At 40.3% G+C, this 288358-nt stretch overlaps 5 protein-coding genes across 12 annotated transcripts in view; 2 read left to right on the top strand and 3 right to left on the bottom strand.

Moving 5' to 3' along the window:
• Positions 1-17233: 17233 nt before the first annotated feature.
• RNF138 (ring finger protein 138) lies at positions 17234-26215 on the top strand. Of its 2 annotated transcripts, none has more exons than XM_014257825.2 (7): positions 17234-17598; positions 18487-18652; positions 20152-20267; positions 23148-23213; positions 23702-23807; positions 24585-24692; positions 26046-26215. In XM_014257825.2, the coding sequence occupies exons 1-7, from the start codon at positions 17486-17488 to the stop codon at positions 26112-26114; spliced, it is 744 nt and encodes a 247-aa protein (XP_014113300.1). In that variant the 5' UTR covers positions 17234-17485; the 3' UTR covers positions 26115-26215. The 2 variants fall into 2 exon arrangements, with proteins under 2 accessions (XP_014113300.1, XP_005517251.1); XM_005517194.3 differs by having other exon boundaries at positions 17236-17598; positions 23145-23213.
• Positions 26216-42673: 16458 nt separating this feature from the next.
• Positions 42674-67924, top strand: MEP1B (meprin A subunit beta). 2 transcript variants are annotated; one of them, XM_088057787.1, is made up of 15 exons: positions 42674-42769; positions 47399-47417; positions 47603-47653; positions 47752-47795; positions 48765-48837; positions 49773-49890; positions 53818-53996; positions 55442-55660; positions 58681-58833; positions 59566-59781; positions 62046-62513; positions 64004-64186; positions 64638-64902; positions 66570-66771; positions 67726-67924. In XM_088057787.1, the coding sequence occupies exons 1-15, from the start codon at positions 42713-42715 to the stop codon at positions 67741-67743; spliced, it is 2265 nt and encodes a 754-aa protein (XP_087913913.1). In that variant the 5' UTR covers positions 42674-42712; the 3' UTR covers positions 67744-67924. The 2 variants fall into 2 exon arrangements, with proteins under 2 accessions (XP_087913913.1, XP_087913919.1); XM_088057793.1 differs by lacking the exons at positions 42674-42769; positions 47399-47417; positions 47603-47653; ... (1 more) ...; positions 48765-48837; positions 49773-49890 and adding an exon at positions 52730-52819.
• Positions 67925-85663: 17739 nt separating this feature from the next.
• GAREM1 (GRB2 associated regulator of MAPK1 subtype 1) lies at positions 85664-187321 on the bottom strand. Of its 5 annotated transcripts, XR_001331812.2 has the most exons (7): positions 187076-187321; positions 164518-164658; positions 110179-110309; positions 99662-100840; positions 94550-94716; positions 89406-91179; positions 85664-88903 (listed from the first exon to the last, which is right to left on the bottom strand). XR_001331812.2 is itself a non-coding variant. In XM_005517193.3 (6 exons), the coding sequence occupies exons 1-6, from the start codon at positions 187194-187196 to the stop codon at positions 90267-90269; spliced, it is 2652 nt and encodes an 883-aa protein (XP_005517250.1). In that variant the 5' UTR covers positions 187197-187321; the 3' UTR covers positions 85664-90266. The 5 variants fall into 5 exon arrangements, 4 of the variants coding, with proteins under 4 accessions (XP_005517250.1, XP_087910502.1, XP_014112509.1 ...); XM_005517193.3 differs by having other exon boundaries at positions 85664-91179; XM_088054376.1 differs by lacking the exons at positions 164518-164658; positions 187076-187321 and adding an exon at positions 120501-120627 and having other exon boundaries at positions 85664-91179.
• Positions 187322-194447: 7126 nt separating this feature from the next.
• LOC102111060 (ras-related protein Rab-10-like) lies at positions 194448-226515 on the bottom strand. Its single transcript, XM_014253345.2, has 6 exons — positions 226320-226515; positions 220293-220353; positions 217006-217144; positions 208952-209041; positions 203973-204074; positions 194448-194820 (listed from the first exon to the last, which is right to left on the bottom strand). Exons 1-6 carry the CDS (start codon positions 226489-226491, stop codon positions 194746-194748), a joined length of 639 nt encoding a protein of 212 aa, XP_014108820.2. The 5' UTR covers positions 226492-226515; the 3' UTR covers positions 194448-194745.
• Positions 226516-256726: 30211 nt separating this feature from the next.
• Positions 256727-288358, bottom strand: part of KLHL14 (kelch like family member 14) — a 59728-nt gene continuing 28096 nt past the window's right edge. The window contains exons 3-9 of one of the 2 annotated variants that reach the window (XR_015774482.1): positions 273755-273844; positions 269216-269294; positions 263027-263217; positions 262706-262864; positions 259818-259975; positions 259169-259362; positions 256727-259084 (exon numbers count right to left, since the gene is read on the bottom strand). Coding sequence is in view for 1 of the 2 variants with exons in the window: in XM_088066409.1 (XP_087922535.1) it covers positions 259222-259362; positions 259818-259975; positions 262706-262864; positions 263027-263217; positions 269216-269294; positions 273755-273844 (818 nt within the window). In the remaining variant the exon portion in view is untranslated. Of the gene's footprint in view, positions 259363-259817; positions 259976-262705; positions 262865-263026; positions 263218-269215; positions 269295-273754; positions 273845-288358 lie in introns of both variants that reach the window. The other variant, XM_088066409.1, reaches the window with a different exon arrangement.

The following is a 288358-nucleotide window of genomic DNA, read 5'->3' as shown; positions in this document are numbered from 1 at the left end:
TGCTGAAACTGAGTCACTAAACTAACAAAGGTCAACAAACTTGTTCTTCATTTGCAGGCAACATTTGTACTAATTTCTCCAAAGCCCAGTCACATGCCAAAGCCCTACATATAATGTGTCCCTATAACAAGGTGTCTGCTGCAGCATTTATGATTAGTGAATGGGAGGCAAGCACCGGTTACAGTATGCATACACAGAAATGTAGGCAAATAAGTGAAAGTATGAATTAAAACTGATTAATTAAATCTGGTTCCTCAGATTCCACTCTGCTTTCACTGAGCTTAGCTATCAGAGTGATGTGAAATTTAAGCAACATAAAGGGGGAAAACCATCACTGGAGCAATAATTAGAGAAATGACACCTGGGAATGTAGAAATGCATGTGGATATGTGATTTCATGAATATACTACATCTGTTCACCTGAGGTGACTCCACATAATTATTTTCTTTTAAAGTCAAATGGCAATGTGCTTTATGCAGAGGCATTTGCCAAGACATCTTAACAGTCCATTTTTTCTCATCTTTTTTCCTTAAAGCAGAGTCATGGCACATTATTGTTATTTCCAACCAGATTTTCTATATTCAACATATTTAAGTAATTACTCCTGGAGACAGAAGATGAAAATTAACCAAACAGTAGATTCTCATTTAGAAATCAGTATTTTCCTGGTTCACAAAGTGTATTTTTTCTAAGGTGTCTGGATACATAAATACAGTGCTACGTAGTGCGAAGTCATAAAATAATAATACAATGCTGTGAGATGATAACATCAGTTTTCCATTGTTCACTAGATATTACTCCAGGGGATAAAATCAATTTAAGATTTCCTGTCTTTCCTATCATTAGAATCACCTCTCTGTCCTTCCACAAACATACTTTTTTTTACTACATTTAAGAGACCAACAAACAATGGAAACAAAGAAAGAAGTGGGATAGATTCAGCATTACAATACTGGTTCCCAAATTAGAAAACCCTGACCAGAGGATTTAATCAGTTTTTCTTCCGTGTCTTGTGTCTTGTGTCCTGTACCAGACATGGCAAGGTAAAATCCAAACTTTCTAACCACTTCTAAACAGCCTGCTTAATTTTTTGCATTTAGTAATTCTATTTATTTCAGAAAGTTATTTCACATTCCTAACTTTTTCTATCCCCAAAATGCCAGCTGGTAGGAGATTTCAAAACTTCAACTCTAGTTCCAATTTAAGGGGAAAAAAATAAATTAGGTCATTTCTTGAGGAAGATAAATTAACTCTTAGTTCTACGCCTACTATACTTCATCAAAATCTTCATATGTTCCTGAGCTGAGGCTGGCAAAGAGGTGTAATGCCACTAATCTGAGTGTGAGCACTGTGGCTATGCCCTTGTAAGGCCATTTGAAGTTTTTGTGATAGCTTGCTTCCCCTTCCCCTCCTATTCATGATTCCTCAGGGCCTCTTTTCACTCTGGTTCACTCTCCAAAAGCCTGGTGGATCAATCAAACTGTCCAGATCCCTCAACTAGGCACCAACTCAGGCTTGCTGGTTCCTTCCCAGAAGTTTCTTTGGAGGAAATTGTACGGTAGGTACAGAGGAAAATTGAACATTCACACAAGCCTGCATTCTCTCATGGAGGAAAATAATTTACTCATTGCAAATAATTTCTGCTTTAAATTGATCAGGAAAGCAGTGAGTGGTACTGGTCAGGCGATCCTACATGGCAAAACTAAGCTAAGCCAGCAGATGTGGTTTTTTTGCAAAGAATTTGCAAAGAAACATGGGTGGGAGGAAAAAAAATTATTATGAAGAAAGCTGGACTTGGAAGGACGATACTGTAAGGAAAAAGCATTGGACTCAAATCTCAGTGAGATGAGGATGACAGAGCAACACTCTGCAGGTAAGTGAAGGACAGGCAGGAGAGAAGGTCCTCATGACTGCAGTGTGGCGGTCAATGAATCTGTGTGGAAGCCACAGCTACAAACAGGATCAGAGCTTGAGGCAAATACAAGGAACAGGGAAATCAAAATACTGAAGGAAGTTTCAGAAGTTTTCCTATATGTTGATAACAAAAGTAAATTTTGGGCACTGTATTGTCACTTTATCATGGAAGAAGTGATTTCATAAATTAACAAAAGGATTTTAAACCTTCTCTTAAAATCCTAGCCATTAAAGGTATTGGTACTTATAAGGCTTATCTTTTCGGTCATCTTTTCTTATTCACAAGGGCCTTCCCTGGGGGAACTATAGTTTCTCAAGGTAGAAGCACAAGCTAGAAATTACACCATGATTGTATAAAACCAGCTTCATGTCAACGCATGCTTTCACCAGGCACCACGTGTCTGCTTCAGTTGACCTTACCCAATTACTTAATTCTATGACTCACTCTAACAAAGGTTAAGACATTAAGGTTTTAGAAAGTTACACCAAATAATATAATTGTCAGAGATTACTTTCTCATATAATAGTGTCATTAAAATCAGGTAAATAGATGAAGGGTCATGATGTAAATAAGATCACTGAAATTAAAATTCACATATCAAGACAACAGCATTGCTGCCTGACATACGTGCATGCTGTAAGGTCTCCTTTTTGGGAGTAGGAAATCCTTGCCTCTTTCTGACTTGGATAAATGACAGGAAACTCATATGAGGAAACACTCTACAATCTTAGCATTTTCAACTAGGACAAGGGAACAAAGAGAAAAGGCAGCTTGGTGTGTTCTTTTCAGGTCAGTCAACATCCTTTGTTGTGCTTCAACATGTATCCTCAACTGTAAAACCACGGCTTCTGTGTGGGTGGGAAAATGCCCTGTGATTTAACAGCAGTGTTCATTATATGCATGCTCAGGTTACACCAGAAGAAAGTATCCCAGATTCTCTGCTTGGAAAACATTGCAGATGTTTCCCTTCGATTTTCCCCTTGTCGTTGTGCAAATTATCTGTGGGCACAGGTTATCTGATGTATGCTATGCCTTGGATAAGAAAAAGAATTAGCCAAGTTGTACTAGCAGAGTTTCTTTCACTTGCCCTGCACTTAAGAACAGTGAATCCAGTGCCATAAATACCCTATTTTTCAGCTTATACTTTTATTTTTCCCATCAGAAGTCATTTGGCTTCATTGATAGCAGAGCTACCAGAGAAGTGCAAACTGCTTCTCTCCACCCTGCTGCCAGGTTGTATTCAGCAACTAGTTCATCTTCCAGAAGTATAGCACACATTTTTCCCCCTGTTTCCTTGACACTTTAGGATCTGCTTTCTCTGAATGAATCCAATTTATCCTGGAATCCAGATTGTGCTGTGCAATCTACATTGCCACCATGATTTATCTCTTCATCTTTGCTTCCAGCATCTGCAAATACAGTCACTTGCTGTTTGTATATTTATTTCTACAATGTCCATAAAAATATTACCTATGGTAAAGTCAGGTATGTATGTTTCTGATGCTACTTTGTAAGATCTGCCATACAGCATTTCTTGTTTCCTAAGTATCTCATTTATATTATATAATGTTAATTTATATTATATAATGTTAATTTATATTAGTTTGAAGGCCATGAAAGACTAGGTTAAATACCCTATAGAACTGTATTACATCAGCACAGTTACAAAACCCAATTATAACTGAAGTTCATCAGAATACAACCTGAATTGAGCTTGCCAAGACCTGTGTCTAAAACCAAATTAGTGAGCATCAATATACTTCTACTGATGGTATATCTTTTGCATTTTATAACTGATGGTGTCAAACATGTTTAAGTTCAGCACCGGAGGACTTCCACTGCATGATCAGAATTATTAATAATTATTAACATCAAGACAGAAAACTGTTCAACCAGTTCATCTGGGGTTATTGTATGAAAGTTCTCCCTTCCTTTTAGAATATTTATTTCTTTTTATAATTTTTATTAATGCAGTTTAAGACTTATTTTGGCCTAGCAAATTATCCAGTACCCAGACCAGATGTAAATCCATCCTTTTGCTCCTTACTAAATACTATAGCTAACATTAGCATTCTCCTATCAATCTAGCACCAAATCTTACCTGCAGTTTTACCTTCTTTTGTTTCTACTTTAGATTTCCTTCTGCTGTCCCTCATTTTACTAGGCTTGAATTTTCTTTGGATTTGTGTGGTAATTTTTATTGACATATTTATATTTGCTATCTACTACTAACTATTGCCTAAGACGCTTTAAATAAAACTATTCATTTTGATATTTAAATTACTGCTTAATACCATGTAATTAAGTCTTCTGATAGACACCCTAATTTTAATTACTGATGTTAATTTTCTCATCTAATACATTCTCAATTTTCCTTATTTTTTAAGTACTTTTTTTCTAGGAAACTTAAAATCAGGCATATGTAGAATTTATTTGTATGTGTGTATCTTCAGTAAATGCAAACACTTCTGTAAATGCCTACTCAGCCATAAACACGTGCACATGTAACAGAGCTTGGCTGAGCCTGTTCTCCTTGTGACCTCATTTGATGTAATTGGTTGTGAGCATTTTATCTTCAGGTCACCACAATCTTCCAGCCTGGTGCTCATTCCAGCCCTTCCCACCACAGTCAGGTTTCCATGTGTGCCATCTACTGAGTACTGGAAAAATATCATCAGTAATTCCTGAAATCTCTAATGCAGTTTTACCACTGTCTTCATAAGACTTCTATTCTTCCATTCAACAATGACAATGCCATTTCTGTTTTCACATATTATTGACAGGTACTTAAGGGCTTATTTGCTGCTTATTTAATGTTGGTTTGTTGGTCTGTTGTTTTTGGTTTTTTTTAAAGCTCTTTACTTTTAACCATACTCATTTAATGCTTCCCATATGTTATTCATTCTTACATTAAGTCAGATTTAAAATGCATGTGTGATTTACCAGAAGAAAATCCCTACAGATTTAGTCCACAATTGATTTTTTTAATAATCTTTGCACTTAATTATCTTAGAGTGGCTAATGACCTTTTATCACATTAGATTATTAATGCAGTCATATGCAAAGAAATTGAATTTGGGTGTAATTTAGATCTAAATCTTAAGCAAGTGACACCAAATGTAATGCACTAATAGACAAAATTTAAGTCCAGCCAGTGGCATGGTATTACTATTTTCCTCATGATTTATTAGATACTAAAGGAAACCAGTAGTTGTCAGAGGAAATTCAGATTCAGTTCTGACTGACAAGATTGCACATGTGCTGGAACATAGTTTGTTGCAGTTTCTGTAACAATGCATGCTGCTATCCTGTTTTTTGTGGGTTTTACCTAAGATGATATACAATTCTTAGATATGCTTTCGTTTTCATCAGGGGGAGTAGCACAGGAGTAAATAGCAAACACAGGAAATATTCCTGTCCTGCTGTCATTACATGTTTGATTTAGCAAGTTAATAACAAGACTGTAAAGGCTGTTTATATGAGATAATAATCACTGCAGAGTTTGGGCTTAGAAAATGCTGATAACTTCTCCAAAACCAAATCTGTGATGGAAATCTCCAAGAAAATCACTTTGACAGAAGATTACTAGTTTTACTGCAGGCCAGATGCAGACTGAAAGATAACTGAACATGGTGATGCTTTCATCTTGGAGGTGCCAAGTCTACTGCATTTCCCATTTTATTTCTTACTCAAAAGTGGGTCATACTTGACTTTGCTTCTGTAAAAATATCAAGCTGTGGAAAATACATTGGATACTGGAAAATATATTCATAAATTGCCAGATATTAGTTTTTTATGGTTATATTTTCAAATTTTCTCAATAATAAAGAAAAAATAATATTCTGCTATGATAAAAAAGACACTGCCCAAAAGATATTGCAGCCTATTCCGACTGTATTTAATAGGGCAGATGCAACTTTTAGCCAAATGAGAAGAACCTAGACAGATCCCAAAACACTTATATGCATTTCTGAATGTATCATATATTTTCCAGTACCTGTAGAAATAAGTAGAACACTATCTTTGTTCTTTGAGTGCTCACATGCCTGAGGACAACTAGAAGGAATCAGCTTTTCTTTTTCTTCATCACAGGCAAAACAAACCCAACAGTTGCTTTGGCAGATTGCTTTGACAGCTGCATTAAGGTCACTGTGTGATGTTTGTAGATGTTCAACTCCTTCCATGATTTTCGCTTGGCTTGTGCACTCATTTCCACTGTGGGCAGACAAGCTTCATGCACAGCGATAAATGATGTGAGAGACTATGACAAGAAAAATCACAGCTTTGTTTCCACAGCTCAGCACTCCTTGAGCACTTTAACTTCCACTAAAATTAACCTACATTGGGTCTGTTAGCCAACACAAGAACGTGTCTCATATCTTCTGTTGCCCTATCTTGTCATTTGCCACAGACATCCCCATCACAGCTATCATCACAGTACTAAGTCTAAAAACAGATAAAAATGAGAATCCTTCATAATCTTTACAAATAGAGCAAAATAAATTTCTCTGAAATATCTGTTGTCATTGTTTTTAAGATCTAGCCATCAAGTCTTTCCCTATTTTCTCTGACAGAGGTAGTTGCTGGTCCATCATACTGGCACAAGGAATGTGGGCCACAGCTGCCCACGCCTGAGGAAACACCATCTCCAGTGCTAATGGAAATGTGTTTTTAAAAGTAATCAATGACTGAATCATTGGCTTTGAGATTACCTACCTCTGCCTACCACTGTTTTAAATGCCTTGTCAGTTACATCTGTGTTTGACAGTGACCCCCTTTCCAAGCCTGGCATTTGGCACATCAGCATCCTTCTGCTGGTCGTGGCAGGCAGAAGGGTCACTTAAGCCAGTGTTCAGGAATAATTCCGGGGGGAGAAAAATGAAAAAAAAAAAGGATGAAAGGTCTCCTTGCATGTTTCTGAGCTCCTTTGTTTCCAGGATCACTCGTTGGCCTCAGAAGCTTATTCAGCTTTGCAGTGTTCCTTCCCAACACTGATCCAGCTAAGGAGTTGTGCTTTTTCTGCTATTCATCTGGTAGGGCTTGTTTTCACTATTTATGCCAGGTCACAGATTATGGAAAATTAGGTCCTCCTGAGCTAAGACACACAAATATAGACATACATGTCTAAAAGTGCAACTGTTTAGAGCAGCCTCAGTATCTCCTAGATGTACTAATGTATGAGCTTTTGTTGGATTTGGGAAGTGTTAGGCAGCCTCTGGCTAGAGACTCATGGCAATTGTTTGAAGACTAGGCAGGAAGGGGAAAAATTGTAGGGCTTTAGCAGTTTTCAGTCGATGTATTGAGATACTTAGCTTTTATATAATCTATCTGCACTGTGTTTTGTTTGTTTACTTGTTTGTTGTGTTTAGGTGTAGTCTGAGCAAACAAACTAATAAATTGGGTTAAGGGTGGAAGGCTTTTTGTGGTCGAACCTGAAATTTTTGCAAACTGTTTTCACAGTCAAGTGAAGAAATCACTGTCTAACAGCAAAAGGCCATTTGCATATAATGCATGAGTGCAGTTTTTCTTCACCAATCCTTCTGTCCTTTATATCAACTCTTTTTCCTGCTACTGACAGTTTTAGAGGGAGGATGAACAAACGGGCAAAGGGGAATCTGATTTTATATTCTGTTACATTAAAAGGGGAAATCTCTCAGACAGCATTTGTGAACCTTGTACAGAGTTATTTATAGAAGATTCGTCTGTTCCTCAGGGAAACAAAGAAACCTTTTCAACCCTGTCTAAAGTACAGGAATGATCTAAGTTAAAACCTGCCTGAGGGCAAACAGTGTGTTACAATTCGGAGTTTATCCTTGGACAGGGAGCATGTTGGGTCTCTGCTGTACCCTATTTGCACCTTGACCAATCATTTTTATTTCTGTGAAATAACTGCAAAATACCACCTTTTGTCAGACTTAGGCTTTGATTGTATTTTATATGGCTCCGTGGAGCTATAGATGATGGTGGCTTCCAAAGCAGAAGATCGATCACAGGCTGTTAAGTATGTTAGAAATGCTGTTGCAGAGTGCTCTGGCAAGCTTGGCAGGTTGTTTTACAGTGGTTTGAGGTTTTGCTTGTCTCCAACCCCACTCTCTGCCGGAGCTGCCTTCTACATAGCAGAGCTGGTGAGAGCAATGTGGACTCCTGCCTTAGAAAGTTCTGATGCAAATATCAGCATTTTAGCAACGGGGGAAACAGGTGGATTTGCTTTAAAATGGCAAACTGAGTAGAAGTATCTGAGGAAAAGTCTGTGATACACTGAACGTTGCAGCTGGTACAACAGCTTCTTCTAGCTCCTCCAAAGCCAGAGGGGCTGTCAGCGAGTCAGTCAGTGTGCATCCTTTCTTTTGTCCTTCCATGCAGCCTCAGGCTGTTATTTTGAGCTTCAGATCCCTATCTCGACATGATGGAAAGCAGTAAGCAAATGTAAAGGAAGGCCTTTTCCTCTCCCTTTAACACCAGTAGTTTTCAATAGTGCTCAGACACTTAAAGGACAGCAATGTTTTTTTCTATATCTCTGCAAGAAAATTCACCAAAGCTTAACCGTCATATCTGACAAATTTGACAAAAGCTGAAAAAAGCTCTCAAAAGCAGCTGCAGTGACCACTAATTCAATCTGCTGTTATTCCTAAAACCAGAGACTAAATAACTGCCAGTTATTTACCAGTGGCTAAATAACTGCCAGAGGTAGGTGTGCCTTTACCCAGGCCAGACCCCGAGATGGCCAAGTCCAGGAACCACTTGCCACATAACAGCCTAAGACTTCCCTTGCATCTGCTGCCTAAAACCCCCGAGTGTAACTCTCCATCTCCTGACTTCATCAAATGTTGGAGAAATTGCAGTTTCTCAACAATCTGGATAGTTTATAGCATCATAGAATATCCTGAGTTTGAAGGGACCCACAGGATCCAGATCCTGGCTCTGCACAGGACAACCCCAAAATGGTTGTCCCTAATAGAAGCAGCATGAAATATTCTTCTGTTTCCAGGTTCAGAAAGACTTTCAGTGAGCTGTTCATGTGCATATTTGTGACATTGTCCAGCAGCAACATTAAAAGAATAAAATAATCTTTGCTGTGATGTCAGGTTTTGAAATTACTGACTGTAGGCTTTGTCTAGCCCATGGGGAATGAGTTCCTCCTGCTTTCCGTGAATCTTCACACTCACTGTGCATTTTGGTTCTACCAGGAGGCTCAGCTTGTCTGTTTTCAGCGTTCTGCTTGATGCAAGCAGGACTGTAGGACTAATTAGCACAATCTTAACAACATGTTCTAAGAAGAACAAATATCCTGCATGTTACACTAGGGATGTCATGGTGCAAAATGTTTATTCTTGTTTATACACCCTGCCTTATTGAAAGCCTATTTTAAAGCATTTGGTTTTGTTTCTTTCTATGTGTAGATTCTGTCATTTCTGTATTTCTGCAGGTTTGAAGAATATGGCATGGATGTATCCTTACTGCTGCACTTACCTTCCTTCTGAAGGAATTCTAGACACTGATATTGCCAAGACAGAAAGTACATACTGAAATTGAACAGAATGCAAAACCTCGGTTTGCAGCCTTGAACACTAACTGCTAAATAATTCCAGAGATGTATCCATGCATGAGAACTAACACAATCAAGATCCTTTTTTAATGACAGGAACAAACAGAAATTCCACCAGCATAATGATGGAAGAACAAGTTTTTGTAATTGATCAGGCTCATATCTAAAGAGTTCCAAAACATTCTGCCAGTGCCATTGCAAATGTTAAGCTAAGACTTAAACCTATGGGAGCTGAATCTTCTTGACCCACTACATTTTTTTTTTGGCTTTGACTGGATAAAGGACATAAAAAATACCTCATGATTGTGCTTCTTCAGAAGTATAGTACTTCACTGTTACATGGAGGTTCTGAGTTAATGGAAATCAGACAGCCAGTAGCAGCAGCAACAACAAAACCCAATTATCCTTAATGAATATGTAAGAAAGTTTGGCTGAAGACTACACTGAGGTCAGAATCAGGCCCCCATATTGGAATATTTTTTGCTTTTAGTATAGTTGGTATAGATTTTTATCATGAAAAACGAGCCAGATGTGATCTGGGAGGGTCCCTCTCCCCAAACTACATTTTTCTCCCTTTTGCCTTCCAGATTTAATTCAAAAATATTAAGAGCCAGCATAATGGACAAATAAATTCACCACAAACTAATAATTATTTCACCAGAATGGGCTTCACTTTTATAAGCTGAATGTTATTACTATATAACATATTAGTGCAGTACTGACCCAGTAATAAAATGCTTGAGGAACTTAGCCAGTAGTCAAAGGAGATTCTTCCCTAGGTATAGCCACAATGTTGTAATAAGGTTTGAACTAGAATATATTGAGTAATGATTTAGCATGAATGAGCCACGGTATAAAACATAACAAGCTGCTGTTTCTCACTACTTAGGTATGTCTGAGTAAAATGAGACCTCATTTAAGAACTTATGAAAAAATATGTAGAAAAATACAGACCTATGAAGATTTGCTGTAACAAGGTAGACCTCAGTGTTGAAGACATTTTAAAAGCATTTTTAAATTTGTTATCCCAACATAGGAAATTCAATTTGATAGAATTCTTTGTTGATCTTGCTCTGGTTTGTTTTGTTTGAGTTGGACTTGTTTCTGTTTCATGTAATTCAACATGAATCCTTTACTAATATTTTCAAATTATAATACTGAAATAGTACTTGAGATGGATACTATTTTTTGTGTATGACTACAAAATACATTTTACTGGAATTTAGCAGTTTGATAGAATTTAATTCCACATGACCTGCTTTCTAGAAACAGCCATATTTTGAAAAGTCAGCAGTTTTTGCTATTTTTCTTGGGGGAGAATTATGTTTATTTTCAAATAGAACTCCTTGAAAATGTTGAGTAAGACTGATCATAATCTAAATGTAAATGACCATCTCCTAAGAATTTGTTCTTCAGAAATCGTTTTGAATTATGAAGATGGGCAGCTCTTATTATTATATGCTATATAGAAAAAATATATATTTTAAAAATATATGTGTGTTGTATGACAAAAGTTCAAATTCTTTATTCCTCTAATTTTCTTTCAGAGCAGGACATGTTAGAGAGTTCAATTAAGTGTGCAGCCACTCTAAAATGACTCAGGTCTTGAAATTCAATGGCCTTTAGTTTTGTCCATTAATGATAAGAAGCAATTTTGATATCACTATTGAAATATTTTTATTTATTAAAGTCTCTATACTCTTTGCTGTGTAAATTCCTAAATGACATGTTATTCAGGTTGCTGAAGGCAGACTTATCTCCTTATCAGTTACTGTTCTGATGCTCAGAACATTTGTCCACAAACATTTGAAAATTGAACTGAGCTGAAAAATTGTCTCCACCATGCAACAAGACCATGCTCTGTACTGAAAAATGAGTAGGAATCCTCTGCTAAGAGGTGTCGATACTCAGTGAGCACTCCTGGGAATTGATAGTTTGGTCACGCCTGCCCCAAGAATATCACAGCAACTAAATGTTGCTTTTAGAAAATGCCTGTAGTGATAGTGATCAGTATTTTCATCTGTTCTTCTCTAAGGTTATGGATAACCATAACATAGGTTGAGTGCTTTTCTCAAAAGATCCTTTTTCTCAGGATCGATATCCTGACATGTTGGCACAGCTCTGTGCAGCATCCATTAGCAAGGGTGACCTCTTGCCAGCAGAGCATACATCAGGTGCCTGTTACACACCCATGCTGCAGTCTGGCATGGCAAAAGAGGGATCCCTAAGATGTCTGGCCAAGGAAATCTCAATACTTCTTTTATGGTTTGTAGTACCAAAAATGTATCAGTTACTCAGCACCCTCTAAAAGCATACTACTGCTTATTCCCAGATCCTCCTTATTGCCCATGCAAAGTCAATGAGGGTGAGTTAATGGACCATGTCTCATGCACCACAGATCAGAAAGGTCAGCGGTAGTAATGTATATAAGCATATTATTTTACTGAATTTGCACATTAAACTGATTAATTCTAGCAACATTACTGATAGGAAATAATAAAGAAAGTATATTAAATGTTTAATTGGTTTTGACAGCAAAGTACAAATGTACTTATAATTTTCCCCCTCCCCATCTCTCATAGACAAGCAGGTATGCACACAATATTTAAAATTTTAGCACTCTTATAACTGTGAGTGGTGGCTGGACCACTGAAAATGTGTAGTAAGTCTTATAATGGATACAACAAACAGTTATTACAGCCAAGTCAAAGACCATTGTTCAGTGACTTGACTGATTTTAAATCCAGCATGTGCTATTTCTACTGCCCTAACTCAGATTTGTGTATCATTTCCTGTGTATTCTTGTCTGGGTTTTGAAATTATAATTTGAAAATTGCTTATGTGGTCTTATATAGGAGTCTGTCATAGTGGGAGGGTTAACATTTTTTCCTCTAAGCTTTGATAACTTCCCATAAATGGCTTCATTCTGAAGGTCCGTGAAGGCTGCGAGGTCTTACTGTGACTTCGTTTGTAGGTTTGAGGTCAATAAGGTGTAGACCTGGATCTTGACAAACGTAATTTATTTCTCTGATGATTATTTGCCATGACATTTTAGATTCTGACTCTCACATCTCACAGAAGAGGTGTTTTAGAGAGGTTACAGATTCAAGGACCTGTAGACAAATCAACCAGCACTTCCATTTCCCACAGTGGGTGGGATGGGGGAAACACACTCACTTCCCTTTAACACTGCAGCTTAGTTTTCACTTTAACCGTGACCATATAAGACACAACCCCAAGTAAATGAAACATTCACACAGAGTGTATACAGTTTGCACCTTTATATGAGTTAATGCTTTAATGTGTACCATATAGAGGTACATTGGCTTTTACAGCAGCCTCTCCTATTTGTTTCCAGCTCCATTCCAGGAGCAAGCCAATATTGTGTGTGTTGAGGATGACAGTGCAATGCTGGAGGTAATGACAAAGAGCAGCATTTCAGATGCAACAGGACCAAACAAATTGGAACAAATCCCCCCTCAAAATAGCATTGGGTGTACTACCTATTGCCAAGGGCTGCCCATAAGTTTCCATTTACAGTGCAAGATGAGACTTAAAATAAGCAAAGTTGGTTAAATGAAAGCTGTTTTGAAATGATAGGAAGAAGTGAATATTCTATTTATAATAAGAAAAAATTGAACCCTTTTCAAGAGAATGGAATCTTTTAAATAACCTCTATTCTTACTGTGTAAGTTTAACAAAGCATGTAAGTTAAAAAAGCATTTTTTTACATGTACAGTATAACATAGTATCTTTCAAAGATACACTTGATCTGTAAAAAATTAAAATTCATGTTCATTCATTGAAGCATATACAGTGATTAAAGTGGCTTTACTCACATGGTAACATTAACAAGAAAACTGCCCTCTAGACTTACGACTCTGGAATCAGAAAGTGGCTCCTTTTTGGGAAAAGAAAGGTTCAGTGTGTCATGTGCTTGGGAAAGTTGCTTTCCTTTTCTTTGAGAACTGTCCTCGCAAAAGAAAACTCCTCAGTCAGAAAGATGGACAGTGCTGCTCCAAAGGTGTTGCAGTGTTGCTCGATATGGTGGGAACATTTGTGTAACTAAAAAAAATCTAGTCACAGGGGAAAAGTTATTTGATTTATGGCCTCCTGGACATCCAAAAACCTTTTTACATGTATGAAATAAGCTGTAGGAGCATTGTCCTTAGTTTTGTCTTTGGCTGCCAGTGTTTGCAGATATACCTGGCAAGAGCAAAAAAGATGTCCTTCCCCTTGCACATGGCACCTTCTGGCCTCTACAGTTACACAGCTTTGTCTCTTTTGCCTTCTGCTTGCATCCGTCTTTGACTCCTCCCACAGAACAAATCTCTGCATTTTTCATATGAGCAAGTAGGTATGCTGTTCTTGCACCAGCATTGTCAAGAAAGCTACCAGAATAGTTGTACAAAAAGTATTTGTACAATAGTTGTACAAAGGTGATCTAAAATGTGCTTTTTGAGTGGCAGTTTATCCCTGTGAACAGTAGTTTACGAGCAGTTCTAAATGTTTTCACTGTTGAGATTTCATTTCACAAACACATTTTATCACAAGAAATAAAAAGTTGGAAGGGCCATTGGTTTCATTTCATCTAAGAAGTCTGATTTAAAATGCTCTCCTTCAAATAAATGTGTTTCATAAACTTCAGCTGCCTGATTTCTCTTTACATGTTGTTTATGTGAATGGCAAAAACTATGTCAGATTTACAAGGCTGGTGCCATGCTCTATATTGCTCCATGGCATATAAGTTTTCAGCTCCAAGGTCACAGCTTTATTAAGGGATCAAGATTTACAATGACGTTAACAAGAGCATGAATGCCTCCACAGACACCTTCCTGTAGTTTACTTCCCTAAAGTCACCTGCACAGTTTCTCCCCCTGCCAAAGCTACTAATCGATAAATACTGCGGTCTCTTGAACAAAGTTCAAATGGATCTATCGTGTTGCTTTAGTCATAAATCTTTGCTTTTGTTTAACATCTGCCTTCAAAAGACATAACCTTCTTTACCTGCTGTAATTAAACTTCCTAACAGACTTATCTGGTGATTAAAATCAGCTCCCTTTTTAAAGAATGAGAAACTGAGGCATAAGGCCATGTTTTGATGAAGTCATACAAGAAGAGTAAAAGATTTGGAAGCCCATCTCTGCCAGCCTCCCACGTGCTGAGGCTGAAGGCCATGCTGCCTGTACCCCAATGGTAGCTGTGTAGCATCTGAACTGAGGCTTCTGTAATTCTTCCTTTTCACACACTGTCACGGCCTGGCTAGGGTGCCCCTGAAGCTGATACACAGCTGTGGTGTCATCCTCACTGACACAAGCATATACAAGAAGCACTCTGCAGGCTACTTACCACTTAAAGGTAAAAAAGACACTCTGTGTCTTCTGGCTGTCCCTGCAGTGCTGATGAGGTTACTGCTACCAACTGCTGCTAATCATCCACTCAGATTGACTGGTCTGGCTTCCTGCTTCATTTCATGGAAGATAATCAATCACTTTGAACAGTAGGGGGGTTTACCAGCCTATGAACACCCCAGATAACCCTTAGCAGCAGTGATGAGAGCAGGGTAGCACAGCCATGGTTACCAGAGGACAACTTACCACAACACCTCAAATCCCAGACCTGCCTTCCCATGGGAGATCCCAGGGGTTCTGCCTTTTCCACCAGATTTTCTCCCAACCTGAAGCATGGGCAGCGAATGTCCCAGCCCAGGCAACTTAATTCACTTTGGGCCAAAGGCTTTGAAATTGCTTCCCTTGAGAGTTTCAGAACTCTTGGTACTTAGAGGCATGCAAATTTTGTCACCATGTGGTCTAAAAAGAAGGTATTCAGGGCAGTGATTGGCTCTTGTTCTGCTGTCTCTGCTCTTCCTTAGGAAGACACTAACATTGATAGGTAATAGTCGTGACAGATACTGAACAAGAACACAAAGCCGGTTCACAGAATCACAGGATGGTTTGTCTCTCATCTTCACCTGAAGAGAGACCTTAGCTTCAGCTTCACTCCCTGCAGTTCCCTCTCCCCTCAAAACTGTGAGCCCAGATGGCTTTTGCCAAAGCCCATGGACATTGCCTCTTGCTGCTGATCACTAGCAGCTACAAGAAGCAGCTCTGATGGATGTCTAAGGCATTTAGGCTTTCATTCAGTTTTGAAATGCTGGAGTCTGAAAGCATATGTGAACCACAGCTCTGAATGTTTTGCACTCTCTCCTGAAAGTCTAACCCCAGGCCAGAGAGAGAGGGGGACCTTCCCACCTAGAGATCTCCTCTGAACATCTAACTATGGTACAGACAGCTGCAGTCAAGGAGACAGGTAAAACCAAGATGAAGGATCCATTTTCTCTCAGTCTTGGCACTGGAACAGGTTGTTGTGGAAGTTGTGGATGCTCCATTCCTGAAAGTGTTCAAGCCCAGGTTTGGATGGAGCTCTGAGCAACCTGGACTAGTGAAAGGTGTCCTTGCCCAGGGCACAGCAGATGGAACTAGATGATCTTTAAGATCCCTTCCAACCCAAACCATTCTATAATCTCTGAGCAAAAAAGACCAAGCCTAGTATGAATCTTATATTTATTATGATTATCACCTTCATAAATTAATATAATTTATATACTCTCTACAAATCTGTTTCTTTTTAAAGCATTCTCAACATTTTACTTTTTGTTTATATGCCAAGAGTTATGTCCAGATGAGATTAGTGCTAGATATGCTTAATAGGTCCGAAAGTCTTCTGTATCTAGAGAAGTCTGTTGGCATCACTATACAGATAGACAGATATTCTTTAAAGTCCTTATTCTGGAAGAAAAGCACAGTCATACCACTGAATTAAGATTTTTATTTATTTTTTTTTTGGTCAGGATCATTCAGGAGGCTGAAAACTTGCCCCAACTCTGAGAAATACCACTGAAACTACTCAATAAAATGACCACTAGTGCCAGCCACAGAATTCCAGCATCAGTTAAGTTGGAGAAAACCTCTGATATCATCAAATCCAACCTATGACAGAACACCACCATTGTCAGCTATAGCACAGCATTAACTGCCATGTCCCATCCTTTCTTAAAAATCCCCAGGAATGCTGATGCCATCACCTCCCTGGGAAGCCCATTCCAATGTTTAATCATCCGGAAGAAATTCCTCCTGGTGTCCAACGAAAACCTCCTCTGGCACAGCCTGAGGCTGATTCCTCTTGTCCTGTTACTTGTTACCTGGGGGAAGAGGCCGATCCCCACCTGACTACACCCTCCTTTCAGACTGGGAGCGATAAGGTCACCCCCGAGCCTCCTTTTCTCCAGGACAAACAACCCCAGCTCCCTCAGCCGCTCCTCACTTATGCTCCAGACCCCTCACCAGCTCTGCTGTCCTTCTCTGGTCTCGCTTCAGCACCCCAGCGTCCTTCCTGGATTCAGGGGCCCAGAACTGAACACTGGATTCGAGGTGTGGCCTGACCGGTGCTGAGTACAGGGGGACTGGATGATTAGAAATCTTCTAAATCTACAAGTAACCAGATCTAGAAATAAGCCAGAGCCTGAGCGGCGTCACCGTGCAGGCTCGAGGCGCGGCTGTTGTGCGGAAGGGCGGCGGGGCGGGCGCAGCGCGCTGGGCGGAGCGGGGAAGCCTCCCGGACAGGGCGGAGCGGGGGCCGTGTCGTAGCAGCCCTGCCGCGCCGGGAGGCGATCGCCATGGAACCCCCGGCCCCGCCCCCGCCCCCCGGGTGCCGCCGGGAGCGCGGCCGGAGCTGCCGGGTCCCTCCTCTCCGGGCAGCGCCAGGTAGAGCGCGGGGCGGGGTTCGCCGCGGGCCGGGCGGGAGGAGCCGCGAGGGGCGGCAGGCGGAGCCCCGGCCGGGCTCGTCCCGCTGCCCCGCCGCAGCCCGGCCCGGATCCCACCCTGTGCCGGTGCCCCCAGCCATCCACTCTCGGACCCCCGGCAGCGCCCCGCGGGAGCGAAGCGGGGCCGGGCTCTCCTCTGCCCGCCAGGGCGGGGCTTGTTCGTCGTCCCCGGTCCTGGCGGAGAGGCCCTTACGTGTTGCCATGGCCGAGGGGGCCGCGGCGGCCCCGGCGTGCTTCAGCGAGGATGATTTTTACTGCCCGGTGTGCCAGGAGGTGTTCAAAACGCCCGTGAGGACAGCCAACTGCCAGCACGTGTGGGTATCCCGACCCCCCGCCCCTTCCCAAGCCTTTTCCTCGCCTCCTCCGGCTCTCCGCCTTGTGATCCTCGGCTCCCCCCGCTCCCGGCGCACGGACCCTCGGCCTGGAGCCGCTGGCGGTGAGGATGCGAGCCCAGTGCCGCCCCAGCCTCCCCTCGCCTCTTTCTTTTGTAGCCGACGAGGACCGGTCATTTAGGAGAAGCCCCCCCCCACCGCCCCGGGTGTCTGGTCGGTGGTGGGGGAGTTTTGCTGTGCTGTCTGAGCTAACTCGCGGTTTTTAACTTCGTGGTTTTCCCCGTTCCTTTTCGAACAAGGACGGTAGTGTGAGTTGTTCTCTCTTTTCAGCTCATCTATTCAGCATTTTTTTTCCAGAGGGACGTTTGATTACAACGTGCCACTTTGTAGAAAAGCAAAATAGCTTTGGCAGCTGGTGCGTAAGGAAAGAGAGCTGCAAAAGCTGGTGAGCTGAGGTCTCTGGAAACGCGTGCTGAATGAAGCTTTGCAGTGGTCTTGGCTCTGCTTAAGCACAATAAACAGAAGTTACTTTGATAAGATTATCGAAAATCACGTGCTTGCTGCACCATTTAATATCTCAGTAGTGATCAATCTGGTGCGCAGCTCGGTAGTACTAGTCAATAAATAAGAAGAGTTTTACCTAGAGTGTATTGCCAAGCTCCCCTGATATCCATGTACTTCATCGTAAGCACCATTATTTCATATTTCTTTTAAATACCAAACTTTGTATTTGGCAAACTATTACTCTGATACCTCTCTTTCCCTCCCCCCCCCCCCCCCACCCCAACAATCATCCAGCTCTCTTCAAGGACAAAGTATGTAACTCTGTGTATTTTGCTAACCTGTATTTGTGGTAACTTTTCAATTTAGGTTTTGCAGGAAGTGCTTCTTGACAGCTATAAGAGAAAGTGGAACACATTGTCCTCTCTGCCGGGGGAGCGTGACTAAAAAAGAAAGAACATATCCCAAAAGGGCTCTAGATGTTGAAAACAGTATGAAGAAAGCTTCTGGGGGCTGTAGATGCTGTGAGAAGCAGGTAGAGTAAAACTTTAAAAAAAGTTGAATAATTTTTTTGTGTTTTTCTCCAGACACACCTTTACTGTGTGTCATTCTCCTCTTGGAGCTGAAGAGCCTATAGCAGTTTGAACTTAGCTTTGTATGGCTTGTGTGTATACTGGGCATGCAGTGCCTGCTAGCTGTACCTAACGTGTAAACTGAAAGAAGAGCATCTTGAATTTGTCAATAAAGGCATTTTAAGTGGAGTGCCAGTTTTTCCCTAAAAAGATGGGAAAAAAAAGGTATAGCTATAAAACTGGCAAAAGGAAAGTTAAGGAGCTGAACATGAAAATTGCAGATATATGGAAAACCTCAGAAACTCTCAGTATGGAAATGCAACTGCTTTTAGCTGCCATAAAATTTAATTTAAAACCAAAAAAATGTGAGTTGATTAGTTGCAGTGCCCACATGATCAATCATATGTAATTTCCTCCTTCCCCATCAGTCCTTTTACATTCCTTTCATTTCCTTTCCCCTTAAAAGGATTCATTATGTTTGGAACACTGGGTGAAATCTTGACCCTCACTGAAACCAAGAGTAATGTCTCTTTTGCTATAAACAGATTCAGGATTTCAGCCACACATTTTGTTTATAAAAAAATGCATCAAATCCAGGTAGTCTTTATGTTGGTTGCATTTCACCTGGAACTTCTGCCAGTGTGAAGATCAGCACTAATGGAACCATCAGCTGCTTGCATTGTTCCACATGATTCATTGGGATGAAAAGTGGGGAGAAAGAAACTGATAGCAAGCTGGTAAACGGGAAGGAAGAACCAGAGTAACTTCAATGGAATTTAGGCACAGGCATGTGAGATACAATCTTGTTCAGCCTCTAGACCTGTGAGCACCTTCTGACAGTGCTGTTGGACCTGGAATTCAGATTTAGGGCCTGTCTAGCACAGCTGTCTTCTGACAAATCTAAGCAACTCATTCTCTTAATTTGAATTAAAGGTCAATAGGCGGCCTTAAGCTGGTGATCATTCACCTATTTTTTTTCCCTCCCCTGCCACTGAGTAAAGGAACACACCTAATGCAAAAAGAAAATGTTCCTCTGCATGAGGTAACAGCAGGCCAGAGAAGACTGAAGGAGCAGTGGTGCTTATCCCATCCTCACAGCCACTCTGTTATAGCTCATCACCTATTGATCCTGGATGTGTAGTTCCAGTGACTTTTTTTTCAGTTAAATGGTGTTTGCTTGCATCTTTCATCCCTGAGAGCTCTCAGATGTCCAGCAGTTTGAGTGGCAGTGTTCTCCAGTCTCACAGAGTGACACTGGCTCTGAGGAGAGAGGAATCGGAGATGTCCTGTTGGTGAAGAAAGTATTCATGCTCAGAAGGGAGATGCAAATTCTGGTTTCTGCTGCCGATGAGGTCTAAATAATTCCTGGATGCATTGCTTTCTGTTGGCAGAATTATCTCTTCCTTCTATCTATCCCTGGATTGCTTAATATGATTTGAATAATTTGGCATTTTATTTTCAGGTTAGATTTTCATGGATGAGACAGCATTATAAAACGTGTAAGAAGTATCAGGATGAATATGGTGTTTCTTCAATTATTCCAAACTTACAGATTTCCCAAGATGCAACAGGGAACAGGTAATCAGGGTGTTCTGTGTGTAGCTGTGCATCTTCTTTCCCCACCCCTCACCCCATGGAGAGTACTTTTTTCCAGGCCATTCCTTCTATTTGCATTAATTAATAATATTTCATGATTCAAAATATGAGTTTTTCCAGGTATTTTTCTCTATTCTTAGCAGACAGAAGAAAACCTTTCTGCATGATGGCTTTGAAATGTCTTCTAGAGACTCTCCTAAGAAGTATTTAATATTTGTAGCTTGTTTTCCTTATCTTGACAGCATTTGGGCAGCTTGCTTTGTAACATATTTCATAATATTTACCTCTGGAGAAGTTCCTGTCTATTTTTATTCCCCCTCCCCTTTCCTAAGTTTGTTTTAGTGGGTATCCTGTTTCAAAACATTATTGTGCAAGCTTTTGCTTTCTGATTGAATTTATTTTGAACAGATCCCTTATGACATATATAAGGAACTCCAGTGTGCTACACACTGTAAAATCAAATGACACTTGCCATTTGTTTTCAGGCAGTAAAGCTAATCTTTTTTATTCATAAATTCTCACTGATGGTAGGGGTTGGGGATTTTTGGTTATTTTTGAAAAGCTTTTTATGTGTTCATTTCACAGAGCTTTATTATATATATCCCATCCTTTATTTTTTTTTTCCATTGATTTTCTATTTTTAGCAGTCTGAACTTGTCTGTTTGGCTTTCAACAAATCAGTCTATTGAAAGCTGAAGCTGTAACTGGAATTAGCTGTAGCAATATTTCACCAAAGTCTGCATATTCTGATATCACTGTTTATACAGTTTGCCACAGTAGAATACCTCTGATTATAATATCACAGAAGTATAAAAAAATTTACCATTACCATATTTGTGACTTTAAATATTCATGTTCTTAGCATGTCTGTACAGTTTCTTCTGGCTTAGGTAGAGGTGTATATACGGTCAAATTTACTTCTAAAATGTTCTTCTGCTTTACTGTTCCTTTAGGAAAAAAGTTTATTTTGTGTTCAGCATAAGAAAACTTACCTTGCTATAGTTGAAAGTTGCAAACTATTTGTGTGACTATGTGGCAGTTAAAGGCCTATTTACACCTTCCTAAGTCAAAATAACTTAGAAAGTGCTACCTGTCTTACATTCATATAGTTCGTAATGCTTTTTGAGCTACTTGGCTGTCACCAGCATTACCAGTCTTGTTGACTAAACGTTTGTTGTGTTATATGCCACTTTCCTGTGAAGTTGTGTAGTATGCCACCAAGCATCACAGTGGTAATTAAATTGTGCAGAGAGGTCCCAGTTGACTAGAAATCAGCAAATGGAATGTCCATCTATGCGAAGGATCAGACGGATGATCCAGTGAATTACAGACTTGTCAGACTGACAGGTGTCAATCTAATACTTTGGTGTATTGGAGCGGATCATCCTGAGTACCATCATGTGGCATGTGCAGGACTACCCAGGAATCAGGCCCAGCCAACATGGGTTTACAAAAGTCAAGGTCCTGGCTGACCAATCTGATCTCCTTCTATGACAAAGTGACCCACTTAGTAGATGAGGGGCTAACTGTGGATGCTGTCTATCTAGACTTCAGGAAAACATTTGACACAGTCCCACTGTACTCTTCTGGAGAAGCTGGCAGGCTATGGCTTGGACAGGTGTGCTCTTCACTGGGTGAAAAAACTGTCTGGATGGCCAGGCCCAGAGACAGGTGGTGAATGTAGTTACATTCAGTTGACCCCTGGTCACCAGTGGTGTTTCCCAGGGTTCAGTTTGGGGCCACTCCTATTTAACACCTTGATTGTTGATTTGGACAAGGGGATTGAGTGCTCCCTCTGTAAATTTGCAGATGACAGCAAGTTGGGTGGGAGTGTTGATCTGCTGGAGGGCAGGAAGGCTCTGCAGAGGGATCTGGACAGGCTGGATCAATGGGCTGAGGCCAGTGGTGTGAGGTTCAACAAGGCCAAATGACAGGTCTCACAGTTTGGTCACAACAACTCCAGACAGCACTGGCTGCACAGGCTGCGGGGAAGAGTGGCTGGAAAGTGCCCCAATGGAAAAGGACCAGAGGGTGCTGGTTGACAGTTTAAGCGACAATCTCACAGTGTGACCAGGTGGCATCCTGGCCTGCATCAGGAGTAGTGTGGCCAGCAGGACCAGGGCAGTGATGGTCCCCCAGAACTCAGCACCAGTCAGGCCATACGTCAAATCCTGTGTTCAGTTCTGGGCCACTGAATCCAAGGAGGACATTGAGGTGCTGGAGCGATTTCAGAGAAGGGCAGTGGAGCTGGGGAAGGGTCTGGAGCACAAGTCCTATGGTGGGCAGCTGAGGGAGCTGGGGTTGTTTATCCTGGAGAAAAGGAAGCTCAAGGAAGACCTCATTGCTGCAGTTAGTTGAGATGAGGTTGTAGTGAGGGGAGGGTCAGTTTCTTTTGCCATGTCTTGAAGTAAAAGAACGAGGTGAAATGGCCTTAAGTTGCACCAGGGAAGGTTCAGATTAGATAGCAGAAAGTTTTTGGTTTTTTTTACGGAGAGCGTGGTCAGGCATTGGAATAAATTGCCCAGGGTGATGGTGGAGTCACCATCTCTGGAGGTGCTCAAGAGGTGTCTGGATGTGGCACTTGGGGATATGATTTAGGGGTGATAATGGTGGTACTGGGTTGACAGTTGGACAGATGATCTTGAAGGTTTCTTTCAGCCATGGTGATTCTGAAAATACTGAGACATACCTTGATCCAAAGGAAAAGGGTGGGTTAGGATATGTGCCATTGTAGCTTGCCTTGAAATTCATGGGACTTAATCCATATTTCCCCCTACTTCTGTTACTGTTGAACTTTTAAAATGTTGATAGTTGAGTAAAATAATCTCAAATTTCATTGTTTCTTTTCTTAATTTCAAGTAGTAGGAGTGATATGATATCTGATACTGGCGAGATGGCTAATAATCAAATACTTCAGGGAGAAACAAGGTAGGTTGCTTACTTGTCTATATTTGTTATTAAAATAGATTCTGATAGTAACAGTGCAAACTTTTGCTAATGGAAAAACTAAAACACAAAAAACCCACACAAAACCAGCAGGAGCTATATTTATAGAGTCCTGTAGTTTCTTGTACACTTCTATCTATTTCTTAGAATTTGGATATTTCAGTACTTTGTTGAAGGATGGACTAAAAGGTGTTACAAGAAAGCAAAACCAGGGTGTAGCTGCAGTGGGAACAAAAGAAACCAAGTCTCAGAAGAGTGCATTTAGGCATACCAATTGTAAATGTACTTCAAAATTGCAGTTTGGTAGTAGCACTGGGACGCCTTTAGATCTGCTAATATGTCAGTAGGGGTGGGGGGGTTTTCTGTTGTTAACAAAGCAAGGGAAAACAATGATAGCTTCATTTGTATGCTTGCTTAACACTACTTCTGAAACTCTTTTCTGTTAAATACTGTTGTGTTTCTGTTTACAGTGGACACCCAACCTTCAAATGCCCCCTGTGTCAGGAAGCCAATTTTACTAGACAGCGCTTGCTGGATCACTGTAATAATAGACATCTTTATCAGATCGTTCCTGTGGTAAGTGGAGTTGTTTATGTCTGTTTTTTAAGCTACTTTCATTGTAATTATGTGGACAACTTTAACTGTGCTAGTCTATATCTGTAACAATCACTGTGGTTTGAGAAAGACAGACAATACACTCCATGCAGTGCATTTAAATTGAGGAGTGACTTTGATGTGAGAATGTTTCATGTCCAGCCTGCTGGTTCTAAGGCATTTCTGACTTAGCTGTGTTATTTATCTTGATCTGAAACAGGCTTAGTTTTTGAGCCTGATGCTTAACTCTTCTTTATTTAGTAGTTCAAATCTGTTTCTGTAGAATCCCATTTGTAACGTAACTACTGTTTCATATGAAGCCTACAGCCACTTGAAAAGTAATCCAAAGTAACTAGAGAGTCTGAAAGAGAAAAAACTATTTGATTTTCTATTATTTTCATCTGTACAGTGTGTTACTTTTTCTTTTGATTTACTTGATCATCTCAGTTGTATGAAAAATCTCCTAAACAATAAGTAGGATGCAGTAGTCACTTTTCTAAATTAACTCAGACAGGTATGATAATCTTCCACTCCTAAGAGAAACATTTTAGAAATTGACCAAGTTGAAATGTAATTTTTGAGTGTTACACAATTGAGGAAAAGCATACTTAGCAGTATGATTTGATATTCATGTCTTACTGTATTTTGGTAGTGGATGAGTAATAGACTAGTTATTCCTGTAGAACATGTCTTTAATGCATTCTGTATTGCCAATAACTTTTTTTCATTCTGTTTCTTCCCTTCCCACTCCAAATTCAGATCTGTCCCATTTGTGTATCTCTTCCTTGGGCAGATACTAACCAGGTTACTAGAAATCTTGTTAGCCATCTAAATCTAAGACACCGGTTTGACTACGGAGAATTTGTGGTAAGCTTTTTCTTCTTTGATGTGTGGAGGAAAAAGTGTTAATTTTTTTTCTAAAAATCAAAATGCCAAATAAAAATTTTATACTTAACATATACAAAAGTACATGTACAACTCTGGACATGCTGTGTTCCTGTTCTGTATGGAACTCAGAAGCAGACCTGTCTGTTCTTAAACTTTGTTATCAATGTGAAGTGCTACTGGGAATAGGTGTTGTCAGTAGTTAAACAGCTCCAAGCTGATGAGTTAAGTCTTTGGTTTAATGTTCTCAGTCTGATGTATTTATTGCTTTTACTCTGTTTATTAGAACAGTTTATTACTGCTGTTTCTGGGGGAAATGAAATAGATGCCAGTCTGTTTTATGGACATTGTTGACCTTTTAATGCAGAAATTGTGAAAATATATTCTCAGGACTCAGTGTGCGGCTTGACTAGCTGGTATTGCTACTACAACTGCTCTTCCTGTTTGTTGTGAGAGAGACTGAAAAAGAGATGTGTCACTTAATCAGTTTAGGCTGCCTCTTTTCAGGCTCTCTTTGAGTAAATGACCTCGAAGTAGGTGCAGAACTGTATACACAGATGTAGTCAGTGTCTGATTCCTAAGTCCAGCCAACCATTTGGGTTCTGCATGTGGGATCAGGGAGCTGGAAAGTTTGTGGCTTTTTCTACAGAGTTTGACAGGCTTTGGGGTGTGCAACAGGCTGCCTCACTGGGTCAGGATGGCAAAGATGATGTATCTTGTCCTTTGCGTTAACTGTGATAAAGGCCTGAAGAGCTATGGTTTGATAGAGGGGATTGGGTTCTTCACCATGAGTGCATGTTTGATGACCTAAAACTGGGGAAACTGCCAGAGTTGTACTTAAGAGATTCATTGCTCTGGCATATTAAGAACCTGGAGGATATTTCTGCAAAAAGTAGCAGACTTTTTGTGTTCTGTGTTTGCTTTCTCATTTTAAGCACTGTATTCACAACAATCTATGATTGGTGTTGTCTGGGGATGCCATTTTGTTTTTATTAATGGAGGATGTTTTGGCTGGTTAGAAGCCCTGTTAAAAGAATTGTGTGACACAGTCAGCTTTCCTGAGCTGGCTGTTCCATAATGTAATTGAGCCAGGGAGAGGAGATGGACCCTTCTGCTTAATGACTCTTGTCCCACTCAACTGATCCTTCTCCTGTCTCATGTGTCTCTTGGTATTTGGTTCATTAAAAGATTCTGTGCAATATAAACAATCATATAGTAGCATAAAGATAAAGAGTGTTTGTTTGTTTAGGTGCCATTGATTGATGAAGATTAAACTAATGACTATGCCATATCTTGGATATTTGCCCATTTTGATGATGTTTTCATTTTGTTTAGAATCTTCAGCTTGATGAAGAAGCCCAATACCAAAATGCAGTTCAAGAATCCTGTCATGTGAACTTTTAAAGTAGAGCCCCTTTCATCTTCATACTGATTATCTGAGAGAAAAATTACTTTATTCTGTTGGTGATCCGAAGGGTATATTAATAAAAATTGTTCAGTAACCACTTTTCGGGCTAAGCTTCTTTTCACGCTCATAAAGACTTCTGATAAATGATTTTATTGAAACTCAACCTTGACATCTTGACTGGAGTTCTGCCCCTGTGGAATTAGGGACATTTTTGGAGCTTCTCACTCTTGTCTTGATTTTCTCTAACTTTTACTACTCTTATTAATTACATGTTCATATGATTAATGTAGGATGTTTTAATTCACCAAAACCAACTTTGAAAGTATCTTTAGAAAGACATGTAGTGATTCTCTGTTGGGGTTCTTCAAGTTCAGCTGTCTTCTAAGTGTCTTACAAGATGATAATTTAATTTTTTTTCTCATCCTGCCGAGGACAGGCATTTGTCCTTCCAAGAACTAATTTTATTTTGATGTTGTGATTTGTTTTTTACTATTCCTATGTGACTGAAAATAACAGTTTAAAATATTAAAATATTTCTTTTCTATAGATCAACAATGCAGAGCAGGGCTTTTTTCACCTTTCATTGAGAAAGAATGATGCCATTGCCTAGGAATAACTAAATTTGTTTTTTCCTCTTTGGGAATAACTAAAATAGGATGCTTGCTTACTAGTGTGATGAATGAAGAGTATTCTCTGTACTCCTAACTCCTAAGGAAGATTACATATTTTCTGAGCAAGTCAAGATGACATGCAAAAAGGTATACTTTTTTGGCCTATGCCTGTGACGAGATTTTACTGGAGCTTTTTAAGAACTTCTGGTCTTGCATTTGAAAGTTAAGTTTTGGTCTGTCCTGTCTTTCATGGAAGGCAACAACTAAACTGGCTTCACACCTACCCAAACTTTTATTTTTGTAAAGCTGTTTAAAAACTGTACATCTCCTGCATCCAAAGGCTTCTAAAAGCAGTTAAGGAGAAAGAAACTTACTCTAAAATAGTTACCAACATATTTTAACAGTTCCTGTTCCAGATTTCCACCTTCCCAACAAGAGCATTGTTAAAATTGGAGAAAATAGTAATAATGCAATTTTGAATCTAAATGGAAAATCCATTTGTAAAAACTTTGAAGATCTTTTATATAATGCTAAAAGGGAGAAGGGGAAAGAAGGCTGCACAGCATACATTTCAAAATTTTAAATAGTGTTCTGAACATACAGCTGTTAGGACTGACTGCATTCTGTTTCCATTACCCATTATCAAGCTATCATTATTAATGAGCATTGCTTATGTGGTGGAAAACACCCCCAGTAATTTTCTTAGTCTAGATGGTGATTTATATGTAGTAATATCAGTTGTGCAGCCGAAGTACAGTCTGCTTCTCGTGCCCTGCCTCCCTCTTACTCTCCAAATAGAGGTTTTGATTCTTTAAATGTTGAGGTATTTCATATTCCAAAACTGGAATTTGAAAGGTTGAACTGCCTCATTTTACAATGTAATGTGTTTCAGAACTGCAAGTTCTAATTTATTGAGTGTTGTAACTAACCCACTATACATTTTAGCTTTACTTTTCTATCTTAATTTTTTTATGAGTGTAAAACATTATTGAAGGCATTGCTGGCTAAAATTCAGAGCAAGTTGTCTATTTCAAAAATCTTCTCTGAAGGTTATATCCTTTTATAACAACATTTTTTGCGTTTTTTACCATCTCACTACAGTATTTTGACAGCAGACCACACTTGGAACTTGTATTCCAGTTCCTTATTTGCCCCCATACATGTCTGTGTATTCTCACTTGTCTGTCAGCTCTAGTGCATGTGCAACCACATACTGATTTGGAGTGGTTCACTGAGCCAACAAAAAAAAAATTCAGATTTTTAATTTTGCTCTGTAAAGCCAACTATGAAACAGTGCCCTTAAACGTCAAGGTACCTGATGCTGAAGTTTTACCTTTTTAAAATAAAAACACATACTATGGTGATTTATTACTGCGTATGTTTCCTAAGGAGTTTAACGGTTACATATAAGTTTAGCTAACTTTTTTAGATTCAATAAAATGTTTATATGATCTGGCAATAAATGCCTACAGCCAATACAGATTCTGAATGCCTCATGGACACTGGAACTAGTTATTTCTATTACTTGAATATATCTTGGGAATTGCAAATGGAATGACATCTGTTTTAAAACTCTGGGAAGCAATTTTTTCTATAGCAATAATTAGTTGTCACTTGATGAGCATTTTAGTCATGTTTAAATGTTGAGAGACTTGAATACACATTTTAAAGCAACAAATGTGTATTAATGCAATACAAAAAAAACTTCCAAAACATTTATCCTCTTTATTTAAAATTTGTATTGGCAGGTGCTGCCTTGCTTAAGATTTTGTACTTTTAATATTAAGAGATTGCATCCAATACATTCACTAGGTAAGCATTTAATGAAAATTAAACTATTTGAATATGTTGCTGCTGGTCATGATCTTTCTCACTGAAACTCAGACATGTGCAAAAAGCCGTGTATTTGTGATGGGGATGCCCAAAACATGAAATCTGTACTAGAAGATTGCTTCTTAACAATGTTTTCATGCTCCTGTTGCATTATGTATGGTTTCAGTACGTTATGTTTGAATTGTACCTTCTGGGTTTTTTCCTATTAAAGTATTTTATTTTCTATTTGTCTTTTTGTTGCATAATAAAGATGATCAGTTCCCTTGGTGCTACTTCTTCCTTTTCAGATGCTTTCTAAAACTTAAATATGTGATCAGTTGTATGCCTATACACTTTGAGTTTTTGGAATGGTGTGTATGCTGCTGGAATGATATGTGGCTGGTGATGCATCTGTGAGCTGACAAGTTACCTTGTATCATACCTTGGGTACTTCCAGCTATCAGAAAAGATTATAGGGTGGCCCAGATCTACTTTGGGCATCATTTCTTGCTTTCATGTTTGTTTCTTGCTTTCCCATGTAATGTTAATAGAGAAATAACATCCTAAAAGGCCACAGAAAGAGGCATGTAACACTTGCGGTCATTAACAAATCTCGTTATTTAAATGTAGATTTTCTGAGAAGATACAATACTTTTCTGAGAAAAAATGCAAGTAAACTTGGGCTGGTTGCAAGTTTTAACCAGGCAGGTGGTAGCTAGTTGCTATATCCTTCTGCCCTCTGTTCTTGTGCTGAAGAAAACTTTGGTTATTTCTTGTGCTTTTGCATTCTAAGGACACACAGATGGTATTGCAGTAATAAAATTGACTTAATGTGTTACTTTAACAGACAGAAATGTAACAAAATTATGTAAATTTACTTTCTGTTAATTTATTCTTTCTAATCTAATTTTCTGATCTCTAAGTAAGCCTCTGTATCTTCTGAATCTCTTTATTAGCCTTTTGTTGGAGATTTCATTTGATTTGATTTTATTACAGCAATTCATATTTCACTAGTTAAGAGAGAATGCATGTGATGTGTTTAATTCTCATTGGCAATATCTTGGTTATAAGATACTTGAGCTCTGTAAAACTGCCCTTTGTTCTCCAGTCTTAAGCTAGGGCCTTGGTCCCAGGGAGAGAGGGGTATTTTTGTGCACCCAGTTTATCTTCCAACAGGTAGTTGGAACTAGAAGGCTTTCTGTGTTTGGGAAACGTTCCTGGATCCCTCTTTTTTACATTTGACTTTTAAGTCTGGTGAGATTTGAATGAGTGTCTGTGGTGACTCTGCTATAAAAGTGAATAGTGTACTTTTTATATCCTTTGTTTTATTCAGAAACAGACACACCAGTTCCTCAACACTGCTAGGGCATGGGACAGTGTTTACTACATCTGGTAAAGTGTGCATTTGTGAAATGACTACAGAACCTGGCATCTAAGGCTGCCTTACTGTGAGACAGAAGAGCTGCAAGAATATCTGACAAAGGCATCTTCAGGTTTCTTTTAGAATCGGAGGAACAAGCAATGAAAGGGCACAAAAACTACATGGTCTGTTCTCCATGCAGTGTACATTTGCTCCAGAAATCAGGTTTGTTTCTTCTTGTGGCTGTACTTGAAAACACATTGGAGACAAATCAAGGGTGTCTGCAATGAGAAGGCATTTCAATAATGTTAAAACTTCTACTTCCCAGGGAATTGCCAGACTTACTACTGTCAAGGCATGGGGTTTTTTTGTCTCATGGGTGGAGTAGGTCTATAGAGTTTATTGTATTTCTCAGACTCTAGGTCTGCTTTGGGAAGGACCAGTTTTTACCTCTTCATTTTCCACTTCTAACTAGCCTTATTTGTAACGTTTTTGTCGACATGCTCAGGAAAGAGCTAAGAAAGTGAATTTTACAGTTACTGCCTCACCACTAGTCACACTGTTAGGAAATTGAGTTCAAGGAGGGAGGGGGGAGTCATCACTGCCAAATGCATTCTGTGGAATAGCATTTAATTCTATTTCAAATCTGTGCCTTAAAGTACTCTGTATATATTTAGAGGCATTCCTCAGCTCTGAAGCTGTAGGTTATTTCCCAGGTCTTAGAGACAGAATACTGTTATTATGACTTGCTTAATCTTATAAGGATGTGTAGTCACTGAGAAAAGTGCATCTTGCTGTTACTATACGTTCTTTCTCTACTGTTGTGTTTCTGTCACTCATTTTTTCATTAGATGGCTTGGGTTAGGATGAACTTGAAAGATAATCTCATACCAACCCACTGCTATGGGCAGGGGCACCTTCCACTGGACTAGGTTGCTCAAAACCATCCAGCCTGGCCTTGAACATTCCAGGGCTGGGGCATCCACAGCTTTCTTGGGAAACCTGTTCCAGTGTCTCACCACCTGTTTTCCTCTACATGCATTTCCCTACAGCAGTTCTCATAAATATACACTATGTGTTTCCCTCCCACTCCATTTTCTCTCTTTTAAAGTAGTCAGCAATTAAATTGCTACAGTTACATTACTTGGCTACTAACTATTGTTTCATATTCTGGATGTTTTATAAGCTCCTCTGGTTGTGCCCTTAATATGGGCCTGGTGTGGGCCGCAGGGGTGAATACAGTAACCAAGAAGCTTAGCACCAAAAATTTCCAGAGTTCTCCAGTCATGTTTACTTCTGTGGCTAGAGGAGTTTATCTTTCTCAGAATGTGTTTGCACTTGGAAAGAATCTGAAAGTCTTAGCAGATAGATTTTATTGCTTTTAAACACATTTTAAGGCATTTACTTTGTTGTTTTCTGTAGGGGGAGGATCTGGTTTAGGATTGGAGAGATTAGGATCAGGTTGAAAATAAAAACCTTTTCTCAAAGCCTGGTTCTTTGATGGTAAATAGCGCCCTTTTTTTGCCTGGAAAACCTTGTGTTAGGTTCTCTGGTTTTGCAGGTATGGACTGAAGAGTGTGGGATGTTTTTTCTCCAAGGTAACTTCTGTGGCCCTACTGCAAGAGGCGAGATTCACGTACCACCTTAGTTGTCAGACTGATCAAACTTGAGTAGTTTCTTGTACGATTTTATTTTTTTGTCTTTCATAATTCAAACCACCAGAGGGCACTGAATATTTTTGGGTACTCTCTAAATAAGTGTTTAAGGGTGATAATTCAATAAGTAGTTGTACTCCGGAACACTATTAGATATGGAATTTCTCTCCTGATGTTTCATAAAATGCAATAAATCTTTTATGAATTTTGGGGGGATTAAGAGACTGGCTGGGGTCATTCCATTCTACAGAAAGAATACTTGCAACTTACTTTAAAACCTTAAAATTAGAGATTTACGTACGTTGGTTTATCACCTGTGGCAAGTTGAGCAGTGTTTCCCCCTGGACTCCACTCCGGGAAGAATGGAGTGCTCTCCTGTTCACGGGTGAGCATTAAATGTGACACGTACTTGCAGGAGCTCTCCTTGCCCAAAGGCGTTCTCCAGAGGCCTCTGGAGCTCGGGCGCTGTAGTGCAGGCGAGAGGCACACGGGGGCAGCTGGGGACTGATGCATTCTGCGACAGCGACAAGGGGTTAGAGCTCCTTCCTGGCTTCTCGTTTTGTGAGGCTGCACACATAGCATCGCCCTCGCTCATTCCATCTGCTGCGGAGCTGTGAGCGCTGCCAGGTGCCCCGTCCAGGTGCGCTGCGTTATCTCTTCTTAGCATTCACGACAGTCTGGGGTTGGGACAGCCCTCTGGGCTGGAGGAGCAATTGTAGCAGCTAAGGTTTACACTGCTTCAGCTGAGACTGAATTCTCCCTGGAGTGTGCTTCTGCAGTGGCGTGATAGTGGCCAGCCACAAGCACTTCAGTAGCTGCTCATCAGTGACAGTTCGTTTCACACCGTAATCTGATTGATATTTATCGTGAAATGTGTTTGTGTAAAAACATGTCAGACATGATTCAGCACCCTGGGAGAGGGAGGGAGGTGTAATCCCGCATGAGTTATTTATGAAGCCTTGTTTTCTTACACATACAAGAAATGATGGTTAAAGTATGTCTGAAGTGGCAGTGGGCAGGAAGGTGTGTGATGTTATACCCAAGGTTCTGCCATTTGCTTTTTAACCTTACTTTTAATTTACCTGTAGCTAAGCAGGGCGAGGAAGCTGAAGGTCTGCTTCATTTTCTTGATAAACTCTTAATGAAAGCAAACATGCCTTGGTTGCTCCTCTGCAAACAGCTGGAACACTTGTGTTAGATATCTAGTGTAATTTTCACTTTTTTACATTACATCCCACATGACACCTGCTGGGTTTGTAAACACTAGAGCTTCCTAACTTTAAATATTTAGGTGTTCAACTTGTAAGATTCTGGATTTGATTGAGGGTCTATTATCTTTGAGGTTTATCTGACAACTCTTATCTTCATTGCTGCTTTGGATCATCAGCCAAGTAGATAACACTGCAACAGTATCTCTCTGTTTGGGAGATTAACTGAAAAAGTGAATTTAATTTGTGGAAGATAATGCAGGAAGCTTGAGACAGGGCAAGGGGCGATCCACTATCTGAGGGTAATAGACCATCTAAATATCCTCCTGCTCTTTTCACATTTGAGCTGTAAGCACTGCTGTGAGTGGGATACATAATGTTCTGCAAACCAGCACTTTTCATGTTATGTAATGAAGCCATATCACTCAAAGCTGACACTGAAACTTGCCATCAGATAGGTTCCACCCAAATGTCAATGAGCAGTCATGAATCACCATTGTTTGCTGAGCAGTATACAGATGGCAAAATTACCAAAGCATCTCTGCTACGTCACAGGTTAACAAAACTATTCAAATATGAAACTACCTACCAAAAATTCTAAAAAATCACTGTATTTACTATATCACTATATTCTACTAAAATCACTAATTTTACTTGGGTTTATGGTTCTCAGTAGTTAGCTGAAATTATGTTTTCCAATTAAGTTCCTTTTGCTTTTAAGAGAGCATTCTTGCTCTCTTCCATTCATTTTTTCCAATCTCTCTTCCCCCATTACTGCCTCTTCCCATATTATTACAAAGCTTTGTAACTTTATAAAGAAGAGTAAAACAGATGATTCTTCCCATAAGGCATTGGATGATGCCTGATGAATGTTCCTTCTTCTGCATCAAGGCAGGGGAAAAACACTGCAGTATCTTTATTGCTGTGCTAAGGAAGAGCCCACAGGCAACAGTGCCACTAGGAAGGCATGATGACACAGTGCCTGTCCCAGGGAACATGCAGTCCGCTCTGGGATGCTCTTCATCTCTCTGATGCTCACAAAGTAAGATCAGCGGGAGATCCAGGCAGTCACTCGCAATTGAGCTGCAGCAAGCTCCACAACAAGCTCTGATGTCTTTCATTTTCTTCGTTTCTCTTAGGCAGCATGAGAGCCTGTGGGGAAAGAAATGTAATTGACTGGCAAAAGCTCAGATTTTGCAGGTGTCTCTTACAGTTACTCAGGGCTCATTAGATATCTTAGCACTCGTAAAAGTTGTGAAACATGTTCAAGGCAAAGAATTGCAAGAAAGGAAAAAGCAGTCGACCAGTTAAAGACCTGCTCCTTTTCCTTTGCATTTAATGTTTCTATTTTTCTTCAGACTCAAAGCTTGCAATCAGGATACTGATGGTCTACTTGCAGATCAAAATGTTAATGGAAACAACATTCTTGAATTCCACAGGTCTCTGACTGTGTCAAGAAAGGACAGACATTATTTTGGCTGTCATATGTTAAGGAAACTTCTCAGCCTGATCATTCACAAGAGTCTCAGGCATCTCAATCTGCAGCTTGCAAGCTGAGCTGCCTCAACCAGGTGCATTCCTCAACATATATGCCCTGGTAGGTGTGGAACAAAGACATAATCTAAGACCGCTATTCTTTTTAGTCTTCAGAAAATGCACACTGTCTATTCAAGTTGCACTACTCTATATTAATTCATCTCCAGTTATACTCTGTTATTTCTTACTGTGGGCCTCAGTCTTGGAGGTATGATATGGCTGTATTCATCTGGTAAGAAAAATACAAGGAGTCCCATAGGAAAACCATGAAGTAAAATAAGACGTGTGTTGCCGGACCACAGACAGTAAGTTAGTAATAAGGCAAGGTGTTTGTCATTATAGAGAACATGGTCACAAAAGTAGATAAGGTCTATTGAAAAAAATCTTCCATGGTTAGACAGAAAAAAAACTTCCTGAAGACTGCACCTACATGAATTATTTTCTTCTCAACATGTATTAAAAAGCCCATTTTAGCTACTTCCTGGGTGACACTGAATTTTCTTTCAAGAGCTTCTGTCTTAAAAGCCTGAAGTTCTGTTATTAGCTTACTATTTATTTTTCCATTGCACCTTGCTTTATTTTACCAGATGACCAGTTGAGGTGTCAAAACTCTGAGTTTGTTTAATGAAAGAGCAGTGTGTGTTAGCATATAACTTTTGTGCCGTCTCTCTTTGGTGTCACTATATGCCAATTCTCGCACCTGGTAATATTTTCTTTAGGTAACTCACTTTTTAGCCAGGTTTGAAAGCAGCAGTTGTCATGATGTAAAGTGTCATACAACTCTTCATGCCCCTATCTACTACTGACAAGAATTTGGTGTGAGCTCCTAGTAGTGGTTGATACATCTTAGAAGTGAGGATGGGGAACAGAGCAATTGTAGTGATTATTTCCATTTAAAAGGGAGCAGAAAAGCAGAGTGTTAGGCTTTCTTCCCGCATCAAGTAGTAAGACACAAGAAATTGTGCTATTTCTGTTGAGTTCACCATCTACAGAAAGCCCTTGTAAGGTATTTTTTAAGCAAGCAATATCATCACCACCATTCCTACTTACTGTGCTTTCGCTCACAGCACAGAGTAGTTCTTGCATGTACAAGATGAATTCCTTTGTTTTGAAATAAGCCAGAATATGTTCTGCAGATCCCTGCCTTATGCAATCCAGTTGTTAACACTGATGTCCAGACCTTGGGATCAAATCAGAGCCAGACTAAAGAAGAACCCTTCCATATTTGTACGGCATAGGTGCCAGGTTCTTACACCAGATGTTTCAATGTATGTATCTGTTACACTCGGTTTGAAGTAATGGTTACTGTGGGCATGGCCAGTCTAACCCAGGGGGCCTTCAAAAGCACTACCATCATTTTTCAGGGACCAAAGTTGTGTCTAAGGCCCTGCCATGTTTGGTCTGCTGCTGGGCACGTCGACCAGACAATGAAGAAAAGGCAATGAAGAAAACCTTATTGCTTAACTGGTGGGAACTTGACCCTTAAGAGAAACAATGTGTTGGGAACTTAACCTGTGAGAGAAGAACAATACACAATGGAGCTGTTGTTAACATGGAGGTGCTATCATGAGCTGTTGTGGCCTCATCTCACACTCTGGCCAAGTGTGAGATGTCCTTGTAACTGGAAAAATTCCACTCCAAGAGGAGGAGGCATGAGGTGTGGTTCTGGGGTGGAGGGGCTGAAAAGGACAAGATGCACGCCATTTGGATCCAGGGGACTCCCTGAAGGTGCAGTGTCTGCCTGCCCCTCCCACCTGAGCACCATGCTCCATCTCGTTCTCCTGCTCAGTGGCTCTTCAAAGAAACTGGGGGTTGGTATGTATTATTTGCTACTGCATCTAATAAAAACAAATCTGTTTTGCAATCACAGTTGGGTTTCAGGTATTTTCTGCACGGGCATCCTCCAGAACCCATAACATGAATGACAATGAGGATGGAATACCCAGAGGACAAAAACTGATGCAAAGAAAGGACAGGGCTTGGGCAGTGGGGCACGTGGTTGCATCAGGAGGGTGAAACGCATAGCTGTACTACGAGACACTGTTCCATGTGTGCATGGGGCATATGGGAGGTCAAGACTTAGTCTGGGTACCCAGTTGTGTATACTTAGTCATATTTTTCTGTGTCCAAAGTGTAACACTGTCATACACTTCTTGTTGCACAATGTATTGTAAACATAGCTCAAGTACTTTTCAGATTCCGGTAAGAAGAACTCTTAGTCCTTTTCATTTGTGATGTCTCTGGACGATACCACTATAACAGAGTTATTTCTTCACTATTTTTGTCTTTATCACATCCTTATGTGAGTGCATTGGTAAAGATGTTTCATAAAAAAGGAACCTCAGGCCATGGCTCCACCAGTGGAGCAACTGGGGTGGGCACCAGAACTGTGGAGCACATTGTGGGACAAGCTTGAAACTTGTACAAGTATTAAGCCCAAGCCATGGGAGGCTAAAAATCCCATCGGAGTATTGAAATATTGGGGAAAATTTGTGCAAACTCCTCAGAAATGCTCTAAAGAGCGGCTTTTTCATGCTGGACACATGGCTGAATGTGTGTTATTTGCATACAAAGTTGCAGTTGAAAAGAATACAGAGCTTGAAAAACAGTCAAACAAGACAAGGACGTAGAACAGCTGAGGGCGAATATAATGTTGCAAAGGCAAGCATTTGTAGCTGCTGCTGCTGCACTGCAACCTGAGATCTCAGTAAGTTAGGTCTGTAAGTAAGGCTAAGTTTTAAATTAAAAGTTAATTATGTTAATAATGTTAAGCGTGATTCCTCTGTTAAATAGTTGCAGTTAAGGTATAACTTAAGTTTGAGTTAGGCATAAATAGTTGGTTTTTAGTTAAATTTTTTAATTTGAAGTATAAATTAAAGTACTGTTGAGTGATATCAAGCTTTTAAGCTATATTCCTTTTTATCCTTGCCTCACTGTCCTTTTGTCACACACACACAGAGATAATTCCTGGTTCAATTCTGTTTTGATTTGGCTATATTTGGCTTTGTTGTGCTTGTTTTAACTTCGGGTGCCTTAACAGTTCTGTAAGTAGTAGAGTGAATCTTGTCAACAAACTTTGTCGTGCTGTCACTTAATATTGAATCTAGTTTTTGCTGATACACTTGCTCATGATTCTTTAAGCAATCTCTAAATCTTGTTCATAATCTTGGATGCTGGAGATTGAAAGAAATTACTGGTGCTAAACCCAAATTTCTTGTACAGAGAAGGCATTTAAAACTAATGCACAGGATGCTAATTTGCTAGCTATGTCTATTCAGGGATGTAATATTAAACACCCCACAGAAAATACTTAACCAAGGCCTGAGTGTCCGTGGTATATGTTGTGAGATTGTATACAGTGAATGAAGGAGGAAGGAATAAAAGTGGAAATTTTTACTGGGCAAACTGGCACTCTGATGCAAAATCCCTGTTTGTTACTGTGAGAAATAAACTGATTAAGACTGCTCCCCCAGCATATAAAAATGTGATAATGACTCTTTTGATTAATGAAACAGGAAATCCTCTGGATGAGGTAATTGAAAAAAATACAGCAGCTAGGTAACCTTGGGGAGTGGAGCCCCCGGGGAAGTGCTGGGAATCGAAAAAAAAAAATACCAATTGGGCTATTGACACCACATGGTGGCTACATGCCAGAATTAAGATTTCAGGAAGAGATGCAGAAATCCAAGTAACTATTCATGATTTGTTACAAGCATTTTTTACATTTTGCTTTCAACCTTGTGTTAGTAGCAAATGGATTTGTAGTGTTATATTCTGTATACACACAGCAACAAGAGCAGCCTTACAAGTTCCTATTTTTTATGTGTTTTTCCAAAGTGTATCGTATAACTTGTGTTTCAGTCTTTTGGAGTGGAGGTTTCATTATATGAATCTTAAAGGATGTGCTGCAAGTTCTGCAGTATGACAGAAAAGGATGTGAGGTTTTTGCAATAGTGTTGGAGAGCTACACTGAGCAGAACCTACAGAGTGCAGGCTGGTCTGTGCCATTTTTGGGGAAGGGTTGGTAGTTAGCTATCCACACAGCTGCCCTCATACTTTGATGTGAACAGAGCTAGCTGATTTCCTTCAAAGGAAAACTGGGAGAGCAAGGTAGCTAGGTGACCTCTACCTGGGAGATTGTCAAGGAGCTAAGCACAATGTGAACATATCCACTGAGGTCCTGTATGATGTGGCCCATCTGCCGAAAGACATGATGTCATACTGGAGTATTGCAGGATACAGAGCCGAATACCAAATACCCTACAGCAGTTTTCTGGAGTTGTTAGCGCTTCTAATGTAAATCACAAAGTTTCATCTGAAAATTATGACCTTTGCTGTTTTTATAGCCTTGATCATAAGCCTATGCACAAGGAAAATAAGGCTTAGAGCAGCACAAAAAACTTAAAAAATATTTTCCATAGCTTGGTCTCACATTTTAATAATATTACTTTACTTATAATCATCACTTTAAGTAATTTTCTTACTTTTTCTATTTTTGTGATTTGTAATGTTATACTGACCTGCCTTCACTATTGATTTAAAACAAAACTCAGTTCATATTTCTCACCATTGTTGAATAAAACTATTGTTCTGGAAGTTATCTTTCCTCTCCTTTGCAGTGTATGCCAATGTTGAAACAACACTCCCTATTGTCCTGCTGACTGTACTTTATTATCGTTGTGGGATGGTTTTGGCACATATGGGCTGGATGCCTTTGGATAAAACTAAAATCCTCCTGATTAAAAATCTCTTTGTAGAGGAAGGATGAGAAAAGCAGAGACATTTTCAGATGTATATGGTTTGATTTTAAATTGATTTTACTTTGTTCGAGAGTAGTTATTCTATAGTTGCACTATAAAACAATAAACACTTTTAAACAATAGGAAAATTAACATCCACTCACTTTAGGTATTAGGAACACCACACCTTCTACTCATATACTCCCCAGTGGAACTATTGAGTCAGTTTTCTTTTGGATTATGCCCTCTCTATCCATTCAAGGTCCTGTGCAGTTTTACTTTTCAGGTGCAAAGGTGTAGGTAGTATCAACCCTCCATGGAACCTGGTTCTGTGGCTGCTGAGGTGATAGCAGCAGAAGCAAAACAGGTTACTATCACCATTCCAGGGGAACAGCACTGGTGCTGAGTACCTGCTAAAAACTTATGTCTGTGGGAGTAGGAGAAGGGTTGGGGAGGTGACTTTTCTTCTGTTTGTTTTAAGAGGGTACCTCAGACTCATACCACCCTTGGAGAAAACATCTGGGTGACTCTGGCTAAGGCAGCCAGACCTTATGATACCTTAGCACTGCAGTGCCTCAGAATCCATTCACCATGTGTCTGATCAGTGTCCTTCTCACTGCCCACAAGCTGTAACAGTTACGTGACAGCACCCCTGCATCCGTGTCCTGTCCAGCTACCGGATTCTGGCAACAGCTGTCCCACCTCAGGAAATCCCCCACTCTACCCCCAAAGGAGCTGTGGATTTTAGGCACCTTGAATGCAGATAGTTGTACCACCTTTAAATTTATTAGCACAAGAAATAGCCCTATAACTTGGTGGGTCAGTGCCACAATACCACGGTATTAAAATACTTCACACTGGTATAATTCAACCATAGCACAGCTAACCTGGAGCTTTAGTACATGTATACAACTCCCACAAGGTGTCTTCTTAATCTGGGGACTGAGCTTAGGCCAGAGTGCCAATGGCAATTAAAGGTAGTCCATGCACTGTAAGAAAACTAACCCTCTTATCTTCAAATATAACTACTTCAGTATGCATCCAACAAAACCAAACTCACCACTGTCATACTCAGAGCATACATGCTTTTACTCCTGACTACAGAGATACAGCTAAATTCCAGAACACTACCAAGACAATCACTGCCTCTTCGTTGGCTCCTGGGGCTGCAAGTGCACAAGCCCTCATGAGACTGAATAGAGTTAGTTGTTGGTTAGCAAAGTTTAGCAATGCTACCAGTACAGCTATGTCTGATTTGTTAATTGATGTAGACAGCATTAAACATGCTATGATACAAAATCAAGCAGCAATTGATTTTTAACTTTTAACACATGAGCATGGGTGAGAAGATTTTGATAAGTTATGTTGTGTAAACTTAAGTGACTGTTCTAACTCTGTCCGTGCACAACTACGGGAATTATGGACACTTACTCAACACCTTGCAGAAGATACTAGTTGGAATCTCTTTGCTGGAGGGACATGAGGCTGGAATTGGTTGAAAAAGGGATTAGTATTACATTGTGCCTTAAGTATTGGGTTTCTCTGTATTATTTGTTGTATTTCTAGTTTAGTATCATAGAACTGATACTTAATACTACGTTGCATTGTGCTGTTGTTCATATGGTGAAATATTGACATGTTCCAACGGTGGATCATGAGGTCACATGTGTCCTGGACCAAAGTCATGTCTAAGGCCCTGCCATGTTTGGTCTGCTGCTGGGCACGTCGACCAGACAATGAAGAAAAGGCAATGAAGAAAACCTTATTGCTTAACTGGTGGGAACTTGACCCTTAAGAGAAACAATGTGTTGGGAACTTAACCTGTGAGAGAAGAACAATACACAATGGAGCTGTTGTTAACATGGAGGTGCTATCATGAGCCGTTGTGGCCTCATCTCACACTCTGGCCAAGTGTGAGATGTCCTCGTAACTGGAAAAATTCCACTCCAAGAGGAGGAGGCATGAGGTGTGGTTCTGGGGTGGAGGGGCTGAAAAGGACAAGATGCACGCCATTTGGATCCAGGGGACTCCCTGAAGGTGCAGTGTCTGCCTGCCCCTCCCACCTGAGCACCATGCTCCATCTCGTTCTCCTGCTCAGTGGCTTTTCAAAGAATCTGGGGGTTGGTATGTATTATTTGCTACTGCATCTAATAAAAACAAATCTGTTTTGCAATCACAGTTGGGTTTCAGGTATTTTCTGAGTAGGAATCCTCCAGAACCAGTACCAATCATCTCCTACCAGCTGGAGATGGCAACATAGAGAATTCAAGGGCTGGTGAACTTGCAGAAGAAATCTTACCAAAGAGCTTTTTGACCTACTAAATATCACTGATTTCAGAGCAGTTGACACCATCATTATTGGTGAGTAGGGGATTATAATATTTAGCTGGTTTCATAGAAAAAGACCATACCATTATAAGAACAGTAATATATAAAACTGCTGCTTCTCAATGCATCAGCAATGAAACAAGTGTGGATCTGAGCAGCTACAAATGGCTTAGGTGTCCTCATTACTTAGGATCTTTCTTTTTTATCAGCTCTGATACTTGAAGTAGAATGCAACGTGCTATTAATTTTGATATGATAATTTTGTGAGTCTGAATTTACAATAAAAAAAACCTAAATGGCATTCTTAATTTTTGTGTTGGTCTATACAAGTAGCTGGTCTGGCAAAGTAAAAGATTAGCAAAGCCTGACCATACAATTACCACAAGTACCTGCAGTTTAAGCATAGGAAGAACCTTTGGCAATTCCAGCATCCACTGACAGCTAGGAAGTGGAAGGGATGGTTAGAGTTGAAAGAAATACCCAAGAGTCACAGGCAGTGGTGACAGTATAATGGTACTGACATTTAAAAAATTAATGTGAATGGAATCTTCAAGTAATCCAGAAGGATGCCATTATTTATGTTACTGATAAATGCAGTGTCTTGCATATACCAACAACAGAAATAGCTTTGCATTTTCCAAAAGCAGGACACTGAAATTATGTTGCTGACAGTTTTTTTTTAATGCACACACATTTCTCATTTTCAATTTCTGTCAAAAAATGCACAATTATTGATATATTAATGTTTTGCCAAGAGTCTTGCTAGTTTTTTGTTGTTCAAAGGGTTTTAGTGCCAGCTTTATTCTCTGAATCAGAATGACTGAGGTGGGAAGGCACCTCTGGAGATCTCCTACTTCAATTCCTCTGCAGTCATGCTGCAGGGTTACCTGCAGCAGGTCACTCAGATCTGTGTCTGGTTGTGTTTTGATTGTCATCAAGAGAGAGACTCCACAACTTCTCTGGGCAACTTGTCCCAGTGCTTAAAAACACAATAAGAAAAAAAAACTTTTTTTCTTAAATTTAGATGGAATTTCCTGTGTTTCAGTGTGTCCTTCCCTTGTATTTCCTTTTTCTTATTTCCACTTCATCCTATATTTCAATTTCTCTCCAATGCTTTTTCTCACAGCTGTTCTTAAAAATAATTAAAGTGTTTCTGTTAGTTATTGCAGTACAGTAATGATGGACTTACTTGACAATGATGTTCTTACTTGACATGAAAAAAGCAGGCATGGTAGGTGAGTTAATCGCTGTTGAGAGGACAAAGGTTTTGATTTATGATATTTACTGTCTTAAATACCAAGTTGGTGTAAAATTCTGTCCACACAGCTGTAGACCAGAGAACAACATGGGCTTGTTTTCTGGTCTTCTAACTTGTCTCCTTCTTCAGGTGGTCTGGAGTCTGGTAAGAAAACAAAGAATATATATTCTTTATATGACTGGGCAAATACTGCAGTTTAAGATGAGCTTGAAAGGAAAATATTTAATTCTTATTTTGCAGAATCAATATAATTCTGTTGTTGTCTGCATGGGAGACATAAATTATTTCTGCTTCCTTGGGGTTTTAGTGTTGCTATTTTTCATAGATCGGCTATACATGGAAAGATGTATAGCCGATCTATGATCTTCCCCATCTAAGCAAAATGTCCATTAGTATTAACAGTTACCAGAACAGCAAGTCTGTAACTTGCTGTTACTGTCTGGTAACTGGTAAATCAAGAACTGAAATTTATTTTAATTGTCCATGTCTGAATGATTTGGTGTGTTTTTTGGGGTTTTTTTGTTGTTGTTTTTTTTTGTGTGTGTGTGGTGTTTTTTTTTTCTTTGTTTGTTTGGGTTTTTTGCTGAAACACAATATAATTGATACTGAAATTTATACTTTCTTAGCCACTGGGTATTTCAGGTCAAAAAGTAACAGCTGAGATTTTGATATTCCCTGTCTTTTTTAGTGAAATGTAGCATTTTGCTTATGTTGGGAGGCATTGTTGGAGAGGTCAGGAACTTCTGGTGATGCACAATATAATTAGTTCAGAGAACAAAACCAGGAAGGTTCTTGAAAGTTTGTTTCAGCTGTTCATATCTTCAGGGTAATCTACAGAGTAAGGTATTACTTTTTATGACACTACCTAAGTGCAGTAACATTATCTAAGTTATGCAACGTAACTATCTGTGGCAGCCTTATCTTCTTCCTCTCCGCTGACACATGTTCATACATCTCCCTAAGTTAAGTACTCAACCTCACATTCCTACCTTTCCCATAGTCCTCCTGTATTCCCCATCAGCCCAATCCCATCCCACCCTACTATTCCCACTACCTGTGCTTCTGCCCCAGTCTTTTGGAAACTCGAACCTAGGTCTTGTTTAGATTCTTTGTTAAAACCTATAGTAGGTGGTACAGGGTGTTACTAACATCCAGAAGTTACCTGACATCAAACAGATTCCTAAAAACTAGGTCTTGTGTGAAAGTGGCTTCTGACCACCAGGGCTAATTATTTCGTGTCCATGTGTTCTATGGCCAGGAAGAGCTAATTTCAAGTTTCTGGATGCTAATACTAAAGTAGTCTGGAGGAGTCACTGGTAAGTCAGGAGTCTCATCCAAACTAGATGAGTATATTCCATCTGAACAGATGTCTAGACTAGGTGAGGTGGATCATCTTATGGTGATGCCAGGGCATCATGGTGGTGCCATAGATATTCTTGGCACATAAGAATTATCCATTTGTTTCTTGATTGATTACTGAGTCCCTTAACCTGATTTTTACATGATTACAATAGGTGAGATGTTTCCATCTGTCCAAGACATACTTGAACTTTTTGTCAATTAAATGTGGTCTCACAAGCCATGGTTTAACCAACCATTACAATGTCTTAACTGTCATGTTTTCCATGTCCAAAATTACAGACTGATACTAAAAAATTCAGAAATTTGTGTTTGTGTAGATTAGACTACCTTTTAGGTACACCTCAGCTAACACAACCTTCCTCTGTACGAGACTATGAACTGTGTATTTTTTGTGTGTTTACAATACTTTCACAGACTAGAAATGCATCATATATTTTGTCAGATTGGTATTGAGACCAAAGTCACTTCAACATCGTTGAGTGATACTTATATGCAGAGGTGCTTCTTTTGAAACAGAGTATTTTGCTGTTGAGATTCACAGGACTAAAGACCTAGTTTTATTTGGAACACAGTGGAAAGAAGTGATCGCAGGAATTCCTTCAGTATAAAATATTCAGTGGCAGTTTCCAGACACTGAGGACCAGCCTGGATTTCACTGTTTTTGCATTTGATATTGTTCAGTCATGGGGTCACATTTTGATTTGTGCACCAAAAGTACCACTGTACTTAGCTACTGATCTCAGTTTGTGAGCTTTTGCTGCTGCTAGAGGAACTTTTCCAGGAATTACTCGGTTTGTACCTTTAGGACAGTTATACTTCCTGATTAGTAGATATGGGTACATTGTAGTTTATAGTTATTGGAACTGGAGAAAAATTTTATTTACCATTAATGGTTATAAGGGGATTCAGCATATATGGGTGTGATTCTTCTCCTCTATCAATATTTTTTAATTTAAAATGCAATAATATGATTTTATTTTTTTGATATTGGAAGCTTTACTCGTAGTTTTGTTCTTTACAGAAATCTGTGAGTGGGAGTTTAAAAGCAAATGAAGTCTTTAAAACGTGTGTTGCACACTTTGCCCATGTACTTGCAACTTGTTTTACAAGCTGCACCTTCATTTCAAATCTTGAATATGTAGATACTGTTTCATGCACAGTTATAATGAATTGCCTTATGCAGTGATAACAAACTGTAATGGTACAATATATGTGCAATGAAACTTCAACATGTAGGAGGAGTCTATTGACATTTCAGATGGATAGATGGCTTGTCTGAACAAGATATCTGCAGTTATTAGGCTGTATATATGTGTGTATATATGTATGTGTATATATATATATATGTGGGTTTTTTTCTAAAGTCTCTGTCCTATTTCTCAGGTATCAATGTAAACCTGAATAATACCAGTTTAATTTTGAAATGTGAGATCAATATCAATCCTTCAGCATTTGCATCTGTCCAGCTCTGGACAATGGGGTTTTTCAATGGAGTCAGTCACTTTTCCGCAATGATACTGGGTTTTTAAGTCACCATGCTTAAAATATGACAAATTTAAAACATCCAAAAATGGTAAGTGCTGAAGCAGGAAACAGATTCAGGAATTTTCAGGAAACAGATTCTACTCTGTGTTTTCTGAATTTTGACCCTTCAAGGTCAAAATCCTGACTTTAGACTGGGCAAGGACATATGTGAGTGGTAGCTTTCATTAAAAAAAGAAAAAGGAAGCAGAAGCTGATTAAAAACTTTGGCTGTTTATATAACAGTTAAATATTAAATGTTTGCTGTGCCAGCTGATACCAATTATGTTTCTTAGGCGTAGAAATGATAGCTTCTGCTTGGTTTGGCAAAAATGGTTTTCTTCTCTTAGGCAACCAGATTAAATGATCAAAATCTGACAAAAACTGTGAAGCAGCAATTTGAGTGAATTTTTGTTCAGGTGAATCATAAAATGAGATTTCTGGCCTTTGTATTTACAATATTTTTTTTCTGCCATTTGCTGAAGTTTTTAAAAGACAGTAATTTCAGATTAAAAATTAATCTTTCATTATGAAGCTAAAATAGGGCATTCTGACAATTCAAAACTTTCTTTCTGAACCTTTAAATTTCATGGGAAGTAGGATTTTTTTTCTGTGTTTGGTTAAAATTTTTATATTAAATCAATTTAGGGCTCACAGTTGTTTGCCTCAAAATTGTTCCCATCACTATGTGCTGAAACTCATGTCTAGAAGAACACGTGCATTTGAATCTCTCTTGAATATTATGGCCTTAGTGATGTCTTACACATTGTAGAGATGTTAGAGATTACCACAATTAATGTTCCAAGGGACTGCATGGACTTGATTTTTGCTGTTTTTCAGCATTCTGATTTTGTGTTGTTCATTACTTCTAGTGGAAGTTGCAGATGCTTATCACACTGCAAAAAGAAGCCCTACATGTAAAGCTACATGTACAGAAAATAAATTATTTATATGGAGGAAGAAACACAGGGTGTAAATGAAAAGTTTTTGGTAAAAAGTAAAAATCAGTCACTTTTTTCCAGAATTGCTGTTACATTTATTTTAGAATATAAAGATGTTTTTTATCTTCATTTGTGAACTTCTATTCAAATATACAAATACAAGACACTCAGGAGCGATTGCTTAGAAAGGCTGTTCATGATTTTACTCACTGTGTGAGAAATAGTTATGTAGTGTTATGTCAAGTATGTCCAAGGAAGTCCAAAAATGAAGTGTCCAGTCAAATAAAAGAATTAAGATTAGATTCTTCAGGCATGTTATGGCAAGGAAATTGTTCTATGTATATCTCATCATATGTCTCTGTATCTCATTATGGTCTGTGGATTCTCCATGTTGCAGAGGGAGTGTTTGAGTAGTTACTACTCAGGTAAATGGAGTCCAGGGCACTGAAATGAGGCTGTGTACCCAGTCCTTCAAAGCCTCTCAGTGTAACACCAGACCACTCGTTCTCTCCCCCAGTCTTCAGATTTGTGATGAGAAGTTCAGCATAGCTTCCAGAGGTTCTACACAGCTGCTGACCAGTAGCAATACTTGATTCCATAGAAATAATAGGCTCCTTTTTTCCTCCTTTGTGAAGGACAATTTAGCACTACCTGAGTTGTTAGAGAAAAGCAGCTGTGAAACCTCCACAGAAGCAGTACTGGCTGAATTACTTGTTGGACACCGTGAGGTGGGGAGGGCACACAGCTGCAAATACTTTCCAAAGCTGGAAATACAGATTTCCAGTCAAATGAGGAGGCAGTGTGGATGCAGTCAATCCAAGACAAAGCCATGTGCTAAGTGCTGTCAGTTGAGCTTGAATCACATCTCTAATACTGTTGAGAAAGTAACGCGAGCTGCATTTCATTATGTGCCTTTCTAATAATATCTTTTTTTCTTTCCCCTCCCCAGCCTGCTCCAGAGACAACTGGTGAGTTCTGTTTAGAGATCTATTTGTATGCATGGGAGGCAGTCAACAAAACCAGCTGCTCATAAACATCGCTAGGACAGACACAGATTTATAATTACTGTTATTGTTATTGCATTAATGTTCACACTTCATAAAGATAACAGCAAGGGCTAATGTCATACCTCACTTGTCTTTTTACTTTTCAGAAATAGACGTAGATGGAGGAATTGATCAGGACATCTTCGACATAAATCAAGGTTTTTCAAAATTTAGTCTCAAATTTTTTTTTATAATTTTCATTATAGTAGTCACAGATCAATACAATAACCGAATGTTAATCTCCTCTTCCCTTTAGCTTTAGGACTAGACCTTTTTGAGGGAGACATCAAACTTCCTGGGGTGAGTTCAAATATAAAATACAAAGCCAAAAATATGTCATCGACTTAAATATAAAGTATCACTGGCATGGAAATAACAGATGCATCCTGCTCTTACAAACAATAAATACTGTTTATGTAACAATAAACTGAAGATGATTGGGGATGGAATTCTACAAAATGTCATAGACAGTGAAGGAGTCAGCAGCATTTGCAGAAACATTATCCAACATGAGATCTCTTCAGTGATTAGATCGATATTACTAGCTTCTTCTTTCCTTTTTTACATTGTCACTTTTAAGAGATTAGGCAGCACTGATTATCATCCAGGCAGGTTTGTATAAAAAAGAATCCTTAATTTATCTGTACAATATTTATTCTGAGCCAGGTAAATTTACTGGAAAACCTTCATCCTGTAAATAGATTGACTAAAACCAATGAAAAATTTAGATCTCTAATACCACATTTTAAGGCATCTGGCCAGAATCCTTATCTGATTAATGAAATAAAATAATTACATTTACATCTCAAAAATATCTAGTAGGAAACCCCCAATGTGTCTTGCACTCTGAAAGTAGTCTGAAAAAAGTGTTTTACTCTCCCTTTTGGGAGATACACTGAATATGTCACTGGAAGCAAGGACAGCACTTGCTAAAGACACAGAAACAAACCCTTGGACTATGGAAAATTACAAAACTATTAATCTCTGTACAGTTTTCAGGATTTAAATCTTAAGGCTTCCCATAGGAGCAGAAGCTTGGGTAATTTCTATAGAGAAAATGCAGCAAAAGTTGGAGACACTGGTAGAAGAGCATGAAGGGATTTCAAACCCAAACCTCAGATCTCTGAATAATCTTTCAAGGCTTTTGAGCTCACTGTTTTCCTTTTGGTCTTACTTGGAATTGTGGTTTGCTTTAGCACTATTGTAGTCCCTGATGCTAAATCCCTTTTTTACTAAGGACTGCATACTTGTTTTCTTTCTTGGATGCAGGAACGAAACTCTATCATTGGTGACAACTATCGGTGGCCCCATGTTATCCCTTACGTCCTTGAGGACAGCCTGGGTACAGTACTTGCCCTTCACAATATCTGTATTTTGTGTTGATTGAGCTGTTAAACACAGGTTGATAAAGCTCCTGTGGTGTCCTTTCCTCTTTTAATCTACAGCAGGTCATTTCCCGCGGCAGGAATGGGGCTGAGCATGCACAGACGGGATTTATAATCTTAGTGCTGGCTCACCTCTTTCCTTGGATTATTATCCTGCTAGGGCCCAGCAGATTGTTTTGGTTTTGAAAACTTGTGTCTGAGACGTGAAACTCTACAAAGCAGAAGTGAAAAGAAGGCACTGAAGATACTTTTAAGGACAGGAAGCTTACCTGGCCATTTACATCATTTACAAGAGTGAAGGCAAAATGGCATTCTGACAGTTTACATTGACACATTGCCGAGTCCCCTAATGTGAGTCAGAGACACTGAGATCATAATTTGACTCCATCCTTTAAGTCTTTGTGTTGAAACTATGCAAGTTGCTTAGAGGAGATAACACAGATATAATCTGAAAAATTCAAGTCCTGGAGAAATTCAGTGAGGGATCTGTAGCCTGCATTCTGTACTAGGTAAAACATGAAGTCTTCATTTCCTATCTATTTAATACTTATTTACATAAATCTCAAAAAATAAATGAAAGAATCTACAAAATTAACCCCCCCCACACTATCCTTCTAAATACTCATCATGTCATATTTGATACATAACTACCAATTCAAAAATACATAGGAGCAAAACAAGAGCAAGATACAGTGTTGCAAGACCCTAATTTATGTTTTATATTAATTAATTTTATTAATTTATGTCCCCCCTTGGGTCTTAATCCAACAAAAATTCTGTTTATTTTGATCAAAGATTGCTGGAGCAAGACCCACCCTTGGGATTCGCTCCATATGGACAATAGCAGAAATCTTTCAATTCAGTATTGACAAGAGCACTGTTTGCTTTGCAGAAATGAATGCTAAGGGAGTCATCCTCAAGGCATTTGAACAGTATCGACTGAAAACCTGTATTGACTTCAAACCTTGGGAAGGGGAAAAGAATTACATATCTGTGTTCAAAGGAAGTGGGTAAGAGAAGCAATTCAAAATAGCTTTCATTATGTTTACTTTCAGACTATTCTCATGGCCAGTATTCACTCTAAAAGTCATATAATTATCATCATTTTACATTTTTGTTGTCTCCATTTTCCCACAGTCCTTTATAAACTGTCATAGTTTCCAAAAGAGGTATTACCTTAGTAGCAATGAACAATTTCTACTGATATTTACTCTTAAATATAAGAAGAAATCAAGTCCTTTAAGAGGCATTTTACTGGACCTGGTAAAAGCTATCAGAAACAAAGCAATTATGCTCTTGACTGATCTTTGGATATATGGGGTATCTATCACTTTCAGCTGGTCATTCCTAGTATACCTTGGCTTCTAGAGGAAAAGAAAAACCAAGGAGAAATATGATAGTTCTCACTGTGGGGCTATGAATTTGTTTGAATGTAACAATGGAATTGCACTTGAACAATGTCACATAAGCATTCAGATAAAAGAGCTATATTTTTAAATTCTGTACAGCACTGAGATATTTTGCTGATGTTTTACTTTATTTACCTCTTTTGATGAATAGTCATGCTATTTCATCTTAAATTTTGCAAAATAAGACTCCAGTAAAGAAGTCAAAATTGCCCCAACTTCTTTTCTTGTAAGACATTCTCTGTCAAAACAGTGCAACAAGAACAAATATATTCTTCACTCTATGCTGAACCATTTCTCTTACTGGAAAGGAGAACAGGGAGAGCTTGATAGCCTGGTGAGGAAATTTGCTTTCAGAAATTCATTTCCTGATATGAGAATGCAGTCATAAATGGGAAAAGATTTTCTGATAATAAAAATGTTTCTCTTTCCCTTTGGCTTGTTCTGAGATATTTGTAGCAGATAATTGTTTCAAATTTTCTTTGGTGTCTTTGGTGTTCTTCGTATTTGCTGCTGTTCATGCTGTACACATGACACTGAAATTCATCTCTAAAAGATGTATAATTAGAGACTCAGGGAGTAATGCATTTTCCTGTGCTAATGACTCCAGCTTTTTGACCAAAATGGAAACTTCATTTTGTAATCCTTCATCCCCTAAAGTATGCATTGAATTTGCTAATAATTGTACCTGAAAAAGAACTATAATATTTAGCCTGTGGCAAGTAGGAGGCCTCTGTGCAATGTTTCATTTATATGTCTATTAAAAAATAGATGAGTCATGGTGATGAAGAAGATGAATCCTTCCAGATGGATAACATATCTTGCCCTCACTGCCTGGTGAGTGGCTTGCCCTGAAGTGTTTCCATCACCTTAGCTGACACATCCACAGCAGAACTTTTAAAAAGGTGGGAGCTAAGTGGTGCAGTCTCCTGAAAAGGTCCATCCAGTTTCAATGAGTCATCTTGGGTTGTACAAAGAAATCAGGACTGACCCTGAATGAACTGCTTTCATTTCAACCCATTCCTTACTGCTGGTGTAATGGAACAAGGTGCAAGCTGGGTAAAACAACCCATTTTTGCTCTGTTTTTCTTAATGTTTTGGAGTTTTTTAGGACTCTTCTATTAGCTGACTAAAGACTTCAGCCCAGAGGGTACAGTGCAGACAGGCACACAGAGTTCCTGGCAACATAAATTTTACCACACCAAGCAAATGTTGATAAATCACATCTTTACCTTTCTGATCTTGGCTTGCATCTATAAAACAGAGGAATGTGGAGGAACTTTTGTGTCAAAAAGATTTGAAGTAGGCCATAAACTCATCTGGATTACCCTTTTAAATTCAAATGAAGTCAGCCAGAAAGGAAGCCAGCTGTCTTTTGTTGTATTGACTGGCCTGTGTAAAAATGCATTTGTCGTCTCTGGTGTATGTAGAGTGCAACAAGACCCTGAACAAAGAGCCCTCTCCCTGTATACATTCTTCAACTATCATTCACCTTGGCTACTACCAGTATTATATTATGTCCCGTTTACAACTGAATTACAGAAATGCAGGATAATCAGATGTGGCAAGATGTGACTGAAAAGTTCACAGAGGAGTCTGGATACCTGCAAAGGATCTGCCATTTCACCTTACTTTTCTCAAGAAGAGCAGGATTCATTCAGCAGCAAAACTAGCATGGTGTGGTAGAATCAAATGATTAACAGACCAGGGAGGATAAACATCATATCTAGTATTTCCACATGGAAAACCAGGTTTTCATGGAGAACTCCTGGGAGGCCGCTTCAGCTCTTTGCCACTGTTGGCCACGGCAAAGGAAATCTGTGCAGGAGTGGATTGACACAGATCCCTGGCTACCAGCTTGGTGCTGGTAAGTCAAAGTGTCTGTGAGCTGATATTGGTGATCTGTGATACTATGGGAAGAAAGTTAGTAGCAGGGCATTAGTATAAAAATGTGCCCGAAATAAGCAGCATCACTGCAACTGACGGAGTGTGTCTATTTACGGCCCCAAAAGAGGATGGTGGGATTAGTCAGAGCAAGTACTTCCCTGTTCCTTCAGCCTCTGATAGCAATAGGAACCATTGAGTCACAGGCAGTACAGCTCTCCCACACCTGGGGAAAGCTGTGACTTTGCTTTCTGCCCTTCAGAAGACACTGCTGACACAGGGTTCTATGTGCCCATTGCTCTGGAGCACCATGTCTCATTCACCTAAGCTTTATTCTCAGTGCAAGGTGGTACAGAACATGTATTTACTCCCTCTATGGCTGTTGAATGATAGTGTTGTAGGCATTTGGCACACCAAAGGCAAGGGGCAGCTGCATCTACTGCTATTTGGATGTTACTTTTTGCCAGGTGTCTTGGGTGTGCCTGCTGTAGCCCACTGTGCACTGCGTGGCAGCTGTGAAACCAGAGGTGGCTTTGGTAGGAGGTGGACCCAGGCCTGTGATGGACTTCTGCACAACACAAGAATCAACATGAGGCCTTTTTCAAGGAAAGACCTTGAAATTATGGATACTACACGTGCTCCTTACCAGGTCTCATGTTGTGATTTTAATGAGTAATCAATAGGCAAAGCCTGCGTTGCTCTGCGGAAAATGAAATACTGGAGAATATGTTGCACTAATAAGTTACGGAGTTTGAAAGCATATGGTGTGCTTGTATTTTTAATTTTCTGGGGTGGTAGGACTGCAAATCCTACGGCATATTTTGTGCCCCATTAATTTTATGTACTTCATTGGGTAAGTATTGATTTATTTGCTGCATAAAATATCAATTTAAATGTAGCTCTCCATGCCTGCTAGTTTGTGGACATGGGGTGCCATTTTATTGGCCCGTGCAGATAACTCACTAAATTCTTTCACCCCTTAATAAAAATTTGCAGCACAGCTGCAGTTTTGCTCTTACTTGGGAGTGTGTGAGAGCAGCAAGTGCTCTAGCACAGCAGCTCATAGAGAGCCAGGAAGAAAAGAGCTTGTGAAAAGTACTGTCAAATCCACCAATCTGTTTGAAGATAAACACACCATGCACACCTTGCCTGGCAGCCACAGCCCCATGCAAAGTACAAGGCCAAAACAGTACAGACAAAAGCAGGCAGAGGAGAGAATGTTCATGAACCCACTTCTCCTTATGATAGGGACAGGCTCAAAGTGTGCTCACAGTCACATATTGTCGTTTAGCTGAAAATTGTTAATTTCCAGTAATTTAACTGCTCTAAATTAGGTGTCCACAACCTGTGATGTTCCAGAGTACCAAAGAAATCATCATCAGTTTTCTTTTGTCACAAACAGCTCAACATTTTTCTTCAAATAGAGCCAGAGATGAGGAACTTGTTCATTGGAAAAGAACTAAGTGTGAGAGGAAGGGGTATGATAAGGAGCAGATCAATGGAAAAAGTGCTCTCTGTAACAAAATGTGACTTCAATGCCCAGGTTAAAAAAAAAAAAAAATATTGAATAGACTGGTTTTGAGGTTTGCATGGCGTGGGGATGGTGTGTATCTCACAGAGCCCTCCCTCATTTAATGTCAATGCCAGCTGCTGGTCCTCAGTGGGAAACATGCAAATGGGCTTGCAGCAACTCTCCATCGGAGCCAACTGTGACAGGATTGGGACAATCCAGCATGAATTCCTGCATGCCCTGGGATTCTGGCATGAGCAGTCACGGTCTGACCGGGATGACTATGTGACCATCGTCTGGGACAGGATTCAGTCTGGTCAGTCACTCCTCTGCTTTTCCTTTCAATCTCTGGTGTTAGCAGTTTAGCTGTGGAACATCCCTTACAGCCATCTTTTGGTGGTCACACTATTCTCTCACCTGGACTTACTTTTCAAAGCCAGTATATCAATAAATTAGATATAAAGGGGCATCTATTTGAAACAGAAATTCTCATTTGTTGTTTCTGTTGTAATTCCTTTTGCCATGACTGTTCTGAAGCTCTAATTAGAAATCTGAGTCCTGCTATGCTACGTGTTGTACCACAGAGCAGCAGAAGAGGATAATCTAGTTTGTTTAAATGAATACTCTAAAAGCACACTTACTCTAGAAGCTCATAGTGAAATAAAAATAGCTACTCCCTCCACCCCTGTCTGAAAAATCCAGTGTGACCAAAGCCAGAGAAAATCTCCAGTGAAAACACTGGTCCTTCCTTTCTGCCTGTCTGCTACACTTGGTGCAGGCAGCAGAGCTGAGAGAGCAGAGTGTGCAGAGGGTGGGCAGGCAGGAGAGACCTTTCAGGGTCTATGTCAAACCAGCAGTTACTTTAGCAATGCAGCTTGTGAATTTTAAATTTTAATTTTTTATATTTGGCACAAGCCTGAGAGATGGCACAGAATTCCTCAGGACTTTGCTCTGTCTCTGCCTCTTTAGCTTGCTGTCGTCCTCTGTGACTTTCAGGCTGTTCAAAAACAAAGTTATATACACAGACTTGATGTTTTCCTAACATAGGTACACACAGATGACTGAAAAGCTGGATAATGATTAAATCTAATGCATTCTTATTTAGCAGTGATCAATAGTCAGGTGCATATGAAATTATACATTACAGAAAATTACTTAGACTCTGTTATTTGATTTCCATTATATTTTTGCTGACTCTTTAGTGACAAGCTGCACTATTGTGAGACATTTGAAACTGCTGCAATTTTTTTTACACTGACCAGAATATAGCTACTGTATTTTGACTGATTTAAATCTTGACTCCCCATTGGGCAATAAGCAATTGGTTTTTTGCTCATATGCCAGAAAACATCTATAATGAGAATTCTAGACAACTCTTAATTGTTTTTTGTTGCCTAAAAGGACTAGCAATTGACGATCAGTGAATACAGATTAGAAACAGTTGCAAATTTCAGTAATTTGAGTACTGAAACACTCTCTCCACTCTTACAAGCCCATCAAATTTTAGAAAGAGTTCCACAGGAAAAAAGTTTTTTGGTAGCAAAAACTTTGCTTCATCCCACAGAAGTTATCAGTGGCTGAAAGAGGAAAGTAAATAGCCCTAGACTAGAAATAAAATTGTTTTACAGAGTAAGTAAAAGTAAATAAATATACAAAAATATATTTTGAGATCTGATAGATTCTCTGTCACTGTAAGTTTTTACAACAAGATTTGATTCCCTTGAGCAACAGACAATCTTTCCTTTCAATTTTGCCATTTAGGTAAAGAACATAATTTCAATAAATATGATGATAAAAGATCAGACTTTCTGAATGTTCCCTATGACTACAACTCTGTGATGCACTATAGCAAGACTGCGTTCAGGAATGGAACCGAGCCCACCATCATCACCAACATACCAGACTTCATAGATGTCATAGGACAGAGAATGGATTTCAGTGAATATGACCTCCAGAAACTGAACCGGCTGTACAATTGCAGTAAGTTTCTCCATTTATTTTATATTATTTGAAAGAATAATTTGAAAGAAATGAGGGTGATACATACATGCTGGACCTATCCAGACACAAGTGAAAGAGATACTAACATATTTAGAGAAGTGAGTTGTGTTAAAAACACCAGAAATAATGGTACAGCTAGAAATAACAGCCCTCCTGCAGAAACACTGCTGAGTAGCTGAGGTTTCTGTGCAATTTTATCTGACCTTTAGTTAAAAACCAGCTCCTCTCAGCAGCTGATTTTTGTTCATCCCTTGGGTGGCTGTTTAAAATGTGTGCTTCTGCACAAAGGCTTTTGTTTTTTTCCCTGTATTATTCCACATCTGTTGCTCAGACACTGCACAAAAATGAGTGTCTTTGCTGTGGCTGTCATACCTACTCCACTTCCATGGAATCTGTGAGACAGAGCGGCTGTTCATGCATATAGGGTACAGATGCCCTGTTCTAAATAAAATGCAAGCTTTCTAAATTTCTGTGTTTAGCTTCAAATCTGGTCTTTTACAAAAGTGGTCAAAAGAGTTATTTTGCTCAGGTGGGATTTATTTTACAAAGCTGAATGAAAGTAAGAGAGAAGTCTAAATAATGCTATTATCAAATTGGAATATAATTCTGTAATTGTTGCTGCATTCAATGTGCCCTGGCACTCAGAAAAAAACTTTTACAATACCCCAAGTAGTGAGTACTGGTTTACAATTATATTTTAAGCCTCATTATACAGTTTCCTTAAACAATTATGAAACTGGTTTATTAAAATGGTGCATTTTTTTGAGTGTAAAATTCTGATGGAAATATTTCTATTCATCTAGGTCTAAATTGAACACACACATGCAGCCTTAGCTTCTAGGACTCGCTGCACAGTCAATTAGGCATTATAAAAATGCTTACAGCTAAGGATGTCTTTAACAGGGGATGGGGTCCTTCTTCCTCTCCATTAACCTTATCTATTTTCCATCATTCTCGTGCATTACAAAAATACTTCATGACATTTTAACTTTATTCTTAACCCATAGGCACATTTCCCAAATGAAAAAAAGCCCCAGTCCTGCTGAAATCAGTGACAAAACTTCCACCACCTTCAGGTGCTATCAGGGCCTGCCCAGCTCCCCAGTCCATCTCTTGGCTTCATGTGATGTGCATAATGTGGATGATATTTGTAGAGACATAAATATTATCAGATCACCCACCTGTGCAGGGAGGATGGTGCTTCATAGGTCCCAGCCCTCACCCACACAAAAGATTACTTTTACTTTATTTGCTGAACATGATTTAAGGAAATGTTTAAGCTAAATTTCTGCTAGAGGCCCATGGGGACAGGAAATTGCATTGAAAATATAAATCTTGGTTCCTAAATTGAAGAAAACAACCCACAGCATAAGAAATTCTGACTGATAGTTTAGTGCTGCTCCAGTCTGTAATTTATTGCTGTCTTTCAGGCCGCATGCTAACAGTAGATTTTAGTCTGCTTTGCCCTCGGAGCATACTGCTAGACAGAGCTGGCCATGAGCTTTCCCTCAGCCTCTGGAAGTTAGGACTTGGCACTCATCCTCCCTGTATTTTCTTCCGAGCCCAGTCTTTCACTACATACCAATCAAGTATCTGGCTTTTGATGCAGATGGAATTCAGAGTCTGCCTCACTTATTGCCCCTTCACCTGTTTCAGGAATAAAGCTCAGAAATACATTGTAATCTACTGAGTCTTGCTTTTCTGTCTTCCTGTCATTCAGGTCAACACTCCATGCCAGCCAGCACTTTCTAATTAAGTTACTTCCTTCCTGTTTGGCCAAATCAATTTCATGCTTTGTTTTGTATTTTGATTTCAAAGAGTTCTTTCATTTAATAATTCTCTATTTTTGCTTGCATTCTTTCTCCAGCAGTCAACATTTGCTGTGAAGGCCTTTTCTTAGTTTTTACAACATTGTACTGAACTGTATCTTAAAAAATATCAGTCATACAACACTTCTGACTACCTTGCAGACTCTAGAGGGTTTTTAGCTTTCTGTAAGGACAGAGCAAAATATCTCAGCAGTAGAACTGATTTGGCAGCAGCTCATACTTAAGTGCTTCCCAGAGCTACAGCTTAAATGAAGCATTTGGCACGTTATTGAGGTTGAGTTTTGTGATACTCAAGGTCTTTTTGTTATACAAGGAAACCTTTAAATGTTTGAGCCACAATATTTTATACGTAGTTTAAAAAGCATTTCATTAACTTAGTTGTTTTCAAGTAATGGCTGTTATTACACATGAGCTCAGATATGGTAGGATGAGAAACAAAAATAAGAGCAGGAATAACCCTGGTCTGTGGTATCTCTCATCTATCCAGCATTTGCTTTAGACAGATAAAATATTTCATATGGTGGTCTCCCTTTCATATTTTACTTCACAATCTACCTTTGCCAAATGGTGGGATTGTTGTTTTTGTTTGTTTGTTTTGTTTCTGTTTGTTTGTTGTTTTGGTTTTTTGGGGGGTGGCAGTTTGGGCTTTCAATTCAATTCAATATATTTTATTAGAAAATAAAAATTTGTTTATTCCAGTCAAATAGCTTTTGCTTTTATATATTTCAAAATAAGCACTCTAGGTGATATACATAAATGAGCTTGTATCAAAATCTGTGGCCATGTGTGGACAGGCCCAAAGAAAGCAAAACAAAGAATGGGAAGTCTCAGGACCTTTTGACTGTAATATGAAGGTGTGTGGGTTGGGTTGGTATTAGTGTTCCTTTCATAAATAAAAGATGTGATATGATAATTAGCAGATGCCCTCCTGTGCTTGCTGAAGGCCCTGAGTGTTCCTGATGACATTTTATTAATGTCAGTGTTAATCACCAAGTGTTTTGAGTTCCTGAACATTGTGTATATGAATGCTGATCATATTTGAATCAGTAACTGCTGATTACTTGGTGTTTGCATTTAGTCTTTCTTTGCTCATGGCTTTGGACCTTCAGAATTAAAATGTGTTATGCAATAGCGATTCACAATTCTTTATTTTTTTTGTTAATATTGTAGCCTCCTCCCTAAGTTTCATGGACACGTGCGATTTTGAACTTGAAAATATATGTGGCATGATTCAAAGTTCAGATGATAACAGTGACTGGCAGCGTTTGTCTCAGGTTCCTGCTGGGCCAAATACTGATCACACTAATATGGGAGAATGCAGAGGTATGAGAAAAAAACTCTTATCTTTCTGGGAAGTGTTTTCTGCAGAGACATGAGTTTCCTTCAAGCTTGGCCTTGTTATCTGTTTATTTTTTTGACAAATTACAGTTTATTTTTTAACTAAGCAGCATAAATCTACATACCTAGGGACATCATGTGATATGTTGATTTTCTGCTTATTTCAGAGGATCAAATGTCCTTATCTCTTTTGATCTGTTTTTTAGTCTTAGCGTCACATGCTATATAAAGCATTGAACCTGTGATACAGGCACACCAAATAGATTGCTGCCTTTCTGATAATTGCTCAATAAGCCCTTGGACAGGAGTAGGATTTTGAAATTTTTATTATCAGGGCTGAGGTGAAAATCTAATTGACAATCTAACTAGATGTATCTCAACCTCTCAGAATGGTCCAAGAGTTCAGGAGCTTAAACCAGACCTCCAGAGAGTCAACTGTGAGTTACTAGCACTGGGTAAAGAGTAAAATCCCATGGTTTTGAGTACAATTTGCTAGAGATAATGTAATGAGGACAAAAGCTGCAAAGAGAATAGTTCTACCTTTGGAAAATGTGAACAGATGACAGTCCTCAGTCAGAGATTTGTACAGGATCTACCTAACCCTGACCTGACTGTATCTTCTAGAGTTATTACAATATAGCATTAAGAAATCCAGTACACCAGGAAAATTCTGTTTTCTCTCCCCTCTACTGCTCATTTCTTATTGGCTTTTGGCAGATTCTGGCTACTTCATGCATTTTGACACCAGTGCTGGAAGACAAGGAAGCACAGCTTTCCTGGAGAGCCGAATTCTGTATCCCAAAAGAGGTTTTCAGTGCTTACAATTCTATTTTTATAACAGTGGTAATGAGAATGACCAGCTGAATGTCTGGGTCAGAGAGTACACATCAGACAATCCAAATGGCACTCTGAGATTCATCGAAGAGATAAAAGGTATGGAATAAATTTGCATTTTGTTTTAATCTATACTCAGTATTTTTCGAAGTACTGGGGGAAATAACTGTGGCAAAGTCACTCATTTCCTAGTGCTGTTCTTTTGCTTCTTCTCTATGTATGTAATTCATTGCTGCTGATATTATACCTGATGGATCCTCAGTCAGCTGTTTTCCTATAACATAATAAATTACCAAAAATTTCAAACTCTTGTATTATCAAGATTGTTTTCTTGCCAAACTAGCTAAAATTCCATGAGCAATCATTTTAACTGTCCTAGAATTGCTGGTATCAATAGCAGCTGATGAAGTTGGAATACCAGAGTAAATTACAATTAATAAGAAAGTACCCTGGAATACATAAGTTAAAAAAGATAAATAAAATTTAAATAACTTAATGAAATATATGAGCAGCAGATCATGATTTGAGTTGTAGTTTGAAGAAGATTAAATTCTTGTGGTTTTAGGAGCCTGTGGCCTACTAAATGATCAGTTGAGGTCAGCTAATGGACAAGAGCTCCTTAAGCTGGAATTGCTAGTCACCTTATGATTAAATTACTTTCTCAAATATTTAACTATTATATGGTCTCCATTTCAGCTATACCAAGTTCAGAACAATCTGAGCAAGTTCTTTAACTAAATAGGTATAATTTCTGTCTCTTTTTGTCCCTTTAGGCTCAGCTGCTGCCAGTGCTTGTTTTCTTTTTTCCTCTCTTCTTCACCTCATGAGCTTTACCCTCTGTGTCCCCCCTGAGCTAACAGGCATCCTTAACACAAGAGTTGCTAAGGCAGGTGTAGACTTCACATCAGTCTGAGCCCTCCAAACTCTTTCAAACCCTACTTTGATGCCAAGATTAATTTTGCCAGACTTCAGCCTGCCTCACAAACACTCTTTTGTGTCTATGAGGCCCCATCTCCCATTTCTGCTTTCCCAAATCAATAATTTCCTTTGAAGTCTCTGATCTCATGAGTGTGTCCAGAGAGGCACCCTATTTTGACAACCTGTGGCAAAACTTTTAGGAATGGCTCAAGATCATTTCCCCCCAAGCTGTTTCACTTCTCTCAAGTGAGAAGTTACCCAAACCAATGCAGTCGATGAGTAAGTAACAGTGACACTACAGCCCCGTCCATCCATGGTCTGACACCCTGGCTGAGCTGCTCATGGGTTTGCACTGGACTACGATGTTCAAGAAACTTAGGGACAATCCCTGAACCCTTCCCACTGCTCCGTGGCAGCTGGGGATTTTTGAACTGCACATATTACATGTAAAAATCTTTTCGCTTATTCTGAAGTCGATTTCATGGGAAACACCAGGGTGCTTTTCTTCTTGTTTCTGTGTTAATTTTTTCCCTTCTATTTATAGCAGTAATGGAAAATGTCAAGAAATTAAGGCTTATATTTGAGATCCACTGTGTTGTGTTTAGGGTTGTTAGGAGAGTGATGTAAAAGTTCTATGAGTCCTGGGGATGGCACTGCTAGTTCAATAAATGCAGCTGGTCTTCTGTGCAGATGAACTAAAACCAGGCCTCAAAAGAAACTGTTTTGGTGCACATGCTTTTAAAAAAGGGTATTCTACTTTCATTGACCTCACAAGGCCCCTGTGCAGAGGTCTTTGCTTTTGTGTACACTCCTTTGGAAGTCAAGTGGAATTTGCTAGTGCCTGCACTATAATTTGGATGCAGCATCAAACTTTCAGAGAGGTTCTATGGCATGAAGTAGGTTTTGCAATTGACTGGCTTTAATTTGACATTTGTACCATTAATCATGTGATGGGTGAATAGTGCTTCTGCATAGGCAAGCTTCCAACAAGCCATTTAAAAATATGAAAGCAAATGAATGAACTGGTCTTGTAGTTCTAGGTTCCCAGAGTCCTCTGGAACATTTTAATGTTGAGGCATGTTGTTGTTCAGTTATTAAATAACTTGTTCTGAATTTTTTCTTTTTAACAATACAGGTGGAACTATTTTTGTGAATTTAATATTCACAACATCTGGATTAATTTAATTAAATGTTATTTAAAAATGTAAAAGAAAAAGCAGTTTTAAAACCCACCAATAAGCGCTCTTAGGCATATTAATTCTGTTAAAATTGTATTGAGCAGATATGATCTTGAACTGAAAAAGTAACATCTACAGAAGAAATATTCCATCACATCAGTGCCAGTGGAACTGAAAAATTCTTACACAGTGTTGGCATAGGGTCCACAGACCTGTGCAGTATTTGACTGTACTGCTGACTCAGAAATGTCTACCCTTGTTTTTCAGGTTCACCTGAGACCTACTGGCAGCTCCATCATGTTTCTTTGAATGTCACGAGTAAATTCCGGGTTGTGTTCCAAGGCATGAAAGGAAGTGGCTTATCAAATGGAGGCCTCTCTATTGATGACATCAACTTGTCAGAAACTCAGTGTCCCCACCATGTCTGGCATATCAGAAATTTCGCACATCTCCTCAACACGAGTTCAGCAGGGAGAGATGGGTTAATATACAGTCCACCCTTTTACTCTAGTAAAGGATATGCTTTTCAGGTCAGCTTGTATGTAAATGGTACCACTAGTAACCCATTTAATTTAGGAATATACTTGTCCTTGATTTCTGGAGCGAATGATGATCATTTGAAATGGCCCTGTCCATGGCAACAAGGTACCATGATCCTGCTTGACCAGCATCCTGATATTCGTCAACGGATGTCAAACCAAAGAAGTGTAACAACAGACCCCCTGAGATTATCAGGTTAGTTAAAATCAAACATGTAAAACACAACCAGAAGACAAGGGATCACATCTCTTCTATGTATAAATTAATGCATATTTTTTAGCTTCTGGAATGTTTCATATGTTTGCAGCAACAATAATATTGACCCGTGGACAAGAAAAAAATTAAACCTACAAGCAAGTTAAGCTGTGACTCTTGATTCCAAAGTTGCATTTGCATAAGAAACAGGTGGATGATCTATTCCTAAAGTTTCTTTCATATGCTCTGTGAGGATACATTTATTTCCATTTTAACGAGAATGGAAGTTTCCAAAAGTCATGAAAAAAAATACTGAATTAGCAATACAGTTGGTTTATACTAGATAAACATGCAGAAACTATCAAACAAATCCCTGCCCTTCTTGTCAAAGGTACAGTGGTGTCAGCACAAGCCTCCAGATGGACAAAGTACTGATTCATATTATGTAATCTGTACTTGTTCAAGGTGTGAGAAGGTAAGGGCTACTGTCCACAATAATTTGGAAAGGTGGCAGTTGAGGTAAAAAGTAACTCTGAGAAATTGTAGGAATCTCTACAGAGAGAGATATTAAAGAAAATACCCATATTCAGCATTGGATAAAGTTTGGATTTAAGCCATAAAAAGCTTTCTTCTTTTTGCCAAGAGAAATCATCTCTGCCACTGAATTAGTTTTCTGGACTTTCAGACTAGAAAGGAAGGAAGGCACAATTAATATTATTATTTTTAAAAAAGTAAGTTTTACATTCCATTTTCTATGACACTGGCTCTACATGAAAACAAAGTGGCTAATCTAGAAAGACTTAATGTTCTCTCTGTAAATGAGAGAACATACCATGTCCTCCATAGATGTTTGAAAAAGCGCATTTTCCTTGTGCTTTCTGTTGTTACAGCCACAGTGCATAGCCCTTTTCCTTCTCTGACCCTGCTGACATGCAGTCTGTTTGTCCTCTGCTCCTCTCCCTTGTTTATTCATATATTGCAAATAGTCCAGGATTCCCAAAGGAAGCCTTCTAACACACACTCTTTATCTGGCCAGAGAGTTTTCTCCCTCTGTCAGATTCTTTCATGGACAATCAGGTCAGCTTTGAGCTTTAGAACAGGGTTTGATGGAGCAGGCATCAGTGGTCTGTGATCATTTAAGTTGTTCAAATATCTTGTGCCCCACATCTCCTGTAGGACATGCTCTCTTTTGAGAAACACTGCATCAACTCATGTTTCAGATGATTTATGTGCTACTTATCTTCTTGAACACCTCACTTTAAAGAACTAAAAAGAAAATACAAGTGGTTTTCAACTAATTCTCCAATAACCTCCTCTCCAGCAGATTCTTTTCTCAGTACCTCAGGCTAAACCAAATCATTGAAGATCTCCATTGTCTTGTGCCTCTCATCAGTGGGGAATCTCAGGCAGTTGAGGTTTCTGCTGAGAGACAAATCCAGAGCAGTCTCACACTCACATTCTTTTTATATTTTTCTTTTTTTCTTCCCCAGAATCCTCATTAAATTATACTTGGGATAGGCCAGACAAAGTGGGGTCTGAAGCAACTTTTCCCAATGGAACTAAATACATGAGAGGTCCAGGAGTTGGAACGAGCGCATTTTTAACTCATGAGAGACTTAGAAGCCGCAACTTTATTAAAGAAGATGGTGTTTATATTCTTTTAACATTGGAAGGTATGTAAACATAGCTGATACTCTTTACAATGCAGTAAACAGTGTCAGATACTAAGTTGCTAGTGCTGTAGTTTTAAGTACACATGATGTACTTTGCACTTGAGCAGTATTTGAATTATGCCTGCATCTAACATCAAATCATATGTTTGAATAAATTTATGAACAGGTACATACGCAGTATAATTTCTTTATCTCATGTGAAGGTGTATAAAACAATGCTAATCCCGTGCAAATTATTTTGAATAGGTTAATTTGAATAAAACTATCTGTTTCTGAAAAAATTCTAGAGGACATTTCCAAAGTACATCATGCTCCTGAAAGGCAAAAAAGACTATTTATCCACTGTACTTTTGGACAGGCTTACTGCTCTTTAGTATTAGAAATTATCATTAGAATAAGAAGAAAATTAACGTGAAACAAAGACCTTATTTCCTGTGGGTTCACCGGGCAGATATTTCGCATCTCCTGTCAACCGAGCCGAGCATTACACCCCCTTTTGTTACGACTACAAGTTCCAGCGCCACCAAACCTGGCCCTAGCCCTGCTACCACCAACAAGCCCTCCACTGGTGCTGAGAGCACCACTGCTGCATCCACCAGTGCCACAACAGGCAGCACCACCCAGCCCGAAGATCCTGAGGTTCCGGCTTTCTGCCCAGACAACCCCTGTGAAAACGATGGTGTCTGTCTTATGGTAAACAGAGCACCGGTGTGCAGGTAACTGCCTTCATTCGCCCTCAAATGCAGTCTTAGGATGAGTAATCGAAGTTTCTAACAAAATAAATCTTTGCTGCTAATGAAACGAAAGACAGACTGTAGCTGATTAAGGCAAGTATTTGCAACTGCCCCTGTGAAACTGAACTCATGGCAAATTTGGGCAACAAAGCTCCTAACCTCAGCATTTGATCATTTTGAAGTACTCTCCTTGACTTTCCTGTTAATTATATTTGCAATGTGTTTATTATTTTCAGTAATGTATTACTTCAAGTCCTTAGAATTCCCTATAGCAAAATGTAGAAGAGTTGAATAAATGTAATTGAAAGAAGAGAGCATTTATATCATTAGAGAAGATTTTCAATACTTATCACATAGGAAGCACTGTAGACATTATTTTAAAATTTGATTCAGAAATATTGTGCAGTGAAAATTATGACCATGAATTACCAAAGTGTAGTCTCTTGCCTTTGAAACCAGCAGTGAAAGCCAGAGAAGATTGTTTGCCCTGCAAGAAGATTAATATCAACTTTTATTTAATTCTCTGTGGATCCATTTAGGTAACCTACCTGCCTGATTAGCATTGTTCCAGCTCTCAAATAAGCTCTGAGGCTGAAGATAGTAACCTTAGATGCTGTGCCAGGGCAGGTAGACTGGGTGAGTGCTGTGAGGAAAACGTAAAGGCCAAGAGCCACAGGAGTCAGGATGACTCATTAAGTGTTATATATCCCCATTTAGAAACCTTTTAAAAGAAAATTCATGTGCAACTCATCAGAAGCAGGTCACAAATATGAATAAATGTCAAGAGGTGGTTCCAAGAAGACAAAAATAAAAAAATAATGCCGAATGTTATGCCTCATTTCAAAATTATGGAAAGAGAATATTTATTTTCTGACATCTCTGGACTCTTTGAAGCTTTTAGTGCCTTTGCGACCTACTTTCTGTCCTATGGAAATGTGTGACCAGCAGTCAGTTTCCACCCTGAATTTTGTAGGGAAATGATGGGAATGTGATACATCTGTTCAAGCTGAATCACCTGGAGCCCCCCCAGCAGGCAATATCTTTGCAGCGCACTGCAAATGGACTTGTTTTCAGGGGTGAGGTAGTCCTGAATAAGTGGCTTAGACAGGATCTAGAAAGTCAATACATAAGGAATAACCAAGGTTAGAAAGATGGGGGTGGATGTGCTGACTGTGGTGCTGGGTGAGGGACAGAATCGAAGCCTGGAGGTTGTTTTCAGTCCTAAAACTGGATGACCGCTGGGCTTTAAATTTCTTTTCTTACCTGCTTGTTGGGTGATGGCAGAGGCAGATCTTAAAAGTTCTTTAAATTTGAAAATTACAAAAAAAGAGAAGCTCCATAGATCAGCTGCAACCAAGCATTAAGAGGTCAAGGGGGTCAGGAAGGCATTTAGGATTTCTGGCAAAGGCTCTCCCTGCAGGCACAACCTATGAAACATCAGGAAGCTGAAAGAAGCACATTTAGGTGTATAAGGACAGTGGGCCGCTCAGGCCACTCAAGACAACTTTAAAATAAAAGTCAATTTTAAGATAAATTTAATTATGCTTTAGGATATAGAAATTGCATCAGAGATGCCATTTTTCCGAAGCAGACCTTTTCACACCTTTAATCTTTAGGTGATATCAGATGTTTCTTCTTTTGCTTTCCAGATGTCCAGCAGGTGACAACTGGTGGTACATGGGAGAAAAGTGTGAAAGGAAAGGCTCAACTCGAGAAAATACTGTAATAGCCGTTTCTTCAACCATAAGTGTGTTTGTTGTAATGCTTATTGTCACCATCACAACTGCAGTGTGCCTTAAAAAGAAATACAAAAAAGGAAAGGAGACTAAGGAGAACCTGACCCTAGAAGAAGTAAGTATTTTGCCTCTTCCAACAAATGTACAGACACACGCACACATATTTATATTCACTAAAAAGCAAACAATCAAATTAAGTAAGAAGTAAATGGGAAGATGTCACCTCTTTGAAGCCTAAAGGTTAAGAATTAAATAGCTTCTTTAAGTGACACTAATTTATCAAACACCAAACTCCCACTTAATTCAAAATCTGTTCTCCTCTTCCACTCCCCTCCACTCTGCCCCAATGACAGCCCATATTGAGTTGGATAATTCGAACAAAGGGGTTCATTTTCAATTTGTAATTAAACCATATTTTCTGCTTAGTAAACTTGTATTTCATCTTTTACTGCCTATTCTACTAGAGATCTCCCCTTAAAATACCTGGGTATGGTGCTAAAAAATGCAACCCAGGATGTCAAAACAAAAAGCAAATCTAAAAAATAATTTTCCCATTCAAAGGCCATTTTTTATGCAAGGCATGAAGTAGCCGTGGAAATATCGACATAAGGAAAAGTTAAGAAGACAGCAGGTTAAAACTGTCTAGATGACAGGATCAGAAATGCTGTGCACTGAATAGAAGCAGCATTTGGGCATGTTTTTACAGGAAATTTAATTCAGTATGAGGCACAGGGACTCTTACTTTAAGTAGAGGCTTGTCTTAGAAATAGCAAGTGTGACATAGTTTAAAGGGACTCACAGGCCACAGGAGAAATTTTGTAAACAAACTGAAGAGGAATGTCCTTCCAGAAAACAGAGTTCCATTTTTAATTTTGTACTAATACTATGTGTGTGATACTCCACTGAGTTGCAGTACCTCTGTGCAGTGTCAGATACTTGACACTGCTAATTTATGACCTTCCAATAAATAGTTTTGGTTTCTTTGCAAGTAATGCTCTTACATTATACACATACTTCCCTTCCCTATACACTTTTAAGATGTGGGTTTGGTTTTTTTTCTCCCACTTAGACTAAAACATCCTTCTGAAGATAATGCAAACAAGCATCAAAGACACAAGATGAACATCACTGCAAAACCACAACGACGTCATCGTTCTTTCTGTTCCTTTTATCTCAACCATCATGATAAAAGTTTGTAAAGTCTGGAAAATAATTCATCATCTGGTAAAATAGTATGCTAAAGTCAGTGGAGTGTCTGACAGTGCTGTGTATGGTCATGCAATGGAGAAAAATGGAAATACATTGTGTGATGTGTCTGCCTTGCCCTTCAAATCTACATAAACATGAAGAAAACATGAAAATGGCATCCTGAATTTCAGTCAACACAGGAAAGTCTAAGTTTGCTATATTATCATTGCACAGTTGTCAATATTAAAGGGGAACTGGACCCTGTATTCACAGGGTACCCAGCAGTTCTCAGTCCTGCTGCAGCTGTCAGTCAGTAGTGTGAGAGTTTGTGGAGTGTGGGAATGTCGGGTTCATTATGTTATTTGGTTGTGATCTACTCACTATAAAAAAAATAACAAGTAATGAGGAAAGTAATAAATGAACCTCACAGACACACATTAATGAGGAAGTCACAGCAGAGATAATAATGAGGATCCAGAATGCTTCAGCCACTGATTGATGGTCCATTAGAGGAACTACTCAGGCAGAACCCTCAAGAATGTCAGCCTGAATAATTATTAACTGATAGGAAGGGGTAAATATGATTAACATGAGTGTTATGGAAAAGTTGAAGGTGCTTGAGATATGGGCTATGAGAAAAGGCTTTTTGATTTATGTAAAAATGACTATAGGGTTTAGGAGAAGGACCAAAAGATCCAAAGAAAGTGGGGGAAAATGGGGTCAGAAACTGGAGAGGCCCACCTGAAAAAGAGGGCTGTGTGCCAATAGCCAGGGGAGACCACAGGGCTTATGGATCTAGGTACTAGCACACGGAGGGACTTGCATGGAAGGGTCTGTGTGCCAGGAACTGGAGGGACTGTGGGCCATAGGGCTTGTAGATCTAAAGACCAGCCACAGGAAGGACTGGTATGTGTGTCGTGTGTGTCTTGAAAGGCCCAGGTGCCAGCAGCAGCTGGAGGGATCAGGTCGTGTGTTGGTGCGTAAAAGGTCTAAGTGCTGGCAGCTGGAGAGATTTGTGTGTGTTAATATTTCTTCAGTGAATTTAATCCTGTGTGTGTACATAATTCATTAGCAAACTTCAAGCTGGACTAGCTGGGGGGCTGGAGGAAACATTTCCACATCTGGAGGACTCAAACATCACACTGCCCTATCTGGCAAGCAGTGGTGTGTACCACTGCCAGGACTCCCCAGCATGGATATTTAACAGGTTTAGAGGCCATGCTAACATTTAAGGGGATTGTGCATGTTCTCTGGTGAAAATGAGGGCACACATTTTTTCACCAGATAACCTGCATTCTGATTTCCTGGAGGGGAGGAAGAGGACAGGGCTGTGTGCCCTTCTCTGGGTTTGGGAAGCATTACAGTGGGATTGTGCTGCCCATGCTGCTCTGTGTGTGTGTGTGTGTGCAGCAGCCTGTCCTGCCAGCCAGTTCAGAGACCCTGGTGTGTGTGTGTGTGTGTGTGTGTGTGTGTGTCTGTGTGTGTGTGTGTGTGTGTCTGTGTGTGTGTGTGTGTGTCTGTGTGTGTGTGTGTGATTGCGTCTCAGACACAGCCGTGCTGCCATCCAGACCTTAGGACATAGCCACATCCTTAGGACTGGGATGTAGAGACCAACTGGGACCATTCCTGGCTGGGCATGTTGGCTGGGGAGTTGGATCCTGGGTCTGGGAGATTTAGTGGCTCCCTTAACACCCCTGACAAACAGAGCTACGATGCAGTAGGATTTAGAGGAAAATATAAGCATGGAAATAAAAGGGCCAGAGAAAGCAAAACGTCCCTCCCCAAGGACACTTCGCAGAGGGAGATGGCAGCCTCCATGGGCAGAAATCATCACATTTGTGGTGTTTTGGAGGGGGACAGTGAGAGACAGGAGTGCCAGTAATGGAAATGTCAGGTCACACCAGATGGTTGGTAGACTGGTATGTGAATGTGTTCACATTTAAAGGTCAGCAGCTACTTTGATTGCCTGGGATGGGTGTTGATGATTTTAACATTTGTCATGCAATTTACCCTAACTCTGGGCAAGAGCAGTCCAAATGTGTGGAAATTTGATGAGGGAGCAAGTCTTCCACTGAATGCTACTGCACAGTACAAAGCAACAAAAGTGTATTCTTCTGTATCAATGCTATATATATAGTCCTTCTCTGATTCATATTCTCTGAAATGTAGTTGTATTTAAAGCATTCATAGCTGGATTTATTAGCTTTTGTTGGAATCCAAAGATTCATGAAAACAGCCAGACAAAATTAACAAAGATTTGTCAGAGCTAACAAACATCCTGGATAGGAAAATACCCTACTATAGCTGTCTTAAAATAACTTTCCTATTTCCACACGTCTTCATCAGCAGTTTTCATGCAAATAATCTTCCAAATGCGCCTTCAATTAAGATATGCACATAGATTTACATGGAGTTAAGAAGACACAAATGAGACTGTTCATGAATTCAACCCTGGCTACAACCCTTAATATTTTAAAGTGTGAGCATTTGATAAATTCAGATGTGAGGTACCAGATTTGTGACTGTAGAGATCATTTATATTTTTGAAATCCAGATTACAAGAGATACTTACCTGTACTTTCATCAGAAGAGAGCTTAATGCACAGAGTAGTATACACAATATAATACACAATATAATTTCGGTACATTGAGGAAGATACAAATGCTGTAGGGTATATCCTGAAATGTTAAACTTTCGTGGGAAAAAGTCTTAAGCTTCTGCTTAGTCATTTCAAACAGGAATCAATGAAGAGTGTGATTTAAAACTGAATCTCCCAGTCAGTGAGTGTGATCAACTCACTTCCGTATGGCCAAAAGAGAGGTTTCTTAATGTCCTTAACTGACCTAAAAATACTCAAGAGGAGTATTTTTTTTCAATTTTACAATGCAGAAAAATTACTCAGGAAATGCAGAATGAGAGTCAAGATTACACTTTATTGTGCATCATCAAAGTTATGCTTACTCATATATTTGTTCAGGCTTAAGTTCCTGAACAAATACATTTTTCTTATAAAGCTCTAGCACAAGTGACTTGATGATCTTAATTTTGGAGAGGTATATTTTACACATTTACAGATAATATGGTATTATCCCAGGTCAGATACTGTGTTGCCTGGACAGAGAACAGCCTGGGAGCTTACTTTATTTTCCTGGAGCAAGTTTATTCGCAGAAAGTTTTACTAAAAATCTTTACTGTAAAGATCTCTCTGTAAAATCACTGAGATACTAATGTGATAGTAAACACCAGTGTTAAATCTGCACCAATCCATTTATCTTTCCTGTCCTTCTCACACTGTAGTGACTCAGGTTGATTTTCAACAAGGATTTACTCTGCCCACATGCCTGCTCAGGCACATTCCACTCCCTACACACCAGGACCGGTGTGAAAACCCTATTACTGTGTTCCCACAATATGCAGCACAAGGGTTTGGGCTGTGGACATTGACTCCTTGGGTTGCCTGCACTGCTCCTGTTCCTCATTCAAGAGCATCTCTAGATCCTGATCTAAGTGAATGTTTTCTCCTCTGCTCCTCCTTTTCCGGGCTCCAGATCTGCTGTTCAGCAGGACCCAGCCGAGTATGTGCACATTGTATCCAGAACTGTGTGCATGACTCATTCCCCACTGCTGAGTCTATCAGGAGTCACAGCATGGGCGTAAAAATAAACTAACTCCAATATTCAAGCCAGTGGCTCAGGTGTGGAATAACAAAACAACGTGGGTCATCATTCTAGCTACTTCTTGGTCTTTCTTCAAGAATCTCAGCACTGTAGAAAATTTTTTAGTCATGCCACCTACAATCTATACTAAACAGCATATGCAGCTTCCTATTCCTGATACAGGCAAACCAAGTCATTGCTATTTGCATCACACAGATCAGCTCTGCTCAGTTTAGCTTTTGCACAAGTTACAAATTACTGAGTCATAATGTCAGTCTGGCAGGCATAGCATTGTCTAAATGCAAGAAAGGGACTGATCTAGACACCAGCCCTCCTGCTTCAGCTGAGTGTGTCAGCTGTCTCGTGCCACCCACGCTAGGCAGACACGGTCCCAGGGTGTAGGGCAGGGGTCATGACTTTTCATTTTCTTTAGGCACAATTCAGAACAGAGATGTACCTTTTTTCCTTTTTATTTTCCCCACAGCTCTCCTTATCCACTGCTATTAGAGCTCAGGGTCTTTTGCTAAGACACAGATGCTGTCAGCTGAACTACCTTTGACTTTGATAAATAGGATCTTCTCCTCTCTTCTTGGAGTGCATTTTCAAGCTATCTTTGGGACTGGTAGTACAGATAGTTATGTCTCAAAAGGAAAAGATAACCAACAATTAAACTGCCTTTTCTGAAACAGCCAGTGCTTTTCTTCAAATCTAGAATTACTGCTTAGAGGCTTGTGTAGTATTGATGCAGTAATGGCACAACATCTGTATTTTGCTCTGTGTTTTGAAATCGTGAAGAAATACATGGTGATGTCATTTTCCCACTTCTTTCAATGACATATACTCTATTACAAAAGACAATTCTAAAGTTGAGATTTAAGGACTTGTTTCATGCAAAAAGATTATGAATTTTTTTGCAGCATACAGATTCATGTGGTTGCTTTCCTTGTCTTCTCCCTTTTTTGAGCATCAACAGAAAATACCTGGGAAAAACAATGACCACAACAACTCAGGCTGATTACTACTTACACCAGGTACACTCTAACTGGTATCATAAAAGCTGCAGACAGGTTTACTTTGGAATTCTTTTGCTCATTAATTCCTAAACTTCTACTGGAGGTGAAAATTTCCATGCTTGATCCATGCCTTTGACTTCACCTATGGTGAAAACAAAATAGCATCAAAGAAGTTTAACTGGAATGTCAAGAACTTAAAAGAACAAAACTAAACCTCATTGTTTCCCAAGGCTGTGCTGCTTAATCCTACAATACATAAACATAGTCACTCTTCCAATGCAATACTCATGGGAAAAAAGACCTGTGTGCTCTTTATGAGATTTGAATCTTATCTCTAAAAAATTTGGTGGAATATTTTGATTAACTTCTTAATGATAGCCTTTCTACTTCACAGTTACTAATATGTAACTAGAACCAGCCACCTTGTTCTGCTAGAGCTCTGTGTATGTGCACTTGCCCTTGATTTTTTATTTTAACTCCATCTGGATCTATGAAGTCTATGCTACAAAAAGCCAGATCAAAACTTCCCAGAGACACATCTCTCTCTTCATCTCTACTTTTTTTTCCCCCCATACTTCTCATCGTGTTGTAAACACTTGGCTTTGGAGGCAGCTTTCACTCATGTAAATGATATTTGCTTGTTTAAAACAGAGTATTATATACGACATAAAAGTATCATTGCAACTCCAGTTTCACTTGTTAATAAAGCTATTAGTTTATTGAGTTTTGTAGTTATTAAGTTGTTTAATAAAATTTGTTTATTAACTTTGGAAGAAGTCTCTGTTGCTCCTTAGAAGAGGCAGGTTTCATTCTGGCAGCTACTGTCATGCTTTCATCACTAGAAAAGACTTGTCAGTGTAAGCTGGAGGTAAGAAAAGAAGAAGCAAATTAAAAGGTTGCCTTGACCAATAGAAAAATGATCATGCTTAAGCCTTAACAGGTGCAACTGGGAGAAATGGGGGGAAAAAAAGGCTGCTGGGATAACATAGTACGAATTTTCTTAGGGGAAAAAAAAGCCCTAAGGAAAAGAAATAAACTGAGACAGTGAATACCTACTGTGGGCCATTGCATGATAGTCTGTCTACAGGCCGTGTCTCTCAAGCAGATTCCTCCTACTCAGTAGCCCACCCATTTGCTCTGCTTTTCACAGGTTGCCAGCTCACAGCAAGATCAATTGCCACTACATGTGTCCTTGTTGAATGATTTCCATCAGCTTACAGCAATGCCCACATCTCTCAGAAGCAAGGCCTCCAGCTGCCCAAATCCCAGGGCTGCAAAGCCTCTTCAGGCAGCTCTCTCCCTTGGGAAGGTCTGAGAAGCTGACAGCCAGGAAGATGCAGAGCTGGCAAAAGCAAAGGACAAAACAGACTTGGGAGCTGGAAGACTGAGGAAAATCCTGGAAATGTAACCCTTTCCATGGGCAAAGCCAGTGGTAGTAGCTTGTTGTGCCAGCTCTGCTATGTCCGTGTGGAGGGCTCATCCCTGCATAAGCTGCAGCTGGGAGCAATAAATAAAAGTGGTTCTTGCCTTGCAGGATTTGCTGGAGGAACCGGTGGAAACCAAATCTCAGTTTCACACAGACACTGAAGACTGGATTTTGTCCTGCTCCCTTGAGGGGGAAGTCACCATCCCACATCCAGTGCCCCTTGCCAGGAAGCCAGGCTGGCCCTTCCCAGCACTCTGCCCCACATGGCTTCCCTGGCCAGGTCCCCACAAGGTCACACAGTGGGGGCAACAGCAAATCAATTTGATTAACATCACACCTCCCCCACTGGCAACATCCTGTCCATGGGAGATCTATAGAGCTCTGTCTGGCAACAGCCTTCTCCCAGGAGCGTATCTTGAGCTTTGCAAGAAATTTGAGTTTCTGAGAAATACAGATAGCCACAGATGCATCCATTTTGAGTGCAGTCCTAGCAGTCTAAAAGGTATTTTTGAAGTGAAATGTGGGGAAAGGAGAAATAGAGGTTTATTTACTGTTTTTTCCCCCTGGGGGTTCAAATGAACAAGCCACTCCACCCTTTGTGCTAAGAAAGTAATAAAAACACTTTTCTTTATTCCATAATAATACGTGGGTGCCTAGATCCAGTTGTGCTACTTCTTTTCCTAAAAGCAAGTCATCTTGGCTTCCACTTGCCTTGATTTATACCCATTCTGCACAAACCACTTTGCAGGTGTGTCAGATTGCTGTCAGATTGGCTGTGCTCAGGCTCACTTGTGTATTTGCTTTCTCACTTATTTCCCACAGCAACTCAATGACCTGGAGGACTAGGACAGGCTAGGTTAAAATTAGTTTTTTTCTTTTCCATTCCAGAAATATTCTTCAATTATAAAACACTTTCCTACTTCTTATTAGGTGTCATCAAAACCATTTTGAGGCTTTGTTACTCAAGCCCTCATGGGCTGGGATACAGGAGCTCAGGTACAGTGGGTGCTGGCTGATGCAAACATGGGTGCACAATGTGCAACCCCTTGCACCACAGGAGGGTTTTAAAGCTCAGAAGATGGAAAGTTTGATATCTTTGGAATGCAAGGCTGAGCATCAGTTTTTTAATCAGCAGTTACAGCTGCTGTCAACTGCCTTCCTGGCAACCCCCTGCTGGTGGTGGAAGTGGTTTTGGGAATGTTTTGCAATAAAAAGATCACCTCTTAAAAGGGAAAGCAGAGCACTCTGCCATCTTCCAGCATTTTGCACACTGATTTTAGAACAATGGAAAAAAACTAAACAGCCTAATAAGCATTAGAGAAATCCTGACCTTTCTTTGCTACCATTTAATTCAGCATACACGTGAATAATTAAATTGTACTGAATAACTGGTGCAGTATCTGTGAGTGCCCAATTTTCCTTAGTTTATTAAACAGGTGTGCAGGAAGCTTTCCTTCCCTACCACATTGTCTTTTGTCACAAGAGGTGCTGAAAGCATTTGAAATTTCAGTAGCTACTGGTGAAATAAAATTATATCATTGACAAGACACTCCTTTCCTCTTGGCCCCCAAAGTCCCACAGCTGTTAGCAGAGAGACCTCAGCAGCTGGATAAAGGCAGTGGCACCAGGAGTACCAGGAGTCCCTGATGATGTGTCAGGGGATGCTAACCCCCACCTTGATAAATCCAAGGAAGTGTGGGGATGTTGGTGTCAAAAAAATGCAGCTTTCCAGGCAGCTGAATGACATTTACAGCCATCTTTTATGTACTACCACTTGATCTTCATAGTCATTACTTTTTATTCAGCGTTTTCTGAGCTCCTTCACTGTGAAAAGAGGAAGATGCCTTTGACAGTGTTCCAGGAATGTTGAGAAGTGTCAAAGCTTTTCCTGCTTTCAAGTAATGAAGATCAAAACTTAAAAAGTTTAAAACATTCACTTAAGCCTTGTAAATACCTTGAAACATCTTTACTACATATTTATTCCTCCTTTTATTTCATTAGTTATTCAAAAACACAGCTTCCATATAAATGTCATAAATGTCCCATCTGCTTCAGCTTAATGGAAGAAAATCGTGAGCAAATCAAATCAACATTTTTCGTTATTCCACGTACAGGAGCCTGCCACGCTTCACCAGGATCTCCAAAAGCACAGGTCCAGGCAATGGGAAGAAGACAAAGCATTAGAGAAACATGTGCTCAAGCCTTAAAGTTCCCAAAGTTGAAAAAATCTGGTTAAAGGATTTAAATTTGCATTTTATTTTTTCAGCATTTCTTCTGTAGAATGCTACTGAGTCCCTGCAAACTTGGAAACCATGCAACACTAATTAGCTTCTAAACTGCTTAATAATTTGTAAGGTTATACCAACAGTATTGGTGTGTATTGTAATTGCAATTTTCATTTCAGTCCCAAACTGGAAGGAAAAAAACCAGAAGTTTTAACAGTCAAGACTGTTAAAAAATATACAAAAGAAATAAATCTATTTTCTTAAGGAAAAGTTTATATTACTACAGTGTTATTGCATACCTAACACTCCTCTAGACAATAGTGCAACACAGGTGGGTAATGAAGACATCCTCAGAAATTCTACTGTTTCAATAAATGAGATAAAAATGCTCAAAATGTACTTTCCTTTAACTAGAGTTCTTTCTTCAGAATTCTCCCAGAATAAATATTAAAAAAAAAAACCAAACTTAAAATCTCATTCCATATTTCAAAGAAACTTGCCTATGTCCCACCTAGCTTTGCATTTCATTAAGGGACCAATTTCTGGCTTTATTAAAGCTTTAATAGACAGTCCTCTGGATTGCAAAGTGCAGCAGATCCATTAGCATGTCATTGAGTGCCATTAGACAGCTGCTTTGAACTTTTGTGGCTCCACATTTGGGTACCCAGCAAGGCAATGCAGGTGGTGAGCAAGTGCTTTGGACAAGGGGTTATTGGGCAACAGATCCCATCTGTTCTGACATGGTTAAAATGCCACAGCAGGGCCCTGGCATTTCAAGTTGCCCTCTTGAGGAGAGAAATGACATACTGAAAAGATTTGACAAGGATCGTTGTTTTAGTCTAATCTATTTTTTAAAGCAAGTTATCAAATATTTGATTGAAACTCTGCAGAGAAACAAAGAGCTTGATTTATGTAAGGAAGATGACATCTCTCTCTGCCAGGAGCTGTTCTGGAGCAGGTTAGAGTTTGCAGCTAATGTAACTTAATTATGGGTACTGAAAACAAAGCATTTAGGAATGAAGTCACAACTGAACAGCTACCATGACTACAAGTGACAGAAGTAGAATAGTTCCATCAACTTCAGCGATAAAGTGAAGCCCATTCGTGAAATCAGTGGGTGTCTCGCCCGAATGAGCAGCGCAGGATTAGACTCGATTGCACATCATGCCAGCACTAGTTAGAAACATAGAACAGATGTCAAGTAAATAGGGATGTGTGGGACAAAACAGAAATAATTGTAAAAATGTGCCCAAGGATAAAATAAATTGATCCTAAGACACTAACAAACACTCTTGTATAAGGCAAAATGAGTCTTTGTACTGGGTTGGCTTTTATTTTCGTGCTAATATTGCATAACAGAACTACGCTGGCATGATGAGGAGGGGGATAATAAAATAACTTATCAATGCACTATTAACTCTACATGCTCTTACCTAATAATAAGATATTGATGCCTCCTTTAATGCATGCCCCATTGTTGAGAACTTTCTCATTACCCTGCAGTAGCATACACAAAATGGCTTTTTTAATATTCTCATGGCCATGAACGTTTGATGCTAAAGGCTTGCTTAAATGGTCAAAGATACCCTATTTAAGAAACAGCAAACACTTACATTGCACATTAACAACATTAAATGCAATCTCATTATCCATTAGCCAGTATTGGTGCAATTTATATCTTACTTTGGTTTGAGTTTTGCAGAATTTCTTGATCTTTGCCACATCATCAGTTGAGAATGTGGATGCTATTTCTTTGCTCATCAGTTTGATATTATTAGGAAGCATTATTGTCCTGAGTATTTTCCTGCAGATGCAGAGAAATGTCATGAGATTAACTATTAAATAAATACTGGACCATTGTTTACACAGTACAAAAAAAAATCTAAAGAAATCATTGGATTTATTCATTTTATTATGGCTTGGCAAGTGAAATCTACACTGCAAGAGGATTCAATGAAGCTCCAACATCAGCCCCTGCAAAGAGGGCTCAAGGAAGAGCAGGGACACAACTCAGGGGACATTGAGTTGCTCCTGGGGAGGGCCCAGGGCCAAGTAAAGGGAAAAAATTTGTCAAAGAGGAGATTGCATTAGGTGGAAAGGGTTGCTGTCAGCTCCAGTGGTGGTGTGGCAGCGATCTCCAGCAGGGAGCGACCGGCAGCAGCTGGCACAGGCCAGGCCAGCTCCTGGCTCTGAAACAGTGGGATTTTTCTAAGTACTGGAAGCATGCTGAGAAGAAATTTTTATCTGTTTGGTAAATGCCAGTCCCTGCCATGGGACACCAAGTTCCTATCAAACCAGTGCTGAAGGCAGCCTCTCCTGCTGCCATGCCGAGTTTTATGACTGCCTTACTCCTCCTGTGCTCTGGCCAAAAGAAATTGATTTTTCTGTAAATACCTTCCACATGATACCTGTAATATGGTAAACAGACCATTTGCTCTTGAGACATAAGGTATTTGGATATTTCCCCACAGAGGAGGAGGAGGATGGATGGCAACTCTGGCAGCTACACAATGGTATGTTGAGGAAAGGAGGATGTAATGGCTCACAAGTTGCCCATATTTTTGTTCCAGTGCCTGCCTCAACCTGAGCCGCAGCCAACACCTTAAAGGTAGGTAAGGACACCAGGATCTGAAGAGACATCTGCCTGGGGATGCCTGCTGTCCACTGAGGGACTGCAGCTCCCCACTGCAGCCACAGGACCAGACCAGGCAGTGGGCACCCAGCGAGACCAGTGCTACCAGCAGAGCAGGGGGAAATACTGTATTAATTCTTGCCATTAATACTTTCTGGGTAAGGAAACCCAACAACCAGTGCATATTGCCTTTTATACAGTTGAGAGACGAAACACAGACCAAGTTACAACAAAGCTTAAATCCAAAATAATTACATTTTGTCACAATTCCTTCCACACAGTCCAAGCTACCAAGGAAGCCAGCTGCCAGCACCCAAGGAGAGACATGATTTGCTCCACAGCTCCCTTCAATCCCACTGCAAAAACTTCCAAATGTTTGAAACGGGAGCAAGTAAATCTTTTAATGCTCTCTGAAAAGCAATCAGCTCACCGAACGCATCATTCAGCAGCCTCTAATATAAAGTAATTAAACCATGAAAAGCTGCTGCAGTAATCTTACTTAAAAATCCTAAATTCCTTCACATTTTGAGGATCTGATGGCACTGACTCCCAGTCAGACACACACAGGCAGGGCAGAGACCACGGGAGCTTCTCAGAGCCTGAACAACCCCTTCCACTTCTTGAGCAGAGACAGCTTAACTTTATGAAGATTTGTTGTTGCAGCACAACTATCCAAGAGATACAGCTAAATCCAAATTCATTTCATTTCCAGCCAAATTATATTTTGATGCAGGTCACTAGAAGCTAATCTTTCATCTCTGGTTTTCATACATGAAAACGAAAAGGAAAAGAATTTCAGATTAAGCAGCATTTATCATACTAAATAGAATTAAATCAAATGGAAAATTGTATAAAGAAACTCAGTTAAAACAATTAAATTAAAAAGCCCTTTACCTGTTTGAATGTAATCTTTGATTTTCTCAGAAGAGAAGAGAACCTTATTATTAAGCAAACTTAAAAGGGATCCTGGATTACCCTTTCCCCACTTCCCTGCTCTTGAACCGTCAGTCTGTCTTCATGAGCACTTTGTTTCCTATCTGTCAGGCAAGTTCACTTGCTTGTTCTCACATGCCAGAAAAACTCGAGTTTTCAGTATTGCAGGAGCACTTAAGCTGTATAGTAAGCAGCAGATGAATCTTTTATTAGTGAATTTTTTGTTAGTTACATGCATATATAGACAGACACACAGGTGCATATCTGCACTCAGTAATATATAACAGAGCTTCAGCAGAAACCTGAGCTCACTGCAAACTAGTCTGCATTTAACAACCTTTTATTGATGCTCTGACAGCTCCCATCTCAAATAGCTTGTGGTAAGTACTAAAAATGAAGAAATAGAAAAGCTTTCTAGAAGACACCTATTTAAAATGATCTCACAAGTATTTCAGCTTAACTGAAGAAATTATAATTCTTCTTTTTTCCCTACAAAATCTGCAAGACTTAGATTACATCAATTAAAAATACATTTATGATCTTGGCTTATGGCAAAAGGGAGAGCAATAAGCACTTGCTGTTTTGGAGAATAGCTCTCTGGGAAGAATTTTTCTGATATATAACAGAGGCCTAAGAGGCTCAATAATGCCTTGGGTCAAATTTTTGCTGATGAACATTACCTTAGTTTCTTGGCTGGAATCCCCTCTGGCTTCTAAAAATCCAATTTCATTTCAAGGCAAGTTTTGTCTTAGAAATAAATGCAGAAAACCATGTAATAAGGTTGGTTTCATACAGAACTTGAGAAATGCTGAGATTTGGAGTCCCAGGCACCATTTTCTTCTATGGTATGTGGCACTTTTCCTTTAGAACCCCATGAATGAGTTGGTGCAAACTGCATCCCTTGTCAGCTGGGAGGGTTTTCTTAACCAGTCAGAAACAAGCATCCCCTAATTCCAAGTGCTCCACACGTTATTGCATGAATGTCAAGCTCTGTGAGTACCAACAGAAAGTTGTAACATCTCAGAAAAACATCCAATGACAAAAATACCAGAGGCAGAGTCACATACTGTTTACAAAGCACTGGGGTCTTTGAATGCATCTGTTCCTATAACCTAGATTTTTGCTTGGTGCTTCTGAACAAAATCCAACATAAGCCACAGGTAAAAATTTGCATTTTAGCATGAGACTTCAAAACTCATTAGCGAAGACAGTGACTTTTAAACACAAAATACCACTACTGTCTCTGAAAGCCCCTGAGATGTAAATCATTAGAGGTGGGGAAAGCAGTCACAAAAAACATTCTGGTGTTTCCTGTTCCCATTCCTTTGCCATGCCCTTTGCTTGGGGCTGCTGCAAGGGAGGTGATGCCAGGCTGCAACCTCAGGCTGAGGTGCCGTGGCTCGGCTTACATTTGCTCTTTTTCTGTGTGTTGGTCCTTCATGTTTGGAGATGAAAGGTGCAGTGCGACAGAGAGGCCTCTCCTGTCTCCTTTAGAAGCTGCCTCCTCGTCTCTGGTTTTGCACATTTCAAACGCAAGACTTTGAAAAAGATTTCAAAGCTGCATCTTCTGTATGGAAATTCATGGCTTTGGGCAGGTTCATGATCAGACCTAAAATTTCAAGCTTAAGAACCTGCTGCCTAAATGAAATTAATTTTACTTGTGCTTTGCCTTTCTCTGATTGTTAAACAAGACTGGGGTATTTTATAAGCATTACTTACCTGCTTTTATATGTGGGTATCACTGTACTTGACTCCTTCAGGATTTGCAGGCATGGTGGAAGCCAAGGTCATTGCAGTGGGTGCTCAGAGGTTAAAGATCTCAGAGGAGAAGGAGTGCAGACAGCAGGAACAGGTCAGGAAGAGGATGAGGTTTGCCTGGACATGGCAGTAGGAGTCCATGTGGGACCAGATTTGGCCAGCCACCCACCCCTGCAACCACACCATAACCCATGGCAAGAGGCACCTAGTCAGGCTCTGAAGACCAAAAGGTAGCAAAGGAGGGTGACAAAATGAAAGGGGTTGGGGCTGTAGGTGAAGTTGGGAAACCTGGATTTGCACTATTTATTGCTTTTTCAATTTGTATGCTTTTTATCCTTGACCTGCCGCATTCCTTCTGGAGCCTCAGTTTCCAAGTCCTAGTTTTTAGCATTGTACAAGGAGCTCAGATTGAACTGTATAAAATTAAAATGAACATTGTGGAATCTGTGAAATGACACTTCATTTTTCAGTAAACCAACTGTAGCAGAGAAGAATCAGAAGAAGAAACAATATGTACCCTTAGAATTTATTTTTTTTAATCAGGAAGGAAGGGTTATTGGAAGCCTTACTCAACAGGTAAGATAAAACTTTAAATATCACTGCCTTTTATTGAAGGAATCAGAAGAGAAAAATGTTTCAGCAATCAAGAGTAAGGCAAGAGTAACTGCAAACCTGCAAAGATGCAGAGAGAGCACTATGCCCATCTCTATTGCAGTTTCACTGATTTGTTATGAAAGGAGAAATTTCAGAGCCATGGAAATCAAACACCTCTCCTATTAAGATTGAGAGTTGTGGTTTCTTAGCCTGGAGAAGGCTCCAGGGTGACCTTAGTGCTGCCTTTTAACATAAATGTGGCTCACAGGAAAGATGGAGAGAGGCTTTTTATCAGGGTCTGTAGCAAGAGAACAAAAGGCAGTGTTTTTAAACTGAGAGTAGATTAAGTTTGGACATAAGGAAGAAATTTCTTATGATGGGACACTGGAACAAGTTGCCCGGAGAAGTTGTGGATCGCTTTAAGTGCGCAAGGTCAGGTTGGATGGGGCTTGCAGCTGCTTCATCTAGTGGGAGGCAGGGAGTTGGATGAGATGATCTTTAAAGGTCCCTTCCACCCAAATGATTCTATCATTCAAGGAAATACTAATCCAGTGCAATTTTTCAGTCTTTTTTGTGGGATAAAAACACCCATGTTTTTCAGGAGGAAACTGGAGGGCCAGTTACCAGGATGGCCAAGGCTCCATTCACCAGGAGCAGAGGCTACCATCCAGGACTAGCACTTAGGATACCTTCTAGCTCTCGTATCTTTCTCCCACTTGCAGAGCTGAAGTTAAATAAATAAGATTAGCCAAGATATATGCAGCTCTTCAGGGGTCTGCCAGACATTCTGGCACATCTCACACTGCTGACTTACTAGAGTTTCCTCCTGCTTTCTGTTTGCACTAATCCACTGGAAACCCAGCTCCAGGGACCTGCCTTGCTGACCTCCATTTTCATTAACAATGATTGTTGATAATGTACAATGGAACAGCACCAGCAGAATTAAAACAGCTCCTTCTCATGACAGAGCTTTTTTGGCACTGGCAGAGAATCCTAATGAGGTCCCTGAACCCATCCATCACCCACTTTAGCCCCTCCAGCAGGTTCTGTCCTCCGGGGCTGTGTGCCAGTCTGACACTGTGTGGCACGTACAAGTACTACAGCAGTGCTGCCACACACAGCCAGGGGACACGTCCCTCCGCTTCACTGCCAGCTCCCTAGGCTTGGCACCTTAGAAATGTTTTCTCCTTCATCCCTGGTTTTTTTTTCCCTTATATTCTTTTTCCTCCTACCCCAGACTCCCTGCGAGGAGTGGTTTTCATTTATTCCAAGTGTGTTTGGCAAGAGATTCCTTTTGTCCTGCCCAGGAGAAAAGGGCATTTTGACGTCTCATTGAGCAATAAATAAATATTTGAGTCGTATTTCTGTTGTCCCATTGTGGTGGCCTGGTTAACCACCTTGAGCTTTCCACCTCTGGAATCTGATGGAGAGAATGGTAAGAAGACACCTACTTCTCAAAGCCACTCTTCATATCTGCTCTCCATTATGCCAAGTAAGAATGCATATAAAATGATTTATCCTGGGGGGAAAAGAGAAATGCCAGATCCAGGCAAGTGAATAAAAATATAAATACTGCCAGCTTTCAACAAAAATTGATCTTCATTGAGTGTGACAATCACAGGCAAGAGAAAAGGATTCTATATACAGAATACAATTAACAGTGAGTTTTTGTGGAGCTACCAGGGCTGCCAACAGTTGCCCATACAGGCAGAGGTAGTGGCCAGCAAGAGGTGCCAAGGAAAACCTAAAAATAACGCTGCCACGGAAGTGAGGCTGCTAGGGAAATAGTCCAGCAGCACTGAGGGCCTAAGCAAAGTCACCAAGGGCCACTGCCCAAGCAGGACTGATTTTATGTTCATTCTGCAATGGCAAATCCCATCAGGCATCAAATGAGCTCACAGCACAGAAAAAGGGGAGAACATTCAAGCTTCACCCAGGTTTGCAGCTTTGAGTCACTCAGTGCACAGGAGAAAGTGGTTACACGTGACGTGTGCATCTGGTGACATAAAATGTGTTTATACCTGGGCAGCAGAGCGTGGTGCAGAGTGCCCCAAGCTAGCGCCGACCTGAGCTAGCGGAGTCCTCTGCAACCAAGGACTTCAGGGACTGATCAGCAGTGACACGAGACAGCATGTCAGGCTCTGTCAGCACCCCGGGTCCCACACAGCAGCTCAAGGCCAGGAGCCCCAGCGAGAGCAAGGACAGGGGGTGTACACACCTAACAGACCCAGGAGAGCTCTAGCTGATTGTATCACACCAAGAGGAGGAGCATGTCCAAGAGCATTAAGTTTGCACTTTCCAAAGAGGAGAGAGCTGTGTTTTCAAGTTCCAGCCCTGCCTCTACTCTTTATTCATGTTTATACATAGCCATAGTGACTAATCAGGAGATTTATGTCAGGCTTGGTGACTACAATAATGTATATATTATAAATAATATACCTGCCTGGTTTAGAACAGCACTTTCCTGATCAGGAGATGGACATGTTTTGCTTTGGGCTACAGCCCTTCACTTCCCTTGCATGCAGTGAATGCTGTCCTGTAGATCTTTTTCCTCAGGCTGGAGCCAATTAACTGGAGCATTCAAACAATTAATTTTTTTTATTAATAAAATTATTTTTCTTCCCCTTCTTAGGAGAGGGGAGCAGAAGATGTGTCCTAGACAGACCTGCTCATGGTGAATCTTTCTTGTGAAAGCAATTCTGCTTCTCTCTGTCCCTCCCCTCACCCCCCTGTGATGCACATCCTGCCTCCAGACACACTACTTTCCTCTCCCAGATGTGAGGGTTGGAGGCAAGTAAAGCCCATCTGTCTCAGATTCAACAGCAACTACTGTGTCAGATTCTGCCCTGCTTCATGTCTCATAAACATATATTAATGATTCCTTCCATGAAACCCTTCCACAACTACTATTATGCTGTAGTAAACTTTCTCTTGGCCTGGTATCAGCTAATGAAGCTTCAGCCCAAAGGAATCTGGCACAGTAGCAACTTGTCTGCATAAGATGTTGGTGGCTGTAGAGTTGACATTTCCCTCCATTGCCAGTATCGAAGGAAGTGAGAACAGGCAACCTGCAACCTACAGCACAACATTATTTTGTCTCTGATTTCCTCCCCATCCAATAAATGCCTCTGAAACTTTCTGCAAAGCAGGAATGTTTGCACATGGTCTTGCACTTAAAAGCATATCCAGATTATAACTGAATGCTTTCCTCCAAAAACAAGGATAATGGGGCTTGGGACAATAGTGTTTTAGGTGAACGTCTGCTAGAGACAGGCAAGCTGCCTGGCAACCAATTCTTTGGGGAAACACAGCTCGATACTCTTGCTGAAGGGGAAGAAGTGAAATTAGAAGACAGGGAAAAGTAACATGTCTTAAGAGGTTAAATGCAAAAGCCTGATTACTTCTCTCAATTATCCCAATCTTACTTTGCAAAATTCACTATTTGAGAAGTGCTTATTTCCAGATTATACTGAGATGAGCAAGAGGGTAAGTCAGTGAAATTACCAAATGAAAACCAACCCTTTTATGTAATACATGCAACCCAACCAATTTAGTACAACAAATTCTGTACACATTTGAAGTATCATGAAAATAGTGTCTTTAATATACAGTTTATATACTTACAATACGCGGTTTAAATTTGTTCATATACATTACAGGGATATTTATTTGCACCTGGTTTAAATAACAATCTGCCTTCAGCCTTTTACATAAAAACCCAAAACAGCACAGAATTCCACAAAACCCATGCTTCGTTTTATAACGGAAATGTACTAAGCCAAAGTTTTGGGTCTTTTTCTTTTTTTTTCCCTAAGTGTTACTTTTTTGACATACCCAAAGTGAATCTAAAGAGCTAAGAACAAACATATTTCTAATATAATTCAGAAGATTGTCCAAGTCAAGAGAATCACTCTGCAGATTTTCACACCGAAAATTTGGTTATTACACACAAAAATTGTGAAGTCTGAACAACTCCTGGACTACTAGGAGTTTAAGACATAACAAAATGAAGAGTCATTTATTGCTAGGTCTCAGCAAGGGGCCTGCATTTCCCCACTGCCCTGCCATCCCTGTAAATAAAAAGGATGATCCCTCTTGCTTATTAGGATTTCATCTGTACCTTCTGGCTTGTATACAGGAATGCTGCAATTTCAGAGCATCAGAAAGAGGAGCCAGGAGAGCTGGGCTAAGCTGTAGTCCTCTCACAGGGCTGATGTTTGGCTGTTAAGTACCACGGTGTAAAACCCTGCCTGGCCTGCAGGCAGGACTTGGCTGGCCTGTGTTACAGGCAGGCAACCCACTGGGAAGCACACAAGAAGCTGGTTCAAGCACAATTTGTTCTGTGGGGGGGACAATTGAGAAGTTGACTCAGGAAGAAAACATAAGAGAAAACAGTTATTTACAGACAGATTTGAAACACGGTGTGTTTTCAGGTAGCTTCGCTGTTTACGCTGTTTCCCTTGAAGCTGTTGTTGTGGAACAAAGTTCTTTTAAGTGGCAAGTAAACCTGTTCTATTAAAAAATACACAGTAAATTCTAACCCTTGCTTCTAGCTGAAAAGAACACTTCAAAATGTATTTCCCTTCTAATTTTGCGTGGACCAAATGTTTTCCATCCAAGTTTCTAGCCGTAGGCAATTTTTACAATATGGCAAGAATAAGAATGCAAATATGCACTTTGAGTTGCTGTCAACACAGCTTTGGTTAGCCAGGCAGGCAGCAAGACAAAGAATCTTAATCCTAGGCACAATGAGCGTTTGAATGAAACTAGCATTTCCCCACAAGTTTCCTCTCCATCCCTCCCCTGCCCAATTCGGTGTCCACCTCCAGAGCAGCCTCCATACCAGAACCCAGCTTTCACTGCTGAAGGCAGCAGCAGTCCTTGTGCCAACACGTGACAGTTGCATAGAAAGGATGTGTTTCCTGCTGCAGGACAGAGAGACAGCTCCATACACAATTACATGATGTATGTTTTGCTACCAAAACCCCCAGACAAACAAAAACCCCAAGGATAACACACAGCTCAGACACCAATAACCAAGTAAGCACCAGAGGCCTTACATTTATTTAATCTGAGGAAAAAAATCCAAGGTTAGGACTGGCTGTTTTAGTGGACTGCCTTGAAAATATAAGTGATTTTAGGCCCACTCTGGCACAATGTTCGATGGTTACAGCTCTCAGCCCCCAAAGACAACCAACACAACTCCCATCAGCATGGCTGAACTCCACTACTGTCCAAAACCAGATTGGTTTTCCAATGCTGACCTCCACATGCTGTGCTTGGGAGTTGCCATAGCCTGGCTACCTATGGAAAGGTACCCCTTTCCATAACCTGGGATCCAAAGGCTGTGCCACAACATTCCACATGCCCAGTCTGCTCATCACTCTACTGATTTCACCAGAGCAGACACTTCAGTCCAGCTTGTGTACCACAGCAGGTAGATGGACACCAGAGCAACATAATTCACAGAACACAAATGTTAGGAACACCTAAATCCCCCTAAATCTTTGTCTTTTTACAGGACATTAAAAATGGCTTGGAAAGTGAAGGCAATGAGTGGCTAAGGGCAAAGGAAAAAGCTAAATGCTAATACATTATGCATAAAAGTAAGTAAGCAGTGCCAAGGCAGAACAACACAACTGGAAGGTCATCAGAAGCAAGCTTGCAGTAAGAGGTTTTAGCTGTACTTTGGTGCACAGGCTCAGCTTCTGCAATCAATGCACATTTCTAGGCCTTTCTGTGGGCCAGTTCTATCTTGGTTTATGCACATGGGATGTTAATGCAGCACGGTCATGAATGCAAATTCCACCAGTCTCTTTGCAAGAATAACCACTTCAAGCAGGTAAGCAGAGATAACAGAATAGGTATGAATCCACAGTCAAAGAAAACTCAAGGATGTTAATATTCTGGGGAGTGTTAGTAATATTTAATGCTAATATTACCAAGACTGCAGTATTTTCTTTTTCCTTTTTTTTTTTGGATATTTTAGTTGTTTTTTTTTTTTTTGACCTAGAATGAACAAGCTGAGTGAAACAAAGGCAAGTACCTGGCATTAAAAATTTGGCCCTTTCGTATTTGAAGACTCATTTGACACAGTGAGGTTTTAAAGGCAGTTGGTTTCAACTTGCATGAGGTCTACTAACAAGGATACACATCTGAACAGTATCTGAATTTTATCTACTCTTATTTGAAGCTAAAATATTTTAGAATGCTAATTAAAAAGCATCTGGAGAAAGCTATTGATCTGTTGCTTGAAGTCAATACATTACATAAAACAGGATTATGAACTCTTGGGGGTTTTTCTATTGGGATATTTGTTGGCTCTATAGTACCCACAACAAGTGGGCTTTGCTTTCTGGTTGGCAACTGGTGGTTTGCATTACTGGAAGACAAATAATGCATCTTGGCTTCAGCGTGGTGACATGACATGAAATGTGTCCCAACAACAGAAAGCTCTATTTGCTAATAAATTCTTTTTAATGAGTCAATATGGTTGAGAAAACAGGCAAATCTAGCATTTTTGTCTCTGCTCTGTATTTTCTCTTGATGCTCACACCATTGTGCCCACAATGGAGATATTTTTTAATACATCAAAAAGGTAAGCAAGGCAGGTGACGGTGTTCTCCTGGGCAGGGCTCTTCTCAGCAGTAAGTGAAGGTGAAGTTGCATTCCTAGCTTTGATCACCTGAGGATCCTGGGCATGCACACTTGCTGACGAGGAAGGGATAACAGAGTGTTTTCTGACGACTTCCACAAATCCTCAAATCCAGTATATAAAGGCAGGGGGATCCTGGGGTTATTTAGACACATTTCAGAGAGCTCTGTCAACCACAAGAAATCCACAAAGGACTATCAAAAGTTAATCCTATTCCTAGCCTTTTGAGCAGTTAACTTTGAGTGGTCTCCAGGGGCAGACTAATGCCCAGTCACCATCTCTGTGCTCCCTTTCAACTGCTACTTCCGTGTGACATCTACTGCAGTGAGTTTTTGCAGCTGGGCAACTGAATTAGCACATCCTTTGATGCTACAGCTCCTCCCACTTTGACACCCACATCCTCCTAGCCCACTGCAAACGAGACAGGTGAAGTGAAAAGATCACAAGCATTTCCTGTGGCATGGCCCAAAACCTCCCTCAGCCCATTCTCAGCAGCATGCCATGCTCTGTTTCCGATCCCTCCCACCTTGCCAGCACTTTATTTCAAAGGCATGGCACGGGAGCACTGTCACCTTCCCACACAGGTCTAACCACAGGAATAGGAGAGCAGACCAAGCGCATTTTCAGACAATCAGAACAGCAGCAGAAGAAACACAAGGAGTTGTTACCTTCCACCACAGCATGGCTCCTGCAAGGGCTGTGCTAGCAGGCTGCTGCAGCAGGCAGGATCTGCTGAGAAAAGAGCCTGTGCACTGAACTGCTTTTCCCATGAGAAAGCAGCACGACCAGAAGTCATGCTATTTACTCCAGTCATCCGACTACAAAAGCAACTTTTGAAATCTACAGGTCATAAACTTTTAATTGGCCAGGGCAGAGTGGCTCAGTAGAAAATCCCCCTTCTCCCTCCCCTCTGGGCAGCAAGCTAAGCATGACTCTTGGTTTAAAAACATTTAACTCTTTTTGCTCAAAGTAACATGGAAAATGCATCCACGTTACAGATAATCAGGAAGATACTGTTAATAAAAATAATGCTGCAAGAATAGTGTATTAGTGGCACTTCACAGCAATTCTTAACATTTTCAGATGTAGTGTCAAAACCAATGCTTTTGTATATCTGCAAATCACAGCATGTTACCAAATATTATGTGAACAGAAATAATCCTGTAAGAAATACCTTTTTTTGGAGTTAACACAAAACTGTAAACTGGATTGGTGTGTGTCTTTCAGCATCAAATTGTTCAGTAATAAATACGACCAAGTCTTAACAGACTATGGAGTCAAAGTTCCCTTAGTGTCCAGTTTTTAGCAGCTGTTGAATGTTCAGGGATGCACAAAGGCACACCTCTGCAGATTCTCTACCTTTATTATTGACATAGAAAAAAAAGTCCATTCACCACTGAAAAATGCTTATCTGCATAGTAAGAATTTTTCTACTACTATTTACAAGAAGGACTTTTAGTGCAAAAAACCAGGAAGTGATGTATTAGCTCAAATGTATCGAGTACAGTTTCACTAAAAACTAGCCAGCATCACATCTTGGGCCGCCAGCCATTAATGAACTGTAATATTTTCTTAACCTGCAATTTGCTTAGCTTGAAGTCTTCTGATAGGATTTCTTCTGTAAGCTGAACCAGTAAATTGCCATCAATCTTCTCTGTGACAAAAAATGATATGACATCTTCTGACAGACCAATAAACCTCAACGATTTAGATACCTCCTCTATGGAGAGTCCAGAAAGGTCTGTGGGTGGCTGCCAGGGAGAGCCATCCCCACAAGACCTCGGTGCTAACTGGAGGTGGAGGGGAGATGAGAAGGGGTAAGACACAGAGAATGTATCCTGCATGCCCTTTTTAGTGAGATACTGATCTTCCAAGACGACTGGAGAGCCAGCTTTTGATTCCTCCTCAGCACCATCTATTTTCAGTGGCAAGTGACACGTGTCTGCAAGTGTCTTATCTTCACTTGGCTTTGGTGCCCGAGGAGGTAAGGCAGGACACGAATGGCTCTGCTTTGTGTTGCTGTCTCCCAGAGTTTTCTCATCAGTGCAGTCTAGAGAGTAACTTGCTGACTTTGGACAGCTGGAGATGGTGTTTGTGAACTCTGCTGGGGTCAGCGGGGAGTACCCTGTTGGGAGCTCACACCCATCGAAGTCAAAAGTCAAAGGTGCTGGACAGTTTCTCTTTGGCGTACCTGGAGTCTTCTGTCTAGGGTAACTGTAGCTCCTGCTTGGATCAAGCAGGAAATCACTCCTATTCAGGCCTTCAGCAGTTCCTGAAAAATGGTTTGGCCAAGATAACCTCGAAGGCAGAGCTTCAGCTGAGGGGCTTCCCAAAGGCATTGTGCTCTCAGGCTCTTTGGATTCAGTTTTCATCATGTTACAGGGGTAGCAGGAAACAGGTGTACTCTCAGTCAGGTTGGTGTTGTCACTCTCTGAGACGTTACTTAAGGAACAAAGCAAAAAGGATGTTGTTAGTAAGAAAAAAATTTGGCATTTCAATAAACCCATATATCATCTGACAGAGTCAGAGGACAACCATGACAAGGAAAGAATTTTCATTCCTCCAGCAGAACTTTTCACATTTGAATTAACATGTTTGAATTAACGCATTGACAGTTCCTTCACCCCTTCTACAAGCCTGACAAGATGCTGATATACCCAACAGCCTCATGTCTTGTTTTTTCAAGCTCATAAAAAGTAGATGTCTCTATTCAGTTCTGTGTCATTTCACAAATGCTCAGTTTTTCACTGTTGAATTCCTTGGGGATACCACCACAGATAAGAAACAGTCTCACATACACTAGAAAGATGTTCTAATCCAGTACTTTTCTATATATAAACCACAGATGTGTCATGGTATGCAAAAGCTCATATGAGGGCAGGTCACCACTGCACTAGGCCAGTGCACCAGGGCTGAGTACAGAGCATGGAGTTAATGCTCACTGCCAAAGGAAGAGTTTCTGCTGGAAGGGCAAGCAGACCTAGCTGGACATGCTGAAGTGTCAGGCTTTAAGCTTACCCAGAGTAACTTGCCGGTGTGTCTGGGTCTCTAAAATGCTTTGATGTTAAACACTTGATTTCAAAGAGTGAAGAAAGTTACCCTGGATCCACTTCCAGGTGGTGACTAAGCTCAGCCTGTCCAAGGGAACTGATGGTTTACATCCAGAGACAGATATGACAATAAAGGCATGCAACCTGTTACCAAAAGTAAATGTTTGCTGATTTTATGCCACGTTCTAAAAGAAAATCTGAAAGACTGTGCTGATCTTTGGAATTTTGGCCAACTAAACCAGAACACTGGAAAAACAATTAGGAGACTTATAAAATCCTTACTCAACACAACAGACAGAAACCAACAGCTGGGAAAAAAAAGGTGTAATCACTTGCCTCTCTCTCCTGAAAACTAACTACTCAAGAAAGAAACTCAATAGTCACCCCATGACAGCTCAGAGAAAACTGCTTGAGAATGGAGCAGCTATCAAAAATCCAGCACAGTTTTCAATGGATTGACACAAAATTACTTCCTTGTGTGCTTACAGTGGATCAGAGAGAAAGCCAATCTGGACTTGCCTAGATCAAATACAAAGTGCAGATGTGTAAAAACAGCCCTAATCTACATCACTGGAAAATATCTGTCCCAACAGATACAGTTTCTACAATTTCTCTTTCTAACCATCTCTCAGTCTCCATTCTGTGCCTTACAAACTTTTCATCTGTTTATGTCACTAATACAAGTCTGACAGAAAAGCAGCTGGATGTTTACAATAGCAGACATGGGGTTTTTCCCCCTCAACAGGGGTACACCACCAACAAGTCACTTCTGGCTGCTAAAAGGCCAACTGGTGTATTACACACAGCGCAAACCATTTTTCACAAACCAAGCCATCAAGCTGAGAAAACAGTCAGTGAGATGCTGTAAAAAACCAACCATACAGACCAATTAAATTGATTGTTCCCATTTCTGTTCTCTTATTCCATACTATAATTGGAAGATGTATTGATTTCAAAGTTTAATGGAATTTCTGAAAACTGATAGAGTAACATTTTAACATTTTCTAAGTGCATCCTTATTCATCCTCCACTGAAGTGAGCTGCCTGAGACAGTGTGAAAGGATGCAAGACAAGCCACAAAGACAGCTGAACTCAGCTATCAGGCATTTTTAGAGGCAGATAAGGACAAATCACACTGACTTTTTTTCTGTTTAAAATATTGTCTGCAACCCTTCATGATCCAGAAAACAAGATCATTGATATAAATGGCAATTTTCTAGCAGCTTCCTCTGCAACACCAAGTCAGCTCTACCAAAATGGGACATCTAGTCTGGACCCAGCTGGAGATGAATTTCATGCAAATACTGTGAAAGTCACGGCAAATCATAGAATCACAGTATTGTTTAGGTCAGAAGAGATCTCTAATATCATCAATCCAACCATTAATCCAGCATTGCCAAGTCCACACTAAACCGTGTCCCCAAGTGATACTTTTTTTGAACACTTCCAGGCATAATGACTCCAACCTTCCCTGAGCAGCCTGTTCTAATGCTTGATAGCCCTTTCCATGAAGAAATTTTTCTAACATCAAATCTAAACCTCCCCTGGTGCAACTTGGGGCCTTTTCTTCTCATTCTATTGCTTGTTAGTTGTGTGAAAAGACTGACCCCCGCCTCACTGCAACCTTTTGCATTCCTGAGAAACTTCTGTCTTCCTAGGTTTTTTCCCTAGTTTTTTCGGAAGGCAGATGTATTCTTAGCTACAAAGAGAGAAAGCAGCATTTGGTGGGCCTCTAAAGCTGGGAGGTCTTGTGCTCAGCCTCCTGTGGAGTAGGCCTTGACAGAACTACCCAACAGGCTTTCATAAAATAAGCAAGCAGCCTTGATCTAGAGTGATCATTGCCAGATTCACAACACTAAGCTGCAAATATGCAGTACGACTTAGAAAGGCAATTCCAGCATAAGTTACTATACCAACTGCATCCAGGCTGAAATGAACTCAGTGATGTTTCAGAGGAATTTGTAATATCCACACAGCTAGGTCTGTATCATTGAAGTGGTACAAAAAAAAAAAATAAAAATAAAATGGCATGAAGACATCCAAGGCAAAAAGGAGGGGATGCTTCAGAAGGTGTATATACTTTCTGAAGCCAAAGGAAGGACACTGTATCACTAAGAAAAGCTATGCAGCCACATAATTCAGAATTTACTGTCAACTTTCAACTAGCCTGGGTGGATTTTCCAGTTTGTGGGTTGGGCTTGTGCTGAAGTGTGTTTGATGTGGAAGCTGTCTGGCCCCCTTCTGTTGTACCTCACTTCGCACTCAGTGGTGTCTGCTGGTCTTTCTGCCCTCCATCACATCTACCCTGTAGGTTCCCATATAGTTAGCACATTTCTGGATTACCACGCTCTTTTTGTGTCCCTGATTATCAGAGCTGGCTGCATGGCATGCAGCACTGAAATCCCACCCAAAAACTAGCTTGGAGGTGGTCTAGTTTGAAGATTCAAGCCTTTCAAGAAACATGATACATAATATTTTAGCTAGACAGCCTATGTCACCCAAGAATGATATTGCCTCCAGCAGTGCATGCAGGTGTTCAAGATAAACTGCTACGTCCTATCTAGTAAAACATGGCTTCTGCTGGAGCTTTTCTTCCTTTTGAATCTTTATAAATAACTTGACAGGTTATCCCGTTTTGCTAAAAGTCAGCAAGTCTGACACGGCACTGTGCCTTAGAAACAAGCGCCTTCAGAAAGAACCATGCTAAATGCTAACTATCTCAGAAAGCACTAGCACAGTGCTCCCACAGCTCAAACACATACATGTTGTGCAGTCCTGAAGAGTAGTAGGACAGAGTGGGGCTGGGAGAGCGGGTCTGCTGTCGAGCAGGTTTCACTGTGCGAGGAGGGATGGAAGGACTGCTGGAGGACGGCTTTGAACTCCGTGGTGGGACTGGGGGAGCATTGAGGAGCCTGCATTCCTCTTTTACCTGTACAAAAGAAGAACATGTAAGTAAGCAGCAAGAAAATTTGGACAACAGCAGCCTCAACCAGAGGAAGCACATCTGGTTCTGCCTTATTCTTTGAAAGGAAATAATTAAAAAGGGAGGAGAAGAGAGAAATGAAAAAGTATATACATTTGCAACACTATGTAGCTGTCAAAGAAGTCCAAAAAGAACGCTTTGCCACTGGCAGAACTACCAGCAATTTTTCTAGGGCAGCACTCATTTAAAAAGTTGCAGCAATGAAACAAATGTGAAAGAACCTTCCAGTAACACAGAAAATCAGACAGACTGTACCTGATATTACACATTCTGTAAGGATCAATTCATTATGCCTAAACTTCATTAGTGTTGTCTTTTTAGATGTAATAAACCAAGCTTATGTAATGAAAAGATCTCAACACACTTTGATGTTTCCTGACTTCACCAGTGATAGTCAGTCATCCAAGTCTAAGATGATTGCCAGCCTCTCTCCCTCAGGAACAGTACATTTACCTGATATATATATGCCAGCTTCTGGAGTCAAACTTGGAGCTTCAGTCCTTGTGTAGCTGCCAAAGCAGGGCAGGAAAATGCTGTCCAAAATGTACAAGTGGAAAGGTGTACAGAGCCAACAGGTCTGCTTTGTGCAGCCAGATAACCTCACGGCTTAAAACACACAGCTGTAGCACTGATCACCTGAAATTTAGTGTGGTGTGTCTGTGTAGGAGAAAAATGTCAGGATCCATCCCCACAGAAAATATGATGGAATTAAGGACTTAATCTCATCAAGACATATTTGGGAGAGCAACTTTATTTAGTAGGGCTAGAGGTGAGAAGGCTGCTGAGAATTTGGCTGCCAGGCAGGATTTTTAACGATTCACCACCTGCCCCTGGGCAGGAGGAGACCTCTATGTTCTCCTTGTCTGAAACAGTCTTAGATGCAGCAGAAAAGGGAAATTATTTTTGTGTTTGAAAGTTGAAGTTTATTTTTGTATTTCACAACACTGCAGAGCTAAAAGTTATCTTAGCAATTCTGCAACACATAACTAATAATCAAAGTGATTTAATTTATTTAAAACCAAAATAAATGTGGAACCTTTTGCAATCCGCTTTAGTGCTTTCAAAATGCAACAACATATTTAGTACTTTTGTGAAATGGAAAACTGGGGACTAGGACATGGTAGTACATTTTTCCCTAATTCAAAACAAGTCAAAATTACAGGAAATGCCCGACAGCATAAAACACTGAAATAAATCTTGTTCTAAGGGCTCTTATTTGCTCTTTCAAGGAAAGGGAAAAAAAAAAAAGAATCAATTTTATTCATGTTTGTTATTGAATTCAGGCATAAAACTCTTCAACCATTTTAGTGCTGTGCCCCAAGGATGCCTGAAGACTTTTTTCCCCCAAGTCAGAACAGACAAAGTTAATACTGAATGCTACTGAATATATATCCACGGGGTTAGAGACCATTCAGGGGAGCTCCTGGAGCACAGCAGATGGTCAAAGGCTTAAAGTGTTTCTTTCCTGGGAAGACTTGGGCATTCAAAGGTGCTGGCATAACAAACTATGCCAAACTCCCTTGCTGACCTAGACTGCAGATCTGAAAGAAGCCATAAAATAATACCTGTTTGCACTCCCAATTGGTCCCGGTCACAAAACCACAATCACAGCTGCCACACACAGCCCCCAGGAACCCCAGCAGAGGAATAAAAAGGAGGGATTTTGCAGATTAAACTGACAAGCGCAAGGGGAAGCTTCAGGAAAGCCATGCTCACTAGGTCCAAGAGAATGGCAATGAAATAAATGGAGATGAGCGGAACAGCCACAGTGTGACAGGACAATGACCTCGCTGGCTGTTGCTCTTAGCTGGAAATACTCTTTGCCCCAGAAGCACTAGGTGTCACATGGCTGTCAGACAGATAAAACACATTTACACTGCACAACCTGAAACTTCTATTTGACACTGAGCTCTCTCATGCTCCAACCCTCCTTCCTGGAACCTAGGAATGGTGGCCCATTTCCAATGGCATGAGGTGCTATGTTGATTTTCAGACTTCTGTTCCTTTTCATTGCTGCCATCGCAAGCCCTGCCAGCACCACCTGGGCCCTGGGGTGCCACTGCTGAATCTGGGCATCATTGCAGTGACCAGCTCTGAGGCTGCCTGGATAAGACCTGCCCTGTTACCAGCTTGACTGCGAGTGTAACAGAGAGCAGTCCCACACCCCTTGCTCACAGGAGCCTGAACTTCCAGCACACTCCATTAGGGATGTGTTTTGTATCAATCAGGTAAACAGCCTCTGATTTTATGCAAATTAGCATTTGAGGAATGAAGAAATTACTAATTTACAGGCCTTAATTCAGAGGTTATTCCCCCCTCCTCAGCCTTCACGCTACTTTGATTTTCTGAAAGGTATTTAGAAAATACTGTGTGTTTAGAAATTGCTTCATCCTGCTGGAGAGAAGAAAACCAGAACAGCTTCTGAAATACCCAGATGTCCTTTCCTGTCCTGCTAACAGCTCCTGGACACACATTTTAAATTTAGTGCAAAAATACAATTGCCAGCCAACCTTTACACAGAAATGCTATGGAATATCATTCTAGAGGAAGTGATGACTAAACCGCGTGTTCACTGAGCTCCTGAGATCTACTTACTCTATAAATACCTACATGGAAACCATGCAAACATCTCCTCGGCCCCAGCCCACAGATGAATTCTGTAGGTCACTGATACTCACTCCAAAGCTGTTCCAGTAAGTCATAAAAGCAAGTCTAAATTATTAGAATCTATGGAAATGTAGGTTTTTAGTTTTGTTTTATTTTTAATGCGGCTACACCCCCTGCCCACCTCTAAATCCCAGCTAATATCTTTAGCAGAAGTTATTTCTCCAAAATGGTTAGAAAGCAACAGCAAAATTGCTGACAGCACTCACACATTACCTCAGTAATGTAAGACACACATGACAAAATTGCACGTTTTCCAAAATAACTCTAAAGGGCAACACAGACATCTACGCCAAGTGTCACCCTGCCGTCCCCAAAAGGGAGTCATGTGGACTCCCCAGGTATGAGGACACACTGATGCTGTGTAGGTGCTCCACAGCTCTCCCAGCCCCCACTGCCCACACCTCAGGGATGCTGTAAGACCCTCATGTCTCAGGCATGACCCAGGCACCTGGCACCCCCATGCCACAAGGGCTGCCCTCACCTCGCTGTGGGGGCAGCCTACCTCCCCCACCACTCACTCCCCAACACTCCAGCACTCCTCTGACCCTGTGCAGAAGCAGTTCAGCTCACAGAAATCAGCAGGAAGCTAACAATTTTCCAGATCCAGAGCTGGCTGCCTGCCCAGGCACAGGAGTGCCAGAGCCAGCACAAAAGGAAAGCCAGGACTATGTGTCTGGGAAAGGAGGAGGAGGAGGTGGAGGAGGGTGGGACCAGCCCCACATTGGTTAATGTCAGTGTAGGCTGCCAGGGAGCCTCATCCTGATATGGTGCTGCTGGGCACTTGTCCAAGAGCCTGGACAAAGTGTCAGTGCATACCTGACCTCAGAGGCAAGGAAGTGCTCTTGGGTTCCTGCGCTTCACATTGCACGAAAACACTTTGCTAAGAAGATGTAACGTCTTGCCTTTCCTCGCTTCTTAAACTGCTGCATTTGCTTTTCGGGGAAGTTTTGGTGGCAGAGTCCAAGGGTTGTAGTTGGGCATCCCCACAGAAATCCACTGCAGGCTAACCCAGCATGAATGAACACATCTTAGCTTTCAACCAGGTTGTGTGACCTGACTCATGAGGGCAAGGCTACAGCCAACACTGCTGCACTGTTAGACGGCAATAGGAGAGGTATGGAATCATCATGGCTTGCTGCAGCCTGGTCTCAAATTAGTCTTAATTTACTGTGCAGCCATGCTCTTGAAATCACCATAGGGCCTGCAGGCAGAATGGCATTTTTTTAATTCCAGAAAAATCCCTGCAAAACAGATTTGATCAATGATATACACCAAGATTCATGCCCTATATGTATCATCAACATTTTGCTAAAGACTTCTAGACACTCTTTCCTGGGGGAAACCTTCTTCCTTCCTTTCTTTTCTTTTTTTTTTTTTAGATAATGCTTAGGACTATGTCAAGAGACCACATAATGGATGGATTCTCCAGCTAGTCTACATAAGCTTCTGTTGATAAAATATATTTGCATTTTTCCCTCCAAAGTCTCCATGACATTTCAGGTTTAGAGAAGTGATTTCTCCCATGAGTTTTCATTAAAAACCTTAGGCCAGGAAACATGCTCTCTTTACAACTGAGTCCTCTAGAAGGCTCATTTATCAGTTCTGCAGAGCTCCTATTTATTTTTTTTTCAATATAGAGTGATTAGTTCAGGTCTAGTTTGATAAAGTTTCCTTGAGGACAATGACACGATAGTCTTCAAAATCTGCTATAGGTCCATAATAGAGAAGACAATCTCCTATTAACAAACACTTCAAATCTGTAAAAATTCTAGCTGTTCTCATTATCAGAGCCTGTTAATTGAAGACACACTAAGGCAATCTGAGGCATTTCCAAGTGGAGTCATAGCCCATACACTCTGGCCATAGAAAATATGAGAAAAAATGGAGGTCACATGGAGAGATGATGTGGAAAGCAAGAGGATGAAGTGACTCAGCAATTCTTAGACCTTGTTTGAGTGAGCAAGGAACCCCAAATAAATATCACCTGAGAGTATCAGGACTAAGCTGCTAGATCAGTAATATTAAATATATTCCTGTGATTTTTAAGACATGACTTACACATGGTAGGAAACTAGCTGAAGTGGAACATTTTGCAAAGTTTGCCTGTCCCCTTGCCCTGTATGTGCCCTTCCTGCCTCCGCCAACTATTCCCTAGAAAGATCTGCATGCAAATTCTTCACCACCTAAAAAAAGAAAGAAACAAACATAAATAACCCTGACTTACTGCTTCTGATTTGGGAGGCACTGGAGGTGGAGGTAGGGAAACATCTGAAGACTTTGTGGTTGTTCCGACAGTTGCAGGCACAGGAAGAGACGCAGTACCACACTTTGATCGGAAAGATCCTCTGTAGTTGTCACACTTGTTCTTCTCACTTAGCAAGCAAGAGAGAGGCTGATCACCACCCTTTCCAGACCCTTGGTCCAACCAGAGCTCTTCATAAGGAAGCTCTGGTTTCGTAGGCAGAAACATAGATTCTTCGCTAACTTCAGGGAAAAGGTAATCACTGCTACTGTCGCCGGACTCCTGGTACTGAAGAGCATCGTGGGAGAACAGGGCCCACTCGTTACACAAGTCCCTGCAGCCGTGGAGGTTCACCTCGCTATTCCCGTGCAAGTTGTTCCCATAGACGCACACGGAGAGCCGGTGGAAGGACTGCGTGAGCTCGTCCCGCGCGTAGCTGAGGGAGTTTGGCACGTGGCTGTGTCCTGTGCACCGGCTCTTCTTCGGGCTCTTGCAGTCATCGTTCCAGTCAGTCTTTACGTCTCGCACGGCACGGGAATACTCGTCTATGTCAAACTGTTCCTGGCATATACTAAACCAGTGCTGGATGAGGGGTTCGTGCCACAGCTCCCCCTTCACCACACTATCAGGTAGAAGAAATTTGGGAAGCGTCAAGTGCAAGGGAAAATGCATGGGAATGATTTTGTTTCCACGAAGCACGCAACAAACTACCACAGTCTTGGTCTGAATGTTGACAAACTTGTACCTGTGCCCCTCACGGATGAAATGCAGGTCGTAAGGGTTCCTTGGTGTAGGACTTGGCACAGTCACGTTAACGGGCAGCCTGGTTTTTTCTACTATATTGCGAATTGTGTGCTCACCTTCCTGCATCTGCACCTCCAGTGGGCTGCGGGTGCTGAACTTGCCCTTACACTGGAAAGGGAGACTGATGCTCTCATTGGTCCTGTGGTTCATGCAGATGAGGCAGGGCATTTTGCCTCTGCCCAGCTTACTAATTGAATTAAGCTTCCCAATTTTTTTGAAGATGGTGTTGAGCCGTGACTTCTCCTTAGAAGATTTTGCATAAAGGATTTCCGCTTGCCCCATTAAAGTGAGCTCATCCCCAGTACTAAGGGTAATGTTGTAAACTTCAGTATCTTCATTGCATTCACCTGAAGCTACCTGCAAAATAATAATAAAAAATTTGATTTCCCCCCATTAAAGACAATACTTCAAATCGCATCAAATCTCTTGAGACTGAACTTACAAGACTATGTACTGGAAAAAATGAAAGTAGCTTTATTTGAACAGCTGACTGGTCAAGTGCAAAGAGATTAACCTGAAGCTCAGCTAAGTAACCTTTTTAAATTGTTCAGCACTTTCCTGCATCTTACTTGAGAGGAAAGAGCCACCTGAAACTGCCAAAGAAGGCATGAGAACAAACATTACCATTTTTTAAAGAAAGGTTAAAGGGCAAATCCACATAATATCCCAGCAGTTCAAATAGCTGCTTGTGTCATACAGCTACGACAGACTGTGTCTGGATTCCCTTGTGTGTCTTTTCCCCACACCCTTGTTTTTGCTATTTGTTAGAACTTATTTGCCAGGCTCTTGAGAGAAACAAACTTCTTTTACCATCTTCAGCTCCCTGAGGAGCAGAAAAGGTGACTTCATCATTACAGATGAAGCATATCCCTTTGATAGAATCTTTTCCAGGCTAGGGGGAATGACAGATGACATCTATTCCCTGAAGGAGAAATCAAGAATATTGGTCTATCCCATATGCCTAACTACCCCCCTCCTTTGCAATCCTAGTCATAGACTTCCTTCCTCATTTTTTGATCATAATTGCAATTTAAGAGATTAAACAACATATGCACAGCCATGTGTGAGCTTTTCTAGTATGGAAATTGTACTAGGAAAAAAACCCCAACAAAACAGATGTCCAAGGCTCATTTGCTCCCAAAGTTATTTCCTTGTGACTAAAATAACTCTTTATAGACAAGATTGCCTCATATTTGAGTGGTTTAACATGAAAAGCCCTTTTCAGGGACCTAACAGAACCCATCCAATTCTTTGGTGGCAGCAGATTCCTACTTATAAATGAAGGTGCACCAGATAAACACTACTGGTCTGTTATAGACCATTTTATTTGAGAAACTAACATACTAAAGAAATTGCCAATGAAAACTTATGCTAAAATTGTATATCACTTTCTCACCTCCAAAACCCCAAAAGACTTCATGGACTTGCATGAAATTCAAACTCCAGGCTTCAAACACTGGTATCGTCACACAATAGCCACGGCATGAAATCAAAGCTGTAATTCCAGTAAGCCAATAACTGACAAGTGCTGTGAATAATGCTTCCTCTTGTAAGAGGTGACATGCAATCCTCTGTATTTGCAGAACTGTGATTATCTTCTGCAAGCCTCTCGGAGCAATTGCACAGCCAGCTCAGGCGAGGTGTGCCGCCTTAGCACTTCAGGCTTGGGGCTTCCGGACAGGAAGTCATTCAAACCCTGAATTATCTACACAAACACTAATTGGTCTAATCCAGGAAACCACTAGGATTTATGGTACAAAATACTCATTCACAGTTTGCACCACTGTCCTGACAGCATTTTGAAACACCACGGTGTGAAAGGAAAGCACTGGGAGTTCTTTTGCTGATAACGCCCGTGTGACGTTCATTGCCGGTTTCTCCTCAGACTGTCACAGAGTGCTGCATTGGAGCTGCAGCCACATAACCCTGCCTTCGAGGGCTGATAAGGGCTGAGGACACACAGGGCTCTGTGCCATGCAATCTCCCCCTTTTCTTTCTGAGAGGGTTTTTTCTCTAAGAATATTGGTTTCTAGAATCAGCAAGTCCCCACAAATGTCTGCTTTGACAATGGTGGACTTCTCACTGTTGGACTTTTTACTCGATGCTGCACGATCACAGCTTTTCCTCACTGCTTGTGGGACACGGAGTGAGGGAGGCGTCACAACCTACAGCTGTGGGAGCTCCTCCTTGGCCAACTTACAGTTCCCTGGTGATTCACAAACAAACAAGCCACTGCAGGAGGAAACGGTGGGTCAGATGTGAAACCACAGAGGTAACTAAATGGCCAAGCTTTACAATGAAGGTCTTGTGGAGCAACTACTTACTGATGTCATCCACTTCAACCAGCCAAAGAGCAAATGGGCTTTTAGGGTCAACTGGCATGTTTAAAGACACAATTATTTTCAATTAAAAAACATTGGAAAACTTATTTTCATTGTTAAAAAAATATAGTCACAGGATCATTACAGGTGAAGTAAGGCTGATTTTAACCCTTGATGTGTGTACAGATGGAGGAACGAGATGCTGGAGAGAAGCAGTGTAGAAAGGGACCTGGGGACCCTGATTGGTGGCAAGTTGAACATGAGTCAGCAGTGCTCTGGTAGCCAGGACTGACAACTGTGTCCTGGGGTGCATCAGGCACAGCATGGCCAGCTGGGCAAAGGAGGGGATTGTCCTGCTCTGCTCTGCCCTGGGGCAGCCTCAGCTTGAGTGCTGGGGGCAGTTTTGGGCACCACAATTTAAAAAAGGCATTAAACTCTTACAGAACATCCAAAGGAGGGCCTTAAGGATGGTGAAGGGGCCTGGAGAAGAGGAGACTGAGGGGACACCTCATTGCAGGTACAACTTCCTCATGAGGGGTAGAACAGGAGCGGACACTGATCTCTTCTCTGTGTGACCAGTTACAGGACTCAAGGGAATGGTCTGAAGTTGTGTCAGGGGAGGTTTGGGTTGGCTATCAGGAAAGGTTTTTCACCCAGAGGTTGGCTGGGCACTGGAATAGGCTTCCCAGGGAAGTGGTCACAGCAACAAGCCTGACAAAAGTTCAAGAAACACTTGGACATTGCCTTCAGGCACATGGTGTGACTCTTGGGGTGTCCTGTGCAAGACAAGGAGTTGGACTTGATGTTCCTCATGGGTCCCTTCCAACTCTGTATATTCTATGATATTCTCTGAAAAGAAAGATGATGCTGTAAGTATAGTTTAGTACTCTGAGAAAAATACTGTTCTGTATTCCTCCTTCTAAACAAAAATATAAGGTATTAGTTGCTGTTCAAAATTATAATAAAAACTGAAAACATGAAATTAAAAAGTCTAAGACCAGAGAAATTTATCTCTATCCACCAAATTCTACTTGTGGTGATGTTAAGATTTTTGATACATCCCACCAGGCTACTTATATTTTAAAATTGGTAGGTAAATGGTAGGTAAATATGTGTTCCAGAATATTGGCAACAAAGATATACCATACATATCATATATATCTCTCTCAATACACATAACAGTGCCCAAATATTGCTCAGCTTTTGTTCTTCAGATTACAAAGGCTAAGGATCATTAGGCTAAATGATCCTTATTTGTCCTTGTAGCAATGACATATGAAAATCAGACTTACTCTGTCTTGTTCACTCAAACATTTCACTTTATCAATGGCCACAAAACCTACAGGAAAATCAACAAAGAGCCATGGACTTTAGCTCAGCTTTACACTGCCTTTGGTGAGTTTCACAGGGCCTCCAAAAGCCCAAGTTTTAGTCATGCAGAGCATTTCCTAAGAATAGATGGGACAAAAGGAAACGGCCTCAAAGTTGCACCAGGGGAGGTTTAGACTGGATATCAGGAAAAATTTCTTTACCGAAAGGGCTGTCATTCACTGGAACAAGCTTCCCAGGAAAGTGGTTGTGTCACCATTCCTGGAAGCAGTGAAGACGTGGCACTTAGGGACACAGTTTACTGGTGAACTTGGCAGTGCTGGGTTAATGAATGGACTTGATGATCTCAAAGGTCTTTTCTGACCTAAATGATGCTGTGGTTCTGTGCCAAATAGTACACTTATAGACAACATGAAAGTGCATATCATAAATTATTCCTAGAAGGCAGAATTGGTAGCCCCGCACCAGTCCCATCTCCCTCTACCCTCTAAGCTTTCAGCACCGACCCAGCAGGATTTGCATCTTCACAACCCTGCTGAGAGCATTCTCTGGGCACCCTCTGCTTCCTACCATGCAGTTGCTGGTGGGATGTACCAGAGCCCTACACTATTTCAGACACTTGGACCTGCTAGTGGCAGGTCCCAGCTGGTGACCGTGACACAGCGTATCACTGATATATGATATATACAGATATATCTGTATATATCATATATACATCTGTGTATCATATATATATCATATATATATCATATATATCTGTGGCTGAGTTAAGGTGGTCCTGATCACAGACTAGTGCAGAAATAATCATATATTTTTGTAGTGAACTCCTAAATAAATAACTCATAGTAATTCTGGAAAAGAGGTAATGCTACAGTAGACAGAAAACACGCAAGAAGCTTTCACTCAGCTGTACCACATATCCAAGGAGGGCTTTTTATACATTTTAACAATAATGTTTCATGCACTGTAAGAACAACTCCTGCAGTTTTATTTTGCACCCACCCCTCATTTGCTCTTCCCAGCCAGTTTTCATTGGTAACAGGTGGGAATAACCAGCGCTCCCAGCTTTGTGAATGAGGCAGTGCTTGCCACACTACACTCCAAAGCCATCCGGGAATCACTAGGAGATATTCAAGCCGAACAATGAATACCAAAGACCCACAGAACCAGAACTTCCTCCCTGTTGTACTTGCCTTCTCCCTTCTGACTGCCAGCTGTTGATCCAAAGCACCTGTTCACTACTGATGCCAGGATACTGACCAGAAAGGATACAAGCATACACATACCTTACCAAACACACTGCAAAACAGCAGTGGTCTAAGTCACTATAATACTTTATATTTTAAGACTCACGCAATTTCAGTAACATTGAAAAGCCAACTGTAAGTCCTGCAGAAGACAAGCATCAGAAAAGCAATGAAGGATCATTTAGGAAACGTTCCTTTGGAAAAGCTCAGGTATACTCTTCCTTTTGCTTAAGGAAAGGCTAACTTGGAATAATAGATTTTGGTAACACCTGAGTCAATATGCTGTCTTGGACTCCAATTGTTCAAATTTGTTATAGTTCGAAGCACAAATTTTTAATTGGACACATATGAAAACCTTTATAAAAATGATTTGTGGCTTTATATCGGTTGGTATACCTGCTAGATTTATCAGAGTAAAGCAAGCATTGCATTCACTTAAAAAATAAAATTAAGATTTTTAAAATTTTTTTTTAAAAAAATTATTTTAGAGCTCTTGGTAACTGTGAGGTCTTTGATTCATAGCTACACATATGGTTTTTACTATTAGAGGCAAGGGACCAATCGTAGACTTACACATATATTTAACAGATCACATATATAAGATATATATTTTTACAGGTCACAAAAACGGGAAAACATTTTTTAAATGTAAAACAGTGCCTTCGGAAGAGCTATTAGCAGAAAAAAAGAAAAGAGCAAACCTTTTCAAGGAAGTTGGCTGAATTCGGTATCCCATTTTACTTTTATAAATATCTGTTTTCCAAGACAGCATCGGCAAGTAAAAGTCTTCATGCTAGCATACATGTATTTCTCTCTGGGATAAGAGGGGCTTTGCCTAATTGCCACATTAACAGTTGGCTTCAGTACTCTTTAAGGAGGTCTCAAATAAATCAGTAGTCTAAAACTGCCCCAAAATGTGGCAGGTAACACTGCAGAGCTGTAACATGGAGTGTCTCTTTATGTGGGATGTCAGGAGCCACCAAGGCAATGGTGCAGGAGCAGGATCCTTCCCACCTCAACACAGGCATGCAGCAGCAGCTCTGCCTCCTCTGCTTCTCTCACTCAAGCCACCCACCTTTTTCCAGGAGGAAAAGAGGCTGGACATTGCACAGGACTGCAATGCCAACGCAAGACACCGAGGTGCTGAGCCTGTGTGCACCAGGGGCAAAGGGGACAAAGAAGAAAAAACCCAGACTGCTCAGAGCTGACTCTTGCTGCTTTGTAAGGCTGGCATCAAGCCACAAGGCCACTAAAGTACTAATTTTTGAGGTGAAGTATTATGAATTGCCTCAAAGCCTGGAGCCGAAATCTGCACACCACCTCATTTCAAGAAAGTCACTACTGCAGCACTTAAGAATGTCACCGTAAGTTACTACCTACTATACATGTGCTTTATGGCAACTCAGGGTGAGTTTATCAGAGGCATTAGAATTAAAATCAGGAGATCAATTTTGCTCCACTGTACCGCATCAATATCTGCCAAAAAAAAAAAAAAAAAAAAAAGAGAGCGAAGTTTTTACTACAGATTTCTTTCTTTCTGCCAAAATGTACATTGTACGGGTCAATACAGTTAAATCACTGTGAAAAGAGGGTTACATTAAAAAAGATGAACAAATCAGATATCAGAAGTTCCTGCCAGTCATACAATATCTTTGATAGGTAAGAATAGGCTCTGTCATTATAAGGCTAATTCACTAACCCATTTCTCCATTCTAGAAAGTGTCTGCAAACAGCTTCACAGACTCTCCAGAGAAACCAAGTGATGTCTTCAGAACAAAAATGTTATTCTGGAAGATCTGAAGGGTCCTGCAACACTAAGTGGACCTTAGTGCCACTAAGTGGGCACTAAGTTTTATAGAGTGAAGGAACTCCTGGCTTGTCTCATGTTCATTCTATCAGACAATACTGTTGCTTTTTTAAGGGAAGATTTTTGTGAATTGCCCTCAGTATGACTGGGGGTGGGGCGGAGGGAGGGGGTTTTTCCTGGTTTTGTTTTTAAGTCTTAGCACAAATAGCTTCCTGGGTGTTTGTACACACTGCCATCTGTATGAGACCAGAGCAGCTGAAAGCAGAAATCTACTCCTGTTTCTTCTGCAAAAGATAGGGTCCCGGGGTAGCTCAGCATTCTGAGTATTTTGTTCCTAGCAATACAGAATTTAAAAATTCTCATCTTTGTAGCATAATGCTGCAACATAAACAAAATCTTCTTCAATTATGCACTGAATATTAATACAAAAAGGGCTCTTCTCTGGTCAGTGAAGAAAGGACAGAATACCTCTAATTTTCAGGAACAGATTAAACTATTGACTGAGTGAAATTCCCTTATGGCCAGGGTGCTGTGCCTGTAGATGCTGCTGGCCGCCACTTGAAACAATCAACTGTTCCAAGTGCAGTACATACAGACAAAAAAGTTACTAAGCACTTTTAGCCATTACAAAAGTTTTATTTAATCTATAATTTTTGTTTGCTATTCTCTGAAAAGATACCATCTTTCCCTCCTAGTGGCGCTTGCTGGCGTGTGTTACAGCTGTCCTTCAAACAGCCAGCAGGTCCTCAACCCCCTGCCTCAGGACACTGCCCAGAAAGCCTGTCCAGCTCCAAAACCACAGGGAAGGGAGGGAGAACCATCTCCCCTGCCTTGCCAGGATAAGGTGGTTGATTTTTCCCTTTAACAACTATTACAAGAAGCAAAAATAAAGGCAGCCCCTTGGAAATGATCTCGCAGCCCACCACAGCGAGAAAGCAATTTGGGGAACAGCAGCAGTAGCTGTGAAATCCTGCTGGAGCAGCCAAGGATTTACACTCAGGAGCAAGGTTCACACCAAATGGAATCATAACCATGATGTAGTGGCACATGCAGGCACACCTCAACAAGGACAGACAAAAGCACGCAGTGACTGTCTGGTCACCTTGTAACTCTAAAGCTCCTTCTTTAAAAATTATCCACTGAAGACTTGAGTGTTTGGAACAAGAAAGAATTCCCAGACTTCAGAGCTCCTTCTCATCTTAAGTGCTTCATCAGATATTTTAGGCAATTTTTTTTTTCCTTTTTATATCGGATTAGCTACCTTCTGATACTCTCTTCTGAATTTAAACAGGCACGCTGCATTGGACAGGAATCAACCGTACTTAGTATTCCTCCCTTTGCTCTAATCAGCTTGACAGAATCTCTCCTCAAATTAAAATTTTAGCGTACATAATTCTCTTGCATGTAAAGGGTTATTAAACACTTTAATAAATCCTGCTAAGTTAATTTATTTTTTGGAAGATGATAACCTTGGAATAGACTTCTATGAAACTGGAAAAACTGCCAAGAGGAATACTGCCAAGATAACTGTGTAACTAGGTTAAACCTGGATTATTACTACTGTTATTTACATTAAGGAGTATCACTATAAAACCTTTTAAAAATGGATTTGATATCTAACAGTAAGCTATGCTTATTTCTCAGTTTGCTATGTATGAAAAAGAGTTTTAAAAACACATTTAACTCAAGATACGGCATCTTATGTTTAAAGAAGTCTGTAGACAAATATGTTTTGCTCTTGAAAATCAAAGCTGCACATTCTACTGTGTCATTCTCTTGGTTTGGTCATTGATCAAAAGAGAAATAACAGCACAGCTCTGGATAAGGCTAGCAGTCAAGGATTTTTTCTGAGCAGAGATTAAATTTTCTTGTTCCCTTGCCTAAAGATACAGAAGCATTCCAACTTTCTCATGTAGCCTTCATTCACGGAAGCCTCTGTTTTACAGGCTCAGGTTAATGCAGAGCACAAATGAAAGCAACCTACTGTTCTGCAAGGTGTGAGTCTTTGTCACTGAGTAAATTAACTGATAAGCTCTTCCACTTACACCTGTAAAATTGTGAACTAGCTGGTGTCTCCCAACTGTAGCAGTGCAAGAAAGAGGAAAAAGCCATTAAAAGGTTGTTATACAAAGCCCACCCTGATACACATGGGACCAGGAAATTCCAGATTGGTTTTGTACCAGCAGTATCAGCTGGTTTCCCCTGCATGGCAGAATGTGTATCTCCACCGTTGCACACCAGCTCTAGGATGTTCTACCAGTCTGAGATGGTGCTGCTGCTCAAACCAACCAGATAAGCCTGAAGACCACTCTGCTCTCATGGCAGAACTGACCTACCTTGTGCAGTGTCCCACATGTAGGTAGGACAAAGAAGAAGTTGTGTCTTCACTCTTTCACGCCACTGCACTGCAGTGTTTGGTGACAGCAAACCCTCTTGTGGGATCAGTGACCCTTTCATGAGCCCAAGAGCTGTGCACAAGCAAACACACACATATGCACACAGAGAACAACTGTGTCTTTTTTTTTTTTTGTTATTTTATTCACAATGCTATTTAGCTATAGTAATTTTGAGACAAGCAACCCCATCATTTCACCCTGTGTGCTCTCTGAGAAAGAGGCTTTCTGGAGAGGGATTTGAGCAGCTGCTGTTTAGCAGAGAATGAAATTCAGACTGCTGGAGGGGGAGGAGAAAGGGGGCAACAAACAACATTTGTTTAAAATCTGGCAGGAGCATCCTAATTAGATGAATTATTGAATGGATCATCAGGATTGCTCCCCAAAGTGCCATAGGGCAGGAGAGCCCTTAGAGGACATGTTGATTTAAGACTGCAAAAACGATCCCAAAGAGCACCATCACTGAATGTGGAACACTAAAGGCTCGTTTGTCTCAAAAATCACACTTCCCACTCAGTGCCGTTGCTCACTTGCCATGTGTATAAAGGTTGCAACAGTTAATCATTTAGACAGGGATAAATATTTATTCAGGGACTACCTTAACGTTGAATGTTATTTCCTCCATGACGTAAACTCGTTCAGGAAATGCTTTAGCCACCTCCTCCACACTGTTAAAATACTGCACTGGCTCCTTAATATCTCGGTCTTGTTCCAGCAGCTTAAACTGCCCTGAAAACAGATGATAAACAGAAGAATAGTAAGATATTTATACTGGACAACTGTCACTGTGGCAACTGCTGGCTCAACTTCTTCACCATTTTGCTCAGTCAATTTTTCCAGTTATTAGCAACCAAACAAGACAACAAAAGATTGTAGAGTCTCCTGAACCTGCCATGAAAGACACCCACTTTCACTGGCTCAGAATGAAAAGAACATGTGGCAGCCAAAGTGAAATTAAAGAAGATTGGTTTATCACATGATCTTTAGAAATAGTAAGTAATTATAGCGGTATTTGCATTTGTGTATTTAATTCAGTGTCACAGTATCTGTACAGATAGCACTTTTGGGCCTTTAATATTAGAAGTTTTACAGAAGGAGACCACACCCATTACTACAAAACCCCCAAACAATAAACATAAGGAGTTTGGGTTTGTTTTTAGCATCATCAAACAGCAGGCTAAACCTAAGCCCTTTTACCCCTGGGCTCCCCTAAGAATGGAACAGCATCTAACTTTCCTCAATGAGAAACTAAGCCCTTTGAGAACTTTAGCTAACATAAGATATTAAACCACGTACATCTAAAACTCTTTTGAAGGTGTCTGCCTTCAGAAGAGCATGAGAAAGAAGTGTTTCTTGCTAACTTCACCTCCCCACCAGCATGAAAACTTTGGCTATTTTCTATGCCTTGTAAAAGGCAAGAACTAACATGGAGGGAGCCACTCCAGGCAGGCCTGCCAGGGACAGCCAGGCACATCAATCACCTGTGTGCACTCTGAACACAAAGTTAAAAAACTTTATTTTATAAATACAGAGATAAGAAAAGCTTAGACAGTTCACTGTTTGCATGACTTAAGCTTAACATCAGTTGCGTGATCTTTCCAAATTTAGATATGGTAACTATTACTAAGTTAAAGGCTGGTCTAAGCAAGACTTGATGTAAGAAATGACTCTAGAAAATGAGAAAAAGGTTGAATAAAATCCATGGTTGGTGCACCTCCTATAATCACATTCTAAAATTTGAAATGCATGCACTGGATTATTGTTCCCAAATAATGTTCAACTTCATTAAAATACATCCAGAACATGAGGATGTCAGCCACCTACAGAAATATTTTGTCACTCCTTCAGCATTCTTGTGCTCAACACCCTGCTGCCCCTTAACATCCCATCAGGCTTGAGACTTCTGTGAATCGTTTGGAGAATTCACCCACACTGAACTATTTCAGGCCACACAACAGCAGAGGAGGAAACAAACACAAACTCAGTGAGCCCTCATACCCATGAGAGCGAGCTGTTCCGCCCCTCTGCCAGGTGTGTGCACATGTGTACCCACCCATCCACTTTCCAGGAGAGCTGCCAGGGCAAGAGGCTCAGTGCTGCTGCCCATCCCCAGCAGGGGATGGGATGCCAGGGGCACGCCCTTTTAATCAGCATGTTCAGAGCTCTGTGGTTGTAACTCTGAATATCAACTTGCAAGGCAGAGGACTTCCTTTAATACCCTTCCATATGTTTTGTCTTTCTAAAGTGATCATGGTAACTTTGAAGTATTATCAGCAGGGTAACTACAGACGCTCATTTCTCATTTCAGAACTATTTTTCCAGTGTTTTAATAACCTTCATCAAGCTTCCAAAATCAGTTGAGTTTTCCCAACTTCATATCTGCTTCAGGATGATTTGACAGTCTATGATTCTATGATGATGCTGCGATTTGACATTCAACCAAGGCAATTAATGTACTTTGGAGACCAGCACTGGGATAGAAACCACAGGACTTTTGGTCTGACCTGAGGAAGCCCTTCCTATAGTGTACCACAGCAGCAAGGGCTTTTCTGGGCAAAGGTCTGCCTTGTGCAGCTTTCCACCTTAGACAGGAGTAAGCAACAGCTGTGTAAGGAGGTTGGACTTAATGCACAATTAGCAATACTAACCAGAATCTAATTCACAGCTCTCAGAGGAACTCATGGCTGAAGGATGTCTAGATCAGGGAAGAGGTTTTGGGCTTAGCAGCTCCAGAGGTCTTCTTTCCTGTATATTTGTTTAATTGCTTCCTGAAGGTATCTAAAACTTTCATTGTAGACATATGTTCTTATCTTGAAAAATTTTGGCAGACTCTTTTTCCACAAGCTTTAAAGTACCTCTGGGATTAAGACTACAAACTGTAGGAGCAATAAAGTTATACCTGGCAGATGTATCAGTAGCCACAGGAAACCTGACAGCAGACAAGCATTTGGAAAAATGCTTCTCATACGTAATAGAAAAATGCCAGCATACTAAAGCTGAATTCCTCAGCCTGCCCACTTTGAACACACTTGGGTGCAAAGCAATAGGGAGGCCAAGGAGCCAACTTTAGCACCTTTGGGCAAAGGGAATCTGAAAAATTAACAGGAAGCTGCTCAGTTAACTGGTGCTGGAAAGTGTGTTATGACTGATACCAAAGCACGCACATGGAGAGATGAAGAGAGAACTGTGCTTTTCAATCCCCAGTCTGCCACAGACCATGAAAATCCTTTCTTCAGGATTTCCCTGTCAGCCACAGCCTAACCAAGAGGAAGATGCATTCCCCAACTGTACAGGTCCTTTCTCGCAGAGACACTCCACTTTCCTGTAAAAGAAACTGAGGAGTGGGGAAAAGGAGTGAAGTCAGGTGCCCTTGTACATGGAGTCAGGACATACCAGGACATTGTGCAACAGCAGAGACTGTGAGCTGCACCAGGGAGCATTTGACAGCACAGAAAAGCCACCACTCTAAAGCACAGAGCCAGTAAATGGACTTCAGATAGTCACTAAGGGCAGGATGCTCTTAAATTTAACAGATGTCATGCAGTGTTCCTTCACCATGGGCTGACCTGAGGTTATGCTTATTTTTGGTTGTTACTCTCTTTGACTACTGACACAGCCACTGGGATACAGCCCTGACTGATTGACCAATTTGGGATCCACGGATCTGATTTGCAGGATTCCTGTCTGTGGCTACCATCTGAGGCAAGCTGTGATTAGAGTTTTTAATAACAAAAAAAACCCAAATTCAAACCACAGCAAGTTTAGGTCATCTCAGACAGATCTAAACGCAGTGGAGTTACTTCTGATTTGATACTCTGTGCTTATGCACAGAATGGAGGTGAATAGGATATTGCATGGAAGCTACATAGTTTTTGGAAACTGCGGTATACTGCAGCGATAAAATTTTGCTAGCTCAGAAAGACATTGAGAACTCTCACTTCAGAGTGGGAAATGAGTTGGGCACAGTAACAAAGCATGAATTCACATGAATGAGGGAGGAAAACAAAATACTGAATAGTAATACACAATACGAACAATACTCATCCAGCCCTTTGAATGAGACAGTGGTCTTAAATTCTAGGTTTGCTAGTTACTCTGTTTGGAAGCATAATAATACTATTTTTTCTGTGACTATTATATATTTAACAACAGTCAATTTGGTGGCAAGACAAGGCCACTTACTCCCTGCAACCCAAAGCTCTACAAAGAAAGTCCCAAATTCCTCAGCACAGAACAAACGCTTTAGGCTGTGTGCAACTGGGAGCAGAGTCTGCTCTTTACTGCAGAATTACACATTCCTGATTAAAAAAAAAAAGGGGAAAAAAAGAAAAAAATCATCATTGGGAGCTTTGGTTCGGTACAAAGCGACGCTCAGAGCTGTCTGTGTCGCTATCTGTGCCATCCTTCCCGTCCTTCAGCTGAGCCTCACAAACACAAAGCCGTCTGTGCCCTCACTGCTAATAAGCAGCAGTTCATGAGGAGGTTGACGACAGAGGAGTACACACAGATCCCAAAGCACAGAATAGAAGGGCAGCATTAATCTCTGCCTGTTACGAAATCAAGAAGTATGCTGGGCATGGGAGCTGTCAGGGCTAGATGTTAAAATGCCTCTTCCTTGAAAAAGATGGGTTTATAATTTGAGATTTTCTATGGACAGTTTTAAAATATTTATTGCCTCATTGAAAAAAGCAGTTTTTTTACTGGAAGGACACAAAGAAGGGCTGAAGAAGAGACTACAACACACATTTGAACCAGATGTCAGTAACTAACTAACTAAACTAACTAACTAAACTAATCGGGAGGAAGCAGACCATTTCTTACTATGCTTCTCCCTTGTCTCTATTCAAGCCTCCATAAAAAAACAAAGCGTGGCTGAAACACAAGTTTAACTGACGTAAGTATGGCTTTACTGCATGTTAAAGTGGAAATTTATTACACTTTGCATGAGGCACAATTTCATTGGGAGACTTAACAAATTTGACAGCAAGCCTGAACAAAACACAGGACAATTTCATTTTGTGTTAATTAGGAATTAAACAAAAAAATAAGAAAACCAAATATTAAGTTAAAAATATACCTTTATAGAAGCTCACCCCTCTGTCTCACTAGTACAAAAAGAATAATGAAATGTTTCTGTGGTAAATCAGTGAAGGTTCAGAAAGATCAAAGATTCATAATACCTGCATGGTCCACTGAGCAGGTATGGCTATTCCTCTGCAGCCAAACGCAAGGGAGAAATGAACAACTACCACAAGCTTTATATCTCTTTATCTTTCTGTCTGGCCTCTGGCAGTCACAGTATTGGAACAGTTTCACCCTAGTATATGTTATCTCTGTAGATTATGAATTATTATTTCTCTGTGAAGGTACTTACAGCAAAGACAGTAAATCTACTGCTGGTGGAAATGAGTCTGGAAAGGTAAAAAGGCAAGGAAGGACCTAAACCAGTGCTTATTCTCAAGTTTATGGAGGCATTTATTAAAACCCATTAGGAGCAGGAAGATCAGTCCATCTTCCTTCTTGCCAGATTGGCCCTGGAATGGCTGTGAGCAGGGGTATTAATCAGCCCTTTCTGTCCCAGCTTCTGCTGCTTCCACTGCTTAGGTTCTTGCAGGCTTACACAATCTCCAACTCCAACCCAGCTCACACAGGTTATTTCAGTGATGTAAGATCCCCTGGTTTTCACTGTGACTTACCCCTTACCCTCAAATAGTCCAGCAGTTTCCAACAGTCCAGAATGTTTCCAAAACAGAAACATTCATTCTGTACAGTGTCTGCACTGTCTCTAGACCCAGGCAGTCTTTATCTACGGCAGGTGCTCACTGGCTGGAAAAACATTCAAGTTTTCATTGATATAAAAGCATGAGAGCGCTTTTATGCACATACACCAAAAAGAAAAGCTAGAGAAAGAAACCTAAAAAAAACCCATGTCATCAACAGGAAACATGGAAGGTCATTGAAACATCTGCTCAGCTGTGTCAGCCACTAAATGTTTCTCCAAGGAGGCAGGAGCTGTATTGTCTTTCAGCAGCTTTGATTATTTAGTAAGTCTCACAGCCCTCCATGAGACGGTGTGCAAGGCCCAGTGCTTCTCAAGAACACGCAGACAGCACAGCAGGGTAGTAAACATACTGCAGAGGTTTATGTTTCATATTATTTGTTAACTGCTGACTGCATTTCAGTATTTCAAAGAACTGCAGAGCTACTCAAAAAGGAAAGGCCCTACCTGCCAGAATAACATCTTTTTAGAAAAACACAGCTCTTGCCTACATTTTTCAGCATTCCTGTGCGTAACACTCATAGCAAAGTGCTTTGTTTTTCTTCACAAAATGATGATCTTTGATATAACATGGGCAGAGTTGAAGAGCATAAGCCAAAAGTATACTTCAGCACATCTGGCTCTTAGATGCACCTGTACAGTCCTTATCTGATTGTAATCTACAACACTGGTAGATTGCCTGATACAGATATAAATCCATTTTAGTGGGGGAAAATGGAAGGAAATCTCAGTTTATGGTCTCCCCTATCAGCCCATCAACTAGATCTTACAGTAGAGCTATTTCATGCCTAACTAATCCTTAGATAAGGCAGCCAGTTACAAGAGAGCATGGCAAAATAATGACTTTAAAATAACAGATAAAACTATAACCGTAACACTTCAGCCTACCTGCAATTTAAAAAAAAGTCAACTTTTAATTTAAATTGACATTTTCCAATATGTCTTTGCATAGAATCTAAATGTGGCATTTTGTTGTTGCAAGAAGTGTTACCCTAGCAGTGGCTGTAGCTGTCTAGACTCGAGAAAAGGAAGAAGAGCCCATCATAATCTTTGACAGAGCTATCATGTGGCTAACTGGGGCCACAGTGTAAAGTTAATACTGAAGCTCTTTCAGGGATCAATCACTAAGTCAACGTGAAAAGGTTTGGCAGACATGCAGAAGTAATGATGAGCAGGAAATAAATGCCTTGCTTCACTTTTGTCATCTTCCAGCTTGTCCAAAGTGAGCATTTATTCCCAGCTCTCCAGAGGAGAGAAGAGTGCAGGCACACTCAGCAGCAGAGCCCCACTGCAAAGAGAGAAATTGCAAGTGTAAATGTAATTACAGAATACTGTTTTAACAGCAGGAGCAGACAGTAGTCCACAAATGGACTAGTGCAGGCAGGCTCACTGCTCACAGAGAAGAGAGGAAAGTGAATCACCTGTGCTGTTATCTCTCAACTCTCCATTGAAGGAGCTGCTGATTTCATCTCAGGCTGGGATATAGCAGCAGACTAACATGGATGCAGTGCCATGGTAAGTTCAACCTCTCAGTCAAAGAAAGAGCAAGATAACCCAGTGGCACAGGTTCATCCTTATCTGCCACACCAACAGCTTCTGAGAGCTATGGGAAAAATGGCTTGGGGTCAGAGAGGATATTTTTTGGAGTTATTAATGAGGACTTCTTTGTCTACTTTCATACTGTAGCCTGCTGAAGGCATACAGGAAACTATAGAAGGGTGGAGAATACAACAGGAAAATAAACAAGTATATCTTTGGAGCACAGCTTCCAAAGCATGACAACTGGGACACAAACTAGAAATGCTATGATTGATTCATGAGGCATAATCACCTTGAAACAGCTGTAAGAAACAGAAATATTCCTTCTGTTTTTTTAGGAACTGTGTGCCAATACTTTTTCTTGAGGAGACAGGTGAAGAAGAGGACCACCCATGTCCCAGTCTTCCATAAATGTTGGGAATGTATTAAAAAAACAGATGGAACATGGAATAGAGACAGATCTAAATAAACATGACACAAGTAGAATTCATCAAGTGTACCGGAGCTAAACTTATGGCACTGCAAAGCAGAGGACAAGGCACAGAGGCACATTCAGTCAGCAGATATTGGGTAACGTTTCATGGGGAAGGAGCCCTTCAGAATGAATAGTTTTACTTTATATGTATTAGCATTATGAAGATTTTTGAAGCTTTAAATGCCTTTATTCCTCACCGTGTCATGTCTGTGACACAAATACCCAATCAACCAAGAGAGAATGAGTCAGGCCTCACAACCTGGTGAGACATGTTGAAGCAGAGCATCAGCCCACTGACACATCACCTGTGCGTATGCACAGACACCATCTGAGAGATCAAGGAAGGGAATCCAAGTCTCCCACACAGCAACGCAATGCTTGCTAATCAAACCCTCTAATCCTGTGCTGGCAAAGCAAAGGGGATGGTACAGCCTAGCATTCTCTTTTGTCTTATCTTACTTTTATGATTCGTAAGTAGCATAACAAAAAAAGAGAAAGATTCTGTTGGCAGCATAACAAAGAAAAATCAGTTCAAATGACGACTGATGATAGCTTAAAGCAGATTTAACTCACAGATATTGCAAGAGAGGGAATTTTAGGTTACAGATGATGTAAAAAGACAGACAGGGAAAACAAGCCTAACCTCCAACCTTTGTTTCATAAGTTATTATCATCACAAATACAAGATTACCACAATGAAATGTTCCATTTTACAGGGTCACATGTTTTGAGTGTCTGGACTGTAAGTTAACTAGATGTAACTTACTGGGTTATCATCAATCTAACCTGTAATTTTATTCCTTTCCTATATGCTCCCAACAGACACGAAGAGTGTGTTCCATAAGCAGTGTGTTAGTTCACACACTCAGTTGGCCACGCTGAGCACTTTGGTGAGTTCCACACTGTCTGACTTTCCTTATTACTGTTACCAAAAGCTGTGGTAAGTTTCCTGTTGAAGAGTAAGAATAGAAAGACATACACATGAAGATGGGATGCTCTCCTGGTGAGACCAGCACTTACCCTGATCATGGCTCACGAAGGGATCGAGAGAAAGGTTACAGAAAGCCCAACTAAACCAACCCAGAGCTTGCATGGAACAGTATTGAGGTGATTACATTTTACAGCAGTTGCCCAATGACAAAAGCTTTCCTTGTATGAGTATGAGCATCATTCCCTTGGTACTGGAGTGGATAATATCCATGCAGATCTCAGTTATGGCAATGTTTAATAGTCACTGGAAGCTTGTGGCTCCAAACTACTGCAGCAGCATCCAGGATCCTTTTGAGAACTATCACGTCTTCCTCCCTGCCACCAGGGGGTGGCACGTATAAGACTGTAAAGACAACTTAATCCATCGTTTAGAAGCCTCTAGAAAAAACTACCAGAAAAGAAAATAAGGCAGAATCAAAGGTGAGAACGTACATGGTTACAGTTCTTACTATACTTTGAAACACTTGCCTTACTAAGTAAATGCATTGCTTTTACTCATACATTAACACTTATTTGGGGCTAAAAATCAATCCTAAGGAGCAGAGACCGAGTTTAGATATGTCAATGCAAGCTGAACATCAAACCTTGCACTGGGTGGCAGATAAGACCCGTAACAGAACCTTACACTGCTGTGTCTATGGATTTTTCTATTTTAGTGAAAGACATCACATACCTTTAAATGTAAGAAGCAACACAGACCTAATGTGCCTTTGGATCCAGACATAGCTAGGTGATCTCCTCCCAGATCACAAGTATACATCCATCCCAAGACATACATACCTTAAATGAACAGGGTTGTCTATAACAGATTAACATTTAATTAAAGCACAGAAGAAAGTTGAGATGAGAGTAACAGAATAAACTCCTGGTTAACATTTGAAATTAATATTACTAGTTTCAAGCAGGCTCAAACAGACTATGTTAGGACACGTGTTAAAGGTTAGCCAAGCATGCTGGGATTTTCTATCACAGCTGCATCCAAGTGTTTAGCCTTTATACCACAGATTACTTACCCCATTAAAACTGACTTCAGAAGAAATTATGAATGTGTAAGGTTTCCTCCTCAATGTTGACAGAGAAAATCCCATTTCCTTTTTTTCCACAACAAATTTGTAATTAATAATTTGGAGAAAACACTATAACAAAATCTGTTCCTGTGGACTGAAGCCCACACCAGCAACAGTGCAGCTGTAGTCCATAATCTGCATGAGGATTATGCACTACCACTTAATGAGTGCAGAAACCCAAGGACATCCTTCCCTTGCCTCAGCAGATGCTTCCTCACAGAAAATCCACCTTTCACTCTTGCCATTTTGGTTGCTAAACAGTGAACTTCAGTTCCTTGTGCAAATGAAGCGTCAATGAAGGAAAGTGAAATATTTTCTGAGGGCAGCAATATTTCAGGACCTGAGTTCAGTGCAGTTCTAGTAGAACAGTTTCTTTTACTTCCAGTGCCTAAATTTGTTCAAAAAGATGAAAATGATTTTTTTGCACTGACAGAAAGATAAAAACCAGTATCATTCAACAAAGAAGCTGTGTTCACCTGTGGCAACAGAAAAATGCTATAGCGACAGACAGAAGAGGTTTCATTCTTAGAGAAACAGATGAGTTTACTAACAGGGCTAATAATTTTAGGGGACCAAAATGTGATTGCATTGAAGAGAGCCAACTTCTGCAAATTAGAGACAAGCAGATTTCAGCCTCTGTGTCAGGCCTGCTCTGAATCCTATCACTTTGCTTTAAAAAATTGAGAGATTGCAATTTTAGGGAGAGATTTAAGATGTGCAGAAGTGCATTTTTACCATGATATGGATTCCAGGGATCCTAACCACAAGCAACTTGTGGATTTACACCAGACAACTTTTTGGATTTGGTATCCATCTCTTAAAAAATAAACTTGCAAAGTGAAAGCAGCTCTCCTAAACAAGTTCATACACATTCTTCTATTTCTTGGTAAGTCAAAACTTTCACTAAAATAACAGCAGCAACCTCTGAGCTTAATCATTAACTTTGCCTTACTGAGTAACAGCTTTTATTTATTTATTTGGCAAAAGCTTCAAAGCCAGCAGTAACCAAAACTCAAGCTCTTAATGTTTCTGCCACAGTGCAAAGACATTTTCTTCAAATGCAAACTCACCATCCTTTATGCTTCCTTCTCTTTTGCTGACAGATCTTTTTCCTCCTGCTACTCCCACATGAGTATCCCCATTTCTGTGACCTGACTCGAGCACCATTCTTTGCCCTCTTGCTCACTGAGAGTCTTTTGTGCCTTTCAGGTTCTGACCCCATCCCGTGGGCAACACACCCTGGCCCAAGTGTAGGACGGTGTGTCCTCCACCCAGGGAGGGCAGTCACATCCACAGCACTGCCCCTGGCAGCCACTTGTACTGCTGTAAACAAAGCTAAAGAAAAAGTGCGTTCACAGAGCAGAAATCTTTAAAATGCACATAGATCAATTCTGCATAAAAAGTGCTATTGTTTCCTGCTCAGGAACAGGTTTTTTAATTAACTGAATGGGAGGAGTTGTAAAAAACAGGAACAATGACTGAGTCAGAAGCTCAGTCAGTTCTCAGTAGCTTAACAGGGCTTTAACATGAGACAGAATAAACTTATTTCATTCAGTTAGACATTTTTATCAATGTGTAGAGAGACTTCAGAGCTGAGACTTGGTATTCTGAAAGACCGTCTGTGCATTATAGAGCAGCTTATTGTTTCAAAGCTTGTATCTCATTTGCTTGCTGAATATATATGTAGTTTCTAGCAGAGCCTATATTTTTTCCCCTTCTTCCCTCCCCCTCAACATAAATCTACTAAAGTACTCAAATTACTGCAGAACCTGTCACTCAAACAAGTTCCCAACATTTGTGTATCTGCAATGGAAAGAAGTAGTTGTTGTTTTTCTATGTCATTAAAAAGACAATTTTCTTTGGAAAGGTACTATCATTTTGTATTGTCAATAGCTTAAGTTTACATATTTACAATGTGCTTAAATTAGGAAGGAATTCAATTTATTAGGAAGGAATTCAATTATTTATAACTCTGACCACCAGCAATCATGACCAAGTTCTGAAAAAACAAGTTCACTTTACTTCTGGAACAAATTAAACAACATTTTAAAAACTGAAATGAAGCCAATCTCCAAAGAAACACTTTAATTACACAATACGTCTGGTTTATTCATCTGAGGTTTCCTGTCAAGGAGGGTATTCAGTTTTAAGTACATTCATGCTACAGCTAAAATTACATTAAGGAGAATTTAAAACGAGTGTAGAGCCAAAATAATACATGATCTGAAAATCACCTTGATGAAGTACACATAGGAGCTTATGCTCCAAAAACTGTCATCTGTAATTCTGGAATATCTATCAAGCATACCAAGTAACTTGCAGTAAGCAAATATTTCTAATTTTTTTTGGTCTAGGATCAGCAGTCACGTTTGTATCACCGCCTCAGTTGAGAGGCAGAAGGTGTTTTAATCTCTGCATTCTGCATGAGCTAAGCCATCTCTTCACTCACTCCCTGTGAATGCAACAGAGTTTGTCAGAATTGTCTGGTTTCCAGTACAAGAGGACATTGATTCAGCGCTGTGCAATTTACCCACGAAGCAGACAAAGCTCTTGATAACGGCTCAAGATGAATGAAGGCAGCTTTTAAGAATGAGCATTTTGGCATATGTTCACAGCATGTGCTGAAGTGTCACCAGGAAAAAAAAAAAAAAGGGAAAAAAAAGGGAAAGAAGAGATGAGCTGAAAAGGTGGGTGAATAGAGATGATGAGTAAGAACACATTGCTTCAGCATTGCCACTTCATTTAATTTTCACTGCTACTCAAGAAGGCAACAAAGATGATAAATCTAAAATGCAGATCTAAGCAAGATATGCATCTGCCTCAGTTCTCTTGAACGCATTCCGTCACACACGTTTTGTTTCACTACCTTAAATAAGGAGGGTACCATCTAAACCTCTCTCTGGCAGTTCAACTTACCATAGCTGAATCCAAAAGGTATAAAGAAACAGAATGCCCCGCCAATTTTTCCCTCTTGTAAGATGCCTGCCAGCTTGCTGAGAGCCAAATGGAACCCGTTACTACAAGCTGCCAGCCTAGCCTAAAACAGCTTGACAGAAAAAAATGCTACAGACTACACATGGGGTGGTTTAATTCCAAAAGTGTTTTCAGACCACCACTTACAGGATTTTGTTTCCTTCATCTAAATGATAATTCATGAGTTAAAGAGTTGTGCTAGTGAATATTTTTCCTCTATGTGTTTCTAGTGAAAACTTCTCACTAATACTGGGCATCTCCTGCTGAAAGGCATTTTTGCACCAACCCCACTTTGTAGCCTTTCACTGAAAGGGCTGTGAAGTGGTAATTATCAGAGTGGCTGGCCGCCTGTTTGTCTTTGAGTGCACATGGACTTCCCCAGCTGCTAGATTATCATGAGATATATTATTACGTACTGATTTCGAAGTATAAAAGCTAACATTAGCAGCTGCAAGTATTCCAGGGAAATTCTGTACTTTAAATTTCTGCAAAAGGACTTTGGCTGTAAAACAAGGTGATCTTAAATCTGCCTCTGAGATAAGGAAAAATAGTAAAACTTTCATTTAAAAAAAACAGTTATTCCTTGAATAATGAAGCTAAATCAATACTGGGTAGTTTGCCTTAGCACATAGATTTAGAGTTGTAAAGATGCCATGGATGGGGAAAAAAGGGTATTAGGGTTTCAGACAATGAGAATTGGTTATGGTAGGTATTTAGAAAGGGAGGCCAGATGGTGCCTGCAGACCAGAAAAACTGGGACATCCCATGCTAAAAGTAACTCAAAACCAGAACCCATCATAAGATCAGTCTGCTAGAGTTGTTACAAAGTTTTCCTGACAGCTTAATATTCCTTTCAGGAAAATAACTATCTCAGTTGAGATTTCTGAACACAGGAAACAGAAAGGCAAACACACTTTTAAACTCCTGCCTTTGGAATGACCAATTATGCTCTTTTGAAGCACATTTTTCATCAAAAAAGCCCAGTCCTTCCTTTTCTCCAACTGCACTCCTGCATAGCCAGCGAAACAAAACCCAACAGCACTCAAGGCCTTGACAGACACACAGTGGCACAGTCATCACTGTGCCGCAGAAGGTCACTCGGTGAAGGGTCACCTGCCCCAAGGAAGCAGACCAACACTTATTTTACCTCTTCTGCCACCTCCTCCGACCATGCCAAGCTGCCTTGAGGGGACAGTGTTCCTGCCACCAAAACCCTGCCACCGAAAGGGTTTCAGCTTGGCCAGAAGTGGGTGCAGAGTTCACAGAAAGAAGGTTCAGTGCCTGCCTACATAAATCAGTAGAAAACACATTTAGTTAGAAGACTGTGACTACCTCAGAATAGCCAGATACCACCTGGTTTACAATTTTTGTCTGCTGGGCACTTACTGATTGAGGAATATCAAAGCTGGCAATTCACTTTTCCTCCCTGCAGTCACTCTCCATGCTTTGAGCATGTATTATTTTGGCCTCCCCAGCCACTCTTCAAGTCAGAATTGCCCAGGGGGCTGAGATTCTAAATACATACAGCAGTTACTTGGTGTTTTACCTGCGTATTACCCTGCACCATGCCATGCCTCAGTGATGCACCCGTGCCTGCTTCAGGCTCCTCATGGCTGAACAGGCAGCTCATTTGCCAGCTCTAGCAAGACTCAGCTGAGCCAGCTCTCAGAAAGCTATATATATGCCAGCTGACCCAAGGTTTTCCTTGGAAAAGAGTCAGAAAACCACTCTGCACACTTTCCATCTGATCCACATTAAACAAGCCTTGCACCACGAAGTGACAAACATCTGCACTATGGGAAAAAGGTGACTATTTTCATTCTCCACAGTGGAGAAGACGAGTGGTACATCCAAACAGGACGAAGGCACGTAAGTGTCACATCACACACTCCTGCTCCCCTGGGCCAGCAGTAAGCAGTACTGGGACAGCAGTAAGGCAGACATGGCTAAATCACCATGTGGCTAAGCACCACATTCCACCCTCAGCAGCACAGGATGCCTCCCTTCCAGCAACTCCCAGAACACAGACCTTGGTTGCCATCACTTGTCAGGCTGCTGCCCTGTCCCTGCTGCTGCTGAACAGGCAAGGAGATGTTCTTACACATCCATGGGGGTATGTGGGCACACCCTACGTGCTTCACTTCCAGGGTTTCTAGAGAAAGTTTCAGGCCTTAAGGGCAGCTGATCTGCAAAGCCTGAACACATCTTTAAGCAGAGCTGAAGGCTTAGCATGGCGCTTTGTATTTTATTTGCTTTTTCCCTGACGAACATAATGTCCACCAATGCCTCTCTACTCCCCTTCTCCCTCATCCACAATTATTTCCCTTTGATGAAAAGGAAAAACAAGCAAAGGAGTGTTTGAAATTATCTTCTGTGATTCTCCTCTAGGAAGTGGCATACACAGGAATCAGTATGACCCAAATTTCATAGTAAACTTATGAAAATGTACAGTAAAGAAATCTATGCTACACAAAATGATTTTAGCTTCACAGCTATTATTAATATTTAGAGAAAACAAAGTTTAAAAGCATTCTACCCAGAGTAATAACAGAAGATAAGTTTATCTCTGACCACATAGCACACCAAGTCTGACAATCAGTGAAAAAAGTTAGTTAGTCAATTAGTAAATAAATTGAGCCAGATACCAATCCTTCACAACAAAAAAAAAGCTTATGTATACCAGAAATATCAAATCCACACACTTAAGATCTTCCTGCAAGATTACAGCATGAAGCGCTATTCATGCTATGGGATAATCCAGGAACACCAGACAATTTAATTACGTTTTCTACTGAAAAAAATTAAACCATATCCATAGCTCATCAGATCAAGCTTTCTAACATGTGTCTGGTTTTGATATCCAGCATCTGTCTGAAAATGAGATTTTCATTTCCCTTATGAAATCTGATTCTACCTGCATGGTCAAACTTTTCATTGATGGAAAGAAGTGAGTGAAAAAGAACAAGTGTTGGGTCATCTGATTTAGTCTTATAACTGAGAGTTCAATCTCTAAATACTAAAAATCTTAGAATACAATATTTCTTTCTTCACAGGTGAAGGCAATAGGGAAATGCAAGAATACTCAGGGTTTTTTTCCATCAAAAAATATATCCTAAATTGTCTTCATTTTCTTTCTCTAGAACTACAGCTAATTAGGGTCTCAGCCATTATTAAACAATTTCTCCCACACTATAATGCTCTCTCACTGGTTTTGGCTGTCTCCTTGAGAAAACCTTGCAGAAAGACTGCACATGTGCGATGTACAAAGAAATGACACAGTGCTTCTGCTGGATCAGCTCATCTGTCACCTTCATCACCTGTCCCCTGCTGTTACTGAGCAACACAAAGCATGCTGAGCTTTAGAAACCTGCCCATTGTGAGGATCCAGAAATACTCAGTGCTCCAGCTCCTGTCAGCTGAACATCTATACAAAGGAGAACCATGGAGGTGGTGATTTAACTCCAAAAACAGTTGCTGTAGGTGCTATTTTACAAAGTCCTAACACCCCCCCAAAAAAAAGTGCTTTTCTAATGGAAGAACACAAGCCTGCATATTCCATCTGTATTTTACCTTATGCTAGAAATTTGCCTGCCATGTTTTTCAGCAGCCCTCTTCCAAAAGATCTTGAAACTCCTCTGAAAATTTTATTTCACTAAGTGTACAGACGAATTCTGTATTCAGAAACTTGGCTAAACTTTTCTGGCCCTCATACTGATCTGAAGTTTTAGAGTTGTTTCTTTTTTTTCTGCAACAGTATGGTTCTGAGATACTTTCCCAGTGCTTTGAAGCCTGCATGGGATGCCTGCATGTACTCAGTGCCACCAACTAGGCTTAGAAAACCCTATATCTTGGTGGGCAGCTGGAGTTCAATCTACCCCCTTCTGTTTCATTTGCGCAATCAACTTGAATTTATTACATCCCTGGTACAATCTTCAATCTTTCTGCCACAGTAAAAAATGTCAGAAGAATAAAAAAAAAAAAAAAAAAAAAGAAAATAACTGCTCCAAATACAATCCTTGGGGCAGGGAAGCTGATTATACATCCTTATGGTCAAGGAACTGTGAACACGGAAAGCAAATTTCAAGTCACTGCTCCACATCCAGCAGGACAGGAAATGCAGGAGTATACATATCTTATATGTTATTTGCAAAAATTTTAAATCACTAGTTACTGTAGGGAACTATTTTCTATTTCCATTGCAGATCTGAGAAGCTTTTCAATTAAGAAAAAAAACCAAAACAACAAAACCAAAACACAAGCCTACTTTCAGACTGAACTCAGCATGCTACAAAAGTGTGAACAGTTCAGCACCCCCAGGAAAAAATAGTATAGCTAAAAATTAATTCTGCCATCTCTAATTTCAAACCTCTACGAAGAAATCATTATGAATGTTCACTCACACCATTCACCCACACTTACACTAATAGCCTGTAATTGACTATAAATTTCCTGTGATGGAAACACAATGCAGCAACAGCAAAATATTTTGCCCCTGCCGTTGTCAATTTAGCAGAAAAAAATTAACCTGCATCCTCCTGGTTCAGGAAAAGTTTCATCAATACACATTGGACAGCAGGGTCTGGAGCTGTGAATATGTTCTTTTAATGATTTCCAAGCAGCGTCTGCTCATTACATTACTTAAAATAATAGCCCGACTCTTTCAGGGTTGATAGTTTTCTAAAGATTAAACTGCTTTATTTCAGCTTCCATCCAGCAAGAATAGTAGGAAATCACTCTTATACCAGAAGGGGGTTCCTTCTGACGAAGCAGTTAGAAAGATAATCCAAGATGCTGCAGCATTTTGGAGAAGCCAGCCAGCACAAGGGGCACATTGTTAGAAACCCCCTGCCTTGCAGGGGCACCCTGGCTCCCCTTAGGGCAAGGGTTCAAAGGCTTTATACAAATCTGTGGAAGGGGCAAGCTGCAATTCACCCTCTGCTCTGTTTTTTCTCCTTGCCTGGGGTGCCAGAGGTGATGCCTTGGAGACAGGTTTCAAGGATCAGGTCTCCACCTTGACTTTCTGAACTCCTCTGGCTTAACTCTCCTGAAGGCTGGTGGCAGAGAAAGGGTTGGGGCTGCCTTCCCTTCCCTGTCAGGACTAGTCCCACAGGAGCACACAGCTCAGGATTACACAGAAGGGAGTTTTGTTTCCTCTTGGCATCAGAACTGATACAGAGAGTCAAAGGGAGGATCAGCACTGAAGATTCATTTGTATATCAAGGGGAAATCCAGAAGCCATTGAAATTGTTTACAGCAGGTTGAAAGAATAATACGAAGAATAAACATTGTGCTGACAGATATCCAGATGGCTTTTGCAGGCAAATATCAACGCCTTTTGCCCAGCTAAGGCTCATTAACATTTACGTATCATCTCAGGATTTTATTTATAAAATTTATAAAGCATCAAATCATGAAGGCTTCAGATAAATGGGAGTCATCATGCCTTCCACCCCCTCCTGACTCTGCTTTGTGACTGAATTGAATTTACATGGCAGAGCAAAATGGTTCAAACAACTGGTGTAGATGACAAAGGGAGGAATGGGGAAAAAGGTGTAATACACTGGGGAACTAAAAGATGCTGATAGTGCAGCTCTGTGGACAGGGCTTTTCTGTGACAGAATTTCTCAGAATTCCTGCAGTTTCACACTGTCAGAACAGGCTCCTGAAAATCTGGAAAAGGCAAATCACATCTATGGTAGGAGAAGGCAGGTCCATTACATTGTATCCAAACACTTAGTTCTTCCTACATAAACTCACCTGGTGATTTCTATTGTTACTTGAAATCCCTGTATCTAAGAGGATGTTGGAAAAGTATAGAAGGAGATGTTTCTCTACCAGACACAAGAGCAAGCCAGGAGTGAAGCGTCAAGGAGTTGCCCACAGAGACCACTCTCCTCAGTGGGAATCAGGCACAAGTATCCAGACTTAAGACAAAGAGCCACGAAAGTTGAAAATATTCATCACTATTCATCCACACCCAGTTCGTGTGAAAAAGGAGTTTACCAAGCAACCTCCTTTTTTCCCCAGCTCCCCCATTTTGTGATACCAAAATTCCCTGGGTTCTGTACCCGTGCATTCCTTGGCACACCACCGACCACTGTTTCATGTACTGGGTACAGAGTATAAACACTTAATATTTTTTCAGCTTATCCAAATAAATCATTCCAGTATGCTGCTAGAAGTAAGAAAGGGTGAAAAAGTAGCACTGAATCCTTCACCTTCATGTAATGGCACTAAAGCTAAAAATAGATTTACAAAATATTTGTAATCCTTAATCTGCCTTCAAATCAAAGTGATGTTGAGATTCACCAGTGTTTAGAGACCCCAAGAGATTTATTTGTAAATGGTTGGCTCAGACTCAGCTAAACCCTCCTTCTTTGTATTTAGCCAGTTTGGTGACCTGGTAACTATTCAAAACATAAATTTTAATGAGAAAAATATCCAACAACCTCCAGCACATGAAGGTTCTGTAACAGACATTATAAAATAAAAGAAAAGAATAAGGTGTTGGTTCACAGAAGCTTGGGGGAGGGGAGACCTTTTCAGCAGCAGATGAATTCAGTGTTCAGAAGAGGCCTGAATCTTCCACCCATGCAATGTGTTTTGTGTGGTTCCCTGCACAACTAATCTGTTGTTACTTATTCTTTTTTCCTGCAGTATAGATGGACCCTGTGTAGCAGGGAACAGGGTTTTGGAGAACAGCCCTCATTTTGTTCAGTACAATACAGCCTTCTCAACCCCTAACGCTGCCACTTGAACCCTCAAACCGCACACAGGCGAGAGGAGAACAACTTTGAAATGAATAAAGCAAATAACTGATTTGAGCCTCTTTTGGGTGTAATGTCACATCCCAGTTTAAGGTCTAGTACAAACTTTTATGGAATATTTTTCACACCTGGTAGTTCATACAGACACTCCCTATGGGTATTTCTCAACCTTCCAAAGGAAAGAGACAATTGCAATTGTCCTGAACAGATTTCCAATCAGATGTTTGGTGAAGATCAGTGAGGAAAGGCACTACATGTCTGCTTCCACATGTTTAATTGGCATCACTGCAGACTAGTGGATACCTTAATTTATGTAAGGGAAAGGTTTTAGGCTTTATCAGTGACATTTTAGATCACAGCCAAAGAACCTTTGCTGATCTACCATGACTCATCCAGATTAATACTTCCCATAACAATTTTTTAATACTGAAAGAAGGAAATATAAAATGCCCACAATAAACCAGAAAAAAAAGCCAACCACTGAAAGCCGTTTTTGGTGAATGCTGTATTTTTACATCGCAGCACCCGAGAACACAATTCACACGCTAAATCTGTTCCATGTAGGTAAAGTTCAACAGAATTTTATCCATAAAGGCATAGAGACATGCAAGCACAGTTCCCAAAAGATGAAGGAATTCCCATTCTTATAGCTAGAAATGAAAGGAATGGGCTGGAGAGGGAAATGACTGTAGTTAAAACTGACAAGGAGTCTCAAGGAATCCATACACATTGCCTGACCTGAATCTATTCCAGTTTCCCATGGTATGAGAACAGAACATTTGTTTCCATATGAAAAACAAAAAATAAATGTGTCTCCATGGCTTTCCTGGGTAAAGCTGCATTTGAATCTGTTTTGATATAGCACCTTTTGTAAAATGGTTTGGTTACTATTAGATTACTAGTACAGAGCACTTCAGGCTGGTAAAGGATAAAATAGCTGGCTCACTAAAACAATATTGCTCTCAAGTATTGTAAAATAAACAGAGAGACATCATTAATTTCAAGAAAAAACCCAACCAAACACGATCAGCAGGAGACCTCTGTTCGTACTTCATTAAACAGGATGGAATTTATTGCTCAGTAAGGAAGTTCAGGATGTCAAATTTTTGCCATTTGGTGCAAAGCTGGACGTCGGTGTGCAAAGCAGGTGTGACAGAGAGCAGAATTATTCAAGCATGCTAAAGCAAGAACGTCCTGTGAACTCCTCCAGAACACTAAGGCTTCGTTTACTCATTTGTCATCTTAAAGTCATTCTTGTCAGCTTCGGGTCTCTGAACCCAAATGCTCCCAAACACAGTACTGGCACTTCATGCACTTGCTCCTGAGGAGAATGTATGACTAACCTACCTTTTAAGGATACCTAAGCTATGAGCTATGAGACATGGAATTCATTCTTGTACAAAATTCTGCACTGAGACATATTTAATTTTATCTTTTATTAGCAACTCTTGACAAGTGTCATCAGCACTGCAACAAAGAAACTGTAGAAGGTAGAAAAGGAAAAAGAAAAGGAAAGATCTGTGATATTAATGGTTATAACTACCAAGAAACTAAATTCACATAAAATTATGAAGCTTAGAAATCATGGTCTTTCAGCAACAAAAAGAAAACTCTACCATATTTAGCACAGGGAATCTATTCTGTTCCAAGAAATGAGGGGAAAAGAGAGTTGAGGTGAGGATTCAGAGGAAGTTATTTGGCATTGATCCCAGAGAACTGCTAAGCCCTCTCCTTCCATCTCTGCCTGAAGCCCCAACCCACCAGAACACAAAGAAGAGTTTCCAAGGAACTAACTTATGCCCCAGTTAAGAGGGAAATCTGGACCCACACATATAAAATAGGAAACAGTGAGGCTCAAGGATATCGGGGTCATTACATCTGATGGCAAGAAAGTATGAGCGTACAGGAGGTGATATAAAAAATAGGCAAAAGGCTGTTTATTCCTAAAAATCCCTAAATCCTAAAATACGAAGCTTAGTTTCTGCTTTGTGAAAACTACCCAGTTGCTTTGTGAAAAACTGTGGATGTTTGAGTAGCCAAAGAGGCAACCTGGAAGAGTGGGGAACATTTTGTGGGTGGAAGCAGGAAAACAAAATGGTCGAAAAATAAAGAAAACTGTACATCAGCACAACTACTCAGATGAACATGAGTATTCCCAGCTTGGATGCATAAGGGCTTAAAGCAGTAGAATCCAGTTTTCGCAAGTTCACAGCCATGAGCAGAGAGACCTTCTCTCTCCAGAGAAGGGGAGAGAGGGGGAGGAGAACAAGTAAGTTAGCCAAGGAAGGCCATCTGTTAAGTGAACTTCAGCTATGAACTCAAGACCTGCCCTTACTAGGCTCAAACATTAATAGAAGTGTCCAGAAAACACTAACAGCTAAGCAGAAAAATTCCTTTAAATCAACAAAACTGAAAAAAAAAACCAACCAAAAAACATGGAGATGTCTTATATTAAAATAAATGCTATAGCCACTTAGTCACAAATTAGATACAAAATAAACCTTACAACCAACTCCAAAGCAAAGTATTCTTCATAATTTCAAAGGTGTATTCTCATCAATTAGGAATAAGTGAACAGTTTAATGGTGTGCACATGCCAAAATTTCTCCTGGCAGCATTTGTAAACTTTAGGAAGTATTTTGGAGAGGTACAAGAAGAAAAGGGAGTGGGACAAAAAGCCGCCTACACACATCCCCAGCTCCTAGCAGAAAGGGAGAAAACAGCAAATCTTGACATCAGCTCCAGATTTCAGGCAGTAATTCAGAAGGTTGGGAAACATGAGAAACTATGATGGCTATAACCCTTACCACTACACCTTGTGGTACACCATCAAAATTCCTTTCCAGAGAAAGAAATGTCACCTGTGTACTGCAGGTGGTAAAGACAGGTTCATTCCTCTCCTCATCATGCTGTCCAACTCTTAAGAGCAACTCATAAAACAAGACAAACACCAGAATAAAACTGTCCATTTTAAAGTAAGGTTTCAGTACTACAGACTCAACATTTAGTAATAAGCAGGAAATAAAGGGGAGGGATGTCTGTCCTTACAAGACAAAACCTGGAATGTCCTTAATCAGGCAGGTTCCTTTGCAGGTCATGAACTGCTCAAAGCATGAACAACTTGAAAGGTGGAGCACAACAGCCAGTTCCATCAGCCACAATGATGGTGGCAAAGCTTTTCCTTACACCCAAGTGTAAGTTTCCCTGTTGGACATGGCATGCATAGCTCTCTCATTGTGCAGCTCTAAGTGTTTCACTTGTCTTCTCTCAAAACTCCCTGTGGCTGGTGGACACTGTCATGCCCCATGTTTCTCTTCTCCAGGCTGAAGAAGCCTGACTTCCTCCAGCTTTTCTCATAACATCACATGCTACAGTGCCCAGCTATCCCAATGACATTTTCCTATTGATTATTTATTCAAGATACACACTAAAATTTGCAGAGAGCTCTTCAGAGCTAAACAAGCTTGTCAGTAAGATCATTTAGAAGCCAGCAACCTTCCTTCTTTGACATTCCCTTTATATAGTATGTTACTGCCACTTCCCTCAACATGAAGTATGTATAGTTTCATAGTTTTATCTAAAAATGGTTAAATACTGGAAATATAAACCAAGCCTCTTCTACCCCACAAAAAAATTCATTATATATTTAACATGTACAATATACATACCACCAACTACTTGGTTTTGTCTTTTTGTCAGATTTTACAGTTTTCAGGACATATTTCTATAGTAGTTTCTTTAATACAAAGGAAGCTTGCACCAGTTATGTGACTCCAGAAACTATGGTGTCCAACAAAATAACAAACGAAACAATTACTGAAAAAAAACAATTAAAATCAAGAATTGAGCTGAATTCCCTTGACAGTAAATGAACAGTGTCCTCCCTGCTATAAGAAGAATAAAAGCTAAAATATACTTCTCTGATATGCATACTGGTAGAAATACTAATGACCTAAAAAGAACAGGCAGAAAGACTGAAAACACCTCTTTCAGAGAAAGACTACAGAATGCCAGTCATGGGAAAACCCTCCTTCCACTCCCACCAGAGCTGCTAATCTCCCATTTAATCCTCCCCCTCTCCCTCATTTTGCAAAATAAATTACGAAGCCAGAAGGAGCCAATGTAATCATCTAAGTCTTTATCTCTTTGATAGAACAAGCCAGAGGATTGCAGTGAATTATTTCTTTTAAGTTAAGGCTTATGGGTTTTTGCTTTTTCCAAAAGGGAAGAAAAAAATTCCCCTGTCAATCTTGACTGAAATATTTCCAGGGAAGGAAGTTTTACCCTCAAATTAATGTTTTTGTCCTCATGCTGACTGCTACCATTTTGTTTACTTTCGATTCCAGTTCTGATGTGACTTGGCCTGGCAGGCTCTTCTAGCTTTAACATTACACAGCTTAATTTCACTGCTTTGATAAGGGAAAGCTTTTCAAGACTACAGCTGAATAAAACTTTCCTTCTATGCCCTCAGAGTTCACAACTGATATTATTGTCCAGCCCATCATGTTAACATGCCTCTTCTAGGAATCCTGCTTTCCCCCTAGTATCTGCTCCACTGTGAAAACTAGACATAGATATTCTGGCTGCAGCCACATCAGTCCCAAAGAGAGATCTGTATATGCCCGTGTTTTCTCAACCCATTGGTTACCATGAGGCCCATTTACCACAGAAATCAGATTAAAAACCTCACAGTGGATAATCAAGACTTTTTCAGAAATTATACTTCTTAAAATAGTGTTTCTTGATCCTGTAAATGTAACTTACATGCCTTGGTTCCTACATATATAATTTTTGTATCTGTCTATAATGAAATAAATACTGTTTTAATATGGAATAATATTTAGCCTAAACTAATTTTCTACCTGAGCCTGATCTTTTGTTTCCCAGACAATTTGTTAATAGAAACTCTAAAAAACACACACACATTTGAGAAAGACTGTGTATGGCTAGAGCTTTATAACAGCTCAGTTCTTAAATCACAGGAAACAAGAGCAGCTGTCCAAAAGTTCTCTCTTCCTTCCCTTCTCTCACTTCCAATGCAGAATTTGTTATCTCTAAAACAATTCTGGCAAATATCTGACCTGTTTTTAAAGCTTCTAACATAGGAGATGTCTCAAACTGTCAAGGCACTTTAAGCCAATGTGTAGCATCTTCACATGAAGAGAAGTTTTTCTGGGTTACTTGGAATAACTCATTTTAATCTCCCTTGCAAGGACTCTTCCCTACAGAGGCTGTGTCTTCCAGCCCTTGATTATTCTTGCTGCTGTCATCTGGATTTCCAGTTGCCTGCACTTTTCTTGATATTTGGTGTCAGAAGTGAACATGCTGCTCAGCTCCTGCCTTACCAACAGCTGAGAGAGCAGAACCATATCATCCTACAGACTAAGTTCCATCTCAGACACTTCACCCCTCCTCTTTCCTTGAGGCCACAGCATGACACAGTTGACTCATGTTCAGATTTATAAACAGAAGTAAACTATTACTAAATTTGTTTTCCATCCCTAAATATCCAGCTGAAAATAAAATCTTTGATGTCTGTTGCCAGCAATGTGTTTGATGCCTGCCTTTAACCTTTATTCATGCTCTTGTTCTAAAGCGGATTCCATTTCAGCTGTCAAAGAATTCTAAAACTGGAACAATCAGGAGCTTGGATGGTTGATTTTCAGACATATCAAAAGACCACTTTCTTAATAAATAATAATAAAAAAACCAGAGCAGAGCAGTAGATGCAGACCACAAACACTTCTTGCTTGAATCTCAATTGTCTGTATTGGTGAAAGGGCATTCCATTTTGTTTGCCACCAAGCACCCTCCAACGTACCCAGTCTGCATGGACAATATCTGCTATTTCGTCAGGAGAAAGAAAATCTATCATTAAAGTAAACAACAAATAAAGAATAGGGTAAAAGAGCTACTGATGGCAAATACAGTGTTTTTTTTAAAAAAAAAACCACTTGTATCAGACAGAACAGCAAAAGAAACACTTTCTTTATCTGCCTTCCTCTTTAGCCCTTCAGTGAGGTAGAACATCTTGGGAACTGACCCACAATTAGAAAAAAGAGGCACCAGCAGTGATCACTGAGGTAAACAAGCAAAGTGTTCAGTAGCACACAGAGGTTTCTGTCTTAGACTATACAAACCCAGCAAGGGAGCACTCAGGCTACAGCCCTCTAAAACATTCCTGACTTGTGCTCCTTTCATGTAACAACAACTGTTGTCATCTTAGATACACTCCCCATGTTTTAGAAATGTTTGTAAATAACATACACTATAAACTGTACTGCATTACTACTTCGCAGAATATATTATGTTTGTATTAAACATCACTATAATTTTCCAAAAGGGATGCTGGTGTGCAAGAGCAGTGAAATGGCCAGAGAGTTGAGGAAGAGTCAAAAGAAGCATTTTAAATACATGAAGCACTGGGTAGGAGATACGCATGTGTGTGTCTTAAGTCTCAACAGTTCCTAATGGAAGAGATGAAAAAACACTGAAGGAGTTGTAAAAGCCGTCATTTTGATAAAAATACTCCTCTATTTTTTTCTAAATGCTGTTGGACAGACAGATAGTGGCAGACACAATCTGCTGCTTGAAGCAATTGAATTCGTATCTTTGTTCATCACCCAGTAAGGTGGTGTTAAGATGTTCCTAAAGTTCTGACATGGGCTTCAAATGCCTCAAAGTTAATTAGTCCAAGAAACAAACAAAAAACCCAAAGAAGCTTCTGCTGAAATGTGTTTCTCCTTCTGAAATGTGTCAGGCAAACGTTCTATTTTTTTTCCCTCCTAAGGGAAGTAGTCACAAGAAGCATTAAGAATACGTAAGAATTTACAGAAATAACTGCTGAACTAATACCATAAAAGGCAGAAATGAGCCATAAAATTAAGAGCTACAAAATGTGACATCTCCATGGTGCCTCCCAAGTAATGATTAATATTTTCCTTGCCTCATATACCCATACAAATTCTAGAAGCTGCTACAGGCCTAGCAATTTCCTTTTTTCCAGAAAGAAATAAAAATCCCTGGATTTTTCTTTCAACTGTTTTAAACCAGAGTAGCATGAATGAGTTTAAGTGAGCCATCTCCTGTCCTTTGTACATGGAGTTCAGAGGCCATCCTCAAAACAGCTTGAATTTCAAAGCTGCTTTCAAGCGTTAGCAGCTACACAGTGCAAGTCCTCCTGGTTCTAGAAGGGAACATCATTTAAGAAACAGTTCTGCCTGGCTCATTTCTGAATTGCTAATTAAGGCAGATTTTACTGAATATGTCCAAATACAGCATTGTGCAACACTCAAATCTGACAGGAAAGGGAAGTACTTTTAAACGGTAGTAAATATTATTAAAACCACAGTAATTTATAATAAAAGAAGCTACTGACTTACATGAGACCAACAGACACCAATTGCATTTTCTGTCAGTGAACACAGTTCAGCCTTTTTTACAGCTTTATTTTTCACATTTTACTAAACAGTTTTCTATTAAGACATAACTTTACCAGATTTCCTGATGTGAGCTCCTTTCCAGCTGTAGGGCAAAACTGACTTAACCACAGCCAACATTTCAAAGTCTTTTATGGAAGTGGTGTTATTTTTACCAAGATAAACACTATATAAATTTCCACAACAGTCTTGTCTGGAAACAGCATAGGAAAGTGTTCTGAGTTCTAGAAATATTTCTAGATGTCCAGTGAATATTCTTTCAAATCAAGTGATTAGATCCCTCTGCCCCCTAACCATCAACAACAAGAGTCTTTTAGAACTCCTTGGCTCATCTGACTTCTAAGAATGCTGTTTGCTTAAATACTACTTAGCCAACTACTCCCAACAAAGACTAACAAAAAAATCTAGCACTCTACATGCATGTAAGACATCTTAACACACTTATCTTCTGTTATATGCCTCCCACACAATGTTTATAGTGATTCTAATATTTAGGGTGCGAAGTAAAACGGTGCTAGGATGTTATTTAGAGAACCAAAATTTTCTTAAAATCACTCTGAGTTCTGTCCTGTTAGAAAACACCAGTTGGGTTTTTTCACATGGTTAAAGTGCCTAGATTAAAATCTTGCATATGTGACCTCTTTAATCCAGATTAATCACAGATGGTGAACACATGCAGTATAAAACATTCACCCAGCTCACTCTCTAAACCCTTATATTGGTAGCTGGTACATGAATGCTTTTGAGGAGGACTTACAGAAATCCCCTTCAATCCATTCTCAATCAAGTAAGTGTAAAACTACACAGTAAGCAACCATCTTCAGTCTTCTGAAGGAGAGCTGGTTGAGACTAGAGGATAGGAAGGCACATGCAGTTAGTGACATATTACAGCACAGAGATACATTATTGGCTTTTTTGTTTGCTTTTTAAAATATTATTAAAATTCTTTCATTTAAAAAAAAAAATACTTTAACTGCATAAACCAAGAAATTATTATTTCTAAGAAATCTTCACTGGATTTTTCTACTACAACATCCTGTATCATGGTTAATTTCTTAGATTTGGAAGTACAGGCAGCATCTCTTTCATGCGTCAAAAACCAGGCAGTCATCAGAAATTCTCCTGCAACACAAGAAGTCTGTATTTCCACACAGCTAGACCAGGTGTTGAAGTGGAGATGACTCATGTTAAGGTAAGCACTGCTGGCTACTTGTGTGAAGGTCTCCAACACAGCTATTTATCTTCTTCCTGTGTAATAAGAAAGCATCCTCTTCTCACTTGCACCTTCCCACAGATTGCAAATTTCCCAGATGCTGAAGAACCAAGAATCGGAACTAGTCTCAGCTGAAAGCACCGCTTTCCATCCAGGCTGGACTGGGCTTCGGGCAACCTTGTCTAGTGGAAGGTGTCCCTGCCCAAGGCAGGAGGGTTGGAACTGGATGGACTTTTAAAGTCCCTTCCAAGTCAAACCACCCTGTGCATAAAAAACAATGTGGTGCCCACAGAGTACTAAACTGGGTGCTTTTCACACTGCTATCTGCTAATAATAACAGTGCCTAGTCACAGAGAAAAGAAAGTGTAAAATTTCACCCTGTAAAGATGAAATTAGAGGCTGAGAACATTTTCTGCTCTACATCAAACTGTTTTGCCCTCCTGCTTCAATACTCAAATCCTCCATTTATTCTTCCCGCCAAGGAAGAATAAATGTGTCTCATCCCTCCCATGCAGTGCAAAAATAGCTGCTCCTCCCTAGGAGCCATGTGCCCAAAAGTCTGCCTGCCTCTTCCAAATGTATCTTGTGAAATTCCAGCTGGTCTAACAAAAATATTATGCCTCTCTATATAACTTGTTGTCACAGTGAGACAACATACCTACAAACACTACGGGTACTGCCCCTCTCTGCCTGTGTTTTCCCTTCCTCCTCACTTCTTCCATAGAGAAAGAAATAGGACATTCCAGGGAATCCAGGTTTTAAAATTTTAGCTAAGAGTTAGTCAGAGATTAGACAGTTACTTAAAAAGCTGACAGCTATTTGATTTACAGGGAAAAGCCAGAAACTGCTCAGACTGCTTGCCAAAGGCCTTCTGCTTTCTGATACCCCAAATATCAGCTGGCATTTTGGTACCAGCAAGATGTAGAATCCACAGAAATGTGGGACTGCAAAGTCCCATGGGCATTAAGTTCAGATTTCTGATCAATTACAAACCATCACAGTAACAGCTCTGTAGTCGACCAAAATTGCCAGCATAATCAACTACCACTGATTGTCTCATTATGGACACAGAAACAGAGGGATTTTGCACTGGCCTTGCTGCAAGTAGCAAAGAAAGACTATGCTGGAGCAAGTTCAGAGGAGGCCACAAAGGTGATCAGAGGGCTGAAGCACAGGCTGAGAGAGCTGGGGTTGCTCAGCCTGGAGAAGAGAAGACTCTGGGTAGACCACAGAGCAGCCTTCCAGCACCAGAAGGGGGCCTGCAAGAGGGCTGGAGAGGGACTTTTTACCAGGACATGTATGGTGACAGATAAGGGGGAAGAGCTTTAAACTGAAAGAGAGAAGGTTTAGATTAGATTTTAGGAAGAATTTGTTCCTGTGAGGGTGGTGAGACACTGGAACAGGTTTCCCAGAGAATCCCTGGAAGTGTTAAAGGCTAGACTGGATGGGCCTCTGGTCTAATGGAAGATGTCTCTGCCCATGGCAGTGGAGTTGGAACTAGAGGATCTCTAAGGTGCCTTCTATGATTCTCTGATGTAGCTCTCCAACAGCCTCAGCAGAAAAGCATGGTTTGTGCATGCAGATTATAAAAGTGCAGGCCTCCATCTTCTCCCGAGCAACCCATTCAAATCCCAAAGTAGACAGCACACTCCCTGCAGAGCCAGGCTGGCTTCTCAACCCCCTGCATTGCCCTTTGGAAGAGGTGGTTGGCAGCTGGAGCTCCAAGTCTCTACCACTGATAACAAGCAAGAGCCACTCCAGGAAAATTGTAATCCTGAACTCCCTCCCCATCTCCAGCTAGGCCACGTACCAGTAATCTGTCCAAGTCTCAGACCTGGGCCTAGGGCTGAGTTTCTGCTCCAACCACAGAAGGTCAAAATCACCTCAAGTCTCCCAAGGACAGAGTGGCCACCCATCAAAAGCTAGTTTTCCTGTTAATACAGGGGGGGAAGAAAAAAAAATAAAATAAAATAATACTATGGGAAGTATTCCTCAGTTTTGGCTCATCTGTGCAGGATTTACAGCCTCTAAATGTGAACTGATGCATCACATATAAGTCATGAACCTCTAGTTTCAATTCAGACAGAGGACAAGCAGAGACTTTAAGCTTCAATTGGATGCTTTCATCAGTTTACTTACATTTATTTGCCCATGCAAAACTGTCAGGCAGTTTTTTAAGTCGCTGCAAGACAGCCATAATTACCCATAAACCTTAAGTCCTTATATAGATTTTAATTAAATGTGTTTATAAACTGCTTTATAAGATTACAGACAACATCTGAATCTCCAGGAAAGCCCTTAGGAAGCATTTAGTAAAGTAAGAGAATTCACAAACAAAAACACACCTGGAAAAAGCCAGATAATTGAATGTTTTGGCAGGCCCCCAACAATTCTTTTACTGGTAGCAATCAACATCCAGTACAGATTCTGATTTGTCATCTACTACTTTTAAAATAATGGGGCAAATCCATTAGCCCCAAATACCATCGTAAGCAAAAATTTCCGATCAAGTTTCCAGGAAAACTGCACTAGGAAATCTACTCTTCTCCATTCTTGTCACTATTGAAAGTTTATGTTTCAGAGTAATGATGTGACAAAATCAAGCACTTCGTAGTTATAGTTATTCTTGATTACTCCAGAGGTAATATGCAAATTAATTCAATTTAACGAGGTATAGTGTCATCACAATCAGCTAGGCATAACTGAGTCAATATGCAATCAAGAGTCCTCATAAACAAGTTTCATCACCTAAGTTAGACCAGCTTGTCCTTTCATTGATGTAAGCACACATGAGCCTGCAAAGGAACTAGTTTTTATGTATAACATAACCTACAGAGCAGCAAGCCCTGCACATCCTACTCATCCACTGGGGAAGAATTAGACTAGCAGAGACCTGACAGCAATCACCGTATTTAGTAACCAAAGCTGGGTTCTGTCCTCCTACTCTGCTGCACTTCCTGTTCCTACCATCACATGAAAGATGTCATCATTCAGTATTGCCAGGCTTGCTCCATCACTATTTCCACTCTGTTTTCATTCATGTTCTTACTTTGATACACCACTTAAGCAAAAATGTACCCAGTGTACTTTTGCAGAAGATTTCCAGGTCTGTGCAACACCAAGTAGCTCACACCTACAACAGCAGAACATTGTGAGAAGCACCATACATATGCCTTTTACTTGGCTTGACAAATAGTTGGTGATCATCATGTTACTTGAAAGAGAAAGTACTTTTTTTGGGTATGTTTAATCAGTGAGGCATGACCCTTAATTTTTGCTTTGCATTTGATTTTCTACCACTTGCCTTATATTTTCCCGCAGAGGCTTAGAGAAGTTATGTTAAGAGTACACACAGCTCGTACACAAGAGGCTTTTGGGGGAAGAGGAAGACTTCCAAGTTTGTTACCCCTGCAGTAATGGCTTTTAATGTTTTATTGACTATACTTAATTCAATTGTGAAAAGCAAAGAGTTCTTATGTTGTTGTTCTTATTCAGCATATACTGGCCATAGAAATATCAGGATCTTTACAGGGAAAAGAAAAAGTCAAATGGGTCAAAGACATAACTGTAAAAAGAGAACCCTGAACAACTTCAACAGCAGGTAAGTGGTCCAGCCTCTTCAGCAAAGTTACAATGACTGTCTCCAACTACACAAGCCTGCATGAATCTGCTGTACTAAAATAGCCTCCAGGGTAGTCCTGGTTTTTAACTTTCAACTGTCAGGTGAAAGCTGGAAACAAGGAGCAGCACGGTGTCACCACGGCTCGGCTAGTTCACCGATGAGCAGCTAGCAGGTGGTCCCACAGAGCATAACCTAAAGGCCTTCTGCTGGAACCAAACACCTCTAGGAACCAGTTAACTTGGCAAGATTTGTGAAGAGCAGCAATGAATGAATGAATGAACTCTAAGACACTCAGTTCCACATAAGCATAATTAATGTATCCAACTATGAAGCACAAGACTGACATTAACTTGGAAAAACTCCAAGGGTCACAGGCACGATACAGGAAAGGAAGCTACAGAAGGAGCTACTGTATTTGCTTAATAAATCTATTGCACAGACTGCTGTCAGTGGATTTTGTTCCAAAGAACTACACAAACAAAACAGTCTTTACAGACAGAAGAGAGGGAAGGGGTGGGAGAGAGGCGAGAAGGATTCAATCTCATGATCTCTAACACTGAACAGCTGAAATAGTCATGGACAATGTCTGTGGAACACATGAATTTTCTGAATTATTGTGACAATTCTCAATTTCATAACCTGTAGGAGAAAATAAGCACTTTAAGAAACCAAGAAAGGTCACAGTTTGTCATTGAAACATGAGGTTGCATTTAAACAGATAACCTTTTTTTTTTTGTTGAGACATTTGCATTCTTTAAAACGTTTTCATCACTTTCCAAGATGGGAGTCATTCCCATGTTGTCTACAATTGCTTTTCTAGTAAAATAAATGGGTCAAATTGTATACAATCTGCTTTCCTATAAGAGCACTGGAGAACTCTAAATATACACTGAAGTCTGATTTTTCACATTACCTTCTCAAACCACTTTAGTTTAGCTAATAGGCTTTAATTGTACTGTCTTTGCATGGAAGCATAAATGTTAAGAATAAAAAAAATATGTCTTTAGCAGAAATTCTCCTAAATTTAAGACTGTATGCACTGCAAGTGTAAGGATGCCTTAAAATTACATAAAAAATAATGTTTTTACATTCAGATTTAAGAATATGAAAAATACCAAAGGATAGTCAATTCTTCTTATATCCTTCAGCTACACTGCTTTTCAATTAAATTTAAAATACCCCAGAGGTGTTACTTTCATATCAGACTTTCTGGACAGTAATCACAGAAACAGAGCATTAGGAAAGGTATTTATGCAGGGTACTACCGACTCTTTCAAAGTTGTCCTGAGGAGACATTTTAGACAGGACTCTCAGATGACTCAGTAGATGGCAAAATTCCTTGTACTACCAATTATTAATTAAAGCTTATTCTAGAGAATTAAGCTCATATACAAGGGTCTCTTGTAACTCAGAAACTTCTTGCAACTTGGCATGTGAGTCTGGAGCTCATTACCTTCCAAACAGGCTTAATTATTTTGCAGAAGTATTTTTTTTCTTTCACTTACTGCTGTTAAGGAAGCTTGGTATTACTACCCCATTATTCTTCTGTTTGCAGCAAGAACTTGGCCTTCAGGAAGAACATTGTGCAACTCTGAATTGCTAACAAGCACTAAAACAAGGTGGCAGTAGCAATTATCACAGTTTCAAACAGGCAGACAGATGTGTGTGTGTGTGTATTTAGATACACCTAATTTTATTGTATTTAGATATATCTAAATACATATGATATATATGTATCATATGATACATATATATCATATATGTAGACAATACAAACATATACATTTTAAAACACGAACCTTACCTATTAAACCCCTGCAAAAATTAAAACCAAAAATCCCACTTCATAAACTCTGAGATCATACATTCACCTTCCTTCCCCCAGCTTTCCCTTTTCCACATCTACCATGATACACTTAAAGCATCTGTAGATGTCAGAATAGATGTCAGAACAGCACATCCCTTTCTCCTTCAGCACGTAACCCTGACACACTTCACTGCGGACAGCTAGTGAAACAGGCTCCAAATATTTTACTCTGCAGCTGGTCTTTAAGCCCTAATAACCAAGGGAGGTTGAAGTCACTCTCTAATCTCCTAATGTGTAAGAATCAACAGAGCTCCCCTTTGAGCAGCCAGCCTACGCTGGAGCAGAGAACAGATTGTGTCAAGTGACAGCTGCTTTCTGGCAGAACATGCAGGCTCCCTACCAAGAAAGGGAGGCAGGAAGCATCACTCAGCTGAGGAAGAGGTTGCCAGATTAAAAAAAAAAAAAAAAAAAAAAGAAAAGAAAAAGTTATACAGCCATTTGAAGAAGATCCATGCAACTCTAAAGAGTTGCCTGCATATACCCTGAATGTATATACTCTGTTGCCATCTCCTCTTCACCTCTCCTCTGTTCCTTGCCTTTAGCAGGAACAAAGTTTCCCACCACAAGGACGATTTGCTTATGTATCTGAATGGTGCTCTACAGAGAGAAATCTCGGCTGCTCTACAGAGAGAAATCAAAAAGGACTGTCAAGCTCTCTAACTGGTTAAACCAAGTTTGAAATTGAACATGTCATACAGATACTCACTTTTCTTCAGAAAAGAATTAGGTGTAAGAAAATGAGCTGTAGTCTGGTGATTGATCATGGATATTACTGTGCGCATATGCACATATACAAACACATTTCTTGCTACTGTGTCAGCATGTAAGAGCAAGACATGAAATAAAAAAATGGTTTCATGACTCCATGTTCTGACCAGCTTGTGCAAGTATTTTTTTAATTTCCAAGTACCCACTAAATACAGCTTAAGACCAGTCACAGCTCAGCTCAAGTAAGAAGCTTCTGAAGTTTCAGTAGCATTTTTTCGGGGTGCCTACAATGTTCTGCAGCACAAACAATTTTTTTTTTTAAATGCTACATTTTTGAAAACAAATTCTTAGAAGTACACATTTGCACTTCTGGATGTATTACCTTCCAAGATGAGGGGAAAAAAATAAAACCAGTTTGTAAAAAAAAAAAAAAGCACCTTTTCCATCTCTGTTAAAGAAATAGAAACAAAAAAACCTCCCCAAGAAAATCTTGGCAACAAAGCAGCAATTTTTTTTTTTTAGAGGATGATTTAGATATTAGGGCTGCAACACTTGGCAAATTTGCATTCATATCCTTTAACTGTATGATTTAAGCCCTTGTTAGCTTGATTTCAGTCCTGCTTAAAACCTTAGCTGTTATGTTAGACATACAGCAGACTAACAACTAACTGCTTTGTGAAATTCACATTTATGTGTAAGCAGTCAACATATAGAACTTATGAAGGGATTTTTACCAGTTAGTTTCAGCAGGATGAAGAAAGGACTAGAAAAAGCTATGGAATTAAGCATTTTTAGAGGAAATGCACCATACGGATTCACAAATCACAGGATATTCTGAGCTGAAAGAGACCCACACGGATCATCAAGTCCAACTCTTAAGTGAATGACACATACAGGAATCAAATTCATAACCCTGGTCTTGTTAGCACCATGCTCTAATTAACTGTACTAGGCTGGCTGTTCCTTTGAAAGGTCATATAAATCAGACTCAAGAAAGTTCTAATGAATAATAACTAATTATTATTATTTTTAATAATTAATATATAATATATATAATATAACATATATAATATAACATTTATATATATAATATAATTATTATTAATAATAACTTCTAATCTAATAACTATATGGTCAGTGAAGAGTGCTAAACTGCAGACGGCAATCTTTCAAGAATTCAAAATGGCAAATGGGTGTAACGTAAATACACCAGACATTAACAGTTCAATTTGTGGATGAAAGAGAAGTACCAGCCCCAAGAATAAACATACCCACAAACTGATCTGACAATAGGAAGAGTTTTGCAATTCAAGATAATACTAATAAAACAGGAAAGATGATTACAAAATCTGTCCTTGCAAGGGTCCTGATTACATCATGAATTTAAAAGACTATAAACTATCATCTTTACTACTTCCTCTAGTGCTTTACATTCTGTTTACCAAACAGAAATAGCATGCAAGGAGCGTGTAGCAGGTGTTCCACTTTGCTGTGCTGCAGCAGTGTCCCACTTGGCCACCACAGGCGTGCACATGCCAGCAGTGGGGCACCTCTGCAGAGCCGATGGAGGACAGCCCCAGAGCTGAGGCACAGCTGGGGCACGTGAACAGATTCTTGCACTATGTAAGCAAAAGCTGCTGCCGCTTCTGAAATGTTAGTGGTTAGGCAGACACATCGGAATTACATGATGCTCTTCTAGTTTTGCATCTGTGTTCACCAATATACTTCAACTCAGTGCCAAATTGCAACTGTTCTCACAAATATTCCTTTCTAGCCAGAGACCAAGTACTTTTAAAGCTGGTCTCTGGTCAGGATCAGGCTAGTTCAGTTACTATTCTTAATTCTGTGTCTCTATTACACAAGCCCACACAAATACTTAAGCCCAGAGCCAGGAATTCCCCTTCATTTTCCATCACCTCAGCCTGTAGCATCTGGTAAATAAAAATACAGAGTCTCATCTAAGAGTAGTTTATCTACATATGGGTTTTAACACCTTCTTGCTATGTGTCCAGCCTGTGGAACTTCAGTCTCATCCTGTTTCACCTGGGAAGTTCTCCTTTCTCCTGGTTGAGCCTAAATGTTGAGATGCCTCCAGACCAAGACTTTCAACAGCACGTTCATAGCCAAGAATGCAGTTCATCTCACAGAGAACCACAGGAATAGCCTCTCTGTCCTGTCCTTGCAAAACTACAGCAATAAGTAGCCTCTTACTGGAAGGTTTACAGAACTTAAAAACCATAGAAAACCTACTGCCACCATTCTGGACCTGAGAAGGATTTATGCTAACACAAAGCACCCTTTAAGACCATACACCAGTAACTTTTTAAGAAATTAATAATGGCTTTTGCCAAATAATATGACAGTCTTGCTAACTGCACAATGAAATAGGGGAATGTTCAGGGATTTTTTAAATGGCCCAAAATCTACTCTTACAGTTAAGAACTATTCAAAAATATTACAAATTTCTCATGGTCAAGTACAGCATAAAGGTATTTTTTCCACTACTGCTTTTCACAGATCTCAAGATCGCAAAGCTTTTACTCAAAAGTTAAATGCCAAGTAATTGAACTTGCAGGACAGTAGTGCCCAACAGATTAACATGTATCTTTGAACAACTGCAAAACAAGAGAGAGAGAGCAGTCTAAAAGTGACTTTGCTATATTTAGGAATAGCACAATCAATACAATACAAACATCAACTCCACAAATATAACTCGGGTTAGTTGCCAATGCCTGGAGCCAGTACATCTGCAGAGGAAAAAAAAAACCCCAGTAAATAATTAAATAAACAAACAGTTAAATCAGTCTGATAACATAAGGGGAAAAATTTCAGTAAAAGAATTTGCCAGGCACAGAAGAAGTGCTTTCTTTCATTTGGGGGAATTTACTAAATCTCTACACCAGTTTAGCAATCTCTTAGCTGTTCTTCACATGTTTACTTTGATTTTGCTTCAGTTACTGCGAGACTATTAAGTAGCCAAGAACATTAAGGTGATACCACACACAGGCACAAAATAACAGGAAAAAAATAGTAGAGGTTGTTAGATTGCTACTATTTTGACAAAGTAACTGACTTTGCAGCTCAGAGGGAAATGTTGCATTATAATCTGGATGCAATCAAATCTCTGGTGGGTTTGTTAATCATTGCTAAGAATAATCTGTCTGGTTGTTTACACTAATTAGAAGAATACTTGTGTCGACACCCAAAGTCTGATTTCCATGTTGGCCTGAACTCTTTATTCTGTAACTGTTCACAGTTACAATTTTGTCATCTCTATTAGTCAGTCCTTCTGGAATAGTCAAACACTGAAGTTAATAGTTCTCTACAAATCTTAAGTGATAACCCATAAAGAAAAGGAAGAAAGAAAATATCTACCACTGGACTGAAAGACATCCATGAAAACAGTACTGTGGGGTTTTACATTTACTGTGTTACTGACTTCTGCACAGTATACACTCCATTTACAATTAAAAGTCCTACAAATATACATGGCCACAAAAACAAAAAGATCTGCTGCAGTTTGGATGTGTGGGGTTTTATTTTGTTCTTGCTCTTTTTCAAACTCAAAAGTTATCCTACAGTATCAACCTCTACCAGCTAGTTTTAATGTATGCAATTGTATGCACTGGAAGGAAAGACAGAGGAAACAACAGCCAAAAGCCTCTGTTTCCAAATGCTTGATTGGACATGGTTCAAAGAGTCTGCAGTCCAACTCTTCAGGAAGAGGTGCTCACATTAAATAATACAAATCTTTTGTATATGATCATGCACCTGCTCTTTTCAGTGGAAACCATGTTGATACTGTTCACCCCTCAGTGTTTCTGAGCCACAGCAGTCAAGAGTAAGGAACCTAAAAGGCGCTCCCAAGACACAACACACATAAATCCATTGCTGTGGGTGGTTGGGAGCGACTAATTCAGTGCATTTAAAATTAATAATTATACTTACATCCGAGTTTGTAAGGATACATTTCTTCGTTGCTGCTATTACAAAGTAAATTTAATATGGAATCACATTTTTGTTGTTGCTGCCACTACATATGAACTACATTTCAAATGAAATCAGCTAAACAAATATATGCACCCTCCTATCTGCATTATCTCCATTCATCCCTGGGTATTAAACTGATATTGCTATCATTTATTTCTGTATATAGAGGGATATTCTTTTATAACCACTGGATCAAGCTTCCATGTTTAAGGCAAAAGGCTTTTGAATCTTAGCTGTTCCTGAGTAAGGTTTGGAAGCCTTGTCATCTGTAGCTTCCCCCTCCTCTCACTGAGGTGAACCCATAGATCCAAGGCACTGTGTTCAAATAATCAAAAGCCACCCACATTGCTTCCTTATCTTTATCACTTTTTGAACCATAGTAGTATGAGCAGACTACCAGAGAGAGAATACATTTCCAAATACTCAGAAATAGGGTCTTCTCAAGAGCCCTTATTAGTAATCCAGCTCTGCTCCCATTGAAATTATTGTGATTTTTATCACTGTCTTGAAAAAAGACAAAGATGAAAAAAAAAAATTCAATGGCTCAATTAAGGAAATGTTACATATATCCATGAAAGTTTTCCTGAGAGGCCAATGAAGAGTTTCATCGAATCCTTCCCTGCTGTTTGCCTTTTCTCTTACTCCAAACATTACCCAAAAGTTCTGACGTCACCCACTTGCTACAGCCACTTCCTTCTTAAGGCAGAGAAAAAAGAAATTTTCCTCCAGTGAGGAATTACCAGCAGAAACAATTTGATGAGCATTTCAAATGAAGACAATACTTTTTAAAGAGTTACCTGATGAGAGTTACTAAGTCCTAGAACAACAAAACAAATCACTCAAGACAAATTTCAGAGTTATAGCATTTGTTAATTTTAAGCATAATTAACTTGTGAAACTCAGCTGGCCTAAGAAGCCATGATACGACATGCTGTAGCATACAACAACATGGACTTGTGGCTGCAGAACAAACAGAACCTAAGTGTAAAAAGACAACACACAAAGTTATTTTTAAATCTATTTCAGAGAAACTGTTTGAGGACATAGGTAAGAGGGTGTTTGTGCTCATTTTAATGGTTCCTCACATGTAAGAACAAACTTCTAAAACAGTTTTGTTTATTTGTTTAGTACAGAGAATTCCTACAGGGGAGGCTAATATTTATAACAATGCTAGTCAAAGTATTCAGCCTCCATTCCCAAGATTATCCCTCCAACTGAGGAAAGCAAGAAACAAAAAGCCTCATCTGCCAAAACCAGCCCAAATAGTTTCTATTGTTGATTTCTTTTGAAGTCAATGATACTGAAGCCTTGGGCAAATGCTTACCAACCAGGTCCCCCATTTTAATTTTCCAAACAGCCATCCAAACAAGGTTTTGAGCTTTATAAACAACTAAGCCTTTACAAAAAGAGTATGTTTTAAACTGATCCAACTAAATTATGAACAAGATCAAGTATTATTCAAGTGCTGCCTTTCAAAATGCAACAGCTGAAACTTCTGATTCAGATTTGGACAAGCAGGGCTTACTTGTACTCAAGGGGAGGCCCCAGGCAGTAAATGCTTATCTTCTCCTCCACTTTATTTTATGAATGAATCTAAGTATCACTGTGACCGGATCAACAACAGTGGAAAACAATCAATACCCATCATCAGCACACACAATGCAAACACTAGAAATATGCACATAAATCAAGCATATGGCTCCTATGACACAGGACCTTCAAAGTGAGGGTCTCTGTTTACATGCAGTACAGCTCCTATCCATCAGAGCAGCTTATGAGCGCAACAGGCATTTAAAGCTGAAAATGTTCTTACCCTGAAAAAGTAGCCTTGTGTTAAGCAAGGCAGCAGATAACTCTGCTAGTGATTTGGGCAGAGCAATCCTCTCAGAAGCATTCATACAGTAGCTTGGTTTTCAAAACTTGGGGAAGAGAAATGTAATTTTGTTAGTCCTTAAATACTTACTTAAGAATTAAGTAAGTTAAGTTACTTAAGAAACTTAAGTTTCTAATTCTAGGACTTAACCTTCCTTCCCCACTCCCTTAAGAGCTTTTTCCAAAATGGAAAGTGGGGACTTTGAATTTCTTTTGCAGAAACTTTCTAACAGAAGCACCAGCTTCCTTACACACCCACTCAGATGTATACAAGTTGTGGCAACACGCCATAGAGGAATTTCACAGTATCACATACATCTTTCACCATCTCCCTCAAACAGATCAGTTAACTTCATTTTGTGCTCTTAAGATTTGTGACATTAGATACCTGAAGCTAGATGAACTACTGAAATATATTAAAGTACTATATTATTGTTAAAACCTGCACATGAAAGAATTCTTCTGGCTTTTTTTGAGAAACAGAGATGGAAAGTGCAAAAGCCTGATTTTGAGTTGCATTAAATTTTCTTTAAATTTTTTAAAATTTATATTTTCTTTTTCAGATGAATTCAAGACAATGGAAATAAAACTAGACACCTTATGAGTTTACTCCCAGATAGGAAACCGTCAGCTACTTACTGTACAGTCAGCAGGACCTACCAGCTCCTCATTGATCCTATTTAATTCATCACGCTAAAGGAGTGTACATACCCTTTATGCTTTACAATGGAAAACCTAAATTAAAAAAAAAAAATTAAAACCCCCACAAGCATCCCAACAGCAAAGAACACAGTTTAGCTCAGCCAAATTGGTAAAATTAGGTAGGCAATTTTGCTGCATTGCTTTTTTTAGTTATTTGCCTATAAGAGCATACCTTTTTTAAAATATATTTACATTTTCCCCCGAAAGGTTCAACCCACTCAAAATGAATGATTTTTACTGCTTACACACAAAGAATAAGTGTCTGGGAGTAGTCTGCCTTCAGGTATACAGATACTTTGGAAATCAAATCAAGGTGAGATCTAATATTGAGAGTGTATATATACATATATATATCTGTATATATATATATATATATAAAAAAAAAGTGAGAGAGAAAGAGAGAGGCTATTACTCACACCTTGCTATGATAATACGACTTGGCAAATACAGAGGGTCAAATGCCTCTGCTCTCCCCCTCTCCATATTGTGCTGCTATAATTGGTCACCAGCAATGTGACATAAAAAAGGTTTGTACGTTCGCACTCAGCTGGCACGTGTTCAGGCAAGGACTGGGGAGGGAGAGCTCCCCAAGAATCCCTGCTGGACACACAGTTGGAAGAAAGCCTGCAACACTGAAGATTAACAGTCTGCAAAAAGACCTCCAACACCCAGGCTGCATTGGCCAGCTGAAAAGCTCATCCCCAGATTTCGAACCAGTCTGTCAGACACCAGACCTGGCAGCGCCTGAGGCCAGCAGTGCAGCTCTGTTTCCAGGCTGCTTAGATAACAACTGTGCAGGCAAGGGATGGACTGGGAGAAGTTATTTTAAGTTGCAATTACGAGTTCATACGTTATCAAAAGAGCTGGATGAACACAGTCAGTGCTGCTAATAGCTTCCTTTTCTCTTCTGAAAGAGCCACAAGGATTTTAGTCATGGCAACTAAAGACAAAGTAAATAGCACCAGGTGAAGGGTTAGGTGCACATTGCGGCTGCTACTATCCCAGTGAATGCTAGTAATTCCCATTCTTTTTTCAGGCAATCCTACTGACACAGGTCTGAAACATCTCTATTTTTCTTGTAGAAGTACATAACCAGCCTCTTTCCTATGGAGGATCCAACAAACCCACTATGTAGTGGCAGTGCTTGAGATAAAGGACTGCACAAGCAGCCCTCACTCTTCAGCTGAGGGTTGGGTAGCCACAAATGCACACAGAGGGTGGGAAAGTACTTCATACTTTCAGAACAATCACTGAGTGGCCTGGAAAAGTGTTAGAAATCAGAGCAAGAAGGAAAAGCAGCACTACTGGACAAGAGGAACTTCAGAAGGGGTTAGCAGCAAGACAATGGAGCACAAGGTATTCTCCCTTTGCTACACACAAGCTAATTCCAACATGAGAACAACGACTAATGTCAGAGCCAATACCAAAAGTCATTGCCACAACACAGAATATTCTTCACCAGGCAAAGTTAAATGTTGAATGACAGCCTGACCTTGCCACAAGTTCATCTGAAGTCATAAGGCTGAATGAGGAAGTTGGGCATAAATAAGTTTTTACTAGCCTGAATCCTTACACAGCTGCACCTTGGCAATGGATTTCTCTTAGATCAGTAACACAGCCATTACTAACAGCAGAGACTGATCATCATCAATTTTATGCTCCCATACTGGTGGAACCCATGGTTTACAAACAATGGTCCCACCAATCCTCTAGACCTACTACTGGCTACCAAACACAGTATATTCTGACAAGTATTTATTGAAATTCATTTTAATAGGATTTTATAGACCAGCTGCAATCATTAACTACAGCCTTTCAGACTACTGTGACTTTCAGAAGGCAGACATTATGTTACTTCATTTTATTTGTCATTGAAAATTTCACATGCTCTAAAAAAGTATATATGGTACCCAGCCACCACTGAGAGGTAAAGAACTGTGTTCTTTCCAGTTTGCTAAACCAGGTTCTGCAATATTTTCTTACAACTTTGGTAAAAAACTGTTGCGGAAGCTACAGTGAAGTTTTGTCTTTCTTTAATACTTACATTAAGATGTTTCCCACCCCCCTTCCTGAAAGGAAACTCACCAAAAAGTTGCAGGATTTGATTTTTTTTTTTAAATCTGGCAAGAAGATGCTGCTCTAAGACTGTGCCACACACAAACTGGATGAGCAGCCAACTGCTGAGTGGGAGGCTCATTAAAAAAGGCCATTTGCTTGCCATATGTCTCTTTCTTCTAGACAGACTAATTCTAGTCATTAGAATTTTAACCAGAAGTGCAGATTAGCACAGCAACTTTTTGCTAAAATGGCACCAGAAATTTTCCTAGGCAAAGTATTGAATGCTCCTCGGTGCTCAGAGCAAGTTAGCAGTCTGACAGGGGAGCCCCGATTCCAAAGCAGGATTGGCAGAACGCCTCATCCTTGCAGGGCTGGTGTTTCCTGTCCTCCCAGTGGGGAGCCCTTGTCCCTCCATCTCTCCCTCCTGCTGACATCCACCACCACCCATGCTGCTGCTACTGTCCCCTACCTCCCCCTCACTCCTCTCCCCCACCACTACTGCCCTAACACTCCCACAGCGAGCAGGATGCCAAAAGTCAGCACAAGCACATCTGGTCCCAGCCATCTACCTAGAGATCTTTGGATTCACTAGATCCATCAGATCCTTTGACACCTTTGTGTGCCTTTGACGGTGTGTGTACTGACACACCAGTAGACAAACAGGTAACCCATAGGCAGCCACATACTTCCTGAAGTGGGAGAGTGGTCAGATGGCAGCAATCAAACTAAAAAAAAAAAAAAAAAAAAAAAAAGAACCACCAACCCACCCCAACCCTTAGGATTTCAAGTCCATCTCAGCCTTTTTTTAGACTCAGATAAAGCAGCTTTGCAGATAGGAACACATGCATACTAGATTTTATTATAAATGTCACTTCTATTTACATGCTGTTTTAAGACACTACCAGTCTGAACTCAAATTCAGGTTTTCTATTGATTTTATTTAGAAAGTTTGTCTAAATTCATGTGTTATGTTTCTATAGCAACTTTTCTCATGGATGGTTCAACAGCACTGCATAGAAAAAATCTGATACCATGAACGGTTACAGAACAGTTACTGACCATTTCCCAAAATCCTAAGTCCCACAGTGTCTAGTGAAGCCTAAGGCTGATTTAATATCATACAGCAACTTCATTCCTCAGAGTATTTCTCACCCAGACCCCAGGACATGCTTTAGCTCTTCTCCTACAGTGACTCTGAGAGACACATCCTTCTCAGCAATTGGTTCTGGGTTTCTAAGCCATATTTGTAAGAATCTCTCAACTCAGATCCACGAATCTAATGCAGCACTACTACTTTTTTTTTTGTTCTATTTTTGGCAATGCTATTTGTGTAGCTAATGTCTTAATTTTTTCATATATTTTGAGCCATAGTATTTAATGTATCAGTGACATAGTAGCTAAAGAACTGGATTATTCAAGTCACCCTGCCCATCCACCTCATCCCTGTTTCACTTTTCCCATCAAGGTTCACAGTGATCCCACTTGGCCTACACAGACTTTACTTTTTCAGTAAAAGGGGCCCACACAGCATTTTAACAGCTTTCCCATGTCAGTACTTTGTGCTGAATGCTTTGTCCTCCACAGACACACACCTCACACTTGCCTATGCTCAAAAGGTTATACATAATTTTAAAAATTAAATAAAATACACAGACCAATCATTCTGGCAGAATATAACGAATGTACTTCCCATCATTTTGATGAAGACTTTCAGATGGGATTTTTCATCCTACTCACACATCCCTCTTTTTGAACATGTGTGCAGCCATCATAACAAAAATGGGACCTTCCACATGATGAGCTGATCCACACACAGCAAAAGAGGGATCAGGTGAATGCCATGGAAAAGGCAACAATGACCAGATGCAGCTGGCTTGATTTATTTCAGTCACTCAAATGCAGCCAGCCAGATTTGGCTGGCTAGTCCCAGTCCACTGCAATATAGAATCCATGTGAGATGAACCAGAAAAGTTGAACTGGTGACAAATATTTAAAGAGTGTGACGTCAAGGTGCCTCCCCTGAAAAACATAACCTTAACACATGGATTTAAAAGGTCTTTCTTACTCTACATAGGCTATCAACCATCCAAGATGACAGTAGTGTCTGTCAGCATTGTAGATTTTGTGACAGCTGGCTCAGCAGCCTGGCATTCCTTGTTTGAGGGCATTTATGAAAGCCTTCTTACAATGGATTTCCTTTTTTGCCCCTGCTCTACCTAGCTTTGGACTCAAACTGCACTTGGGTTCAACAGAAGAATGGAGGCTCACCCGAAGTAAAGGGGATGGAAGACAGAACTTCATATCTGTACATAAAGCTGCAAGAAAGTAAGTACAGGCTCTCAGTTTCTCTCTGTTGCACAGGTCCTTCAGAGCAAGAAGTTAAATACCCATGTTCGTCCTCTGCAGGTAATAATGGTCATCTTTGCTATTAGTGCTAATAGCTTCCCCCCCACTCCCTGCCACTGAAACAAGTTCATCTCTGCCAACTGAGAACAGAAAACCTCTGTACAACAGCCCACGACAGAGGAAAATGCCAGCTTTTCCACTTCTTTAACTTTCAAAGCTCACAGAAGTGCCTTTCCCTGACACAGCAGAATCACTGCATTGGATCACAGGCTAAATTAAACACACAAATTACATTCTCCATATAAACAGTTATAATATGACTTAAATAGCATGGTTTTATTTTCCTGTTGGCACCAATTGGTACAGTAGTTCAGTCAAAGCTTAGGACATCAGTGATGTCAGCTGCTTTAATTGGCAGCACTGACGTGACCAGCTCTCGTTCCCAGACATGAAGAGTGCCGGTTTCCATAGGGAGGATGCTGACTGAAGAATTCCTACCACACTTCCTATCAGTTGTTTTCAGCAGCAAATATTGGCTCCAGCAGGGCGAAAAAAAAAAAAAAGAAAAAAAAAATCATCTGTTTGGGCATCCAAAAATTCACAGGATGACGTCATCCTGTGAGACAAGATTTCTCTGCAGCTCCCTCCCTAACCACACATGACCTATCAAAATTCCTGCTCTACATTCCTGCCAGCTGGGTTCTGTATTTACTGAAGGGAAAGACATCAATAATTTTTGCCTTGCTTGTTTGCCATGTTAGCTCAGTTGTAACAGTTCCCCCTCCAGCCCCCAGAAGGAAAAGAGACAGTCTGTCTGAAAGAGTTTTCACAGACTAATTATAGAAAGCTCATGGCAATTTCTTCCCTCACAAATTCCCATGCAGATTTAGTCCATGTAACAAGTCATCAGTAAAGAAAAAAGTGGGGATGAACTTGAAACAAAGTGAAACCAAAAGCAGAAGACTCAACCAGATGAAATGTGCAATAGCTCATAACCAAAATTCCCAAGCATTAAAGGCTGTACTTCTTTGCATGAGTCTTCATCTACTATTAGCATGAACTGTGATCCAGGTAAGAGTCATGGGGTAGCTGCATTGGTGATTGCTTCATTCCTAGCAGTCACATGTGCTTGCTTTCTTCTCCACCTGGTACTCCGTATGAAAATTCATGCAGTGTTACATGACAGATTAACAAAAGGCATCATTGCCCATATGAACCATCAACTCAAAATACACCATTTCTCAGAATTTAATAAAAATTCTTCCCCCAAGTTTGCACAGAAGGGAAAGCATATTTTTTTCAACTGATTAAACATAGTCTTTACCTTTCTTTTCTCTTTACTCTTTATCACATCAAGTGATAACTTCAAGACCAGATGGGTAGTGTTGAAACTGTAAAATTCCTACTTAAGGAAAATTGGTGTGATGTTCCAGATTGCAATTACAGACTATAGGCTAAGAGACCCTCTTTGACCATCTTAATTATCCTTAGAGACTTGTAACTGAATGTTTTTCTGTCAGGGAAGGCAAGGGGTGAAGCAGCTTCTCACTTTATTCATGCCTTGCTCAGTGCCTAGAAACAGGCACTGTTTCCCTGCCTCAACCTTGCTTGCAGGAGTTCACCAGCTGGGTAGTCTGTAGCGTTCATGTAACTCCTCCCTTTTGAATTCTGAAGTTAGACCTCATGAAAGAGGAGAATAGCTGTCTCCTGAGAACTCAGGAGCCACATTTCCAATTTCCTTGTGCCTAGTGCTTAGGGTAGCTTCAAATCAATAGAAATGCGGGATCAGACCAGAACCTCAAGTGCAGCACTGAATACACCTCAGATTCCCAGTGGGGATCAGCCTTTTTCTCTCAGCTTCCCAGTGGTTAAGTTAGGCAGCTTTTAAGACCCTCTCCCAAGCACTTAAGTCTTTCCAGCATCATGCAAATGAGCCCAGCACTCCCTTGTTCCAGCCAAGAGCTAAGGCAAAGTAATTCAAGCAATGCCAAACAAATCCTGTGTGATTCAGGCCATCTCCCAGTCTTCTGGGAACCACTTTCCTGGCTGCTATTCTACCCTTCCCTCAACTGCAATCTTTCAAAAAGTCATCCTCCCCAGTTAATTTCTTTTGTATGAGCCTCTAGAACTTTTTCCTAATTGATGCAGCTCTAATCGGCTTTTTTGCTGCCCACGGAGATGTGAAACAAGCAAACAAAATGAAACAAAAAACCCCACCAACCACCTTACAGTGAACACTTGTAAGGTCACAGCTGAATTTCAGCAAGTTTCAAGTCCGCAGACTTTGAGTAACAGCCAAGAACTGTGGAAGTCTAAGAGGAATATGTGATACTAGGAGTCATCTGTTGTAAATTATGCAGGTTTTCCCTCTCTCTTCCTACTTCCCTCCTCACAAATAAAACACAAAGTTAAACGCTGAGCCAAATCTTAGGGTGTTTTGTTTTTTTAATACAAGGATAAGATTATACTTGTGCTGAAATCAAAGCAGAGGAGAACAAGAGATCAAGACTAGTGTATCTGAAAGTATCTTCCCACCTAGTACCTCACTGCAAAAGGACTGAAAAATATCCCTGTCATCACAAGCTTTTGGTCCCTTTGTGCTTAAGGCATCAAGCAAATTCCACAAAACCAAGTACATTTTATAGTGGAACTGGTGTCTACAAACCAGACTCTTATTCCAGGCTAGAAAGCAAGAGAGAAAATGCAAGTATTTTATTTCCATTAACTTCTGGAACATAATCAGACTTTTCCTCCACTGCTTGAAATATTATTACCCTGTGAACTAATCCTACTTTTCTCATTACATCAAAGAGCAACAGTCTTTGAGGGCTGCAGACTCTTACAGCAGTTCCAGTTTTGCTGTCTGGCCCATCTGAAATATCTGAAAGGTAAATTGGAATTAAAAGAGTGTTGAATGTGGTATCATTAAAAAGCTGGATACAAACTTTGATTTACCCACCCACCAAACTGAACATCAAGCAAATTCTACAGGTTCTGTAGGGGATACCAAGAATCTCACAGACATAAGGCTGTAGATACACAAAGAAACAGTTTCACAGTCTGCTGATTTTAATTTATGAAGATGGTAACTTTAAGGAAACTAGACACTGCAAAAAAAGTTTGGCTCGGTCCAGAGAGATGAAGTCAAAAGTGAAAGATTCTCAGCTGTGCAACCTGATGAAGAATTGCACAGCGTCATTTCACTTGACACGAAATTTGAATAATTTCTCCACACTGAAGAGGTATTGCTGATCCATAGCTTCCATCCTGGGAAGCTGCCAGCACATGACTGTAGAAGAAAAGGCGGGGGGGGGGGGGGGAGGGGGAAAGAAGGAAAACGTATGTGTACTTTCCTTAGCAGTTACAAAACAAAACGCAAAGTAAATTGGATTCTCCAACACAGGTGATCTGACAAAAGGGGAATATTTCATTAAAATTAGGTAAAAAGCTGCTGCTTCACCAGACTGGCTAATAGGGGGAGATGAAAGAACAGGAAGAACAAGTGCACCCACAGATCCAAAAAGGAATAAGTAATTTTTGCCAGCAATCTCATTGAATGCATTTTGATTCTGCAATTTGACATTGCACTGTAGATCAATGGAGAAGTGTTTTCAAAATGTAAATGGGCACAGAAAGTGAAATAACAGACAGGACCATGGGAAAGTCTGACAACTTGAAGGAAACTCTCTGAGGAAAAAAAAAGAAGGGGAATATGGATATTTGCTTGTATATAAGAGTCCATCTTGTTTTTCAAGGGGACAGGTTTGAGAAGTCAGAAATATGAAGAATTTCCAGACTACAATGCAGTGATTTCCTAGAACAAAAAACTAAGCCTTTGTGAGGAAAATGAGGTAGCAACAAACTAAAATCAAGTCAGTAACTATATTTTAAAGCATAAACATTTCCAGAAAAGCATATAACAAAGCTATATGGGCAATTACAAGTGTTATGGACATTACTGATCTCAGAGTTGAGGAGGCACAAACTGTTCAATAAAATGAATGCCCTCTCTCTCTCTGCAATATTCAGGCACTACTTTAAATCAGACTTTTAAATTAATATTAAATGCACTTTTTTCTATATGTTTATAGGGAGAGGAAGGCTGCTGTTCTCAAGAAACATAACACAGTCAAGTATTCAGAACTACAGAAGTCATATTTCTCTTTTAAAAGCATCAAGGGTATATGCTGGTGGCAATGCTCTTATTAGAAGTATTTGTGAAAAGTTTTCAAACCTCCGATTGCTTTTCAGGTGCACAACCATTTTCAAGAAAAAAAATAAAAAAACAACACAAACTTGAGTACTGGGGGGATTAAATGTGTGGGTAGGTTTATTTTTTGGTTTTCTTCTGAGGATATCCATTCATTAATCATTTACCAGCCCACGTACACATGGCAGCCTGCCTCTCTCAGGAGTACTGCAAGTGAGCCCTGCTCTCTAGAAAGTGATATTCTGCTGCAGAGCACAAAAGCCTCGGGAGAACTATGTGATAGCTCAGTGCCAGGTCAAGTTCAAAGCAAAACACAAATTAAAGTGCAAAACATTTCATATCAGGGAGTGGTGTGCCTGTTGGCTGGAAAGGACTCACCTAAGTTCTTTTCTCAGTTCTCTCTCTAAGGCAGTGTCCCTCCCTGTCTTAGATCTCACCCAGCTCTTTGAACTTAAAATTACCCCATCAGAGCTGTGCTGCTCTACTCACTCAGAAGAACAAGCACAGCTTTCCCTGGCACCACCTGCTCTTCCCAGGGAGGCAAAGCACCGGACAAAGCACTCTTTGTCCAGCACCACCTTCCTTGATCAGCAGACAGCATTAAATTGCATCTGAGGGAGTGGAGTCTGAATTAAACTTAAGCAGGCTCTGTCCCCAAAGCAACACAAGCTGGCAGCAGATACCATAAAGCTGAGGAGCAAAGGATGTGTGCAATCTATTGTTTGCTCTTCTCCCCAGGACCAGGAAGAGAGCTCTACAGCAAACTTACAGAAGACCCAACATACTGTAAACATCTAAGAGTGCTCAGCATCACCCAAGGAAAAATCTGAGCTCTTCCAGACCTTCCAAACCAGGATGTAGCAGGTCAGGGTGGCTAAAAGGGAAACAGCAGCTGCTGTCTCTGTCACCATCTCAAGACAACTGGGAGATGCCTAACTCACACCATGCTCTCCTCCCTCAGTGTGCAAGGGATGGCTCTTCCAGGGTGGGTAGCAACAGGCCTATGGGAATGGCCTTGGAGGCAGCCATGCCTTTGGACCTTTGGAGACACAAACTTTGGCATGTTTCCAAATCTCAGGGAGCTGTCCTGCTCTCCTGTTGCCAAGGCAAGTTCACTCTTGAGAAGACCTGCAGAGAGTCTTCCTCTGTGCTCTGTGCTAGCAGGACACGGGGAGGAGCAGGCCCATGAGGCACCGCTCCGTGATTAACAAATCAAACCAGTAGAAACAGGTTTCAGTGGGGTGTTTGTGCACCAGTTCCAACACCAGAGAAGGGCTTTCTGACTCATTCCCATCCAACACCCCACCTGGGAAAGGTTCACATGACAGGGTTTTATATTTCCTCATTTAAAAGACATTAAGAAAGCTATCAGTACACTTGGGAAAGCAATCAGAGCAGGGCACCAGTGATTAATCTGTATTAGCAATTGCACACCTTCACTCTGGTGGGGAGGTGTGAGCTCACAGGAGTATTTTCAACATCCCAGATGTGTCACAGTGTGGCACACCCTGGAGTAGGGTGTTACTTTCTAATATCATTATAGAAGTATTTTTGTTATTAGTTGCCTCCTGTGTGGGCACAGATGGCACCAGATACTTAAGAGGCATTCCCTCGAAACTCTGGGCAAAACTGAGTAGAAGACTACAGAAAAAGAAAAGGATTTTTACATCTGTGTGTTTGTTTTGTTTTTTTTTTTTTAAATATCATCTCAAAGAAACAGCTTTCCTCTTAGAATGGAAAAAAACAAACAGTTGAGAAAATGAACCATCAGTTGCAACAACAGAAATAAGGCCTTAAAAAAACCTAGCATTAAAAGTCCCGTTATGATTTGATTAAACATGGGAGTGAGTATTTGGGGCAAAATTACCTAGATGCTGCCAACTCATCCTAAATTATTTTTTTCTTTCATTGCATGCACTCACCAACACTAGCATGGCCTTTCAAAGAAAAGACTGCACTGTGTAGGTGGGGGTATGTACACACTCCACAGCCTTCTGTGCCACTTTTCCTGTGCAGCAGGTTTTAAGCAGACACATCCAACTTGATCATCCACTTTCACATCAATTATCTGCACACATAAACAGCTGTGACCACATAGCACAGGCATTTACAACAGATTGAACCTAAGCCATTTACAGCCAGAGCAGAACACCTCAGCGGCTTGAGCTGATGAATCCTCAGAAACACTTTTAATAGTTTTGAGCTGCAGAGCTCAGGAAGGTAATGCAAGAAGAATCAGACAACACCCAAGGGCCACAGTATTAAAACTCTGAGAGAGTCTCTTCAGTGCCTTTCAGTTATCACAGAACACATCTGAGATGTGGTCACCAGCATATCCCTGGGACACATCTTCATATGCAGAACTTCAGCAGAAGAGTGAAAAATATCCTTCTTGGCAAGCAGCAGCACAGCCAAGAGTAATTCTGCAAGGTATGCCCTGTATCATCCAAATTGAGATCATAAACCAGTATCTTCCAGCGACTACCAGGGGAGACATTTATCAAGGTAAAGGTTACTGTGCTGCCTAAGGAAAATGTAACCGGTAATATTTATCATCAGCTGGAGGGTATTGGTAACACACACTTGCTTTTAGAGTAGAAATTAAGGATATCAGAGTACCAGGAACAACACAAAACTAGTTCAGACAGAGAGCTGATAAGACCTTCCTGTAAATATCAAGTGTGAATTGTGTACCTGAAGAAAGCAATTGACACCAAAGGAATGTCCATATGCTGTGACTGTACTCCTGTGAAACCCATTCTTTCACACCAATACAGGGCACTATCAGGACATTAATTTTGATATGCTCTCCATTCTATATGCATGTGAAGACTTCTGTTGTTTTAAGTGCCAGAAACACATTAGTTATTTGGTTTTAATTACATAAAAATTCAACTTGATGCTACATTAATATCTACTCTAAAGAGAAGCAGGCTGGAGAGAATATTTAAGAGAGAATGGTTACACTAACAGCTGTTATATATGATCTTTAACAGAAAAAATTAACCATGTCTGCCACTACCAAAAGAAACATCCAGGGTAGCACTTTCATTTTAGGGAAAGCACCACCAGCAAGACTGCACAACTCAAGTTCTAGTAATAAAATTTCACTTAAATGTAAAATACAGCATTCCCCTTCTTTAGTAAGGCTTTATTGTATTTGTTTTATTGTATTGTTTAATAAGTGTATCAAAACCTGTTTTAACAAGTAGCAAAATAAGATTTACTTTATGCTCATATTTATATATATATATGAGTGATGACTGTGGTACTTAAACTGTAATCTCAGGAAAATAAAATCAGTTTCAGTGTATCCTCCTGCTCAACTGTTACAACCAAAATCATGTTGCAATTTGTGACATTGAAATTCTTGTAGGGTTAAAAAAAAATAAAAAAAAAAAGTATTCTATTAAAGCCAAAACAAACCTAGAAAGTCATTTCAATGAACTCTTATGTTCCATCTCTAAGGGTCATTCTGGCAGGCAGTACATCTTAGCTGGCACCTCTGTCTGGTCCTCCACAGCAGCACAAGTTAATCTTTAGGGTAGGGAGAACACTTCTAACTGCATTTATAGATCCAAATGCCAAACTGCAGTGCTTCACTATCCTTCACACATGCTTCAAACATGTAGATTCATCTCTCGTGTAGGCAAGCCCATCAGACATGCTCTGGTTCTGCATGCTAGCACAGACAATTTTTGTGAAGTTCCTTTGGCAACATTGGAGCTCATCGTGTGTTCAGTAAGTGCCCTCACTCGGTGGAAGCTTCTGAACTTTCAGGTATTTTCATCTCATTAATGAGAGTTTTGTGGCAGGGAACTTTCTTTGACAGCAAAACGTATTTTGCTAACTAAACACACCCTCTTTTCCTGCATTAACACAAGCCAGGAAGAAAAGCGCATTGACACTTTCGCAGTATCTCAGGGGATAAATTTTGATTTTGCTGGTGTCTGTGTAAATTTAAGACATGAATGAATGGAAACATGAAGAGTCAGGAAACCCTGCTTAGCATATCTTTGCTAACTTTAAAAATAAAGAACCAAACCAAGCCTTCAGTAAACCCCTTTAGATCTTTCATACCAATAACCATTTTATTTTCCGTTCTCCTTTTTCCAGGAATCAATGTAAGGATTTTAAAACACGGAATTAATATTGAAGGAAGTGAAGTGTTTATCTGTCCACACCACTGGAGCTTATGTATTCAGGAGATGTAAAAAAAACCCCAACAAATCAATATTACTAAGCATAAGCACTAGAAAATGTTTATGATAAGAAAGTTAACTTCAGAGAGTTTTAAAGCTGCATACATTATGACACTATATGCCATCAGACCAAAGCCTTTAACTGTATCTTAGAAAAATTAACGTTCTAGCAGTGAACTCCAAGGAGAAACAGTACCTAAGAAGGCAAGTGGTGTAATTTTCATCACTGGAATTGGCTGCATTGCAGCAGTACTGGTGTGACAGACACAAAGCAATTCAGCCAGGTCTTGTCCAACTCAGCACACCCTCAGTGCGGAGTGTTTTAAAGGAGACTGTAGCAGAGCCAAGTACATTATTCAATTGATAACTGGTTATACAGAAGACTAATTAAAACACTGAGCCCACATCTTTATTTTGTAGCCATGGCTCTTTCAGCTTACATTTTCCAGCTTTTAAAAGTTTTCTATCTATTGCTGTAAGATAAGCACTTCCCACTCACATTGTATTGTTCTGTTCAGCTTGTGAATAAGGACACTAAGCAGCAGGAAAAAGTATTAAAAATAATTTCCTAGGAAAGTAAAAATAATTTGAAATCATAAAATAAATATGGATTAGTTGGATCATAGCTACTTGGAACAACAGTGTTTCTCTATCACCCAAGAAGGCAAAGACAAGGCACTAGTGAAGAGCACTAATTTAAAACTGCAGTATTATTACGAAGAGTCCCTGACGTTTAACATGGAAATATCAGAAAATCCTCTCCAGCTTGAATGTAAAATCTATTCCATCTTTGACCAAACATTTCAAGGCAATTTCAAACTTTCACACTTGTGTCTCCACATTCACACATGAGAAGTGCTGGCAACTCATTACGCTCAAATTGAAACCAATTCCTCTACACAGCTATGTCTTCTGTCAATGTGCTGCTCAATGAAATACATCTATTTAGCAGCCCTGCGAGCAAGTCAGTATCTCTTGCTCTGTAACATTACTGAAAAGCTAACTCACTGACAATGGCATGAGAGGCTTAGCTTCACTCTCTCAAATATAATGATCAGTGTAAGTGGTAGGCAATTAATTAATTTTGAATTTGTATTTCAGGTCAACAATACTTTTACCTGCATAATGTACAGGGATTTCTATCTTTGGCCCGATGACGTAGTGACCCTCCTCCAGACTGTGAGCTGTAATTGTTGTCCACTGCCGACACGAATGAATCAGAAGATAATCGCTCTCCCGAAGACCTTCTATAGTTTCTCCTGCAAAATAGATGTAGGGTTTTTTAAAAAAATAAAACAAACTGCACTTACTGCATGATGAATTAGGAAGACATCACAACAAACATTTCATTCTTATTGGTGTTTATTTTTTCCAGACTTTTTGATAATTAAAAATTCAATTAAACAAATTTCAACTCCAGTATTCACTTTTGCAACTTAAGCACCTTACCTTCCAGAAAAGAAACATGAAGCAAAATACCTCAGTGCACACATACGTTATCGCAGAGATGCAATCCAGATTACTGAATAGTGGCTTTGGGGCTCCTTTTTCAACTTTCTGCATAAACACATTTTTCATATTTCTGTTTTGGTCTGCCTATCTCACTCAATACAAATACTTGAGAGGTCCTTTAGTTTTTAAATAAAGGAAAAAAAAAAAGCTCCAACGCATTTTTGTATTTGAAAAGAGAAGCATCACACTGCCATACAGTAGTAACTGGATATCACACTTTCAGATAGAGATTTCATCTTTGTCATTCTATCCTTTTGCTAGCCACTGCTTAGTTAGCCATTCAGATGTCTACAAACTTAATCCTATCACTTAAGGAAGATAAATAAATAAATATCTTTTCAAAAATACAAACACCTGAGTCCCCTCTCAGACTAAAATTTAACCAGAAGCCTACCCAGACAATGTGTAGCTCACCTTTCTAAGGCATTCTCTCATACTCTTGTACTCTGGTGTCTGTCAAACCCATCCCAAACACAGCCAAAGATCCAGCTCTCCTTCCTTCCCTTGTCCCTAACAACTTTGCATTTCTGCAGAGTATCCTCCTCTGTTCTACAATTTGCAGTGTGTGATCAGGTCTAGAGTGCTTTGCTAGGTTTTCCAGCAATTCCAACAGCCATATTAAACAGACCATTTAAAGTGCCAGCTACACATCTCAAGCATGATATGATACTGATATATCAACAAAATCCCACAAGGAATTTTTTCCAACAGGAAGCTGTTCTGCATATCATCAGAGAACTGCTCTCACACACCCACAGTCCTGCACAGAACACTTCTGCGTTAAGCACACAAAAAGCCAGCCTTTCTCCAGGTGTCTTTGGAGCAGTCACTTGGACTTCCAGGAGCACTCAGTAGACACTAAACATGGGCCAAGAATAATGAAACTTTAATTTTCCTTCTCTCCCACCAGCCCTCTGCAGTTACAGCCAAAAATAACGCAAATAGTTTAGCCCTGGAATCAAGTTTGGACAAAACCCATTCCCTTCAGCTACTACAACAAACTGAACTTTCTCCTCACTGTCCTGATATTCCTAAAAGTCAGCGAAAGAATGAGAATTTCCTCAGCCTGGGGCAGCAGACATTTCCTCTGTTCAATCTCTGCAGAGGAGAGCTACTTCCCATTGAGCTTTTTTTTTGCCTGGAACAGGCACTCTTCCACCGTAGGCAACAGCTTCTACACACCCCATTCCTGCCTGATTTCATGCTCCCATTCTATCAGAAAGCACCCTCCTACACAATTTAAAACAGAGCAACTGGTGTGTGTGAGAATTGTTAACATTTTAAATCAGGAGAGACCATTACAACCATCTGCTCTGACACCCTTTGGCCACAGAATTCTGCTTATTTCCTCCAGAAACTCAGATCTGGCTAAACAAGGGACATGGCACAACCTGCAGAGTCCAAGAGATGGACTTGCACGGGTCTGCTATTCCATGGCCTGTTAAACCTTAAAAACATTCCTGCTTTGCCCAACTCTGTCTTTAACTTATAACCATGGGTAAACTGCTATGATAGGGGTGTAGAGGAAAAACAAAAAAATAAAGATTAGGAAGTCAGAAGGTAGACAGAGATCCTTAGTACCAGTTATTCTTGCTCCTATAAAAGTACATTTCTAGGTTTCCTTATTTTCCACAGAAAAAGCTACAGAAAGTAGCTTCCAGGTAAACAGGCCATTTCATGAACTGGCTTCCAGGTTTTCCTTGGACCACATTCCTTAGCAGCCCAGACAGGAAGGTTGCTTAACACCAGTTCCTGATCTCCTCCACCCACAGCACACTGGGATGAGGAATCTCATAAAGCCTAGGGAAGAGTGGAAAAATTACCATGCAGCACCAGGGAACTCTTTTCCCATCCATATCTTGAAAGAAATACAGATATATTGGCTGAAGGAATTATGCATCTGCTAAGTTTTAGCAAATTACCAGACCTTGAGCATCTCCTGGTTTCTGCTCATAGGGCAGCCTCTAATATGTGTAAAAATTACCTTCATCCAGCTGCAAAGCTTTACTATTTTAAGGGAAATAATAATAATAATAATAATAGTAAATGGTACTATTTGAAACTCATGTTTCAGTTTTGAGACTTACACTCATGCTTCCTATAATCTGTCACAGCAAGTAATTATTCTGTCCCACAACAAAATCCAACCAACGATACCTAAGGGAAGACCTAGTATTTTGCTAGTTTCACTGACAGTGGTGAACAAATTTGGAATAAAACACAAAGCATCTCTGGTATACTTTTTCTCTGCCTTGCAATTTGTAGGTATAATTTCAGAATATTACCTAAAAGGAGCCTGGACTCTACATCCAGGATTGAAGGGAAATAATTACAGTATGGATCACCCTCAATGAATCTGAGGAAGATATTCTCAGGAAAATAAAGAGACCCATTATGATAAGGTGCTGCCAGCCATGGCTCACATGCTGTGATCTGTTTAAGTGGTTGCTCCACTAAAACTGGGTGGGACAGGTGAGTGTAAAAAGAGATTAGTAAGGCAGGCCCAAGAGCGACTACGTAATTGAGTCTGCAGCTGGAAGTAGCTGTATTTTTTTAAACAGAACCTTGGAAACCACTATTCTCATTACACCAATTATTTGCTGCAACCGATTACATCGGAAATGAATTTTGTGCTTTGCCACAGGAGACTGGAGGAGACAAGGTGAAGCAGGTGTGACAGGGAGTTGACACTCCTCTTGGCTCCTTCACAAAGGGCAGGTTTGTCCTTACCAAGCCCTGATCTTTCCTAACCATAGGTGAGACAGATTCCTGGGATTTGCTTTGTAGGAAGAGGCTCCTTGTCACCAAGGGATTAAAGGACTCTCAAAACCACCTGGCTAATCATGGTCTCCAAGATATGCAAGGAAAATGTGACAGAGGACAACAAAGCAACTCATTTCTTTCTTCCCTTTTCTTCTACTCTGTCTCCCCCATAAGACTTGCTCACCGATTTTCAAGTGGTTTCTTCCTGGAGAGGAGGACCTTCCAGGCTGGAGACACCTCTGACCCTTGCTACACGACTCCTGTCCCAGCCCAACCCAGCCCAGACTCAGCCAACCATACCTTGCAAAACAGCCACACACATTCAATCTGATTTCCCCCCCGCCACAGTGGCATAAATTATGCAAGCCTTCCATTAATCACATTTTAGCTGTGTGGGAGAGAACTCGGCAGCCCTCACATTCACCAGCTACGCAACTCGGTTCTCACCTATTCAACATACTCCTACACTGCTGCTTTCATAAAAATAAGATGCCAAGAGAAAACAGAGAACACAGGCCACTCATCTTTAATAACAGTTTTGTCTCTTATGATCCAGTATGGATTGGCTGTTCTATCTTTTCACCCTCTCCTCCCCGCCCCACATGCCTGCAATATAATTAAACCACTACAAAGACTCTACAGGCAAATACTTGTGCTGGTCTTCTACCCCCCGCAAATAAAATTCAAGAGAAGCAATGAACTTACCACATGCAATTCCCCACCTTTCCCCAAGTTGCCTATCTCTTTCTAAAATATGAGTCAAGTTTATTCATAATAATGCCCGAGACTAACACCCATAATTTGCTAGCAGCTCCTAAACCCTAAATCAAATGTCAACACCCATCCTTGCCTGAGATTAAAAGCCTCACACCTCTGAACAGAAAACTTAGCCAGTATGCTCCAAAAGAAGCTGATCTCCCACAAGCACTTTTACCACAATCAGTGTTTGGGTACTTCACTCAGCACCACCAAAGCAGCACTGCAACAGGTCTTCTTCAGGTGCTCGCTGCAAAGAAGATTCACTATCATTTTTTAATTGCATGACGCATTACTGTACAATTCCCAAAACCCTCCAATACTGCCAACACCACCTTTGTTGAAGGGTAGTTGCAAGGGAAACACTGATCAGGAAAGGAAAATAATTCATATGTTCATACAGTCATTAAAAAAAAAAAAAAAAGGTAATTGCTTAATCAAGAGTCCCATACTTATTAAATACTATCTATATTAAATGCCAATGCTACTTTAATAATTCTTTCCAGTTCCAGAACTGGATCATCCACATTTGGCAAATCTTGACTCTGTCATTGTAAACACTCCGATTTCAAATTAACAGCTAACAACTGTAGCAAGACTGATGGAAGAGGAACAGGATAAATCCATCTACAAATTCTGAGAAGAAATTCTGTTTTCAGCTGCATTTTTTAAGAACTAGGTGAGAAAACAGAGGTCAACTACATGCAGGGACTGAGTTTATATATGTCTATGCTGCAACACAGAGAGACACTAATTTTTTTTGAAAAGAGACCTCTCTGCAAGTTGTTGACACTGCTTACTTTCTAAAGACACACACATTTTTATTTAGTTTAGCATTTCACAGTTCCAAAATGCCTGGGAATTCCTCAAAGCCTCAGGAGTAGAAATGAAGACCACTTCAGGTTTGAAGGATCTGAGCACTCCTGTCTCCTCTTTGCCTCCTCCTGGATCATTGAATATCTCAAGCTGGAAGGGACCCATAAGGATCATCAAGCCAAACTGCTCATTTCTCACAGGACTGCCTAAAACTAAACCATATGAGTAAGTATCATCAAGAAGCTCCTTGAACTCTGACAAGTTTGGTGCCTTGACCACTTCCACAGAAAGTCTGTTCCAGTGACTAACCACTTTCTCAGCGAAGAGTCTTTTCCTAATGTCCCATTACAGTCCACTAAAGAAAATTCACACAGGTCCCATGTACTCTGTTTGCCAAAGACAACAACAACTTTTCAACACCAAACACTAAAGAAAATTCATGAAACAAATGAAAAGAACCAACAACAAGACAACAACAAAACTTTTAAGGTTCTCCTCCTAATATCGAAAAACTAACATTCAAGTCACTGCAAAATGTTCAGGCCAATATGACTCACTTACTCATACACTGAAACTACACTGCCAAAAATAGGCAGTGATGTACAGGACTATAAACGCTTTATAATGCCACACACTTTGTCATTGTGGCTAAGAGTTTGCATCACTGCCTTAAAGCACAAGCTTTGCGTCTGGAGACATTAAAATAGCAGGTAACAAGGTAATTCAGAGAAAAAGAAGTTGTCGCATGCAAGGTTCCAGTAACGCAACAGATTCCATTTACACACACCAGATGAGCTAGACACCATTTCCTCCTGCCAGGAAGATGGTTACGGATGCATTCCACTCATCTCATTCATCACAGAAGACTGCAAATTGAGCTTAATGCTATCCCTTGCACATCAGTCCAAGCACGCCGAATTTGCTCTTTCTGGAACAAAGAGGCTTACGGAAAAGGACTGGGAGCTCACAAGAAACTTAAGATGGCTTTTCTGAAATAACTGATGAAAAAGGTGCCTGTGAATACCCCAGGGAAAACTCAGCAAGACTTAGGGCCATGTGTTTTCATTAAGCCTGAACACCATCTGTGTGCAAGGTAACAGATGCCGTACAATTAAGTGCACCACCCGGACTGTCTTGGTCAGTTAAGTAGGTGGTGAGTTTAATTATTCCATCTAATGTTCCATAATCACATTACATATCATTACATAGAAAAATCTCAGCTATATTAAAAATCATGACTGGGTGCTCAGCCAGGTACCTACCAAACCACACAAAAGAATAACGTCAACCTTTTTCCCCTTAGAATTTGAACTAACATTTGCTAGGACTAAAGTGCTAACTGGAAAAAGAGGTGGCTGGCTGGTCAGGTGAGCACCTATGCTGTGAAATAATTAGGCAGAACTGTCAACATGTGGCTAGTGTTACAAGGGAAGGAGGTTTATCTGGCAACAACTGAAAGCTAAGAGAAAGAAAAAGTATTAGAAGCCAGAAAAAAAGAAAGACTTGAGGTTCTTACTTACTCATCAGGCTCCTGTTGCAGCGAGGAGCTCTACTCACACACTATCTGCTTCACTGGGCATGCAGATTCCCTGGGCTTTCCCTAGCTGAGGACCAAACAAGCCATGCAGTAAGATAAACCTTAACATTACCCTACCCCATCATGAAAACAAAAGGACAGCCCCACATAGTATCGAATGCAATGCTAATCTAGCTCTTCCTTAAAAAAAAAAAAAAAGAAAAAGATAGCATTATAGACTTTCATGGCTCTGTGCAAAGAGATGTTTTGTGTCAGAGGGAGGTCACACTGCTAGCACAAATATAAATGCCAGTGCTGCTTTTTCATGGCAAAAGATGGAACCTACAAAACCTGGCACTAGTAAGCTAATAAAAGCTGTCTTGTTTTTGGAAAGGCAAATCTGTGTTTCTACAGACATGGCTAGTCACAGAGCTCCCACACAAGGTTACACCTTAAAATTAATTCAACTTCTTTTCATCTTATTGGGAGATCCACAGAAGGTAAAAAATTAAGCCAAGGCCTCCTCTCAGCGCAAAAGCTTGGTGGGGAACCCATCTAAAAATGGGAAGCCCAGGGCCGAGCACTGATGAGACAGCACACCTGAGGAGACCACACACAGGTCAGAAACACCCAGCACCTCTGAGCAGCTGTGAACTGCAGGCATCACACACACTTCAGTCTCCTGGGCAATGAGGGTCTGGGAGCACCACAGCTACCTGCAAGCCTTTCCAAGGTATGCTTTGCACTACCACCAGGTGTTAAAACAAGGCTGGGTACCACAACATTCTTTTGTCATTAAAAAAATTAAAATAAGAAAGAAAAGATCAATCATAACTCAGGAGCCATTCTTATCTGAGAGTCTTTGTTTCCTCTCACTGGTGGGCTAATCCTTTGCACAATCTTCAAAGAGGTCTCAGCATTCTGGTTGTTGTTTAGCCAGTTATTTGTTTGAGCTTCTGATCTCTTAAAATACAACACAACAAAACACAAGGCATAATATCCACAACAAAACAGCAGATGGCAACTCCTTGTCCCACACAAACCAAGTAAGCCAAAACAAGAAGATGTACACCAGGCCGCATCACAAAGAACATTCACTGTTAATTTGAATTTGTACTTATTTGATTCAGAGACACACAGAAGCACCACTAGTGCTCAAGCAGTACTGCACTGAGTTTGTTGCTTTCACAGTATTAAGAATACAAGTTCTCTGAAAAAAACATACAAAAAAAAAACCCTCAGAGTGTTAGCATGGGCAATAAGCTATGGAAAGAGAACTCCAAGTTCCTTGCAACAGTGCATGGGACAGCTTCCATCCCACTTGAACACTGCTGTCAACACGTGATCCTTCACCACTTCCAGCACTCAGTTGTGTTACTGCCACAGAATTTCACTGGCACAACAGCTTCATCTTCTCCTACAGATCATTTCAGTAAATACTTAGAGCTTTCTTCTTTTATAATGAGGAGTATGGGATTTATGTTTTGTTCAAGAAAAAAAAAAGTTTTTGCTAAGTCTGAATAATTAAATTAGGACAAATTATTTTATATTATTATTTAGCAGGCTATGCCGCCTCTCCTTATAAGAACTCCAGCTGAACTCTGAGGGAAGGTGGAGGAAGAAACTCAAACCTTTTTGTTTTCTGCACACTGCATGATACTGCAGACTATCTGCTGGGTATTTTATCTATGGAGACGCACCTCAATGAATGTCAAAGACTAATAAATATTAAATTAGGGTGGTTTGCTTGCTTAAGCTTTGGCATGGTCCTTCGTTACTGAGTCAAATCTCCATTGAGCTGTTCAGCCTGTCAGTGCTATTTCTTCAGAAAAAGCACTGGTCTATGATGTAGGTCAACAGAAAAAGTTCATTTGGTAGAGAACAACACCTGAATTTTTCAGTCTGACGTAGCAAAGGAAATTTGTAGGGAAAAAAATCACATAATTGTAATGTTCCTTAAAGGAAGAGTAAGAAAACCCCAGAAATATTGTGCTACGTGATGAAGCCTACTTATAGAAACATTAAACCTACAAAAATTGAATAATTTTTTTTTTAATGTCATTATGACTGAACAGATGCTTGTAAGAGTTACTCTTGCATAAAATGCCTAATGGCAGAGAAGTAGAAAGAGCATACAATAGAAAACACTACTAACTACTGAAGAAAAACCTTCTCTGAAAGCCACTTTATGTTATCAGTCTGACTTTCTGATTCCATACAGACACAAAAAAAGGTTGATTAAAAAATTAAAATCAAGCTGATCAGAGAAACTTCCTTGTTTAAAAGAAAGCATAATGACTTGCGTGGGAGTGTATCATGCAAAGTCTAAATACAGACTGCCAGTAAGTTAAAAGGGTAAATGTTGTAATTTCTAGGAGCAAATATTGTCGTTTCTAGGAGTAAGATAAAAAAAAAACAGCAACCCAACCAAAACAAACCACATTAAAATTTAAACATCTCAGGGCTATATAATGTAGTGTACTAAATTTTTAATTTAAAGTGGGTAGATTCATTAGGAAAGCCTGACAGTGGTCTCAACTGACTTTCCATGTCTGAGCCCAGTGGAAAAGATGAAAGCAGAAGGCTCTGTACCCAGCTACACAATCTTCTGAACTTGCAACACAAGGATCTAGAAAAAAATTCCAGTCATATATAGAGCTATTGATAATCAGTCTCACTTTTCAGTTTCCCTTCTTCCTTCTCAAATTCCCAAGTAGTTTTCAATATGTGCTTCAGTTAAATACTTCCATTCCTGCAGCACATTCATTTGTGCTGCTTCCCATTATCAGTGAGCATTTCTGTCATGATCCAAACTGCAACTCAGCACTCCTCTCTCCAAAAAAAATAAAGCCAAAGTAATACTGACTTGACCTTCCATCAGCAGCACAGACTTCATGTTTTTGAAAAGATTCCTTTGACAGCATAAGGATTCATACTTATTTTGATTTTAAGATGACTTATATTCTTCCTTCTTTTGCCAAAAACAGGGAGTGGAGAAAAGATGCAAGCATGGAAGTTCAGGAAAAATTAGTTGAAATTCTCGTGTGCTGTCTGTCAGATTAAGATTCAATCTACTGCTGTTCAGAGTTGCTTTTTACTTACAAAAGAGGTTAAAATAAAAAGAGGTTTTAGAATATTTTTGAGAACTAGGCATCAAAGCCAGCTCAGGTTGTGCCTCACAAACTCAACAACAGTTTCACATCATCTCCTCATTAATTTGCTGCTGAAACAATGCAGGAAATGTCCATGAGACTTGTCCAACCTCATCCAGCCCAGAGTGCTGCCCAAAAGCTGCTCATCTGCAGCAAGGTCTGCCACCAGCAATTACACTTGTCTCTACCTTGGATGGTGGAGGGAGGGACAGTGAATCTTCCTGAGATGCATCTACCCAAGCAATAGTTTTTCCCAGATGAAGCTTCTTGCCACCGTACACCTTGGATAAGCCGCAACTGCTGTTGGCTGCACTGCAACAATTTTCAGCTGTCTGAACAGGGAATCCAGTTTGCTTCACTGACCCTACCTGCTCAGCAAGGAAGGAGCAAGGACAGCAACACCTTCAGAGTGCCCTATATTACTACCTGGGGTACTTTGTGCATTCATGTAATCCTTCAGCCCCACAGTACTGTGATCAATCAGACTTTGCTCTGGGCAACCATTAAGTATTTCACAATCAAGAGAAAGGAGATAAGGCTTTGTTTCTGCAATTTCCAATCCCTCTGCAAAAGCCTGATAAAATCAAACTGTTTCAATCCAACTGATGCTGAACTTAAGGTATCACCCACTAATTCCTAACAAGAGAGCAGAGACTCCCAACCACCTATTCTTTTTATGCCTGCCAGCAAGAAGACAGATTTATTTCTCTAGGATTAGCATTTTGCTATTGGAATGACCGGATATACCAGTACTGTTGCAACAAATCAGCATAAACCATAATCTCATTACAAAGCTATGGGACAGATTAATCCACTGAAAAATCCAGTTTGTTCCAAGGCAAGCTTTTCCCTAGCTGCAAATATACAGAGACGGCATCTCAGTGAGTCCTAAAAAAAACCCGTCTGACCTACTGCAGGGAAGAGAAGAACAAATATTTTAAATAAGCAGTAAGTGGAATTTTGGTGCCACTGCCACTGATGGTAAACTCCCTGCTGACTTCAGCAATCTCACAGTTTGAACCTTGGCATCTTGCTTTCTTTGTGTTCATACGAAAGCTAATGAGAAAAAAAAAAAAAAAAAAAGAGTAGTAACAACACAGATTTCATTGAGCTTTGTTTGTGTTTACTTCAAGCCTTCAGAACTAACATCCCAGAATGAGAAACCTTACTTTTTTATGAATTCAAGCCAAACAAGCCAAAACACATCTTTCAACACAGACTGCTTCTCACTCCCACACAGGGGGGAGAAAAACACTCAGTACAACAACATCTTAACACTCGCATTACAAAACAGAGTAACTTTCTGTTACTACCATAATTACTCTTCTTATTAATACTGAGCATCATCAGATGTAACTGCAGATTTGCCATATCCTCATGATAGATTTAGTTCTATGATTGATCAAACAAAACAGTCAAACACCATGGTTACTTACAACAGCATAGAAAATATCAGCAATTCTTTAAACTATTCTGATACTCTGCAACATGTTGAATATGTGCCAACTATTAGTAGCAACTATTTGTCAGGGTAAAAAAAGGAAGGAAAAAAAAAATCTTACAACCACTCAATTCCTTAAAAAAATTAGATTCTTACAGAAGAAAGCTCTCTGGTTTTCACTTGTGCTAAGAAAAATAGCAAGGAATGATAAGTTTTACTGCACTTAAAATGGTCACAGGTTAGAAATACTGAGAAGAAAGCTAAGTAACTTTTCAATGCATGCAAGAGAGGTTCCAGCCTAGTTTATTGTTACCATAGCAAGTGAGAGAAAGGAATTATGTTCATCTCATCTGTAGTTAATTTTGTATTTTGAATTCTCATGGCCAAAACTGAGGGGGTAAAAAAGTTAAATATTTATCTGCCCTTTGCAATCAAGGCACCAGGCCTGGAAATGAAGAATGCAAAGAATAGCTTTCAAAAGCAGTCTGATAGGTAAAGAGAACAATAGTACTACATGACCAAAGGAAAAACACAGCAGTAATGAGACCTCGACAGCTCCTTTAAATACTTCATTAAGAGAGCCAAGGTTCTCTTTCACTAGAGGCAAGCATTCCCCATTCTAGAGAGCTCCTGCTCAGATGTGTCTATAAATACTGTGAGGTCCACTGGACAACACACTTTCAAGTGCCTGTTTAGCATCAGGTGCCCAGCTGGGGAAGTTTAATACTTAAGAGGTGGGAAGTCAGCATTTAGCATGGCACTTAAAACACTGTTACTGGCTTCCTATTTATGTCCAAGCACAGATACAGAGTGGTTGCTTCAGCTGATCAAGCCAGAGGCAGCTGCACACCTTTGCTGCTGCACAAGTCTCAGGCACTGTGGTCAGGGAAGGCTGGGGAAAGCCCCCCAGAGTTGGGATACCAATGAAAAATATTTTAACCCTACCAATCTCATGGATTTAAGAGCTAGAATTTGATTCCAGATTGCCCTGGCAGACAGAGAAACAGTCTATTCATTCAGACTTTTCCTGGGCACAGCATGAGAGCTGGGGAGCTCTCATTGACAGTTATTTATAATTAGATGATATTTTAAAATAGCATCCAAGTAAACACGCTCTATCCTCTCATTATCTATCCCAAGTCCTAAAGGGACATTATGGCACTTTGTGCTGCACAGCAGTGATCCCTGCTTGAACTTAGGGCATCTTGGATAAGCTCCCAATCAAAAAATAAAGTAGCCCAAATGCAGGAGCTGCTCAAGCATGGTTTTCTTTGGCTTTCATTACAACTCATCATTACAATTTAATTTGTCGCTCATCTTTCTTGCAGCCTGGGTTAAGAATGAAACAAAAACAGCTGGAAGTGAACAAAAGTTCAGCTCTGCTCTGAAGTGGGGTCACCACCTGGCTGCTTGCCCAGTGGCCTGGCCCACCTCCCCGTGCCCTCGGAGTCCGAGCAGGCACTAATGGATTGTGCACACACGGCACCCGACTGTTTGAGCTGCCACTGCCTCTGCATTTTAGCTACATCCACCCTACCCCTTCTGCTCAACCTGGAAAAATTCAATTTATAATAGGCATGCCTCTTCCAGCATGGGCTGACTGCATACAGGGACAGAAGTATGGATGTTCAGCTCTAATGAGGCACCACTTTGGTCTGCTCACATCCTGGAACAGTACCTGAGTAATACGGGAATACTAACAGGAGGAACACATTTAAAGCAGCCCCATCATCTTCTCTGATAAGAACAGTCTTAATCCTGAATGTAGTTTATTTCCATTGTTTCAGAGAAATCTATACTTAAGCTGTAAAGTATAAAAAGAATGGATTTGCTTTTAATAAAACATAAGGGACAACTGAATAACAGCTGTTAACAGCTCTTTGATAATATTTCTATCACTTTAAGAAAGCACACATGAAAAAAACCAACCCCAAAAGAACACACCCTCCTGCGGAAAGGAAAGCTTCTCTTTTGGTAAGCAACATGCAGAACACAGAGTGAATAAAAAAGCCCATCATTCCTCACTCTCCCCTTGAGGGCACATTTATCTTTGCCCACAGGCAATTTGGTCTTAAGATATTTTGTTATGTACTGACAGGAATCCAAATGATATTTGACATTGCAACCCATAAGACATGCAACAGAAAAATCTTCTCCTCCAGCTCGCCCTACATTTGGCTGCAGTGCTGTTACAGCTTTGCTGCTGGTCTGCAGCCACATCCCGGGTCCAGGGGCTGCAGCAACACGTGTGTGTCACTACATTTTGTATTTTGAGCACTCTCACCTCTCTGAGTCACACATGTGCTGATGCTTTTTTTATTTTCCTGCTATGAGTTTTCTGCTTTACATTCAGAGATTAAGACAGGGGAAAAATTGCCTGACCATAATGAAATTACGTAAGTGCAGCTTGGGTAAGATCTCAGATTTAACACTATGGTGTGCCTGTGGCCCCTTCAAAAAGGAAACAGGGCAGTTTGTCCTCTGAATACATAGAAGCCTAAAAAAAAACTGTTAAGAAAGAAGAATTAAATGTTTTGGAAACCAGTCTTTCAGCAAGGATACACACCTAAGATTCTCCTTTTGGCTCATCACATCATGTCACAAATGGGCAAGGATTACTATTATTCTTACAAATACACAGCATGCCCACTCTCATTCTCTAGGTCAAGCCAGCAATCAGTGTGGGCTAAGAAAAGGAAGCATTACATGCAAAGCCTATCAATTCACATTTAAGTCCTGCCAGCAAAACTCCTTCACTGAAGTTAAACAAAATATCACGTCAGCAGCAAAGCGTAGGACTCCTGAGAGGGAGATCCACGTTTTCTGCGCTGATGTCAGCCACCCTCTGCATCAGGGAAAGAATTGCAGCTCCTTCTAACAACAACGAGCTGCAATTCCAGCTTCTGCTCCCAGTGACCAGAAACGTTGAAGTCTCTAGAAATGCCTAAAATAACTTTGCCTGCTTGCTTTCTCACTTCTGGTAGCACATACACAGCTATCCCTCCTGGAGCACACACAGCCAAAACACCACACTGCTCTCTGGTCCAAGAAACACCCTGACTTCCTCCACGCTGAGGGAAAAAGAAGAGGGCAGAGCAAAAAGAGGAGGGTATGGAGAGATGGAGAAGCAGAGTTTGCACAGGTGCTGGAAGAAGACAGCACAACAGATGGAAGAGGTGAAAGGAAGGACTACCCTATGTGAAGACAAAAAAATGATAAAAGAAGCAGCTTCTGCTCCATTCTGCCACTGCTGGACAGTGCTGGGAGTTTTACCTGACAGAGACCTTGCAGAAAACCTTTTAACACCTCCTGGAAGCCCACAAGTGCAGGACAATAGCCTGGGGCATGGAAAAAATGACACAGGTTGAGCCAAAGGTTCCTTGAACCCACCATATTCTGAAGGGATACACTGAAAGATGCAACAGGAAAGCTGGACAAGAAGAGATCTGTGCACAAATGACTTTTTCCTCCCCCTCCTTGAAGAAAAAGTTTCCTTCATTTTCCCACCCCAGTCTTCCCTCCTTCATCTCCAAAATGGTGAGGTGCCAGGAAGCAACAAGAATAGCTTTTAGTGGGGCAAATAAGCAAAACTGCCAGCTGGAACCACAACAACAGAAAAGCTGCAAACTGAAAAACAAACACAGGAGAAGGGGTATCCAAGCATTTGTGGGCTACTTGGAAATAGCTCCTGGAAGTTAGTAACTTGAGTATCTAGACTGCATAGCTCTTACAAACCCAGCTGCAAGGCAAACATGCTCTGCTTCAGTCTGGCCAGCTCACGCAGGGCTGAGCAACAGCCCTGGCAGTGCAACACGGAGTGGAGGCAGTTCTGAAATGACTGCTTATGCTGCAGGGACCTTCCTCCACTTGTGCCCTTGGGTCAACCTTGGGCACACAGCCTGTCCTTTCAGGACAGAGTGAAGGCTTATGCACTCTATTTAGGGTGGTTAATCTCTCTACTCTGTGCAACTAGCCCATATCCTCCTTGCAGAGCAGAACAGTGTCCCCACACAGCCTGTAGCCCAGAACATCACCTCTGGAGGATGCACACCCCCACACAGTATCCTAGCCAGTGGCTGGTGCTCCCCTAAACAGAGGCTGCAGTCCCCCAGCCTGTCCCTGGCAACCTGTCACCCATGGAGCCACATCCTTACCCATGCCAGGTAGACATTTTGCCACGAGGGCACCAAGACAGAGGGCAAAGCAGCACATTGCACATAATGGCCCATCAGAAGGGGCATTTACTTCTTTACTTAGCTTTTCTTCTCACTCCCCCAGATCTGACTGTAAGGAGAAATGCCCCAACTTCCTTGTCGCCACCACAATGTTTTCCCAGCTCATTTCAAACAGAATTGTAGCATGTTATATTTTATATAACATTTGAGTCACTAGGGCTCAGCCCTGGTATGAAGCAACTCCAGTATCAACTTCATCAGGTTGAGCTCTTGGGCATCTTCCAGCCTCTGAGACCATGTTTAAATCTTTATTCTTGGTTCCCTTAGAAGCCCAGACATTCTCACAGAATAAGGAAATCCACACATATCCAAGTTCTCTGTGATTACAAGACTATAACATCCTGAAAGAAAAACCCCAAAACCAAAATTACTTTTCATGTAATTTTGCATTTCTTCAACGTTTGCACTTCCAGGAAGCTCCAAGTGACCCTCCTCACTGCAACAAGATTTGCTGCTTTTCCTGGGAAAATCACTATCCACTCCTCTGCTGAGAGCACACCAGCTCTTGCCTGGGTGTGCAGATGCTGCAATCCCTGGCACAGGGCTCCCCATGCCCCCCAAACACACAGTTCTGGCAGCTATTGCTTGGCATTTCATCTCTTCGTTGTGGCTCAATCTGCTCAGTGTGCACCTGGCAGTCTCAGGAGCGTCTCCCTCCACATAAGAGGCAGCCTGAAGGATGAGGAGGCTCGACTCCACAGCCTCCCCAGCCCCAGGAAGACCCTTCTCCCCCCACCAGCACGCAGCACCAACATAACACAGCAGCAGAACAGGAGATACCGAGGCACAGCACCTATTCTAGTTGGTGCAAAGCCTCAGCCAAGCACGCAGGTGCCCTGGCAAAGCTGTGATTTATTAGCTTTATGCCGATTTGCACACTGTCTCAGATACTGCAGTGCAGATGTGGCTCTAATCCTCAGCAAAGACACTCTTCAATCTGTTTATACACCTCAATTTTACATTTCTGTGCTAAGCCCTTTAGATGAGCAGACGTGGCTTACAGGTGGAGCCACAGTGAAGTTCACAAGTTTTTCATACTGCAAATGGTATGAAAATCGCAAACCACAAATGCTACATAAAACTCTTTCCAAAGAGAAGCACCATTAAAAGCAAAAAAATTCAGACTTGAAATATTGGCTCACTGAATTTTATGAAGGTTGGTTTTGAGTCATATGCAATCCACATTAAGATGATGAATACTTTCCTATAGGAGAGAGACTTAAGCTGCCCTAATCCAACCAACTTGTTACTCCTAATGCCAAAAGGAAATACAGGAACACCCATGCCCTTTGCTTCTGACAAACCACCACTGGAATGACTGGAACACAACACAGCTCTTCCCATAACTTCCATCAAATCCTGTTGCACCAGACCATGCTGTCCAATATCCTCCAGCACTTCATCTTGGCATAGCTGCCTTTGCTGGGGCATTACAGGGAGTGCCAGTTCTCATAATCACCAAAGCCAGGAACACCTAGTTCCAGAACAGCACTTACAGACAAAGCAGAAAACAACGAAGCCCTTCTTTCCTATGCTAGACTTGTACCATTCCTTGCAACAGCAGCATATGATTCACCACACCACATTTGTTTTAAGATTAGGGGTTTGACTAACTGTTTGAAGCACCTTAATACCTTAGATTTTATGTGTATCTTGTGCTTTATTTGAAAGCTAGATGTAATTTAAATGGGGGGGGGGGAAGAACTTAAAAGTTATAGCACTTGAATTCCAGTTAAGAAAAGACTAATGGTATTTGACCTTCCAATACCTGAACTACATAATGATCCAGTAGGTGTTTATCCAGTTATGTACACGAAGGCTTCTCCTCACAAAGTCAAAATCTGAGAAACTGAAACATAGAGTTTCATAGTAGTTTCATGCCTTGAATAACAGGAATATGAACATTTATTAAGCACACAAGAAATAAGAGCAATGTAACTATTTTCCTCCCTAGCAGCCCTAACACACTACCAAGGGTTCAAATGTCTGGTTAAGAACACACAATACATACTACTAAAATGGGTATGATGCTGAACTCTATATATACCTTACTGGAAGTCCAGGATACTCCTGGGAACAGGTTTTGCCAAGGTACTGGCCTCCATCTCCAGAAAGGCATGATAATCTTCACAGACACCATTCGGTAGCTGAAGGTTTTAAATGAATTGAAAGCTTTTTCACTAAAATGTTTCTCTGCCAGCGGGGAAAAGAAAACACACCTCTGCCAGCAGGGGAAAATGAAAAAAAACAATCCAATCAAAACAAAAAACCTAGGACCAGTGGTTAGTGGCAACCTGTCAACTGGTTTTTTCATTCAACTGTCTTGATGGAAACAGCAGACCACACAGTGAAGGTAGAAAGAAGAGGAAGCAAGCAGGAGATGCTACTGGGATTGTTCTTTAATGGCAGAACACACAGTATAAACAGTTTCCAAGCTGTTCAGCACCTAAGGAAGAAATCAAGCCATGTGGATACAAGATATCTTGAGGATATTTGCTGTCAATTCAAACACTTGTCTGCCCCATACAAAAGAACTATCACCTACCACACCTCATTGTACAAGGCAGCCACACCTACAGTGGGCAATCAGATCACAGCCATTGCCCAGGGTCTGAGCATATCTGAAACCTCTTTTCTGTTCAAAACTTTGCCCTACTCCCACTTGATGCCTTTTAAAGATTTATTCAATAGCAGACTACTGAGACACGCTGCACTAGCTTCTCAAAAGAAGGAGGTCATTCAAGACAATTAAAGCACGGATAGCAGCATTCAGACCTTTAAAGAATAAGTCTCTTTGTAGTTTCAAAGTATTGTTCAGCTGGACAGATAACCCGCATTTGTGGAGTGACGCAATGCAAAATTGTCATTATGTACATGGCCATGCTGTTCTATTGAGTACGATCTTCTTTGATAAGATGTGAGGTGTAAAGTTTCCAAAACTGGAATCAGCTCTACAGTAATGTGCTGAGCAGAACAATAGTCCCCTGAACATGACTAGGGTGGACAGTTGTCACCATGAGAAAGTTTTGAAATGGAAGAGGAGAACCTGAAATAAAACTAAATAAAATCCCTTTGTCCCCAGGAGCAACAGCAGTACAAACTCACTACTTATACGCACAGGAGCTCACCTAAGGGTAAGAAAGTAGAAAACCACCTTTTAAATCTGTTACCCATTTTACAGATTTTTCCTTTCTTTACAGCCAACCAATCCTGCCATTTCATCTTACAGCACATTTACAATGCATAAGGAAGAATTTCCTTTACTGTCTCGGTGGCTCCGAGATCCAACATCTCCTTTGCAGGAAAGTTCAGCATGTTTCCCCTGCCATGCACAGTAGGGAGTCACTTCTCTGTGAGCTGAGGTCAAGTGCCACTATATTTGATCCCAACAGCACCACCACATTTTTTTTTTTCCCTAGATATCTCTTAGGAAAAAAAATAAATCAGAGAACCACATGGCCTTTTAATCCCATAAACTTTAGTCTTTGTGCACAAACCGGGAATTTCTGTGAACTCTTCCAGTTCATATCCAATATATGGGTAAAAAAATATCTACAAGCAAAGGCTGATCTCTACTTGTGAAAACACAGCACGACTGCCTGGGAAAAAGGGCATTCCACTATGAAAAAGAATGACAGGCTCTTGGGAGTCTGAAGGGAGTAGTGGGCTTACAAAAAAAAAGCTTGGCCTAAAGCTCAGCTCTATGCAAAGCAATATTTTCTAGATCTTAACCTTGATACCATTTCTCTTTTACCCTCCAAAATTATCCTTAGAAAAATAATTACCAGAAATTTAAAGCCCTGAGATCACCACGCACATCATTTCCGCACTAGCAACAAGACACAGGCACAGTTTCACCAGCAGCTTTTTGTCCTGAAGGTCTGAGGAGAGCCAAGGCCAGCCTCACACAGCCCTGGTTCCCACAGGCCAGCCATGCTCACCTTTTGCCCCATTGCAACAACCACACCGTGATAAAATCTCCTTCTTGCCGCCGCTTCCCAGAGCAAAATCTTTTCCCCACTGCACCCACCCACAAGTCTCTCACTGGGGTGGGATTCAGCTGGGACAATGCAAATGGGGACTAGGGGGCGGAAGGGGGGAGGACAGGAAAAACACAGCACAAAGCTCGTTCCTCTCTTGTTCTTCAAGTCTTGCTTCTTTTCATCTGAAAGAGCCCACTCAGTGAATTCCACAGTGGGAGACCAAGTCCACGCATTTTCTCTGGTAGGGTATTTAGCACTTTTTTATCAGTTTTGTATTTGAGTTATCATCTAGAAATACTTAGGTTGTTATGGAGGTTGGGAAAAAAAGCCGAACACACAAAACCCATTTGCTCTCTTCAAGAGTGACAGGTTTGGAGTTTTTTCAGTCTATTTGTTCAATTAATACAACAATATTTACCAGCAAAACAATAAAACACACAAACATATTGAAACAAACAAAATTTGATTTATAACTTAACAGCATCCAAAAGTATAACCTGAAAAACTACCAGTCTTAAAAAAACCCCAAAAACCTGAAAAGTTTCTCAGGTTTTCAAACTCTGAAAAAGAAAAACCCAGAAGCTGACGTATTTATCACTTCTAGATTGATAAGGTAGGCATGAATGCCTAACTACTTCCAACTATATCTTGATGTAACAAAAGACTACTTCCTCCCATACCATCAAGATAAACCTTCCCTTCTTAGCAGAGGACCAAATTTAGTGCACATAAATATTTCATAACTTCATCCTGTCAAGAAATCAAACTGAATTACTTAAGGGCAATTTTCCAGGAGCTGCACATCCAAGCTCGAAGAATAAAATGGAACTGATCATACTCATTCTTCTGCTTCATACTGAAAGGCCAGAAGCTGAAGAAATAGCGCAAAACTGGACAACTTGTGTGGGTGTCATCTAAGAACATTATCCACCAAGTACTAAACCCCATTAAGAAATGTAGAAACAACACATTAAGACTGGCATCTTCCAATGAGAATACAACTCCAGCTTTACAATCCTCTCCAACATCCTCGTCTGCCAGAAGAAACAATTCTGGCTTTCACAAAACTTCATAAAAATGGAAACAACAGCCAAGAAACAACTTGCTGCTACAGAGGCCGAGCACAGAATCAAAAGGTGACTGAAGACAGACATCTACAGGTGGTTCGATTTCCAACAGCATGAAACATATGCAGCTTCCACTGACCTGGAGAGGAATTCAGCACCTGAAGAAGACATCAGGCCATTTCTGTGCAAACCAACCCTGACCCAAAGATAAGAGCCACACCCTGATAAAACTAGCACAAGACACTACCTTGCTAACAGAGGTAACCTTAAACTTCCTAAGACCCAGATGATACACATTTGGATTGGACTCTGCATTTATTTTCTTCAGTGTTGCATCAAGAAATTTTCTGGCAGAGCTCCATTTGTTAACTTTGCAAGACAAGAAGTGGGATGCAGAGCAACCACCAAGCAACAGCCCGTGCTCCAGTCAATTCCAAAAGCATTGCACATTCCCAGCTTTTCTCCTTTAGACAGCTGTGTGCCGATTCATGGTTGCTTCCTCTTATCGCAAGACAACCTCCTCTGGAAAAAGGAGAAGCATTCTCTTCGTATCCCCGAGACCATGGCGTCTGTATTCTTTATAAAATATTGATTTGTCTGCTGTCTGTAGTGCCTGAAGTTAGAAGTACATGCATTTGAGTAGGCAAAACCAGACCCACGAGCTGCTGAACTGGGCAGACCTAAATGAGCTCCAACCCGAAGCCCTTCACACTGAGCTCCACCTGAGCCTGCCTCCTGGCAGGGCTTAGTGTGGGGTTGAACCACTAGTGCAGGACACCTACACCAACAGCTGCCTCATGTCTGGCCATCTCAGGACATGGGCTGAAGAGCTCAGGTCTGTTGACATCCATGTGCCCGTGCACATGCTCTTAAATGCAGCGCATGGGACAAAAAAGCCTTTGCACAAAAGCCACAACATCTTTGTCTCCCCAACTATTATGGGATATTCCCATCAACAGCTCCAACACAAGACACCCCCCCCCAGAAAAACCCCAACAGCTGCTTGCTCCAAAAGCCATAAACCTTCTCTACGCACAATGCTTTTTCAGGTACCTTCCAACAAAGAAGGACAAAAGGAGAGAGACAAGGGAGATTGGGAGGTGTAACACAGAGAGGGAAATTAATCAGTCATCAATATATACATCCTGTTAAAGCCTGAATCAGTGCCAGGAGCCTCAAGTAAATTAACAGCCTTAAGTGCAGTGACTGGAGGCCATCTTAGTAGCAGTTCCTAGTGACAGAAGGTATTACTATGAGGAACTCCTTAACATACCCAGGACAACATACATTTGATAGTACAATGAACAGGCAGATGCAGTTAAAAAAGCCTAAACCTCTTTTCTTTAACCTGCTCCTGAGTGCCACCTCTGAGGAAGCACTACGAGTGAAAGGGAATGTAGTGCATAATCCAGGGGCAAAGTCAAAAATCATCACTGCATCATGGAAACTACAGCTAAGTAATAAAACAGTCTTGGTCTTGACCTGTACAGTGGGAAGAAAGAGAGGATGATGCCTGTGCTCACTTTCAACTTTTCAAATCAATACCAAACTTGATAAATCAAGAACTACTCTATTACATCATAAAAGTACATGATGACTTTGTAAACTAATGAATTAAAAAGCCTAGATTTTTTTTTTCTAGTTTGTGAGTTATCTTCTGCATTCCTTTAGAGAGCTGGACAGTTTTCATGAAGCTACCATGCAATGCACATACACATTATTACAAAGCAGCTGTCTGAGCCATTATAGAAAATTTCCCATATTTCCCTAGCTCTCTCTGCCGACACGTTACTTTCCAAGACATGGATCTAGGAAAGGTAAGACGGTGCTGTCATAGCTGTTCTGTCAGACCTGATTCATATTTCCTGGAGTAAACAAAAAGCTGCAGACTTGGAAACGGCAGGTGAGCACCCAAGTGAACTGTAATAAAAAGTTATCTAGAGACTGCAAAGGCTTCTTATGTTACTCTTTTTTTTTTTTTTTTTTACGGGTCCGTGCCTCTCTTAGGGAAATGTAACAAAAGGGATTTAGCCCACATGGCTATTTCGTATCCCTTCTTATTTGGCCTTGTTGTAGCATCACTTCACCATAACACCGGATCTCCAGTGATGAAGATGCCCTTCCACGCTTAATTTGTGACTGCGAGGACCTCTCTCAGCGGGGCAGGCTGCTGAGAGCAAACAGGCTCCACCGAGCTATCCTCCGCACACACCGAGGGGGCGCGGGGGCACCTTACCCAGATATTTTGGTGCAAAGCAACGCGCGGACTCCGCGGCGAGCGGGAGCCTCTCAGCGAGCCCCGGCAGACACCAGTTCAAGGACCGCCGGGAGAGCGCTCCCGGGAGCCGCGGGAGCCACGGGACGCTCCCGGGACGGTGTCCGGCAGCCCGCCCGCAGCCCGGCGCCCGCCCGGCCCCGCTCCCCGCCCCACGCACCGCTGTCCAGCCGGGCGATCTGGGGCAGCCGGTAGGTGCTGACGAGCAGGTCCAGGGGCACGGCCACCGCGCTCCACTTCACGTCCTTGAGGTTGCAGCCCAGCGGCGGGCCGGGGTCCATCTTCCCGGCCGGGGAGGGGAGGGAGCAGCCAGACAGGCAGCGCCGGAGGGGTGCCCCCACCCGGCGGGGCGGCTGCCAGCGGGGCGGGCGGCGGAGGGGGGCGCCGGGAGGGAGGGAAGGAGGGAGGCTCGCTCCACGCCAGGCGCCCGGGACACGCGGGGCTAGGCAGAGAGGGAGGCCCGCCGGGCGCCCGCTGCTGCTGCTGCGGCTGCGGCTGCTGCTGATGCCTCTGCGGCTGCTGCTGCTGCTCCCGCCGCCCCCCGGGACCGGCTGGGGCCGCCCGCCGCCGCCGCCGCCGCGCCTGGCCCAGGAAGCGCCATCCCAGCACTGACTAATCAACAGGGTGCGAGCAACGCCTGCGCAGCTGCCGCTCCTCCCCGCCGAAAAGGAAAGTGCCGGGCTGCCCGCCCGCCCGCCTGGCGCGGAGAGCCAGAGCCAGAGCCAGAGCCGGAGCCAGAGCCGGAGCCAGAGCCGCCCAGCCCGTCCCTCTCACTCCACCCTCCGACCGCTCGCCCGACGTGCAGCCCGCGCTTGGGCTATGTATCTGTCATTTTAGCTTTCACCTGTGAGTCATGTATATATGTGTGAGTTCATGTATACAGGCTGTGCACTGTTACTGCACACGCAGGTAATTACATATATTGCGTATTCAAAGGTCTTCACACCATGGGAACGTCTGCAGACATTCGTTCTTTAAAGTGGCTTATGCGATGAAGTCTTTTATGATCTTCGTAAGATACTTTATTTAATGTTATCTATCCTTTATTTTACGCATTTTGATTTCCAGGCTGCCAGACTGCAGAAACTTGGAAATTGAACCAGAAAAACTCCTGGGTGGCTGCACTATACTGGGCTCATGTTTATTTTGTTCACTTCTGTGTCAAAACTGTTTATTTTACTGCAGCAAACTTGGCTACATTTAAGCCTTTACTGTTATAAGAGATACAAAGATAAATATATAAGAGATATAAAGATACACAAGAGATATAAAAGTGCCTTGCAGTGATTGGTGGAATGACATCCACAGCCAACATCCCTCTCCAGGCTCCAGCTTCTCCATCTATCCTTTTGACTCCACGGATGGCAGAGCTCTGGGAAGAGCTGTGGTTCCAAGGGCACTCCAGCCCCTCACCCTTCCTCGTGGCCTGGGTAAAGGGCCAGACACTGCTGCATGCCTTTGTCACTGCTGGTGCCACAGCACTGCCAGCACGAGGAGGGCTGAGACAGACACGCTCTTGTTCTGCTCTGCCGCAAACAGAGACCGGGACTTTATCCGTGGTCTCCGAGATGAAACAAAGACCGTGGAAACTAGTCGATCTAGAAGATTACAGAAAATTCAAGTTACCTTGCTTTAAGAGGATCAAGGTTGTCTTGAAACTCATCTTGCTGTGGGTCCATGCTTTAGCTATACAGTGTGGCACTGGGTTTTCCCAACACTGTGAAAAACCTTTATTCTTTATGAAGAAGGTTTTTCTGCTGTTAGATCCTACCTACCGGAATACTTAGCTTAAAAAATGTTAAAAATTTACCTTGGAAAGATACTTATTTTCAAAGTAGTTTTCCTTTTACCAAGTTCACCAAATGCTTTTCATTATCAGTGAATTAAGCTCTTGAAGGGCAAAATAGTACCACAGACTGGGTCAGGCTGGGAGGGACAACATTGGGTCATCTGGTCCAACCTCCATGCTCAAGCAGGGTCATCCCAGAGCACATGGGATGGGATTGCATCCAGACAGTTCTAGAATATCTCCATTGAGGGAGGCTCCACAACTTCTCTGAGAAATCTGTTCCAGTCCATGGTCACCAGCACAGTAAAGTTCTTCCTCATATTCAGGTGGAACTTCTTGTGCCTCAGTTTCTGCCTGATGCGTCTTGTCCTATAGCTTGGCATCACCAAGAGGAGCCTGGCCCCATCCTCTTGACACTGTCTCTTCAGGTACTTATGAACAATGATGAAGTCTTCTCAGTCATCTCTTCTCAAGGCTGAACAGCCCTGGCTCCCTCAGCCTGTCCTCATAAGATAGATGCTCCAGCCCCTTAATCATCTTTGTTGCTTTCCACTGGACCCACTCCAGGAGTTCCATGTCTCCCTTGTATTGAGAACTGGACACAGCACTCCAGAAGTGGCCCCACCAGCACTGAGTAAAGGGGCAAGATCACCTCCCTGGATCAGCTGGCAGTGCTGTTCCTGATGCACCCCAGGATACCATTGGCCTTCCTGGCCACCAGGGCACCCTGGCTGGCTCATGGACAGCTCGTCCACCAGGACCCTCAAGTCCTTCTCCACAGACCTGCTTCCCAACAGGTCAGCCCACTGGGGTATCAGCCACTCCTCACAGCTTTGTGTCATCAGTGAACCTGAGCACTGTTGCTAAGAGCATTATTGCTGAAATATGGAATGCATGGGTTTAGCTCATTCAGGCTTGATGAGGTTTCCAGGTGCAGTATGTGAAGCAAAGCAGATCAGATCAGACTGAGATTCACCAGGACTTGAAACACTAGTCTGTCAGGAATTGTTCTTAAGCACTGTCTTGGGTACCATTAATTTGAGGAGAGATACCATCTCACAGCATATGTCTCTCTCAGGCATCATGCACTTCTGCTGTCTAGGAAGCATCTTTCACACAGAAATGGTTACTGTTGATTTTTCTTAAAACATTTTTTCAGTCTTCTGTACTAGATGTCCTATGGCCTTTAAATCTGCCTTCTCATAACCGTGTTTGTGTTCTCTCCAACCAGTGAAAACCCAGCCCATTCTTAATCATTTTACTGGAACAATGTGCATTTAAAAAAAATGTAACTTCTAGATACTATCTAAATTGCATTCAGTTGTCTCCAGGCAGAGAGTTCACAATGCTTACTAGTATTTAAATGCCTTGCTTTTGCTGTTGGAGTCACTTTGTTATGTGTCCTAACTGTACTCCAGCTCTACCTCCTTGGAATATATTCTAATAATACATAAATGCCATTCAAATCACCAGCACATAACAGAAATTTCTTGTTTTAACTGCACCTTATGTATAATTAACACTTTAAATAATTTCCCTGATGTCTAGCAATGCCTTAGTGTGATCTCTTACCTGTCTCTTACTTGTATAAAATGCTAATGAAGCCACCAGACCTGAAGAACAAATCCACCCTAGGACCAGGGCCTCAGTTTCACGATGTCTTAGTTTTTGTCTATGTGCCTTTCAGATGGTGTTCAGGGACAGTCTTTATGAATCCACAGAAAATTCTTCTCATAAAACCATAGGCAGTGCAAAAGAACTTTCTGAAATTATTCTTAAATGCATTTTGAATTGACTTGCACATTGACTTCACAACACATTTATGCAGTAGTCTGTAAAATCTGTAGTATATATGTATTCCATTGCCAATAGCATTGTTTTTAAAACATTCCAGATCATCCCCAGTTCATATATGTGCTAACATTTGAAAAGGATACAACAAATTCATTTTAGTATGTGTCTGGTAACATGCTTTACAGTTTTCTGTGGATACATCAAATAAAACTGAGCTTCATACAGTAAGTTTCATGGGAAACAATAATATTTGGCATTTCTTTAAAAAAAAACCCTAGTAATTTTCTTTCCTTGTTCCTGTATGATTTTTTTTTATACCAAAGGTCCAATTTTCCTAATATTTACAGATCCAATGGGATATAAAAGAAGATCATTTCAGAATCAGATCCTAAATTTCTTCCTCTGAATCTCAGAATTACGGAATTATTTAGGTGGGAACAGACCAGCAAGATCATTGAGCACAACCTTTGACCAAACACCACCTTGCCAACTAAACCACAGCACTAAGCGCCACATCCAGTTATTTTGGAACACTTTCAGGGATGGTGTCTCTACCCCCACCCTGGGCAGCCTGTTCCAATGCTTAACAACTCTTTCCATGAAGAAATTTTTTCTGATGTCCAACCTGAACCTTTGTTGGCCTTTCTAGTGAGAGTGGTGTTTATTCCCCACTGGCACACACCTGTAATCTACAATAAGTTTGTTTGGAAAAAGGCAGTTGTTTTGCCCCAGAAGATGTGAGGAGAGCACTCATGGTGCTCATGGAGTGTTAGGTGAAACAGGAGTTAGCATCCTGCAAAAACTGCTGTGGGAACCTGAATATCTGCATCTCCTTCAGGTGGGACTGGATCATACCTAAGCACAAGTAGTAGGAAACTGTGCATGAAGGAAAATGTATAGAAGAAATTCCTTACTTGAAATTCTCATTAGCTATAAAGAGAAGAAATCAAAATTACAAAATAATCTGACCCTTTTTAATCTATTTTCATTGTTAGAAAAAGGAGGAATTACATGGAGGCTTAAACCTAGAGAGAGAACTAGTAGATGAACTGTGAGTTCAGGACAGCTGAAAGTTCATCAGAGATCCACTGCTGAAAGGCAGAGCTGCAGAATTTGATCTGTACAGAGGAGGGGAAGGAAGTGAGATAAAGATTAAGCTGGATGAATCATGAGAACTTCAATGACCTAAAATAAAATAGAAAGTAGGTCAACTTACTAAATTATTAATAAATATATAGACTATGTATGGACAAAACCTGAAAGATAAGCTTCCAAAAAGTTAGAAAATTGGACTTTAATGAAAGCAAGCCTGTTGAGAAGATGCACAGTGATAATACTAAGGAAAAAATTGGTCTGTTATTCCACAGAGGGGAAACTCTATTTAATCATCACTGGTGATGCTGATGCTTTCAACATCAGCCTTCAACTTTAGAAGGCAAATGTGATTTCACTCCAGCACCACTGACAAAAGTCCAAGGCTAGAAAAAGGAATAGATAAACTGGAAAACGCGTAGGCAAGTTAAAAGATTTTTGGACAGACTGGACCTGGTGAAACTCCCTTATGGTTCAAACTATGCTAAAATTGCTACTGATTATCTCCAAGAATCAACAGAATGAGTTTCCAGAAAAACCAAAAGGGATTGCATCTCTCTCAAAGGAGGGAAGGAAATACCTATAGAAACTGATAAAGTGGATTTCTACTAAATAAAGAGGTTTTAACAGGCTTTGTGGATGGGGGAGAAAGATTGAGGATCATTAGAGTTTCTTATAATGTGCTCTTAACAGAAAACCCCCAAACAGTCTAGGCAATATAAATACAAAATTATTTGGAAATTATTAGTACTCCAGAACTGAAAGAAGACATTGAACAGGATTTCACTTAGATCCATAACTATCCGTGACTCAACATCATTGATGACTGAACAGATGACTGAACTTCTATTTAGAGACTGTACCTGTAGGAAGAGGCTCCAACTATGTTGGAGCACAACATTAAAATTAAGAGTGATCTTGGCAGACTGAAGCAACTGGAAAAAAAAGCCTGCAAACAAGGATAAACAGAAGGTTTTACACATCCAAAGGAATAATCAACTGCACAAGTATGTAGCAGGATAAAAAAAGCAGTTCTATGGATCACAGGCAGTGCTAGACTACCTCATTGTGTTGATGCTGGAATGCATAAATAGGAGTATCACAAGTAAGATAAAGAAAAAATAATTTCAATCTATCCAGCTGTTTTTATGTAAACTGGAACAGTCTGCTCAGTTTTCAGGACTACAGTCCAGGATAATTAAAACCAACTCAAGAACTTTAAGAGGAGGGAGACAAAAGGGCAAAATATTCTGAAAACCCAAACTACAAGGGGAAGGTTGGGAGTTCTCTTGAGAGAGAAGAGAAAAGAAAGAGAGGAGAGGCAGAGGTGCTCACCTACATCAAGAGGAAAGGGAGAACCTACTTTCCATGTGTACCAGTTAGGTCAGGTATTAGGAAATTTCCTGCTTACCAGACCAGTTAAGTAAGGACTGTTGCCACGCAGAGACACTCTGAAATCTCTGCTACTGCAGGTCTCTGATCATCTTCTTGCATTACATCAGGGGCAGCTGATCAGAGGCTGAGATAGGATGAGAACCTATTTAAGACTCTTAAAATCCCTTTCAGCACTATTTCCTTCCTCTACTACGGTTTTAGTGAAGGCAGTTCCTTGTTTTTAGATCTTGTGAAAAGCACTAGCTTCAGTGACTGGCCATGATGAATAGTCAGGAGCAGCTGTAAATACACAGCCTAGACTATCCTTTTGCACCATTTCTGCAGGCACATTAACCAGGGTAGGGGCACATGAACCTGGCACTATGCTCAGGCACATTTTGGTCCCATGTGCTCAGCTCCCTTTCTCAATAACAAATTTAATAATATTTTGATATTATGACAATCTGCAAACAGCCCACAAAAAAGAAGCAAGCATATTTCAGAATGTTAGTGGCATTTCAAAACAGTAAGCCAGTGGGGTTAGTTATTTTTGATGTGCTGGGATGGATCAAAACACAATTCTGCACAACAGCATTAGTCATTCATAAATGGTGATAAAACAACCACATCTCCTATGCAAGGAAAAAAAAAAAGACAGTATAGTTGCCACAATTCTTTAGATTTCTCAACCTGTGTTTGTTTTTTGCTTATCTTGCAGGTTTGAGTTGTGCTTGCTTTGCTTTTGATAAAGAAAAAGTAGCCACCATCCTGATTCTGCCCTTGTTTAAAATTAAATATTTTCCATGGATTTTAAAGATATTACAAGTTTGCATAAAACAAATCTACTATGAGCAGAATCAGGTAACTTCTCTATATACACTTTAAGAAAATAACATAAATATATCACAATATCAAAAAAGCCTTTTATTGTGATCATTTGTGACAAAAAACATTTGAAAATGCAGGTATGCTGCTAACACCTGCATAAATTATTTTAAGGAATTATGTAATTTAAATAACAGAAACATTATTATTATTATTATTATTATTATTATTATTATTATTATTATTATTATTACTGGAGGTATTCTGTTGTTCCATGTTTTCTGAATTCTTTGGAAGGTCCAGCAACACAATCTAGTGGAAGGTGTCCCTCCCCATATTAGGGAGGTTGGAACTAGATGATCTTCAAGCTTTCTTCCAACCCAAACTATTCTATGACACCAATCTTTATATGGTTTATCCCTTTCTCTCAGGCATCACCTTTGCAGAGTCCCTATTCAAGGGTATTGAAGTAGCACGTACGTGTCTGAAATGGGTATAAAAGAAACCAAGCCAAAAATTCTCTGAGACTTGTCTTATGGGACTGCAGTAAATATCAAGTACTTAAAGAGACATTAAATGATTTCATATAGAAGGTTGATTATGTGATGATGTCAATGTTCATTGTATTACAAATCTCATATAAATAACACATACAAAAGAAGTGAAGGGTGTTTTTTTAATAACAGAAAATTAGTGTATTTAGACTTCATTTCTGCATTTGCATTCAAGCACTGTCACCCTGTGATACATCTAATAATTCCAAAATCAGACAACTGTTTTATCTTCACATTAAAAATATGAAAATATAATATAAACATATAAAAAAATTGGCAACAAAGTCTGTGTAATGCAAAGGATGCCTAAACACTATTTTTGTGGCTCACTTTTAAAACCTTGTATGTTCCTTTGTAACACTTGGTACTTCCCAAAGAGAAAACAGAATAAGAAACAGTATTTCAGAATGCACAGCAGGTTCTCTTCTTAGTTTCTTTTAGAGACACAATGTCTAAGTCATGTAATACACAGGATTTCTGAAAAACAAACAAAAGCAAACACTTCATTAAGATAACTAGAACATAACGGTTGAAAAGTTTGCTTTTTCACATTAATGTAAAATATTTGGTGCAGTCACTGGATATGTTTTTCCTTTGAATATTTAATTAAATTATTGAAGTTTTCTAATAAATTAGATGGAAATTGACGTCCATGCAAGTCCTACTTGGCATCTTTACATTCTTTAGCTGCCTCAAACATCTCCCCTAAATATGAAGGTGACAGAAAGTCTTTTGAGGAGTCACTACAAACCATACATGCCAATCCCGTAAACCTTTACTTACATGAACTGTTCTATAAGTACAGGTTCTTCTGTTGACTACCCCAATTTTAGCTGATTTTCACTTAAGTAACCTTATCTTTGAAGTATTGGGCATGGGTTGAAAAAGTCCAGTTGAAAGGAACAGGAAATACAGAATATCAGTAACTCACTAAAAAAAGGCACAGGCTATTAACTGTTATAAAACTTGTTTTGTGAAATTCACTAAAATTCTGGTTTTTTGCCTCTATTTAATAACCAGGAATACCCCCACATGGAAACAGTTCAGTCTTTATCATGATAAACTATCAAAATAGCACTCCACCCTTGTAAAACATTTATGTACTGATTGCAAAAGCAGATTATAACAAAAATGAAAATCATCAAAACCAGGACTCTTCCTTTCAGCAACGAGCTCAACTAGATAATTAATGTTGACCAGAGAAACAATCAAACCCGGTTGTGCAATGCAGAACATGTCGCAATCTTGTTCTCTGCAACTATGAACACTGAACCCTGAACTAGGACTCAAAGACACAGAGAATATTGTCACATGCCCAGGAAAATGGAAGCCCCAACTTCACTACCTGCCACTCTGTTGCCTGTGTCTTGGCAGGCTTACCAACTAAGCACAGAGAAGTAAGTGCAACCACTGGATTCACCACATTCCTCTCTCAACCCAAACCCAACAGCCATAAACAAGCGTGTCTGACAATAAAGAGAAGCCTCCAAAGATAACAGCTATCTAAGTTGGAATGTATGAAATCCAAAGCACATGAAAAAAAAAGAAAGGAAGAAGGGAAAAAAGGCATCATGCAGTACAATACTAATTGTGATTCAGAATTGAAAACTTACACAAAGTCACAGGGTAGTTGAACACTGACTACTTCCAGAAAGATTCACCTAAAATTACGGCACCAGAACGAGGGCAAAATATAAAGTCTCCCCTCTGCTACAAATAAGCTTTATGCCTCTTTGGCTGAGAATATTCATCACTATTTAAAATTCTGGAGAAGATGCATGGAATTTGTTTCCTTTTTTCTTTTGCAGCCATAGTTCCAGCTCTTCCAGAATGCTGGCTGCCCTGTGCCAGAGCCATCCCCACAAAGAGAGTGGCTGAGCTCATTCCCCCCTGAGGCTGCAGGGACCCAGGGGGGCTTCCACAGTGCATGGTGCTGGGGGGAGAAGATGAAACATCTGGGAAGGGATCAAAAGTGATGGATAGAGGAAGGGGCAGAGGGCAGGAAATGTATTGTAGTGTCTAAACCCCAGGATGGATGCTGAAGATGTCATCAGTAAAATTATTAGCAAATACTGTCTGACTAGCCTGTCTGAAGACTGTAGCTTACTGATTTTAGAAATTTCTTGTGATAATGAATTCTCCACATAATGAAGAAATACATCAGGTGCCCTTTTTTTTTCCTTGGGTTTGGTTTTTTTTTTATTATTTATTTTTTGGGTGGTAAGGACCAAGAGACAAAACATTTTTATTACCCTTAAGAATTCCCGCAAATAACAACACGCAGCTTTATAGCTTCTGATTAGTTTTAACTTTTTACACAGTTGTGGGAGGTACAGGCATTAGATATGATTTCTGCTAGGCAGAGACAGTATTTGGTAGTCTGCAAGCATAGACAGTAAATTAAAAGTATGAAGACCTTTTTAAAAAATGGAGCAAGGCAGAATCAAAAGTACACAAACATAACCTTGTAATCTCAAGGAACAAAATACCACTCTGGTTTAGAGATAAGATTCTGAAGGGAAAAGAAAAGCTTTGGAAGGTAATGGTACAGTAAGAAACTTAATTTCATTCAATTGAGACCAAGAAATAACTTTGAGCATTAATTGTTGTGAACATTAACTAAATATGTTTTGTTTCACCCATGCTTTTTCTTGAGAAGAAAACAATCAGTTTAAGTAGTAAAAGAGTTCTAGAAAAATCCCCATTCGAACAGTTTCAGAATTCAAGTTTCACTTCTGTAGAGGAAACAGGTAATTTGAAGATGTTGCAGATTTTACTTCAAGACCAAACTTCATGCTTTCAGTCAAAGGGGAGAAAATTACATTTCCTTAAACACTTGGATACTTATTCGCATCTTTAACATTTTACTACTTATAATACTTTTAGATGGTAAGTAAGCTGTTTGTATATCCTTAGCAAGGATCCTCAGTACTGCTAAGTGATTAAGAATGGTGAAACATACTTGATAATGCAACAGTTCGTATAATCTCTAAAATCATTATTTGATAGTTCATCTACAAACTAGCCAGGACAGACAGACAAGAACCACCACTCCACAAATAAAGAACATCCATTTAAAAATCCATTTAAAAGCTGACTACTGATAATCACTTCAGTTTGTAAGACTCTTCCATACAGGGTCTTTGTGAAGCAAATAAGAGTCTGGGATCTGTTTAAGCAAATGTGCTGCACACACATTTAAAAAGTGCACATTCATAATATAAAGAGATACAGAAAGTCCTTCTGAAGCAATGATCAGATTTGGGTAATCCCACATAGCACTCAGCCTCAGCCAAGCCTTGGAAGAGGTGGGGCACCCCCTCTCCTAAAATTACAGCAGGGAGGTATGCAAATCTCTCCCACCTGTGAGAACAAGGCTGGCAGCATTCCTCCTCCAGGGCTCCATGAACACTAACACATCCAGCTCACATTTCACCTCAGCTTGTTGAAACTCACTGCCCCACAAGTCACCCAACAAACAACTGTGAACAGCAAAAGACTGTGAAAAGGTGAAAAGAACCAAAATGGAACCAAGAAGCTGGAGTTTCCACTTCAGCATCTTGGGCAAAGTGGGGTTTTGAAAATACCGCCACAGACACAGATGCTGCTGTACCCTGCAGTGATTTCAGTAAGATGTTGAAACTTCCTGCTATCAAATACTAGTTTTTCCTGTTAAATAGCACAGCAGACATGTCTCACCTAACTGGCAGGCATCTCTGCAAGCTAATTTTAAACTTCCTGCTTAAAACTCCCCTTCTGGCTGTCTCTCCTGCCCACTTCAAAGCAGAATTTGTACCACTGGCATGCAATACATACCTAGACACAAGACTTGTGATGAGTTGGCTCAGTTACTGATTTTTTTTTTTAAAATCAAGGCAAGAAAGCTACAGTGGTATACAAAGGAAAATGTAATGAAAAACCCCAACAACCTTTCTGAAAGGTTTCTAATGAGTAAATACGTAAATCTTCATTAAGCTCAGCTGCCCATTCCTTGCTGAAAACCTACTCAGATTAATGGTGGACCCACCTTCTCCAGCACCAGTTTTTGGTATTTTAATACTGGTTTAGTTATTTTGAAAGTGGGGCTCACTGTGGGTTTGGAATAATTACAGGATTTTGCTTTATCTGTATCATATCCCTGGTCAAAGTCAGACCTGGAGTGCTTGCTGAAAAATTAGAAGCTTTGGAGAAACAAACAAAAGAGTCTGTAACTAAGGTTACTATTATTTATAACTTCTTTAAATTTTGAGGATTTTTACTCTAATTAAAAAATGATCCTACTTAATTACTGAAATGATTTTGTTTATATTTAACAGTGATTGTTGACAAAGACTGGCAGAGAACTTCACACAACAAAGTCCCATGTGACTTCAGTGCCTGATCTGCCATTAGAGAGACCTCAGTTATTAATAGTCCCAACACTTTTTATGTATTTCCTCTATATTCTGTAACTCAAATTACCTGTTCAAAATGCAAGAGAGTAGTCTCACAATCACAATGGGCTGGACATGGCACAAGCAGTATTAAGCAACGGCTAGGGATATATTAGCAGGGAAGGCAATCACTGTGGGAACAGGTACAGGATCAGGAGACGAGGACATGAGGTCTAGCACAGCAGGATCTAACTGCTGCTGACTATATCCCTCAAGGAGTGTAGGTGAAAGTCTTGCTCCCAAAGCCTGCTATTCCACCATATCTGAAACATCTAACCCACTGGCAAAGCCTGGGGCTCTATCTCCCTCACCTGTTACTATCATGTAGACTGTAACAATGTTGTACTGCAATTAGTTATTCACAAACTTGGGAAGACAGCTGTGGATCTCCTGTGAGGTTCCTCAACCCTAGAGATCATCTAGGTGAGGTTTAATATAGTTGCATCATAAAAACTCTATTTAAGAGAGCAATATATCTTCAAAGTCAATATCCTGCAGAAGCAGCAAATGCCGGAACTAAGCCAAGTCTGTAACTTTTGTTCTCCTGGAGTCTAATTTATTTAATTTGAATTATATGAAAACATATAGGTTTAGATATGGAGGCCTCCATAATCAATGCAGGGAGAAAGACACCTCCAAAACACAATTTTACCTTAAAGACTCATCTCTTTCCATTGAATAGAGATGATTCCAGACAACCACACCAGTCATGCAAATTTTAGCTTGCTAGGATTGCATGCTAAGATGAATCTCATCCCCTACACACAGATGTTGTGATTAAGTTTTGATTTACATGACCTAATTATATGCTACTGTTTCCAGAAGAATATCTGGCTCATTCAATGTCCAGAACAGACTTTTTAAAAAAATTAAATAACCGTAGTTAAATTTGCCTTACACTGCACCAGCACAAAGTGAGTTGGTACCATTTATCTTCTCTGCTTTAATCTGTACCTTGGTTCCCACATGTGCAATGCTGAATATACCTAATGTTACTAAGAAAGTCAAGGAGATAAGAATCTAAAATGGATCTAAAGTACAGCAGAACATGCATTATAAAAAACCTCTTGAAGGAATTATTATTCTGTGGTCAGTACAAGATAAATAAAGGGCAAATAAAGCCTGGGGCTCCATGCATGACTAAGGATAATAAAGAAACACTGAGTATGCACTGCTGGAGACACAGGGATCTTTTAGACAAACTAACAATTCCATGAACCTCAGCAATAATGAAATCCGATTTCCTATGGATTTGGGTCTTGAAGTGAATTAAATTTGATATCTGTGATGCAAGCTCCAGCTGGAGTAGCTGGTTGAAGCACTTTTCAGTCTCTCTGTGGTCTCTAACATTCTATGAACTAATGCTGGAGACTTTCCTTCTGCAGAGTACTCTGCCTCTCACCTTATTTTCAAGGAACTACTCAGGAACTTAACTATCTTTCAGTTTGATCCGTCAAATTTGTTTAAAATCAGCTAACAAGTTCCAAAGGTACTTTAAGAGCAAAGGAATAGAAAACCCAGTATAATCTCAACAATCTTGTTGCCATAGGAAAGAGATGAAAAGAAATGAAGGAAGAACAAAATTGAGGCCTGCTACTTCTGAGTGTTCATTTCAAATGACATCCAGTTGTTAACCATTAGATGTTACTCTCAGCAGCACAGGGCAAGGTCTTAAATGGATTTTCACCGTTCTCAACTCAGAAGATATATGTTTATTTAACATGATTAAAATAATCTTAGTAGTAAATCACTCTTGAGAGGTAGGCAGAATATAAGTTTTAGTTAGTTTTATTGCCGTTTTCAGAAAAAGGTGATAACTTCATTCTTATTTCCTTTTTTTTAATGGAGTTCTCTCCTGATCCTAGTTTAGAAAAATACCAACAAGCACACCCAAAAGGACATAAACTTGTAAAAGCTTGTATCAATTTTTTTAAAATCTACTTGAGAACACTACTGCTTGCCAGGCATGAAACCAAAGAACACAAAAGAGCAAATTCTAACTGCATTCTGGGTGGTATTTTTCTGGTTTTGGTAGTTTTTAAAGGACTGACTCACACGTCCAAATAGTTCACTGGCAACCAGAAGCATTGTCAAAGAACAGCTGTCATCTATTAATGAACAGGTTTAGGCGTATCTGAGATTCATGAGAATAATGAATAAATAAAATACTGTTATTTGTCAACATGTCTAAGCAAACTCCTGGAATAATCTATGTCATTAACATTTATTTCCACTGCAGCCTTTCAAATACAATCAAATTGGTTATTACTGCCCTCCTCCAAAAACTCATCCGTCAGAGGAAGTTAAAACTCAAGTACTGCATTCAGTTATTATTAACTCATTGGTTTGAAAATTACGAGTTCTCAGAAATACAGCATGAATTACTGTTACCAATGAAAGCTGTTACCAATGTAAGCTGTCAAAAACACATCCAATGGTTTTAATGAGACTACCCGTGTAAATTAGAGCTGCAGGATCGACACCCAGCATAGAATGGCTGAAAGTATCTGAAAGCTCAAGCAGCACTTTAGTTATCCAGATTGCTGGGATACAGAAGTTTTCTCTCTCCCTTAAGCCCACTACAAGACGAACTACAAAAGAAGAGATGGGAAACCACAGCACAAAATAGTGACAATACACTGAAACACTTGTCCTTTTTTTGTTTTGTGTTGTTTAAATGTCTTTAATATGAAACGTCTTAATTTTTTTTCTTTCCTCAATCCACCACTGAACCACAACTTGATCTAAATTTTGAAAGAATCAAGAAGCATAGTACTTCTGTATGTGCTCTATAACTCTGGACATCAAACTTCCCCATCTATAGGAGAGTTTCGTGTAGATTAAGTTACTAAGGTCATGTCCACAGCAAATGACAAGCAAGAATGTACGTAAGAAGTCCTAGATTTCCTTATATTAATATAGTCTACTGCAATGCATCTGAGAATGGTCTACTGCCTGCCAGCCTGCCCTGATTATTTATCTTATCTCTGAATAAGGTTCATGCACTTCCCAAAAGCATGGCCATAATAGACTGTTCTAGGGAGTTCCTTTCTTCTGTGGGACTGGGAAAGCAGTGATGTGCTTGCAGTGAAGCATCTCATCTGTCTGGGACAGATGGTCCATTGCAGAGGGCAGGGAGGCCCGATATCCCCAGGCATAGGTTCCTTGGGCCAAAACACTGTGCAAAGCTGTATCTCCTTTTTACAATCAGCAAATACGTATTTCACCACTACCAAATGGATGTGTAACTGAAATTATCTCAGACTGGCATCTATCATGTAATTTTTCACAGCTACTAGTCACACTTGCTTCTGCATTTTCCATTCTCCAAAATTTCATCAGTTAGAGGAAGTTAAAATTCAAGTACTACATTCAGATTTCACAGTTTTGTGAACAGGCAAATTATTTTGTCGAACCTGAAAACCATGATGAAACTGTATGGTAGATTTTTTTTTTCCCAGCAAACACTTTCTTATCAGGCCAGTGGTAAAACCAATTGGGCTAAAGGGGCTCTTGTTTAAATCAACAAATGCATTTTACTGAAAATGGCAAATTATACACCAAAGTAATGGTACATGATGCCTTATCAGGATTCAAAATATTTTTAGCAAAGGTGAATCGTTACTACAAACAAGTATGACACACTCTCATGGGCTTGTTTTCCAAACACACACACACATACACAGAGCATACAACTGTTCAAAGCAGTTCTAATTAAAACCAAGCAGTAATATAACATATTCAACGTGGTCTGAATTTTTTTCCCATGTCCACACTACAAACCCCATGAATTTGCATGAAGGTGAGTAGGAATACTGAAGTTTCACTTACTGTAAAATAAATATAGGTGATCTCAATATGAAAAATACCCAAACATCATTTCTGCATGTACAGAGAATTCTCTTAGATATTATCCAAACACACTCTGCAGAAATGCATAAATACTTCACACGTATTTGTCTTTGCAGCAGTTATGATCATATCTATTGTTTTGTAGTTTTCATGTTTCATACTAACAATATATTCTCTACTTACACTAGACATTTTTCATTTAGAACAAAATCAGAGTTATCTTACTTGAGACATTTTTCCAAGCTCAATAACTCAAGAACCTGCCATTATCCTCCTGTTCTAAACAGTATTTGACTGTTCAAATATTGCTGAGCTTCGTTTTCATGTTAAAGCAACCAAAATATTTCTTGCCCTTTCTTTTTCTCCCACAAAATAACCAACTACAGTTTGTGTTACTATGTAGTATGACAGGACCCTGATTTAGAAGCAGTCCAACCCTGAGCTATTATTCTGACCATCCCCTATGGCTACTTAATCAAAACACTGCGACTTGTGACTTTGTCAGTAATTTTGCTCATTTATCTTTATTATGACTTGAAGAGTATTCGGAGTGGAAGGTTAGTTTTGTATAACTAATATTGGTGATGAATGACAGTGATAATACATTGCATGAAGAACATCTATTAATGTCTAAAATAATATTCTACTGCCTAAAAATAAATTGCAATGCAAAACATTTTCAGAGCTAATGAACAATAATTCAGTCCTACAAAAGAATTGCAACTCTGAGGAGTAAGGACCTTGAAACCAACACACTCAAGTTAGAGATGCTGACTCTGACAGCTACAATATTGATTCTACCACTAATTAAGTCAAATCTTTAGGCCCTGATAACTTCAAAAGCACTAGTGTAAATCAGCCAAACAAACAGCTATGAACCTTGGATAAAACATTTGATTGCTGAACATAAAAGCTCCACAGATTCCATCATGATGCAGCATCTTCACTGTGTGCACACTGCAGAAGGAAAAAGGAATCTTCCTAGCACAGAAGTGGAACTACTCTGGAGCTGTTAACCACTCCCTTAAAAAAAACTATGGGAAATAAAGCCACAAATACAGTCTTCCTGAATTTTCACTTTCTCTCTGAACTGTATTGTACCTGCTCACCTCTTCTGTTTTTCTCTTCTTTCACTATTCACATCAATAGAGTCCCACTCTCTTCTTCTTCTCCCCCATGTTCCTCCTCTGTATGCCTGCAGCTACAGGATTTGCCCAAAATACTAACTCCATAAGGCAAAACCAGCATCAGCTCTGTTTTGCTTAAACTGTTCTGTAGTTACAACTTTATCCAATCTGCCAAGAAAAATCTCCCATTTTCTTTCTCCTTAGGAAAGAAGCCTACCTTTTCCAGGATTTCCTTAGTCAAGACTGAGAATGCATGCTCAATGTTCACATTTTCTTTAGCACTGGTCTCAAAAAATGGCATTCCATACTCCCAAGCAAGCTGAAAAACAAACGTAAGAAATGGAATAAACATTCTTCAGGAAAAAAACCAGTTCCTAATACTAGTAGCAAGAAATATGGAGGTTTTCTGACTGCTTATACAATATAGAAACACTAATTAAGTACATGATTGCTCAGTAAAATACTCTATATTCATTCTCTGTTTATAAATTTCAGGTGCCTCTGAAAACATTCTTCTTAAATTCTTGTGTTTTCAAAACAGCTTTTTTAACCAATCTTTACTTGTAAATAACAAGAATAAACTCCCGTGGGTCTGTTCTCAGTGTTTTGATTTATTTGGAAAATGGGCTGTCTCCTAAGCAATTATTTAGAGGAAACTAATGGAGTGCCTGCAGATAAAAATATGACAAAAAATGTTGAAAAAAAGTGGCATGATGAAATATAAAAAAGAGATACTCCTTTATGCTAGACAGAGAGAAGCACAGAGATAACAGGCAAGCAAAGAAAACGTATGCATGCAAAAAGATATTGTGGTAAAAGGCAAAGAGAGAAAATACTTAGAAGGACAGCATAGACTTTACATTGGTTGGTTTTATTTAGTTTACTCCTGTTGTTGTATTTCCAGTGTATTTCCATTACAGATAACGTTGAGATGTTGGCATGAAGAAAAAATCCCAACACAATACACATGTATTATAATCAGATTTCAAAATTTTAGTCAAAATATAATAAAGATTACACTAAAGGTTAAAAAAAAAAAAGTAAGCAAAATGGTTTCTTTCCAAAATGCTACAAGAAAATGTAGTTCTGAAAATAAAGATGAGATCTAACTGATTCACTAGACAGAGACCACTTTATAACTTCATATGGGATTCTGAAACTCAGTGGACTGCTGGGAACTGGTTTTGGTACTGCAGCAACTTGTTACAGGAAGTTAAGATCATTGACCTATTGCCAGTACAAAACAATAATGCGTAAGAGTTCATAAATAAAAATACAAACAATAAAAGAATACTGGGCTAATAAAGAGAACTGGCTTCCTGATTATGAAGTACACAGAAACTATTATTAAATATCCCTTTTCCTTCCTTGTATCATGTAACAGGTTTCCTAAAGGTTACTTGTGTACAAACTCTGATGAACACAAACCAACCCTTTTTATCATGGAATCACAGAAATAATTTTGAAAGATAACCCCACTTGAAATGAGACTACTGCCCACGCAATATTGGGTCAGCCCTGGCTTTGCCTACAAAAGTCTTGAAATTCACCAGTGTTGGAGGTTCTGTAGCCTTTATGGGACCCTCTTCCATGGCTACATCAACCTTCTAGTGCAACTGGTTCTCCTCAAGTCCAACCTGAACCTCCCAAGCCAGGATTTGCTGCCCCTCTGTTTATTGTCTGTCTCTAATGAGAAGAATCTATTTCTGTCATTCCTTTAGTATTACTTCAGTTGCTGTAGACCAGTAACTGCTCCTTAGCCTGCTTTTTACCCAGCTCCCTCTCCTCATGGAATACTAGACCCTAATCACCTTTATACCTGTCTGCTGGACCTGCTGCAGTTTCTCAATTACCCTTCTTGAAATGGGAGAGCCAAAGCTGGACACAACATTCCATGTGGCTTTGCCAGCACTAAGAAAGGGGGGTAATAATCTCCCCAGATCTATCATACATTATCCTTCTAATGTAGCCCAGCACCTTTAAAGCTATGAAGGAATACTGGTGACTTATGTTCAAGCTGGTGTTCACTGTAATTTATCAATCTTTCATACCAGGGCAGTGACTCATGCCTTGGATTATTCCATCACAGGTGCAAATCTTTGCACTTCATGAACTTCATGATGTTTCTGCTGACCCAGTTCCCAAGTTTATCAAGGTCCCACAGAACTGGTGTTCTCCTACTCTCCTTGGGTGCCAGTGACACCCCTTAATCTCATGTCACATGCAAATCACCTTCTATCATCAGCCAAATCACCAATGAAGATGCCGAACAATGTGACTGAGGCAAGGCTGCCTATAGTTCCCTGAATCTTCTTCCTTGCCTTTTTTAGAAGATACACATCATGCTGGCATCTTTCTAGTCAAAAGGGATCTCTCCCAACTACCATGATTTTTAAGAGTTGAATGATAGTGGCTTAAATCACAATGATCAGCCCTTTCAGCACAACTGGGCAAACTTCATCATGTCTATGTGCGTGTCCAACTTTCCCAAGCAATTTCTAATCCAAAGCTTTCCCACTGCTGGCTGACCTGCTCCTTCCCAAACCATTCCAGTACCTGCAGATGCCTGGGAGCAAGCTCTGCTTGTGAAGACCAAAGAAAGGAAAAACCAAATCAAACAAAAAACCTTGAATACTTGAGCCTTCTCTGTGTCATATTACTATATTGCCTACTACATCTATCAATGCACCCCCATTTCCTCTACACGTGCACAATATTGGTCACAGAAGATTAATGTCAGTATTTTTTCACTTTACCCTGCATACTGCTAAACTCTGTGGCAAGCAAGTCCTCCAAAAATATAGCTCAGTGGAAAAACCCCCACTGGTCCAGTGGTAAAGCAGTTGAAAGTATGAACACATATCTGGCTACACCCTCTCCGAAAGACAACAGAAAGGTGTATTCAAAGAACTACTTTTTTTCCTTGGGAGCACCTTAAACAGATCCATAAATAAAATACCTAAATACATTTACAAACCTGTGGGAATTATGCTGCTAAGAAATGGTATTTCATAATATCCTTGGAGTTTGGAGAACTTGTGTGAAATAAGCTTTTATCTTACCAACAACAATAAAATAGGTAATGTTAATACTACTTCCTAGGAAAGTGTTGGTAGGATTTCTTAGTGCTGAATCAGAGAGATACGTCTGAAATATTCCAAAACTGTGCAGAGCTCTATTACATGTGAAAAATCAGCTTTGAAACTATAAATCAGCTTTAGTTATGAAGACAGCAAAAGAAAAAAAAAAAAAAAGGAAGAAGATTTTACTTGGCTTTTTCTGTTAGAAAGATTTGATAGGAGAAAAACAACCACATTCTACCAAGTCATATAAGCTTCAACATTTTTATCTTTCAATGAAAAAGATGATGATATTGGGGGGTGAACAGAGGAGCCCAAAAAGGCTGACTTAAAACTTTTATCAAAATGAATAAGAAGCAATTAATACAAGAAAATTATACTTCAAAATGTTAAAATTAAACATCTCAATTTCTGAATGATCACAATTACATAAGTTTGCACAAAATTAATTATTACATGGTTTTGTACAAAAAGAAACAAAAAAAAAAAATCTCAGCATTAAATTGAAATGAAATTAAATACAACAGCCACTCAGTTATAACAGATTTTTACAGAAATGCCAATATAGATTATGAGATTCCCAGGGAATCTAGAGTTCCTCTGTGCAAGAGACTGAACAAAACAACACTTAAAGCTCATACTATCAGGGTAATATGAAATATGTGACTACAAATTATTATTTGTCAAAGTTAGAATCAAACTGCTTTCCCCTCTTAATAAGGATATTTTCTTCTTCAGAGTGAGAGGACAATTACTGTCTCTCTCTCTCTACTAATGGAATCTTTCTCCAGCACATTCAGTCAGATCCTTTAGTACTCATATGCTAAATCATGTTAAAAGAAGAAATAGTGTAACAGAAGAGTTGCCTTGACTCGAAACACAGGGGAAATCTAGAAAGCAGACTCATTGTGGAGGAGGTAATGATTTGTTTCTGAAAAAAAAAAATACTACATTAAGAGGAATTTTGGTTGCATGGTTAAGAACCCAGAAGTCAGAAAATGTCATGGTTAATACCCATGCAAAACCCTGCTGCTGCCCTCTGGTGCACATGCATCCAGCGACTCTCTAGGTTTCTAACAGTGCATCCTTTGTGTGAGACTACAACATGTATTTTTCAGCAACCTTATTCCTTGTACACAGACATGGTAAATTAATACTGAAAGCATCTTGCATGTGAACTATGAAATCTCAGGAGTGTAATGTTGTCCAAAAGGTGATGTTATTTTTTAAAGTTCCCTAATCTGGAATTATATCATTGGCAAGAAGCTATCAGTGTGTTTTTCTTTAAACGTGAGACATCCTGCTTGACTCACCATGCCTGAAAGCATAACAGGAGGGATAATGCCAAGTTCCAGAGAACAGATGCATACAGTTTGCAGTAGCAAAATTTACTGGTATATAGGATACACACTCCTGCAATATTTAATTATTATCTCAATTTCTTCCATCATAGCATAGCTTCTGAATTTCCTCACTGGCTCACAGTGAGAGACATTTGCTATTCCTTTTAGAACAACACTCCCCATTTAATAAGTTCTTCCCCCACCCATGGTCAGCATGAAATTCTACTGTAGTCTCTGTGTGTATACATCACATACGCAGTTTTGGGCAGCTGGATGTCCAATATCTGTCCAGTCTTATTTAAGGTTCTTCACAGACAATGGAGATCATTTTACACAGGCTGACAGAATATTCTTTATAGTCAGACTGTAGCAAAAATATCAGTTATGTGTGGTATCAGAAAAATTATGCAGAATGTATTGCATTTTAATTTTACACATTATAACAGTACTCTGAAAATGCAGTCTATATAAGATTCCTGTTGTATATATATTCTGTTTTATATATATATATATATATATATATTTCTGCAGTCTCTCTAAGATTTCTGTAAAACTTTTAAAGTGTATCTTAACATTTAAAAGAACCGGTATTCTAAAGAGATCAGCTAGGAATTATTTAATATATTTCTAACACTCCAGAACTCCACAACTGTTCTTCTAGAGCAAGTCCTAATAGAACTTTTGGAATTCAGAAGCTTTTTACCACTTTCAGTTTAACAGCTCAGTCACATACTAAGAAACTCAGGAGGACCCAAAGAAAGTACCAAAGATACCTTTTCTCCTTTCTGTTTTGGAACTACCCGTTCTGACTCCATATCACACTTGTTGCCCAACAGTATTACGTCCACTTCATCACCTGCTTTCTAAAAGAGAACCAGCATTAATAAGTGTCAAGTAAGAAAAAAGCAAACAACAAAAGCCCTTCACCTTCAGCTCACACTAACCTTCAGCACACCATTTCCTTGAAAGTAAAGGCTAAATTCTGCCATGACCTTCATATGTGCAAATATTTTCCACCAGTTACTGGGATTTGGAGGAAAACAGAAAGAATGCAAAGAGCAGAAAAAAGCTATTTAGAAGTGCCACGTGTAATTTCCAACCCCTTTTATAAGATATAAAGTATAAGGTGCATGGGCACCATCTTCTGATGAATGCTCCATCTTGAGGCTTTAAAATGACTGGAAATGCCCTGAATTCACAGGCACTGCCCTCCTTAAAGTAATAGATTAATGGATTAGCATATGACTCTGGTGTACATCCAGCACTCACAAGTAAAAAGGCAGGAATTTGCTGCACCTGAAAGAGCACCTCTCTGTACTTCACTGTTGCACACAGACAGTAAAATTACTTTCAAAGTGTTCAAACTCAACATAAAAGTCTGATTATTCCAAGACACTAGGAAGAAGGCAATAGACTTTTAATGAAGTAAAATTTTAAAACCTCATTGATTTCAAAAGGAAGAAAAATCTACCTTTTTGACCTTGTCTCCTCTGTTCCTCTAATCCACTCACATGCATGATGACTGTGAAATGCACTGGGTTTTTAGCATCAGTGTTATTTTAAGATAAGTCACTGTAACTATATGCAACTGGAATAATGACAAGGAAAGGGAATAGTTCTGCAACAGCATGTGAAATTTGAAAACTAATTTGTTGTGAAAATCATAATATTTAAAATCACTTTTGGTGCTTAAACGGAGGACATTGAGGGTTTCAAATCTACAAACAATTGAAGCTACTGTAGTCTGATGCCATGGCTTTTATTCTGGAGGTACATGCTTCCACAGCTTCCCTGATGAGTCAAAAAGCCTGGTCTCAGGCTGCAGATCTCTCTACAGGGACTTTGATGAAATCTCTGATCTCTGTCAAATCCTTAACATTTGTAAGTTTGACATAAGACAAAATCAATCACAACCATACAGAGAAAAACCTTTTTTCATTAAAGGATGTCAGAATACTATTTTTAGTCTATTTCTGCTTTTACAACTATTTGAAGACTTTATCAGTAGGCACAATTTAATATTAAGGAACACTATTTCTTTTTTTTTTTTTTTTAATCCATTCTCCTCTTAGAGTCATCTAGATTCATTTCATACCCACAGCTTATTAAAATGAAGTAAATTTCATAAGAGTATGAAGTACAGGCCTAAAATAATAAATCTAACCTGGATTAACAGACCAAAATGCTGGCTATTTAAGAATGCACTGAAGCTTCACTTATTAAGATCAGTGGCTCTCCTATGTAAAATCACATACATCAGTCCCAAAATAGGGTAAATAGACAATTATATAATCAACTTTTAATTCAGAAGAAGACTGAAGGTTGATGAAGGTTTTACAAGTGACATTTGATTTCATTCTGCAGTTAAAGGTTAGAGGGAAATACTTACATACTGCATGCACAAACCCACTGAATTAATTCTGTAACTTAATTTCTATATAAACAGCAGTAGGAATTTCCTTCTAAACTTTTGCAGTAGGAATGTTCCTTCTAAACAGCTTCAAATAGTATCAGAACTTAAATGAGGTCTGAGGAACCAGGCCTTTCAGCAAGTATTTATTAGTACTACCAATCACAAAGTATTTACTTTTGCAAACAACTACTATTTCTACATCAATATAATGTATTAATGTATTTGCACTTTGTCTGGATCCTCCACCAAAGCACTTATAGTTCTCTTTTAAAAGATAGTATCTTGCAGTTTCTTGCATTTAGAAAACTGAAGATTGTTAGTCAAAATGATGTCCATGTAAAATTCTGAAAACTGATTATGTATGATGCCTTAAAAAAATAAGTCAATACAACTAGGCAGAAGTTTGACCATGTGCTCAGCTGGCATAAAAACTGCATGGGTTTTGATGATTTGAACTGGTCAAAAATATGGCTTTTCAGTGCTTCCAAAAGCTTGCTGTATATTCTCATACTCTGTTATTTATAGCCCAGGAATAAGCCTTCCAAATGCAAAATCTATAGCTAAAAAGATGAAGGTTATTTTACAGTTGTTAAAATCCTATTATGCAAGTCAGCACTGAGTAAGCTCATAGAGTCAGGAAACATTTTTCCCCCATATTATGGAGAAGTACTATTAAAAATTTCATCAAGGCAAAAAGGATTTTTTTCTAGATAGAGTTTTGCCCTGGTATCTCAAAAATGTCAATTTTTGGTTCACTCTCTCAGTTTTTCTTTGGGTTTTAACATTTCAAATTTCACATTTTACTGAAGGTTAAAATAAATATAATCTTAACCTGGAGAATACGTACATTATTTTATTTTGAAAAGGAAAACATCATCACTGTATTTCTCTGGAAAAATTGGAGCCAAGAGATTTACTGAGACTGACCGAGTTTTCTCAAGTGTTTGGCACTGCTTGGAGCCACCAGGTTTTTGCAGAAGGGTTTTTCTTCCACTGGGTTCCCAGGCAGCTGGATCTGGCAGCAGCAGGAGGCAGGCTGCTCTGAGCAGTGGCCACGGGAGGGAGCAGCAGCAGAGCCGCAAACTCAGCAGTGCCACATCCTGGATTTGGAACACTGGACACTCACATCACGGTACCACAGTCTCTGCAGCACACTACTGATAGGGGCCACCTATGCCCGCTGCCCTACTGCTTAATGTCCCCCCAGCCAGGGAAATACACAACCTGACTATAAGGCTATTAACAGAAATCAAAAATGCAAAAGCAAAAATATCTTGCTCATCCATTTTGTTTATAATTTGTCTGGGGATTTGGGTGGGGTTTTTCTCAAATGTTAGGTCTTTTTTTCCCCTACAGTTTTTATTTTCCAGAAGTGCTGTGAATTTATGTGAGTATGAAAAGTAGCAGACACCTTTTCTGTAAGAAAACTACACCATATCTGTACTTACAGGTTATTGGAAAAAACTATCCCTTCACCTCTTAAATGGTGAACACAGAATCTACCAAGAATAATCCCAACCTCCCCTGCAGCAAACTGACTATGATGATTATGAGCTCACTGAGACTCCTCATATAAATCTATCTGTCCAGGGATACATCTTTCAGAACACCAACTTGTCCCTTCACCACAACTCCAGGGAGGAGTTGTGAAGGGCTGCATGACATTGATACTCATTAATTACAGATGGAAAAGGCAACAGAAGTTTATTTGTAGGTCAAAACAGTGAAACTGAGAACCCATACCTGATAAATACACTGTGGAAATTCTTAAATAATCTGTGTTTGAAGAAGAAATGTAGCATTAATATAGCTTTTCACATTTAAAGAAGATGCACATGGTCAAACATCAAGATGAAGGCAGAGCTGGAGAAAGCCATAAAACTGGGAAGCTTCTTCTTCTTACCCATTAGACAATGACACTAGAAACATATCCTTTGTAATAGTGAAGAACAATTTCTTAGAAATAGATTGTCCTCAGAATCTCTTTAAAAGCATCACATGGGCAGTGTTTATATCAGGATTGCCAAACACATCTCTTTCCACATATTTTTCCAAGCACCACCTTATGACCTCAGTTACAAATACCTGGTTTCCAGGACTTCAGTAGAAACAAATGAATGGTAACATTTATTTGTCTATTAGTAAATTTAGAATGCAGTAGATATAAACCAATTTATCCCAAAACCAACCTAGGGCTACACACAAACCCATTTAGTAAAATGACAAGAGCAAGACTTTTAAGTTCTAATCAGAGCCATAACAATAAACCTATCTATGAACTGGGACAATTTGATCTTTTGACATCAAGCTCTCCCATCTGAGCAAGAAAAACTCAGAAGAGTTTCAAGTCAAACTAATTTACATTTGTAAAGCAGTTTGCTGTGCTGCTTTTATTTAAGTGTGATGCAGAAACACTGACAGACAGTCTAATTCCCCAAAAGCACCAGAGGAACCAAACCAAAAAAGGGCACTATGCAGAAATGGCAGCAACTCAACAATTCACACAGTTCATATCCTGCTTGAGGGGTCACTTCTTCAGGTAAGACAAATAGATGGTTTATGTCTTTAAAAACACTCAACTACTGTCACCAAGACATGCACAAGAAAATAAAATTATCTTCTCCATGCAGAAAATTCTGTGATGGCAGACAATTTCCAGCACAGACATAATTGTTAGGAGCTGGTATTGCCAACTCTCATGGCCACACCAGGAGACTAGCACAATTAAAAGCAGTCCAAGGTATTTAGAAGTAAATTAAGATCTACCATCTATGTCAACAATTTCTGGAGACCCAGATGCCACATGTGAATAATGCAGTGATTTAGGCTGGCAAGAACTTCTATAAGTCAGCTGGTCTAGTCCCCTTCTCAAAGATGGGCCAACTTCAAAATCAGATTGCTCAAGACCCTGCTGAATGGAGTTTTAAGTGGCTCCTTTAAGTGATCCTCTCTGGGCACCTATTTGAGTATCTGAACCACTCTGTTGTGAGGAACCTTTTGCCAGTGTTAATTGGAATCTTGTTCAAAACATCCTGGAAAAAACTGTTTTCTGCAAATGGATTTGGTACACAGCTGCTTGCATTTATTTTATTTTCAAAGGCCAAATAGCATCAACCTTTCAGAATAGGTGCATACAATAACTAAAAGCCATGTTAGCAGGAGGAGCACTTTAATAAATTTGACATACCCTGAAATCCTACAAATAAAGAATGGTTTCCAGTTCTAAAGTTATCTTCCTGCAATTATCATCCTCCTAATGAATGCATTACAAATCCAATACTGCTATATTGGACTTGCCAATAATGTTTCAAGATATTAATCTCTGAGTGAGTATATTCTTCTAGAAAGCTTTTAAAAAGTACAGTCATGTTACAGTTTCATCTAGTTCTGAATTCAAATTTTACTGCAATACAGATACGGCAGCATCTTTGTGTCTTGTATTTCCTTGGACAATAATTCATTTTTAATAGTAAAGCTGCTGTATTCCACACATAAACTAACTGAAATACAATGAGAACATTACTGCTAATCTTACTGTAATTGCACTGACTGGCCAGTTTTTATAAAATCAATAGGAGTTTTTAAGAATGCTAAATTGCTTGGATTGTTATTTTCAACTGGTGCAAAAATGGCTTAGCACACTGAACAGATAGTTAAAGAACTTTCTTCTTAAAATCTTTATGCACAAGGAACTAAAAAATGAGACCATAATGTAATAACTGAATTGACTCAGAAATTTCTGTTTGACCAGATTGGTTCAGATGTACGCTTTACATTACCTAATAATGTGGTATTTAGTGAAACCTGTATTCTCTCTGTTTCCCTTTTTAAAAATTATTTATTTTTTCTATGCTTGCATATTTTAAATGGTGCTCTAGAAACAGTCATTTTGATTCTTGGCATTTGTAGGGAATTAAAAACTGGTTTGCATTCACAGACCAAAGCAAACGCAAGGAATGTCACCGACCTCCAGGAAGTAATTAATTTTCATGAAATGTCCTGTGTTTTAACAGTTATTGCTTAAAAGCATTTCTTTTGCAATGAACAGCCCCATATATTTTCACCAAGACACTTCAGAAATTGATATCCCACTAGGACTAAATTAAATTTTTTATTACTATCTAGCTCTATTACAACACTAATTGCTAGTTTTGAGATTGGTACAATTAATCACGCAATTTACATTCCTAGAAATTGTTTTAGATTATTTTTCCATTTTTTAAACTTTAAACAAAAGTACCTTCAGGGGTTAAGATTAAACAGTCCAAATATTACTACCTTGAGTACATTCACACAAAAGCTTTTAAAACAACACAAACAGAGAGCAGGCTTGTGCAGGTATCATTTCCTGATTGACTACAGCAGACCTAAACCCGCATGGTGGTCACAGGAGCTAGACCCAACCCACCCTCCACCCTAGCCATACAGCCCTGATACATTCTTCCTGTTTATGCCAGTGCATTGTAGCCTACTGAATCAATCATCCTGTTGATCTAATTGAAGATGAGAGGACAAAATGACCCCTTTGGGGCCAGTGTGAAGTCAGAACAATATTTTACGATGAAATATACATGGATGGATGGATGGATGGATGGATGGATAGATAGATAGATAGATAGATAGATAGATAGATAGATAGATAGATAGGAATGGATATATGCAGATAATTTTTAATTTCAAATAACAACAAACCTGCTATCATACTGTTTGCTGAGCTAAATCTTTATTAACCATGAAACTGTACAACCAGTGGCATATCTAGCTGTGACTTTTGTTTGGCCAACAGAAGAAAGGCACATGCTTTTCTTAACAAAATAATAAAATAGATATGTTAGTTTAAAGTGTGTGCAGACAAGCCAGTAAGAATATTGTGTCATCAAATCTCCTTTGTAACACATTAGTGAAGTCAGGCACTGTTGCCACTAAGACTTTTAAGATGGCTCTAAGGTCAATTACAATAATGTACTAGGTCACCAGAGTAATGTTCTTAAAAATGAGATAATGTGAACGTAATGTTTTCCTAAGGGTATAAGATACCCCATGTATATATTATATATATTATTGGATATACAATCATGTGTAGTTCATTAATTCAGCTGTACACTAAAGCTGTGAAGAGAGAAAATAATGCATTTGATGGTTTTATTTCAAGTCTCCTTTCTCAAGGCAAACTCTCCCATCCATCTGCATCTAATCACAAGAGTATTTAAAAAAGCCCGAAACTTTACTTGATTTTGATCAATGGAGAGCACTACCTTGCTTGTATTCTTACACTAACTTCCACATGCATACTAACTACAAACTGTTGTGCTACTGCTGAGGGGCAATACACTGCTCTGACAGCCTCCTCAGGATGGAAAGTAGAGAGAACAATACTGATCTTTTTTCCCTGGTATCAAGAGACAGGAGACACATGGGAATGGCTCGAAGTTGATACTCAGACTGGACACTGGGAAGCATTTCTTTCCTGGTGGTCAAACACTGGAATATGCTTCCTGGGGAGATGGTCAATTCCCCAAGCCAAATTAAGAGGCATCTGGACAATGCTCTTCATAACGTAATTTAATTTTGAGTCAGCTGGACTAGATGATAATTGGCTGGGCAGCTGGACTAGGTGATCACTGAAGGTCTCTTCCTACTCTACCTGTTTACCTTACTCCAGCTCTAATAAGTGTCAGACCCTTCTATAAGCCTCTCAAACTCACTGATAGATCAGAAAAACCACTCCATTTCATTTTCTGTGACAGTTTTCTACCACATTAGGAAGTCAGAGTGAGGCACAGAGGGCTCTGACAAGCTCCAGTGGGAACACATACCCCGTCTGGCAGCCATGTGCTGTTGAATCACTTCCTATGTCACATGAAAGTACATATTTCTGGCTGCAGCACCATGAGCAGCTGAGCTAACCAAACAGCTTCCCATCCCACTTCCTCCCTCTTGAAATCATCTTCGCAAGGAATATCCAGCAAGGACAAAGAGGATATTTAATTCCTTTGATCTTGGGATGAGGTAACTACACTGAAGTAATGAAATTAGGAAAGGGAAATCACTGGCTGTGATATGGAGTTTTGATATGGAATCTAATTAAAATCCCAGGATGAGCTCATGCAGACTGATCTATGCAATGTCACACCAGTGACAAGCACACAATAACTCTACATGCACAAAGAGGGATTGGAATCCATGTTTTAGAAGTACTTCAGAAAACATTCCTCCATCAGCATGGGCTTGTCTAAATATAAACCATGTTCCAATTTCAGATGACAGTAATTCTACTATCACACTGTGTGCTGAGTTAAATGCAAGAAATTCTGGTTAGAAACATACAGGAAGAAGAATACATCTCATGCAGTCATTTAAAATGACACATTAATTACCTTCATTAAGCAACCAACCACTGACAGGTATATTTACCTCATATATGTCATTCATCCAGATTGTTATACTTTGAAAACTCTTCAGATTTGTGATGTCATATACAAGAACAAAGCCTTGTGCACCACGGAAATAGCTGGTACTAAGTGTATGGAACCGCTCCTGGCCAGCAGTATCCCTGAAGGAAATTGTAACAGATACACACACAAACAAACAAACAAACAAAAATATTTTAAAAAATTAAACTGCAGAATCCCCAAGAAAGATTACTTTACTTTAAGGAGTATTGTCCAAATTTTAAATTATGTACTCTAACATGAAAGGAACAAGAAAAATCACAGATGAGAGAAAATCTGTGTGCCAGATACAGCAATAAAAGAAATATGCTGAAAATTTATTCTGAATAATACAGCCCTACTAGGGAAGCCAAACCAGTGGCTGAAATCTGAGAGCAATCAAGTCCACCATTCCTTCTTTATATAAATAACTCAGGTGATTAAAAAATCAGATATCAGCTGAAATCCCCATATTCTGAAAACCCCTTTGTAAACTGTGGTACAAACAGCACCTGGTTGAGGTAGAAGACAGGTTTTGGGAAAAAGCCATAAAATACATGGACACAGTGATTCTTACACATAATGCCAAAACTTGAGGAAACAAACACAAATGGGATCCTCCAATCTGCTTCAGGAGATGTTGGCTACAAAGTACCACACCCCAAATGTTTCTACACTAATACACCAAGAAAGAGGAACAAACCACAGAAGCTCCAAGCTTTGTCCCAGTCCCAGGGACTTACCATCACTGGCATAAGTGAAACCTAATGGAAAATAAAATAAATAAGGAAGGTGCATGCCTAGTGGAAGCAAAGTCAGGTGACATGGAAAGAATACAAAGATTCTGTTTGCCACTGTAGGGAGAAAATTCGTGTGGTCAAAGCTACATTGGAGTTGAAGCTGACAGAAACATGGGAGACAATAAAAAGTATTTTCAAATATAAGAATGGCAAAAGATAGTGTAGAAATAGCATCAGCCTATTTCATGATGAGGATGGTCAACTCACCAAAAGCGACATGGACAAGGCAGAGGTGTTTAACACATTCTTTGTCTCTTGTCTTCAACACAGATGACAGACCAAGGGGGTCTCAGTGCCCTGAGCTGGAGGATCATGACTGTGCAAATTATCAACTCCTGTCAACCCCGAAATTGAATGGGATCTGCTTCTCCAGCTGGATCCCTACAAATCCATGAGGCCTGATGGGATTCATCTGAGAATTCTCAAATGCTGGCTGATGTCATCACAAAGCCTCTCTCAGTTTTTTAGCAGTTTTGGGAGTCTGGAGAGGTCCCAGCTGACCAGAAGCTGGGTAAAGCTGACACAGTTTTCAAGAAGGGCAATACCCTGGAAATTACAGGCCTGTCAGTCTCACTTCAGTGCTCAGTAAAACAGTGAAAAATATTATTCTGGGAGATACACCTGGAGGACAACACAGTCATTGGTCGCAGCCAGCACAGCAGGCCAAAGTCCTGCTTGTTGAATGTGATTTCCTTCTATAAAATGGTAATCCATCTAGCTGATCGAAGAAAGCCAATAGATGTGATCTCACTGAACTTCCACAAAACTTTTGGTACTATCTCTCACAGTACCTTCCAGACCAAATGTCCAGCATACAGCTGGAAAACCAATGCTGAATGATGGGTGAGCAACAGGCCCACAGGTCAGTCACAAAGGGTTACAGTGAATGGGGTGACATCAGGCTGGGGTCTGGGCACTGGTGGGGTTCTGCAGGGCTCCATCCTTGGCCCTGTTCTCTTTAACATCTTCATTAACCACTGGGATGCAGGACTCAAAGGGACACTAAGTAGGTTTGCCAAAAATACTGAACTGGAAGAAGCTGTTGACTCCTTCCAGAGCAGAAAGGCCCTACAGAGAGACCTTGACAAATCAAGAGTTTGTTGAGGTTGACTGGGAAATCACCAACAGCTTGAAGTTTAACAAGGGCAACTGCTGGATTCTGCATCTGAGACGGGGCAATCCTGGTTGTGTGTACAGACTGGGGAATGAGATGCTGGAAAGCAGGGCTGCAGAAAGGCACCTGGGGGTCACTGGCAAGTTGAACATGAGTCAGCAGTGCCCTGGCAGCCAGGAGGGCCAAGCATGTCCTGGGGGCCATCAGGCACAGCATGGCCAGCTGGCCAAAGAAGGGGATTGTCCAGCTCTGCTCTGCACCAGGGCAGCCTCAGCTCGTGTGCTGGGGGCAGTTTTGGGCACCACAATTTAAAAAAGGCATTAAGCTCTGAGAGAGCATCCAAAGGAGGGCCATGAGGATAGGGGAAGGCATACATGGGGTGGCTGAGGTCACTTGGTTTGTTCAGCCTGGAGGAGACTGAAGGGAGACCTCACTGCAGTCTACAACTTAATCACAAGGCAAAGCAGAGGGGCAGATACTGATCTCTTTACTCTCATGACTAGTAACAGGACTTGAGGTGAGTCAGGGGCAGGTAGGTTGGCTATCAGGAAGAGGTTCTTCACCCAGAGGGTAGCTGGGCACTGGAACAGGCTCCCCAGGGAAGCAGTCACAGCATCAAGCCTGACAGAGTTCAAGAAGCATTTGGACAGTGTTCTCAAGCACATGGTGTGATTCTTGGTGTCCTATGCAAGGCCACAAGTCAGTCTCGATGATCCTGATGGGTTTCTTCCCATTCTATGATTCTTTGAATTATGCCTTAAGAAAGCTATAAACAACCCTCTAATATTTTTGCATTAAAGCCTGAGATGGAATAACTGCAGATCTAATACCGGTCAGATAATTCACATACAGATTTACTCCTTGAGAAGTTAAATACCAGTAAATAAAGATAATTTTCAGTATTAGATGCCTGGAGAGCTAGGTGTCAGAAGCATACATAACCTTAGAAAAACTTCCAAACCAAAAAATTCCCAAAGATTCATGTTATCAGAAATCACTTCTCTTGGTGACCCGTTTGAACAAACATTTGATGGGTAATGAAATGTAATATTTTCTTGCTTTGTCACTTTTTTCAATGTTCCTATACAATTAAATACACTTCATATGGAACATAGATCTGCACTTGTTTGTATGCTGCAAGCTTTATTGCTAATGCAACCCAGTGACAACCATCTTTTTAACTTACATTAGCTGCTGCAAAAAATATACTCTCCTTCCTAGGCTAAATTAAAATTTAAAAATTATCTAGTAGGAGCACCTGCACATTATGAAGACACACAATTAAAAGTAGATGAGATTTTTCATGTCATAATGCAATTTAGTTGGCTTTCTTTTGTGATACTAATTAAAACTTACCATATTTGAAGTTTCACTCTTGTATCATTAAACATTACTGGCTTTACTTTAAAATCGATGCCTAGAAGAAAAAAGGAAAATCTGTAACATTTCTCATAATAACATGGATTCCCTTTGAAGATTGTTTCTCAGCTCTAGTTATCACGCAATTTCAAACAGAATGTGAAAAGGAACAATACCATAGAAAGAATAACTAGCCAACCATATACATTCAAAATGGAAGCTGTAAAAGGAAATTATTCACTGCTGAGTGCCAATACATTGCACAAATACAATACAAAGCAATGCCAATACCAAGCAAAGAAGGGGCAGGTCAGAGCAAAGGTGAAGATACTCTGAAACAACAGGTAAGTATTATCATGGATTGGCAAGGGATGTGAAAGCAGTTTCATGGCCTATGCACAGAAGTACATTGCACAAATACAGTGGTGATTTTCAAGAGCATGGCAGCTATGAATGGGAAGATCCAAATGCCTACAAAGCTGTCACGTGCAACACAATTTTTCTGTCCTTACTTCCAAATCCCTAAAAAAACATGCAGAGTTACATGAGCAGAAATAGGAATTGGCTGTATGCATTAAGTGCAAAGGCAAACATACATGGGATTCAATTCAAAATTAAGAGGACTGGCTCTACAGCCTAAATCAGATCCAGAAAGCCACTGCTAAAAGCAAGTATTAACACTTAAAATCAGTGTAGAATGTTGTCTCTACAAACACTACAGATCCTTCCTCAATGATATTTGCCTTATGATTTATAGTGTTTTCCTTTATTAAATCGTCAAATTAGAACTCCAGATGTGTTAGATGATGCCTAGATTTATGAGCTGTTGAAGTTCCAGTTCTAAAATTAGAATCTGCCAGCTATCAGCTGCTATCTTAGAGTGGCATATATTTGCAGAGCAAAGCATTGTTTCCTCTATTACTTCATTGCTGAAGTTTGAAATACCATTTGATAATTTCCATGATTGTTTTTTCCCCCCTGCTGAAAAACAATTAGGCTCTTTTTGTCAATTATAGTAAATTAAGGTAAAATTGTGACAACTGATCATATTGTATGCACAAAATTCCGTAAGATCAAACTATAGCTACTTAAAATGACAGTGTACTTTCACCAGAAGTAATGTCATTTGAAGGAACCAGACAGACTGAAAAATCACAAAAAAATTTAAGTTAATAACACTGCACTGATTTCTGTAAGAATGTGCAAGCCAAATTACTTTATCAAAGGAAAGCACCCATGGCAGCAAACTAAAAATGCAGAGGAAATGCTCCCTTCCTTTGTACTGACAGATGTATTGTGCACAAAATTTTGACAAGCACACTCTCACATGCATGCGCTCACATGCACTTTCAATGCTATTAACATTTTTTTGTGTGAGTGTGGTAAGGGAGTTGAGGTGGATTTTAAAAATTATTATGATAATCATGTCCTTCACTTGATGAATTTTCATTGAAGCTTCAATGAAAAGGAAAGATGAAATAATATAATTGGTATCTGTAATTAATATTACACAAAGCTTCCTTGATGGAATTAATAATGTCAGAAGGAAATGTAAGTAAAATTTGTTCATGTAAGGTGAAATTCCAACATGATGGAAAACATTTGCTACTGCAATTCACATGTTTTTTTTAATTATCTGTATCACTTTCTACCATTGACGTTGGAGCAGTTGAGAGGGACAGAGTGTACACTGGGAGGCTGGAATGTCACTTACAAATGGTGCATTGGGAACACAGAAAAAAATTATATTCCAGACAGGGATTCCCAGAACTTATAGGGAAAAGTTCTTAGTTGACATACATTTTAATAATAAATTGCTATAAGCTTTTTTTTAAAAAAAAAAAAAAATTGTAGAAAGGGAAACAGAGTGCTGAATCAGACTAAAACTTAATCTAAATTAAAATCAGGCATATTGACTTCTTAAGTCAACTTCAAAATTTATTGACCTAAAAGGTCAATGAATGTTAGTGAAAACCAGAAGTCAATATGTTCTGCATGCATGAATTGTTCATGTCTTTATATGAAATTTCCAGCAAACTTAGCAAATTGGAAAGACAGAAAAGAAAAATGAGATACACAATGCCAAAGACAGCTCACGGATTTCAGATGCTTTCAGGCCTACCTGGTATACAACATGATCAACATAACAAAGCAACCATTGATTACAGCTCTTGAGATAAATGTTATTGGAATGCAACAGCATGTACTTGCTACTTTTAAGCTGTCAAATAAAGCCAAGAAGGGGGATGCTGGGTGCAAGTTCAAATTCTGGTTGTTATTTCCAACTTTTATTGCCATGAAAATTTATTTTATTATATTTTAATGAGTAAATAATGCCTATATTAGTACTGAGGCACCTTAAAGACAATAAAGTCTAAAAAGCATAAAACCAGTCAGCCACAGGGTAATTCAGCTGTGAAATGCTGCTCTCTTCCCTACCTTTGGCCATCTGCAGAATGCAGTCCTCTTCAAAGAGGTCTTTTGCAGCTGGCCTAGAAAATTGCAACATACTTTTCACCCAAACACAGCTGGTGAGTTCCTGATAGAAAATGCTCAAAAACATGTCTATCCAAAGAAAAGGCAAGTTTGAGTAGCTTAGCAGGATGCTACAGTGGAAGGACAGACAGTGGTGAATGTCTCTGTGCCCACTGCCTGTCATACAGCATCTTCAACTCCAGAAACAGGGAAGCAGTTCCTAACAGCTCCTGTGCCCAAAATGGGCAAGTGCACAGTGAGACATGATGGGTTGAGGTTCCACTGTTAGTCCTAACCCATACTTAACCCCTCCAATTGCTGGTGCATTACTTGCATCAGATTCTTTTCTGAACTTGTCAAGAAATGTCTGAAGCAGAGAGGTGTCTGAGCAGTCACAAGTACTGATAATTCCTGGTTTGCTGAGAAAAGCAACTCATTGGATAAGATAACTTGTTAGGAAAACAAGAGTGACAAAAAAATCCAGTCTTGTTAAAACAAAAGAAATTAAGATGTGGATTGCTACTGGTGTTCTTAACACAGGAGTTACCTTCAGTATGGTTCATTTTTGTTGATTATTTTGTTCCCTTCTAAAGTAAGTATCAGGGAATCTACACAGACCTTTTTAATCCTAATGTTGAAGCTGTACCACTTTCAATTATGACTTATCAGGACTCACAGCTCTGCAGAAATGTTTCTCACAGGAAAACAGGCTGAAGGACCAAAGAGACCATAATACAGCAAAATAACCTCACAGCCTGTGAGACCACAATTCTGTTCACTGGTATACAAGGAGCATTTTTTTGTTCATAAACCTTCTCTATGACTTTATATGCAATACGATTGTTTAAACAAAAGGATTTATTCTTTACAATCTATTAATAATACAATGTATCCTCCTTATGATGCGTATAAGTTTAATTAGAAAACTATAACTGCTTATAATTTATCCAAACTATGTAACTAAAGAGGATAGGCACCCAGCCTTGAGTGTTTAAATGATGCATTAAAAGCTTTCAATCAAAATTTACTGTGGATGTATTTTTTTGCATTTTCTCACAAAATACATAATTTCAGAAAAGTTCACTGCTACTGGAGCCTACTACAAAATGCTTCTCTGGTTTTTTTCTCCCGCAATAACACTAGGATTTCTCCTAGTAACACAAATATGTGATTCATGATGACATAGAAAGGAGACTTTCAACAACCTTTTAACTTCTATGCCTATGACCCTCTGCCACAAAGGAAGGTGATGGCACATGATTTTGTCAGGGAACTCAGGAAGCTGCAAGACTGCACAGTAAGGATAATCTTTCCTCTACTCAAATCACTGTTTCAATTGGACAAGTAAGGTAAAAATCACCTGACAGCACATGAGCATTTAATAGGCTGTACAACAGAAAGGGATCATTTGACTGAGCTTGTACAAAACAGGAATCCAGATAAAACCAGTTATTTGTTCTGGTGGTTTCAACAGTGAGGAAGAAGACATCACAAACTGAGAAAACACTATGTGTCTTCTTCCTTTACATCACTAGGAGCCACAATCTCTAGGGCATCCTTTCCACTACAACTGTGTCCATGAAGAAGGAACCTTCCACTTCCAACGTTAATCTTTTGAAAGACACCACTCATAATCCCATTTGTTTTCAAAGTCCAAGCTCTGAAACACCTGGTAAAATAGAATTAAAGGGAACACAGTATTTCAGAAATAACTTTAAAAACACATTCAGGTAATAAATATCATGTTTGGATTATTCACTTATATTTCAGATAAGCAATTTTTAAAAGTTTTTAAATATCTCAATAATAGGTGTCACTAATGAAACTAAAGAAATTAATCTTAGTCCACAAACTGTCACAGGAACTATTATCTTCACTATTTCTTTAAACAGTTCAAGTCACAACTTGGGAAATACATACTTAATATCATCACCATATGAAAGTTTTTTGAGTCTGCAGTCAACTGAACCAAGAACAAAAGAAATTATGTCTCAAAATAATAACCTCATGGTCAGGAATCTCAATGTAAAGCACATCAACAAAGCTGTTATTTATTTTTATAGGCATTCTTTGGGCTTTCTTGCTAAGCCTGGCAACAAGTTGCCTATTATTAGGATCAATTTCCTGACTTCATTGTTAGTTGTGTTCTTCCCTCTTCATCTGTGCTGGTTTCAGAAACTGCTTTGTAAGAAAGGGCAAGAAAATAAAAAGTGGTTAAAGTTGAGCCATTTTTATGTGGGCAGGTCAAGCCATCTTGTGTACATTAAGTATTCCCTGGACCAGCTACTGTCACAGCTACTGTCTGGTATTTGTTATGCTAACTCCTCCCGGACTGAAAGATGTGTAAATCACCATGCATATTCCAAATGCAGGAATACACAATCTTCCGGGATAATTTAGTTTTCTCTTCAAAATCAAATCAAATCAAAGAAAAAATGTTCTTACACACAAACTCTTAAAAATTAAAATTTCCCAATGAGAATTTGGGAAAATGTCCACAGCAAATCAAACCACTGCACTCACATAACACATTTTCATGCTGGAGACAAGGTTTTCAGCACGTGGACAGTCATCCTGCCATTCCCCATGGCACTGTGGGCCAGGGAGTGCCAAGACAGTGGGGAGTTCCCCATCACCCTCCAGCTGCAAAGTGTGGTGCCAGCGCAGAACTGACACGGTCTGGCAGGATTAATTATTTCCATCATAGCAACAACTCTGCTTTAATCATCATGCACACCACTAGCTACAGTAGAAGATAATCTTTATACATTAAAAATGTAAGCACAAAGTTAAAGTCCTTTCTAGCCTGAAATACTGATGAACTGGGCTTTCTACTGACATCTGACAACTCTCTGAGGTTGGTACCTGAAAGGATGCTGTAGCCAGTTGGGGATTGCCGTCTTCTGTCAGGCAACAAGTGGACAGGACAAGAGAAATTAGCCTCGAATTGTTCCAGGGAAGGTTTAGGCTGGACATGAGAGAGAATTTCTTCCCAAAAAGCGTGATTAGACATTGGCATGGGCTGCCCAGGGAGGTGGTGGAGTCACCCTGAAGGTGTTAGAACTGGGCAAAGGCACTCAGTGAATGGCCTATTTGACATGACAGCGTTTGGTCACAGGTTGGACTCGATGATCTCAGAGGTCATTTCCAACCTAGCTGATTTAGTGCTCTGTATTGTCTTTTCTAAACCTGCACCGATGTGCAGCAGCAGGGCCTCAGTGGGCAATAAGAAACCGTGAGAAGCAAGTCTCCACAAGTTTACACGAGGAGTAGGTTTCCGACGCCCAGACAAACAGCATGGACAGCGTAACAAGCCAGCACTTTGCAGTGGCTCTGAAGCCAGTGACATGTGTCCTGACACTCCAGCAAAGGTTTAAGCTGCTGTTCGCGGCAGCACACACGCACAGCCCAGCGCAGGGAGGTTTGACACCTCCCAGCCCAGCAGTGCCGCGCTGACCGCGCCGGTCTGCCCGTGTGCGAGCCGTGGGCACCGGGAGGGAAGGGCAGCAGCGAGGCGGGCGGAGGCGCACGGAGCCGACGGGCACTCACCGATCGTGGCCATGTACGAAGTGGCAGCAGAGCCGGCGGAAGACGAGCCGGGCTCCGTGTAGCTGCGCACGATGGAAGTCTTCCCCACGCAGGACTCTCCGGCCATGACGATTTTCACCAGCAGCGGCCGCGGCTCCCCTGCGCCGCCGGGGCCCGGCCCCAGCCCCGCCATGGCGGGCGCCGAGTGCCGGCCGGGCCGGGCCGGGCCGCGGCGGGGCGGGGCGGGAGCGGGCCCGGAGCCTCCTCAGAGCCGCGCCAGCCACTGCCCCGAGCCCGCGTTATGAAATTATGCAAAGATACGCTTATTTTTTCAAGAAGTTTCATCACCAGGGAGGAAGCGGGGAACTTTTACAACCAAATGACGCTTCCCCCTCGAAATACAGAAATAAACAGTCTGGTTTCACATTCCTGGCGTTAAGTCAGAGGCAGAGGAAACAGGTTTTGAGAATTTCCTCTTTTTCACTTTTAATTTGTTGCCATCTGACAGTCAAAGTGACCTGTAAGACACACGCACAAAAAAACCCAAACCAAAAAACCTGTATTTACAGTGTAGGCTTGATGCATGTGTGTCTGGACGTTTTTACCAGAATCCCACATTGTCCAGATTATAAAACTCATGGCCACTTGCCAGCATGCACATGGAACTCATCCAGTACCATAAGTTTAGGAACAGGATATATTTGAATGAAAAGTGCTAATGTTTGCAAATATTTGTGTCTATCTAGGCCTGTGATGACTTCCCATGAGATTTGGCATTGTCACTTTCAACCCTTAAAGCAACAACTTGATGAGTTTATGTATCAGAGATGTAGATGTGACACGCTCGCTTTTTGTGGAGGACAGTTTATGACTCAGTGAGCTCCACCTAGCATGATTCAGAATTACAGAATCAGGACCATCAAGGTTTGAAGAACCCTTTGGGGTCATCCAGTCCTATCGTCAACCCAACACTGCTGCTATAACCCCATAACCACTAAACTGTATCACCAGCACCAGATCCAGACACCTCTTAAATACCTCCAGGGATGCTGACTCCACAAATGTCCACTTATCAAAGGCCAATTATTATTTCAGGCTTACGTCCCCTTCACCCCTCACACCAACCTGCGCCTCAGCTTGCGGGTATTGGACTTGGTGACCTTTAGGACTCTGTGGCAGAAAATCTCCAAAGGATGTCATCAACCTGTTTCTTAGTTGGTGCAATTTCCTTCATTGCTGAAAAATAAGAATTTCTGCTACAAGCTGAGAAATAATGAGTAGGAAACAACAGATTAAATCAACTAATGAGTTTGGTGGGCGTTTTAGGAGAGACCTCTGAGATGTGACTGTGTAAAAAACCCAAGGCTAGAAAAGAAGACATCAGTTAAAGTGTTTCCATTTGGAACAGAGTAAGGTTCTGTATTGATGAGCCTGAATGCATTCTGGAATGACTTGGTGGAAAAAGTTGAGCCCACAGGATGCTTTCAGGAGATACATCACATTATGAAGGTGTTTTGGGAGCCTGGCCTGTACAATTAAGCAGCAGACTTGCTTAGTTCAACAAAATAAAGGCTAGAAGGGAATATGGTTACTCTTTGCCAGGGATTCAACTAAAAGGAAGCAAAAAAAAGCTTCATAAAATAAAGAATAATATAGTAAATAGATAGATATACACTGACCATGAGTATGGGTAAGCCAAAATTTGTGAGGATTCTAATGATATTTCAGAAAATTCTTACAATTGAGGAAGGATTGGGAAAAAATTCTTCATAAAGGCAAAACTAGAAGAACATTTTAGGGGGGGCTGTAACTGCCTGCAGGGAAGGACTGGATTTCATAAAACAGAACACTTCCTATGAGAAAGATCCCCTGCTATCTCAGCAACTCCATGAAGTTCTGCTTCCCATGCAGAAATTTGAGGTTACCATTGTTTATCCCAGATACAAGGAAAGATGAGGTTGCCAGCATCTTCTGGTATTTCTCATGGGTCAGAGGTAATGATGTATATGGGGAAACTCCAACACAGATAATGTAACATCAGCAGGCACAGACAAGTGTCTCCAGCCAGCTGTGTGTCAGTCCTGCCCTGGTCCCTCTGTCAGTGTGGCTGCTGAAGCGAGGACAGTGCTGCTGTGTCCTGTGATGGGTGCTGTAGCACGGGTTGGACAGGTGCATGAATGTGGGTAGCACACTGCTTCACAGATACTTCTTAAGGCTTTCTCTTTACTGTGGAGCCTTCTCAAGTGTCTGCTCTGAGGTTGTCCTTCTCAAAATAGCTTTCTTCAAATGCAGACAATGCTGCAGCTTCCTGCAGCAGTAGATTTACACGTAGCCTGGACTGATGGTGTTAACAAGGATGCTACATTAGCTCGGTCTTTACCCTCTGCTGTCTGTCAGGCCAACCAATTTAAATAAAAAGGCTCTCCATAGAATTTTGTACATTGGAGTGTTGATTTATGAGCCATGCACAAGGTAGGATTCTAGCCAAATTCCTAATGAGACTCCAAATACCCGGGATTACCGTTGCTCTCTGTGAGTTACAGTATCACTTTTCCTGATATTCCTATCCACAAGGGGACAGTCTTTCCATCTCTTACCACCGACTAAAACCATTTAAAAGTTAGCTCCTTGAAAACTACTATTCAATGAACGATTTTTTTTTTTTTTTTAAATACATGTTTCATGCTTTAGAAAAGTTCCAGATCTGATATTACTGTACTTACGAAGCTAATCATAAGCAAAGTTAGTTTAATGAAGCTAATGACTTGAAAATAATGACTGTGGCTACAAAATAATCAGTGCAAAGCACAAAATGAAGTTTCCATTGTGTTTATTGAGATATCTTTGCAAAAAAATGTATTTTCTTCTCATTCATTTTTTTTGATTGTTCACTTAAATTTCTTTATCCAAAAATGTGATGAATAGTACTAGTAATAAAGATAGTTTTAAATGGAATTTTAGTGGGAGATCTTTGAATTTTCATATATAAAAAATTACTAGATTTATTATAATTTAATTTTATAAAATGTTGGATTATGAAAATATCGTATTCATTTTTCTTCAATGTTTGTAGATTGTGGAAGTTGCTCTCATAGATATGATTCTTACATTTTTGCTTCTTATCTGAAACACTTGGTTTAGAAATAACTGTTTAATTTACTGAGTACAGAATACTCTGGGCAAAGCAGAAAATGCCATATTTTTAAATTTGCAAACTGCTCACACCTCCTAGTTTTCGCTAGTGTGGCATATGGCCTCAATCTCTCCTGATAAGTTGATCCAGCAGCTGATTTTTTACAGAGCCAAATCCCCACAGAAGTGGGACAACTCCTCACTGCAGTTACCGAAAGTACTCTAAAGTGCTCTGAATACAGGAAGAAACCAGAGAGATTCTTCAGCAAAATATTTCATGCAAACCATGCAACATAGTCTTGTCACTAAGCTGGCTTTGCACATACTTGCAAGCAACCATCATTAAAATAATAATAAAAAAAAAAAAAGTTAAGGAGGAGAACATAAATATGAACCAAAGATGAAGAAACATTTTTTTTGAAACACAGTAGTATTGCTACGGGTGCCACAGCCTCCATAATAAATGAAGCTTCCTCCTTAATAAAGTAAAGCTTACAAAGTATTACAAAGTGGTTCAATGTATTTCCATCTGAAATTATTTTGATGCAGTATTAGAATACTAATGCAATTACAAATATTAGCAGCATATTCATGAAAGTTTTCTTGAGCTGGAGATATAAGCTAAAAATTATAATAAGAAGAAAGAGCAAGGCTTAATTTGGTTTTAAAATGCTCTGTACTAAGTCACTGCTCATGTCAAGATTATGCACTGAATAGATTTTCTTAAGTGACCAAAGTGGAACTTTTTGCTTTTATTTCTGTTAAGATAAAACCACTTCTGAGTGACAAAATTGAGGTAAATTACTCATAATAGGCAAAACAGGGTTCACTAATCCTTAAATGAAATTTCTGGGCCAACAGTAAAGTATTTTAGTTATTTAAGAGACAGGATTCTCTATCAAACCAGAATATAATTTTTAAGTTTTCACCAGAGAACAGGACATCTCTCTCTTTCTATCAGAATGACTCAAATGTGTGGCTACTGATAAAAACTGCTGAAAAGTGATTGCAATGAGTTACCTATTGTTTGTAGCTCCTTGTGCTACACTTTGGGTTTGCAATAGGTTTTAATTTTACTTTCTTCCATGTCAGAAGTCATCACTACATTCTGCCTTGGCTTATTATCCTCAGTTCATGTATCCCTTGATATCTCTGGATTCAAAGCCATGTTTCTCAATATATTTGAAAGAGACACTGTGGTGGTCACAGTAAGAGGTAATTTCAGCTGATTGAAGAGCAGTAAGGAGAATAAATGAAAGATGTGACAATTTCTGTAATCGGAGGGAGAGGTAATTGAGGCTAAGAGAAATATTTTAGTTACAGACAAGTGAGAAGGATTCTGATACATTACAGAGAAAGAAGTAGGGTCACAGGTCCTGGCAGAAACCTGTACCAGTGCAGGCTTCCCACTGGGTCACAGCCTTCTTCAGGCATCCACCTGCTCCAACATAGGTTCCTCCACAGGCTGTAGGTGCTCCTATCCTTTATTTCTGCTCCACCACAGATCTCGATGGGCTGCAGGGACACAGGTGTCTCATCATAATCTGCACCATGGGCTGCAGGGGAATCTCTCTCTGGTGCCTGGAGCACTTCCTCCCCTTTCTTCTGTACTGACCTTGGTGTCTGCAGAGCTGATTTTCTCACATATTCTCACTCCTCTCTCTGGCTCTGGTTACCCAGGGGTTCCCTGCCTCCTCCCCGCCATGCCCACCATGCCTTCTTGACCTGAGCAAACTTGGGAGAGCTGTGGTTGTTCAGCCTGGAGAAAAGAAGACTTCACAGAGGCCATCCAGTACCTCAAGAGGCTTTATAAAAAGGAGATACAGGGACTTTTTATATGGGCAGATAGTGACAGGACGAAGGGCAATGGTTTTAAGATTAGATAGAAGGCTGGTTTAGTTTAGATGTTAAGAAGAAAAAGAGAATAGTGAAGCACTGAAACAGGTTGTCCAGAGAAGTCGAGGATGGCCCGTGTCTTGAAAGTGTTCAAGGCCAGGTTGGTCAAGTGTTATTGCCAGGAGCAACCTGGTCTAATGACCGACATCCTTCCCAGGGCAGAGCTTGGAAGGAGATGATCCTTAAAGCCCATTCCAACCCAAACCATTCTGTGGTTCTATAATTAGTGCTGTTGTCCCAGGTGTGCTACCACTATCACTGATGGGCTCAGCCTTTGCCAGCTGCAGGTCCATTTTGGAGCAAGCTGACTTGTTGGACATGGGGGAAGCTTTTAGCAGCTTCTTACAGAAGCCGCCCATATGTCCTGCCTCATCTACAAAAACCTGGCTATACAAAAACAATACAGAAGATATCTTGATAAACAGCATCCACAGGAATTGCCACATGAATGCATATTATTTGAAAAAAACCAACTTGGGAAGCATCCTAACATCACAAAAAGAGCCCTGTAATAGGAAGAGGAGTGAAAAGAAATGTTACCATCAAGATATTAGGACTAGGAGAAAGACACTAAGTACATGTGCTTATTCTGACTTTTCTTAGCACCTGTAATATCAGGAGCAGTGAGTTGATTGATCTCCAAATCAGGGGGATGGAGAGTAGAAAATTAGAGCAGATGTAGAGGTGAAGGACTGAATTCATCCTTGCAGGGGCCTTTAGGTACAATTTATGGGAATGATTTCCTACAGCAGTTTTAGAGGATCTAAATGGAGTATGTGGCTTAGAGAGGTCACAAACTAAAGGCCAAGCAGCTGTGACAGTCATCTTTGAAGGTAAGCTTTGATGTATTCTTCCGATTACTTTTTTACCCAGTAATAGAAATAAATAGGAAACCATGCAAGTAGACTGCTTATAGATGAGCCTGAGAATACACAGGCTACATCTGTATCACCTTCAGTAGGAATATCCATATTTCAGTTCAAGCTCACCAAGCGAAGTTGCTGGAGGAGTAAACCAGTGAAAATGCTCCATCTATTCTGTAGGAGTTAGGTCATTTCCTCTGGCTGTCACTCCCTGGCTTGCTCATCAACATGTATTGTGACACTGCTGGTTCTTCTAACTCCCATGACACATGTTCCTCTTCTATGTCCAGGCTTGCTATTCCAGCTATGAGTTGTCTGTCAGCCCATCACAGACAGTTGAAGCCACAGCCCTGCTGCCTTTGGTGGAGCAGTGTTTTTGGAGACAAGGTGTTGGTAGTTGCTGATGGTGGTGTTTAATCCTCTGAACTTGATTAGCAAACTGTAAGGTAGCTGGCAGCTCTCCAGACAATTCAGCTTTCCATGGCAGGAGTCTCCATCCACGTCCAAAAACACCCAGCTAGCCCAAAACTATACACAAAGGGCAACATGAGCTTGTATCCTTTCCTTTTCATCTTGGTAAGGAGCTCTCTCATCTGGACTGTATCATTTTCCTGTGGAATCGTCTAGTTCCTTTGACCTTCAGATCTGATGGCCCCATCTCCAGTCGCCACTAGTTGCAGAGCATAAAGCCAGGACTGGATTGCATGCACTCAGAACTGGGGGCTTGGTGAGCCCCTTTCTTGAATGCTCTTAAGATTTGAAGCCACCTTCTCCAATTGGCTTCACAGTTTTGGTTAGTTCAGGTTATCTGAATGATAACCTGAACAGGATATCTAGAATGACTGTCTAGAGCAGGCAATGGGTTTTGATTTATTTTTCAGTGACTATTTTCTGATTTAATGCATATTTCTGGGTTTATACTTGTTTTCACTAGTCTGACTATATTTTCCTATATATCAAAAGCATGCAGAGTTGCAGATAGACCTTTTTATATATCATATAAATCTATTTAATTGAATAAATAAATAAACACTTCTAGAAAGGACTAAGAGTGAAAGATTGTGTTGATGCTATTAGGAGTAGAAATATTTTGGGAGTACCGCTATCTAATCATCTGTGAAAATACCACATAGGCACATGAACATACATAACCCCTAGAGAGTATTTTTTTCTTGGGATAAACATCAAAAATTCAGGTATCCATTTTCATTTAAGTATCTGAAATATTCCTCAAATGCACAATGCTTGGCAGAAACCAGAGCATCTTCCACTAATCATAAAAAGATGTAAATTGCATTTTATTTATATTTAGCCTTCTGAAAGCTAAGTAGGGAATAATAAGATTATTTGATGCCTAGATCCTATAGGCTTTTTTTTTTTCTTGGAAAAATGGGTAGAAGAATAGGGGTAAATCAGTAGTACCCTAATCTTTTGTAGATAATCTAATTTATGTTGCTATGTATCATGTTAACAACTCTAAACCAATGTGCACATTACATTTTTTTTTCATTTGCAATTTGGAATTCTCAGAATAGGAGATGCAGGGACAAGGATAACCCATGTTTTCCATGAGAGATTCATGGAAACTGAAAAATAAGGTCCTTTAATATCTTTCATGATAACTGTTTTTCTTGGCTTAAGTGTAGGTTTTAAAAAATGGTGCTCATTGTTTTGCTTGTAGTTCTTTCATGCATGAACAATCATGCTGATGATGTATTTACTTCAAGTGAATTTTCCAATTGAAAAAGTGCTCTTGAGTAGTTTAAGTACTATGAATCACCAAAACCTCATCTAAGTCCCATAAAAGCACTGGCTGCAGAAAACAGCCTTGGAAAGAAGACATATTGGGATTGTACTGCGTGATTCAGCTGAAGGGAAGTATATTGGTCAACACAGAGGAAGCTGAGGAACCTGACAGTTCTGTAAAAGTGAAATTATAATATGCTAGACAGACAGAAAGTAACTGCTGCAGCCCCCTCTTATATGCCTCACTTGTTCCTCACAGCTTTGAAGCAGTGATTCTAAATGTGAGAACCTCAGCCCTTGAAACAGGATTTTTGTGGGGCATAATTAATTCCTTATTTTTTTCTTAACTTGTCTCACAATTTTCTTTCTTTCTCCCTGGTTTCCCCTCTGTCTGACTTTTGGCAGTTCTCCTTTCCCCTGATATCACTGCCTGCACCGTTTGGACAAATAGTGTTTCTAATACAATATTTTCTTAGTATTTACAAATGCAGTGTGTTTATTTCTTATACAATGACATTTTGTCTAAAACAACTTTGAGTCATAAGTATTTTTCAGGGAAAAATTAGTGATATTTCAGTTCTTATGCAGCTTTTATTTTAAATACTGTGTTTAAAAGTTGTAGACTGTTTAATGATAACTTCAAAATATTAAGCTATTGCCTTACATTTTTTTTTTATTTATAATGTAACTTAAGGTTACAAGTTCTTAACAGTATCTTAAATATGTTGAGAGTTTAAAAAATTTAAAGTAGCTTTCTGTATCTTGCATAGTGATGAATTGTCTCAAGTGAGCAACGTAAGTGTAGTGGGTTTCCTTATGCTTGGAATTTTTGTCAGGATCCAAGGCTTTGGGGCTCAGATACAATCAGAGGCTGATGAGCCCTATGGTGCTCCTATAAAGGCTGAGAGGGTCTCTGTGGTCTCAACACCTTTTCTGCTTGCTGCCACTTATGCAGATGCAGTTGCTTGTTGCTGGAGTAGATGTTCCATGTTGCCCTGGTGAAAAAAAAAATATTTTTGCCCACATGAAGCCATGTAAAGCATTTACATTTTGATTGTTTTTCCAAGAAAATTTGGATACAGTTAAGGATGTTTAGTATGAGCTAGGGGACTGGCCATCATGACAGGCTGAGCACTGATACCCAATATCAGCTTGTGATTGGCACTGCTCCTTGGGAATCTGGAGTCAGTGTGCCTGAAATGCACCTTTAGAGTAGAAGATACCTGAGAAAATTTGATGGGTTATCTCATTATCTTTATTTTTTGGTGGCATCATTGGTGCACAAGACTAATTTTGGGGATTAGCATTCTTGTGCTGTTCTTTCAGATAAAACACTCAGTGAAAGTAGAATGTAATTAATGTAATCACACCCTCTGATGAATTATTAGAACAATAACTGTAGAACAAGAAAGAATAAATAAATTGCCTTTTGGTCTTTACAGCTTCCTAAGCAACAGGGATGGTATCTTCCCCTTCCTGTCTAAAAAAAATTAAAAATGCCTTGTGGGTGGTATGCGAGGGAGGGAAGCTATACGAAACATGAATGCTTAATACCCATTGAAGAAAGAACAAACAGAAGGTGCAGTTTTGCCACAAAGGTATGAAATAATCAATGCTCACTTCTAACTCAATCTAACCTTTTTTAAAGGCATGCCTCCCTTAAGTAAAAGCGATGTTTAAATCAAGAACATTTTCTTTGATTTACAGTTTAAAAAACCCCAAACTTTCATCCAGGTCCACACACACACACAAAGATGAAGGAGTGATTGTGCACATCATTTGAAATATTGATCAAGCAGTTGAAAGTTATTTGGAGAGAGTAAAAAAAAATGTTGAGAAAGGCCGCATGTGCTTTGTTTGGTAAAACAGACCCTTGAAGTGGGACACACAGGTTGCACACCTGCATGACAACCCCTCTTCCATTCCAACAGAAAGCACATTATCAATTTTGTGCTTCTGTAATATTTCATGTTCACAGTTTGCCTGGAAACCTTTAATATTGCTGCAGAACAATCCAACTGTATGAAATTGGTGCTTTCTTGGGGAGCACCATTCTGCTCAAAATTATTATTGCTAACCTTCTCGGGTTATTTGTACACCAGAAATTTTGAAGTCACTGCTCGGACTTTTTAAAGGAGCATGGTTGAGAAAGATGATGTTGTGCTGCCCAGTGTGCCACAGAGCATTTTCCCCATATGCTACTCTTGAGAATGAGTAGTTTAGGCCATTAAACAAAATCATCACCAAAGGTACTAGCAAAAGCAGGTTTTAATATGAATTTGGGAAAGTGTGACTTAACAGAGTTCAATGGCAAGATTCACTCTGTTACTTACTACAGAAAAGAAGAATACAAAGGAAAGTCAGTTTAGAATCAATTTAGAATGATTTACACTTCGAGTGAGGATGCAAAAGGGTGAGAGTGCAAGAGGATAAGGGAGACTCTTCTGTTAAGTCACAAAGTTCAAAGAGAACCCCCTTGCTTTCTAAACTCCTGAGAGATCCTAGATGTAGCCAAGTCCAATCTAAGTCCCATATTTGACCAACAATTTATGTCTAAAGGGCTTATCAGTGCATAATTATTGATTAGTATTTATAAAGTGATCCAACAGGATCTACTAGACTCACAACAACTACTTAATTATAGATTGAGGAACCTGTTAGAGGGCATTTGGATAAATTCACAAATGCACAGACACAGATGCAGTGGTGTGTATATACATATATATGCACACACACACATACACACACACACATACATATATATATATATGGTACCTGTTAAAACTTCCCCTTGAGTTCAGTGAACTACTCCAGCATCAGCCATCAGGGAAGAGTGGAGGGTATCAGTCCACGCCCTACCAGCTTTTGGTGATGGCCCTTCAAGTATCACAAACTTGTGAGTTATTTTGTGGGCTCTGAGAGGCATCCCCCTCAGACAGTGGTACTATCACTGTCCATTACAATCCATCAGAGTTCAAAGGGACTCACTTAGGTCCCCTGTTTATAGGGTCACAAAATGACTGACTTTAATCAATATGGCCATAATTCTGGCCACAACCCAAGTCGGTAACTACTGAAGTTTTTCAGAAGTCCAATAACAATGGTACCATTCCACTTGGGTTACAATTCAGCTAAGTAATGTTCCAATGCTGTCAGGGAGTAATTGATTATCCCTTGTTCTCCACCTTGGTCAGGAAATGGATGTCCTGAGTGTGAACAGTGCCGCTCCCAGCTGTGCAATTCAAGGGTTCTTGGTATGGTCAAGGATTGCTTCACTGCCCAACTCATAAAGTCAAAGGACGCTTCACTGCCCAGCTGGTATGGTCAAGGCTTAATGGGAATTGCTGAAGTCACACAGCAGGTCTAAGGGGGCCGTGAAGGTGTGGGAAATGCACAACCATAACCCATCCCATGACTTAAAGCCAATTTGTCTTATTCCACAGAGTGGTGATAGGGTCACCTCTTTCCTCTGGGCCTATAAACAGATTAATGCCGTATTTCAGTTGTAATTTGAGGGAAATTTTTGGTTATTACATAATTATTTAGGTTTCATTAAACATGATTGAGTAGTATTACATATGTAAGGAGGACATTGCAACTGTGCCACCTATCTAGCTATTTTCCACACTCTGTTAAATAACAAGCATAATATGACAAAAATAAATAAAATTACAATGGGATTCAATTTAGAGCTTGTATTGGTGATGAGAACCACCCAAGTATCCCACTAGTGATGTTCTCTGTCCTTCTTTGTTCTTTCTAGGACAGGGTGTGTATCTTCTGTGTCCTAATGATCAGTGCTTAGAGTTCTATGTCCATGGCTTTAGACATGTATTGTGGTTTTTGACTCAGGTCATCATTTTCTAGTAGTTTCTTCACCAAGGTAAAAGGGAGTAGGTGGTAAATCTTGATGTGAGATGCAGTTAATTTGCAACAATTGGTGGATTGTGACAGGAGCTGAAAAAGTTCATCCTAATTTTTTAAAATTAAAGACACCAATATTTGACTGATTGCTTGTCTCTGCAGTAGTATTATCTCTAAATATAGAATCAAAAAGAGTTTTCAAAGTACCCAGAATCCAATTCCAACATATACAAGTACAATTTTAGGGTTTCATCAGAATGCATTTCAAAATGACAATTTGTTCAGTGTCAAACAAATATCTTGGGTCACAAGGGTACTACTTTTACAAACAAATCCCTGTTGTTTCTGCACAACACATGCACCAACATCAACAGCTTTGTGCCCATTTTGTTGGCCCCATAGTCTATGTTCTATCAGATAGAGTTTCAAGCCATCGCAGTGATCGGCTTTATAGTGTTTCCCAAACTATTGTCAAAATGATGTCTCCTTTAGGTCCATTTAAAGATGGAATTTGTTGGTTATATATTTAATCTGTATGAATCCATTCCTGCCTATAAAAGGAGGTGTTACTGTGCAGTGCTACTGCTGATATATTTAGATCAAGCATAGCTACATTTAGAATTACATATCATCAACCCATAGACACCCTGTTGTACACAAATTCCACATTTTGTGCTTAACAATAATGAAATCAAATAATAGTTCTACATCTTGTTTACCCAGAGGCAAAATGTAAATAGGGGTTGTGTAAAAGTTAAATTGAACCAATAGTCTGGTTCTGAGAATTTATAGAAAGATTACTCATTTTTTCTTGGTTTGAAAAAAATCAGTATAGTATTTATTAATCTTCATGGGACTTTCTGGGATAGATCTGTTGTTTGCCCAGTACCCTATTTTTATTTTTGATCTCCTCTCCTAGTATTACAATTATTATTATTCTAATTATTTTTCCATGTAACATCTTCCATCTTCACTTATCTTTTAGATATACCTCATTTCAATATATAAACCGAGTAGTAAGATTTAAGCTTGCCTTATCTTTTGGCAGGATCCCCCAATGTTTCAGTATAATGTAGTGCATGATTCCAAGACTTTTCCCTGTGATCTGGAGGGATTATATTTTCTCAATCAAGAGTTAAACCAAGACTATGTTGGGGCTGTACAGCTGTTTTCATTGCTGTCAATATAAGTTCTTTTTCTGCTGCCAAAGAAAAGAAATAAAAGGTTTTGATGGCAAAAGTGGTATGGGTTATCCCTTTTTTTGATGCAGGATAAATCCACTGTGCATTGATTCTGTTTTTTCAACACTTCTATCAGTAGCTTCCCAAGCATGTAAGCCATATGGTTTAGTCAGAGTCATAGGCACTGTTTCCACTTGTGGTAAATTTACCTTAATGGGTTGTCCTGGCTATAATGCTATCTGATATTTTCATTCATTGGAAGGTAAATAAAAACCAGGACAGAGGACAGTAAAGCATCAAGTTCAGCTTTTATGGAGAATGCTTGACTCACAGATTGCTGATTATTCAATTGATGAAGCACTTTGGAAAGTCAAGTATCCCACTGAACACTGTGTTTTAAGGCTCCTTTATAATAATCCCTAAGGTCTTTCTACCATCCCATTTGATTTGGGGTAATTTGGAGTGTGTAATATCCACTGAATTTCTTCTTGCTTGGCCCATCCTTCCACCTGTGTACATGAGAAGTGCAAACCAGTATCACATTTGAATGATATGGGGAGTGAGTAGACTCAAGAACCAAGATCATAAGCCCTGTGCTTTCATCCATCAGCCTTTCTGCACTTAGTCACTGTAGGTAAGCTGGAAGACTACTGCTGCACTCTGTGAGGGTATGTTGATATCCTACAGAGGGTTTGAATGGCCTGACACAATCAATTTGCCATGAAAACTATAAAGTTTTCCTTTGATTGATGTATAGGATGATGCTTTAGCAGGGTGATCTGATAGTGTTTTTAAATTGCATTGATGACATTCTGTAAGAGTAGCTCCACAAGTTTCCTGACTTCTGCTCTGTGCAGAAAAATAATGAACTGATTTGCCAGTGTGACCTAATTTCTGATGTGACTTTTCTCCCAGTTGATACTTCTCAGGATTTAAAGACTTCCTTATTTTTATCTCCCTAATTTTAGTCAGTTCATCCACTTTTTGATAATAGTTTGTGGCTGGTTTATTACCCTTGGCATGAGCTTTCACCCATCCCAATTACTTCTCAATAAGACAATTTTCCTGTCTATATCGAGAAGTAATTGCCAGTCTTGAGTTCTCCTAAGTGAAGATCTACCTACTTCCCAGTTCAGGTATTTCTATTGACTGAACCACTGTGTGATGCCTATCTGCACATATATAATTTTTCCTCCATTTTGTGCTGCCAAAATAACTGGCCTTAATTTTCCTACTTGTGTACTACCTTCACCTTCTTCTATTATTTGCTTGCCAGTGTTAATGTTTAGTGCAGCAGCCTTACATTGCCATTTTTTTTGTTGAAACATTTTGAAATAGGTTACTGGAAGTACCCTGATCAGCAAATCTCCATTCTGTTATGACAGCGTCATGGGGGTATACTGGTCCCAGTGACTGATAGTTTTAATTCCTGTATTAAGGTTTTGACTGCCTCTTCATGTTCCGAATTCCACCTCTGCAGTTTATATTTCATATATACATTCATAAAAGCAAATATAATGTACAAGCAGTGGTAGAAAATCCAGATACTTGTTTTCTCCCATATCCTAGAGTTCTCATTAGCTTTTGTAACTTTTTCCTAGATTGGGATGACTGCAGCTGTTCTGTTTTTCTTAAGGTGTCTGGAAAAATTACTGCACTGCCTTCTAGTCACCGAGTACTCAGAATCTTTGCTTCTTCACTTGGCCCTTGACATATTTTTCTGGTGGGATCTCACCTTCTTTATGCAGCGCTTGCACCGTTACTAATGCTTCCCCACCTTTTCAGGTGAATCTCCTGCAATTACAGTATCATCTGTATTAAAATAATTTCACATCTTGAGGAAGTGAGACTGTCTGTAAAAGTTCAGCAAGTTCACCAACAGCATGAGCAATCATGGGTGAATGTTTATACCCCCAGGGGAGTCTGCTAAAGTACATTGTACACCTTCCCAAGTAAAAGCAAATTTCTCTTTATTGTCTTGCTGTAAGGAGACCATAAAGATCATATCTTTTCTATCTAGTGCTGCCATCCATGGACATGTGGCTACTTGTAATGTGGCTGCTGGGTTTGCAGCATTGGGTACTGCAGCTCTTAGTGGGGCCGTGCTGGCATTTAAGCACCAATAATCCGTAGTAAGTCATCATCTCCCATCTTGTTTTCAAACTGATGCAACCAATGATTCTGGAGACAGTCTGTAATTTTTTCAAATCAACTATAACTTCCTAAATTCTGCTTCATGTTGCAACTGAAATTAAATAGAGAACGATGGGGGGCAGGTGGAGGTGGGCTGTGGGTGGAAGCCACTGCCACAAGATGTTCCATACAGCTCTTCTCTTTTCACAGCTGCCTCATCCGTCATCTTCCACACCCTTCTGGGTTTTCCACATTGCATATTTCTCCAACATTGTGCTTCATAAGGCATAGGTAGGGCCTGGTGAAATGGAAAGACCAAAAGGGTGGGAGGAGCCAGGATGTCTCACACAGGATCTGGTGAGTTAGAAGATTGAAGCAGACTGTGAAACTTGATCTTTCTGTCCTTTACAAACCATAATTGTTTGTGCTATACTGGTGGCATGGCTTTTCTTAAATTAAATCAAAACCCAAGAAGTGACCTGCCTCAAAGATGACTTTGAAATTTGGAGCTTGTGGTTAAGGTGGAGGAACAAAATTACTGTGGGCTACTGCAGGCTGTGGCTGAGCAAAGCAGAGCAGACAAGTGGTGCTGTGGTTGCAGAGACTAAGACAGCTGTGGCTGTACTTTATCCACTAGTGTGAGCACTGATATCTTCTGTGAAATACGGATAGTTAGCACTGAGGGAGTGCTCCAAAGCTCTTCTGGAGCCATTGATCATGCACATTACAAAGTGCACAGGAGTGTGTCAGCTTAAAAGAGTGCTGCTTGATGACCGGTGAAGTTGACCAAATCTCACCTTCAGAGGAAGCTGGAGATGAAAACAAGTAATGAAATGTGTGCCAGATAAGTTACACAGGATAAGCCTGGAAAATGATAAACGTAAAGCTTATCTTTAGAATGCAGGGAAAGGAAGAGCCGGAGACTAAAGGAACAAATAATCAAACAAGCTGCAAGGACAAATGGGATTTGTCAAGTACAAATTGTATTAAACCAGCCTAATTTCTTTCTGTGACAGGATAACAGACCTTGTGGATTAGGGAAGAAGGAATAAGAGTCTGTAAATCACAACTTCAGGGAGATTTTTGTCATGGTTACACATGGAATTCCCATAAGCACGCAAGGAAAATACACTCTGGGTACATCAGTCCTAAGCCACTTCAAAAACTAAAGGGAATAATTAGTAGATCACTGTCACACTGAAGCAAGTTTCAAGAGAGAATGTCCCAGAGATCTGTCATGGACCTGGTATTAGTGTTGAATATTCATTCAGAGTAAATTTCAGTGAAACATGGGTGATGAAGTAAATAACATGCTTATTAAATTTGCAGGAAACACCAAGCTAAGAGACCTGCACACAGTTTTTAGGACAGAGTTAGAATCTAGACTATTCTTGGTGTCTTGAAGAAGGAGATAAGAAAAAAACACTGGATAAGTTCATAAGGTAAAATCCTACACTCAGAAATGAGAACCTGCATTTCAAATCCCGGAAACCTGGAAATAGCTGCAACACCATAAAAGTCATGGAGAAGATCTGGAAGTTACAGTGAATATGAGTTAATGATATGGCAAAAAGGCAAATATTGTACTGAAATGTATTAAAAAAATGCCCTTTGTCTGCAATGTAGATGAAGTTTTCTTCCTCTGCTCAGTGCAGGTGTGGTGTTCATCTGGAAAACGGTGTTCAGTTTTGAACACTTTTAGCACTTAAAGAAAGATGAAGGTAAAGGAAGTAAGGTGGATCTGGAAATTTTCTTTATTTTCCTCTAAATAAGATTAAAGGAACAAGGCTTTTTTGATCTAAAGCTCACTTTGAGAAGATTTTGCCAGTTTTGCAGACTGAGATGGCATTCCTGATAAATTATAAATTCTTTTCTCTCTGTGACTTTCTCAGCTGCCAAAAGTTTAGTGATTCTTTCATTAGAGTCATCTTTGAGGAATACAGACATGTCAGAGGACAACCTAAAGATGTATGGTGTCCTTCCCTGTGATCACATGTTAAAATCCAATAGGATTGTGGATTGAAGATAATTGTGTGCACAAATGAGCTAAAGACCCATGTGATAATTACTAATTCTAAATAAATAAAGGTCTAATTAAATACTTTTTCATAATGGAACACTAAGTGCAATAGTAGAAAAGAATAGTTTCTTTCTCAGCTTTTCACAGGTGAGTCAGACTAACCCTGCCTATGTGCTTAGCTTGACTTCAGCAAGTCTGTTGGCAAGTATGCAAATTAAAGGGGATGGAGAAGCATGGATTTAACAAGAGGCACTGAATGGTATCAATAGAGTAAAACCAATACATTCTTGTGCCATGTGATGTGCCAGCCCTCTTTAAACTTCACAGTCTCTTTGGATTCCTCCATTTTGAGGAATTCCTCAGAGTTGCACACAGGCAATGATGCAAGTCTTCACAAGTACAGTATATTTCTTTTTTGAAGTCTAAGATTACTGAACATCGAGCACCTCTTGTCATTAAAAGTAGAGGCTTTTCAACTGGGTTCCTTCCTGTCTTCTGGAGCCAGCATTATATTGTACATATAATGCAATAACATGTAACTCCCTGGGGAAGAAGTACTGCAACAAGGGAGAAAAAAGCAGATGAACCTTTGTGGTTTCTCTGTGTCCCTGGTGGAATCACAAGACAAAAAAGTTCGAACCCCAAACTGATTTCAGGTTTTTGAATGATCTATTTGGCGATTATTTCAGGTCTTTGCTCAAGCTTTTGACAGTAGCTTTATCATCAAAACTCTCTCAGAAACATGGGTGTACAACACCAATAAGAGGAATGATTTTTGCATTGCCAACCTGTTCTTTGTAGTCACATGTTAAAGGTGAAATACAGGTATTTTGTGTCAGTCCATGACTCTTGAGAAAGTACCTAGCCTCCACTGAATCACTTATTTTTGCTGCTATCCTATCATTAGTTATATGTTATATGTCATAGTTCTATGTAAAAAATATAGGTGCTTCTTTCATGCAAAAAGGAATCCCAATAGCATGTTAAGGCTCTCTAAGCTTCAGTTCCACTCTTCTACCACTTTCCATGCTGTGTAAATAAATTCAGGTGTCTGTAAAGGTCAGGCTGAACATATACAAGTTGCAATTAAAAAACGGTGTGAGGTGCACTTGTGGCCCTTGGACAGCATTTCTGCAGGCACAGATCTGCAGCTCACACTGAATGGCACGTGCTGAATTTCTAATCATGAGGTAGCTGTGATACATATCTGCAGATATGACAGACACAGACTGCATTAAGAAATTACATTTTTTTTTTTTTTTGGGGCGACTGATATAGCTGGGAAAAAATATATTTTCAGGCACAAATTTCTCTGCAGATAAAAAAAGCTAGGAAGTTTCTCTGTGGCTTTATAATCAAGTAACAGGTCTAACAAAAGAATAATTTCTCCTGACAGGTTTTCCCCCACTGCAGCCTGGGCAGCAAGACTTGTCAGTGCTTGCTGGTGGTCTGTGCTGGGACTCTGATGGCAACTGCTGCAGGACCCTTCATGGGGAATGTGGTCCTCCCAGACACAGCAGGACCGATGGGAAAGTAGGACAAGGCAGGGATGTGGCAGCACCCAATGAATGAGAAGATAGAAGGAAAAACCTCATATTTGTCCCCACAAATGCTGTATCTATCCTTCAAACCCCATCAGGCTTTATTTTTCCCTTAGGTGCCCCAGCTCTGTCCATTGTTTGGACAATGTCCTGCCATCTCTATCCCACCAGGCTTCAGCCCTCTTGCTCTTGTCCCATCTTTTGAAAAAGCCCACTCACCACCCTAGCAGCAGCGGTCATCCGGCAGCCACCTGCTCCATCATTGCCAACAAGCAGCCATCACTTGCCACAGACACCAAAGATGAAAAAGGAGGAATGCCCATAGCTCTTCACCGAATACAGGTGCAAAGCATTTCTTTCCGAGGAGAGAAACCATAGCAGAATAAGCCATACAATTGCAAGATTGATTCAAAAGTGCTAAGAGAGGCAACACAATATATTAGCATTCCCTCTTAAAGTTAAAATAAGCCATCTGAAATGATGGAAGGGGTTTAAGGAGCTACTTTTAAAAAGGGCAAATATTTTAAGTTACATGTTACTTTTGCAGACTTGCTGACTTCAACTTCTGAACACTTTGCTCAAATCCAGAAGTACTTAATGTCCTCCATTAACTAGACTGTATTTCCACAAAATTGAGCCTAAGTACTGTTTTTTTGACCTCCTTCATATATTTACTTAGACATGAACTTGTAAATGCAGAAGTGGGAAATTTTTGAATGCTGAGTCAAGTTCCTAATGAGGAAAACAACAGAAGTCGTAAGAGGACTGGTACATACAGAGAATCTGTTTCACCCTGGAGCTGCTTCCACCTCTATCTTTCTCTGTGTATGAGTCTGGGGAAATGGTGTCTATTCAAAAGCATCAATTTCTACAGCAAGCTGATGTTCAGCAAGTGAGGCGTTCCACAAGGCAGAGCTGGTACTCCAGAGGCTGTACACACTGGGGGCTGGTTCTTGTGGAGCAAAAAGTGTCATCCTGTGCCCAGAGGTAGGGCTCTGTCTTGCAAACAGCAGCTCTGTGCCCTAGCTGATGCCTCAATACCTTTATTCAAGGAAGCCAAAGCAATATTGCCCTCCATTGGTCCTGAAACTAGTTTAACTGCTAATGTGAGTTGGACAAAATCTTCATTGGTACCATCAGGGGCACTTTGAAACCAGAATTTGACTCAGATTCCTGGGATGTTGGTGTTGTTCCATCTGTGCTAGGAGCTTTTGCTTTTCAGTCCCAGCTGTGGCAGGGATAGTCATTATGAGTGGCCTGGCATGGCTGCACAGCAGGAGAGGGGTACAAGCAGCATCACCTCCTGTGAGGGATCTTTGGTCAGGGGATCTGTGGCTCAGCTTTTGCTCAAAGCAGCTAGAAACTTCACTCAGCACGACTTCTGGCACTGTCCAGCCCGAGCCTGCCCAAAGATTGTATTTGCTGTTGACAGTGAACAGTGACATTGCCATCAGGTAAAACATGCAGGTCCACTAAGCATTTCAGATTTCTAAGTTTGTGATGCCGTGTTGAATACCCATGTATGTCTGCTCCTTCTCCCTTCTGGCTGAGGAGGAGGTGAGGTACAGAGGTTACAAATCCTCAAGGTCTTGCGGGCACCAGAGCTGACTTTAAGGCACCCAACAAAGCCAGCCTCACTTTAAAAACCCAGGCAAATGCCAGCATCCAACAGCTTCATGCTAACAGCAAGGGGGTTTAAATACTTCCCCTTGTGCTTTGAGGACCATCTGAGAACTGTGCAGCACAACAGGCTGCAGGTTTTATTCCTTGGGTGTGAAGCTGTGTGAAGGTTTCACCTGTGTGCTGGTGGCACAGGGTAAGTCTATTAGATGATAGGGATTTCTGGTGTGGTGTGCAGCAGTGGAAAGATTAACTGTCCTGGCATTTAAGTCTCCAAAATTAGGCTTCCTGTGAACAACCCTTTGAAATAAATAATAGAAATTCACACCTATCTGGGTCCTACTTTTCAGATTATTTGGGGAAGGCTGAAATTGGGTGTGTAAATCTCCTTGAGTACCTTGGGCATTCTGCGGTTGTCTTAAGGAGCTCTGGCAGTTGTTGGCTTTGCCTCCCTAGTTCAGTCTTTTAACCTGCTGTTCCCAGCAGCACCTCCATTAATAAAAATGTTCCTGGTTTGCAAAGCATGCTTCCCAGAAAATTACTCCTCGAAGCACCCACAAATCTTACTTCTGTCTTGATACATCTAGAGAAGCTGTAGGAAATAAATCGAGGACCACTGTGAATGGTTGAAGTATGAAAGATTTTAATATTGATACATTTATTGTGACTTATCGCACATCAGAAAAACTTATTTAATTTCCACCATTGGTTTCTTTCAATGAAGTTGGAGGAGGTGCATGGGAGCAGCTTGGATGTCAGAGAGGTTTTTTGCAGACTTAAGGACTTAATTTTAGAATAATTTTCAATAAGTTACTAGGAAAGATTATGTGAGGGTTTTTGCAGGATATTAAGAATTATATCACCCCACCCTTGCAGAGCTATCTGCAAATCCTGTGCTGGTGTGATAAATAACCCCACACTTGTCAAAAGACAGGGAGCAACCAATGCCTTTGCAAACTAAAAGAGGTCTGTTTTCCAGGCAGTGAGGTAGTGAGAGCTACAGTTGTTGTTCTAATGCTGTTAATGGGTGACTGTATGCTAATTAGTCAGATTAACTAAGCGGGTGAGTCATGCACTAACCCTTCTTGAGAGAAAGTGCCCATTTTGAGATGCTAAATGAGAATATAAATGCAATCAGGTAGAGAATTCTTGAAAGATAAGACAAGAGCAGACCTGCTTGTTAATGGAGTTAGTGAAATTAATTCTGTTTTGGAAAGGGGTGCACACTTTCATGTTCAGGGTTCATTTTAATGGGGAAGGGTTCAAAACCTTCCGATTTATACAAAGCATTTTGCTAAGTAGCTTTAATGACCTAACATAATCAGGGAGACTTCTGATATTCTCTGTTACGTTTGCACCTTTGGAAAGATTTCTTTTTTTCCTTTCCTTTTATTTTTAAATTAGAGGCATTCAGATGTTTCAAATGAAGACAAAACTATAATATTGGGAAAAAACACAAAGCCCTCTCATCTGTGATGGATGGGAAAGTATTAAAAGTGTTTATTGTGAATGCTCAAGCTGTTATACAGAAAAACAACAACCTTGCCACATTTGAGAAGTGGGCATCAATGCTGACGGACCACAGGTGTGGTTCTTCTCTGGTGCTGGGAGTCACCACTGAGGGTAAGGGAAATGAGGGCTGGGTGCCCTTCTGTGGAGAAGATCTGCATCCTTTTTTTGGTGTGTGACCTTCCTGTCAGGGTGACCACCCACTATATGTGTGTCCACCTATTTTTACACTTTTTTCTTTATTACTCGTAACACGGCAGGTATCAAGGAAGTGTAGCAGCGGTGCTAGCAGCCACCCCACACTGTCCAGGATGCTTTAGGTCCTGAGCTAAACAGAGCTCAGACAGCTGGGAAACTTCAGTCTCTGCTCTGAAATCCCTGTCAGCTTCCCAAGTGCCTGACATGGTGAGAGGAGGAAGCACCAGACCTGGCTCCCAGTAGCTGTTCAGTGATCAAGCCTGTACATGGCATTTCTTCATGGCAGACCTGCAGCAGCCCTTTGGGCTTGTGGGGCCATGCTGCACGTGCATGTAGGAGCCAGCGGGGAAGTTGGTCAGTGCTGCAGAAGTTCTGAGGAAATGATGCCAAGTGGAGTTTTGTGGTCTTCAGGATCTCCTGAAAAAGGCCTTGCCACAGCCCTTGGGCACTGAATTCACCTATATGAAAATATTTTGCCTCAAGCTTGCTTTTGAATGTATTCTATTGACTCATTATTTTCCAGAAATAGTCTTTTTTCTTAAAGTTTTTCAACAGTCTGATAGCAAGGCAGCAGCTTGGCCGTAGAACTGCTAGAAGTGTTGGTTCCACAACTCTGCCTTTTTTTCTAACCCAAACTCTTCCCAGTGCCACTGCAGTGGGCACCAGTTTCCAGCCCAGAGGTGGCTGCACTGAGGTGATTGGTGAAGTGATCCTTATATGTATTTTCAATTCTCTGAAGTGCCTTGAGGCTTGCAAAAGGCATTATATAAATCAATTAATAACAGTATCAGAGGTCAGTCAGCCAATAAGAATACAATTTAGTTTAATGAGAGATAAATAAGACAGACAGAGTGAGAGGGAAAGGTAGCTACAAGGCTACAAGCTGGCTCTAAGTACTCCAGCTCCTGGCTTTATCACAGTGATCATCAGAAACACAGGAGATAATTGTGTCATTGCCATTTCTTAGTCCAGTTTAATATCTATTACTGGTTTTGATGTCTTACTCAGCTCTGTACCAGTATGATTTTAGGAAGAGTGTACATTATTTTCATGAAAACAAATATGAGCATGAGGAAGCATTTTTCCCTTGCGTGCAATTCCTACTAAAGAATTTACATTCTTCTAATTTACTGGTTTACTGCACCACTTAGTGCACTCCTGAGATGTGCAGAATGTCCTCGCAGTTAAGAATGTGCAGATGAAATTTACCCTTTTTGCACTGAATCACTCACTCTTCCCTTGGAAGTCACCATGCTCTTTCCTCCCTCTAAATCTCCTTTAACCACTCTAATAAAAGAACAGATTATTCTGCACAGTTACAAAATGGATCCAAAACGGATGGTTGGCAGTTTATTTGGAATTTAGGGTACTTATATATTTTTGTAACCAGTCTGGGGTACTAAATAGGTGAATGGAAAGAGACTGTTTTACATTTGATTCTTCCATTTATGTGGGATTGTGGATGTAGGAATGAAAATTCTCTATTGTTTCCCCAGACAAAAAGCTGGGCTATATCACCCTCACCAAAGCAGTATTTAAGTTGCCAGAAGATGCAGAGAACATGGAGCAGTGACCCTGAGGGGGACAGGACAGGGGATGGGGGAGGCCTGTGTGGCTAAACAAGGAGGTTGTTCCATGCTTATGCCACAGCAGAACACAAGCAGCACAGCCCTTCACTGTGTCTGTGTCCATATGGACCTGTTGGAACGCACTGAACAGCGCCTTGGGCCCCGCTGTCTGGGATGTGAAGCCTGAAGAGCTGTCGGGGAAGGCAGCAGCTCCTGTCCAACCCCTGCACATGCCCTTCCTGTGGGTCCAGAGGGAGCCTGTGCATTGGTATGCATTGGTACATGGAACATTGCTAGGGAATGTTCCAAGGCTCGGTATTACAGAAACTGCCATTAGCAGCAGAGCATGAAACATGTATCTAAAGCAGAATTAAGCACTATGAAGCACTCATGGTGAGCAAGTCCATAGCTGTAGGGCAAGGCTGACTTGGGTTCAGATTTGACACAGTTTAGTGTAGCCTCATTACATGCAGAATTGTCTCACCTGGTTATTCCTAGAATCTTCTTTTTTTTCAGCTGTGTCTCCACTCACTGCATTTCTCTTTGTCTGGTAGTTGCCTACATCGTGCTCCAGGGGTGTACTTGTTCAGACCTCAACCTGTGGCTGTGGCAAAGGGAGGCAAAGGGGCAAACAGACCTTCCTAAACCTCTTTCACAAGAATCCAAAGCTAAATGGCGCCGACTTTAAGCACATCAGCACTTCCAATCCTGTGCCCCCAAAAATCCTACTGAAACTTTTGAGTCCTTTCACATGCCTCAAAACAGCTGCCTGTTGAAATCTGGGGCTGTCTCCTTCACACTTAGGTAATCCATTTTCAGCCACTCAGACCTGGACATGAAAACATTTCTTCTGCAAGGAGGACTTCTCTTTGTTCTCTCTTCCCCATGCCAAAAAAATCCAGCCCTAAACATTGTGACAAAGGATTAGCTCAAGCTGAGGCCAGGCTTTAATGTAAATAGCCAGACAGAGAACAGAATGGCTTCTTTTATCAAACTTAACATCCCAAAGCTCTACTGATTTCATTGTCATTATGGTGGTGATTAATTTGACCCAGAGTACTGCCACCCACTGTTAAAGCCTTCGCTGCATCCCTGTTGATAGCTCTCATGACAGAGATTACAGTCTGCCACTGCGTTGTCCATAATTAGTACTTGTCAAAATGAGATTTGCCTATGGTAGCCCACTGCTCATGAGAAACCCATTCAAAATTAAACATGCTTTGGAAAATAGAGGACAGTTCATCCCCTAATTGCAACAAATAAGTACAGAATGACAACTCTTTTTCTCATCTGTTAAGTGTTATTCAGGTCTTAAAAATGATTTTGTGAATTTTCTCCACAGCTATCAGTAAGTGCCCTCTGGTGAAGTATGAGGGTGTCAATTCAATTCTGCAGCTGGGTCCTAAAATGTTTGGACAGTTAATTCCCCAAAGCAATGTAGTTTAATTACTTCATCTGAAACAGGGTGGCCAGGGCACAGTGGCAGTCCCTGACACATGGCCAATGCCTGCCCTGCTGCCCATCCATGAGTGATAGCAGGCACTGGGGAAGGCCAGGGCTGAGCACAGCCTGGGGAATACCAGGAGAGACACCAGGGAGGAGGCATTTGGAAGAGCTGTTGCATATCTCCAGGGAACGGAGGAGAGAGGAGGAAGTGAAGCCACACAACCTGTGGCCTGCCTGATGGGCTGGCATGGAAACGTGATTTTTGTAGTGACCGGGGTGTGGGCTAGTCCAAGGCTTCATTCATTGATGCTTTGGGTTGGACTAGGCATGGAGTCTAATACACAATTCACTTTACAGACCGAGGCTACAGCTCTTGGGGTTTTTTCTCACCACTGTAAGAAGAATGGCTAATGTTATTGCAACCCTGAATGAAAAGACTTAGGTATTTGATCTAGTATCACGAAGGATTGCAGCAAAAGGTTTTCTGATTAAACTCTGAACTACAGAGCCAGGGAGGGAGTAAGTATCCACACTGGAATCAACTGAAGTTGATGTCCAATGACATTTTTTTACAAGACAATCAGGAGAGCTGGTGTTTTCCAGAAGCATGAATACATCTATCTATGGAAATATTTGCTCTGAGCAACTGCCTAAAAACAAGATGAGGTGGTCCAGAGCATGGCACCCTTGTGCTAGTCAAAACAGACCATTATTGGAGAAATATATCTTTTCAGTTCAGGTACTGGAAGTGCTCAGAAGCTCTTGAAACCAGTGGAATATATCATGGCAAAAGTGAATGCTTGGAGAATAATTCACAAGAGGTGATGATGTTTCAGACATAATACTTCACCAATATCTTTCATTTTATTCCACTAGAAGTAGCAAAAGAGCTTGAAAGACATCAGTAATTTTTTTCTGAGTGCCCAGACACTGATTAAAGGACCACACTTTCTAAGAGCAGGTTAATTAATCTTCACACAGTCCTGTATGTAAACTCCATTCACTAAAGTTCATTGGGTTCCCTACCTAAATCTCACACAGCTTGTCATCACAAATGACAGCTTTCATCCTTATCTTCAGTGGAAGCACTGGTAAGAGGGAGATATTTTGTCTTTAATACTGCCAAAATATCAGTCTGATCTGTTGTGACCTGGGCAAGTTATAGGGAGGCTTCCTAGGGATGGAAAGACCTCATTGCCAAGCTTCAGTCCATTGCAACCCCGGGCTGCATTACTGTAAGACAGACAGAAACCTCCTCACTGTGCAGATGAAGATGTGGGCCAGGCGGAGATCAGGTAAAAAGGGAAAACCAGAACTGCTGGTGGATATAAATTCCATAGTCAGGGAGAGATTGAGTCACAGGCTTAGAGAAAAGTGAAGACTGGTAGTCTTTGGGTTTGCAAAAAAAGCTGTTGCAGAGTGGGAATAAACAGTTCTGTTTATTCCACTGAAAGCAGGCAAAGAAAAAGCAGCTTTGAAGATCCTGACTGTTGTGAAAGTTTAATATTATTTAATTATGGACTCAGATTTTTGGAAAATATTTGTTTTCTATTTTAGGTTTTTCCAGGAATCACCTCCTTAAACTAATGAGACATTTAAGCTAGACATTAGGAAGCATTTTCTGATGATGACGGTGACTCCATCCCGTCACACATGGCTACGAAGGTTAGGCAAGTCAGCAAATGTCTGCTGGGAGTGTGCCGGCCATCGCCGGCCCTGCCGTGCTGTGGGGGAGGCAGGGGATGACCTTGGCAAGCCCCAGCCAGTCCTGTTCCCTCTCACTCCGGCAAGTCTGAAGATTTACTTTCACCCTGAAGGTAATCAGTCAGTCGTGATTTTGACCTACAGTTTAATGTGCTCTCTTGCTATAGTTACAGACATCCTCCTTCTGGTTATGATCCCTGCTGTGACTAATGGCATCTTTGCAGTTAAAGAGGTGGTTTTTAAAGAAAAACATCCAAGTTTCAGTGCTGTTACTGAGTTAACAGTTTTAGCAAAAACAATGGCACAGCAGTCCTTGCTATGGTCTATGAACTTGTCATTTTTTGGGTGCAACTGTGTACATGTATATTTGTGAACATTTTGCAAAACCCCTACATTCCTAGGAAACAACGATTTTTTTCTGTTTGTGTTTATGGAAAAGATCATCAGTCTTGGTGAATTCACTATTCCCCAGTGAAGTACCTTTTAAGTACACCCTCCATTCATACAAAATAGTCTTGGTCAGCCAAAGTTTCTTGAAAACCGAATTATTTTGTACAAATGGAAACAGAAATGGAAATGAGTTTACAGAGATCAGGAACTGAATACCACACAATATACCAAGATATTAAGGAAGCTTTACAAATCTGATCCTGAAAGCGTGATTTTTTGGAAGATGTCTAAGTGTTCCATGACAAACCATTTTTAAAAAATAAAACCATAAGGATTTTAATGATATTTTGAAAAATACCTCAACCATTCATAACTACTCTTTTTTAAAGCACTGCAACGATTGAAGATAATTCTCCAAACTGAAGACCAGGTTTTTAGATTTAATGATGAGACTCCTTTAAATAAATAAAACAAATGTTTTTTGTCCATGTAGATGTTGATGAAAATTTTGGGAAAATGTTACATTCATTTTATATCTCCTTCCCTTGTTTTCACTTTCCAAATAGGTTCCCTGTATCTGTTCACCTCTAAGCCAAATTAAATTCAAGGGCAGCAGATCACAAAAGCTAATGGTACTAGACCAAAATTTCTACTCTGTGTGGCAAGAAAATCAGCAGAAGTAGCTCAACTTTTTTTTTGTTTTTTTTTTCTTTGCTATATTAAACTGCAGATGTCATTTGGATACTAATTGGAGTCATTGTGCCATCATGTTAGATGCCCTGTTCTCATTCAATATGTGGCAGGTAACATAGTACCCATGTTCTTCAAGAAGAGATCAATGACAAAGAGGTAGTTTTCTGCTGCAGGGAGAAGACAGACAATTAGAAAATCACTATTTGTATTCAATCTCTGTTTACACTGGTTGACCACATCTCTTGCAAGTGCGTATTTCTCCCCAGCTTCAGAAATACACAAATATATCAGCACCAGAAGTCTCCTCTCGTTTTAGTTTGCAATTCAGGATTGCTTTATTAATCAACGCAAGATGCATTCATTGAACTGGATTAATCCTGCATAAGTAATTTTGAAATTTCCTGCTGAAGTTATTTTTCATTTCTGGGAACAAATCATTTATTTGGATTTTCATATATCAGGATCACAGAGATTTGCCACAGTCAGATTTTAATTTTAGTTACATCTGAGCTGGCTTATATATTAGGGCGCATAGTTTTGCATGAGAGCATCTTCTAAAATCTGTAATTGGTGTGGAACACTGACATGCACAGAATACATCTGACAAGGTCCAGAGAGTTAGGTTCAGTTTCGCTGATCAACATCTATGCTGCAGATTAACTGAATCTTTTATGGCATTACAAGCCCTCCAGAATTCATTAGTGTGCTTTCCCTTCCTGCAAACCACTCTGACCTCCAGTGCTGCCGTGACTACTTCCTTGGACTGGACCCGAGAGGCTGAAACACTGACTCCTTTCCACTGCTGCACTAACAGAAATTAAATGTGTCTCTTAAAACTGCCTTGGACTGTGTGCACTAGCACTCATCTTGGCCTTTTAGCACTGCTTGGGATTTCTTTCTCCTTTGTCTGTACTAGAAAGCTCTATTTAAATTGAAATATGGTCTCTCCCATAAAAGCAAGGGAACTAGAGTACTTTATTGATGAGTGATTATAATACAATATTAACCAGTATATATAGCGAGGTTTGGCATGGATTTTTCTCAGAAATTGTCTCACAGATGCAGCTAGCAGAGGAAATCATTGTATTAAAAGCAGAAAGGGGGACAAACACAAGGGAAAGCAATACCAGTTTTTGGGAGGTGGGTGCAGAGTACCTTCAAAGACAGTGCTGTAGTTAATGAAAAGCATATTTTTCAAATGCTCTCTTTGTAATTCTTAAGGGCATGGGTACAGGCTGAAAGTCACCAGCAAATCAGTCTTCTCACACTTCTTGGCCAGTGGATGGAACCATAGCTCAAGATCAAGGAAACATATTCTGTTTTCCAGGTCCCACTCTGCAAAAGAACCTCGGCAGGTTTGTTATGCTGAGGGTGAAATGGAGAGGATTAAGATTTGTCCAGAAGGACAGCAGAGAAAGAGAACTATAGAACAGTCCACGTGTCCAGCTCCCAAAGATGAGTCTCATCAGAGAATCAGAAATGGACAGGGCTCTTCCATCCAATGCAGCTGGGACCAGGAATTGTGGCTCATCTGCTCTTGTGCTTCCCACCACCAGCATCAGCTCTCCTCCCTTGTCATAGGTGCTGGCTGTGGTTGGGTGTTTGCCACAGCCCAGGCCCTGCAGAGAGGTGTCACTGGGCATCTCTTTGATAGGTTTTGTTGTGCTGAAGTCTGTGCATTAAAGCTTGAACACTGTACCTAAATACCTCAGTACTCTGCTGATTTATCCTTCTGCTTGACAGCTAGACCACTGAAAATGATTACCTGAATGCCATCACCCACAGGCTTATTTAGTTAGTTTCATGTTTATCTCATGTTGTCTTCTGTTGAATTTTATTATGTTTCTCTTCTGCCCTTTGTATTACCTTTCCTCTAATTTTTTCCAGCCTTGCTCTGATATGTGCTTCTCAAAAACCATCTTTGCTTCCCTCATTAATCCTGATTTTTTCTGTGCCCTCAATCCTCAAAAACTTCCCACCTTCTCCTCTCACAGTCTTGTTTTCTATTTTTTCCTTTCATTTACTTTGTTCCCTTCCTTTCTAAATCATATCTCTGCCCATTGCTTCCAGTTTCTCTTCTTCGTCCTTCTCCCACATTATGTAAAAAAACCCCATAAAATCTCCCTTCCTTCCTCTGCGGAAATAAACTCATTAATGAAACAATCCTATTAATCATGCTATCTTAGCACTATCCAGTATGGCCCACACCTGCTTTAAACACGGGTCAGTTTGCTCAGTGCACCCCCCTGGTTTGCATAGGCAGGTTCTGATCCCTGCCAAAGGTTTATAGGCATGAATAAACAATGCATGAATAGTGACTGGCATTGGTGATGCTTCTGCTTCCTGCTAGAACCTCCTGCTTTTACCTTGTCTCAGCCTGGCAATATCTCTTGTCCCAACTCCTCTACAGCACACCTATGCAGGCACTTCCCCTCCAAGAACTGAAATACTCATAGTTAGAAGGGTTTTGTCATGGAAGGAACATTTTGAAGAGGTATGAATTTGCCACAACAAGCACTAAATTCCCCAAACCAAGACTGGGCCTAACAAGCAGGGTCCTTTTCACTTACTGTGGGACAGGGGAACACAGGGAGCAGTGCAAGGCAGAGACATTTCAGAGGCATGCAGTGGCTGCTCCAGCGAGAGCAAGCACAGGGCTTGAGCTTTCCCTGCTGGAAAAAGGTGCCACTTTCCCAGGCCAGGCACTGCTCTCAGGGGAAGAAAGACTCTCTATAGACCCATGTTTTACTGCGGCCACTGTGCTGACAAGCACTGAGTAATGACACTTGGAAAACAATGAGGCCATTATGTAACACCAGAAAATAAAGCAAGTTCACACATCTACATGATAAAAAAAAGTTCCAAAGAATTTAATGTAGATATTATTTATACATACACTTTATAAGTAGGAATATGGCAGACAGTTGAATTAGTACATAAAGTTTTATTTAAAGTTTCCCCCCTACAAGCAAGCTTCATTTACACAGTCTAGTACTGTACAAAATTTACATTCTTCATGTGACTTATTTAGTTAGCATTTTTTCCTTGGTCATGCCTTCTTGATAGATAGAAAGATTTAGATACAGTCCTCATAAATCTTTAAATTATCTTGGTAAAAAAAAGGAACCATTTAAAAGGACAAGAAGTATCCTTTAAAAATGGTACATTTTAGTAGACAGGTGATCGTCAGTGTTCAGTGGCAGACCTTTTAAATGTCATACAAGGTTTCCTCATTTAGTATCTTAACAGTTTCCTTTTTTATATATATTTATATTTATATACTTTCAACAGGAAAGGAAAAAAGGTCATGATTGCACCAAATATATTTTACAAGGGATCCCTTGGATCTGAACAATATAAATAAATACAAAACCAACTAAGATTGCACTATGTAGGAGAAATGGATTGAGATTTCAGGATATACACTCCACCTTTATGAGTTCCATAGTGATGCTCACTGGAAAACTCCCCAAGGGCTCATTCAAATATTAGCATCTTCAGATAATTATTTTGTTTAATTTTTTTTTACAGGTGTGCAGCTACTTCATCAATTGGATTATTGCATTTGTGTGGTACCAGTCTTTACTGCATTACTCCAGTTTTGTAAGTTGTGTAATTCTGCTGCAAGCAAGGGAGTTTCAATAAAACTAGACTGATGCCAGAGAGAAACAGTCCCATGATATTTGCTCTCCGTTATTTATATTGCTCTCAAGCATCAATATATAGTGTAATTTCTGTGTACATTCACCCTTTTTCTATTTTGCAAAGCAAATAATGAAGTCTTTCTTCCATCTATTGCCTCTGCAGCAGAAACCAACCTCCAGTAGCTGCCTGCTCCTTGCTTAATGCACTAGCATTAAGTCCTGTCATGAAAGACATGTGCAGGGCTGAAAATGCAGGATTGGAGTGTCCTTTGCCTTTTACATGGTGCAGCCAGCTACAACTAGGCAAATTAAAGGCCAGATATTTAGCTGACATAAAGTACATCCATTGGCTTCAATGGAGCAATGTCAGTTTACACCAGTAAAGAGGATGGTCCTGAGAGTAATGGATGCAGCACTAGTAAACCACAGTAGAAGAATTATGCCCATACTGTAATGAGGTGCAGATGATTATGTCTGTTAACTGCAAGGTGGTGAAGAATCGGGCTCAGATTCTGTCCCTGCTTTTGCAAAGCCAGGACAGAAAGACATAAGCTTAACACATAGACAGTCTGATTTGTGCAAGCAACTATGACTTCATGAAGCAAGTCCTAAATGCTACCAGTCCCGTGTGGGAGCATTCTGAACTCACTTTGCAATGTGTAAATAATTACACAGGCTATAAGGCAGTGGAAAGTCTAGCCTTATATTACTTTGGATCAACAGTAAAACTCTCTCAGAGTGCATCTTAGGATCAACCACACAGGACTACTTTAACTACTTACCAGCGTCTCTCCAAAAATGTACATAAGCATTTCAGAGTCCAAAGCAATAAATTTATGATTAAATGCAGTCTTCTTGTCTTTGGAAAGAACTCACACAGATGCTGATATCTAACAGGTTAGTGAAAAGGAAGTAAGGTTTCTGGTGCTTTGTTAAGTGGTCATAGAAATAACTTACTCTACAAAGCCAGATTTTAAGCTGGAGGATCCAAATTCTGTTATACTAATGTAGAACCAGTCATTCCATGTGATTTCAGTGAAATGACTCTGACTTTACACAAGTGTGATTAGAAGAATTTGATTCTAATCCCTAAGCTGCTATTGCAAGAAGTGCTCTGTAAAGCATAGCTTTCATTGTAGTCTGCTGCACTTGCACATGGGGGCTTTGAAGGCAGAGTGTATTAGTTGCCAAGCTGTGCAAAAACTGAATGATATTTCTTTACCTTTTATAATCTTCTGGTGCTGTGTTGCTTGCAGAGCATATGAAGTAGTTGTAGGTTAGGATTACAGAGGAGGAGACAATTCTGCAATGCAGTGTGAGCTTTTCACTATCTGAATTCTGAAACATTCATGAAAACAACATCCTCATGACTTCAACACAGATCACATGCAGGTAGATACAATGCACAATACTGATCGTGTCTCTTCAGGCTCTATTTGAAGAGTTAGCCATCATTTATTTTTTTAAAGTTAAATTTGATGTGAGGAGTGTCTCTGCAGCAGGAAAAGTTTAAATCAGTCTGAAAAGGCAGTCTGTCAGCATGTAATGTTCGGTGTGTTTTAGCTTCTTGCTTCATAAGACACCGGCACCTATCTGAGATGGGACAACGCTTGGTTTTTCTTTTCTTTTAGTTTGCTCCTAAAGCATAAACATGGAATGAGGGGTCAATTATGGTAGCTTTGTTTTAACAGGAATTCTGTTCTAATAAAATATTTACGTCACCCGTCATTATTTTCCCAAATGCACTCAGTGTTCGTGTCAGTGCTCCTGGCCCATCACTTGTTGTACGGAACACAGGCCGGCAATACCACAGTCGAACATGCAGGTCCTGCAAGGGGCTCCGCAACATCACCTTCCAGTTCTGTCCAAGTCCCTTTCTCAGGACTGTAGCAAATAGTAGAAGATTTGTAGGCTCCCTGTAGCAGAACAAAATGTCACATTAAATGTGGCTTTGGTAAAATCCAAGTCACACATCAGCTCTAAAGATACCTGAAAGTGACTCGGGGTTGCTCTAACTTAGAAGCTCGTCAAGAAGTTATGGTTTTTTCAGCACCCAGCCGCTGAAAATCAATCTCCTTTACAAGCACCTCATAAGCAGAGCTGTAAACACATAGTCCCATCAATAACTTTTTCAAAATTCCTTCTGATTTTTAAATTACTCCATATCACTGAATAAAGTGTAATAATAACTCATCTAAATAGAGAAGCACAAAGGTTAAAAAACACGCCATGTTCTCCACAAGCTGAAAACCAACCAAACCTGCCCCTGTAGCTAATTCCCCTCTCCTCTCCATCCCATCTGCATACTATACAGACTGGCCACAAGAACTCAGAAGGAACAGAGGGGTGATTGTAGGAAGCAGGTACACACCATACTCCAGCTGTAGCCTCCTACAAGGTAAATACTGTCATCAAGGACCGCACAGCCAGGGCCACTGCGACCCTCCAGAATAGGAGTCTGGAGGATATTCCACTGGTCACCTTTTGGATCGTAGCATTCCACAAGCATTACATCGAGATGGGAGAAACCTGGATGAGGGCATTAAGAGAACATGTGTTATGACATACTGTTCTATTACTTATTTTACTGTTAAATTTATTACATTACAGTTACAATTATATTATTACAATTATAATTGTTAAACATTTTACTAGAAAATATTTTCATATACATTTAAGCCAACTTCTGTAATATTAATGTTTTAATGTAATATTAATGTAATATTAATTATTTCAGTTCAAATAACTCTGTTGAAAGTTTTTACCACTACTTCTACAGTCTTCTACAAATCATGAGTCCATATAAAACCTGACCACATCTGGAAATGCTCAATAATTTATCAGTGACACAAGCAAATTCAAACAAAATTCTTCCTTGTCTTTCAGTGTTAATACAAGTATGAACACGTAGGAAAAGACTGTCCTGGCGGTCTTTCACAAAATTCAGCAGATCCAATCTATTCAAAATTGAAAAGATTGAATTTTTCTCAGAAATCAATGTCTAACAAGGGAGAGCTTAGACAACTGATGCCACTTGGTTCTAGAGGGACAAAGTGCTTAGCATGACGGACGTGATATGCAGGACCAGTTTCAATTTTCTAGCTGATTTAAGGTGTACCCTAAAGCACACAGCTGGGGTAAAGTCTTTCAGGCAACAAAAAATTGTAACCACAAAAATGGTGGTCCCATCTTTCCCTGGTAGGCCGAATAATGCTCCAAGCGAGTGCTGCTGTTTGATCACCAAAGGGCAGATGGGTCTCAGCTCAAGATTCTCAAGCTGTACCAGTTAATATGAATTAAGTGAGCTGAACACAGACACTGAACACAGGAGTCCCAGCTCCTACTCTAATATTTAGTAAATTCCCTATTTCAAACTACCTTTTTTGTCAGAGCACTGTGGTAGAAGTATGGCTTTCTTAATATGCTGAAGTGCTTTTCTTAACCCTTTGTCTTCTCTTCAAGGTATGACAGCAAAGGGAAGTAAGATTTTCTGTAAAAAGGGTATTTGGTGATATCAGCACTTCATGAGGGAGCTGCTTGCTCAAGTATTATTTATGTCTGGAGTGAGTATGGACTAATATGAAATAATTCACAATAATATGAAATAATTATTTGCTGCTTTAAGGTTTTCAAGGGGCCATAAAAAGGCCACTGCTGTGCACCCAGAAGCTGTCAAAAGCTCTGTAGCAAACTGCAGTATGCACAGGACTACCTGTGATGTGGTAAATGCACAGCTATCACTACTACACAGTTCAGCTTCACAAAGGAGGGCTTTGCCATGGAGCCCTGCTATTCCCTGCCAGTGGAGAATTTGTAACATTTCATCCACACTTCCTCCTCCCTGTCCTTGCAGTTCTTCCTTTTGTTTCACTGTATAGGAGAAACCATTTTTTTTCCAAAAAGTCCTTTTACCAGAGAGCCACATCTTTCCAGAAGCCTGGCTGTTTAATACCTCTCACAACAGTGAGCAGTTCAAGCATAACAAAGGCACCCAGGACAACAGCTGTAGAGGCAAAAATGCAAAGCTTATTAGATGTAGATGAAACTACATGGGAAAAAAAAAATAGAAGCAATTTAAGCCTCTGCAAACCAAAGCATGTGCTTCAGCTTGAGGAGAGCTGTGAAAGGTTTTACTTTTGTAGGAGGAAAAGCCAACACTGTGAAACACTGAAACCTACAAAATTTTCAGGTGTTCATGGGCAAGCAGCTTTTGCCCTCTTCACCTTATAAGGTCCAGTCCATAAGCAGCCATCACAGCTGGGGGTGGGGAGTGGAGGCACAGCAGCACTGAACCTGCCTGCAGGGTTTTATGCACCAGTACTATTCAACAGGGAAAATTTACGTCTGGGACTTTGTCCTTTGCATGCTCCACAGACACTCAGATCTCCAAAAGCAGTGTGTGGCTTTACAGTGTCATGGGGACCCGGGGGCTGGAGTCAGACATGACCTGATCTTACTGGCAGTTTACATATTTTTTTTACTTTTTGTTCTACATTATGATTTTCTCTTTTGTTTTGGGAGTCTTTTAATGTTTTGGTTTTAAAAATTAAGGGAGAAAGAAGGAAAAAAGTGAATATAAACTATCAAATATTATCATGGGACAAAGAAACAGGAGGTGTGCTTTTTGTCTAAGTGGCTGGATTAAGAAACATCTTTAACAGCAATGACGTACAGGTATTAACATAAAAATACCAGATGTCTAAGCAATACTTATTTTAATATGAGAGCTTTTCAAAAGGTAAAAACAAGAGATCTCTAAAAAGAATTATAATAAACAAGCTACATTTAATACTAAAAAGGGATTTAAAGAGCCTAGTCCTAATATTTGATGGCTGGAAGTTTGCTTCTTTTTTTCTCTTCATTAAATCAGGAGCTTGTTTTTTGTGTGTTGCTCTGAATAAAGCTCTCTTTAACTGCACATTTTGGAAAATGATTTACAGAGGAAAATATTGCTGGGACTTTCAGGTCAAAGAATAATCTGTTTGTTTCATTGAATTCTTGGTAATGACAAATTGTCCATGCCTTTGAGTAATGGAAGATCCCATTTGTATTATCTAAAGCATTCATTACTCATATATTTAATGTACTGTTATAATTTTAAAATAATTTGCATAAAATGTTTTTAAAATTGCTGGCTCAAGTGTCCTGTTAAATTGTGTTACTTGGCTTTTAATGTATTTAGCAGTGACTGTCTAACAAAAATATTCTTTATCAGAGATGTGGGACACTGAGATATTTTTTTGCTATTAAAAATGTGACCTTTCAAATGGTTTCCTCCAATTGCATACAGTCGGTCATTCATTACAGCCAGAGTGTGGATTGCTCGTTTTGTGTTCATGTCCTGTTTTCGGGCCCAGACGTCCATCACAGGGTCATAGCAGTACAGCCAGGGGACATATTCTCCATTGTGGACACCTCCTGCAAAGTAAATACACATCAGTTAATTAATATAAATAAAGACATTGTGCTGCAGCAGGAATTTAACTCTCTGGTTTTGGGGTTCTGCAGTTCACGCTTTTTTTTATGGTGGTTTTGGGTTGGTGTTCTTGCCATACAGCAGGAATTATTCAAGACACTGGCCTGAAATATATATCTTGCCATTGTGAACGGCTCCTGCATGGGCTGCCAGGGGTTGTGGTAACGAAGACACGTAACGCCACTCGTTTGTCTCCAAGTTGTAGCACTCAACGCTGGACAAGTAGCCAGTTTCGTTTCTTCCACCGATGACATACAAGTTCTTGTCAAGGCGGCAGGCATAGAAACTGGCTCTCCTGGAGAACAGGGCAGAACGGAACAAAACAAGCCAACAACAAACCCATTAGCCATGTCAAACATTTCTTTCCCCTCTCCAGCTGACTCCCTGAATGAAGAGAACTGCTCCTTCACATGCTACACCAGAGAGAAGCGTCAGGGAGCTTCACATGCTTACAGCTATCCTAGAGACTGTGTCTGCTTTGCTAATCAAATACACAATACTCCACGTGAAAAAATACTTCATTTTTTGTGTCAAAACAATTAGGCGCACATAAAACTGCCAGAAAATGCTCCTTTTCAAAGCTGTTTGTTGCTTTTTCACACCCGTGAGAGATAAAAAGGTGCTCATTAATGTATGGGGCATTACCTTGTAAGGGATATAACAACTCAGTAAGACAAAGTGAAAAATGAGGTAGATAATGTAACAATAATAAATTATCTTGACATTCACTTTCTTTATGGTCCTTCAAGGGTCATTGTTCCCAATTTACTAAGAGAACCACATCATCAAAATTTTTCTTCAATTATCATTTTTTTCTTCCTTCTGCAGTACTGCAAATAGAACAACTTCCCTTATGCTAGCCACAACACTGCATTTCCACCTTTTAACTCAAATGAGGTCTGTCTCCATCCAACTAACCCTGAGAAAAGTTTTAGCCACCTGTCTGCTTTTACATGCAACTCAGGTGTGTAGGAAAAGAATTAAGATTTCTGGCCAGGACCGTGGGGCATTTATTAGTTTGTCTTCCTTGTGCCTCCAAAATTAATGGTGTTTGTTCCCAAAGTAAAAATTGAGCTGTAGATGATTTTGAGAGACCTTGATTGGTGTAATCCACTCTCAGGGAAAGCTCCCAGGATCATTCAGCAGCAGGAAGGTTTGCTAGAGTAGAGATCTTTAATTTCAAGCTGCAATAACATGAGAAAGAAAACTGCAAAAGAGCAGAGCTGGGCTAGGATGAAGAGCTGCACAAAATATTGAATGACATGGGACCCCAGAAATATGCAGGCAGGCCAGGCACAGCAAAGTGTACTTCTGACAGCTCCTGCAAAGCAGGCACTCTGGAGTGTGGCTGTATCTTGCCAAACCATGCTCTGTAGCTGATTCAATGCACCCTGGTTCATGCCCAGATGCCTTAATTTGAATTTGGGAGCAGCTGCTTATTTCACTCCTGAATCATGCACTAAATCTTGGGGCCTTGATGGTCACCTGCACCATCAAGGACTCAAACCTGCGGACCACTGCAAAGGGTTTGGATGAACAGAGGTACACACAGAGTACAGCATCCTCAATGAACAGCTTCAGTATGTCCAACTCCTTTCCCAGCTTCCCAGGGCCGCTTCCCAGGTCAGCTAGCAAAGTCTGCGGTGCCCTGTCCCTAACCTGACATCTAGCCAGGCATCTTCAGGAGCATTTCCTTCAGTGAAGACAGGAATAAGATCTTGCTCTTTTGCACAGCTACCTATTTTCACAAAACCTGTAGCATCCTTTAACATTTTGGAAAAACCTCCCTCTTAGTTAAAAGTGTCTGAGACTGGCTGGTGGTTTATAAGTTGGAAGAGAAGTCAGGCAGACACCAAGAGATTCAGCCATGGAAACAGCAGAGCTGTTTGGACATTCAGGGAGCAGATTTGATGCATCACTGCCAGTTCTGACCTTACTTTTTGAATTTGGTGCACACCTGACAGAGCTCCTCACCAGCCAGGGTCACTGAACACCTCCTGCTCACTTCTTTGTTTTCACCCTGCCTGCACATGGGCAATTTGGATGGTGTGGGACAGAACCCCTTTCTGAGTGGGGCTGGGAACTCCACCATAGGGAAGACCTCTGAAAGAAAAACGTGGAAATAAGAGAACAGGAATACTGGCAAGTGTCTCCAAATCAAGTGATGAATTTAAAAAGACCATTTAATTTATCTGTCAGTGGGCAGATAGAAGCTGATGGCATATTTTGCTCCGCATGGTCGGACAGCAAATTGTGCATCTATGTTTTTAGCCTGATATTCTATGGAAACAAAGCTAATTTGATTACACTGTACATGTGCCCATGTCTGCCTACTGTTGTCTCCTAAAAGAAACCCTGCTGACTGATTTCATTCTAATTTGACAGAGGCTATAGGTGTTACAGGCAATCAAGTGTGTATATAAGCTTTCTAGAATATGTGACGGGCCTGAGGCAACACAGCCTACAGTTTCCCCAGAAGTAGGAAAAGCTGCAGAGGTCACCTCCTATTAGACATGAGAGAGCCTGCATGGGCAGGTACACATTTTTCAACCTTTCTGTGTCCAGCAACCATCAGGCACAAAACCAGAGGGTGCCTTCTCTCAGTGCTCCCACATCCACTCGTCTGTCCTTGTGCACCTTCTCTGGTGAACCCATTAACAAACCGCTCTTGGCATGTTTTGCCTCTTTTTTTTTTTTTTTTTAATCTCAGGTTTTAATTAACAGAGGTAAACACAACTTGCATGTATTATCCTATTAACTAGGATTTCACTGACAATATTCTGTATGTGTACTCCTGGTTTCATCCACACAGTGTCACTATAAGGAGCAAAAATGAAAGCATCAGCATACTTGACTCCTCTGCTTGGATGTGAACATTCACTTAGTACTTTCTGTCACAAATATTTTAAGCTTTTTGGGTTTTTTGAGTTTTCAGTGATGCAGTGTGTAAGGGCATGCTGTCAAGTGATGACTTTTAAACTGCTGTAAAATATGATTCAGATTAAACTATAACACAAAAATCTTTGCATGACAACTTTCCTCTCAATACTGAGAAGACACTATCAGATTTTAATCAGATAACTAGAATGTACCTCAGGATCTGAATATGGACAATAAGACAATTACTTTGTGATTTTCTTCAGGACTTGAAAGTACTCAATGTTCACTGGTCTCCTAGATGCTTCTCCTTCACACACTTCACCCAACCATCAACCCAACTAACTTCTTCTTTCATGTACACACATATAAAAGGGAAGATTTTCCTCATGATTTTCATGCATGATGAATTTATGCCCTGAAACACCAAATAGAACTACCAGTCTGAGGTTCAAAGTTACCAGTGCTGATTGTCATTTCTGGACCTGATTTCAGTGTCACTTATAGAGCATGTGTTGCTTTTTAAAAATAAATAATCTTAATAGGGGTTGACATTACTATTATTAAAGTCAAAGAAAAAAATAAAATGTGACTTTTTACATCCCTTTTTCTGTGCCTTTTCTCAGCTCACTCAGCCTCAGAGAGTACCTGCTTACTTCCCACTTCCACTTGTGCTTCTTCAATGCTTTTGGCTGGTATTCAAACAAAAATTGTTAACTCAGAATATAAGAAAAAAAAAAATTGTTTTAAATATTGTTTTGCTCCACAGACCTTGAAAAGCTCTGTGTTGAGCTGGCAAGGTGCAACAGTTCTGAGGTGTCCAGGTGGGGCTCGCACCCACAAGCTCAGATACAACTGCTACAAAGACTGCTCCTTCAGCAGCCATCATAGTCTAACTGAACTGTTCTCCAAAAAACCTTCCTGTTGTTATGGCATGATCAGGCAGATGTGTATTTCCAAAGCTTATGAGTCATTTGCTTGTTCTCTAAACAACAAACTCCTGATAATAGTACATACTTTTCAAAAGCATCTATATTTGAGATGTTCTTCAAATGAAAAGAAACCAAATTGGCTTTAAAGAAAATACACCGGCAACACTGAATCCATAACGGGATTAGATTTTTCTTTATAGCTCACACAGTAAAATCAATCAGATATGGATTTTGGCATGTGAGATAAAAGTTTACTTATCAAATATTTCATACAGATTTTTGACTTGAGAATATACTGCCTGTGAACGAGTCCCACATTTACCTGGCAGTCATTTCAAAGGAGCTATTATAATCTATCCAGCCAATTATTCTCAGACTAAAATTCCTAAATAGGTTTTGACTTGATGGACCATAATGACTCAGAAAAACCCATTTAACAGTCTGTCTTGTCAATGGTGCCTGCATTATACCAGCAGAGACAGGGCATGACCCTGTACTCCTAGCAGGGGGAAAACAGCCTGGTGACTTTAATGGGAACTTTATCTCACTAAAGGAGCTGGCAAAGAAAACTGCATAAAAGCTCTCTCTTATTTGTATGATCTCCTACAGACTGGGCCAGTCCATACCTCTGAAAGCTGCAAAAACTCTGAGGAAGTCATTAGGACTCAGGAAACAAATCATCAAACACATTTTAGAAAGTGAGTGTAAAATCTCATTTTTCCAACAATAGCCCTAATGCTTAGGAGCCTTTATAGAAAAACAACGGGCAAACCGATGAGCTATGTATTCTGAACAAAAGAGGTGACAATTAACGTTGTCATAGCGAAGCCCCTTGCAGAAGGAACTATGTATGACGTATTTCATTCCCTCTGTAAGGAGCTGTGGTGTTTACATATATTACAGTTTATTACGGGCAGGAGCATGGGGCACAGCTGAGTTTTGGCCTCTTGGCTGAAGGCAGCAGCTTCCACCAGAGCACAAGGCCCCTGTCACCTACCACATGGTTTCCTGGGAAACGCAACTGGCCAATGTGGAGGTGGAAAAATTCCTACTGCCTCCTTTCTCCAGCCCTCAGCTGCCTAATTCTGCTTTCTGTGGTTTGTCAGCCAAATAAACCCAACTGCTCAGCCAGCTGACAATACCCCTCAGGAATTTGGCTTGGACATACCCAGAGGGCCTAGTTAGGACTCAGATTAGGCTCCACTGAAGAGGTCCAGGCTCCACACAAACACCAGTTGGTCTCCTAGTCAGTCTCCCAGCTCAGCAAGGATGACTTGATGCCAAATATGATGCTCACCTCCTGTCTCCCCCATGCCAACACCTAAACTGGCTGTAACTCACTCTAGGAAGCAGAACCAGATGGAAAGGTGCTCCTCTGTTTTAAAGTAAACAACCACAGCTGTGAAGGTTATCCCACAGTGCTGGTGGGAATGAGGGAGAAGGCTAGGTGCTGCCAAAGCAGGGACTTAGGTCAATCAAATGGAATCTTGAACAAAGGTCCTTCAAAAATTCTGCAGACTGACATTATACCCCTGGAAATTTAAAAGACAGCCATATTTACAAGCATCTCATAAGACACACCTTGAATCACAAGGCTGCACTGAATTCAATATGTTTACGACTGCCAGACACCTGAATAGTGTAGACAGTCAACAAAAAAAGAACTGTAATACTGACATGGAGTAAAGAAAGCATTTGAGATCTTTTCTACATGGGATGCATAAGAAGATGGGTGTTGAACTGAAGGAAGGACACTCAACATTTTCTTCAAATAACATTGTAACTTTGTATCTTCTGCCTCTAAGATTCTTCTTATGAAACACACACAATTCTGTTCAGGTTTATGGATTTTTTTCCCGTCAGGGTAGGATTTGGGATCCACAGTTAAGTTTTACATCATCTTTATGGGTCATAACTCAAGTCCACATTCACCTTTGCTCTTTGGTACACAGCAAGGTTAAAACATGAGCTACTCTAATATGCATTTACTGACAGCAACTTGACTCAAAGACCACCTGGGATTAAGAGTGCTCTCTGACAAGTGGAGACATGTTCAGGAGAGCTTTTCATAGCCAGTGTGGTAAAACAGGATGGAGTCAACATGTGAAGGTTTCAGTTCCCTCTAAGATATCTGACTATAATTACTGCTTGTTTACTGCAAATTCATCATGACACTTCAGTCAGGGAGCATGACAGGACACTATGGAGACTTCAGGAAAATCCTTCAGACTAAACTCAGGTAACCAGTAATTGCATAAAGTCCATGGCTATTTTGCATGAGTTAGCACTGCAGGACTTGGCATCTGAAGTTCTGAATTTGGAAAGTTTTAAAAATTAGGAGGCAAATGGAACATAACTGCATGCTGCAGTTTTATCTGTGTTTTCAAGGCTTCTATAGGCCTCCTTACTCCCAGAACTAAGCCAAACATCAGCTGCTCCTAGGATGAGAAAACAGAAATTGAAAAACACATAGCAGGTTTTTACCTCTCTTGCATGGGTGGAAGTTGTATCCAGCTGTTAAACCTGGGATCGTATCGGCTAACAAAGTTTGTACTGTGTTTCCCTGTAAAGATAGATTATTTTGACACTCAGCTGTTTGTTTCATGTATTTAACATCATGATTGTAATATATATTACATATACTTCACAAGTTGACACCTTTTATGAAGGGTTCCCCCTTTTACAACAATGTATGATTACACTATGTGTACAGTAATAATTCAACAAATGGGGCACTGCAAGGCTTGAATTAGCAGTCACTAGCAGTAAAAGCAGATAGCGATTATTCTTGGTCTTTGTAATAAGATCTTGAAAATGTGTATTTAAATTTACTTATACATGCTGAGGTATTTTCACAGCCACAATAAATCACAGCACTGAACAAAATTACTGGCCAAAAAGGGCATCCCCACGGTATTTTTATGACTAGAATTTTGTCAGGTAAAAAAATTAAAGGGAGAACACGCGCTCTTCTTTCTCCTTACATCACCTCTGTGTAGAACATGGCAAAAACCCATTGTGCAAATAACCAGGAGCTGCATAAGCCATCAGCATGGGGTATGCAGTGTTTGCACTAGATAGTTTATTCTACCATGTACTTTCAGTGTAAGTTAGAAGGAATTACAGATGTGCATCGAAGGGGGAATACACTCTTAAGAGTTTTATTCCAACTGTGTTAGCTAAAATATGAAGCATGAGCAACATACACCAGCTAACTAGCTTCTCCCTGATGTCAAGCCCAAGAACTGTGTTCATGTCTTCACGATATTAAGATTTCACCTTATTTTACATGCAGATTGACACCAAAGCAAGAAAACTGAAGCAAGAGAGTGCATGGCAATTTCCTGTAACACCTGAGACTTCAATAGATGAGCATTTTGAAAACAAAAACGTTTGTTTATGTATGTGTGACTAAAAAATTGAATTAGAGGCTTCACAGGCCAGCAGAATAACCTAACTGTGTATGTCACAGTTCTATAAATGGTCACTGGGCATTCTACAAGGTGAATATTTTTGCATCAGACAAACCTCTGCAGGATTGGTTCACTTTGCCTGCTTCATTCCACACCTACTTCAGCATGTGCAAATAGACCATCAAGACTGTAGAGAGGAATAACAATACAGCTAGAATTTGTATTCCTAATAATTTAAGATCATGTTCTACAAGAAAACAGAGAAAGAAACCACACTGACCGCTCTGGAAGTAAACTGATTTCCTCGCCATGTTATAAGCATGTTCTATATGAGGAGGGTAAAGCAAAAGACTGATGAGTAATGCAGCATTTCCCTTCAAATTCAAATAATGAGGACCACGCTGAGTGCCAGTCAAAGACATGACCATCTCAGCACCATCTCAAGACACAGGGAAGGATTCCCATACTGTAAGGGCAACTGGTCATTCTGCCACAGGGCTTAGTGAAGTGAGGCTTTGCTTTTGGTCCTTATCTGGATTCCTTTAGTCTACAGACAATTTAGAAAAAGAAGCATTGAGAGCTATAGATTCAATAAACAGCAAAACAGTAACAGCAAGCTTGAACAGACTCCAGGTTTCACTGTCTAAGACATTTATTAATCTATTTGTATTTCAAAAAGCAGGAATTCAAAATAATATAAATATTGATCCAAAGTTGAAACTTCTATTTTTAATTTTTTTTTCTAGGTTTTAATGCTGCTGTATTCATTGCATCTTTCAGAGTTACTGGGACTTCAGTGCTCATTAGCTATACAGCAGCTTGTTCATTGTTGTCACACAAATCTGTAATTTGGCTGCCTAATATGTGTCATACACATACTCAATACAAACACCATGCATGTAGAAGATTGTAAGGCACGGGGCAGAAGAAGGGTTTAGTAAGACTAGAGTGGGGATGCAGGATAAAAATCTGGGCCCTTCACAGGAAGGGAGATGAAATCAAACTAGAACAGGCACAGAGAAGAGCTACTATGGCAACAGGAAGAACAGAAAGTTTACCTTATGGCAGGAGACAAAGAACTTGGCCTGTTGCAGCTAGAAATACAAAAGCTGAAAGGGGATAGGAGTTCTGTCTGTAATACTTCAGAGGAACAAATCTCTGGGAGGGGAAAAACTGTTAAACTAAAGGCCAGCCTTGGCATGAGAACAAGGTGATTTAGACAGTCAAAGAATACATTTTACTGGACATCAGAATAAGGCTCCTAGTCATTTAGAGCAATTGGATTCTGTAACAGCTTTCCAGCAGGAGAAGTGGGGGCTAGAAATACAACTGCTTTTCAAATGCAGCTTAGAAAATTTACAAAATGGGACTATATGATACCTGTGATTGCAGGAAAAGGACTTGATGACCTAGTTAACCTGCCTGGAGTAATTCGTTTGACTGCAGTTTAAGTCTGGACTTCAGTTTGAGAGAACTCTACCTATTTTTTGCCTTGCTTATCAGTCAGGAGATTGCACATGCTAGGATGTACCTGTTCCGTCAGAACAGAGAACTTGGGACAAGCGAACAAAAATCAGGATTAGCAAATCAGGACGATGGGACAAAAGGAGGTAGATACTGTTCTCTGCTCTGCAGCCATGCTAGAAGGTGATGGGCTCTGAAGGTTATCAAGGTTGGTCTGAAATCCATGCCTAGGTTGTGCACCCTGCTTTCATCAGTGTTCACTCACGCAAGAGCCTCTCGTGACTGGAAAGGCACAGCTACTGGAGGACATAAAAAAATGAGAAAAAATTTCTCCCATACTTCCTGAGTTGTCAGCAAGTCAGCAGAGCATGAAGGAAGCGGGTGCACTCCTTGTTTCTCAAGAACCAGACAGTCTGATAGCTAAAGCAATGTCTTTCCATTGCCACCATCTCTAAGATACTTCTTTACACTGGAAAAAACACCTGGAACATTCTCATTTGAAGCAGAAGCTTTGAAAAGCCTTGGCCAGGTGGTTCCAGTTAAGTCCATCTGAAGTCCCTCCTGTGCTCTGAGGATAGCAGACAAAGGCCTTTACATAATTTCAAGTGGGCATGTGTAAGCTGACCCCATGTAGCTGCACATTTAGAGCAAGGTGATTTCAAGAAAGAATATACCCAGCAGTATCACAGGCTGTAGTTTATGACTTCAGGTCCACTTTCAGCGACAAGTAAGATCCATTTGATAAAGAGATCAGTATAGCATTGCTCATATCTTTTTTTATTGCTGTCTTCTCTATGGAAAAACTCCCAGCACTGGTACTCACAGGACAGGGAAATTGGTAGATATCTTCAGCAACACATTCAGCCCAGGAGTTGATCCACATCTAGGCAATCTCAGGCCTTAGGTACTGTTCATCTCACAAACAACTGTGTTTGACTCCTATCTCAGATGCAAGATATGTACCCCTTCTACCATCTCTCCATCACCTTACAAGTCAGCTTCCACATCTTTAAAATGTGGGCAATTATACTTCTTTTCTTTTAGCCTTCATGTGACATGGCCATTTAATTATAAACTGTCTGGAACAAGGTCTGCCTATCCATATGCCTACCAGCAAATACAACAGGAGCCCTCACTGGATGGATGGCCAACGCTCCTAAAAGAAATTGTCATTAGTGATCCTGCACTGTCTCCTGCTCCAAATAAAGGACATGCAACGATAGAACTAGGGGGCCCTTCTCCTAAGACATATAGTGATATTCTTAACTACACCAGAAACATGCTTATAGGGTAGCCCGGATTGTTTGTCTCAGGTTTTAGGGAGTGAACAGATGTAACAATTTTCTATAATTTGGTTTAGTGCAGATGCTGAAATGGGGCATTCACAATAAAATATATGCAGTATATGTAATTTCAGCTGGATCCTCTGGTGTTTTAAAGTAAAAATGTGTACCTGCAAGCTGTTTTATGGTTTCTCAGTCATAATTATCTCAGTTACACAGACTGCTACAACTACAACTCTTTCTTCGTGTGCAAGCTTTTTAACAATGTCTTGACAATTCTGTGAATTTTGCAAGGCATGGTATTCTCCTTTTGCTTTGCTCAGAAGCCTGTTAAATTGTTTAATTTCTCTTTGCGGTAAATTTATGAAGTAATCAAATCAAAGAAGGTAGAAGCAGATAATCTATATGAGAAGCTCTTGCACAAGACTAAAAAAAGGATCCGTTTAAGAATCTCAAAGTCTAGATAATTAACACATTAACAACTTGAGCTGCGAGTATCTTGTTTGACAATAGAAAAGAAGCATTCATCTACTGCAATTGCATTATTATATTATGACTGGAAGGAGCCTGGAAATGAAGGTTAAAATTCTTAACAGCTGCTGCCTGGTGCATGCACTTGAAAGAGTATGTTCTGCTGCCTGTGGCATTTCTCAAGGGATGTGGGAACTGATGAATGACAGAGATGCTAATGCTAAAGTACCAGATATTTATTACATCGATACCAAAGAATAGCCTTTACTAGGTTTAACAATTAGGCTGAAGGTCCCCAAAATCCCTTGCTAATCACAACATCAGCTGACCTGACAGACAGGAAGCCACAGGAAGGTAGATGCTCCCTTTGCCTTTTAGTATTCTATACATACCATTAGGGTTCCACTGGTCTTCTCCTCCCAGCACGAACAAGAAATTTTCCACTTCCACGACACAGTGATGGGCACTGTTGTATGGCATAACTGCAAGCAAAGCAAGAATTCTTTGTCAGCTCAAGACACTGATTTTATCAAATATTTCCTCTTCACCATCTGTATGAAATAACATGAGAATGAGTCACCCCAGGCATATACAAACACTGACTTAGCAGCAGACAAAGCCATTTATTAGTAAACTTATGCAATTCAATTTTGCAAATAGTAAAGGAAAAAATCAGGAATTCTGGTCCCTCAGTGGCCCCTCAGTTGTCCAAGTACCATACATGCTGATCTAAAAAGAACTTGTAAAAAGGAGTGAAGTTGCATTATATTTCCCTGAAAATAAGCAGATGCTAGGAATCCTAGTATGCTAGAAAACATTAAAAATAAAATCTCAGCCCGGCTTTGTTCTGCTGGTAATATTTCCACAAGAAGAGTTGGTATGTTCAGTTGCTTTCTATTACACAGCAATGAACAAGCTGCATTTCCATACAGTTTTAAGTTTTTAAATTAAGGTCCTGCTGATTTAATGCCTTTTCCAAATGTATACGCTTAATTTCCTGTACAATGTCATTAGCAGCACAATCACACATCTTCTATTCATCTAATCAGGAAGCCCTTTGTTAGCAAAGATCAAAACTGTGGCATTAGATTTGCAATACCCCTTTTTTAGGGGGGAGGTATCGTGGTTACCATGGACCAGATGCAAACATCTATTTCTTAAAATTTACGTTTTCCACTGCAAATGTTAAAATGCAAAAAACAAAGATTACATGTACATAATACACACATATTATTGCAGTGTGCCATACCCACCATAATGATAATATAAGGAAAATGTAAACTTATGCAGCATTAGTTACTATACCACATAGAGTAGTTTTGGCCCAGTGACACCAGTAGGAAAAATGATGTCCTTGTTCAGCTCATCATATGGGCACCTTAAATCTAGGTGAGGACAAATGGGGAGGTGATGTGCATGTACAGGCAGGGAACTTATTGCTTGACACGGATCAACAGAGCACTTAGGAAACCAGTGCAGTGGGAAATCAATATGACTCAGGGCCAGCTCTTACTTTGTGCTCTTTTGCCAATGCCAAAAAAAAAAAAAAAAAAGAGGCAGCCTATCTCACACTTGGATTATTTTGGGTGATATATCTCTCATTTCATTTGTTTTATTATCTTTTATTTTTCTCAGAATGCAGTTGTGCAGTATAGCATATGCAAATAATAATAAGAAGAAATACACACAGCTTTGCTATTTAGGACACATTTTCTTAAAGATCAAGTGGGCTCATTTAAGCTTCTTACTGAAGTTTTTGCCTAGGCTATGATGAATAAATAAGGTATGTTTTTAGTTTCTAGTAAAGGTCGAATATCTTTTTCATAGTCTGTGCTCTTACAAGTCAAGTAAGTGAAGCAGTTCTTAAATTAGGCAGCCAGGTACACTGAAAGTTCATTAATTAAGGTTATTTGTTACTGATTTAATTTATATTAACTAGGAACTAATCTTATACTAGACACTGCAAAAAAATTTATACTACCTAGAGATTCCTACAGTAGGATGAAAGAATGAAGTCCATTTTTGCTACCTTTTGAGACACCATATCATCATTATCTCACTTTTTATTCTTAGACATTTTCCTATTTTAAAATCTTCTCTCTCAAAACCACAGACCTTTTCTTGATTTTGTGGATGCTAGTAGTAAATAAGGAATTCAGTCTCCCATGAGAAATTTGTTGCCTTCCTTAGATGCTTTTTGGGGCCCCTCCTCTCAAGAAGAGACTCCCCAGGATCAGGCTGTAAGGGCTTCAAGTTTTAAGTAATACAGTGCTCTGTTACAGTTTCCAATTATGTCCAAGCTGGTGGTTGCACCCTCAACCTCTTCTGTTGGTCAGTCTGGAGAGCTCCAGCTTTTATAGAAAAAACTGTCTGCAGACAGCACACATATTTTTCACATTGTGTTTTCACTTTTGCAGACGTTTGTGTTTATTTATCCACCCTATTGACACAAGCAGGGTCAGTAGATGAAGAAATTCTGCTTTAAGCTTTTCTGCTGTTCCTATGCATATAACGTATGCAATAAGACTCCCGTAATTATTATGATAATTAAACCTTGGAAACTAATGGCTTAATCCTGGCTCCTACTGAAATTGATGGCAACATTCCCACTAATACAGGATTGGGCCCAAATGACCCAAACTACCATCCATAACTCACAGGAAAGCTAAAAGGAGCTTGCCTTAGAAAAGAGGGTAGTATTTGGCCTTCAGAAAGAAAGGTGACTGCAATAAAACACTGCAGACCATTCCTGTGACCTTTGTTTCTCTCAGAGCTTTGGGGAAAACTCAGTTCTTAGTCTCGTGAATCTGCCCATGGGGCTGAAGGGAACTGGACAAAACAGGAAGGATGGAGCAACATTGTGGACAGCTAAGAGGAAAGGGACTCTGACAAATCAACCACCTCACGGTCTTTCTCCTTGATCCCTCAGAACTGGGTGTTATGCACAGAAATCAAAACTATGTGAATGAACAAATTTTTTTTTCTGCTATCAAATGTCCCTTGAGAGTACAGAAAACTTGCACTAAAAACCATGATTCTTGTGAACATACACCCAGCTAGGACCTAACTTTTCACAGACAACAGTCAAAATTACATGGCAATGAGCATGCTAAATTCAGTATCTGGAAGAAGCAATCTTCTCAAACTCATTGGGCTTGCCAGGGTGTAACAAGAAGAATTTGGCCCATCACACAGTCTGGCCAGGCTGCTGCTTTCATTAATTTCAGTCTTTGTCTTTTGTTTGGCTTTAATAGTGTGAAAATCCCATCTTCTCATTTTTTTATTTCAACTCATTGGAACACCTGCCTGCCCCACAAAAAGGGTATTTGAAGAGAAGTTTGTACGCCACGCTCAAACACAGCCCGGCGTGAGTTTTTAGCGTGTCAGTCAGTGAGTTAGAGGGAAAGGGTAAGGAGAAGCTAATCAGGATGAAATGAGATTAAAGGCTGTCTAATTTTACAGCAACTGTGATCCATCAGCCACTGTGAAAGTGACAGTGGAAATGAATGATGGAGACAGACAGGTGGGGCTGTACATTTCACTGATTTATCCTCAAATGCACTGGGCCTTATTTTATTGAGTGAACATGACCGCATTTATCATGTCTGTCATCTAAACCCACTTCCCTCCATTTAAAAAGGTCACTTTACTAGGAGGGAGTAGGATAGAGGCACTTTCAAAACAGATTTAAAATTTAATAACACATGTTTATAAAACCCTGTGCAAAAATTCTTAACTTTATTAAAGACCAATTTAAAAAGAAGGTGAAAACACTATTAAAAAGAGAAGAAGATAAAAAAAAGCCATGGTCATCTGAGAAACATGCCAAGGTGATAGGTGCCAGGGAAATATGTGAGATAGACAGATATAAATAGAATAGTTGGAGTGGGCAGAAACCACCTCTCCTAAGTCCCTGCCCTCACACACATTTGCCAAAGCTCAGGATGCCTGTGCTTTCTGCACCAAGAGCACAGACAAGTCCAAACAGCCCTGCTGAAGACAGTACTCCCACCAGCCTCCTTCCCATGCATTTGATGTGTGATTGGTAGGAGAAACTTGGTAAGGTGGGAGGAAATATCCCAGGTACAGATATGTAAAATGAAAAGCTGTGTAAGTCAAAGCCAAATGGAATATTTATACTTGAGAAGGGTCTGGAAGGCTGCAGTGGTATTTCCTAAGAAATTCTTTACTACACGGACATCAGTGACATTGTGCAGGAGATGACACTCAGTTGTTCTTCAGATACAGATGCAAGTTGAAGACACAGCAGCACTGCATATCGGGATAGATATCCCAAGGAGAAACTCCTCACATATGCCAAAGCTCAGCTAATAAAAAGTACCAGACAATGTTCTTGGGACCTGCTATCAAAATCAGAGACTACAGGTTATAGCCAAAGGCTCATGAAATCAAACACTCTCAACTATGAAGCCTGTGAGGACAACCAGATGCAATAATGCTTCAAAGGCACCTCCATGATACACCTCATGCACCTAACAAGCAACAATGTGTGCTCTTTGTCTTACCCATTTTTGCTTAGTTTCTGCCAATTATTGCACATTTAGGAAACAGCATCTGGTTGTTCTCCATAAATTAATCTAAGGGTCATCGGTTCCTCCTCCTCCTTACACCTTCCCCTGTCTATTGTCACTTCAACAATGACTACCAGGAAAGAAGGGAAAACTGGAACAGCACTTCTCAAGAGAGGAGAATGAGCTCTGGTCCCAGGAGATCAGAAATCTGTGATACAGGCTATAGCCATTCCCCTGCTCTGCTAAAACCTCCTTTCAGAAGTTGATTCCTCTATTAAAAACAAACAAACAAACAAACCACTAAAAAACCCAAAAAACAAACAAACAAAACCAAAACCAAAAAACCTAGAAAAAACCCAACCCCAAACAACCCAAAAAACCCCAAAACCAAACCACCACAACAAAAAAACCAAACCCCATAGATTCTTCACTGCCCTGAAGCAGTCAGCTGCTTGAGATACAGGAGGTACTGTAAGGAAAGCCAAGAAACCTCTCCCTCAACTACTGCACAGCTTGAGCATAGCCCCTTCAAGACTCAGTACACACCAAGAAGTCATGCTCAGCATCTCTAATGACCCGTGAAGATGACGCAAGAGAAGAGTGTGTTTCCAGAACATAGACGTCATTATGAGAGGACATATGGATTCAATAATGACCTTCTACAATACTAACAGCCTATCCTGTTGACTACATAATATTCAACTCCTGCTTCTTGAAAACTGGTTATTTCTACAGCTCTGAAGAGGGCAGTGCAATGAGAAATGTCTCTTTCCAGTACAGAAGGCACGTACAGACTCAGTTTAGGAGACCGTGATTTACTTATGGCAGAGGTGCAACATTCATGCAGAGACACGATATTCATTTCATTCCTAACCCTATCAGCGAAACGCTGGGCAGACCACAGCTGGTCCAATTATTCCCTGAGAACAAAATATCAGATACTGTTCACCTTTCTGTGTTTCATACATCATCTGCAGAAAGATTACGCATTTATTACAGAATGTTACTTGGTATTTCTCACCAAGGAGGTTATATAAATAAACACTATGATTCCTCTGTGAATTGTTCTCTTCAATTGTTTGTTATTTAATAACTGTGGGGAAAGACTGACTGCAACAAGTATGAAATTCTAGCCTTGGTGAACATGGTGGTAAGTTGTGCACTGGCTTTAAAGGCATCAGATATTCATCCAGTGGTATTTTCTGCTCAAAATATACTGAAAGAAAGTCAAGAGAATGATAAACATAGATGGAAAATACCCATGTTAATATTCCTGGCCAAACGGCATTCTGTCACCTCAAATTCAAGGAAATACATGTCAAATGATTTTTCTAGTAACATACCAATGCCAGCCTTGAGTCTGAGCTCAGCTCACTGGGGGAAGCCTGGGACCATCCAACAGCAGCTACTATAAGCAGAAAGTCTTATGATGAACCATTGTGCCTCAAAATTACCTTTGAGGGAATGTAACTAATACAGCTCTGGTCCAGCTGCACCGCTGAGAGCATCATCAGCTCAGCTGAAAACTTCACCACCTCTTCCTTCCCATGCCAGCTTTGTGGCAGCTTCATCCAGGCCATCACAAGTAGGATGGGCACAGAGCTGCTGAGTTCATCTAGGATACAGTCCATACTTCTGCTGAAGCTATGGGATAACATACGTACCAAGAGTTCTCTGAACAGATCAAAGTCTATTCACAACACAGTGAATGATAGATCATATTAATGATGGTATTTCTCATTGTGAAGATATTTCTTAATTTTTTTTTTTTTTATCATTCAAATGTCAAGAGCTATTCTTTTATACATTCCCTGGAGTAACACCAGCCAGGTTTTTACAGAGGTCAGTGAGTTTCTTGGTATAGTTGTTTTAGTGAGCTGACTTTTTCATATGTGGGCATCTAAAATAAGACACTTAAATTCATGCTGACACACAGATCAGGCAAACATAACATCAGGAATAGCTGGCATGCTCAGCTTCCTCCTGAGATAAATTGCTTTAAAGTTACTTGGATGCAAGTTCTGAGTGCAGACCTGTCTGTTTCCGTGGCTGAAATTCACCCTATGGTAGCATTGGGTTTCCAGCAACATATACATTTGGCTGTTTGCATGAACAAATTTTATCCATACATTTTCAAAGCTGCAAGCACCCATTTGGATTTCATTTGAATAAAGGTGCCTACTTGGATCAACAGTGATTAAATAAGGTAGACAAATACTGCACTCCCACCTTAGAAACGGATGTTACTGTATCAAAAACCTGACAATCTTCCCCATGAAGTGCACAGAAAGCCTACACACACTATGCTGCCTTCCCCATGGGAATGACTCTGTGCGGCTGAGCTGCTGATGCAGGTCTGAGAAGCTCATGTGAGTTAATACACCAACAATCTTGTCACAGCTTGGAGTGGAGAATGTAATGCATGGTCCTGTGGAAAGGTTCAAAGTGACCATTTTTCTTGTTTCATTACTCCCTGCTTACCCACCTACCTGCTGAAGGTTGCCCCTCGCCATCCAGATGCCCCACGGATTTCCACAGATTATTTATCAAGAGTCACTTGTCCACCACTATGAGTTATGCAGTGTTACCTCAGTGTTACTACCTCAGCTCCCCAGCAGAATATCTTGTGTGACTACTCAGGCCTGGGTTTTCAATCGCTGAAGTGGAGCCCAACATGTATTCCTGGGAAATGACATCTCGTCACATCATAACAGTCTCATGATGTGACATTTTGCACAACAAAAGCTTCTCATGGACGAAATGATGAATAGTCCCTGATGGGAAAAAACCACTGCAGAGTTGCTAGAAAGCTCTGGAAAGAAACACTATTTTGTCCCACTGGGGGCTTTCAGATTCTCCAAGATGTCAGCTCAAGGACATGCATCCCCTTCTCCAACAGCACCACAGGACAGAAAACTGTAACCAGGAATGGTTTGTTAATGTCCAACTGCTGGTGACCAATTGTGTTCATTTATGGCCCAATTGCTACCTGACCTTGAGATGCACACATTCTCCTGGTCTCCTCTGAAGGCAACCTTCCAAGCTCAGAACAGTCACAGCCCCTCCTTGTGTTTTCCTGGCTGGATCCGGTGGATGCTCCTCGGGGACCCATGTCTTTAAAGGCATTTATCACATGCAGCAAGGTCTTGGCCCCTACTGCCCTAAAACCCAAGTCTCCCACAGTCTTCTCTCTGTCTCACTACTTCCTGCTCTGCTCTCAGCTCTTGACTGACATACTATTTTAGAGTTATTTAGGGTTTTGTTTCTTCCCACTAACTCTCAAAGTCATTCCAGGGAAAGAAAAATGTGATTTTCCATTTGGAAAACTCTACATGGAGGACACATATACCCATATTTCACCCTACTAAAGCAGTTTCAATACATCTAACAGATTCATTCATAACAGATAAATTGGAATTCACGGCTAAAATTCACTGCTACGGATTTTTCAAGTTTTCATTTTAAATACTTCAATACTTACAAATTAAAGGTTTTGTTTACAAGAAAGTCCAGCCCATACCTAAAGTGCTAGACCTAAAGCAGAAGACGGTGGAAAGATCTGTCCAATGCCTACCACCTGGGAAAAAAAAAAAAATCTTCCTTTCTCAGAAGATATATGCTTCATATGGGTATCTGAAAAAAAGCCTGAAACTCCAATGTGCCTAACTTCCAGCATGCCCAGTCACAGCATGCAGAAGCAGGACTGTCCACATAGTAGCTAGACAAATACCAATACAGAAGGAAGAACAGGAATTGAACCACATAAATTAGGTAACACCAAAGATTTGTTTCTCCAACAGAAACAAGGGCAGAAATGTTTCTCTCCCAGACCTCTCTCTACAGTAGAGTTCCTAAGGAAGGGAGAGACAGACCCACAGGAAATTTTCAAATTCAGGGCAAGAAATGACCTAGGCAGCAAACCATATACTTACATAAAATTTGCACAGATTTGCTTTGTAAATGTATACAGAAGACAAAATCAGAATGTACAGGTGAAAAAAAATCCATTAATAGATGTGGACTAAATTTATATTACTTTTCTTCTGCTTTGTATGAAAACAGTGGTGTTTAATATTTTCATTAAAAAAAAAACAGCTGTGAAAAATGTGTCGTGATGCCTACTTACAACAATACGAAAATCACACACTAGTGCATGGTCATGCACTCAAACAGGATGAAAGGTCATGTTAATTCAAATCACTGGCCATGCTGGCACTGCTGGATTCAACACAGACAGCAGACTAAAGTAAAGCTGTTGTGATCAATCCCAAAAACTTAAAAATATACCTGCATATTTTATAATGCAATAATAGATTTAATACAAGTATCCTCAAATGGCTTGCATCTTTTGTTGAAGACATTTATTTTGTAAAGAGGATTGATCAGGAAGGTATAATTTTCAGTTAGATAGGTGAAGGAAAGCAAGGACTGAGACACAGAGTCTGCATGAATAAAACTGGGACTTGCTGCGCTAGTAAACACAGCTCTGATCCAGATTCCGATGGAGACTGAATTGAAGAAGGGAATTAAACTGCAAAGGGCAGGGATGGATCAGCACAGGTCAGAGGGGACACAGCAAAAATACTGTGACTGAAGGAAGAGACAGCAAAACCTGCAAACACAGCAGCACATACTGATCCAGAACTCTAAGTCCTGCAGTCTTCACATTCCTCTGCTGTCAGCACATCTGGGTGCAACCCAGTCATCTTTACACCCCCTGGATCCCAGGCCAACCTTCTTCCTGAAGGTCCAGTCCCATGTCCACCAGAGATCTGTGGAAATTGCCACTGCAAAAAACACTTCAGCCCCTTCATGTCTCAGGATTCATAATTCTTCCTGACGGCCAAGGCATGCATGAAACCAAGAAATAAACAATTGAGAAACCACATTATTTTTTTAAGGTGCATTGAATTTTACTCTGATCTGTTCCCTACCAGGCTTCCCTCCCAGGACACATGAATTGGAGTGAGCAGGAGTGCAAGGCCACGAGAAGAAGGGAAGGACTGATGTATTAGCAGCTGCACCAGTTTGGATAAGCTTGCAATGGTTGTGAAACTACAACCTCAGCACATAATACCAAGCCATTGAAATGGGTTTAACCCAGGGTTGCTGTGGCCCTGTCCCTCTTATAGCCCAGGCAATCCAGGCCACTCCTCATGCTAGGGCAGTGTCTTCTCAGAACTCCCCAGTGAGTCCTTTCAAAGCAAGAATCTGGCAGAAAAATGATCCCAAAAAGAAGACAGTATATTTTCATTTTCGTTTAAGCTATTTTTTTTCCTACAGTTACCCATTTCTCCTGTTCTGAGAACACTAGTTATCTGTGCTTCATTTTCAGAGCCTGATTTGATCCCTGTGCTTGATATGCAGGAGCACTCTGCGCTCACTGATGTAACAGAAGTAGGTGGAAGAGGCCATCTGGAAAGCATGGTCCGAGGAGTCTTGAAATAGGCACCCCAAAATAAAGGATACCTTTTACTTGAATCACATTACACCTCTGTTCCTCATCTGCAAAATGGGAACAATGATAGACCATGCTCCTCTCAAAAATACCACAATGAATGTCCATGAAGCAGTTGGCCTCTGTTGCTGTGAAGTCTGTGAAGAAAACCTTGTGAAAAAATTCTGTCTTCTGAAGAATATTTCAGAAGCATGTGACAGACAAGATCTACTTGCTGAACACCAGAGAAATGCTGTGAGCAGAAATTCGGCGCATTCCCTTCTGTGCACTGACGTGTGACAAAGAATGGTGTGTGATATCATTGGAGATTTTATCTTAGTGCTTATGCAAACAGAGGCCGAATTAAGGTTGCAGAGGCAGCTTAATTCTCACATTTCTTAACTCCAGAGGGCTTAGTATCGCCGTCTGTCTAACACTCTTTCCGAGCTGGGTGCGAATCCCAGGTGAATCTGACAGACAGCTAACACCTCCCTGCTGCTTCAGCATCTCCGGATCACCCACGTAGGTGTCGCGGAGTCCGAAGTCTCGGAAGCCCATGGCCGGAGTTCCAGGAGCCCTCCTCCTCCTCCTCCTCCTCCTCCTGCTGCTGCTGCTGCTGCCGCATTTCCCTGCCGCCGGCAGTGTGAGGCTAAGCCGCTAGATGGGGTGCGGTGTGCTCCGCTCCCCCTCCCCGGGGAGAGGCGTTTCAATCATTTTTTGGCTTCAGGTTTTGCAGCCAACCAAAAAACAAAAGAGGTGAAACGCAGCACAAAAAAAGGCATAGCCGGCTTCCTCCCAAGCAGTTAACTTCTGCTTGTTCCCCGTGTTCGGCGTGAAAGGGAAGAAATCAAACGGAGTACACAACGCCCCGGGAATGCTCGGCGCATCAATCCTGGCGGATGCTGAGCCCCCGCTGCCTGCAATGGGCACGGCAGGTGCTCAGGCTTTGGCACGGGTATCAGTCATACCTGCTTTGCCTCGTCTTGTCTCAGCTCCTCGAACCCAGACTGCGCAAGGATCAGTCAGCGATTTCTCTGGCAGTCCACACACATCTGCTTTTCTACTCCACGCGCCAGTCCCAGTGAAATATAGCAGGCACAGTTCCCGTCCCCACCAATACGCAGCCAAATCTCGCTCCCTCTCTCTCTTAATAATGATCTGGAAGCTGGGTAAAAACAACATGCTTGCTTTTAGCAAAGAGCGTGCTTCCTCCTTACAGGGGTAAGGAAGAGGAAAGAGGATGTGAGGAAACTGCGACACAAAAAGATAACCACAGAATTAAAGGAGGAAAAAAATCCTGTCTAAAAGTTAGTCCTTTCCAATGGAAAAACAGAGCTTGACTCAGTTAGTCCCAAACTGAACTACATAACAGTGGCCAGGTTATAGCTCTCTTCTCATATTCCTGAAGAATGATCTTTTGGGGAAGGCATGATGAAGCTGAAGCATGTCTAGTCCATCCAGGAAGGAGTGTAGGGACTCGTGTTTACCTGCATTTCCACCGCTGCTGAATTATGCCTTCTCTCACTCCTCCCCAACAGCTCACAAGAAGAATTGTCCCTCTGAAGGCACCATCCATCCCAATAACAATGCTTATATTAAACCTGTCTATAAAATACAACCAAACACTCCTTCCCGACATCCAGCTTCTTCCAGCTTCCCACAAAAATACCAACATCTGAGATTCCCTGCACAGTACCCTCTCATGACCTTGCCTGGCCTTGTAAGCTCCTACAGACTCCTTCTCCATGGCCAAGAGAAGGAGACCAAAAAGCCAGGATGATTCTGAAGTCAGTCTTTTCTTTTCCTTGTATGGTATGAATGGGGAAAGTCCTCCTGCACAGCGGAGGAAGACTACCTGAGAGCAGCTGCTGGGGATGCTGCTAACACAGAGCAGCAGTACAGGTGGGGGTAAACACACCCTCTGTTCTCCTCTTTATCCCAGCAATGGAACAACTTGAATTTTGCAGTCTGTCACAGACAATACTGCACAGACAGATTTCCCTGCAAGTGTATCAAAAACCACCTTGAAAGAGCCACATGCAGGGGTTGCACCCAAGTGGCAGTGCAGCACCGGGATTTGGCAGGATTGCACTTTAGTTGTGAACTGGGAGAGGAGCACTGGCAGACAGATATGTGCCTGCCCAACAGTGTGTCCTGTCACATACCCTGCACGTGAAAACTCAATTTAACTTTTGTTCCCGATGAATGTGGGCTTTCACAAAGAGAAGCAGGTGTAAAAAATGTGGCAGAAAAAGAATCACAAAGGAAATAAAATGAGAAGGTGGATTTCAGCTGCTGGTTTTATAATTCATTGCAAAAATGCTGATAAAATGTGCACTGCATCACTCCTGGACATTAATGCAGACCGATCCTGCCTAAGGAGTTTGAAGTCTTTATATAAATTAATAGACATAATATAATCCCAAGTGCAGTACATCTGATCATATATATTAATATAGAGACTGCTGATCCACATCTGGCTAAAATAAATGTGTTTTTACACAAATTAGGTTACCACTGATACAAACAGTTTTGGTTCATACTATAGAGCAGAAACAGATGATCAACACTATTGCTTTGGTGTAGCACCGTGCTTGAGGAAGTCACCACTAATCAGCTGGGCTGTGGTAATTGCTCCTACGCTTTTACAATTAGAAGAAGCCACTAGCTTAAACTAGCTTAAGCACTGATTACATTGTTTAAATGAGCACATTTTACCTTACATTTGTAACCACTTAGGAACACCAGCACTAGCAGGCATTGTCTCAACTGCTGGGTGCTACCTTGGGAAAAAGCAGATCAGCTGGATCTCTTGCAATCCTTTGGCCACAACAGAATTACAAAAGATCCAGACTCAATAAACTTCAACTTAAAGGTGACAAACAAACAAGAATAGCAACCACCTGCAAAATGAGCTGCTGAAAGCAACCTATTCTTTATGCCAGGGTACCCTATTTATACAATACTAAAACTCTGAAATTCTGTACTGGCTGCACCTATCCCAAGAAGCAGTATGGAATATCTACTGCAGAAATAATTTTGTTAAAATTCTGTAGAGCCCTTAAAGTCAAACTCTAGCCATTAAGTCTGCAAAGATGGTTCCATATAATCAGCTATAGGTAAGCTTTCAAATGGTAAGTCCTCCAATTTATTTTGTTTGCTGACATAAAGTACTTTTTGGTGTTCTGCAATATGTGGAACATCTGAACTATTGCAAAAACTTGTTTGGGACACTTGCTGAGATCCATTTCACTGGATCTTCACAAATAAATTCATTCCTATTGCAGCACCAGTGTGCATAAACATAGTTTTGATAAAAATGAACTCTAAGCAAGTTTACAAAACTTTTGTCTTCAAATCATATTACCTTGAAGGCTTAGTCATTTGTTGTCTACTCTACAGTACAAGTGCTGATAACCCAAACCATTTTCAAAAATTACAAGCCAGACCACTATATCCAAAAGACTACATATGGTTGATGCCCCTTCAATTTACTTTCCTCAATTTGCTTTCAATTGACTTTTAATTTTCAACCATAAGATCAAAACCTCCCATTTGAAAACAATCAGTTGAATCACACAGCTTTGTCTTAATATACTAAATGTGCAAGATCAGAGATAAAGCTGTTGGCAACACAGCTAATGTAACTGCAGTGAGTTCCCTGAAGTAATCAGAATTAGGTACTCAGGCTTTATCTGGGCACATGACAAAGGGCAGGGTTATTGTTGTGCTCTGAGGGGACAGTCCCAGGGTAGAACTGTGAGTACCAAAATTGTTATGCTGTGGCAGAGTAATAACTGAACTAACCTCATGTTACTGAGCTAGCCCCTGCTGGCGTGCTCCCAAGTTTTCCTTTGTTTTAAAGGTCCCAGTTGGTCTAGTGCCTGAGTTCAGCAGGTACTGTGTCCACCAGTGGCAGGAAAAAATGCATTAAAAAGGCATATATAAATGATCAAAAATGGGTAAATTGAATATTTCTTCCCTGTTTTTAGTGTCTGTCTTTGGGTTGCTCTACTGGATAACCACGAATCATTCATAAGTAGAATAGACATTAAATTCTTAATATATTTCACCCATAGATGATATCACCAAAGAGTGATATGAATTTGGTCCACACCATTCTGTTTACTTCTAATAGCCCAGACTCTCCTTTGCTTGTGTGGGCTTTTTTTTTCCTGCTATACTTGCCTGACATTTTTGCACCAGCCTCTGGAGGCCACCAAAGAAGGATTCCAGCTGTGGACTCGTGAGCAGCTCTGGTGTCTGCCCTCACTGTCCAACCCAACCAGCCAAAAGCAGCCACTCCTCAACCCCAGCTGCACCCTCTGTAGGGCTCCTGACACCCAAAACTGGTGTGTAATCATTCATTTCCCACTTTGGTGCCACTTTTGCAGCCTTGCTTTCATGAAGAGGAAGAGGATTCCCATCCCTGGCTTTGCACCCCTGGGCTGTTCCAGCAGCCACCGAGGCCTAACCCTGCAGCAGCCTGCAAAACCTCTGAGCCTCAGGGGAAAATCACAGAGCCCTCAAGAACATTTTTTGCATACTGCTGAAAGGTAATTAGGGACTTAGGAGAAGAGGTAAAAAAACATGGTATCAAGATATAGCTTCATTCCCATTGAACAGCACTGCTTTGCACCATGAAAAGCCAGAACACTTTTCCATCTGTTATTTTCTCTGATGACAATAAATTATTTTACAGTACTGAAAGTTTCAAATGAAAGCCCTGAGGTGACTGCAACTACTTCAGGTGGGCACCAATGCTTTACCTGGGGGGAACCCCTTTCCATGGCAGCCTTGCCTCTCAGGAAAAGCCAGGCTGTTAAAATAAAGCTGCTGGAGTGAAGCCAAATCATGGCTTCAGGAAAACGGATGCTATGTCAGGGCTTTATTGATGTTGTAAATCTTTGCAGTTAAGAAAAATCAAATTTCTGAGTGCTGAAGTGATCATTTCTTGGAGCAGTGTTAGAGACAGCATGGGAGCTGGCAGAAGGACAGTGGCTCCAATCTTGCTGGGTGAAATATGT

Source organism: Pseudopodoces humilis, chromosome 1 (genome assembly GCF_049639895.1).
Source record: "Pseudopodoces humilis isolate 2021_Gansu_Grassland_sample_001 chromosome 1, ASM4963989v1, whole genome shotgun sequence".
NCBI lineage: Eukaryota > Metazoa > Chordata > Aves > Passeriformes > Paridae > Pseudopodoces > Pseudopodoces humilis.
This window is presented reverse-complemented; position numbering and strand designations above follow the sequence as displayed.

Coding starts and splice junctions, on each gene's coding strand:
- LOC102111060 (XM_014253345.2), bottom strand. CDS start 226,491: ATGGCGGGGCTGGGGCCGGGCCCCGGCGGCGCAGGGGAGCCGCGGCCG. Junction 209,042..217,005: donor GGATGAATGACATATATGAG/GTAAATATACCT, acceptor GTTCTCTTTTAG/AAAGCAGGTGATGAAGTGGA. Junction 194,821..203,972: donor CTAAGGAAATCCTGGAAAAG/GTAGGCTTCTTT, acceptor TTTGTTTTTCAG/AAATCCTGTGTATTACATGA.
- RNF138 (XM_005517194.3), top strand. CDS start 17,486: ATGGCCGAGGGGGCCGCGGCGGCCCCGGCGTGCTTCAGCGAGGATGAT. Junction 18,653..20,151: donor GTAGATGCTGTGAGAAGCAG/GTAGAGTAAAAC, acceptor TTTTATTTTCAG/GTTAGATTTTCATGGATGAG. Junction 20,268..23,144: donor CAAGATGCAACAGGGAACAG/GTAATCAGGGTG, acceptor CTTAATTTCAAG/TAGTAGGAGTGATATGATAT.
- GAREM1 (XM_005517193.3), bottom strand. CDS start 187,196: ATGGACCCCGGCCCGCCGCTGGGCTGCAACCTCAAGGACGTGAAGTGG. Junction 164,659..187,075: donor GATCGCCCGGCTGGACAGCG/GTGCGTGGGGCG, acceptor TCTATTTTGCAG/GAGAAACTATAGAAGGTCTT. Junction 110,310..164,517: donor AATCCCTGTACATTATGCAG/GTAAAAGTATTG, acceptor ATCTGTTTTCAG/GGCAGTTTAAGCTGCTGGAA.
- MEP1B (XM_088057787.1), top strand. CDS start 42,713: ATGGGCTTGTTTTCTGGTCTTCTAACTTGTCTCCTTCTTCAGGTGGTC. Junction 47,796..48,764: donor GAGACATCAAACTTCCTGGG/GTGAGTTCAAAT, acceptor TCTTGGATGCAG/GAACGAAACTCTATCATTGG. Junction 64,903..66,569: donor AACAGAGCACCGGTGTGCAG/GTAACTGCCTTC, acceptor TTTGCTTTCCAG/ATGTCCAGCAGGTGACAACT.